Source organism: Semicossyphus pulcher, unplaced genomic scaffold (genome assembly GCF_022749685.1).
Source record: "Semicossyphus pulcher isolate SPU_LCO1_2020_fin unplaced genomic scaffold, fSemPul1.0.p SCAF_12, whole genome shotgun sequence".
Taxonomy (NCBI): domain Eukaryota; kingdom Metazoa; phylum Chordata; class Actinopteri; order Labriformes; family Labridae; genus Semicossyphus; species Semicossyphus pulcher.
In genome coordinates this window covers 29,790,664-30,079,021 of record NW_027211626.1, presented here as the reverse complement: position 1 = coordinate 30,079,021, position 288,358 = coordinate 29,790,664, and the positions used below count along the sequence as shown (strand labels likewise).

General features: G+C 39.8%; 11 protein-coding genes across 17 annotated transcripts in view; 6 read left to right on the top strand and 5 right to left on the bottom strand.

The window, feature by feature from the left end:
- The window catches only part of tjap1 (tight junction associated protein 1 (peripheral)), a 51,313-nt gene extending 38,959 nt beyond the window's left edge, over nt 1-12,354 (bottom strand). Inside the window, exon 1 of the mRNA XM_069658546.1 lies at nt 12,095-12,354. The gene's annotated coding sequence lies outside the window, so the exon portion shown is untranslated. The remainder of the gene's footprint in view (nt 1-12,094) is intronic.
- Nucleotides 12,355-21,184: 8,830 nt separating this feature from the next.
- On the top strand, nt 21,185-46,276 carry dlk2 (delta-like 2 homolog (Drosophila)). The gene is made up of 6 exons (XM_069659049.1): nt 21,185-21,326; nt 33,548-33,650; nt 41,774-41,831; nt 42,227-42,357; nt 43,061-43,205; nt 44,054-46,276. The coding sequence occupies exons 1-6, from the start codon at nt 21,252-21,254 to the stop codon at nt 44,832-44,834; spliced, it is 1,293 nt and encodes a 430-aa protein (XP_069515150.1). The 5' UTR covers nt 21,185-21,251; the 3' UTR covers nt 44,835-46,276.
- Nucleotides 46,277-49,098: 2,822 nt separating this feature from the next.
- lrrc73 (leucine rich repeat containing 73) lies at nt 49,099-57,108 on the bottom strand. Its single transcript, XM_069658906.1, has 7 exons — nt 56,968-57,108; nt 55,499-55,807; nt 55,213-55,373; nt 53,984-54,106; nt 53,048-53,148; nt 51,670-51,916; nt 49,099-49,485 (listed from the first exon to the last, which is right to left on the bottom strand). Exons 2-7 carry the CDS (start codon nt 55,768-55,770, stop codon nt 49,415-49,417), a joined length of 975 nt encoding a protein of 324 aa, XP_069515007.1. The 5' UTR covers nt 55,771-55,807; nt 56,968-57,108; the 3' UTR covers nt 49,099-49,414.
- Nucleotides 57,109-61,343: 4,235 nt separating this feature from the next.
- LOC138588912 (calcium homeostasis modulator protein 2-like) lies at nt 61,344-64,198 on the top strand. Its single transcript, XM_069659164.1, has 3 exons — nt 61,344-61,479; nt 61,634-62,252; nt 63,340-64,198. The coding sequence occupies exons 2-3, from the start codon at nt 61,701-61,703 to the stop codon at nt 63,751-63,753; spliced, it is 966 nt and encodes a 321-aa protein (XP_069515265.1). The 5' UTR covers nt 61,344-61,479; nt 61,634-61,700; the 3' UTR covers nt 63,754-64,198.
- A 1,286-nt stretch (nt 64,199-65,484) lies between these two features.
- On the top strand, nt 65,485-90,594 carry ncapd3 (non-SMC condensin II complex, subunit D3). The gene is made up of 35 exons (XM_069658856.1): nt 65,485-65,542; nt 66,726-66,898; nt 67,406-67,568; nt 68,748-68,914; nt 69,228-69,398; nt 69,474-69,535; nt 69,621-69,708; nt 70,241-70,374; nt 70,787-70,859; nt 71,052-71,177; nt 71,521-71,773; nt 71,979-72,017; nt 74,728-74,820; nt 74,970-75,043; nt 75,205-75,339; nt 75,573-75,793; nt 76,025-76,216; nt 76,327-76,424; nt 77,559-77,668; nt 78,261-78,368; nt 79,836-79,950; nt 80,583-80,678; nt 81,337-81,575; nt 81,970-82,049; nt 82,358-82,495; nt 82,680-82,813; nt 83,070-83,278; nt 84,905-85,015; nt 86,410-86,577; nt 87,254-87,357; nt 88,667-88,731; nt 89,726-89,773; nt 90,011-90,073; nt 90,247-90,295; nt 90,429-90,594. The coding sequence occupies exons 1-35, from the start codon at nt 65,491-65,493 to the stop codon at nt 90,496-90,498; spliced, it is 4,221 nt and encodes a 1,406-aa protein (XP_069514957.1). The 5' UTR covers nt 65,485-65,490; the 3' UTR covers nt 90,499-90,594.
- A 2,323-nt stretch (nt 90,595-92,917) lies between these two features.
- On the bottom strand, nt 92,918-96,304 carry calhm3 (calcium homeostasis modulator 3). Its single transcript, XM_069659313.1, has 4 exons — nt 96,018-96,304; nt 94,266-94,393; nt 94,056-94,183; nt 92,918-93,367 (listed from the first exon to the last, which is right to left on the bottom strand). Exons 1-4 carry the CDS (start codon nt 96,302-96,304, stop codon nt 92,918-92,920), a joined length of 993 nt encoding a protein of 330 aa, XP_069515414.1.
- Nucleotides 96,305-102,106: 5,802 nt separating this feature from the next.
- edaradd (EDAR-associated death domain) lies at nt 102,107-123,173 on the top strand. 2 transcript variants are annotated; one of them, XM_069658023.1, is made up of 6 exons: nt 102,107-102,262; nt 110,966-111,024; nt 111,412-111,445; nt 111,987-112,057; nt 116,912-116,960; nt 121,207-123,173. In XM_069658023.1, the coding sequence occupies exons 1-6, from the start codon at nt 102,229-102,231 to the stop codon at nt 121,593-121,595; spliced, it is 636 nt and encodes a 211-aa protein (XP_069514124.1). In that variant the 5' UTR covers nt 102,107-102,228; the 3' UTR covers nt 121,596-123,173. The 2 variants fall into 2 exon arrangements, with proteins under 2 accessions (XP_069514124.1, XP_069514123.1); XM_069658022.1 differs by having other exon boundaries at nt 111,984-112,057.
- A 227-nt stretch (nt 123,174-123,400) lies between these two features.
- On the bottom strand, nt 123,401-130,308 carry LOC138589051 (neuroblast differentiation-associated protein AHNAK). The gene is made up of 5 exons (XM_069659330.1): nt 130,225-130,308; nt 128,003-128,084; nt 127,799-127,910; nt 127,489-127,664; nt 123,401-126,998 (listed from the first exon to the last, which is right to left on the bottom strand). The coding sequence occupies exons 2-5, from the start codon at nt 128,003-128,005 to the stop codon at nt 123,723-123,725; spliced, it is 3,567 nt and encodes a 1,188-aa protein (XP_069515431.1). The 5' UTR covers nt 128,006-128,084; nt 130,225-130,308; the 3' UTR covers nt 123,401-123,722.
- Nucleotides 130,309-139,785: 9,477 nt separating this feature from the next.
- Nucleotides 139,786-152,913, bottom strand: exo1 (exonuclease 1). Its single transcript, XM_069659176.1, has 14 exons — nt 152,871-152,913; nt 149,970-150,166; nt 149,714-149,833; nt 147,836-147,959; nt 147,481-147,618; nt 146,958-147,170; nt 143,974-144,161; nt 143,719-143,821; nt 143,407-143,620; nt 142,656-142,842; nt 141,547-142,096; nt 141,279-141,368; nt 140,861-141,054; nt 139,786-140,019 (listed from the first exon to the last, which is right to left on the bottom strand). The coding sequence occupies exons 2-14, from the start codon at nt 150,128-150,130 to the stop codon at nt 139,908-139,910; spliced, it is 2,394 nt and encodes a 797-aa protein (XP_069515277.1). The 5' UTR covers nt 150,131-150,166; nt 152,871-152,913; the 3' UTR covers nt 139,786-139,907.
- A 7,462-nt stretch (nt 152,914-160,375) lies between these two features.
- Nucleotides 160,376-167,556, top strand: yipf4 (Yip1 domain family, member 4). Its single transcript, XM_069659290.1, has 6 exons — nt 160,376-160,590; nt 161,852-162,005; nt 164,200-164,371; nt 165,413-165,490; nt 165,602-165,715; nt 166,625-167,556. The coding sequence occupies exons 1-6, from the start codon at nt 160,533-160,535 to the stop codon at nt 166,760-166,762; spliced, it is 714 nt and encodes a 237-aa protein (XP_069515391.1). The 5' UTR covers nt 160,376-160,532; the 3' UTR covers nt 166,763-167,556.
- A 6,464-nt stretch (nt 167,557-174,020) lies between these two features.
- Nucleotides 174,021-287,930, top strand: birc6 (baculoviral IAP repeat containing 6). Of its 6 annotated transcripts, none has more exons than XM_069659277.1 (73): nt 174,021-174,423; nt 177,989-178,170; nt 182,581-182,718; nt 184,063-184,256; nt 185,279-185,390; nt 185,682-185,764; nt 185,849-186,074; nt 186,204-186,373; nt 188,996-189,054; nt 189,171-190,862; nt 192,124-192,273; nt 192,408-192,633; nt 192,922-193,082; nt 193,289-193,420; nt 193,793-193,924; nt 194,042-194,208; nt 194,685-194,818; nt 194,925-195,086; nt 195,203-195,334; nt 195,850-195,947; nt 196,044-196,191; nt 196,405-196,538; nt 196,801-196,947; nt 197,026-197,213; nt 198,886-199,191; nt 199,778-199,877; nt 200,083-200,297; nt 200,420-200,628; nt 202,347-202,699; nt 202,856-203,075; nt 203,297-203,433; nt 203,614-203,751; nt 204,194-204,321; nt 204,571-204,702; nt 205,773-205,988; nt 206,074-206,257; nt 206,851-207,054; nt 207,564-207,697; nt 208,953-209,106; nt 209,197-209,313; nt 210,035-210,195; nt 210,771-210,897; nt 211,046-211,156; nt 212,353-212,611; nt 212,724-213,295; nt 213,883-214,058; nt 214,171-214,267; nt 215,226-215,420; nt 215,538-215,738; nt 215,892-216,171; nt 216,256-216,512; nt 217,200-217,308; nt 217,617-217,853; nt 218,637-219,504; nt 220,607-220,750; nt 223,100-223,229; nt 227,378-227,509; nt 228,265-228,426; nt 228,991-229,164; nt 233,547-233,770; nt 234,931-235,264; nt 235,567-235,784; nt 239,298-239,462; nt 239,704-239,875; nt 260,368-260,590; nt 262,771-262,916; nt 266,484-266,594; nt 267,498-267,715; nt 270,535-270,696; nt 273,052-273,129; nt 275,166-275,354; nt 286,336-286,470; nt 286,670-287,930. In XM_069659277.1, exons 1-73 carry the CDS (start codon nt 174,213-174,215, stop codon nt 286,847-286,849), a joined length of 15,072 nt encoding a protein of 5,023 aa, XP_069515378.1. In that variant the 5' UTR covers nt 174,021-174,212; the 3' UTR covers nt 286,850-287,930. The 6 variants fall into 6 exon arrangements, with proteins under 6 accessions (XP_069515378.1, XP_069515377.1, XP_069515381.1 ...); XM_069659276.1 differs by having other exon boundaries at nt 198,883-199,191; nt 204,574-204,702; XM_069659280.1 differs by having other exon boundaries at nt 198,883-199,191; nt 206,851-207,024; nt 233,571-233,770.
- Nucleotides 287,931-288,358: the final 428 nt, after the last annotated feature.

Genomic DNA, 288,358 nt, shown 5'->3' with positions numbered 1-288,358 from the left:
GTGTGCACCCATAATTCATTGCCATGCTGATTTATTTTACTATAGATGAATCCAGCAGCTGATTGATGAGTCACATTTTAAAGCTCTGCCTGCATCACTGCGGAGGTCAAATCAATACAGTTACAATAGACAGGTTTTCATCTAAATGTAGCACAAAGTTGAACAATTTTTCCATTAAATCCTTAGAATTAAACATGAAGCACTGTTGGGTGAATATGAACTCTATGGTTTCTGGACATAAACAGCAGGTGGAGCTGACACTCCAGTTGATGCCATTAAACCATTGCAGAAGAAGAGACAACAAAATGATGTCATTCAAGCATGTGATAAGAAAAAATATACATATATAAATATGCAATGTCAAGTGGCGGCAATTACTTGAAATTGTTTGAATTCGCCGGAATGCAAAATCGCAACTTCTTGGAGGGACTGGTAAACGGCAGTTAATTTGTGTGACCATCAAGAGAGATGAACAACCCCGGTCCAGGGGACAGACATTAAGGGGTTCTGGTGGTCATCCCCATGGAAATTTTAAGCATCAAACATTGTTGCATTCTGGAAAATTGTTGTGTACCAAATGCTTTTACCAATTTATGCTTAATTGTTAAATAACACTAAGACCCACAGCAGAGCTAAGATCAAACCTGAAGAAAATAAACTGTATTAATAATGGATGTAGCTACTGTGACATCACCCATTGGTTTCTCATCTACCTTTATGAAGCTTCCAGTTCAGCATGCTGCCACCATCATGTTGGATTTCTGGAGCCAGAAGTGTCCATTTTTGGATGAGAGGGTGACGCCGGAGAGAGGAACGAGGGGTTGGCAATGCCAAGGGGTCAAATCAAAACAGTCTACACCCGTGGCTAATTTATAAGCTATCAATAAGCTAGTAAATCATCCTGTTTCCAAAAGAGTGAGATTCTATCTATGGTGGTAGTTGACCGCAGTTGTTTATTTTTCAGACTAAAGAAACCAAGAGAGCTTGTGGAACTTAGCAAACTGGCTTTGCCAAATCTCTGGTGAGAATAACACGAAAATTCACCAAAAAAATCACCTAAAAGCTGGAGCACAGACTTCTTGTGGTCAGTTATCATAAACCACACAGCAGGCCATATTAGTTTTCCAATTTTTAATAAAAAGTCCTTAAAAGGCAGCAACAACACAAAGGCCAAGACGTTCTGTGACTGTGTTTGTTGTTTTGATGTCTAGCAGACAGCAAGTACCTGTCGCTCAACGCAAACTTGCCCCTAATAATGCATAACTTTAAGGCTTAAACTGTTTAGTTTAATAAAAATTGTTGTACAAAATTGTCATGAATAGCAAAATTATCTATAGCAGTGATGTTGATAGGTGTAAAATGTAGTGAGTCCCCAGATCCCACGGATAGTGATTTGAGTGTGTCCATGGGAAATGGGTCCCCATTAAAATCTTTGGTTCTTGAGAAATTGTAGTGTTCAACTCATGTTTGACGGTATGGTATGATATGGTTAAAATTAACATATATTCACGTTTGTTCAAAATGCATCTAAAATTAAAAGAATAAAATTGCAAATCTCAAAAGTTAATTAGAAAACAATTATCTTTTGCATGGCATACAACATTCGAATAAAATAGTCTTTCGGTAGCAGCAAAATAAATTACCAATAGGAGTGCTGATTTTAACGCGTGAACAAAACATTCACCCTGACACAGTCTACAAATAAACCAAAAATCTTCTAGTCTGAACATATAAAAAATTAAATGTGATTAATAGTGATCACAAAATGAATTGCGCCACTGTGAAACTTTTATCAAAAAAATAAAACTTAACTAACACAGTGGAAAGTCTGGTGATAAAAATAAATTCATGCAGATATGTATGTGGTGCATTCAGAGCCTTAATGTAATTCAAGTCTACAGCATTTGTCAATGATTACTTGTACATCATAGTGAGCGGTAGTGGGATATATGTGCAGATGGCGACTGAGAATAAGAAAATGGCGGTTGCCTTTGGAAGTATATTTTTCACAGCCACTGGAGTTTGTTTTGTTTATTTCACTACAGCGCGTCCCTGAGACTGTAAAACATCAGCAACATGACTGAACACAGCATGAGCGGCAAAAACGGGAGTTTGTTAACCACTACAAAGTCTGTGTCCTTAATTGTTGAAATGAAATCCATAGTGACTGGCTTAGCTGTTGTCCCGGCTAAACTAGCACGTTGCGAGACTGTGTACACGCGATCTCGTCTGCGCTGATTAGATACGCAGAGGGTTGAAACAGCGGTGCTCCGACAGCAAGGTTTCCCTTGTGGATTACTGGGATTTTTAACACGAGTTTCACTACAACTGTAGATCATAATGTATCACTCTGTAAAGATGAAGTGCGTCCCTGGGACGCATGGATTGTGAGCTTACTGCGTCCTTTTAAGTTTCAATGCATCAGAGACGCAGTACGCGTACCTAGCAACATCACAGCTATAGACAGACAAACCGTATTTATACCAGGCAGTAAACATCATTAATTGTGCTGTAAAGTTGGGCATTTTAATATGGAACCTTATGGAGACCGAGTTGCTTTCCAGTCTCGGAACTGCAGTTTTTGGTACTTCAGAGTTGGGTTCATTTCTCATCCCTGGGGATTGCCCCTTGCTGGAGACACAACTGAACACACCTGAATACACACAGCAGGTCACTCAGAACTCACGCAGAATTTGTTGTTGTGCAGCTCCACACACCCAGAGGGAAGTAAACATAGCAGGAAACCCCATCCTGCCCTCTGAACTGACCTATGTGAGGTCTAATGGTTTACTGACATTGAACCAAAGTCTCCTGGGTGTTTTACACAACACGTGTTAAAAAGATCAAATGATCAGATTACATTTGAACTGAAGTAAGTCTTAAAGACATTTGGTCAAAATTATAAATTTTCCAACTGTTTTTCTCAGGCTGCAGAAGTTCAAGGATCAACACTGATCAGCTGGAATGACCTTGACTGACCCAGATTGACCCGGACTGAGGTCTGGTGTCTGGTATGGAGTTAAAGGAAACACTGAAACTGCTGCTGGTTTCTCAAAAACCAAGCTTTGTCATTCCCTTTTAAACTTGTGTACATACATGTACAAAGAAGTCACATGACCTCAGATAAGCTGTACACCTCTCCTGCAGATCGATGATTGGTCAGAATGTCCTCAAGATGGTTGTACAGTGTCCTGATTGGCCAGAAGAGAATCACACAGCTGTGATGTCGATTCTTACAATTTTAACCAATTTTAAAATCATCAAAATTCAACATGATCTGTTGAATATGAGTTAACAAAAAGTCTCAAATGTATCATGTGAGCACAAATTATCACACATTTCTAAGCTTGAATAAATTAAAAACAGACTTTAACATAAGTGCAAATGTATCATATGAGCCATGGTGTGCTGTGTGTCATGTGATATGCTGTCATGTCAATTTTAAATACAATACATGTATGATATACTACACCTATGACACATGTATTATATGACAAAACTGGGGCATAGTGGTAACAACAGATGTATAATCATGTTTCTGAATTTGTACTCCTCAGAGAGCTGACAGGAAGTCTCTATTTAAAGACTGTAAAGCCCTAAAGGACAGAACAGAAAACATTTGTGGAGTTTGTTCTGCTGAACACACTTGACTGACTCTGATACCTGTCAATCCGTCAGGTGAGCTGGTTCAGGATAAGATTGAACCTCCAGTCTGGTGAACAGGTGCTGGTCCCTGTCCTGAAGACTTGAACTAAAGTTTCTGACAGAATAAACTTCACAGCAAGAGGGAGTGATCAATCAACTTCTGATTAATTACTTGCCAATACCTGATTGATAAGCTGCTCATTATGCTGAAATTGGATCTTTTTGGGCAATATGAAGATTGATAATGGGACAACCAAAGGACGAGACATCAGGAAACAAGTGCACCAGCTGGACGTAAAAATGTTGTTTTTTCTCTCACATCAACTTAGCTAAAACCGACTAATTTACACACTTAGTGCACTAAGCCTAACTGACACCGGTCGTAGCTGCACCCTGTCCTGATGATGCGTGTCCACATGGACTAGGGATGCACCAACTGTTAAGATTTTAACCCGGTTAATACTACCAGTTAAACGGTTAAATAAAACGGTTAAATAAAATGTGTGTTTTTTAAATATACATGTATATAGATATATATATCTATATAGATATATATAGATATATATAGATATATCTATATAGATCTATATATACAGTCATGGCCAAAAATATTGGCACCCCTGCACTTCTGTCAGATAATGCACCACTTCTCCCAGAAAATTGTTGCAATTACAAATGCTTTGGTATTCACATGTTTATTTCTTTTATTTGCATTGGAACAACACAAAAAAGCAGAGAAAAAAAGTCAAATCTGATATAATTCTATACAGAACTCCAAAAATGGACTGGACAAAATTATTGGCACCCTCAACTTAATATTTGGTAGCACACCCTTTGGAAAAAATAACTGAAATCAATCGCTTCCTATAACCATCAATGAGTTTCTTACACCTCTCTACTGGAATTTTGGACCACTCTTCTTTTGCCAACTGCTCCAGGTCTCTCAGATTTGAAGGGTGCCTTCTCCCAACTGCTGTTTTGAGATCTCTCCACAGGTGTTCTATGGGATTTAGATCTGGACTCATTGCTGGCCACTTCAGAACTCTCCAGCGCTTTGTCTTAAACCATTTCTGGGTGCTTTTTGAAGTATGCTTTGGGTCATTGTCCTGCTGGAAGACCCATGACCTCTGACGGAGACCCAGCTTTCTGACACTGGGCCCTACACTGTGCCCCAAAATTCTTTGGTAGTCTTTAGATTTCATGATGCCATACACACAGTCAAGGCATCCGGTGCCAGAAGCAGCAAAGCAACCCCAAAACATCTGTGAACCTCCACCATGTTTGACCGTAGGGATCGTGTTCTTTTCTTTGAAGGCCTCCTTTCGTTTTCTGTAAACAGTACAATGATGTACTTTACCAAAAAGCTCTACTTTGGTCTCATCTGTCCACAGAACGTTCTCCCAGAAGGACATTGCGCACAGTGGACACAGGAACATTAAGAGCTCTGGAGATGGACTTGTAGCCTTGAGATTGTCCATGCTTTTCCACAATTTTGGTTCTCAAATCCTTGGACAATTCTTTGCTCTTTCTTTTCTGTGTGGTACACACAGACACACAACACAAAGGTTTAGTCAACTTTTCTCCATTTTAACTGGCTGCAAATGTGATTTCTATATTGCCAGCACCTGTTACTTGCCACAGGTGAGTTTAAATGCAAATTAAAGGAGCATCACACGCTTGAAATACAATTATTTCTTAAAATTTTGAAAAGGTGCCAATAATTTTGTCCAATCCATTTTTGGAGTTCTGTGTAGAATTATATCAGATTTGACTTTTTTTCTCTGCTTTTTTGTGTTGTTCCAATGCAAACAAAAGAAATTAACATGTGAATACCAAAGCATTTGTAATTGCAACAATTTTCTGGGAGAAGTGGTGCATTATCAGACAGAAGTGCAGGGGTGCAAATATTTCTGGCCATGACTGTATATCTATAGATATAGATATATATATATATTTGGGAAACACATGTTTTGTTGTTGTTAGCTGAGCTGAGCCTGAGAGGAGAGCAAAATGAAACAAGCAGTTAAACAGTTAATAAAACTGAAAAAACAAAGCTTTGTTGCATATCTCTGCTCCTGGGACATCGGTACCGTCTGAGCGCGTATTCTCCGCTGTGTCTCACAGTTGACAGACTGCGCACCAGAACCCCACAGCATGTCAACATGTTGCTATTTCTTCAACAAAACCAGTAGACAAATTGTCTCCTCCATAATAGGGACTGGTGTAGGCCTGGGCTTTTTATTTTAAGATTCCATAGCCTGTTGTTAACTTATTGACTGTTTTTGAGCAGAAACGAAACTTAAAAATAACGCATGAGGCACAGCAGCGTAACTCATTAATTATTTAAATTATTTATACTGTCATATAATGTAATATAATACAATCATAATATACATCAATAATTTATACAGCATATTCTAATACTGCTCCTAATGCTATTAATGATAATATTAAGAATAATGCCAGTCATGTCAATAAGTCATACACACAGATAGTAACATTACTGAGGGTAAGCAGTGAAAATACAAGTATCAGGCTGACAAGCTCCTTGAGAGTAAAACCCAAAGTTAAATCTGCTGTGAGGAACTTTTGTATTGATCTTGGTCAACCCTGTGGAAAAAGCAGTACGTTTATCTCTTTGCTGTTCCTGTCCTATACATGTGTAAGTAGTATTCTGCAACAAAAGACATCCTCATGCTGTCTTTTCACAATCAAAAGTATCACTCACTGAATCTTGTCTTTGGAAAACGTAAACAAAGACACTTCCAGTTTGCGTGCTATAAATCGCTTAGTCTGACACAGACCTCGGTGGTAGCAATAACCGGCAACATGTATAACTATAATTAATCAATCTTGTCACTGATGGTCTCTGTTGCTATTGCAGGTCATATAGAGGCATCAGTATTACATTCAGTCTGTTCCATAACCAGCTGAAAACTCCTCAAAGTACGTTTAGGCTCACAAATAAAATCCCACCAAAATATTAAAAATCGTTTCATGGTTAGTACCATATAGCTTGACTCATCTGTTAACATGGAGGAGGCGGTTTTTATGACCTATACTGCAGTCAGTCAGCAGGAGGCGCTCGAAATGTTTTGTCTTCACTTTTAGGGAGCCGTCATGTCGTCCATCTTTTTATACAGTCTATGGTTTCAAAAAGCAACGTCTTTAACGACAGGCCTTCATCATGCACGGCTCAAATGCTGCTATGAAAACGAGATCGCGGGTTCAAAATTCAAAACGCGAGATGGTAATTTTGGCGGCTTGAAACGTGAAACGTACAGCTCATGGTGAATGTCAACGGAGCAGACACAGATGGAGAGACCAAAGGGGTGGAACAGGCTGCTGTGTGCAGGTACAGCAGGTGTGGATGTGTGAGGAGAAATAACACAAGAGAAGCAAGATGAGAAAATCAAAGTAGTTTTGTGAAAAAAAACAACAACATATGGTGTAGATTGAAGCAAAAATACGTGATATACATTTTAGGTCATATCGCCCACCCTTAAAGTACATCAAGCTGGGGGACTTCCACAGCTTACTTTTTTACATCACTTCCTGCTTTATGAGAACCCCTCCTCGTACTATGAAAGAGAAAATATCAGGAGCCAACAATCCTGACATTTTCTGGAAATTGTCAGGAGTGCATGTGTGAAAAGGGCCAGACTCCAAGAGTCAAGTGGAATAATTCTCCTGACGCGACTTCCTGTGTGAAGTCATTTAATAAAGGGATGGGCACTGTAACCTTCAGTTCAGCCTGAGAGGAGAAAGAAAGTGTGTGTGTGTGTGTGTGTGTTTGTCATGAACCAAATTTTCTGATTTTCTGAATTTTAAGTTAGTGAGTTCTGATTCAATCTCACACACACACACACACACACACACACACACACACACACACACACACACACACACACACACACACACACACACACACACACACACACACACACACACACACACGGTGAATATTCAGTAGCTGCTGTTTGATGGAGGATTTTATCACAACTGCAGAGTCTTCTTATTCATTTTCATTAGAATTGTGTGTACAACATGTAAAATCTTGTCCACACAGTGTTTCCACAGTGATCAGTCAGTGACTTGATACCAACACCTGAAAGCTTGCTGCTCTCCAGCCCTGATCAGATAACCTTCTGTAGAATTTTGCACACAGTTAGCCCCCAAGGATCAGGTCTGGGTCCAGAACATAGACTTTATAAATTATGGACGTAGTCTCAGTGACGTCAACCAGTGGTTCCTGTAGGAGCGTTTTAAAGCCTGAATTGCACAGGCACTGGGGGTCGCCATATTGGAAATACCAGAGCCAGCTAATCCAGAAGCAGGCAAAGAGCACGAACAAGCTGAAGCCTATGGCTGAGGACTATGGGCGGGCCGAATGAGTCAGCCAGCTACGGCTATGAAGCTAGGCTATATGCTCCTCAGTGCAGCTAGCGGTTATCAGCTATAGACTATATAAATAACGAATGAGCTGATTTAACTTTCCCAGGAGAAGATTCTGTTTGTGACGGTGACTGACTGCAGGTGTTTAGTTATCGCCGGTGAGATAGCAGCGAGCCAACACGTAATAGGAAACCTAAAATGATCGATCTTCTCATCACTATGGTCCGCTGTAATAACTCCTGACTCCTATTTACTGGCCGACGATTAAATAAATGTTTGGTAAACACTGAACAGGCCAACAAGCCAGCTAAAGCAAGCACAGTAAACCTGCTACTTAGTACCAAAAATATATCAATACAATTATACTTGCATTTAACTCACCAAAAAGCTGGAGCTCAGACTTCATGCATGGTCAGATAGTCTCACAGAAAGACCGATTATTTGTCCAAACTTTGAATGAAAAAATCCCCAAAAGACTCCAACAACACAAACAGATGACGTTAAGTTCAGTGACTGTGTTGACGTCTAGCAGACAGCCAGCAGGATCCACCTGTCAATCAAACGAGCCAGCCCCTATAGTTTAAGGCTTAATATAATTAACAGGTGTGCACTTCCGCATTGGCTTCGTTTTTCAACATCGGAGGTTGATGCTTGGTCCAGAATTTAGGCATAATGGTGACACTTGGTATTGCAACCTCCAGCACCATCAGGTGACGCACAGCCACACAAACATTATTTCACCTGATAGACAACTTTTACTTTTATAGGAATGAACAGGCAGCCATCTGTAAACGCTGCAGACAGTTCTCATTAACAGTTAATCAGTCAAACTCTGAGTTTAAATTACTCTTGACACAGAGACATACTCGAGAACAGTTAGGTCTACCTGTAGTGCAGGTGAGATGACTACAACCAGCAATTATTTCCATTAATCAGTTATCTGAGAAAAAACTTAAAAATAACATCAGAGCCCAATGGACATCTTCATACACTTTTTATGTTTCAAGATTTTCAGTATTTTTTTCTATTGAAAACTAGGGCTGCACAATAAATTGTTTAACCATTGCATTTGTGATGTGCACCCACCGCTATCCAACACCATTATCACTCTGCAGAACTCAATGTAATCGGGACACTTTTTGCTTCAACAGTCCGGACAAAAAAAAAAATCAAGCACCAACTGTGATATCTTCAGAAAAGTGAAGTTTGATTTCAGCCTGTGCTAGCTGCTGCACTTTCTGACACAAACAGCTGGCATACGACATAAAACACCTCACACATGAAGGAAAACAATGTCCTCTGGTCCCCACTGTGGACGGCACTTCCATTCTTACTGAAAAGTGAAACGTGGTGAATTATTCAAATATAGCATACAATCGATACCACTTGATTTTTAGGTGAGACGTCCTTATAAGTGGATAAATTACATGTGGAATTGACCCTATCTGCAGTAGCATATAGCCTAGCTTTCGTACCGGCACTCCAGCCAGTTTCTAAACACCGGGGCTGCGCTGACTGGCATCCACTGTATGTATTACACTTACTATTGATAAGTATCTCATATAACCCCACTTTAAACAAACCAACCTATTCCTTTAAGGCTGTGGCTACATGTACAGGCAGGTAACAGAGCAGATGTGCTGCAGAGTGTTTAATTTTAGCGCCTACACCTGCAGCGCACACACGGCGTGAGGTTGTGCAGGGGTTGACAATGAGCATAATTTGTATTTATTTTATAGAGTCAATACAGACCCTTAATTTTACCACTGAAACACCTTCAGTCTAAATCAGGTATTATCATACTTTAGTATGAAAAAATAAAACCACTAAAATAATTTAATTAGAAAGGCCCTTAATGAAGAAAGTAGGTTTAAAGGAGGTTGCTTGAGAAATCAGCTGTGGTGTTTGACTGCCACAGGGGTATTAAAGCTCCTGTGAGGAGTTGTTTGCTGGTTATGAAACAGACTAAAATTAATTCTGATTACTCGATATGACCTATACAAGCAAACCAGACCATCAGAGACAAGATTGATTATTTCTATATAGTTATTTTTTATGCCTGAAACTGCTGGCGGGGGGTAGGATGACATATGAATGTTAAAGAAAGCAGGATGAGATTTTTTGTTAAAAACCACCACTTAAGCATGTACAGGACAAAAACAGCAAAGAGATAAGAGGTATGACTTTGTCCACAGGGGGCGCCAAAATCAACACAAACCGAAAGTTCTTCACAGGAGCTTTAACCTTTAACAACCACTAAAAACAGCTGAATCTAAATAATATGATTTCAGTCTGAGAACCTAAATTTGTCTGTGAATACAAAAACAGAAATTAGATGAAAGCAGAAATGATAATAAAGATGATTTTAAGGTGTTCTTAAGCCGGAGGGGTTCTTGTTTACATTGTAGGGCTGCAACAACTAATCGACTAAATTGATTAAAATCAATGATTTAAATAGTTGGCAACGAATTTCATCATCAATTAGTTGGGTCTTTGTTATGATGCATGGCATGCTCTGTGAACACGTCACTGGGGGCAGCCAGCTTGTGTAGCTCACTAATGAATTACAAGTTACAACGTCTCTGGTCTCCTCTGGGATAAACATGAATTATTTTTATCAGCGGACAGTATACCATGGTATTAAAGTTGTTAATAAGCTAACAACACTGGTAAAGCTAATTTAATGCTAACTCTTGATAAAGCTAATGCCCGGCTTCATTAAACCATCATGAAATGGAGAGAAAACTAATGGAACATATTTCTGTCCGTCACGTTGTGTATAAATTAACTTGTAATCTTGAGTTTGTCCGTCGGAACGGACACCAATCTATCGCTAATTCGCTGAATTTCGATCGGAGAGACACTGGATGAGAACATGGCGTTATGGAGTTTTTGAATATATCGTTTCATTAGTGAGAGACGGACTAAAGTCAATCTTTTATTTATTCATAACAGAAACTTGAGCAATATCTGATTAAATATATTTTGGTTAGTTACATTTCCCTATTATACTCGGTGCATGTCTGCATCCCCAATGTCCATTTTTTATTGTAGTGGCCTTGTCTGTATTTTCCTTTTACATGTGAAATTATTAAGTAAATCAACAAGACACAAATTGAGTTACATATTTGATATATTAACATTGCATTTTACAAGAAAACAAGATATATTTTTTGAGGTTTAAATATAATGCTAATACTAAAGTTGATCTTATTTTACTTTTATCTGATTAATAATCGATTAATCGTAGAAATAAGCGACAGATTAATCGATTATCAAAATAGTTGTTAGTTGCAGCTCTATTACATTAAAACATTTTCAGCTTCCTATCAAAGATGTTTTAATGGATTGTTCTTGAGTGTTCAGATATTCAATGTTTAATGAGATCTGGAACAAACTGAGTGCACTTTAATGGATGGAATATGTTCTAATATGGTAATGTAATAATGTTCTGATGGGTTGTAATGTTATTGTGAAATCTCTGCACGGTTCGTGTGAGCAGCATCTCTGTTTCACTTTGTGATACCTGTGCAGGTGGAGTTCATGTACTTTATCATGCTCTGACTGGGACACTGAGGCTTAAGGGGCCCCTCAGGATCTTAGTTAGGCCCTTGACAGCTGACTATTGTTCCCAGTTGGTAATTCAGCCTTGTGATTGGCTGTCTGGAAGTGCAGGTGGATGCGATGAAGTGTTCACACACAGAAAGATTGAATGATTCAGTGATGGGGCTCCACCACCTGACCATCAACACAGCAGCCCTCAATTCTATCTAACAGGCTGACGGGGACGGACACGACAAACATAGCGGGGCTCTCTCCGCCTGACACCGGGCCGAACCGGCCCTCAATATTGCACTGAACCATCCTGCAACGGCCCGTTAAGGCGAGATAAAGCCGCTCAGACTTACTGCGGGACTCACCGTGGCCCAGTTCAGACCACAACAAGCTGCACCCAACTGTCATACACCGATCGACACCGAATAAATCGACTCATTCCAGCCACTCACCTCCACACACTCCCCAATGACTGCAGCTCATTCGAGTAAGAGCTTACCTGAGCGGCCGTTTAGCGCGGCTCTGCTTTGGCTATCTCCACAAACAATCCCAGAGAACGAAGAGGAGAGGAAACTTTAGCCGGAGCTCCAATCTGCTCCTCAGGCGGGGCGAGGAGGGAGGGAGGGGGGCTCCGAGCCGATTTAAGGCCAGGGAGGAGCGCAGAGTTCCAACTGTAGAGGAGATCCGAGTGGGGACGCAGCAGCAGCGGGCGGCAGGAGGAGAAGCAGCCGGCTGAGATGCTCCGTCTGACGTAAGGAAATCCACTCAGAGCCGCTCGGATAAAGTTGATCTGCTGCCCTGCTCTGCTGTCGCCATCTTTACCCGCGGGGCATGACGGGTAATCCTCAGGAATCCCGACCCCCCCACCCCTTCCTACACAAGCCCCCCCCCTCCCACCACACACACAAACAGACACCCGTCACACGTCCTGCGTGCTGACGTCACACACCTTAATCTGTAGACGAACAAGGAGGAACGCAGGTGTTCAGACGTTACAGAGTCAATGTTAAAGATTGGTTTATTATTTAATTATTGATCATTTGATTAATCTTTTTGTGATAATCACGTGACCCAGTGCAGGTAAAAGTAGGCTACCCACATTGGGTACTTCTGTGCAAGTAAAAATACTAATAGTGAATCTGTATTTTAACAAAGACTACTCATAGAATTCTATTAAGTTTCTATTACAGTTTTTCTTGATTGCTTTGATGCAGCAGTCAACTCAAACTCCACATTTTCAAAACAGTTAACACACAGGCCGAAACAGTGGCACTCATGGTCCAAATGACACATTTTGTTTGCAGAAGGCTCTAACCGTCTAAAACATTTAAAATATGCAACAAAACCTAATTTTGCCTTCAAACAACACAATCAACGTAGCTGTCATGCCAGTGCCATTTGTTGTCAAATTTGCCTTCTTGCAAAGAATTGGATCCAGAATCAGAAATGTTTTGATGCAAATTTTATTGATTCCATAAAAATAAAATCTATTACATTACAGTTTTTCTTGATTGCTTTGACCTGCTTAAAGAAACTGGGATCCACTCGGTTTTCATCATCACTGTCTCAGCAGAGCACAAGACACCTCTTGCAAATGTGTTAACCCTTTCTCATTGGTTTGACACATTTTCCCTTTTGCAGAACAGTAAACACGGATATCATTCAAGCAGTCCAAACTCCATTGTTTTAGCTATGCTAACCAAACAGAAACCATCTGTTCCTAACTATTAGAAACTACCTACATCAGTATGAATTCACTGAAGCACCTGTTTGACACTCCTTCACACAAATCTTCAATTAGCAATCAGTCTGCAGGCCTTCAAAGGTGCAGCGTCTGTGTTGTTCTTTGCCAACATGGATGGAAGAGGTCTAAGGCAGATGAGACTGAGTATCAATAGTGGCTATTTCTTATACTCTACAGTAATAGATTTGTATACTTTACTGTAATAGATTTTATTTTTATTTTCTTAATTTCTTATCCTCTAATAGATTTTATTTTGGTTTACATGTATTTTGTGTAATATTTACAGTGTTTCCGTTTTCAGCCACAGTTTGAAATAAAGAATCAATGGAATCAATAAAATTTGCATCAAAGCATTTCTGATTCTGGATCCAATTCTTTGCAAGAAGGCAAATTTGACAACAAATGGCACTGGCATGACAGCTACGTACAGTAATAGGCTACAATGACAAGCAATGGTGCACTGATTCACACTGTATGAGTGCTGTATTTTGTATTTTGTTGTCCACTGTGTAATGGTTGATTGGAAGAGCTCATACACTTGTTTGCAAGTTGTGTTGTTTGAAGACAAAATTAGGTTTTGTTGCATATTTTAAATGTTTTAGACGGTGAGAGCCTTCTGCAAACAACATGTGTCATTTGGACCATGAGTGCCACTGTGTCGGCCTGTGTGTTAACTGTTTTGAAAATGTGGAGTTTGAGTTGACTGCTGCATCAAAGCAATCAAGAAAAACTGTAAAGTATACAAATCTCTTACTGTAGAGTATAAGAAATAGCCACTATTGATACTCTCTACTCTCTATACTCTCATCTGCCTTAGACCTCTTCCATCCATGTTGGCAAAGAACAACACAGACGCTGCACCTTTGAAGGCCTGCAGACTGATTGCTAATGGGGGGGGGGGGAGACAGAGAGACAGAGAGAGAGAAGAGAGGGATGGAGGGACTTAGGGAGGCAGTGGTCAGTAGATGGCAGCAGGGTCAAGACTAGAGAGAGAGGGAATGTTTTTGTGTGTGTGTGTGTGTGTGTGTGTGTGTGTGTGTGTGTGTGTGTGTATGTGTGTGTGAGTGTGTCTGTGTGTGTGTGTGTGTGTGTGTGTGTGTGAGTGTGAGTGTGTGTGTGTGTGTGTGTGTGTGTGTGTTTGTGAGTGTGTGTGTTTACATCTGAAGTGATCTTAAGTCTGTTTCAATTCCAAAACTCATGTCACGTGAACATGTGAGCAGGACTAGTTTTAGGGCGTTAGAGTTAAAATGAGCTCAGCATCCTCAGCAGGTTGCTATTTCTCTGCAGTTCTTAAAGTATGTTTTGGTTATTTCTAACTGTAATATGGTGCAGAGTGGAGGTTTGAGAGTGTCTGCAGCTGGAAAGTTTATGTTTAAGACAATACCTCTCTGCCAAATAACGTTGGTCAAATTCTCCACATTCCCTCAGTGTTTTCTGCATGTGGGTTGTTGTGTCAGAGCCCATAAGATCTGTCAGCAGGTGATGTGATGTCTAAGCCCGGCAGTTCAGTCTTCAGGGGGTTAGTTGTGTCATAGTCCTAAGGTCTGTCTGCAGAAGGTTTATAATACAATAGTCCCTCAGTTCTGACAACAGGTGATGTGTTTTGTCAGCCCCTTAGTTTTGTTTGCAGGTGGTTGTTACGTTTGAGCCCTTCAGTTATAACTGCGGGTGGTTTGTCCTGCCTGGGCTCCAGAATTCTGTCTGCAGTGAGTTTGTTTTGTCAGAGTCCTTAAGTTTTATCTGCATGTGACCGCCTTTGAAGTTTTATACCAAACCAAACAGTGCGGGAGGAAAAGAGGCATCAAGTGTAAACAAACAGGGTAGGCTTCACATACACACAGTGCTGTCCTGTCCTGTCGGCTCCCCCATTTTCACAGACCCCATTTCACCTCTGTTACACCTTTGTTACCACCTCGGCTGCCAGCTCACTGGCGGAACGACTCCATCCCACTATTTCAACTCGTAACAGTCGTGCCTTGAACAGGCTGTGTAAAAGAGGCTCGCGCAGGTCCATCTGCTGGACAGTTGTGCAACAGTTCATTAGTTCTGTTTGCAGGTGTCTTGTTGGGTCAGAGTCCCTCAGTTTTGCCTACAGGTGGTTTATTGTGTCCACATACTGTTTCAGCCTGAGCTTGTCTGTATTGACACCAAAACACTGCGATGATACAGTAATGTTGTCAACGCACTTGACCTGACAGGGGCGGCTGTGGCTCAGTGGTAGAGTCGATCGCCTTTAAATCGGAAGGTCGGAGGTTCGATCCCCAGCTCCGTCAGGCTACATATCAAAATGTCCTTGGGCAAGACACTGAACCCCAAATTGCCCCCGGTGGCATAGCCAACGGGTATGAATGTGATATCTGATTGACAGTTGGCCCTTTACGTAGCAGCCTCTGCCATCAGCGTGTGAATGGGTGAATGTGATATGTAGTGTAAAAGCAGCTTTGAGTGGTCGCAAAGACTAGAAAAGCGCTATATAAGTACAGTCCATTTACCATTTACAGGGGACGTTTAAAGATACCTGACAAAAATGACCCATAATATCTCTTCTTCCCTTCACTGTTGCTGTTCATTAAAATAATCTAAAAAAGTAATAGTCTTTCCAATCAAAACATGGTCAGGATTCACAAAGCTTCAGCTGCTGCGGCGATGTCATAAATGTCATTGCTGTCTAAATCTCTTGATACTCAGTTGTAAATGTGACAATCATTCAAAATAGGAGCTCACAGTGAAGTGTTTGTTAATTTTAGTTCATAATGGGAGATCAGTGTGTTGGGGACCACCTGAGACATGATGACCCGTCTGCCTATCTGACTTTACACAGCCAATCAGATCATCTTGACACTGATGCTCATACTTCTGTCACAAGGATAGAAACACACACAGCAGCTGTTGAAGAGATTATCATCTCCCTGCAGAACGGAAAGACGAAGACAATGTCCAGCTGCTCCACAACAATGCAGATCTCCCCTCTGTCCTCTCATATGAGAGCTATGGGAGTAATGGTAGTAATGGGAGGTATGGAGAACATGTCACTGGTTGGTGTCCCAGCAGCTGCTGATGTCTCTCTAACATGTTTCAAACCAGAGTCAAAAACCTGTAAATCGGAGACATGAAGTGCAGCTACGGTCAGAGAGCTGGTCAATAATTTAGTCTGATCTGAATCTTCTTATATCTTGGGAAAACTTTCAGAAAGGTTCAATGCATCTAAAAACCAACACTAACACTTCATATCTAAGACAAGCTTAATGGATGCAGGCCTGTAATGTCATGGTTTATTATTTAAATCAATGCAGACATGTTGATGACGTGAAGGCTCAAAAGTCATAAACAGGAACTTCCATCTCTGAACATTCAAACACAGCACCAGACAGATGTTTTTATTGGAGTTGATGTTCAGTTATCCCCTGACAGTCAATAAACGCCTCCTCTGGTCACAGGTGTCCCAGTAAATATGTACCGGAGTTATTATGTTTGTGTTCACACCATCAGTAAAAGAAAAAGAAGTGGCAGGGTCTCCTTCTATCATAATATGATAAGATTGCAAAAGTATAGATTGCAAAAGAGAGCATGCAAAAAGATAAGATTTCAAATGATTTAATCAAACATAAATCTGTTGTTTCTCTTTACACTGCTGTCGTCAGACTGGCTGCATGTCGAGGTCAAAGGTCACACACAGCTTTCGTCAGTCAGACAAGGGGCTCCTTGTTTGGCAGTAAGCTATAGTGTGTGTGCATGTGTGTGTATGCGTGTAGGTAGGGAAACAGGCAGTAGGCAAATGAAGCAGCAAAGGAAATGAGGAGGTAGGGAAGGACATAAAAAAACAAAGGAAGTAATAAAGGAAATATGTGACTCCTGAATCTTCCACTTAAACTCCATCTGAATGTTAAAATGGGGATGGGGGATGATGGCGGAGGGGGTCCTCAGCTGCCGTGGTGAGGGTTGGGTCAAGGCTATCTCCCCCCTCTCCCCTCCTCCCCCATCTATTCTTCTCCCTGCAAACAGAGAGGCATTGTGAGGCAGGTGGTTTGACACACACACTCATAGTTTAGAGCAGAGAGGAATCTCCCAGCTGTTCCTGCTGCAGTTCATTCAGCAGGTTAGACCCTCATCAACCCCTCAACACCCTGCTCCTCCCCTCAAACACCCCCCCACCCCCTGCCCCAACCACCACAACCCGCCACCCCAACATCTGAACAGTGGTCTAAAGTCAGCGGTCAGATTTAGCTTTCAAACACCGTCACAGAAAGATCCAGTTACAGATGAAGATCCATCATTAGGAAACCTCAGCCCGAGCTCTGGTGGTCCTAAAACCATCCACTTGAAGACAAAAGAATCATGCAAAATGATCTCAACTGATTAGTGGTTGATTAGGACAGTGATGTTACAACAATGTTACAATTTCATTTAGCAGACGCTTATGTCCAAATCGACGTACATCTGAGAGTTAGTACAACACAAGCAAGGATCAAGACAGGGGGGAACAAAGTCAGTAAGAGCCAACAAACAGCTTCAAGTGTGATCGGACTTATATCTTAGAATAGTCAGTTCAGAGTGTTATCATTTGAGTTTTAATGTCCCATGGTGCTTGACACATTTTCCAGTCTAACCGATGAGCTCTGGAGGGAACAGATGGTTGGAGGTAGTGGTGGAAATAGAGATGGAGAAGGAAGTGACAGTATCTGAGCTATGATACATTAAATCAACACGTTAACCAGCTGCATTCAGAGCGAGGCGACAAGCACAGAAGAGACTTTCTCTGCCTCTGAGAATAAAGTGATATGTTTTATCTGTCAGAAAGATGAACAATATCACCAATGTCTCATCATATTCCCATCAATACATCATCAATAAATTCAGAGAGATAAATTACTACTTGGATGAAAAACCATGGACATGGACAAGGTTTGGTAAGTGGTTCAGTGGTCCCCAAGACAAATAAGTGCTCAGATAAGAGATATTTCACTAAATAGGTACATTTAGACGTAAAGTTATAATCTCGAAGATTTCAGTTTCGTTCTCTTTGGCAGCATCCATGGCGATAAACGATAATTGCGTGAGCTTACTTTCCAGATATCCAGACAGTGTCCTCACTGATGGTCACTTTCCGTTTTAGACTGTTTGCCTTCATTTGAGTGTTGAATTAGTTTCTTTTTCTTTGGATTTTCACTTATTTTTGAAGTTGTATCTGTAGTCATCCATCTTTTCTTTGTTTGTTCAGCCATAGTAGATTACTGTTTACTCGCAACACTTGCAGAGACCGGAAAAGCAGCAGCTTAGCTCCGCCTACCCTCTCTGGCAGACCAACCACTGCTGGCTGATGGAAAATGTGTCACTAACTGGGCGCCGCTTGTGATTTCTTATGCGAAAGTCACACCAGACACCCTGTCCATAATACTGCAAATGCAAAGGCTTCATCAGCGGGCCATAGGCTAAATCCCCATTGTGCATCTTTGAGATTATTACTTTAAGGACATAAATGGTCTTCATAGGTGCCTAGACGTTGTCTAAGTAGTTTTATTGGTCATCAAGGAGATTATAGGGGTTCTGTAGTTATCGGGATCCTCTAGGTGCTTCTAATGGTCAGTTAAGATTTAAGGGTTTCTCTATTTATAGGTCTTTTTTTTAGAAGTAAAAATGATCCTAAGGGAGGTACTAGTGGTCCTTCAGCAAGTACTAGCGGTAATTGAAGAGGTAATTTTCATCATTGAGGAGGTATTTGTTGTTATTGAGGATGGTCCGGCAGTTTTTCAGGTGGTTCTACTGGTCCTTTAGAAGATTTAAGCACTACTTCAGGTAATTGGTCAACTATTAAACATTTCTGAGGGACTTGTTAGACAATTCCCACCACTGTCATCACAACACTGACTCACATCTTTTTAAACACTGATGATGTCTTCAGTCTGTCAGTCCAACACTTTGTTTCACAGTCATCTGATCAAATGTGCAGTTGATATTCATGATCTTTTATATCGAACCACAATTTACACACACATTTTAAAACCTGGATCTACACTATATTAATGAAGTGTGCAAATAACATATCAGGACATTTTCTCTGAATCTGATGTGTTTCTCTGCAGAGAGTTCATTTCCCAGTGCACTGGCTGTCTCTGAACAGCCTCTTCACTCATACCTGAAAACATTTCAAAAGCTGCACCTCATTTCAGGTGAAGACGAGTCTGAGCCTGCCAGGAGAAGTCTACTGATCTGAAATCAGATCTGATTCGCTTACAGAAGCTTTTTGACAAACGTGCAGAAACACGAGCAGACGGGAGGGAGCCGGCATCTGATCTCATCACACTCGGCCTGCGGGAGCTGATCTGCACAGGCGCGGTTCAGACATAGCAGATCTTAGTGGATTATCAGAAAGGAAGGGAGTGCTGAACAAATAGCAGAGCATTCTGGGAAAGAACAAGTGAGGTTGTCAATAAAAAGGAAGCAGAGAGAGCGAGGAAAAGTCTCCCTGTGGACCAAAAAACATCCTTCATGCAAAAATAATTTGGTGAGAATCAGACAGGAGGAAAGTTACTGACGGAAAGAGTAAGTTTTATCCAGAGGCACAAATAACTTCTGAGTAACAGTGCAGTTTATAACATTTAAACTAATCAATGGCAAACACAACAAGAAAACAGTGGTATGGTGCTGCCAGCATCCCCTGGAGGCTACAGTTTTCATCATAGCCACAATATGAACAAACTACATACCGATGATTGTCTGTTTGTCAAGTTTAAGAGCCTAGTCTCCAAGGAGTTTTGACTCTGACTTCAAGGAGTCAGAGTCAAGCTCTTCTATGAGTTTTGGTTCTATAAGTTTTCTCATTCTCATATGCTTCTTTGTCTTGTCATTGACTTGTGTTTGTCTCAGACATGTCGTTTTATGATGGGTGTTTGGATTTTGACTTGTTTTTGCCTCTGGGTGTTTTGACTCTGACTCCTCTTTACCTCCTGGCAGTATTGACTTGGGTGTTTTGACTCAAACGTATATTTATCCAGTGGATGTTTTCACTGAAACTTGTCTTTGTGGTGTTGATATTTTTTACTAGGACTCCTTTTGAATGTTTTGACTTTGACTGCTTCTGTTTTCTGGATAAGTAGAATTGTATTTGTTTTTGTCTTGCTGTTATTTTGAATTTGACTGTCTTCTTCGTCTAGATTTTTATGCTTTTACTTGTCTTCATTTGACATGTTATTTTTGTCTATTTTGTTTTACTCTTACTTGTTTTTGTCGAAGCAGAATTGCCTTTGTTTCGTGGATAATTTGAGGCAGACTTAACATAGTCATACGGATGTTTAACTCATTAACTTAACTCATCCCGGCGTCCTTGACGTTTTGACTCAGACTTGTTTTCTGTAATAGTTTCACACTGAGCGAGCCGGATAAGGAATATTAAATAGTGACAATTTAATTATTAATCTTAAGTGGTGTCAAAGTTGGCTTTGTCTCTGTGCAATGCATTGCACAGATTTTACTTTACTGTAGAGCGTTAAAAGTGGCTCTCAAAGTGTTTATGAGTCCAATCAACACTTATTAACACCTGACTGTGCAGATGAAGGTGCAGGCTGAATACACACAGTGTCATTGTGTGTAAGTGTGACTGTCAGTGCTTAGATTTAATTTAACACCACAGTTATCTGACAAACAACAGGAGAGTGGCCAGTTTCACACACACACACACACACACACACAAGTATTTATAAGCTGTAGAGTGTGTCAGTGTGCGTCTGTGGGGGAAAGGGGGTGGTCGGACCCTGCAGAGAGGGAGTGTGTTAAATGAACAGGGAAGACGGGTGGAGGACAGATGGGGGACGGCTCTCCTTGTTGCGTGTATGCAGCTTCAAACAAACACACACTCACTACAATAAGTTGAAGAGGATCAGAGTGTGTGTTGTTGTATGAGTGTGTTTTTCTGTTGATGACTGTGTTGACTGAAGCTGAGCTGAATATTAATGAGGATTGTCACATTAACAGAGGAACCTGCGGGGTGAAGGTAAGAACTCTTTGTTTTACTTTTAAAACTCAGAAATTCAATGTTTGATTTACTTCACTTACTCTTGCAAATGTTTAAGTATTTTGATGAATCCATTATGAAAATAATCTTACTTTTTAATGCTATATAGTTCAAAATGACTCCAAAAATGTCAAATGTTTGAGTAATAATAGTTTAGTGATAGAATATACTTTAAATACTTTGAACACATTGTCCTGCACTTACATGCTTTTACTGAAGTTCCATTTTTACTGTCAGACTTTTACTTTTGCAGTGTGGTGTTCGTTCTTTGACTTAAGTAAAAGGATCCAAAATACCTCCTGCAGCACTGCCGTGTGAAATCTTTAGCTGGCAGTGTTAAATTATTTCTCCTGTCAGATTTTTTCTGAGTGAGCATTAATCCACCTGCTGAGCGTCTCTTCTGCCTCACATATCTGTGCTGTTGGATGAAAAACATTGGGTGTCTGGTTTGGATGGTTTCCATGCTGTCTCATTAGCATTGCTGTTGCTAGGATCTTTGAGACACTTTTGTCTATACAAACAAACCATGCATTTGTATTGATATACTTCATAAGATGATCTTTCATGTGTAAGTTATTCAAAATGTAACTGTCTGAGAAGATTAAATGAGAATAGCTCACAACCCAATAAGAGGAAATGATGGTTTTGTATATAAAAATGAAATAGTTTTTAAAAACCAGCAATTTTTTTGCATGAAAATTGGAATCTGCAAAATGTCATAACTGTCATATATATGTAGTGCAGTAAAAAGTACCACATTTTTCTTCGAGACAGTGGAGTAAAACTACAGAAGCATTAAATGTAAATACCTCATGATAATTAAGTCCAGTGCTTGAGTAAATGTACCTTTTGTTTACCACTTAACGATAGTTTAGAGTGACTCTGTGACATGTGACTCGGGAGAGTCACGCCTGATTCTAGTGACAGTCGAGTCCAGCAGATCTTAATTCCTGTGAAATCTTTCAGAGCCGCTGCTCCTGACACAGAGTCACACTGACTTGCTCTGTTGGGATCAAACACGCACATTCAGCTTCAGCAGTCTGTAAAAATCACTCTATAAATACCAGCCCTTCATAATAAAAGCTCAGTGACAGACTGACGCACTGGAGGATTAGGGGTGTCAGTTTCTTCTCTTTGCATTTATTCTGTTTTACTCCATCTTGTGTAAGGTCAAACTTTGACATTATAACTGAATGAACAGAATTGTGTTGCCTCCAAACCAGGTCTGGATATTCATCAAACAGTCACTCTCAAACGATTTGTGTTTGGCATTAAGCTACTTTCATGACTTTCATAATTTTCATCAAATTAGACAAACAAAGTACAGGTACTTCAACATTGTGCTAAAGTAAACGTGTACAATAAGAACTTTTGCTGTAAACCAAACTGCAGCAGTGAATTTGGTTCAACCATCCAATCCCTGATGACTCTGGAGCCTTTAATGTGTTTTAATCTCGACTCTCAACCAGTAAAATCCAGTTAATCCAGTAAAAGAGTCCCTAGTTCCAGAGCTGAGCCCAGTCTAAACGTGAAACTGATCCCTGGAAACACACACACACACACACACACACACACACACACACACACACACACACATCCATACAGGCCGGGGGAAAACCCAGCTGACTGTCAGGAGATGAGGTTTTGACCTTTGACCCCAGGTAAAATTTGATAATATGAGGAGCTCTGTGATGAAAACACAGGAAACTTTGATGACAGTTTGAGCCTGAAGGACGTTTCAGTTTCAGTCTGATGAAACTCTCTGAAACATCACACAAATCTGATTCCTCATCCCGCACTTGTCCACAGCTACCAGCCTCCTTCTTCTCCTGTTGCCATGGCAGCAGTCCCCATCCAGAACCCCCCCCCCAGGGCAGAGTCAGTGTCCCTGTTTGTGGATTATTTTGCTCACCGAGTTTTTAAGTCCAACCTGTCGGTGACGAGAGCTGCTGCAGTTGTGACACACAAAAAACAAAGACACTTCTTCCGTCCCGCCAGCAACAAATCTGCCCAAATCTGCCCAAATCAAAAGTTCGTAAATATACTTCAGTTCTCAAAGTAAAATGTTCATGCAATATTTTTTTCAGTCTGTTGTGACTACTTCATTTAAGATCAGGAACTTATCACACATCTCAACATGTTAAATCCTGTTTAACTTCTATCTCTGCCTTAATTTGCAAACCCCTTCATCAGTGTTCATCTCTTTCTTTTCCCTTCCACTGAGCTGCTTGTTTCACTTCATTGATTTAGGAAGCAAGACACAGGAGCACGACTTCAGTCTTGAGGAGTACGTGGCTTTATTAGTCTGCGCAGAATTGAACCCGTTTTACGACACTGCCCGATCTGTTCCACGCATGCATCGCTCGACTTGAGAGGAGTTGTGTTCGTGGGCTGGCGGTCGAATTGGCATGTAACATTAGATTAGAGAGTTGTGTCATTGGGTTGGCTGTCAAATTAGCTAGTTTTACCAAATTAGTTAATTAGTCAGAGTTCTTTTAACAATCAATGTTAATAAAACAAGCAGTTGTGCAACTTTTCTGTGCTTTTATGTTGGCTAATAACGGCCACGTACTGTTATTTGTATTGCAGTGCAGTGTATTTGTCTAATATTGTGTTATAAAGTATATAAAAAATAATAATAAAGTTATAAAAAAAAAGACTTGCTTCCGTCAAACGTTCACATGTGAGGTACAAATCGCAGGAATAAGTGTGAGCATGCGCAGAACGGATTGGACAGCCGGGACGGATGGGGTACTGACCAATGACTGTATATATAGATGGACAATGCGTCTCCATCTGCTCCCATTGTACTAAATTGATGCCAGAATAGTCCCTGTGATAGGCGCCGCCATCATGTGATGGTGACGTCATACGGAGCCAGAGTCTGCGCAGTAGAGATCAGCGAGTGAAGCGGTGGTAGCCACTTCCGCTAACCCAAACACACACTTAACTTAACAAAAAAACAGCAAGGATCCCGCACGCCGGCGTGTTTAACAGCAGAACAGCTTCTCTGTGTTGGTCTGAGGTTAACGTTCACAGGTATGGTGACTTCAATGACTGTAGTGATTGTTTTAGTTACGTTTCTACTCACGGATTGTCCTCCGCTCTGCTCACCTGGAACTGATTGGCTGCAGGAGCCAAATTTGTCAACAGAGCTGTCAATCATCATTTTGACAGCATCAAATAACTAATTAAAAATAAACTTGCCAGAAAAATGAACACTTGGACGTAAATCAGATGATATTATAATAACTAGCTATAATGACAGAAACCATGTTTGAGAAAAATACATCGGGCGTGTATTTTGATTTTATAGTTTGACCCATGTCCCACCTGTTAACATGGAGGAGGAGGGCTTTATGAGCTATACTGCAGCCAGTCAGCAGGGGGCGCCCGACATGTTTTGGCTTCGCTTTTAGGGAGTTGTCATGTCGTCCATCTTTTTATACAGTCTATGGTACCGACACGCACTCTATTCCCAAACAGAGCTACGCGTCTAGTACAACTCGAAGCTCACGCGGGTCGCCAGGTTGAGGACGCCGAACCTACTCGAGCAGAAAACGTGCGCTTTGACAATGACAAGCAACAAGTCCTGTGCGCCAATTTGTTTCATATCTGGCGACCCGAGGTGACGAAATGGGCAGTGGGCAGGATCGCACAGACCACAACACACACAGACATTCAACACCGGAATGGAAATTTCAGGAGGAGAATATACTGGCTGCAGCATTGTTGTCGGAGAAGCCAGTATTTCAACTTAGCGTGTTTCCTTAATCTCTGATGACATATTATGGCCATTTTATGATAAAATCCAGTAAATATTTTACATATTTTTCCTTTAAAACTTGTAAATTAACTTGTAAATATGAATGTAAATAAATGAACAGTTGTACTGATGAGCTGTGATGTAGAAAAACAAACCGAAGAAGATGAGAAGCAAAAATGGAGGTTGTGAAAATGACAGAAGTTTGGACAGAAACATTAACATATGGCAGTAAAAATGTTTCAACAGTAAAACTCAGTTGAACATGTCTTCAGCTGAATTAAATGTTTTATGTTACATGCATGTTGTGTACTGGACCAAACAAGACAAACTCTGTTCGTACCGATTAACTGTGAAAAGCTAGCCTGAAACTAAAACAGTTAAAATCTAAAAGCAACAAACATTACATGCAGGTAGAGCACTACTAATGATGTTATCAGTAAAGGATTCTCAAGAAGGTTTCGAAGTATCATTGCGTACAACTAATGACGTAAAAAAATAAAATGTAAAAATAAATAAATAAAATAAGCAGTAACTAACATCTGCCAAAAAAAAAAGCGGCAAACATGATAAATGGCCAACAACAAAAAGGTAGTTATTCACGATAGAAAATTACAAACAGTTGATGAAAAGTAGTTACAGACAATATCCGTGTCTCAATTTAGGGGCCGCGAAATATGATTCATTAGTCTACGAAGGATTTCCTGTTTGCTTCACCAGCTGTTCCTGCCCTTACCCTTGCGTCACCGAATGCCGCTCCTGTCGCCTAGCAACCGGTAGCTAGCTGGCATACTTGCTTTCATAACTAACATCATGTAACTTATTATTATTGCCCATTATTTCAAAGATAATTTGTTTAAAGGCCCTTTTAGTTTTTTTAACATTTGTATTGCTACCTAATCGACTGAGTTAAAACCAAAAACTTTTACATTTAAAAGTGTATTCCTCGGCCATTAAGGGTCCGCCATCTCGTTTGAATTGGCGCGTAATGTCTTTGATATATGTTGGGCCACGAAGCATACACCCAATTAATCCTTCATGGCCAGGGAAAAGGAGGACGCATTTCTCGGCCACATCTGAAGCAGCCTTCATGATGCAATCGGCCTTGAAATACATCTTTCGAAGGATGTAATCCCTGAAGACACAGGTAATACACAGTAATCAATAGCTAACTTATAGAGCAGTGAAAAAACTAGTTAGCAGCATTGCTAAACAGTGGCAATGATTAAAATTTATTAAGTAGGTAAAATATTATAAATCACTAGCATCAAACAAAACGTTAACTGTGACAGTTTAGTAAACCTTGCAAACACAAATATCTACACATGAACAAACCTGTTGCTTCAGACTACCACCTAAAAAACTCTCAGGAGAGTTTTTTAGGCTACAAACTGTTCAAACACTGAACTACATACAGTTCATAAATAAGAGACAGCAGCTAAAACAACTAGCTTTGAAAACCGTAATGCTTTGAAGAGCCAAAAACAAATATTACAGTTAAAAAATAGCAAAATACCTAGGCTACAGCTACAAATGACCCAACAGTTTAAATTAGAGACAAATAACCAGCCTAAAAAAGGCTGATAAAACATCATCATAAAAACCTTAGTTCCTGATAGCTACAAACATTACAGTTACATTACGAACAAACTTAAAACAAACATTAAATCCATCCTGCCACAAGAAGTTTAAACAGCTGGCTTAACAAAGCACTTATTGCTTGCAACTTACAGTTCAAAGAGTAAATTACCTGTGTTGTCAGATTACTAATCTGTTGTCAGTCAGCTAGCTAACAGAAAGCCTACAGAAGGGTATTTAAAAAACAAACACAACAGAAAGCCACAAAAGGTTTTTTTTATCAGCTTGAGCAGATATTTCTACTGATGCACTCAGTTTTCGAGTGTATCAATAGTGTAGAACAGTAATTTACTTCAATCAATAGATCTACCTGCTCTAAAGTGTTACAAGTGACTTTTGTTATGAAAAAGCGATATATAAGTGAAAAAATGATTGATACATTGAGTTTTAATGACTCAAAATTACTTTTAAAAGACTCAACCGGCCTACAGCGCTGAGGTGTGTGACATTAAAACTTATTTTGTTAATCTGCCTTTTATGTTTTATCTTTTCTTTTGAGCAGCTTTGTGGCATAGCCAAAATAAAATTAAAGTAAAATAAAATCTAAAAGCTTTAATAGACTGCTAGAAATCTCCCAGCTGCAGTATTATGTAATCATTAATAATGTGTGTGTCTCAGTAAATACAGATTTAAGAGCGTGTCTGTGAGCTCCCTGCAGAGATGATTGTACTGTCTGTCTGTATTTATGTAGAGGGTTGTGCAGCAGAGAAGCATCTTATTTGCTCTGTGCAGTCTGCTGCACCTGAGGGACTCACAGAACACAAAATTAAATCCAGTTATTCAGACTCGTTCTAAAAAAGAGAGCTGCCTCCTGCAGTAAACCTCAGCCTGCCTCACAGATTTTCTTTCAGGAAGGTTCTTCCCTTTTATATCTATGTTTTTATTACAACAAGAATACAGACATCAGATTGTTTAATTGTGTGGACAAAGTAATCGTCTTATTTTCATGACATTATCTACTTTTTATCCATCACATCTTATTGAAATAACAGGACAAACACAATGAAGGCATTTCTCACTATTTTCACAACAAATCAAACATCCAGCTAATAATTCCACAACAACAACAATAATTATTTGCAGTCCTTTACAAGACAGTTCAACATTATCTACTTCAACCAACTCCAACACTTAAATCCTGCTTTTACATAAATGTAGGAGTAATAATTATGTATATAAAATAATATAGAATGTTACAGCATGTTCTACTTTTAATAACCTAATTTAATTATATTTAAGTTACATTTTTAAAGCAGGTCTTTTACTTGTAACAGAGTATTTTTTAAAGTGTGGTATTAGTACTTTTATTGTAGTAAATGATAGCTACACTTCGTGCACTACTGGTTACTTTTTTGCTATTTGTCCCTTGCTAACTTTTACATGTTACACACGAGAGGAAACTTTTTATAGATATTTTTGGTGTCTTTTTTTTGGTGAAATTTTACCTCAGTAAAACTACTAATACTACACTGTAAAATTAGTAAAAGACCTGCATTCAATATCTTACTGTAGTTCAAGTACTCTCATCACAATGTTGTGATCTACAAGTAGCTTGCTTATGAAAGACACCACTTAAGTAAAGTACAGTTATTTTCCACCAGTGAATGTTGAAAGTCACACTTTTTATCTTTTTAGTTTTTGCTTTCACAGAGGGTGTTTAGGATTTATGCTTTCCTCAAGAATGCACACAGACATAATTGTGCGTGTGTGTGTGTGTGTGTGTGTGTGTTATGTTGAAGCATTAAATTGGCCACCTGTTGCTATCCATTCTCAAATGCACACACTCCCCTCATTCTTTTCTTTCTCAAGCAAACATACTGAAAGAAAAGACACACACACACACACACACACACACACACACACACAGTATTCCAGGCATGTCAGTTCCTGTCTTTGGGAAGGTTGTGTTCGTCGCAGTAATCTCTGGAAAAATGATCCTGCTAGTTATTTCCCGCCGCCTGCCAGTCGAGCGCGTGGGCAGAGCAACCTGAAGGTCCGTCGCTACAGCAACAGGCTGAACAGACCAAAGCTCCGAGCAGGAAGAAGAATACGAGATCAACTCCAACAGGAAAACAACAAAACATGAAGAGAACTGACAGGAAAGACCAGGACAACATGTAAAGAGATCAAAGCAGCAGAAGAAGAAGGAGGAAATAAAAACAGGAAGCAGCAGGTAGGAACAGGAAGTTGGAAGATATCACATGATTTAAACTCCTTGCTGTGGCACGTCCAGGTGCTTATACTGGGTTCTGGAGATCTGTGAAATCCTTAGCTTAGCTTAGCTTAGCTTAGCATAGCACAAAAACTGGAAGCAACAGGAAACTGTTAGCTTTGCTTCATCAGAAGTAAAATTTAGACTCTGTCTGACTGGCGTTATTTTGGTTTAGTAGACAGTAGAGCTGCTTCTCTCTGTGTTTCCTCTCACAGTCCACACACATGAGGCTGTGGTGTCTCACAGAGAGACTACCAACATCAGTCACTAACATTGAAGCAGCTTATATATTTATTTCTATACTAACATTGTAGGAAGTGACAGTGTGTGTTGGTGTCTCTGGTGGTGAATTTTCATCTGAATCTGCAGCTTCTCAGAGCTTTTAGTGAGTTTCAGCTGATTGTTCAGCTGTTTACTGTTCTGGTTCTCTCTCAGCACTCTCATAACGCTGTTTTACTAAAACTACCTGCTTGGAGGCAAACAGCAGACAAACAGAGTTAGTGACTAGCTAGTGAACATAGTGGAGCATTTAGCAGCTAAGAGATAAATATTTCCCTTCAGCACTGGTGGAGACCAAAACAGAGCTGAAAAAGAGTGGATATTTCTCCTGCATTCTTCAGGCAGACACACATCAATCCCCATGATTGATCATGTTGCTCTATGACTGGTGGATTTGGCAATAAGAATCTGTTCGATCACAAGTTCAACATATGAACTCTAAAGGTGGAAGTATGTTGTGTTTATTTCTGCTGAAAACAGAAACATCAGTTTGTGCAGCTTTAAATTCATCGAAAATATTCATATTCATGTGCAAAGTAAAGATCTTTTCAATTGAGTTCAGCATGAGAATGGCGTGAGTCCCTCAGAATAAAAGCTTCGGTGTTTTAGCTGCCGACCTCAGAGGTTTTTCTAGAACTTTCTTACTCAGAAGACTGTTGCTTGCAGCCTTAGGTCTCCCTCAGGTCTGACCCCTGCACACCCAGAACTCACTGAGGTTTAACCCCTTCGAACCCAGAACTGAACCTTTCAGTCAACACTGCTGTCACAAACTACCGTATTCATCAGCTTTAATAAGCATACGAATATTTGAGATGTGAAGAAAGAAGAGGGGGAGTAGGAACAACAAGAGAGAGAAAGAGAAGAAAGGTTAGGAGAGGAAGATAGAGAAGAAAAAGTAAAAGACAAGGCAGTGAAGAAGAAAGAGAAGAAAAAGAAGAAGAGCAGCTGCTTGGCTCTGACTCTAATAAGCCTGATATTAACAGCTGAGATCCCCGAGAGGAAGTGAGGGAGAGTCTGGGAATTATAGTCTTTGCCTGTACTCCACACACACACACACACACACACACACACACACACAGCACTGCAGGCCAACAGCCATCACCACGGTACCAAGGGTCCAGAGGACTCCTGTAGAGTCCCAGGAGGATCTACAGCCACTCTGCTCACAAAAACAAGACTTCTCTCTCATTTTGGCTCTCTATGCAAGGGTAGATATTTTTACTTCAAATTTACAGCAACACTGAAAATAACAATTGGCACATAAAGGTAACAGACAAATGTTTGTTTGTGCTTTCAAAAAACAACATTTTGGAAAGCACAGGAGCTGTGAACAAGAACGTGTTCCTGGTGTGTAGATCACTTTCTCTTCTAAGACTTTGTTCTACTTCAGTCTAATTAGCTGCAAACATGGTATTAAACAACACAACTCTCCAACCACTCAATGCCTTTTGTTAATGTTGGTATCTGGAATTGGGGATTCTAAAGGAGAGGAACCTCCCATGGATACTAAACTACAACAGTAATCTCCTCCACTGAGGGTTGTTTACAGAAAGTAAACACAGAGCAGCAATCTTGGGGAATGAAAAATGTATTCAACACTGAAGTGCCAAAAACTACCGTTCCTCAAAAGGCCACTTGGGGCCAGCTCCAAAACTGAGTCAATCTCCATCAGGCCCCATGTTAAAATGGCCAACTGTACAGCAAATTTTAACATGTTTACAGACTGGTGCAAGTCTTAAGATGTGCTACAGCAGTTGTGCATAATTAGGGGCTTGGTTGCTTTGAGTGAGAGGGAGGTGCTACTACCGGCTAGCCTCAGCTTATTCCGGTCACTAAACTTGAACTTTCAGTCGTGTCTAGTGTAGAGGGTAATGCATTACAAAGTAATCCGTTAGGGTACTTGGATTACTTTTTTGTTGTAACGGCTAACACAATGCGTTAGTTCTGCAATTCAAGTTATCCGTTATTTAGTTACTTTTTCACAACTTTACTACTTTCTTTGTGGAAATATTCACATTATTTTGAATTTTTGGGCGAAAGGGACAAGAACAATGTGACTGTGAAATGTAAGTTGTGTCTGGAGGATAAGTGCTTGTCCGCTGTGAAGAGCTCTACCTCAAATGTGAAGAAGCATCTGCAGCTAAACACAGCTCCGCAACACTGGTGGGAAATAAGAGCCTGTGTTGTATTGTTTTCATTGAAACAGCTGTGCCTAATACTGTATGCCTCTGCCCAGTTCACTTTTTGGTAATGCAAAAGTAATCTAACATGTGCTTTTCTCAGTAGGTAATAACATAACAAGTTACTTTTTAATGGCAGTAATCTTGTAACGTAATGAGATACTTTTAAAGGAACGTTATCCAACACTGGTCGTGTTTGTGTTGGTGGCTTTTGGAGAATTTGTTGCAAATATTGAACAAATAATATGGCTTGCTGTGTGGTTTATTGTACAGAACGTCCAAGTGTTCTGTGCTCCAGCTTTTTCACTGACTGACATTCTAGCATTATTAAATAATTAGCAGATGTCTATATCTGCTCTCACGATACAAGGCTTGTTAGCCAAGATTATTTACTTGCTAATTACTCATCTAATGAATACTTATTTTGCATTCACTGTATAACTTTGGTAACATTGCATTTGCTAACCCCACTCTTCTCTCCAGCTCCACCTTCTCATCCAAATTTGATCATTTCTGGTTTCAAATACAAGGTGGTGACGGCCAACATGCCAAACTTGTGGTTTTATAATGGTTGTCCACCAACCATTGGGTGACATAACAGTGGTTACGTCCACTTCTTATGTATACTAGATGATAAAAAACGAAAGTTAGTGGTTTCTTGGTCAGGATTTGCACAAATGAGTCTCAACCTCATTAGTATAACATTTTCAACTTCTCATCGCTGTGTCTCTCGCTAGTCTTGTTGAACTTCATGTTGTGTCTTCAGAGATCTGACTGGCTACATCTCATTTCTGTCCAGTCTGATTGGAGCGTCTAAAATCTTAAGGTTCCTGCTGTCATTTGTCAGATATAAAACTGAATGTTTTTAGAGGTTTGAACACAACTGAAACTTAAAAAACAATGAAAATCAACTTAATTTTCATTTCAGTTGTAAAGACTATAAAACACCTAATAACATGTAATTTTACGATTATGAATAACTTCACATTCTGATCATCCTCGAAGTTTATTAAACAAAACTGAGAATGAACACAAGCACACTTCCTGTTTGTTACAGGAGGATCAGAAACGTCCAATCTAAGACTGACAGGTCAGAGGTACTGTCAGCTGATCAGGTTTCACATGTGTGTTTGATCTTTTAAAAGCTCTCATGTGAAGTGAGGGACAAAAATCTAATAATCAGGATGTTTAACTGTGATCTGAGCTTAGTCTCCCAGCCAATCTCTAACTGTGCCGTCTGCTGTTTGGAGCTGGTAGTTGATAATGTTTTGTTTTAGATTTTTTTTGCTTTCATTGACAGCCAAAGCGTAAGAGAGAAATGTGGTGAGGAGAAAAAGGGGATGGCATGCGGCAAAGGGCACGGGTTGAAATTGAACCAGTGCCACTGCGGGGAGGACTTTAAGCATCTGGACATTGACATTGTTAGTATCGAAATAAACTAAGGACGTTTTTACTCTATCAAGATCAGTATGTTCTACTTGAAATCTTTAATGAGATTTTGTGAAACATCCTCTCCGGAACTTCTTCCTGCTCTACTCCTGAAGAACCCTTTACACTTTAAAGACCACATAATCTGTCCTCTGTAGTCCCACCCTCAGGACGAATGGTGCTTTTTTATACCAAAACTTCATCAATAGATAAATGAATAACAGTAAATAGTAAATAGTAAAAAAAAAAAAAGACTCAAGGAATCTTTCTACAAATATAACAAAATAATTACAAATAAATGTCTGTTTTAAAAAAAGCACAAATAAAATACAATGAAATACTAAAAGCTGAAATATGATTGTCTTATTAATAAAATATTAAAATTGAACTCAGTAACCTGGAACACAAAATATAAACATAATCAAATAAAACTATAGTTATTATTAGATCTACATTAAAGCAGCTTTAAAGGTGCAGTGGAGCTCTGTTAGCGTTTGATTAAAGAGTACAGTGTGAACACAACCTGCAAGTAAACAGCTGATCCTGGAGCAGCTCAGATTTATGTCTCTCTCAGCTGGTTCAGACCTTTGATCAGCTGTAGACATCTCCGTGTCACCTTTCAGGAGCCTCCATGTGTTTATCCTCTGCTGACAAACTGACTCCGGGTCAGAGACCAACACGCCTGTTTCTTCTGTTTCAGCCTGTCCTTGCCAACATGTCCTCAGTCCAAACTGCAGCCGTCCTGTTGCTGCTGAGCTACTGCCTCTTCCTCGTCCTCCTCGTCCCGCCCTGCACAGGTCAAGGTAAGGTCACCTGGTCACATGTTACCAAACCTCATGGTACAAACTGCTGCTTTAAGGTTCAACCTGCAGGGTTTCACAATGAGCTGCAGTCGGGGTGCACATGTCAGAAGAAACCAGATTTGCGTGAATCAGAGCGCCTTTATTCATCTGTTAGTCAGAATAAGGTTTAATAACTGATCATTTTCACTCTTAGGACTTTTAGTGTTTTTTGGTGAACAAGAGTCACAAAAACAAACAAAGAAACAACTGTAAATGTCAAAAAAAAAAAATTGTAGAAAAGGAATGCGCACTTGTGAAACTTTGTGAAATAAATGTATTTTAAAATGCATCAATCAACATATGGATTTTTCAGTAGAGAACTAAGCTGGGAAAATGTTCAACATTGCTTTATTTTTTTTAGCATAAATCCGCAAGCAGCAATTATTGTTCTACCAAGCACCAGTCATTTTGTTGGTGTGAGCAGCTACAAATGTTCTGTTTGAAACGTCAACAAAAGACATTTTTCCTTTTAAATTTTCCTCCAGATTTCTCCATCTGAGATGTTTCCACCTGTTTCTAGGGGCTGGAGTATACTTGCATATGTGTTCAAAGCAGTGTAAAAGGAGTGTAAAGGCTTCAGTGTCTCTAGAAGGTGCTGTGTGATAGCTGATAAATGTCCTTAAATTAAAGCACTTGGGTTTGCTTTGACTGTGGCTGAAGAACACAGGTTAGTAAATTAAACAAATCTGTCTAAGCCTATTGCTCATCTCAATTACACTGGCTACTACCTACACAAATACAGTGGTCAAGGTGCACTGTGTGTCATAAAGGGACCAGGGTTTGGCATATAATAAGAATGTGTGCAATAACAAATAAGGATGTTGCTGGTTCTGCTGGATCAATTTACACCCATTTTTTCCTCTGTAGTGTACTGCTGTAAAAGTATAATCACTGAAGTAATCCCCCCCCAACCCACCCCTCCATGTAGTGAGGTAGTGAGTTCAGATAAGAGCTATAGAGGATTTCTTCAGGGTGACGAGGACAGGTGTAGGGCTGACAGTCAAGGATCAGCAGGACCGCCTCTGGGTGTCTCTTTGGGTCAGGGTAAAGAGGGTGAGCAGGGGGTGAGGAAGGTAAGACTCTGGGTTTGTGGCTAAATATTATTCTTACTCCACAGGCTGCTGATCTCAGAGCTCAGAGCTTCAGTGGCTGTTAAAATTTAGGAGGGATCCAGTTCTGCCTCCTGTCAGCTTCAGATGACACATCCATCTCCCACTCCCCTCCTCCCACTCTCTCCCCCTTCCCTCTTCAGAGGACCAGCCAGCAGAACAATCTGTAAAATAATCAAATTTTTTATGATTGCACTCTCTACAGACTCCATATTCCTCAACATTTTTCTAAACTATACTGGAGATTTGAAGACACAAATATGTAAGCATCAGCATAGCTGAATGTTCAACATGATGCTGAATTTATGAAGGAGACACTGTGTAGGGAATTCTGATGGATTATACCTTTGTGTCTGAGACTATTAAGAAGCCCACTCAGAAATATGCTGCAGATTTGTTGATGTATTAATTCTATTGTTGCAGGCAGACATTGGCTTCTATTTCTGTATAAGAAAATAAATCAGCTTGATCAACAAGCAGGTAATTGATGTTGGACAGAATTGATCATTAATCCATCACTGCCTGGGACAATAAAAAAATTATATTATATTATATCCAAAACTGAGCAGCCTCCATTCAAAAGGTTAAAGGGAATACTCGTGTATTTATACTGCATTACATCAATTCAATATCTTATGATCGTAAGTTACATAACGCAGTACAAGATCAGAGTACTACTTCCATCTTTGCTGATGTCATATGAGTTTATCTTGTATATATGTATATATATATATATATATATATATATATATATATATATATATTTTTGAGTACAGCATCAGGATTAGGATCAGGTTTCTTCACATAGCTCCTGTTTCTCTCAGTAATCATAGAGACACACCAACCACCTGCAAAACAATGACCTTTGTTACAACCACAGGCTTGCCTCCTTAGGTGGCTCTGATTGGACGGCTAATGAGAGGAACAGGTGCTGCAAGCAACCAGGCCAATCAGAAAGAAGCAGAGCAGCAAGAGGGGTGACTGAAATCAGTGTAGCATTCAAGACGTTTAAAGCTTCAGCAAGAGCTAAAATTATCCTCAACACACATGCACATGCACACACACACACACACACACACACACGCACACGCACATGCACATGCACATGCACACGCACACAAACACACACAAACACACACACACACACACACACACACACACACACACGCACACACACACGCACACAAACACACACACACACACGCACACACACACACACACAGGTTCTTTCAGTCTCAGTTTTACTCTGATGTCCTGTACAGTCTCCACATTTCCTGGAAAACCTGGCAGTCTTTGATGCAGCTTTTCCTCGAAAACAATGAGGTCCAGATGTCTGACTCAGAAAACTTTGTGGAGGACATTTTCAGATCCTTCACTGCAGTAAAAGTACTAATTCTAAGTCAGACAGACAGAAACAGACCCCAGTTTCCTGCTCATTCAGCTTCTGTCAGTCTGACTGGCTGTCTGGAGAAACACAGCCAATTCCACCTCCTGTCAGTCACCTCTTCCTCTTCTCCTCTTTGAAGCATTCTCACTTTGATAACATCAAGTTTCAGCAGATTTTTCTGTCTCTAGAGCTCTGTCGCTCTGTTTCACTTCCTACTCTTTATTTCTCTCTTCCTGTAAGCCTGCTGCAGCAGAGTGAATCATGACTGAAGTTATGATTTGGTCAGAGAGCAGAGCTGACACAGTATGTTCAACACACACACATATGTTGGCTTCAGTCACTTGTGGGGAATGCAGTTCTTCTGGGAACTTAAAGAGGGGGTTTTATGCTTTTTCACATTTTAAGACATATATATAATTTTATAATGTTGGATGTCCATACTAAATGTGGGTTAAGTTTCAAATCTGTAGTTAAAGTATGTTGGAGTAATCCCAGGCTTCTCAGCTCAGTCTGTAGGCTGCTGTGAACGCCAGGTTTCAGACAGTTTTTTCTACACACTGTACTTTGTGACAAAATGCAGCCTCAGCAGGCTTCTGAGAGCTGGCCAATCAGAAGAAAGTGGGCTTGTAGGGACGGGGTTTCTTAAAGGGACGAAGCTGACTGGGTCATTTCAGGCAGAGGGTGTAAGAGGGCCCCTTTAAGTGCCTCTTTGGACTGATGTACAATAATGGACTGTAGTACTTTTGGGGACATTAGTACATCTGGGGACTATAGTGCATCCAGGGACTGTAGTACATTTGGGGACTATAGTATTTCTGGGGACAGTAGTACATTTAGTGTTGGGTCTGCAGTATCTCTGGAGAAGTCAGCCCATGGATTCGGCCATTATCACATTTGGGGAATGCAATTCTTCTGTAGATCTCTTGGCACTGTAGTAAAATAAGGGACTGTAGTACCTCTGGAGAGTGTAGTACATCTTGGGACTGTAGCACTTCTGAGATCAGTTATACCTCTGGAGACTGTATGCCTCTGAGGACTATAGTGCCATAAAGGTGTGTACCTCAGGGGACTGTATGACTTCTGGGGACAGAAGTACATTTAGGGACTGTGGAACTTCTTGGGACTGTAGCTCTACTGGGGACTGTATTACTTCTGGAGACAGCAGAGCTGACACATCATGACACAGAGCTGACACATCATGTTCAACGCACACACATAAACATAATTTAGCTAGTCCCTTGTGGGGATTACATGTCTTCTGTAGTACTCCAGGGATCATTCTGGGGAATGTTGCACATTTAAGGAATGCAATACTTCTGAGAAATCTAGTAACTCTGGGGACTGTAGTACTTCTTGGGACTATAGTATCTCTGGGTACTGCAGTTCTTCTGGGGACTGTAGTGCCTCCGGAGACTGTAGTATCTCTGGGTACTGTAACTCTATGGACTGAAGTATCTAAAGGGACTGTGGCACATCTGGGAACAGTCGTACTTTTGGGGACTGCAATATTACTGGGGACTGTAGCACCTAAGTGGACCATGGTATTTTTGGGGACTGCTGTGCCTTTTGAGCCTGCAGTATTTCCAGGGATTTTAGTACCTTTGGGGACTGTTGTTTTTCTAGGGACTAGGGGGGAGTCTGACTTTGCTTTCTGCAGGTTGTGGTCCCATTAGCCCCTGGTGGCCAGTGATGGCAATGGTGGCCCCTGGTGACCCTGGCAGCCATGTTGGCCCTGGGTGGTCCTCATAGCCCTAGTTGTCCGTCAGACTCGCCCTGGCAGTTATAACACACAGTATTGTTTATTTCAAGCGTCTCTAAAGAGCATATCAACAGCCCTAAGTATAAAGAAGAGGTAGTAAATCTTCATCGTTGAGTCAGGCCTGGATGAATGGATAGATGTGGATCCTCACTGAGCGTGCTCAGCAGCGCTCAGCGGCTCATTGTTTCCTTTTAATCCTAGCCCCCCCAGCTGTTAGATTAACCCTCCACTCGCTGTTGCCTGGCTCTTCTCAGATAACACTTAGCACCTCCCGGCTGTTCTTACACTAAGTGTGACTTGGTTGGCGTTCCCCACGTTCCTGGCAGCTCCAGGACGGAGATCATTCTGGAACTGCTGGAGCTTTGAGGACGAGGCTGTTATCTTTCCGTCATGACCCCCTTTGAAAACAAACCCCCCTAAAATTCCAGCCGATACTGGAACCACAAGCACTTCACCTGCGCTCAGAGCTGACAGGTTAGAGGTCACAGCTTGTGCTCCATACACAGAGCAAATATTCCTGCTAATAACTCTTCTGTAATGCTGGAGTTCAAGCAGAGTTTGATCCTCCAGAAAGCAAAAGAAAATCTGAAAGCTGCTCAGATAAACTTCTAATAAACACCTGCAGATAAGAAGTTGTAGAGGTGAGTTTATTTCTCCTCGTACATCTTGTTTCACACAAAATGTGGTACTCTTACACCTGGAAATAAATGCTGAGGTGAAAATACACTGAATTCAACTCTAAAAACAAAAGGGTCTGCAGTTATGCTGACAGCTCTGTGAAAATGTACAGAGCCACAACAGTGCTTTGAGTCAAAAGCTAACATCAGTGTGCTAACATGCTCACAATACTAACAGAATGCTGTTAAGCAGACATTATGTTTACAATGTTCAACATCTTAGTTTAGCCTGTGAGCATGCTAAACAATAGCTAATTATTCACTTGGAGGACTTTGTTCTAGTATTCACAGAGTCCAGCTGAGGCTGACGGAAATATCATCAATTCTGCAGGTGTTTGGTTATAAACCAAAGCATTGGATGCGTTAATATTGCCCTGTTAATGGCTCTAAATGAAAAGTCAGAGGATTACCAAAGTTATTGCAATTGATCCTAAGGGGATGATACATGTCTGAGCTAAATCACAATCCATCCAAGAGTTGTTAAGATGTTTCATCCATAGCTGCTGCTAACACGGCTAAAACTCATCACACACATTGTTATGTCTTGATTTAACCATGTTGTAAAATGTTAAAATTGTACATCTCTGGATGGTAAATCACCCCAATTGTTTAGTCTATTTTCTCTCCTAATGTTATCTGAACACCTCAGCATTAAAACGGTTAAGACAACAAGTCACTGTGTTTGTTGCTGTGGACAAAAAAACAGCCCAGAAAAATCTATTATTAGTCTTTTTTTTTTTAAATAAGAAAGCCTTTCCCATCGAACATGAAAGATTTATCTCAGTTTTATGTAGAATACGATTTGTGTTTGATTTTCATTTTGCCCGAATTTCCCCCCAGGGATTAATAAAGTGTTTCTGATTCTCTGAGTTTTAAGTTGGTTTCAATCTGTGTTTTTGATTTTCTGATGAATTAAAAACAATTTTAAGACTGTATGAACCAAAACATTAAGTGTCACCAGTTTTATTTCAGTTCATATTGAATTATAGAGGATCATCTTTGCATATGCCACAATTATGAGCCAGTAGCCACTGGTTATGCTAGATAAAAACTCTGTGCAGTTGATTTAGTTCTTAACAATGGCCCCTAGCTGCTTGAAGGCCCCCTACTCTGTTTAATGAAGACATGATTCACAGAGCTCTGTCAGGAGAATCTGCCCCTACTGGACTTCCTGCTTGTTCTACTGTGTTTCACTTAAAAGCAGCAAGCCATTTACTTCCTGTTTGTCCAGCTGTCTCCGTGACAGACGGGCTGTAACACCCGACACGTGGCTCACCCAGCACCAGAGGTCAGAAGTCAAACTGTCGACTGCTAATGTCTCACCAGAGACCTGAAACACTGAAATAAATCTAAACAGCTGACACACACACTTACACACACACACACACACACACACACACACACACACACACACACACACACTCACACACACACACACACACACACACACACACACACACACACACACACACACCTACACACACACACGCACAACAAACACACACACACACACACACACACACTGACTACACTGGAAGGGTTGCTGGTTTATATCCCAACAGGCTCAACAGTTTGTCATGTGAACCTGGATCAGTACTGGACACATTGGAGCTTTGAAAGATCAGTTGTTAAGTCAGTTGTCAGTTAATGTTCTGAAACTTCTTGTTGCTGTAGTGCCACCTACAGACCAAACAACATAACATTTAGTAGCGTTATCGCAGTTAATGTCAGACAGGCCACCGAAGCATGAGGGACCAATCACTAAAAAACATGGATCAATTACAAAATTGCAACTTTAATGAGGCTCAATCTCGTTCATAGTCTTTATGAAAGTATCTTCACTCCAGGTCCACTCGGTCCCTTTTCCCTTTTAACATTTATCAGTGACAGGAGTTAGCTCAGATGTCCTCAGGCAAACTCAGTGAGAGATACATGTAAACGTTCAGCACTTTTTTATGTGTGAAACCGTGAAAACTGTGCAGCCTTGCTGATGAAGGCTGTGCGATTTGTTTGATGTGAAGCAATTTACATGTATTTATCACTTTTTATTACCAGTGTGTGAACAGGATTGTTACAAAAAGGGTCCTTACCGTCTTTCTCGGTTTCCTTTCACAGCCTGGTGACTGATTTCTCTGTGAAGGACAGTTTTGCAGGGAAAATCAAAATAATGAGACAATACAGATTTTAAGCTCCCCAACAGCACTAACAGCTGTTAGTGCTAACATTAGCTTAGAAATTGAGTTTTCTAATGTCAGCAAATGACCTAAGGATCCACATAAGTCTGCTAACCTCAACAATACCGGCGCAAAACACACAGTCAAATGCAAAGCACAAAAAGTTCTATCAAGTAAAGCCCAAATTGCTGAACAAGACTGTGAATGAAAAACACAGGCAACATAGGATTTGTTAGCTAACTGTATGCTGCTTGCTAACAAAGATGAATTAGCTCATTAGCTTATGTAGAAAAATTCTGTCTTGAGTGGATGAGGTCAGCTATTTCATCCATATTGATGTTGGTCTGATCTGACTGGCTAACTTGCTGTGTCCAATTTACTTTATCAGCAAATGTTACTAAGCAACCATTGTCAGATCCATGCAACATTAAGCTAACTGGCTATCCTCAGCTTGTTTGCTCTTTGCTCAATGTTTTTGCTGGGAAAATACTATCTTCATGGATATGTTAGCTAGCTCACTAATTGATGTCACCAGCTAATTTGATGAATAGTACTCACCTATACTGTATATAATCTTTAACAGTGTTTAATTTAGCCTACAATAAATTATGTAGACAGTACAACTTAAAGTTGTGTGACTACTTTTGTGAAGGTCAGTCTTGTTCAGTGTGTCATGCCACTGTTTTGGCCATTCCCCAGGATGATCACTCACACCTAAGGATTGCGAGTGCAAGTGATGGTATGAAATACGTTTTGCCTTCTATATTGATCCAATTAATAAATACTTTTCACAAAAACATAAAGGGGTCTCATGTTGGGACTACTGGATTTGAATCCACACCAATACCTGACCACTTATTCCTCCAACTTTCACTTAACATTAGTCAAGTGTATCAGTAACTAGGGGTTAATACTTTATATTTTATTGCGAGGTAAGGTTTTCGTCTTGTCTCTGACCTTACCTTCTCCTCTCTGCAGGAAGTGACTGCAGCTGTAATGTTACCAACAGCCGCTGTGACGAGTCGGGAGTCTGTAGGTGAGACGTCCATAATCCGCTGATTAATAATCCTGTTACACTCATGACTCGGTTGGGATGGTTGGGTAGGGGATGGGAGGTGAGGGTTGACTCTTGCAGGTGCCATCAAGATGTGTGAATCTAACATATTGTTCTGCAATTTGAATATGGAATGCCAGATGGGTCACATTTCATCTGGTTTTAGCGCCCTCAGGTGTTAAATAGACACTTCAATGCCTGTGTCTGGGCTCCATATGTGAACAAGCATTTAGGAAACTATCACGTTTGAGTGGTGTGGATACAACCACCTCTGGTGTTTGAACAATCAGACCAAAGCTAAACTTTAATTCTACCTGTTATGAATTAATCTATAGACACACAGATGTATAACCATGGTCCCGCATCTCTGTGTGTAGATGTGACCCTGGTTGGGACAGTGAGCACTGTGACCGCTGCGTGCCGATGCCGGGCTGTCTGCACGGTTCCTGTCAGCAGCCGTGGCAGTGCAGCTGTGAGCCAGGCTGGGGGGGACGCTTCTGTGACAAAGGTAAGAGACAAAGAATTTCATGTCTTATGTTGAGACCAGTAGTAAAAGTTGTACTCACATCCTTAACATCCTTTAGTTTAGTAAAACTAACAATACCACAGTGTAAAAATACTGTGTTGAGCTTTGTTCAAACCAAATATGAGCTTGTTTTAAACTTGCATTACTTGTGCAAGCTTGAATACGGGATAATTTGTATTTAATAATGATGGTTTTAATATGACCTGCTAATATTATATTAATACCCTTTCAGATATGTTGGGAAACCAAATACATGTCTGTGTTGAAAACATCATCCAGAGGTGCAGGGTACAGAACTATTAGTTTGCAATGTAATGACCAAATGTTACTCACTAATATAATGGAAAAGGATGCAAAACCTTTTAGCGAAATTGACTAACAAGATCAGACAGGCTTTATTTCCTGGCAGACAAGGAGCCAAAAACAAAAGACCTCTAAATATTATAAATTGTGTTAAGTAAAACATGCAAACTTGTATGTTCATCATTTTCAATAAAAAGAAAACATTTGGTCACATGAGTAGGCAAATTCTGCTTTTAATGCTGGCTAAAATGATCAGGCTATCTGACTAATCAGTAAAAGTCTGAGATTATGATGTTGTTGGGGCACTAGCCTGTTGATGTTCCAGGTCTAGTTTGAAGTTTCAGGTCTTGTTTCATTTTTCTGCTCTTGTTTCATGTTGCAGACCTGTTCGTGTGCTCACAGCAGCAGCCATGTCAGAATGGAGCCACCTGTGTGATGGAGGACAGCGGTGAATACACCTGCCTATGTCCTGAAGGTTTCCACGGCAGACACTGTCAGCTGAAGACAGGACCCTGCCACCAGAGGAGGTCTGTTCTGGTGTTCTTCTTCGTTGGCCTAACCCAGACTTAAATGTTTCAACAGTACAACTGACCTGTTGCTAAGTCCCACCCCCATTGGTTACTGTTGTTACGCCTGTCAAGCTTGCGCTCCGGCATGTAAATATTATGGTGTTTTCAACTATAACAGTGAGAGATGCTCCAAGTAAAATAATAGCAAATTTCTAGAAAAATAGTTCCCAAATTTCAGAGAGAAGTAGACAGAAAGGATTACAATAAGTATTTGAAAGCTACATCCATAATATAATTTATCAGCAGGCAGAGTGTTGAGAATGAAGAGGACATAAAAATCGAGGCAAAAGCTCACCGGTCCCAATGCAAGCATCAGGTACCCCACGTCTTGACAATTCATGTTAAGCACAATCATATGGGGACAACAATGTTCTTGCACAGCTAAATATATCGTTTTATTTGTTTTAAGCTAATGTTTAGTTATGACTCCCTCTAACTTTCATTATCAGATATGTTTTAGCCCATTGCTAGCAAAACTAAATCCCACTTTTTCATTTTGTTTAAAGTGCTTCAGGATATTGCTGACATATTGTGGGCTTGATCCATACACTGGATGTCCTAAAGCTGGATTGTTTTGAAATGTGGTCCATACATTTATGTTCCTCTCATTAGGAACTGTAATTGTAAATTTTTACTTTTTATCTAGTGTCATCATCAGGTCAACATCTTAATTTGTCCAATAAATACATACCTGCAAATCTATGTGCATGTTATGTATAACATTCCCATCAGCCTCAGCTGCACTCACAGCCGTAAGTCATGAGAAAAAAATGTTTGTGTGTGTTTCTGTTTGTTTTTGTCTTCAGGTCTCCGTGTAAAAATGGCGGTCTGTGTGAGGATGCAGACGGCTATGCAGAGGAGTTGACTTGTCGCTGCCTGGCTGGCTTCACAGGGCCGCGCTGTGAGACCAACGTAGACGACTGCCTGATGAGGCCATGTGCAAATGGTGCCACCTGCCTGGATGGCGTCAATCGCTTCTCGTGCCTCTGCCCCCCTGGCCTCACTGGACGCTTTTGTACCATCAACCTGGACGACTGCGCCAGCCGGCCCTGCCTTAATGGTGGTCGCTGCCTGGATCGCGCCGGAGGCTTCCACTGCATCTGTCGGCCAGGCTACACTGGAACCATCTGTGAAACTGTGCTGATGAGCAACAAGGACAACGAGCCCAGCTGGACAACGGTGGGCTGGGAGGGAGGAGGCTGGGTCAGACCTCAGCTGACCACTGGGGGTAAGAACCACAGAAGCAGCACCACAGGCAGCGATAATGGTAGTCATCATGGCGATAGGCTGCTTAAGGTGACAGTGAGTGAGCGTGGCGCTGGTGGCCTGACAGAGGTGCAGCTCATAATCCTGCTGGTGCTGGCGGGGATGACCCTCGGTGTGGTGGTGCTGACTGCCTCCCTCGTGTTGCATGGTCACTGCAGGGATTGTGGCCAGGCCCCTTGCCAGCATCAGACATCATCATCATCACAACATGAAAGAAATAAGAGTGGACGGCAAGCACGACCGGATGAGCACGAGTGTCAGATCAGCTTTCTAAATGTATCAGAACAAGAGAAGAAGAAACTGAACACTGAAGTCATATAGACTGAGCGGGCATATGAGCCCCTGGAACAAGCAGAGAGAGAGAGAGAGAGAGAGAGTGGAGGACAGGCTCTCTCACCCCGCACTGCAGTTTCAATTGACAGAGGTCGCAGAAACCTGTCTCATACTCACATCTGAACTGGATCCAATTCAACAGGATGTGGTGGAGTCTCGCAGTGTGCACCTGATGTTAATGTGTTAGTGAACTGTGATATCATAACATGTATATTTATTTTTGTACTCAACAGATCATCATCACACTTCTGTAACTCTGTTAGACTCATGATGGTCAGCTTGAAACGAAAACGAAAGATATTGTCTTTTTTATTCCATACATTAATCAAAACCTGGATGCCTACATCACCCACAATGCACCTTGACCATGGACAGTTGTGTATCAGATTGTGGTGTATCTTAAGTATCCGTGAGTATCGAGCCTGCAGCAGAGATGGGCAGTGGGCTTCAGTGGGACGAATACATTTCACTTAAAACGTGTAGTCTTGAGTCATAACTAAAGCTGACTCCAATGACCACTTGATGACTGTCATCACACTTCAAACAGCTCCCTCTTTGGACACTTAAGGCTTAATGCTACCTTTCAAAGATATGTAGGAGTGCTCCCCAACACGGAATCCCCCAGACACACCTGCTGAGGTGTTGAACAGGTGATGCCATTGACCAAGGTCTGATGTTTAGTATGAACACAGATCAGATATATAACTTAAATACAAGATGACATACACACATATATACACACATTATTTCTCAAATTTTATTTACTTTATAGTTACATTCAAGTAACTTAAGTCCAAATGGTGGACAAAGTTTTTACCTCTATGGAATGGTGAGTTAATTCTCAGTCCCCATGACGGCCCACAGCTCAGGAATTCAGAGTCAAGTACATGTAAAAATGTAAATGTAAAAAATGTCGTTTCTTGCACTTCAGTTTTGGTTCAAATGAAACAAACCAGATCTAACATATGAATCAGTGAGCTTTATAAATGCTGGGAGATGGATTTTGTTCACTTTGAACGTAGGCTAGTTGTTTCACCCTGTTTCCAGTCTTTATTCTAAGCTAAGCTAACTAGCAGCCCATTGACTTTCTTACTGACTGTTCTGCCACGAGAGTTGTGTTATTTAAACATCTGAAACTCTCAGAGAGGAAGAAAAGAAAGGATTTCTGTGAATGTTGAAGTACTCTCCTTTACGGTCCTTCCGACAAAAGAAAACCTCTTCAGAAACAGTTTTTGTGATACAAAGCGGCAGCTACAAACATTAACACTTTGTGACTTAACAGGTGTTTGCTGTCCTGTAGTACAGTCTGATTTTCTGTTGGGAAAAAGCTCATTGTATCTGTATCCTGACTTCCGGTCAGGAAAATAAGGAGAAATTTGTAAAATAATTTCTACGTGATATCACAACATTTGACCTCTTATCTCCCTGTTTTAATTAACTATACCATAAAAAAAACTTCAAATTTTTTTTACAATATACTATTTTGTAAATGTGAATTTAATATAAATGTTTTTATTTACTGTATGATAATTGTAACTTTACATTTTATTATTATTAGGTGGTAAAACTAATTAAGCAAAAATGATGACATATACATTAGAACTACTAGATTTGATGGATTATATCTGACTTGGTGTCACAATGATGAGTTAAAGACTTGTTTTCCTCATTGGTAACACAGAAAACACGTTAGTTTTCTGGTGTAAATTCACTCCCACAGCATAGAGATATCAAGTCTTGTAGAGAACAACCTGTCCTCAGGGAATGAGAGCTCTGAACACATTTGCTGTTTTTGTTTTATTTTATACTGTGTTTTATATATGTTGGTGAAATCACCGCTGTTTCCTCTGTGTGCTCTTCACTCTTATGTGGTGATAAAACAGAAACGCTGCATCTCTTTGCAGCTTTAAAGATAATTTATTGCTGTAATTTATCAGTGGAGTGTGAGTGTGATGTTCTAGGCAGAGAGTCAGAGGTTTTTATTACAAATTGTGTGCAATAAAATTGTGAATGATGAACTCTAAAACCTGTCAGCAGATGTTTTTATATACAGACAGCAGACATGACAGACTGTGAGATAAGACTGGAGATACGAAATATAAAAATAATACGAAAAAGAGAGAAACACAACTAGAGCTGATGCCTCCAGATCGTCTTCAGTGGGGTTCTAACAAAGGGTGTGGCCAGCTTTTCTGAAAGATTCTGATACTTTTTTGACCCAACAAACATAAATGTGATTCTTTTAAGGCTCTAAATGCAAATATTGGTTTAACATTTAGGCTGATTTTTTATGATTCTTTACTTTTTACTTCTAAACACAGAGGGGGAATGAAAATACTACATTAATTTAGTAAAGAATGATTTAAGAAACATTGAGGTTACATTTTTGAGATTCTTTTAAGATGCTGACCAATTGGCTAAATCGAACAGCTGCTTAGTTAGCACAAAAATGAAGCGAATGCAAGTGTGTCAAAAATGTTTATTAAAGCAATTATTTTAATGGCCACTTGAGGTTGGCTCCAAGTGAGAGTAAATCACCATAGAAAATTAGGCAACAACAGGCCTGAAAAGTTCATTGTCACGGCAGCCAAAATGTCCGTTGGAAATTATTTTCATCATAAAACATCATAATTCAGAGCATATTGTTTATGTATTTGCAGCTTTTCAGCTGTTGTATTTGTTGTGCTGTTTTTTAAATTTGCACATTTTCTGTATTTGAAGCTCATTTATAGGTACTATAGAAGAAGTACTTAGATCTTGTACCTGTAAGTAGTAATACGACATTGTACAAATACTCTGTTATGACTTAAAGACCTGAAGTTGTATTATATATTTTGTAAAATTATTCGTGGATCTTCTTAATGAAGTCTAAAATGCACAGCCTTGCTAGATTGTCAGACTGTGTGTTCTGAATGTATTGAAGGTGTTATTTCACCTTTCTCTGTAGCATTTTCCTTTGAGATGCAGTTTCTCTATCATAATTCTCCACTGGTTCTTGGGGTCGACAGTCAGCTCATCAAACTGCCAAACCATGACCAAACCCCAGCCCGCCGCTTGACACCTGATCACTACAGGAAGTCAGACAGCCCAGAATAACCTGAAGCCACAGTCAGTTCCTGCAGCTTCATCAGGAACGAGGAGATGGAGTTACCGGCAGCGGCGACAGGGATCTGATCACAAAGCTGCTTCCTCATTTCTATTCAGACTTATATCACCTGCAGGCTGAAAATATGACTGACAGTTGGAAAAATGCAGCATTATAGATCTCCATCATTCCTCTACACTGCTTTACTACAGTGACAATCTGACAACTGCACCTGTCATAGAAACACACGAGTAGCTTAATGGTTTTAACCTTAATGATGATTATTTATTATCCTAGAAAGAAACTGATATTTTCCTCAAAACATTTTAAAACTTAAACAATTTAAAGCAGAGCTGCCTGGTGGTGCAGCTGTTAGCACTGTCGCCTCACAGCTGAAAGGTTTCTGGTTCGGACGTACGGGGCCTTTCTGTATGGGGTTTGCATGTTCTCTCCCGCGCATTCGTGGGTTTCCTCTGGGTACCCCGTTGTACCCCCCTGGTCCAAAAGCTAGAGATTACTAAATTTAACTAGCATGAATGGTTGTTTGTCTCTACATATCAGCCCTTTGATTGAGTCCTGGTGTACCCTGCCTCTTTGACTGTAGATATCATATTTAAATTTTTTATATGGAAGAAGATTTGTGAATGTTTGCCCAACAGTGAAGTAACACTGTTTTACAAAGTCAAAATATAGAGCTTGAGTTAAGACTTGTTAACATCATTTAAAATATGTAAAAAAACAACAACAACATCATACTTAATTTATATTACATTTTTTATTTAAAAATGTTATAAATTATATTTGTGTATGGGACATTTGCAATTTTTAGGTCGAGAGTTATGCTAAGTTAAAGCTAGCTGTGTTAGCCACTGCCTTAGCTAGAATAATTAACTTAAAACACAATACTTCTAAAACAAACTGCAAATGGACAGAAAGCTAAAATAACACATTTTCCAATGCTTTGTCCCTTAATGTTTAACTACTTCATTACGACAGTTCACTCATATTTAGCTGTTAATTATGTTGCATTATCTTTGCAATTCCTTAAAAATAGTCCACCACTTTCATATTGTGCTTTAGCTAACGTCTTTAGCAGAGCTAGTTTGATAAGTGACAGCAAATAATGAATGAGACTCAACATTTCTTACGAAGCTGTAAACTGTTTATTATTGGGACATCAGAGCAGCAGAACAAACCATCAGAACGTACATTCATCAGAAACACACTGTACATCCGCTGAACATACACCTGTCTAAAAGTCACTTGGTGTGTTAAGGTTTTGTGCCGACACTCACTCCGTTCTATGTACAGGTGCTACATCAAACCATGCAGAGCATGTGATTGGCTGCTAGCTATCAGGTGATCTAACAACCAAGAGAAGTGCAGTGCAAAGAAACAAACCAGGAACATTCAAATCAGACAAATGAAAATAAAATAAGGTGAAATATAGTTTGACAGGATGTGGGTGTGTTTGTGGGAGGGGTCACATCTCAGTCTCAGCCAATAAGCTCTCACCTAGACCTGATGTCAGCAAGACCATCTGGGGGCTGGAGTCTGTAGGGTTAAAGAACGACACATTTAGAGCTTCACACCAGATTTAAATGAACAGACCTCCAAGTCTGATCTTTTTTTTTAAACTAATGTTCAGTTATTAGATTAATTTCCTTTCACCAGAGTTTCACTGGTTTCAGATAATTACTGTTTAAATAGCCGGCATAGAGATAATCCATCACAACCAATGTTCAGCAGGCTATTATATTTTAAAAACAAAGTTGAAAGAAAATTTGGAGCTTCTGCTGTTATACCAAAGTAAATTTAAAAAAAAGTTATATTTGTTATGAGTTTTATAGATGCTGGTAGGTGGCTAATCAGCTTCTGGCTGTAGCTTCAGACATGATATTAGTATCAAACATCTTAGTTCCAACAAGAAAGAGTTACTGAAGTTCTATCCATTAGGTTAAAGGAAATCAATCTTAAAACTGAATTTTACACCTTTTGAATTCACATTATTTCTAGTACATTGACAAATCAAGAAGATTCAGTGTTTCCTCTGTATTCATTCATTAAAATTAAATCTTTAAGAAGTGTTCAACATTATTGAACTACAGTGAGCTGTCCTGTTAAAAAAACGAAGGAAGTAATTTAAGCTTTATAACAGTGTGTTACCATGCAGTTTTATTAAAGCTCTTCTGCCAGAGTACAAACTGCTCCTCGATAGAGAAAGGATTTTCACACGGTTAGACTGTTGGACTTCATATTGGTACAGCTATCAGCAGCACAGTTAGAAATCAAGCTAAACCTACAAGCATGCTAAATAACCCTTACCAAGCTTCTTGCTTTTGTTTCTCCTCTTTAATACCTTTTTTATTAAAAGGAAAAATAACCATTCCAAAACACAAAAGGCCAGTAGGAATAGAGTGCAGGTATTGTAACTGACGTGCAGGTCAGCATGTTAGCAGTATTTGCTTACAGTTTGGTTTCTCCTTGCACTGTTTCGCCTCTCAACTTTGTGTGCTCTGGTGCCCCGTGGCATACAGCTTGTGTCCTTTGTATTTTTTTTTGCCCCTGCTCCCCAAACAGCCAAGTATGCCACTATGTGTTATGAAAGAGATATAGGGGAGAGAAAGACCTTACAGTATGCTAGCTAGCTAGCTTGGATGCTAACATTGATCACAGTTTAAAGATGTAGCTGTTTGATGTCTCTCTGTCTAACTGTACATAAACCCTGTCTCTGTTGAGGAACAGCTCACTCTCTGACCAGCTAATGAGCTACAACAAACTCCCTCCATTTTGTTTTACACAGAGTTTATCAGAATACTGATTTCACCAGTTTTGCAGTTTTAAATGCTGAATTGACAGGACATAAGGACAATATATTCAGTTCTGTAACCTGCTCTAAACCAGGACCTAGACCATATCTTTAGCCCACTTAGCTGCATGGAATCACAGAGCAACCACAGAAGAAGAGCATCATTGATTATTCATTTATAGGAATGAGAATACAGAATATATTCTTTACTACCTGGAAATAGATGAACAGTTTAACCAGATTCACATTTAGACCTCTATTATACAGAACACAAAACATCCTACTGTCACTGAGGACACCTAGAACCAGAGAACAACTGGGACAGAACCAGGCTAAAGCTGGGTCCGGTGGGACAGACAGGGTCATTATGGATCGACTTGGACATAACCAGTTATACTAGGTCAAGTGAAACAGAATCCGGCCAAAATGTATATGTGACAGACTAGGCTAATACTGGGCACAGCTCGGACAGACCAGGGTCATACTGGGCTGAACTGGGACATGACCAAGCTGATGTGGAAATAGTATTAGTTCATGTAAAACTAGACCACTGACACCAGAATGGAACGAGGCAAGTAGAACCAATATGTTACGCTGTACCAGTAGAACCAGTGATAGACAGTATCATATGTATGTATCTTACACCAGTACAGCCAGTAAGGTAAACAATACCAATAGAACCAGTATGGCACACCAAACCAATAGAACCAGTATTGGCTCTTGCACCAGTGGAGCCACTATGATAAACAGTATCAGCAGAACCAGTATTATATATTGAAAGGTAACCTTAGTTCAATACTTCAGTACTGGTTCTATAGGCCCACATGTTTTGTGCAGTCTGAACCAATCCTGCTGTCTTTGAGGGAACAGTATGGAGAGTAAGGTTGGTCAGTCTAGAGATGAGGACAGGGAGAGTGTTCAGCCCTTACTGCTGTGTGGAAGCCAGGCGGGAGGCTGGTACTTGTCTCTGATTGGCTGGTACTTGTCTCTGATTGGAAGCAGGGCGCTGCTTGAGGCTGGACCGGACTGGAGGGGCGGGGCTTCTCTGTCGTCATCGTCCTCTCCTTCAGAAAGCAGGTCACAGATCTGCTGCTGCAGCTCAGGACTGATGTCGTTTTCTGCCAGGACCAGAACACGCAGACTGGTCGGGTAGTTCTCTACCATGTCCAAGAACACCTGCATTCAAAACATCACACTAAACTTTATTAATACAAAATGGTTAAAACATTAAAGAGTAACTCAGAAGCACATGTGGCATGGCAGCAGTGGCCTCAACCAGCTGTGATGTAACATGCTACTATATTACAAAGCTACCTCACAGCTGGAAGGATTATTAGACCAGGTGCAGTCACACAAAACAGAGCTGCTGGTTCTGCTCCCTGTGATATTTTTAAATTACATTTTTGTCTGGATAAAGTTGGCGGTAAAGACTTAACAGACTGTTGGTAGACTGTCACAAGGCAACCTGGAACAGTTCAGATCTCTTTCAGGTGCCAGACTTTACTGATAAACTCACTTTAATCAGATCACAGCAGGCAGGCTTTCACAGATAAGATCATTTCAGCAAATGACTGTCTGTTCTGCTGTTGAGTTGCGAGACAAAGATCGATTCCTAAAACCATTCTAGCTTTAGAAACACAAGTAGAATGGACTGTTTACTTTGTCACTCTGACTCAAAACACAACAAAATAGCAATCACAGAGTGTTCTTTTGTCTCTGTTAGGACCGACTGGATTTATGTTTCTTGTCTCCTTCACACTCACAGTTCTGCCTTCAAGTTTGGTAACATGAAGCTTTACATCTGAAACTGACAGCTGATTAGTCAGAAAGATGAGCTAATGTCACGTTCACAACTAAACTGTACTGTATATCAGCACTGTGGAAATCAAGCAGTGAACTGCAGCTTGTTTATATATTAAAATGTACACATCACACTATAGGGGCTCCTTGATTAAAATATTTGAGACACAATATAAATTCTTAAAATATCTAAATTCAGTGAACATTGAGATTTAAATAAAGTCAATCATACTGTATCAAAGATTCAATTATTATGTAAGTGAGATGATACCTTCATGATACCAGTTATTATCAATAAACCAGGATCAGAAATATAAAAAATTAAAACATGTCTGTTTGGTATCAGTGTTGTAGGATTGTCAGATCAATGTCTCCCCCTTCTGGACACACACCTGAATGACTGAATACTGAGAACACCACATTGAAACTGATGATGAAACAGAGGAATAGTGACATGTAGAAATAGAAGGAGAAGGGGAAGAGAGATGTGCAGTGTGACTGGTCAACCTGTGCTGACTGGTTGGTCAATCCAGTTCCTTCCAGGTCCAGCACCTCCAGAGTTCTGCTGGATGCCACGGCAACTGCTAGCATCCCAGCGATCCGATCACCTTGACACAGAACCAGAGCCCTCAAAACTACTACCTAGTTTCAAACTAGATATGTTTTAAAACAGGTTGCAACATTATTATTGAACAAAAGCCTTAGCTAGTAGACTTTTGTAATCTGTTTTCAAGAAACATCAGAAGACGTTAGACCTCTGTCCAATCAGGAGCAACCAGCTACGTAAACAGGAAGTCACTGTAGCATCACAAGCTAGCACAACTTCAAAACATGACTGTTTTGGAGTCTTTATGTAGTTTTTTGTGTTAATTCAATCATATCTTCCATACTGAGATGCTCCTCACTCTAAACAGCTTAGACATTAGCATTCTAATGTAAACCCTGTTAGTTAGCTACACAACTGTTACACCTGGCAGATAGAGGCTGTAAATATAAAGTCACATTTTATCTCTGCGTCATAACTAATTTCTGAGCTGTAACCTGCTTTGATTAAGTGATGCTAAACTCCACCCTGTAAACCATGATGTAACTAACCATGAGGCTTAGCTAACAGCTGCTGACAGCAGATCCTGGAACACATAGATCTAAATATTGATTTGTTAATAATTTATGAACTAACTAACTAACTAATATTTTCAAGAAAAAACAAAAATGTTGATTCCTCTCTGAGAATCCATTGACACATTTGTTGTTTATGTCAAAGGAGTACATTACATTGACTGACAGTCATTACTCAGGGACTTAATGCAATATTATTATCTAACCCCATACCAACCCTTACCTTTACAAAAGACAGATTGTATCCCTAAAATGTAAAAGTGTAGCTTCACTGTATCATTAGTGTTGTATAAACGTGTTGCAGTACTGAAGTGGTGCTGTTACCCAGTGGGTTGTAGTCCAGGTTGAGCACCCGAAGCTGTGAGCTGTGAGCCACGGCAATGGCGAGTCGAGCCCAGCCTTTGGAGCTGATTCCTGGGTTAGCACTTAGAGTCAGCTCCTTCAGACCTGCAGACATCCAGAAACACATCTACACTTAAGAATATTGACTTTTTCTTTCAGTGGAAAAAACCTTTCACTTAATGCCTGACCTATATTATTAATTCCCTACGCCTCTGTCCAAGAACAACAACAGAGTTTAGGAGATAGTAAACTTTATATCCGTTAAATTCAGAAAATTTGATCTTTTATATTTATTTGTGTGACCAGAGGTCTGTTTAAACTCAGTGATGAATAAAATCTTTTTTTTTTATCCTAATGTTTATAATGTAACTATCTCCTCCTAATGATTTGAAAGTAAAGAGTTCAATCCTCCTGATTCCTTCAGCGTGTGGTGGCAGTATGTGGACATCCGAGCTGATGAATTCAGGTTATCTGAGCCTGAAATAACAGAGTCCCGGGAGTAACAACGTCCTCTGCGCTTTATTGAATAGCTGTCCAGTTCCCTTAGACTGCAGACGTTTCATCAGACTGGCTGCTCAGTTACAGTCTCATTTATATGGACTACTGTGAAAACATGGTTTTCAACTTTTCAATGTTCCCTAAACACAGCTCTTGTGACACAGCTGTTACCCAGTCTGTTATTGGTCAACAGTGAAAACGTGTGTCAGGCGGGTTACTGAAGGTAACAGGTGTACTTTCAGGTAACTGCAGTCGTGTAATATGTTGGGGATGTGACAGATGGTGGATTCACTTCACCTGTAGGCACAATATTTCTATTACTTCATTTATCAATACTGTTTTTTATCTCTTTGTTCTTGTTAGATGTCAGGATGTTGCTAGGATGTCAAGAGTGAATTCCAAGGCCCTTAGAGAGGTTGCACACCTACATACCAACAATTGCTACCGGGGTCATTGTGTTGCTGTGGGTTGTTGGTAGTTTGTTCAAGGTCACCATGGGATGACTGTGTGGTTTTTATGTGTTGAGTGTTTATGGGAGGAGGATCTATAGTGTACGACAGTAATACAAGGTGGTGTTCATGTTGTTGTAGAGTTGTAGTAGTTTTGAAGATTTTTTTCCCAAATACCTTGTATAGCCGGGATCCACTCAGGGAGAGAGTAGAAACATGTTTGAAAGTCAGATCTAAACCTAGTGTTTTTCAGGTGTTTGTTACCTGACTTTGCTCCATCAGGCGGCAGCATCCCACAGATCAGAGCCAGCGCCTCATCTCCGAGCATGCAGTCTCCCAGATCCAGACAGACCAGCGTAGGGTGGGTCGACAGGGCAGAGTTCAAGGTTACCAGGCCAGCGTCCAACAGTGGGCTGCCATGGAGACTGGAGGGGGCAGAGACGGCATCTTACAAAACACTCACATTGTGAGTAGCACTTTTATAAATTGCCATTGAGAAGAGTTTTTGGTTTATTTAGAAGTCGTAAAACAAACAGTTGTCTATACTTACAACAGGGTCTGCAGGGACCGGTTGGTCTTCAGGGCATCAGCTAGGTGTCGTGTCCGGCTGATGCTGGAGACAACGCCCAGGTTGAGGTTTAGCTGAGCGAGAGAGTGTGACTCTGCGACGCTCCGGCAGACACGACCAAAGTCACGGTCCGATAGCTGGCAGCCGCGGACAGACAGCAGCCGAACGCTGTCCTCCTTCAGACTCTCACAGATATCCTGAACCTCAGCCGCCGACAGCAGCTCCCCCGTGATCTGGATGGAGGCCGGCAGCATCCTGGACAGGACTGGGAGCACTGGGAACACTGGACAACTGGAGATACAAGAAGGGAAAAAACAAGGTGTCAGACACTGAAAAGGATAAAAGACAAATCCAAAAGCCAGGTACTGAACTGAGCTCTCCTATTAATGTTCCAGGAAATGTAACCATAAGCTGTCGTGATATCACTTCATGTCCAGTCTTTTTTTCACTAGCTTCTGTGATTATTCACTAACTCTCATTGAGAATTGCTGTAAATCAAACAACCATTAGCTTGTTAGAATTAAAACTTTTTATATTAATAAAAGTAAAGTTTGTGAGTGTTATATTAACACAGACAGCACCAGCTGAAGACTCTGAGCATCTGGGTGGAGAAATATCAGATAATTTAGATTATAAAATTATCATCTTTAATCATCTTCAAAGTCCCACCCCTCCATAGTTACTGTTGCTACGCCTGTCACTTTACAACCATAATAGAAATGTTATACACAAAAATGTAGATAGGAAAATTACTACTTCTTGAAGACATGGGTTGCCTAGCAAACTGGTAGCAACAACAACACTCAAGACATTCACTGCACCTAGCTGTCATTCAACGGGAAATACTTAAAGACTACCCCTGACACTACAAAATCTTGCTTTTACACATCAGTTTGTGTTGAAACTAACATATAAAACACGTCAATCAGTGAGCTTTAGAGGTGCTGGGGGTGTAGTTAGATGAGGTTAGCTGTTGCCCCAAGTTCCCAGTCCCAGTAGTCTGGAAACGTCACCCTTCTCTGTTATGAGACTAATATCTATTGTAGAAAGAGTAAGGAAAGAGTATAGACTGCATCTGTGGTGGTTGTCAATTACTTTATCATTGATCACATTGATAAACGACATAGGAGAGGAGGAGATCAATTGTTGATCAGTTTCTCTCCGTGATCAATAGAGTTGGCCCCTGTAGTAATCCAGACTGTGAAGGAAGGCAGTCAATTGTCTATCAGTTATCAACATGTGCTGACCATGATGGGACGGGTCAGCTGATCAGTTTCAGATGATTGATCAATATGTTTCATACGCACGCACACCAGAGCTAATCAATTATCAATTAATTGTCAATTAATTAAAGTGTTATGAGCAGGAGCTGGAACCGATCAACTGATCGGACTAAACAACTACTCCATCCTGCATTGGCCTCTGATAGATGGTTTATTAAGCATATGAACCTGATAAAGGATCGATCAGCTCACGCAGGGAGGATCGGCACTTTCACACGGTGATGTCATCATTAGCTGCTCCGATGCCTCTGATCCAGCCGCAGGCCACGCGCCGGTTGTGATTCACCGCGGCGGACATTGGATTCGATCGATCCCTGTATTTATTGATTGGGTTTGATCAGCAGCTGAGAGGTCGGATGCGAAGCGACGGAGCGGGAGGTCGGTATACAGGCGCCGGACAGGGGAGTCGGTCTTTCGGTCGGTGTGAGCTCGATGAGTCCCGGTGTGTTTCTGCAGGTGACAGTTACTATGAGAACCAGAGAGAAGAGGAGATGAAAGGAGAGAGGGCTCACTTCAACCTGTTTTCCGGGACCAAAGAGAGGACAGACTTTACGTCAGTGAGGGATGTGATCAGTGACTGTACACCGGTAACAAATATTGTTAAACAGATTATAAAACTACTAATTATTTTAATTTAATTAATTACAAAACTATATATGTGAGGGTGGAAATCATTTACGTTTATTTTAATCGTATTAGGCTAATCCTTTTCCTAATCCGGAAATAATGATAAATAAATACAAATACAAGGACTGCGAAAAGGTATATTGTTTGATTTTAACTGTTTGAATTCACATTTTATTAATCCTTTAAAAAATATAAACAAAAATATTTGGGGAAAAAAGTTTAAAATAAAAACATAGACGGGCGGCAAAAAAAAAGGAAATTCTGAAAAGAGTGACACTTCACGTGCAACAGACGATCTCTACAACTTTTACGTCACATCTTGCTAAGCCTCGTTTTGATCCCCCTCAGTCTGTGTTGTCACGTGCAATAACACTGAGATCATTTCTGTTTATTAATGGTTGCTGTTATTGATGAATGATCAGAAGCTGCACTTGCTCGTTCAGGTCGTGTCTGTCCTGATCACACCAACAAATCACCTAAAACAACTTCCGGTCCTTCTTTTAAAAATAAGAGTCTGAACGTGATGCTTTCTTTAATACAGCTATCAGTGTTGTGTCTTTTGTTTTTTAGGGGGGAAAAGGCATATTTTTGCCTGGTTCAGTGGTTAAAGAAGTCCCTTCATACAGTGGGGTTTAAAAAGATACACTTTACAACCTGAAGTTATAGCTGGAGGTGCACTTGTACACGTTAATATAATTAACACACCCCTCTAGAGATAGTAATAGAAATGTATGTTTTTTTTTATCTGGAAGACGATCCCTAAAGGACAATTGGAACCTGTAAACAGTTTAATAGTATGTGACAATTTTATTAATTAAAAATAAGCTAAACATGTGTTATTTTCATACTTTTATTCAATGGCTTTATTTCTTGTGAAATGTTATAATGTACATTGTACACCTTTGTACTTGTACTTGTCATAATATAACTATTTCTTGTAGGCCTACTTGTAATTTATATTTCCATTTATGTTTTAAAACATAATTGCTGCCTGGATTACATTCATTGGTAACCATCTTTTCCAGAAATAGGTGTATGAGGCTATAATGGTAGCAAAACTATCTAAGTGGAGAGTTGTTTACCTGTATCTCAATCTGTGTAAGTCTTAAGTTGTGATTTGTGTGTAAACAGGATTCTGCATTTGTGTATTCAAATTCAGAGTGTGTGTAATCAGATTAGTTAATGTGTAAAAAACAAAAACAAATCTTTAGTTAGAGTCTCTTGTAGTATATAGAGATTCAAATTTTTACTCAAACTATAAAAGTGTACATCATCTGTAAATATGAAGACAAACCTGTAAGAATAAAAAAACCCTCGCTGTTCTTAGTTGCAGCGGAAATGCTGTCATGTTTTATCATGAATTCAGATATCAAGCATTTTAGTTTTAATAATAGCTAGTCAGCTGGCAGAGGACGCACCCTTATTTTTGAAATATGTTGGGCAGGTTCTTAAAGCTATTCAGATTATACAATAGATTTATTTTCCAAAGCTTCTACAACTGAATTTGAGAAATTGTGAATCATTAGCTTTAGAATACTGCCATCTTGTGGCAGCATACAGTAGCCTATCATTGCTGAAACTGGTGTAAAATCCTGAGACAAAGAATAAGGTCATATTACAAGTTTAGAGAGGTGTGTAAACAGAGATCTTTCTATTTTTGGTCACATTTCTTTATTTTAAAAAAAAGCTGCATTTCTGCAGCATCTTCTCTTCCCTTATCTAAAAAATATATTTCATGAAAGCAACCATTGTAAAGGATTAAGAAGAAAGTTTATTTACAGGCCTTTGATTTTGGAACCTCTAAGACCAAAAGGTTAAGATCCTAATAAACAACAGCACTTAGTATTGTATTTTCAGGGGAGGTGTTAAAGAGATTCGTGGTACTCATTTTTTTTTTTACATTGTGACTTTCTTGGCCATCAATTACCTATCAAATTATCCTCATTCACTCACAAGAGCTGTTATATTAAAACTACAAACACAATTTGAGGGACATGATTTCTCAGGTAAGTTTTTGCCCAAAATCAATCTGTAGTGTCTTTACAAATGTTTTGCCTCCTATTCAATTGAGAAGGGAGGCATCTCGTACCTTTTTACAGTCTACTTTAAATAAAATACATATTCAATACAGAAACGTACCTTCATCCCTATGCAAATATATATATATATTATTTTATTTGGAATTAAATATTAAGGTTTGCCAGGTCTTTATTGCACCTTGCAAGTTTTTCCATCATTGTTTATTTTACAGAGATGAAAAATGGATGTCTGTGTTACTATATAAAGCAACATGTATATGCAGACTGTGCATGAAGAACTTTGTCAAGCTCCTAACCAAATATGTATCTTTGTTTTGTTTACTGAATATCAGAACCAGAATCAGAATCAGAAATACTTTATTTTTCTCTGGGGGGAAATTTGAGCGTTACAGTTGCTCTGACACAGAGGGAAGCATGGAGAAATAAATGGCACAAAAGTAGAAGTAAGAAATATGTCAAATATGTGCATTATATAAGCAATAAACAAGAAATAAATGCTGAGAATTGGATCTATGGTGATTTAAATATGAGTGTCGGAATTAAATATAATTGCCAGAATAAAGTTAAATAAGAGTTACGATGCAAACAAGAGTTATTTACAAAAGAACAGAATAAGGCAGTATTTACTTATTGCACAGTTTAATTATGGCACAATTATCCAGCTTATGTACAGTAAGAGTTCAGTGAACAATTTAATGTGGTGTCTTAGTGTCAGAGGGTCAGAGGGAGTTTGATGGCTACAGGCAGGAATGACTTCCTGTGGTGCTCTGTGGTGCACCTCAGGGGAATGAGTCTGTCACTGAACGTGCTCCTGTGCTTAACCAGCACATCACGGAGTGGGTGGGAGACATTGTCCAAGATAACACACAACTAGGATAGCATCCTCCTCTCTGACACCACCATCAGAGAGTCCAGCTCCACCCCGACCGCGTAACTGGCCTTGCAGATAAGTTTGTTCAGTCTGTTGGCGTCAGCTATCCTCAGCCTGCTGCCCCAGCACTCAACAGCAAACAGGAAAGCACCAGCCACCACAGACTCACAGAACATCCTCAGCATCATCCTGCAGATGTTAAAGGACCACAGCCTCCTCAGGAAGTAGAGCCAGCTCAGGCCCTTCTTGTTGACCGCTTCGGTGTTCTTGGCCCAGCCTAGTTTATTATCCAAGTACACTCCCAAGTATTTGACCCCATCGGATGGAAACAGGGGTCACCTCCTCAGATCCACAATTAGTTCCTATGTCTTTGCCACGTTATGATACCTATTCTGGAGTTTTTCTTAATTACCTTAAACAATAATATGTGCATTATAAAATGTGAGTTAACATTCAGTTTAAATTCAGCTGTATTAAGAGAGCAGGAGGAGACCTCAGCTACGGACAGGACAGCAAATGTTGGCTATGATGCCCTTTTAAAAATTGTCTTTCTACTGCAATGACACTGAGATGTGGCATTCTTCTGAACAGAGATGTCAGAAACACTTCAAAGAATTTAAGGTAAAATTACATACAGAGAGTTGAAAGGGCCTTCCCTGTTTACTTCTAATTGTACATGCAGACAAGCTGGCAAGGCTACCCCAAATGGCCCTATTGATGCCTCAAGCTGTGTCTATGGTCAGGTAACCCCTGCCTACAGGTTCCCTTATGTGTGGGTCTGGAACTGTGATTCATTGTGATGTGTTATTACAGCTCGGTCCCTGTGCTGCCCCTGTTGGTCGCCATATTGCTCTGTGATTTGCAACACATGTTTTCACTTACTGCCTTTTTTTTTTTTTTTCGACTGGGGAGGAAACATGAGGGTAGTTCCTGACTGTGAGTCATCACTGGTGCCCAGACCGCTCACACAGACTCAAAGTTGTTGGCAAAAGGAGGGATTTCTCTTTTCAGTCTTACATGTTTTTTTAATCGTTTTGGACTCAAGATATTTTTTGAAGTTTTTCCTGAGATATCGTTCTACTGGATGTTTATAATGGAACATCAAGGCTGAGTCTCATTCTCGCCTCAGGACACTGCCAGAGCGTGAGTTTGCATGACTGCATTTGACAGTGTCTCTTTGTTTTCAATCAAATGAAAGGATTTATTTTTAGTACTTCCTGTGTTATCAAAGCAGCGTGCTTATTTGAAACTGATTTTTTTTCTTTCTCTGTGTGTTTTTCTTTCTCTCTCTCTGCAGCCAGAAGTTTTTCTGAAGCAAACTCACAGCACTTCAGTGATACTCTCAGTAAAGACATCTTCCCAACATGGCTGCTGCTGCACTCGTCACAGAGAACTTTAAGTTTGTGTCCCTCTTTTTCAAGAGTAAAGATGTGATGATCTTCAACGGTCTGATCGCTCTAGGCACTGTGGCCAGCCAGACTGCATACAATGTGTTTGCCTTTAACTGTCCATGCTCCTCTGGGAGGAACTACCGCTATGGCCTGGCTGCCATCGGTGTTCCTGCGCTGGCCCTTTTCCTCGTAGGAATAATGATGAACAAGAGCACCTGGGATGTGTTGTCTGAATGCCGTCTCAGAAGATGCCGGAAGATGTCTGTAGCTGCAGTATTTGCACTGCTGGGAACCATCATCGGTCAAGCTGTGGTTGCTCCGCTAACCTGGGTGGTTATCTCTTTGCTGCAGGGCCAGGCGTACACATGTGCCCTCAGTGAGTTTTTTAATGCCACCACAATGGAGGGATTCCCTTCAATTCAGGGGTCAGAGGTCATGGCAAAAGTACCATGTAAAGAAAGTGTTCCAGAGGAGTTGCGCGGCTTCTGGCCTGAAATTGAGCGCCAACTGAAATATGAATCTCAGGTAGAGGTGTACTTTATGTTTTGTTTTTGTTTGATTCAGTTAGTTTAATGTGATACACACATCTCGTAATGTGCACGGCAGTCACAACAACAAGCCTGCACACTTCCTCCATGTTACCAAAATTTTAGAGAAGTAAGACCTTTTCAATACCACCTGATGACCAAAAACAATTTTAAAAATTCCAAAGAGGCAAAGAAGCTAAGCTTTTTTCAAAAGTTTGCATCTTCAGAACCCAGAGTGCTTTGAGCTGAGAGCCACAAACAGGAAGTCAGAAGGTATTCCAGGACAGACTTAAACATGGTGGTTATGAGTCATAGGGGATTTCTTTACAATAAGAGAAATGCAAAATATTACCAGCCAGAGAAGTGCAGAGGAAATGAAGTGAGCACAAAGAGGAAATGATGTATCCTCTGTAAAACACTACTTAATGTGCTCCCATTGTAGCCATGCTGTATTATCCTTTCTGTTAACTACTTATAATTATTATATGCTTGCCCTTAAAATGGACATAGATGGGTTAGAGGACAGGACTCTCAAGGCTAAAACTAGAAAATAGAAAAAAAAAAGATAAGGTAGAGCTATAGCTTTGGGACAGGTATATTTATTGCAGAGCTGCTGAAGATTTGGTTACAGGTGGGTAAACAGATGTGATGCAGAAAGGGTGAATACACTGTGGACATATTTAGACAGGACAGGAATGGTAGGTTCTGTAATGACAGGGAGATGAGTGACTGTCAGTTTGCAATAGAGAAAAAAACATGCAACAAAGAATATGAATTAGCAGTAGCCATGACAAACTGATGACCTCTCTGCCATTTAATAGTGATTATTGAAATATTGCTGCAAAAGATTTGTGATGAATTTTGATAAAACAGCCTTCCTTAATGTACTGAATGCAGCTCTGGTGTTGTCTGAGAACTTTGCAAATACAACACGGACAGTTTTAAAAACAGAACTTTTCAGAGAGATGTAAAGACAGGTAGAACAGACAAAGGTAATAATATGCAGACATCAAAGACAAATGTATCTGACCCAGTGCCTTGGATCCATAACAAGTTGTTGACTTCATGACTGTTCATCTTTTCAGCTCATAGGCTGGCTGCTGGTGGCAGGATTGGCTCTGGCAGTGTTCCTGATGCTGTGTGCGAAGCGCTGCTCTTCTCCTCTTGGCTACCAGCAGGAGGACTACTGGTCACAGTACCGAGCTCAAGAAAAGACCCTCTTCCAACGCACGGCAGCTGTGCACGCCCGCCTTCTGGCTGCAGAGAACATTAAGAGCTTCTTTGGCTTTGTAGTATTAGATAAGGAGGAGAAGGAGCAGCTGGCTGAGCATCAGAGTGCTAGTCCTATCTGTAGCACTAACTGGAACAGAGTGACTGGTGTCTATCTTTACAGGGAGAAGAACGGACTGCCTCTGTACAGTAGGCTCAACAAATGGGCCACGTACAGCCAGGAGAACAATGTGGACGCCATGGACAAAGAGATGGAGATGTTCAGCTGACAGGATTCTTTTGAAGATGGACAATGTATGGAGGACATGAGCTGCCTGAAGCAAAAATAAATAATCAAGTCAAGTCATGTAGTATTTTAATGTTGGAACAAGCAGATGCAGAATCTATATTTTCATATGTTTTCATGCATTCATGAAGGATGAAAGCAAAGTAATTTTCCAAGTTGTGTCTGCTGTACAGCTTGTTAGGAATTTGAGGCAGAAAATCTGTGTATAAGAGGTTAAAAAGCATCAAAAAAATGTATCTAAATTTGGTGTGATCCAAATTAAAAACTGTAATCAGAAAAAAAATCATCAAAATAAAAGGAGAATTGGGTTGGTAGGTCATTTTTCGGGAGTTTTTCATTGGTAAAGGAATTTAACTAGACATTGATCCCATTAACACCTGGTATTAACACGTTAACTTGATATATCTTGATATGTTTTCCATGTTTGCTGAAATGTCAACGTGTTCTGGTCAGTTCATTTACATATTCAATTTGAACTCAAAATGAGAAGAAACGGTAAAGGGAAAGCCTATTGATATCAAGTGTAAATGGGGAATAAGACTTGAATGAAACTGTATCAGATTCCTCTTAAATAGTTGGGCATGTGTTCAAAAGTTTCATTTGAGATACTGTCTGTCAAATGCCCTGCTCTAAATTCTATTTGCCAAATTCTTTGATTAAAAAACTCAAACTGCAACATGTGGTTATATCTCTATGGACTGATCCCGTACTCCATGTGTAGACCCAGGAGTCCTGATCAAATAGCATATTTAATCTTTATAAGAACGATTAGTTATGTGAAGATAAATCATGCAAACATCCTCAGTCATGTTTTTAACTCTCTTTAATTACCCTAATTACACTCAAGCATGGACACTTGAGACTGGGCCATTATGATGCCTATGTTTCTGTGCTGATACTTTATTCAATAACATGATCAGTAGTACTTGACAGTTTTCAACACTCTCTGCGACAGACCAGGTTCAGCAGTAGAAATCTTGTCTGGAGACTTTCAGTTCTGCATAATCATGATAAGAAAGTAGAGTAGGGTCCCCATGTGACCTGCGGGCCTTCCGGTATCTTCTCCATATTAGCAATTTTTTAAATTTTTTTGTAGTTTTGCTGGGTAAAATATTACATAAATATTCTTTTTATGGCATGTTAGCTAAGCACCCTGCTGGAGAAGCTAACATTGCAAACATGTTAGCCTGATACATATGTTTGATGCATGTTATACAATAATACAAATCTCTGGAACAAAACTTAAAACATAACCCTCTAGTGTCAGTGTTGGATTTTAGAGAATTATATGTTGACTAAACTAAATTTGAACTCCCTATATTTAAATATGACAGTTAGCCAACTTCATTAACAAACACAAAAACACCAAATCCAACAGGATAATGCTTAACAGCACATAAGTAGACATTGCTCCATGTTAGCATTAAATTGGATCCTATTCACATCTTGCTAATGTTAAAATGCAGAGTTAGTTAAAAACTTCTTATATCAAGTCCCTGGGGAAAACGGACGAAGAAATGAGTGACAAAATATGCGCTTTCCCCTGCCAAATCTCTTGTTTCTGTTGTTTAAGACAACTCCAATTGGTGGCAGTAATGCGCCTCTAAGCTTGTATGCCAACCGCCAATAAACCATGAAGAAGAAGATTTGCCTCTCTGCGCCCGCGCATGTAAACAAGTCTGTAGTTCCGGGCGGGCTGTTTCAAAAATATCTACACAACATGGATTTGATATCTGCGCTGCAGTTCCTGAAGTTAAGTGAAATTCCAGCAGGTAAACTATTGTGTGTACGATATAAACGACATTTACTGTTAAACTGGATGATGGCGGTTAAATAAATTCAGATTTTTTAGGCTGACTGTCAAGGAAAACAAGCCAGTAACGTAACTCCAACCATTTCCCGGGTTTTGTGCCCTGCTCTGGCGTACAGGAAAAACGGTACTACAAACCCTATTTATACAAGTTGCAAATTAGCCAGTACCACCTGGTTTGGATGCAAAACACAGTTAAAAAGAAACGTCAGACCTCATACCTGAATTGGTGTCAGCCAGTTGCGAATTCGGATCATCTGTTTACAATACACAAGCTGCGGACTGGGCTACTCATCAGCTCAGCTATTATAATTGTTATTTAACGTTAACGAGAGCCAGCGAGGTTTTAACGTTACGAACACTTAAACTATGCAACCACGTTTACAAAAGGAGCTTGGCGCAAGGTTCTCCACATTACGTTACTTGTGAACTTAACGTGAGATATTAGTATTTTTTACATGCAAGGAATTTCCCCTGGTGTTTGCTGCATAATGCATAAGGGAAAAACAGTAAGGGAGTAGAAAAGAACAGGTACTGCAAGTTAAGAGTCTTTTATATGAAATTCGAAATTTAAAAGAACATGTATTTAAAATATATATCTATGTTCTGCTATCTGCTATACGGTGTACAAAAAAGACGAAGAGGCTGGCAAAATATTGACAGAGAAGTGTCCTTAATCTGAGTTAACATACTGAGGATTGATGATGTCAAGCTACAGCAATTGGTTTATTGATCAATGAGTCAAACAATTTAATACGTAATTGTTTTTGAAGAAATAAATGCTCCTACACTAATATAAGGAAATGTTTTCTTGGCCACATATGATAGTGGAGTGGACAGAACAAGATACAGTCAATCATTATTGGGAAATCAACTAAATTATAGAATTACAGTAACACACTATAGAACAATCACGAGTTGCAGCCAGAACTAGTCAAGCACATCAGCATCTCTAGACCATCATCACCAGAGTACTGATGAAGTTCGTTAAGTGTTTGCTTTGTCCCCTTTTCTACAATTCTTAAGCAGTTTGATTTAAAAGGCACAAATATTGTTCTGAGGGAAATATGTCCTCAAGTTCCAAAGTACTCTCTGTTGTGGTCTTGTGTAACCTCAGGTAACCTGTTAACTTTTGTGATTTCCAGCCTGGGTGGATGAAGTGTGGGACTTGGAGTTCACAGAGAGAAAACCTCTTGATGACGTCACAGGGGAAGAACTCGCTGTCATTGGAGAGAGGGACTTCAAAAATCTATACCAGTGTTTACTGGCCCATGCTGCAGACCAACAAAAATCTGCAGGCAGAGATGGAGCTTCACAGGTAAAACTGATCCAGTAGTGTCACTATCTGTACTATTTTAATTTTTTGCCCAGTTTTCCAAAAACAATCACTTTGCAAAGACTCAATGCTTTAAAACATTTAAAATGTTGTGTATTGAAATTTAAACAGTAATTACATCAATAGTTTTTAAATTCTAAAAATCAGAAAAAAATCTGTGTATTTCTACGATTTTGTTTAGATGTGCATGTTAAATAGCATACACAACAAATGGCGTCCATTTTAAACTAGGAGGTGAAAGCAATGCTGATCGAAACTTGAAGCAACTCTTTGCTGGCTGGTACAACTGAATCTTGAGGTTCAATGTGAAGTGCAAGAAAACATTGGTCTGTAAAGCACTATCTTCTGACATAAACTGAGTAGTACAAGCTGTTTTTGCAAAAACTTAATGTAGGCTCTAATGTTGATTCAAAATATCAGTCTGCTAGGTATATTTTTCCTGTCTGGTAGTAGCAGTAAGAACAGTCTGTCTTCCATGTTGCGCTGCAGAGTATCTGGGCGACCCTGGGGGACAATAGGGTGTCGGTCAAGTCTTTGGTGGCTGTGCTGTCCTTCTTTGTCCTGGCTGGGAAAGCCAAAGCTGCCAACGTCCAGCAGAGAGTGAGTGGTCTGCGTGCTGCCTCCCTCTACATACTGCTGCTGGGAATCCCGGGTGAGGAAATCTGTTGAGAGATGCATGTAGAAAGCCCTGCATATAGTTTAAATTTCACTAATTCATTAAAAAAAACTGTTGCAATAAGTTTGCACCTTTTTTCTTCTTAAAACTACTGAAACAGTTTCTGCTCTTTGTAGCTCATCTTTTCCTTTACCTGCATGTGTGTAAATCAGTATCTTTTGTAATGTGTATATGCAGTTGATCAATGCAAAATACTTTGAGCAAAAGGTAGTTTTTTCAAAGAAGTTGAATTTACACTCAAAATTTAATTCTTCTTTATGACAATCTGGGTCTTATTTTCATAGTTGTCTGGCTATCGTTTTTGTTGGTTATCATAAAATTGTGCTCATAGGGCGGCTGTGGCTCAGTGGTAGAGTAGGTTGTCTCTCAATTGGATGTCATATCAATCTCCTGCAGTCTACATGTCATGGTATCATTGGGTGTGACACTGAACCCCACATTTCTCCCGAAGATCCTGATAGGTCTTAAACAGACTTTGTAAAAAGGGCTTTGGATGAGGTGAAACCAATTACCTTCAGGTGAACTTGTGCATCTAACAGATGTCTACTTTTGGACTAATTCTGTTTGTTGATTCAAATTGTAAAATACCCAAACAAGTATTTGAGTTTGAGGTTGTAACACTGTAAAATGTGAAAAAGTCTTAAGTGGCAAAGCTCTGTAACTCTGGTCACAATTTTACACACTAGAGCTTTAATATATTTGGAAAGGTGATTTTGTTAGTGTTGTGGTTGCAACATTTTTCACATTCATGTTAACCAGCTGGTACCACATCACCCTCACGCACTTACTTGTGGGACCTCATGCACATGTACAAGACTGGAACCTACTTAAAAACAACAGCTCTATAAAGGTACTTGAAGGCAAAAACTCACAAGCAAATTTAAAGTTACCAAATTGTTCCCTTGATGAATAACTTAAGAGTTTCCCCACACACACAGCTTACTTTCACACAAGCAGTGAATAGATCTTTGCTTGGTCTTATATCTACATTCTTACATCAATCCTCTTTACATGCAAAAGTTAGTTTTTGTTTGCTTACTTCCTTTTCTGAGAGCTAAACTGTTGTTTCATTTTGCTGTTGGCAATGTTTAATGTATATTTTTCATGTTATTTGTTAAAGCAAGTTGTTCCTGTACACATGTTTTCTGCTTCCAGGGAGCATTGCCAACAAGGTTTTCCATGAGGTTTTACTGGACACATGCTCAGACTTGACCTCTCACTGCTGGCCTCAGGACTGTGGAAAGAAGCGAAAGAAGGATGGCCTAAAGAGTTCTCAGGCAGAGGGCAAACGCTCCAAACCCCAAAGGAAAGAAACTCCAGAGGTACAGTCCTACTTCACTTTAAACCACTGAACTATTATAGGATATGATCAAAATGTGGAAGTATAGACCTTTACACACTGACTGTGCCTCCACCTAGCAGTTAAATATGTTTCTTGGTTATGTGACTTTTAAAATGTCTGACAGTGTCAAAGGACACTGGTTTGATTTATGATGTTGTATATAACAAAGATGGAGATATACAGTATAAAATGTATGAAAATGATGAATGTATTGATAAAATAAGTTTTAGTAGAATTAATAAGAGTGTGGAGGGTTACCCTGTTATCCTTGCTGTGTTCTCTGTTACCCTCAGATGGAGGTGAATGATGCAGAAGAGGAGGAGGAGGAAGAGGAGCTTCACTTCTCTGGCCAGGACTTAGTGAAGATCAGAGATGCAGTGGTTTACCTAGTTCAAAGCCTCCTCAGACTCCTGCAGACTTTTCCTCTTAAAGACAGACCACAAAGTGCCAGCAACTGCACACAGGTAACCAATCAACATGCCTATCTCAGATCACATCATCATTGTTCATGTGTAAACAGGTTTCTTTTTTCTATGAAGATCTTCAGTAAGCTGATTTCCTTTGAGCCAGTTATTGGAGAGCTAACCTTTGCTGCTGTAGAGTGAGTTTTCTTACTTCCCTCGATGTCTTGTTGGCAAATGTATTCAGGATGTAGATCAGCTGATACCTCTGTTATTTCTGCACAGAGATATCACCAAGCTGAAGAGTGTTCCTGAACTGGCTTTCTATGGCCTGCAGCTGCTCTGCTCCCCGAAACATGGAGACCAGAAAGAAGTAAGATCCAGTAATCATACTCTATGGTGGGCCAAAAACATGGTGAACATAAATTAAGGTTGATTTAAAGAGACAGGAAATAATCAATGTAATTTATTAATAATTTATTTCTGGTGTGTCTATAATCTTTGGTCTATATAGTCAATACCAAAGAGTTTTACCTCCACAGGTCTTTAATAGCTATTCAAATAAAATAATGTGAGAAGGAGTTTTAGGTGGAAGACAGGATTGGTAAAACTCTCACAGCTCTTAAGGCTCTAACAACTTGGTGTCATCCGAACAAACTTTTCCTGTATCTCTCTCTACAGCTGTCCTATATAATAAAGGCAAAAGCCAAAAAATTAATCTTTAAAACTTGGAGTCACAAAAATATTGAAAGTAACAGTATGTAAAAATAAAATATACTAAATACTTTGACATTTTCAACATATGTTGTTCTTATTCTGGTTATACGTAAGGAATGGCTCAGTTTTATTTGTTCTAATGCAACAACAGAGGGATGTTTCTGACCAAACTGTTGTCTGTTATTCAGTCCCTACGGAGGGTTTTCCACCGACTTCTCTACGTGATCCTGATGATGAATAAGGGCAACAGAGGGAAACCCTCCCTCCTCGTACCCAGCCAGGCTGTCCTCTCCACCCGCAACCAGGCCATCCATTTTGTTTGGTAAACAGCTGCATCAGTCGTTAAACCAAGCTTAGAATGCCTTGTTTCATCTGAATATGGTGTACAGAGCTTTTAAACAGTGTACTGGGATTAATCTCAGACTGCAGCAGATTAAAGAATCTGCTCAGTTGGGCTAACACTTTTCAGCATAGGGTGCTTCATGTGTGACTGTAAAAAAACCATTAGCCTTTTGTCTTAAATTGGAGCCAGATTGGTAGTTTTAAAGCTACAAGAGTTTCATTGTACATCACACAGTGTAACGGTCATAAAATGATCAAATATAGTGACATCAAAATACTCTATCTTCTATCATTCATTTAATTATGTTGAATCTTTGTTGCTGATTATTTGGGGATATTTCTGGCTCTTCAGGAACCACATTTGTACATGATTTTTGTGTTTGTGATTGCAGTCATCTTGTGGATGAGCTGAAGGCGCTGGCACCGCCTTTCCTGCAGATCCTCCTGCAGCATATCTGCTATCAGGTGAATTTTCCAGTGATGCATCTCCAATTAAAAATGTCTACTGTTAAGTTCAGTTTAGAGAGTCAGTGTCAACTGTGTTTATGCCTTATGGTGGTGTTATGGTGTTAGTGGATTTTATGTTTACTGATACATTGTTATTAGTAGGTGAACTGATATAATAGTGACATAATGTTTCTTCTGCGGATGTTTTAGATGGTGGAGAAGAGCGAGTTTCGAAGCCATGGAGCCCAGGCTGTGGGTATGTTGACGTCTCAGATGGCAAGCAGAGACTACGCCTGCTTCATCAAGTGGCTGTTTAACTTCTCGAGACACTCAAAGGTAACATTGTTACCTATTGTCACCTCTTTAATTGTGTGCAAAATGTTTATTCTGTATTTCATATTTTTGATTCGGACCCTAAAAGTTATTTTACCATGACCTAAAAATACTTTACATTGTTGTTTTTTTATTTCTAAACTTAACATAATATTTTTTAACATTACTTTGTGCAGCCTTTTAAGTACCTATGAACAAACTATATGTCTTAGTTATCTCTATAGAAGGGTTATAAATACTGCTAGCTGTGTTAGCCATCTGTAGTTATAGTCTGAATATCAGTCAGGCTTCATTATCTCCAGTTAGTGTCATCCCCTGTGAAAGTCTGTTGTTCTTGCTTCTGTAGATGGTGCACCGGCTTTTCTCTGTGGACGTGGTGATTGTTTTGCTGGAGCAACCAGAGAGGAGGCCGGAGGATTGTCAGGATCCAGAGCTTGCCTATTTCCTACCACACAAGTTCCTGATCCAGGATCTCCTTTTCACTCGGCGGATGGATGACTCGCCCACTGTCCAAGGCCACGCCCTGGCCTGCCTAGCCCAATGTTTAGAGCTGCCTTCACTCAATGTCACTCGGGCTGTCCACAACCTCTTCTCTGCCAGTGAGAAAACACACACGCACACACACACTCTGGAGCAGACTGGCAGACAGTGTTTTCTGCCTAATTTGGGCTTATTTTAGCTCAATATGAAAACATGTTTTATGGACATCACACTCTTTGAGCCACTAGAGAATCTAAGGGGACATTTTATGTTGTTTTTGCGTTACTGATCCGCTTAAGTAACCTGTCTATTTTCTCTGTGTAGCTGGAACACAGACAGTGTTGGAAAGTGAAATCACAGAAGGTAAATCTTTTTTTTTTCTTCTTTTTAATATTTGACTGACCACAGAGACAGATTGTGACAAATGTACCAAATATTGTTCAGAATGGAGTTGGGTGTAATTTTTGGTAGCATTCCACACTTTGCTTTTAGAAAAGTAAATTGTTAAATCCTGCATTGTATTACTGTAGTTTTTGCCTCCATTCCTATTGGTAATAAACACCTTTTTTTCCTTACAATAAAATATGAGGAGATGTCTGCTAAAAAGATGTCTGATGGGTAAAGAAACACCAGTAGTCAAAGGATCAATCAGGTTGGAAACAAACCTTCAGCTTAGCCAAACTTATTTGGAGAAGACAAAGATAAAAAAATGAATTATTCCTCAAACTGTCTGTTGTAAACATCAATCACTGTTTACCACTTCTTGCTTCAACTCAGACATGCCGTACTTACTGTAGTTCAGCACAGTTGTCCTGTTCCATGAGGGATTATTAATTACTTATCAAGTGTACTCACTTTTATTGCAGACAAAAATTAAGAGGCCAAGTGCTTAAGACCTGAGGTGTGTCCAAAACCTTAAGGTGCTCTTCAAGATGAAAACAATTATCACTGCTGTCTTAGACAGAGCAAGGATGGGAGTTTTATTGAGAGCATAGATTTAGTTGAGCATATTTCTTTGTTTTGCCCGTACCAGGTCTTCACAAGGGAAGATGTTGTACAAACTGATTTTAGGTTACGTAAACTACAAACTTACTTTGGAATCCTAATGGAAATTCTTGTGCAACAGTCAAATGTAGGAAAAATTGCAAATATGAACAGTCAATAAAGGTGGAAGGAAAAAAATGAATAAACACAGAATCAAAACTTTACCCTGTCTTTATGGCAAACGTATGGCAAGAAACAGTACTTTTATCGTGGTATTGATCAATACCAATAACTATCCCGATATACAATTTGAAAATACTGCCAGTATACAGATCATTCAGACAATGACAGAGGCCTAAAAGGTTTAGTTGAAATAAACAATGTATTTTATTAACATGTGCTATAGTTGTCTATGATGCATGTTAACACCTGTAAAAACACCAAATATAGCATCATATTTAGTAATTGTCTGTGTTTCTCTAAAGCTCTTTGGCGGACAAAGGGAAGGGCTTAGGGACGTTTGGGAGAGGTCTCATCAGTGCGGTATTTAAGAAGCAGTAAAAACACTGAGATCACTCATAGCTACAAAAGCGAAACTATCTACATGGATGTAGACCACTAGCTGGCTAGATGTGATTTTGTAGTAAACAGTAGGGCGTGATACTGCCTATAATGTGGTATTGGCGAGTATGGCAGTCAATGCTCCCATCTGATACCCGAACCATTTAGCCCCCAAAAATAAACTGCTTCCAGGTAAATTATACACAACCAACAGTGTGGTGCTCGCAGAGAGTATTATGTTAGGAAGACTGCAATCAGTGTTCTCCACCAATCTAATGTACGTATATATTTTCTTAATCGCACTACTATCAGAGTGGTACTCTGTATCGGCCAGTACTTAAAGATACAATCTCGAAGATTTCAATTTTTGTGCTCTTGAGCGCCTCCCACTGGCGATAATCAGAAATAACGAAAGCACTTGTCCGAATTTAACCAGAAGTCTACAGCTGGCTCCCTTTGTCATGGTTCTAACTCTTGATTTTCCTCACTTTCTTTGAAAACTGTTTGACTTAATCTTAATGAGCGTCAAATTAGTTTCTTTTTCTTTAGGTTTTCTCTTATTTTTGAAGTTGTATCTGTCGTCATCGATCTTTTCTTTGTTCAGCCGTAGTAAATTACTGTTTCCTCACAATGCTTACAGAAACCTTAAGTGCAGCCACTTAGCTCCGTCTACACTGTCTGACAGACCAACCACTGCTGTGTGAAGGAAAATTGGGCGCGGCTTGTGATTTGGCGAATGTCACCACAGACACCCGGTCCATAAAAATACAATATACTACAAATGCAAAGGCCTCCATCAGTTGGCCATAGGCTCAATCACCCTTTCATTCAACGATAGATAGTGATTTTGGAAAAAGACATTTTTTTAAAATAAAAAAGTTCAAGATTGTCTCTGTATCCGAATCCTATTGGAACATGTCTTGTCAACAGGGCTTTAAATCTAGCATTCAGTTCCATTTTTATGTAGTTATTTTATTTTATTTGTTTGTTTAACCGGGACAGTACACATTCAGAAACATTGCTGTAAATGTGCCAGAGTTAGCCAAGTGGCTATTATTCATCTATAGTCCCTGGACAGATGTTTCGAGTCATCCTAATAAACTTAAAAACATAATATAATAATCATTAATTTAATAATAAATATAATAATTAATTATGTTAATAAATAATTTAAAATATGCAACACGGAGGCTCACAAAACAGGATATGCAAAAAAACTAAAGATAATGGTGTAAATAAAGTATATGGACTAAATGATACCACATTGTGCTGCAAAATATTACATAGCCACAAAAATGGCGACAGGTGACCGCAGTCAGCAGTACAGACAGCAGACTGAACAGTATAGTGCAATTGGCTTTTATTGCAGACATAATTGAGTACCATCACTTTGCAGTTTACCTTGAAGTTGACATAAAGTATGTCATAATGTCGTATGTCGTATAATGTTTGATACCTAGACCTGGTAGACTGTAGCGCATGTTATTTTAGGTGCTGATGTTTTAATCGAGTTGACTGTGTGTTTCAGAAAGTCACAGTTCCCAGCAGACTCAGAAAACCTACCGCACTCTGCCGTTCAGGACCGTGGAGATCACCAGTATGGTCAGCTCCAGCTGTGACGGTGAGTCACACCAACCTCACTGCTATTCAAACGCATGCATTGGGTACTGGGCAGCATTTTGTAAATATTTTTGCAAGTTCACACATTTGCATGTTTGTATAGATAGACTGACTTAAGAGATGAGTGAGTTATTATATATTTTTATTCAGCAAAAGAGAACCTGGCTCTTCTCCTGCGGCGTGTAAAAGACTCCAAGACAAATGTGAGGAAATCTGCCTTGCAGGTATTTGGAACCAAGCTTTACCAGACATTTTAATGATTATAATCTTAATAATGAGGAGTACTGAAACTGATCAGTCAACAAAATATGTGTTTCAATATGTATTTCTGTGAAGCATGCTTGTGGTAAACAAATAAATGCAGTGCTCTGCCATCATTCCACAGGCATTGGTGGGTCTCCTGAAACACAATGTGATCCCAACGAGCTGGGAGAACTTGTCTACGCTGTCGGAACGCTGCAGGGACCCGGCTGTGTCTGTGAAGAAGAAGGCCCTGCAGTGTTTAGCAGAGCTGCTTGCTGTGAGTCTCAAAAAGCTGAAGTAACAGACAAACAGTACAACATAGAGCACTTAAGGACAGCGTGAAATAGAAAAGTAAAATTGTATATTTTTTCTCCGGCTGTATTAAGAATTGCTAATGACTTTCCAGCACAATAAAGACCTGACCTGAGGAAAAAAGGAAAAAAAAGTTTAACACATTTTGCAATGCATATTTTAAAAGAATTTAATGTTTTTTTTTTCTCTGGCTATCAGGCTAAACCAGAGTGCAGTGTGGTACAGAAGGCTTGGCTCCAGGGTGTGGTGCCGGCTGTTGTGGACTCTGAGAACTCAGTGCAGGAAAAGGCCCTGGAGGCTCTGGACCAAATGGTGCTCAGCCAGGTCAAATCCTACTCTGCCGGCCGCCACCTTGATGCGGGTCAGAGGCTGACCTGGGCCCTGTTGGACCTGCTCTGTAACGAATGCCAGAATCTCAGGTTGGACCTACTGCATTCAGTCTAGTGTCCTTTATACAAAATACTTTATACAGCATAAATTTGTTGAAAAACAAAAGCTTTTATTTTGTATTTGGATAAAAAAAAACTTTTTGCTAAATCCCAAATCCTAACCTAATCAGCACAAAAGTTTAGGTATTAGAATTCATTTTATAAATACCTATGCTGGCCTTTAAATATCTCTAAATATATATATTTTTTCCTTCTCTCCAGCCGATATTTCAGCCGGGCTTTTACAATCTGGTCCAAACAGAACAAGTTCACTACGACATTCGTCGCCAACCTGATCTCACACACTGAGGCAGAGCAGGCCGCCGGGGCATGGCTGCTGCTCTCCAAGGTTGTCGCTTCATCACCCAAACTTCCCTACGGAAAGATCCTGGATGCCTGGGACAACATGATCACGTTAGAGAGACACACTTTCTATACAGAGTTTACATTGAGCTCAAGCTATATTTTCAGCTGAGCATTCAAGGTTACCTAATTGATTTTTCAAATTTTATTCTTGCTCTTAGTTCAAAGGATCTTCCTGTGACAACCTGCTGTCACATCCTGTGTGTCATGGGAGACATTGCTGCACATTTGAACGAAGACACCAAGGACAGGATAGTTGGTAAGTGATTGTGGTGTGGAATGATGGGACAATTCACAGGAAGAGTCTGAAAGTTTCAAAATGTTTCTCTCTCCCTGTATCTCACTGAGCGCTTTCTTTCTCTCTGAGTGAAGGTGTTGAGTGTACGTTTGTTTCCCTTTTTTTAATCCTTTTCTTCACCTGTAAGTGATGTAAATGGCTTTTTGTTGAAGTTTAGTTTTTACAATGTAGTGTATGCATAGAGGGGCTGTAGGGGTGTTCTTATTTTATTTTTATATGTTTATTTGACGAAAGGGGACAATGTACATTAATCAACATTTAAACAACATGTAAATGCACCCGAGTTAGCCAGAAGGCTAGTTTTCATCAGTAGTCCCTTTTGCCAGATGTTATTGGCCTCTTAAAACAGCTACAACAATTCAGTGCACAATTGTTAATAATGTACTAGTTTGCGATAAAAACAAAACAAAACATACAATACAGACAATGTTAAACAACATAAGTGAATAGAATTCAATTCAAAGGTGATATGCAGTTCAAGTAATCAATGTTGACATTTTTGGTTATCAACAAGCCATTTCTCGACATTACATTTAAAAGAATGATATGATGGGGACTCTCTTATTGACTGTGGTACTGAATTCCACTGACTGGGATTGTACAGTACCCCCTATCTGCACCTCTAGTTGCTCTGTTTACTTTAGACTTGAAGATGATGAAACCGGACAGATGAGGAGGAAACCATTCATGATCTTAGAGACTAGGCATATATTTTTGTATTTAATTAGATTTTCCCACCTAAGGAGATTGTGTGGGTATTTGCTGTTTACCAAACTCAACAGAAAACATGTCTGTGAGGTTTTACCTGATTTTGCTTTGTGGTTGTACATTGGCAGTGGGAAAGGTCCTCTTGCAGCTAAAAAACATCATCATTCACAGCCTTTTGCTGTTTATCTGACATCTAGCTGTAAATCAGCAAACATCTTGTTAAACACAGTTGAAAGTTTTGTTACTTGATGAGCCTGGGCATTGATACATGAAAATACAAAAGCCTAGTTAATATCCCCATTATTAGATGTTAAATTAAAACCATCTCTGTCTGTCTGTCTGTCTCTCTGTCTGTCTGTCTCTCTCTCTCACTTTATTTGTCTCCAGATGATGTGATGTCTTGGTTAAAGACATTTACTTTGTCTCTGGAGTTGATCAGTGCTGCTGTGGAGACTCTTCATCAACTTGGCCGCAGTGAAAATGTCAAACAGACTCAGGTTCAACTTCTTGCCTTTACACTTCACAATTACTGATACCCAGTATGGCAGCAATCTAATCAAGCTTTTTTATTTATGTAAGTCAGTTGTAATCCCTGTAAAAGTTCAGAAAACAGCTCTATCAGTAAAGGTCTGACACCAGAATCCTAACAATTGCTGATGTTGTTCGCATGAATAGTACATATTTAAAAGCAGGTGAGCTTTACAAAAACAAATAGTCAGATGTGTGTGGTTAAAATGATCTCAAAGATTTATGGTACGTGTGAATGTATAACTTAAAAAAAAAATGCTCTCTCTTTTAAATCATAGCTCAGAGATTACATCTCAACAGGTTGAATATTCCCCAAAATGTTTTTGGTGTCTTTATCTTTCTCTGATTTTGGATTTTCTACAGAATGTGAACTTGTTCATTCAAACAGAGAACATTCACAGCTAATCAGCCGGTGTTAAACATATTATCCAAGTGTGATCACACGTCATCGATCTTATCAAATTTTGTGTTAAATTATGACAAAACATTACTTTTTCCTAATCCCTATTTATATTTTCTGTCACATTATCTTGAATTTATTTTGTTTGTTCTTTTTTCCAGGCTTTTCTGAACCAGCACTGTGGTGAGCTGGTGTCTGTCTGCGAGGCTTATTTAGCCGACATCATCCTGAGCGGAAATAGAACCCAGAACCTCAATGAGGAGCTTATGGTGAGAACTAACCTACATTAACACCTTCTCTACAATGCAAGTTAAAATTCAGCCTCAGTCCGAACTGGATTCTGTTGATAGATAAACTTTTGCCTGAAAAAATGTCTTTTCCAGGTATGTTTCAATTTATTTGACACCAACACATACTGTTTGCAGCAGGTGTAACATAGAATTCTCACTATCATCTGTTCCCTGGCTGTTAACCACTCTTAGAAAACAGCAGGAAAACAGACAGTCTCCCTGCTAATCTCAAAGCAAGACAATTGGAATACACATTCACACCTAAAGTCTGTTTGTCTGGTCCGAATCAAAGACCAAATTGTTATAATGTTGCATTTTGCCTCGAGTTTGGTTTGTGTTCACACTGCAGCTTCTACCAGCAGACAAAAAGTTTTGATGCGCAGGGAAACTGCTCTCTGGTTGGTCAGAATTTCCACGTGGGAAAACTCCCTGAAGTAAACAAAGCAAGAGTGCACAGTGATCAATCACACTCAACGTGATCACAGACTTGTTTATGTTTTGTTTGTCTGAGTTTTTTACTTTCAACTGACATTGTTCCACAGTTCAATCAGTTCCACTCTCCTTTAGTTTTTCACTGAACAGTTCGAATACCTCCATGTTCTCGTGCGTTTCCACAAGCTTTTGTGAAATTGTTCGGTCAGCCCATATTTCTATTTCCTCATTGCTCCCCCACGTCTGTCCTCTTCTCATCTCACTGAGTGTCACTGCAAATGTCAGCACCCGTAAACATACTACAATGCACAGTTATATGGTTTGTTTCCTGTATTTGGTCCTACTTCAAGTTTTTTTACATTTGCACCAGAATCAAACCGGACCTGGTTTGTTAGGAAACTGACCGAGACCTGTCTTTTCTAGTGGACCATGGTCCGGTTGTTTGGTCCACACCAGAGTTTCATTCCAGCGTTCACACCACCTAAACGAACCGCACCGAGGGGACAAACGCTTCAGGGTTTGGTTCAGTTGGACTAAACAAGGCTGGTGTGAACCAGCGACTAAATTTACACTGTCAAATTGTCAATATGCAATATGTCTAATGGATGTTTCTGTTTGTTTTGTTTGTACCTCTGCCCACACCTGGGCACCTGGACAACATTAAGACAAAATCTGTTTTTACCCAGAACAATAAAAGTACTAAAACATAAAAATAGAAAAAAAAAAAGTAATGCATAGATATGTGAAATCTATCTGTTTTAGAATGAAAAGAACAATCTTTGAAATGAAAAGAAATATTGACGACAAAATGTGTAAATGTTTGCAGTATAAAATATAAGGAATTACACACTCTCGAGGCTGTTGTGGAAAAGCTCTTCTTTTAGTCAAGGAAAAGGCTAGTTTTAAAAAAAAGTCTATTGTTAAAATGTCAAAATCCCAGATCAACAGTTTTTCACCATCTCAATACTTGTATAGTGGTGCTTGTCATAAAAATGAAAATATTCTCTCTTCCAGATTAAACACCTCCACACTCTGGGTGTGGCGTCTCTCCACTGTCCTTCCAAGGTTGGCAAAAGGACGGTGCTGCTTGTTGAATCAGTCCTCACAACGCATTCTGAAAGAGTGGCAGGTAGGGAGGATGGACATCTACGAAACAGAACTACTGTGTTCTAGGATCTGAGATCTGTAGTACTAAACAATTGTTCTGGTCTTTCACTCAACATCAGTTCATACATGATTTGTAAAGAAAGCCCAGTGGCCTCAACTAACTTAGCACTTCTGGATGGAATATAACCTGCATAACTGAGAGTCTTTCTGTGAATGACATGCTTACCTTAAAGTGGGAATGACAAATATGGTTCAAATTCAGACTTAAATCAGTGTATCAAACAATAAGCTAATACTGCCCGGAGCAATTTTCAGTTGTGCTCTAATAAAAACTTTATCCTTACAGGTAAAAAGTTGCTTTAGTTTTTCAATTTCATTTGTACTAGTCTTCATTACTGGCACAACATTTTTTATTAATGTTTGTGTCTAAGACCATGAATGTTGTAACTACTGTAGGTTTATTTCTTTCATTCTGAATAGCCCTGTTTCTTAAAAAGTGTACAAGTGTCACTTGACTGGTGTTGATATAAAGAGAATAAGTTCATTATGAAGAAGCTGTGAAATACAGTCGAAAACAATACTTTTGAAACATACATTTAAACAAAAAAAAAAACGTATTTGATTTTGATAGATATTTTTGTTTTCCTCTGACAGAGTTACAGGAGGAGCTGCCTGCCTCACAGCCTCTGTCTCAGTTCAGAGCAAACTCTCTGCCCACCAGAGTCAGAGCGCACGGAGTCATCACCTTAGGTAAACTGTCCTTTTCTCTTCTTGTGTCTTCCTTCTATTTGACTGTTTCTACAATGAATTTGAGGACTGTAATAACCTCCTTAAAGGAGCAGTTTGCCCCTCGAAAAAAAGCCAATGTCAGTCAAAGCTGGTGTTCTCTGTAATCAATAGAAGCAATAATATTTGAAATTTACGCCATAGCTGTGGAGAAAGTTGTACAAATAGTTTGTGGTTTCACCCATTCTACATTCCTACATTCCTCCCTCTAAAACGAACGGTCCAGCAAGAGACACTGGAGTGAAATACTACACTGCAGGAAAATGACTCGGAGCGGTACAGAATCCGAAATACGACGAGAATATACCGACGGATCATCTGAAAACTCTTCGGGTCTGCAGTCTACATTTCAAACCTGACTTTTGAACGAGACATGACATCGAAGGCGGGCGTCCTAGATTGAGAAAGCATAGCTTAGCAAGCTCCCTGGCCTCTGCCAGATGACACATTTTACGTAGTCTGGTGGAGGTTTTCCAGGGCCCATTGGAGACCATAATGGCATTAACTACCCAAAATAGCATGATAGGACGGAGGTTGAAAATCGGCTAACTGGCCCTTTAACTGCCCAGCATTTCTGAAGTTCTTTGATACAATGAATATTTCTGATGGTTGTCTGTTTCAGGCAAACTGTGTCTCCAGCACGAGGAACTGGTCCAGAAGTACCTGCCGGTGTTTGCCAGAGAGCTGGAGGTTGGCACGGAGGTTGCTGTGCGCAACAATGTGGTGGTGATTATGTGTGATTTGTGTGTTCGATATACCAACATCGTGGATCTCTACATCCCCAACATCTCTGCCTGTCTGCAAGACAACGAGGCAGTCATCAGGGAGCAGACCCTCATCATGCTGACCAACCTGCTCCAGGTGAGAGCTGTTACACATTCTACACTACACATTCTACATTAGGCTGCAGTTTGAAAATGTAGGGAAATATTTTTTTTTTAGATTTGAGAATTTATTATTTATTTAATTTAATTAAATGTATTATTTGGATTAAATTGAATTGAATTGACCAGCTCACCAGTTGAAGCTTCAGTGGACCTAACATGCTTCAACTTATAGGCTTGGTGTAATTTATCTTATTTATTGATTCGTGTGTCGACTTTATACAAAAACGATACTCAAACTTTTCGACGTTGTCTGTTTGTATCATTTACACAGTTTTTTTAATGCCCAGTTCGGAAATTCACATAAGAACAGGTGAATGGACTTCAGCCTAATGTCTATCCTTAATTGCCATTGTTGTTTTTTATTTTAGGAGGAATTTGTGAAATGGAAGGGTTCTCTTTTCTTTCGCTTCATGGTGGCCCTGGTAGACCCAGTCCCTGCCATCGCCAGGTAAATGACATTGCATAGATAAAAGGATAGTGATTTAGTAAATCAATTTTGGATCTAATAAACATCTTATATGTTGACATTAAGAAACCACCAAAGCTGTCAAGCATCATAGTGCTTACATATATTCTTCATATCAGATATGCCATATTACTTGCGATATACAATAAGTGCATACTTTGATCTCCTCAAGTGTTGCACACTGGACCCACAACACAAACACACAAAATTTACACACAGATATATTGAGTTTAGCAATGACATAAATGACCACAATATCAAACCTTAGTGCTCTCTGTTTCCTGCTCCAGTCTGTGTGAATACTGCCTGCTCCATCTATTGCTGAAAAAGAACCCAGAAATGTTCAGCCAGCATTTCATAGAGTGCATCTTCCACTTCAACTCCTACAGCCAGCACAAGTCCTACAACAAGTTTCCTCAAAGTGAGAGGTAGGTAGCTGGGGGGGCATCCAGTTCAGGTTTGTCTTTATTTATTATTTTATTTTCAAAGATCTCAAATCACTGGTCCGTTCAAAAAACAATATAAACTATACAAATAAAATAAAAGAGTAGAGTCTATCCTTAACGATACATTCAAGGAGTATTTATGAATTGCATTCTCTTCTCTCTGCAGAGAAAGGGTTACGTTCTCCCTGAAAGGAGCTCAGCACCGCGAGCAGCGCTTTAGGATCTACCGCTTTCTGTTGGAGCACTTCACCGACGCCCAGCGCTTCAACACTATCAACAAAATCAACCAGACCGTCTTGGGTAAGCATGTGTGTGGATTGAGAATCAAAAACAGTGCGAGAAATCACTCAAACATAGAACTAGCAATTTATTTCCCGTTTCACTCTGACACGATTAAACTGTGTTTAAGAGTAGAAGCAATCTTTGGGAATATTATTTCGAATCTAATCCTCTTTGTGGACTCTGGACAGTCAGCAAGCACCAAGTTTTGCCTATAGCAATATTTACTTAAAAAAAAAAAGAAACATCTTCAAATAACACCAATTTCCTATCCCAGCATGCTTTGCAGATGATGAGCTGCCGCTGGATGCGGATGGGGCTGAAATTCTGAAAGAGACCTTCAACATCTTGAGTCTGAAGGAGATGAAGCTGCAGGCAGTATCTACTCCAGCAGGAGGCCCTGCAGAGGAGGAGCCAGAGGAGGAGAACATGGCCCACATGGCTAAGGCTGTCCTGCAGGCCGCACAGAAGAAGGTGGTGTCACAGGTGAGCTATGATGAAATAACTAGGGGAAATACTGAGATGATTCAAAATGGGTAAGATTAAAAGGAAATGCAATACTCCTTTTTTATTTTTATTTTTCAAACAACAGAGGGCGCCGTCAACTTTTGTTCGACATCAGTTTGTCGCTTGCACAGTTGCGCTACAAAACAGTGTGCAAATATTGCATGAGACTGATAAATTACAGATATAGCCACCAAAAATGATTGTAACAACACTATGGTAGGACCCTAAGATACAGGAAGACCAAACCAGGCTGACAACAGATATGTGACCCCCTAATAATTTCAATATCTAAAGAGATTATAATGTACAATGGCATTAATGAAATAATATTTGGACCTTTTTCATAGTTAAAAATTGAATTTCTTTTTTTTTTTTTACATCTTCCATCAACAGCTTCTTTCCTCCAAAATATAGTTGGGAGACCCTGGTTTATGAAAGCCGATTTATTTGGATCTTTCCTGACTTGTGGCTGCTAACTTACTGACAAACTAACCAGTGAATTGGACCTATGTGACGTTGTCATTGAATAAAACAGGTTCTTAATTTACACTCACTGTACATGAACCTGAGTTTATGTGGACTATATTTGCTATCTATTGTAATTTAACAACCCATGACAAGAATGCGTCTCACTGTGTCTGCGGTCTATGTCATGTGCATTCGTTCCCACAATGCCACCTTTCTAAAAGGGGAAAGCTTATCTAGTAACACAAGGTTAGTTCTAAAAAAACTCTCAGACAGCAGATAATGTGAAGCTTCTGATTGAAGTTTAAGGCTTTTGTCTTTTTTTGTCTTGTATCTAACCTGGCACTGAAAACTGGGTTGACTAAAGGGGAATCTACACAGGCAACATATTTGAGGCGTGTTTTTGACACGCGTGTGCCGGGACAGAACCGCTCCAATGTTATTCAATGCTGCAATCTCCCCAAGCCGCATGTGCTGTGCGGTACGTGGGCGTAATACATGAGTAATTTTCTGATGCGTCAAGTCTGTTTTGGGTGTCAGTGAAGCGTAGAAAGCCATTGACTGAAATGAAAATACATGCCCACAACCAAGGAATCCATGTTAAAGATGTGATCTCTTCATTTTGGCCAACTTCGATTTCAGTATTCTATGAATAAGCAATGAATATGTACATTTCCTCAACATCGTGGTATACCAATTCTATTAATTCATTCTCATTTGACTTCTACATCCTACATAAATAAAAAATGTATGCACAATTAGGAAATAAGTCTGCAAGATTGACTGCACACTGCACACTTTCTGGCGTCACTGCCACCCCTTTTTATGGCTAGGAATCGCAACTACCATTGGCTTTGAGACTCTTCTTTGCTGTAGTGGCAGCCAGTGTAGATTGTGAAATAGATGCTGCCATGATGTATACATGCACACGTTCGTCTGACGCTACAGTGTCGGTGTAGATTCCCAGTAAGACTCCAATCACAGACTAACTTTTGGTTGGCTTTTTGGAGGCAGCCCTAACATTACTTTAACACGTTATGTATCATCATCAGGCTGCAGTATGATGACATAGGTTACCTACTGAAAAACCAGCTATTCAATATTAGAACATTCCTTTCAGCTTCATGCCTTGATTCACAGGTCCAGAAAAAGGCCTTCATCGAGAACACAGTTCCTCTCATCATCAGCCTGAAGAGCCTGCTCGAGCAGAAACGCTCTCCTGTCCTCAGAGACCTTATGACATACCTCCAGGTGAGAACTCGGCATTGAAAAGAGCATATGCATCTCTTCATACACATTACATACATGAAAGTTGTGTGGAGTTTAATAACAGTCATCATCATATACACTCACCGGCCACTTTATTAGGTACACATGTTCAACTGCTCGTTAACGTAAATATGTAAGCAGCCAATTACATGGCAGCAACTCTATGCATTTAGGCATGTAGACATGGTCAAGACAATCTGCTGAAGTTCAAACTGAGCATCAGAATGGGGAACAAGGGTGATTTAAGTGACTTTGAATGGGCATGGTCGTTGGTGCCAGATGGACAGGTCTGACTATTTCAGAAACTGCTGAAGTACTGGGATTTTCACGCACAACCACCTCTAGGGTTTACAGAGACTGGTCTGGAAAAGAGAAAATATCCAGTTTGCGGCAGTTTTCTGGGCGAAAATGCCCTGTTGATAGCAGAGGTCAGAGGATAATGGCCAGAATGGTTCAAACTGATGGAAAGGCAACAGTAACTCAAATAACCACTCGATACAACCGAGGTATGCAGAAGAGCATCTCTGAATGCACAGCACATCGAACCTTGAAGCAGATGGGCTACAGCAGCAGAGGACCACCCCAGGTGCCACTCCTGTCAGCTAAGAACAGCAAACTGAGGCTCGATTCGCACAGACTCACCAAAATTGGAAGTTGAAAATTGGAAAAATGTTGCCTGGTCTGATGAGTCTCGATTTCTGCTGCGACATTCGGATGGTAGGGTCAGAATTTGGCATAAACAACATGAAAGCATGGATCCATCCTGCCTTGTATTAACGGTTCAGGCTGGTAGTCGTGGTATAATGTGTGGGGGATATTTTCATGGCACACTTTAGTTCACTGTACTCAAATGGCCTCCACAGTCACCAGATCTCAATCCAATAGAGTACCTTTGGGATGTGGTGAAACGGGAGATTTGCATCATGGATGTGCAGCCGACAAATCTGCAGCAACTGCGTGATGCTATCATGTCAGTATGGACCAAGTTCTCTGGAGAATGTTTCCGGCACCTTGTTGAATCTATGCCACGAAGAATTAAGGCAGTGTTGTAGGCGAAGTGGGGGTCCAACCGGGTACTAGCAAGGTGTACCTAAGAAAGTTGCCGGTGAGTGTATATACAGATAGATAAAACGCTATCAGTTTAGTATAAGTAGTATTAGTTGCAAGACTATTGTACTGGATATCATTATATGCTACAGGGTCCATAAACAAACAACATATCCTAGACTTATAGAGGTAGCTGAAACAGGTTATGGGTAGGTGGAGTCATTGAAAAAGAGGGAAAGAGAAAGTTAGGCATGAGCCCTTATGACTCTGCATCACATCCTTTGGGTGACTCTACCTCATGCATGATATGATGCTGTTGTTCCCATCAGGTGACAATGCAGGACTACCGCAACGAGGTGAAGGAGTTTTTCTCAGGAGATGAGCAGCTGGCAGCTGAGGTGGAGTTTGCTCTAAAGGCCGCTGAGAGGGAGAGAGAGATGGAGGAACAGATGGACAACTGCAGCCTGGCAGGAGATGCCCGGACTCCCACTGCACAGGTCAGAAAACAACAGATACACAACCACACACACAGTTTAGATACTGAGGACAACTTAAAAAAATCTTATACAGTATGTTAGTATGCATGTGTTTGTTGAAATAAGAGGATTATCTGCCCATATCTTAAACAATGGTAAATGGTAAATGGACTGTACTTATATAGCGCTTTTCTAGTCTTTGTGACCACTCAAAACTGCTTTTACACTACATATCACATTCACCCATTCACACACTGATGGCAGAGGCTGCTACGTAAAGTGCCCAACTGTCAATCAGTTATCACATTCATACCCGTTGGCTATGCCACCGGGAGCAATTTGGGGTTCAGTGTCTTGCCCAAGGACACTTCGACATGTAGCCTGAGGGAGCTGGGGATCAAACCTCCGACCTTCCAACTGAAAGACGACCGACTCTACCACTGAGCCACAGCCGCCCCAACTACAGTTAACTTTAACAGTAAACAAAGCAGGAAATGACCAAAGACCAACGATTCTTAATCGACACACTTACAGATGTTGAAAATAAAAATTTTAGATGTGTGCTTCCTTTTTAAGTGGATTTCTGGAAAGAGTTAAATTGTCGTCTCAATATTTTTTTTTGTAACGTTAAAAACTAGTGCAGGTCAGTGCCATTGAGTCAATGAATGTATCAAAGTGACTCTGCTCTCTTCCTCAGCACGGATCTCCAATCAAGTCCAGGCCTCTCCTCCCGTTTAGCTTCGCCACACCACAGCCTCCACGCCCAAACTCTGTGTCTTTCAGACTGGCACACACTGACAGGTAGGTTTCCCTCACAGAGGCAGATCAGTAGAAGGTGTTTTTTCTTTGATGTATGTGTGGAAAGTCTAGAAATATCACATGTCCAATACTCTTGTGTATAGTGCCAACCATACCATTAAATTTTTTCAGGCTTCAGTATTGAATTCAGTTGTAGTTAGTCATATTGGGTGGACATGTTAAGGAAGTTAAAGATGGGGCATGCAATTGAATGATGGCATAAAAGTGCTATTGTAGGTGGAAAATGTGGATCCTGGGGAGGGGGATTTCTGTGATTAAAGTGCTTAAATTAATGGAAAAAAACTCAAAATGGAAAAGAAAAATGACTTCAATATTCTCTGAGATTACTAAATCATACATTTTCTTTTCAGTCATAATTTAATCCAAAACTGCAGATAGAATGGGACTTTAACAAGACAATATGGCTTTAAGCCACAAGTAAGGACATGGTGTAAGACATCACCAGTGCTTTGCATGGCATAATTCAGTGTATTGTAAATTGATGCATACCACTGATTGTGAATCATTGGGTTAAGGTGCTTCTTAGCTGAGACTTTAGTTTAGGTAAAACCTGAATATTTATACGTTGAATGTAAGCAGTAGGTAAGGTATATCCCCGGCCCTACCCCATAGCCTTACGTATTCTGTTACACAGCTGTTGATTGTCCCACTCAGTAGCTTTGCAATGAAACTGCAAGTTGTTGGCTTTCACATGAAGCTAAAACTCAAACTGTCTTTTTTAGGCTCGTCAAGATACTACAACTTTAAACTTTGATATGATACTAGTAATAAACGATATTGTTACCACTTTCGATACCACAGCAACAAAAAACCAACCAACCTGCACACAAAAAGTCACTAAAAACATACCAGCACACTGTAAATGGTAATGAAAGGCATAATTAGTAGGATTTTTCCCAAAAATATTGTATGACTCAATCATCACTTCTAATCCACTGTAAGTATGTTCTTATGTCTGTATCAGCAGAGAATCTGCCCTCTGTCTCTATTTTCTTACTATCTTATTATTTTGCTGTATTTGAGACATTTCACTACTGGAAAAAGTCCAAGAAACAATTAGAGAGACAGAGGGGAAGGACATGCAACAAGTTGCCATCTGTTATCAGGGATACTGCAGTAAGGCGTCCCACCACAGTCACCTGGGTTCTCAGTGTTTCTTTGAATAGTTTTTTATTTTGTAACTTTTTAGGATCTCTGGTTTTCCTTAATTTCATTACGTTATGCACATATATGTATGCATGGCATCAGTGAGAAAACAGACAACAATCTCTGTGTGTGTTTCTTTTCTCAGGCGTGTGCGAAGATCCAGGCAGGAGGAAGGTGTCCAATCGAAGTCTATCGCTCTTGAGGGAACAGGTACATCAGCTAAACTTTCACTGTAAAGCAGGGGAAGAATTTGGATTAGGTGGTCAGCACCCAGAAACAAAACAAATCGAATATCCTCCTTAATATAAACTTGTGAAGAACACTTCTTTCAAGGAATCCAGGCATCAACACAAAAGTTTTTACTTTTTTACAGTTTTTAACAGTTTTGCTGCTTTTGACCTCAACAACCACAAGATTTAGATGAATAAAAAACACAAAGTTGAGCTTACAGAGCGTGTACTTATCAAATTAAATGTCAAGAAAAATGTTAATCGCTTACTAGACTGGTGGAATGAGTTACCAAACTCCATTCAGTCTGCAGAGTCCCTTTCCACCACCAAAGACCCAGCTCTTTCATGAACACCTCTGACGTTAATGGTATTGCTGCTTTTGATGATGATGACATTGAGGATGTGGTTTATGTTGATTAGGATATTCATGATGATGATGATGATGATGATGATGATGATGATGATGATGATGATGATGACGACGACTATATTGACCTTGTTGATGATTACAAAAACAACCAAACAAAGAAAACACCCTTTGCACTGCCTGTCGGCACCTGTGTCTGATCACACCTGAAGCTGTTGGTTGGCCCTTTCTGACTTTGCTCCCTCCTGTCTTGATCGCTGCTTGTGTTAACTGTATTAACTCTCAGATGTACGTAGCTTTGGACAACAGCATCTGCTAAATGAAATTGTAACATTGTAGCGCTGTTGTAAATGTGTCTTGTTGAAGAGTTTCGTTTATGCTACTGCAGAATATCTGCACTTTGGGTAAATAAGTGGGTTTGTTAAAAGTTTACCTTATTAGATATGATGATTTGTTATTGTTTTTACAGATAGATTTGAGAAAATGGCTGGAAAACAACTGTACTTATGTAATATTTTTTGAGTTAAACATTAACTGGAGTTAAGGTGTAACAGTATTTCTGGAGAACACTATCCCGACTGACTGTTTTATGTGACTGTATTTTCAGTGATGACTAAAGGAGCTGTCAACAACAGAGCCATCAGCACACCAAAAGGTAAGATAGCTCTGTCTGAACCTCTACAACACATGCCACAAAACACGCCCAATGAGTTGTAAGATAAAAAAGTACAAAAAACATTTCATCTCCTGTCAGCTGTCAACATGGACATAAAAGCCGTATTATCTCAATAATGTGTTTCAGATTTTTATTATGTTAGTGTTACCTTATTAAGAGGAACTTATATCTTCCCCTATATCCTCAACTCCCTCTGTCATCCTCACTGTAATCCAGGTGTCAACGTCAACTTAACGTTTGATGAAGGACTCAGCGCCATCTTCAGTGACCGAGGACTGAGTAAGCTACCCTGTTTCCTCACTCAATCTTACTATCAGGTGTCAGATTAATGATTATGAGAGAACTTGTGAAAAGAAATCAGCCTTAATTCCAGTAAAAAAAAAAAAAGATCAATCTGTGAGTTACATGACTCGGGTTTAGGTATTTAATCTGTGTCTTCTGTGTCCTCACAGATCTTGGTGGGGAGACCAGTGTTCTGCATGTGAGATCAGATGAGCAGCAGTGAGTTCACTACTTGTATATCGTTTCCAGTCAATGTTCTATGTTGTATGTTGCACATGTAGTTTGAAGGGTTTGTTAAGGAGAACGTGTCTGCAGGGAAGGTTTGATTTAAACTCAGCTCTCTGTGTTTCAGAGCTTCTGAACTGAGGCAGTGGAATGTGCAGTCTCCTCTCCGCCAGAAGAGAAAACCATCTAAAGTTTAGTGGACTTACTGCTTCATTTCTTACTACTACTACTTACAGTTTAATTTCTGTCAGAATACTGTTTATTGATGTCTCCTTATCTTTATCTCTGATATGTTTGTGTCACTGCTTGTCTTTTGTCTTTTCTGTAATAAATTGTACATGTTAAGAAGATTTGTAATTGCCTTTTGTTTCAAGTTAGTTTCACTGCTCGTGTATGTTTCCTTTTCAGCTCCACAACTTTGGCAACCACATTAAGTGGAAACATTGCAGTTTAATTCAAACTGAGATCAGTACATCTACATCTGTGTATTCTGTACATTACCATTGAGGCAACACATCCTCTTGTCGGGTTGTATAGAAAGAAAGCATAAATCATAAAGTAGAGATATCCATGAGATCGTATGTGATGATGATGATGGGACTGTTTGGATGTTATGTAACAATCAGATGTACAAATGTTACTGATGTTCATCTGTTGCAAGTAGATTATAAAACATAATACAGAATCATACAAATACAAATATTCATACAAATATCATTTGATAATATTGTACAAACAGACCATCCAAGAAGTGCTCCAGTTTTTGGGAGATTGAAAAAAGTGTTTATTGACATGTTTGCACTTATTAGCAGGTATGCTGTGCTGAACGTCGCTGTATTTTTCGCTCTTAGTTTTCTCAATCTTTGATTTATTTGTGACAGCCCTTTCATGGGAGTCGGGACTGTTGGATTTTCTCACAAAGAAGATGTCTGGCTGTATTGAGGCCAGGTCTGGTTCAGTAGCACCATCCATTCCATGGGAAACTCTTGTTTACCATCTAATCGGCCAGTTAATGAACTAGCCTTACTCTGATGACTTAATGTTAGTAAATGCCAACCCCTCGCTCCTCTGCTACTTCATCCTCTCATAAAAAGTATAATTGGGAGATATTTATGTTCTATTTTACATTCATATATACATATTTACATTTTAGTGTGAATATATTTAAAAGTGAATCTTTAGAAAAACCATATTGTTGAAATAATAATAATATAATGTTGAGTCTGTAAAGTCATTTGCTTTCATATGTCCATTTGCATGTTTCCCTCAATCTGTGTGTGTGAGCTCCATGTCAACAACCTGTATGCAAAACGAGCCAGCCCAAACCCTGACATAGTCAAATGACCCTCACAACAAGCTTTGCTTCAAGGAACATTTCCCCAGTAGTTGAAAGAAAAGTAGAATACCTCCATCGTGATATCAACAACCAGAAAGGTCAATTAGATACTGTTAAGTGGAAAAATGGATATTCCCCTCTGGGATTAATTAACAATGTCGTCTTCTTCTTTAACTGCATTGGATAAAAAAGTATATGTACACGCTATTAACACACATACAAACACAAACAGGCCTTTTTGTTTTAGACCGGGCACAGCTACGACTGTTGTCAGTTAGGCTTGGTGCACTCGGTGAAGATTCAAACCAAGAAGTCGGTTGTAGCTAACTCAGGCGAAAGAGAAAAGACTTATTTTTTACGCCCAGCTGGTGCTCCTGGTGTTCCCTTTCAAGCTGGATGACCTTTCACCCATTCTGAGTCCGTATTCTAACTGTCAGGTCAGGTGGTATTGGATGGTTCATTCCTTTTTATACTTTTACTGATATGCTATACATTCTGAAATTCTAAGAGTTGTATGTTTTGTTCAAGTCTTTGTCCTGTAAGCTTGGCACTGAGGATCATGTGATGTGTAGCTGTGATGAGGGAAAGTGTCAGCCTCTGTGACCTTCAGTTCCCTGTAGCTCTTTTCTGTTCGTACACCAACAGAGAAGTTGTTTTCTGATAGATACATAACTCCAGCCTTAAGACCACAATGGACTTCCCAACTCAACAGCAGCATGACGCTGCAAGGAACCTCCTCTGTATCAATTCGTAGTAGATTTTTCCACACCTCCCAATATATATCCAATTTTAATATTAAAGGCGATGCAAGAAGTAGTGTATCCTTTATGAAAAGAGGCACAAAGTAAAGGTGTAAAGGCAAGAGACTGACTGACCACCAGAAAAAGACATCAGATTTATGTGAAGACTCACATAAACTATGAGAAAGTCAAAGGTCATTGATCTACAACCAGTGGACAGACAAAGAAAGATATTCAAATTTGACCCAGAGACCCTCCTTGAACATAGACAGGGATTATCAACTCCAACCATATAAAACCAACTGCTATCAAATGACTATCAAAGATTTCAAATAGTTCCTGGGATGACACCAGTGCCAGCTCCGTTTACTGAACGAAGATCCTGACATGCAGTTGAAAGCCTTGAATCATAGTAAGTTATATATTACTGCTACCTTGAGAAAAGCTACATCTAATATGTTGCTTCAGCTTGATGTACGTGATAAGATCACATGACATGATTCATCCTGATTCCTGCAGCTTCACACCACTGACTGTGTCCTAAACATCAGAGTATAAAGTCTTCCCTTCACGGTCCTCCCAGGTAACACACGTCCTGGGTCTGTGTGCTATCCTGGTGACGTCCAGTTCAGGTTTACTGTAGTACCACTTGTTGAGCAGCTGGTCCATCTGGTCCTGCTTTGATATCCCATGAAGCCGCTCCTCTTCCTCATCCTCCCACTCCTCTCGGGTGTTTGTGATGAAGGCTGGGTAGGGAAGACGGATCACAGAGTCCTCCCTCATGTCCTCGAAGAACTGCACCACACATTTCCGGGCAAAGTCACGAGCATGCAGGACGCAGGTTTCATCAAAGAGCTTCTGCTCCACGTCCAGGTAATTGCTCCAGTAGCGTGTCTGCAGGAAGGTGCCATGGTCGTCAAAACAGGGCTTGATGAGGCGTCCCATGGCTCCCAATACAATCAGGAAGAGGAGGATGGACCAGCCAACTGCCTAGACAGGGTGAGGAAAGTTAGCAACACAAAGATGACAAAAGCTACCAGTCATTCTGTGACGAGCCCACACAGTTGTCAGTCAGTGCCGCCAATTGTTCCTGATACTCCCACTTAAGAGGGTGTTTGCGTGTAAAGACGCTGATCAGCAGGCTACTGTTAAAACAATTCTTTTACAATTGTCTAAACCCGCCTTGTAAGTGCCTTAGTTTTGTGCAAAACACTCTCTGAAGCCAAATGTTATCGTCTGACGAGGATATAGCCTCTGGAATTGACAGCCAATTTTTCAGAACTTCCAGAGTTGCCAGCAGTTTGAACAACCCGAGATATCTTTGCCGTTTTGTCTCTTAGTTAAATGTATGTTTTGGGTAGCTGAAGGGCCGGTATACCAATACCGCGACTCCACCAGATTACCACTACTGCGCAGTCTCCGGCACCAAATGCACCAGATGGCAGCACCCACTTTCAGAGGTATTGTGACTTCATTTTTGTACAACGAGAGGAGGTGGAGACAGGTCCTTAATCTTAATATGAAGATATTGCTGGAGTTGACTGAGGATGTTTTTGACTCTGATCCCTGACCCTGATCTTACATTACATCACTTATCGAAGGTATTCATAAGTATAGAGGTGAAAAAATGTGTGTGTAGGTATTTATGTGTCTGCATATTGATTATGTACAAGCTTACTTGTGAATAGCAGCGAACATAACGAGAAACTGCTTTGCGAAAAGAAGAGTTTCTGAAGATAATGTCCTCCTTGCAGGGGACTTTGGCCATGATTTTGATCACATCCAGACCTGTGTTGTTGGGCAAACCTGAGGAAAACAGTCAGAATAATTTGAATATGTACTTTATTTACTTATTTAAAAGCAGAATGTAGAACATGTTTGCAGATACCTGAGAAGAGTGCAGGGTCTACACTAATACTGAAGGCACAGATGAAGATTTTTCCATCCAGCAGCGTAACCAGTATCCACACCATCGGTGCCAGAAGAGCTCTCTGGATCATGGCTGAAAACAGGTACCTGCAGACAACCATAGGACTAATTTTGCTTAGGGGATCGAGCGGGCCATACACTAATCAGCAGATCGGAGGTTCAATTTCCAGCTTCTTCAATCTGCAGTGTCCTTGATGACTGTGTTAATTATATGTGAATATGTATGAATGTTTATATGTAGTGTTAATTACTTTGAGTGTTTGGGATACAAGAGAGGTGCTGTATAAACACACTTTTTCAACTTAACGTCACATGTAGTTGTATGGTCTCCTTCTACAAACTATTAGGGAAACACTGTCAGAAGGACATACAGAAAAGATCAATTCACAAAAAAAAGGTTGATGAGAATTTAGCCACTTAAAGGGCAAAGTGAATAGTGGATTTTAAGTGACAAAGAGCTTCAGTGGGTTACTGGTTAGCCTAATTTGGCATGTAAATAGACTGCACTTATACTGCGCTTTTCTAGTCTTGCATTACTCAAAGCTGCTTTTTACACTACATGTCACATTCACCCTTTCACACTCACATTCACACGCTGATGGCAGAGGCTGCTACGTAAAGTGCCCAACTATCAATCAGTAATCATTCACACACCGATGGCTATGCCACCAGGAGCAATTTGGGGTTCAGTGTCTTGCCCAAGGACACTTCAACATGTGGACTGAGGGAGTTGGGGATCAAACCGCCAACCTTTTGTTTGAAGGACGACCGACTGTACCACTGATCCACAGCCGCCCCAAAGTTATACATATTACTGTTACATTTTCTAGAAGGGGTTAAAAATGTTTAAAGATTTAAGTTATAAAGTCCTGTGAAAGAGGTTCAATGAATTTAAAATGGTTGACAGGTTAAGGACACCAACTAGGCTGTTAATCTGTACTGTACTTGTGTTTTTTGAGAGATTAAGTTTGTTATTGATTAATCATACCTGCAGAGCCAAAAGGGAGAGCTCTCTTCCACTATGCTCATTATTAGAGAAGCAGCCAGAATTCTTTTTTTTTCCAGGTATGCAGTTTGTATTTTATGCACTTAAATCTTGGAATATAATTGCTGCGTTGTTTTCTTGTGTTTTTTAAACATATTAACCGAAGGTTGAGTGCTTTAAAGAATTCTGTATTTTTAGACTGTTAATGAAACTGTTAAGCAGCTAGTCAAGGGCGCAGTATTGGGTAGGGACGGTAGAGACATGTTCCTACCAGCATCCAGAAATTACTGAATTGTCCCTACCAATAATCAATATCTATTGAAATAACTTTTTATCAACAACAGCAGGTAGAAACAGAAAGCCTGGCCCTTTTCAAATGTTTAAAGATTCATCTAAAAAAAACAACAACTCCAAAGCTCACTGACATGTGTCTGGTCCCACCCCAATTCAGACACCAGGCTCTATTCAGGTCAGGCCAATCACATCAAATCGCAACTAATACGCAATGGGTTTAAGTGCAGTTTTTCGCATTTTCGTTAACATTAAACTACTCAATAGCGGGTTATCACTGATGCTGATACTGTCAATTCACTGTGCACTCAAAAGTTTGCAGTCCAAAACAAGATGATACTAGTTCATATTCTGTGATTAAATGTCCGCAAAAACACTTAATCTACCACCTGCCTCTGGGACGAAGTGAATTATAAAAGTAAACCTTTGACTCACTTAACCACAGCAGGATTTTTGGATCTGTTCCCTATGGGTCTCATCCACTCGTCCATCATGACGCCGGTATGTCGGTTGACCAGGACCCCCAGGAAGAACAGAATGATGGGCGGGACGATCATCACTCCCAGAGAGTACAGTTTGTTGTACTGAGGCAGGCAGGGGCAGTTAAAGTCGAAGCTGGTGTACAGCTTGACACTGACCAGGGCCAGGATGATACAGATACCATTGGAGATGGACTCAGAGTTGGACTGGAAGTACTGCAGGACCAACTTCAGACGCTCCATAGCTTATATGTTCCGTAGGTAAAAAACAGGGTAGAAGTAGAAACAGCAAGAGGATCCAGCTGCTGCTGTGTTTTTTAATTCAACCTGTGATGAAAACAGAAATAGGTCCTGTAGTTATTTTACAAGATGTTGTCTCATGTGAAATTACAGTAAGCTTCTAAAAGACACTCTGACCTTAAATAGTTCACCTTACCTCACAGTAAGAGCTAAACCTCTGTGAAGAGAAGGCTGAAATCCACGATTAAACAGTCTGGGTAAACAACCTGAGCTTTGATGGGAAGAGAGCAGTTACGGAGATAGTCCTGCAGTGATTCAGGGAGAGAATGCATGAACACACCCGAGCAGGTGACAGGGCTGTGTGGCCACACCCTGCCTCGCTGTTAAAGCAGCGCTCACATCAAAGGCTTACAGAGAGAAAGGTTGTAGGTAGGGCTGTATTGTAGTCATGACTGGTACTGAAACTCAAATTCAAAACGTATAGGACTGTCCATCACTGATGTGTAGATCAAACTGAAAGTGAGAGCGCCTGAGGTATCACAAAGTATCACACATAGCTCAGAAAAACTGTGTGCTCAGCAGCAATGCATAGAGCATGTTAAAAAGTGAAGCAGGAAACAGGTCTGCAAACTGTGATGGATGTTCACGGCAGTTGTCTTCTCTTTGGAATAAGTCTGACTCATCTTTTCGCCCCCTCAGACTTCTTTTTAGTGATGTTGTGTTCCCAGATCTCTGATATTAACTTGAAAGGTACAAAGTGATTAAAATGGACTGCAGAAACTGACTGGCCAAAACTACAAAATATAACCCTAATATGTAACAAATAGTATTCATTAGTATTAATAAAATTAATTTGTCAGTGTTCTAACTATTCTTAGTTTGTCACAGTAGTGTGTGGACCTTCAGTATCTGTGGATTTAAATGAATTATGAATATTTATTTGTGGATTTGATTATATGATATAAGAAAAACATATAGACATCTTCTGTTAAATGGAAACAATTTGTTTTCCTATGACAATGTTGGTGTTTGTTGGTGTATTTTCTGATTGTGTTAGTCTGCTCCTGGCTGCATCCTGCAGCAGCCCTTCAGTGATCAGTCTGATCCCAGTTCACCTGCACAGAGAGCACCTGATGGTCCAACGTCCTCCTCTCTGCTACTTACAACCTTCTTCTCATGATAAAAAGCAGGAACATTTCCCTCAGAGCACTTACTGAGCAAAGCCTAAGGTACTTTGTTTTTTAAACTACAGCCTCCATATTAACTTCAATGAACAGCAAACAGTCTTTTTTTACTTTCAAGTGAGCACTGTTGGTTTAAAGACCACATTCGTCCCATTGCTTTAGCCACTTTAGTTTTAACTCAAGCTTATTGTGGTCTGCATTTCAGTTTTACTTAAGGATACTCTAGGACATTATTACAAGCACACACTCATAGCTGGCTATGACTTGATATTTTTTGTGGTTTCATTAGGAAAAGTTTTAATAAAAAGAAAAGAGCTAACATGGGGCAATGCATCGGCCCGTGTTAATCATCACTAACTCTTTGACATTTGTTTGATGTAAAAGCAGCAGATTTGCAGAGAGAGGGCGACCTCATGCTGATAGAATACAATAAAGCTAGAAAGAGATGATTCAACAATTATGTCCACTATTAATAAAATAAAAAAATAAAATAACACAACTTTGGTACTTAATTTTGATTGTGTTTAAGATCCATTTTATTTCATTCAATGTAAGTGGGGAAAAAAAGACTGTGTGTTAGCATAGCTTGTAGATCACTTTGTTGAGATCAAGGTACATCTTTTGAGCTGGAGAGATGTGAGGCTCAGACTTGCAGCAGCACTGAGTCCTCACTGATGCTGGTCCACACCTTCCACCTTCACTCTTAAGCAGCAAACCTCGCAGCTCCATCTCCCTGCTACCTCTCTTCTGAGAGAGAGAGGATCTGCTCGTCCAGCTGATGTAGAGGCTCAACTCAACCAGGAGCTCCAGTGGAAGACAGCTGGACCAGCAACAACCACTGACACTCTGTCATCACAGAGTTGTCAACTTAGAGACAACTCCCTGCTCCTCCTGCAACACATGGAAGGCTGCTATCTAGCTAAGTTTCTGTTTGTTTGTTTTTTTTGGGGGGGGGGGGGTTTCTGTTTGTTATTATACTTGGTCTAATGTTGTGAATGTTTTTTCTTTGTTATATTCCAGTGTTTGTGAAGACTGCGTTTTAAATGTGCTATATAAGTTACTACTTACATCTGCAGGCTTCGTTTGTCAAACTGTAGTGTTGTGTGGGTGGATAAGTATTTTATTGCTGTTTTCTTTGAGGAAATCAGGTTGCCTTGGTCTGCAGCCTCGCGTATGATGTATTGATAGTCTAGGATCTCTTGACCTGGCAGCTCTGACATAACAGACTCTTACATATAAAGCTGTGGTTCATAAGGTCCTGTTGTAATGGCAGCCCTGTATCTGATTACCAAGCCTATGATGACACAATGTTGTAAGCTCAGCGGCCAACTCACAAATGATTGAGCGGCTTTTGCAGAGCTAAAAATTGTAGATTAGGTCAGAGCAAACCTCACACATCACCATTAATAAAAATCACTCACACAGATCTTCAGCTAATCAGTAAAATGAAAAGCAAACTGATTCTGTAATATATTCAATAACTGCAGAACTATACAGCTAACAAAATATTACATCTCACTGGATTGCTGTTGGCTATGATGACAGTGGTGATGATGATGATGTTTCTCCTCTCATGAAAGAGCAGTAGGAGTCAGGGGCATCATAATGTTGCCACCCACAGCCAGGCGGAAGTTTCAGTGTGTGTGGGTTTTCAGTGGTTGTGAGGGACATTTTCTTCGATCTGAGAGAGTTTCAGCCATCTGTGTGTGGGAGAAGAGTGAACTCAGTCACCTTTTATCACAATAAACTTTCTTAGAGTCACAACTTTTAGGTATTTGACCTTCATCAGGTAAAGTGGAGAAACAAAGAAGTTTCAGACAGCTCACAGGCCCTCAGGTGAGGCCAACCAGGGAATCATGGGACATCAGGTTATCCCTCCCATAATCTGTGTGCATTTACCAAATTATCAAAAACATCTCTTTTGTCTTTTGTCTTTCCCTTTACTGACCTTAATAAGACTAATGGGCTAATGGTAGATCTCACGGTAACACTGTAATATTTTCACTTTTTTATAAAGGAAATAAAACTCTCAATGGATAAGTAGGTTACTTTTATTAATACAACATTTTAATAGCCACGTTCAATCACAGAATAGTAAAAATATTAATACATTTTAACGTGAATATATAGAAAACAATTCACAATTGAATATATAAACAGTTTTGTTTAAAGGTTTGCGGTATTACTTATACAATCTCCAATATAACCTGAAAATATCACTAATGGTGAAATATAACACACCAGCTCTCTTCTCTCTCTTACTTTGTAGCTCTTTTATTTATTTTGCATACCATACATGGGTAAATATGCTAACTGGAAACACTTTGCCAGTAATGGAACACAGATTTAAGTGAAGATATGCCTGAAAATAGTTTGACTTGTCTGAAAGTGACATTTCAACAGCATTATGAAATCAGTAAATGCATAAGGAAGGTATAAGGACCACAACAAACACGGTGTAAGCCGTCTGTCAAAGCCCTTTTGCAGCACCCCGCCCCCAGCCCACTGGTTCCTGAAAGAACTGAAAGAATGACTCATGTGCATACACATTTATAATTATTTTTCAGTAGCCTAACCATTACCTAATAAAGCTGGTCATTGGTGTGTTTAGCAAACGTGACTCAGACAGGAGGATTTGTGTATTTGAGGAGGACTATTTTCACTGAGCAACAATCCAAACTGGGTGCTCAAGTGAGTATTTCTGGCAGCCATACAGTCAATGTAGGATTGAGTCAGTGCAGTGGGTTGATTTATTCAGAAGTGTGGCTCATTGATTCAGTGAGTGGTTTTCCTATATTTTTGATAATAATTGAGCTCTCAGAGCTACAAGATATATCGGGGGGAAAAAATTAGAAATCTTTAATTAACTATTATTTTATGATTATTTAATAGAAAGCTTGATCATTTAGTCTATGAAACATTAAAACAGTGAAAAATGCCCGTCAGAAAGCAATATGCAAAAAGGTCAACCTAAGAAAACCTACATATCCTCATATCTGACAAGTGGAATCAAATATTTGACACCTGATCTTGAGAAATGGCTAAAATTGAATTATGCTTCTAAATTTCTGACAATCAAACTTCTTTCGATACACTAATTGTTTGATCATCTTACTGGTGCAGCTTTTACCTACAATAGACCTACAGTAACTGTTGGTAGTAAGTTGAGCGAGAATCAATCTGCAGTGTTGGTGCATCAACCAGAAATAAAAAATACTTCACAATGCTTTTTTAACATTTAGTCAAAAACAGTGAAGCCCTCATCAACACAGAGTGAAGAATATCTATAAGATCCTGTATTTGTTTAACAGCCCCAGTTACAGAATAAATAGTTGTAACATATTTAAATAATCACTCTTTACAGTCTAAGAAAATAAAATCCACAACATTTGGAGCTTAACCAACTTGGTAAAAAACTTTGAGGTGTATCATATTTTCAAAGCAGGATGCAACGTTGACATACAAGAGAAGAGTACTTACCCTTACGCTTTTATTAAGCTTGATGATCTGATTAATATTGGCCCTATCCATTAGATCTAGTAAAGACATTACGCAGAAAGGCAGTCATTGCATTAAGACTTACTTATATTATTTTATGTTTGTCATGTTTTTCATGTGTCCTGCTGCAAGGTCTGACTAAAACCATAAAATCCTTTAATAATATGTCAGTTAGGGAGAGAGGCACAACATTGGTGACTTGGATCTTGTAATCTTAACAGAAAATAATATATCTTTCAGCAATGCAATAACTGTGTGACATTTCCATCTTTATATCTTCTATTATTACACAGAAAACAGACATTTCCTGGCATGAACTGACCTGCTGCTGGCACTATATAAAGGCTGAGAAAACCATGCACTTAATATACTCAACAAACCGTTCATACATGGATGGATGGATGGATGATAGATGGTTTATTGATCCCAAACTGGGAAATTGTGTGTGTGTGTGGGGGGGGTATTATCTCAGTATTTTGGAGATAAGATACAGTGTTATTTTATAATACGTCAAAATGTCACAACTAGCATTTTTTTTCTTTTAATTAATATTTATAATTATTAATCAACATTTTTATGCAATTCACATTTAGTTACATTCAGTTTTACAAGGCAGCACAGTCACACACTGTCACCAACTCATTCATCAAAGTAATTTATTGTTGTCAAATAAGTCCTACTTCATTAACAGTTGTTTACATTTTACTAAAGGAACTTACATAAGCAAATTCACATCCTTATATTCATACTCCAAAAGCTTTAGTATTCTCTGTATGGATTCATCTAAGTTTTTTTTTATTTTTTATGTCTTATCGTTTTATAATCTGTCCTTGTATCTGTAACTTCTACAATTTATCTAAAATGTAAAAATTTGTTGGTTATTTTATTTTTTGACTTTGTCCAACTTTGTTTGTGAAGCGCTTTGTAGCAGTAGTTTTGAAAGGTGCTGTATAAATAATAACATTACATTATTTCACTGACAAGTTATCGTCTGTCCAAGACTTCCGAAATTGATAGGCTATTGTCGTATTTACGAGCAGACCTTGAAGGCAGCATAGATCCTGGTACCCCTACATGACTGAGGTGTTTCAGTAGTCTGAGCTGCCGCTGCTGGGCAGGCAGTAGCGCTTTGTTTCAGCTCAGTGTGAATGATCTCTGTCGGTTTTTAACCTGTTATCGTTAAATTCAGGCTTTCTATCCCCTCCTGACATTTTTCACTGTTTTGGAGACGTCACAGCTTCGAAAATGAGCACTTTGACGGCGTGTAAGGAACCATTTGGTGAGTTAAATATCGTAGTGTCTTCATGCACTGTGTCGATATTACAGGTTGTTCACTCATACAATGAATTACAGTGTTAAAAGGTAACTTCGAACCGCTTTAGATTTATTTTTAGTTGTTGTTTTTTTATTAAGTCTTTTAGTTATGGTTGAAAATTAGCCTATAACTTTATACTTTTTAACACCCAAATATATTTTTTCTTTGCATTTAAGATCTGTTATTTAATCGTAATTAGCATAATAGAAACGTTCAAAGCATTTTCAGTGATTTTACTCATTTTGGCACCGTTAGTTTGGGGAAGAACAGCAGTTCCTGGTTAGTCGTCTGGAACAACGACCCCAAAGTTTCCATTATTTAAAGTTCCATAACTCAAATAATGGAAAACCCCATTACCTTTTGCTTAGTGATATATATAAAAAAAAGGTCGTCATCCTTCCCACGAGACTGATGGGAAAGGAAGATTAACAGTCAGAGTTCAACAGATCAAAGGGTTGACGTCTTGCTGTAGCCTCATTTCTTTTAATTATAATTCGAGATGACAATGATGTTAGAATTCATGTTATATTTGATGGTTAGTGTAGGCTACTGTAACGTAGTCTGTGCTGCAGAAGAGTTATAGCTGCCTTCCTTTTAAATACTTTTCTGTGATCAACAAGAATAATCTCTTGCATAATAATAACATAGGTGACAAGTGGAATTTTATTAGCTGTCACCTTTCATAAATGGTTATAAATGATGTAGGCTACTGATGCTTTGTAGAGCTGTTCAAAACAATTATTAAGATCAATATTTGGGTTGCCATGTCGGAAAAATCCCTTTAACTAGTGATTATCCTCCTCCATAGTGTAACTTTATGTTGTAAGATACCTTATTATGTACTTTATTAATCTATATAACTGCAGATGACTTACTAAATTCTTTAAGAAGCATTAAACCCATTAGTAATATTTTATCCAGCAATGTGAACAATAATGTTAGAAACTCTGACACTTGGGTTGTACAGTTTTTAGTGCTACCACACTGGGGACTTGAATGTTGTACTCTCTTTAACAAAACTGCTAAATCTTAAAGAAAACAAGAATTTAGTTTGATTTCTATGTTTAGCCTATAGGCCTTATGACAATGAACTGACTTGCTGCTGGCTCTAGATCATGGTGATCAAAATCAAATATCTAAATCATATTATAGAAACGATTAATTTTTAGAAACAAAATGCTCTGAAAAAATATGTCACCAATGCCACTTAAAAGTATCTCACAGAATACAATAAATAGGCCAGGACTTAAAGATCTCAGTTTCGTTCTCTTTGGCGGCACCTATGGTGATAAGCGGTAATAGCGGGAGCAGACTTATATAGCCAGATATCCAGACAGTGTTGCATGTGTGACGTCCACGGTTGGCTGACGGTTGCTTTCATTTTTAGACTGTTTGCTTCATCTGAGCGTCAAATTAGTTTCTTTTTCTTTGGATTTTCACTTATTGTTGAAGTTGTATCTGTAGTCATCCATCTTTTCTTTGTTTGTTCAGCCATAGTAGATTACTGTTTACTCGCAACACTTGCAGAGACCGGAAAAGCAGCTGCTTAGCTCCGCCTACCCTCTCTGGCAGACCAACCACTGCTGGTCGATGGAAAGTGCGTCACTAACTGGGCGCCACTTGTGATTTTTTTCAGTGAAAGTCATCACCAGACGCCCATTCTGTAATTCTGTATATGCCAAGGCTTTCATCAGTGGGCCATAGGCTCAATTGTGTTGCCTCATTTGGCGATAGATAGAGACTTAACAGATATTTATTTAAATGAAAAGCTTAGTGATTATTAATTTAACATCATCTTATAGCTAAAGAGACAAAGCAAGAATCATGATGGAGTAGGGTAATTTTGCAACCGTGCAGTAGCCAGGATGTATACATATTTATTGTGTTTGGCAATCCATGTCATGCACATATTAATTCGGCTTTCTAATAACTGCTGTCTAACTTCAGCATGTGTGTATGCATTTGTACTACTTAGGCCTACACTTGTCTGTGTCATTTCCTTCAGGCCCGAATCAACAGTTTTTTCTGCCTGTGGGTGTTAAACACACACACACACACACACACACACACACACACACACACCATTTGACACAGGATGATGAACGTGTTTAGTCACATTGGAGGTTAATGGCTGTTTGTCTGCAATCTAGTATTATCCAAGTATACACAGTAGTTCCCTCCACCAATCATTAACCTGTAATTTATATTATATCTTGATTGCAGCTGTAAACCAAGCCGGGATGTGGAGTTTTAGTTCAATTTAAAGTGCTTATACATTTATTTAAATTATTGTCTTTATTTGGACACCCCATGAAAATTGTATTACTAGTTTCAAGTATGATGGGGAACAGTATTATTGCTGGCATGGTAGGCCAAGTTACCCCAAATACCTCAAATAAAGTAGTTATCCTGATGTACCTTTTTTTTTAGTAATACTACAGCACCAGACAGGTTCTCAACTTTTTAAACCACAAATGAGCAATGACATAACTACATAAACCACAGCTGTGGAAAAAAGTATGATAACACACAGTGAGACATTTACACAGATGGCCAATGTGGGTTTTTGCAGCTGTGACTGTTGAACTATTGAGCCGATCACATGTCACACCTGTGGATTTAAGAACAAACACTGTGATCAGTTTGTACAGTAAGATTAATCATTAACTAATTTACATTAATTGAGCGTCAGAAGAAGGAAACAGGCCAGTTTTTTTGGTTGCTACTAATAAAAATAGGTTTGGTTTCAAGTTGATCGTTTTGAATACTGTTCTAAACTTTTGGAGGTGTTTAAAAGGTATGTTTGCCCAAATTACCCCAAAACATTCAGTAGTTATAGTTCTGGATTCATGTTTCCATGTTAAAGTTATAATCTCGAAGATCTGTTTCGTTCTCTTTGGCAGTACCTATGACGGTAAATGGTAATTGCTGGAGCACACTTCCCAGATATCCAGACAGTGTTGCATGTGTGACGTCCACAGTTGGCTCCGGTTGTAACTCTTGAATTTCCTCGCTGACGGTTGCTTTCCTTTTTAGACTGTTTGCTTCATCTGAGTGGATTTTCACTTATTTTTGAAGTTGAGATTACTGTTTATTCGCAACACTTGCAGAGACAAGAAAAGCAGCTGTGCACAATCACTGCATACTGGAATTGATCATCAAGTACAAGGGATCCACACAAAGCAATAATGGATCAATGACTGTGTAACTTAAAAAGCACTCAAAATAGAAGAATTACAGACCTGAACAAGGGAACCCTTTCAGAAAGAAATGGATCAAGTGTACAAAAAGTTGAGTTAAGGTCTTTTACTTAGAACACAGAGTAAAGGCTCTCGGATACTACAATACATTAAGGTGAAAAAATATATGTCAAGGGTTTGCAGAATGCTTTAATGTGACTAATCAGGAAGAGGCATTCCTTATTGATCAGTTCATATGTCATTAAAGAAGTATTAAAAGTTTAAATATACAAAGTACCAGTCTAATCCTGTACAGCTCAGTCATACACACACATAGTAAAAAAGACACACTTACCACCCACCCTCAGCTATGTTACACATGTAGCGGAGAGTTTGTAAAGGGTGGGTGTCTCTCTCAGTCTAGACATCCAGCAGTCTGGGTCAAGTGTTGGCATGCCGTTCACCTCCATTCATGTGTGGAAACAAGCTCATGCTAAAGCAAGCTGCCCACTACACAGGCTGCTCAGAAACTGTGCTCTAACCTTCAGGAGACATGGGTGGTCAAAATGCTGAAAAGGTGGGTTCACCTGCGTGGAATTATGGCCCTAAGCAAAGTATTATGATGTGGTTTATACTTCATCTCTTGAACTTTATCCAGAGCATGCAGTTACATGCCCGTGCATTCCCAGAGAGGGAGAAACAATGCTCAACTGATCTGGGGTTCGACTTACACGTGATAATTGGGTGACTTGCTGTAAGTCCTAATACACAGTGAGCTATATTACGAGGGGAATACCACCCAGGTTTGCAATGTTATTCACTGTATTATTTTATTTCTTTTTTTAAAAGTAATTTACCTGTATCATCAATGTCTCTAATGTCCGCATTCAGTGGTAACCCTTTTAAAAATATATACTCAATACATTTCCCAGATATGCAAAAAGTAATATCTGGTTTCAGCTTCTGAAATTTGCTCAGTGTTTTGTCTTATATTATAGTAAACTGAATATCTTTGGGTTTTGGCCTGTTCTAGAAACAAAACAAGATATTTAAAGAGATCATCTCTGGGACATTAAAGTAGGCGTATTTTACAATGTTCTTGAATTTCACAGACTATGTCTGTCACCCATTCATAGAGAAAATAGCTGGCTCATTTTTATTACTTGCTGCCCCTAGAGTCTTTATGTTTGCTTCTTTGTACCATTAAAACACTGAACGGGTCAGGTCATCAAGGCCAGCTTCCAAGGGCATTTATTTCACACCTCATGATAACTTCAGAAGTAGCATGCTCTTTATGTTATGTAGTTTAGTAAGGGTGTTGGGGTTTGGGATGTTGCGTGCCATGTTCCTGTCTTTATGCACACATACTGTTAACATTCTTTTTTTAGCTATTTAAGTTACTGTAACCAAAGTATTTTTCTAAACCTCAACCAAACTGATGTTCTGTTGCAAGAGCGAATATGGCATCGGACATCATTTTGAGTTTTGTAGAATTGTTGGTTTGAGTTTGGTCCTTGAGATTAACAGATATACAAAGCTGAGTGTCATCTGCATAGTGATGATACAATGCTTACATAGATTACCTATTGTAACATATTGGAAACAGCGAGGTTCATGACTCAGGATGGGTTGTTGGTTTTTGTAGAAGGCCCCTCTCTGCTGCCCCATGTGTGATAAACAGTGAGAGAGTGGCAGTAGTGCTGCTATATATACGGACAGTGTGTTGGTGGAAAAACAGGTGTTGTGTAGAAAGGACATGTCACTGATGACAAGTTTTATTCTTTTTTTACTGAGTCTTTTCTTTTTCTTAGTTTGCTGATTTTTCAGCCTTAGTCAGGTAAAATCTTGGAAGAGGTGCAACCCTTGAGGACCTTAATCACCTATGAAGTGAGGCTCATCTCTGAGGCACAGGCTGTAGTGTGAACTTATAACATTCCTTTGGTGTCATGCTCCATGTTAATAATGTAAAAATAAATCCAAATTAAACATGTAATGTTTGTATCAGTGCTGAGGTTAAGTCTCTCCAAAGGTAGCATTATTGTATTAGAACACATTGGCTTCACTCAGTTTCAGTACCATTCTTCTCTCTCCATTGGAAATGGTCAGCAACAATGACAGATAAAGGACATTTTGTTGTTTGACAATGCTCTTGATCTAAATGAAAAGGTTAAATGTGCATACAATTTAAAGATGGTTTGAATGATTACAATAGCAGGATGAAAGAAAGTAGTCACGAAAAGCAAATGTGTCATCAGTTCAGTATGTCAGATTCCCCCAAAATGATTGATTTCACTCTCAAATACCCGATAAAAAGTGACTTTGCAGGAACACAGAGACAGAGACTGAAATACTGCAGCAAAGTACATGTCCTGTGCATCATTTCCTCCTGTTCCTGTGTAGGCTGTTCTACAGAGGCTTTGGTTGGGGTTTTACACTTCATTGCCTCTCTAATGGATTGAACTGTCACCTCATGTGTTCAAACAAATCATTCTATAAATAGAAATCCAGCTTCAATGCAAGACGACAGTGAAAGAAAACATAGTCAATCACGTAGAGTTACTGGAAATGCAGCACCATACACTCAAACATAACTATATTGTGGATTGAGTTCTCATTGCTCTCATTTTATAAATCCCTCTACCTTCATAAATATAAATCACTATATTATTAAAATCCCTGGAACAGGACAAAAACTGTTATGATCCTAATGTTCTTCAGGTTGTGAGCTGTTTAGGTTTGACATCAGACCTTGTACACAGGATGTGTGCGTGTACTAGAAGAAGCGTTGTAATTATGTACATTTGCTTCCATCAAAAACTCAATTGTCTGCATCCTTACAGTTACTCATGTAAATATAAAGCTTTTCAGAGTTACTGACAACATAAAAAAATAATGATTATCTCCCCCTTTACTTTATCCCTTCATTTTAGTATTTTGAACATTCTGCTGATCAGCTTGTCAAAGTGTCATCATTTGCACAGGGGATTTTCATCTGTAAAAAACGTTTATGAACAGAAACATTCTGCAGATTTGCATTTGAGTACAGAATGTAATCAGTGATTTGGATAACGTGTCAGAAGAAAACCTGCAGTAGCTTAAAATAATTTCCCCTTTTTTAACAATAAATTAAAACATAAAACATTTGACGTAATTTACATTGTACTGTCACATAATGTAGTTTGACAGTTAAATGCAGTTCAGTAGAACAAATAAATGCTTAGATGCACAACCTTAAGTAAGTAAGTGTTAAATTGGTGCTCAAGCTGAAGAGTGTTTTCGTTCCAGACAGGAAATCAAATAGATGATGGCAACATTCATCATCAAAGACTTGAAGCAACTTTTGCATCATTTTTCTGCCAACATTCATCATATATCCTGTTTTACATATTCATCTTACTAAACAAGTCGTTCTCCTCTGTCCACCTTGGATTTTTTTGTTCACACATTGATAATACATGCACAACACAGAAAGGTGTGTTATTGTGATTGTGTCAAAATAAACTACAGTGTTTGTTCAAGATAATGAAAGACATGTTAGTAAGGGCAACAGTGTTTGTTATTGATTTGTTTTTTATAATTTAATAAAACAGTGGAGCTTTGTTGCACAGAGAGAAAAGATATATCAGACTTTGATATGCACATAATACATGTAAGTAGGATACATTCACTGTTGCTGTGGGTTGTGGGATTTGTTGACAATATAAAAATATAGAATTACATAAGTTACCCTTTAAAGCACCATTTGAAGTTTCTGACCACCAGTCAGGCGATGGAGCAAAGTTCTATCAATGGGTTTCTTTCCCTGAGCAGTACTGGGTTTTTGAGGAGATTTAAATTTGGGCCCTATTTTTACTTCATTTGGAGGCTAAATGACAAAAATCAATCAATCAAATTGTATTTGTATTTGATATTATTTAGAGAGATACCCAAGATGAATCCACCATTAGTAGCAATAAGCAACATTTGGAAATTTATGGGTACAGACTCAGTAGATCACCTGGGATGGGCTGCAACATAATCTGTCAGTGCAAAAGTGCCCTATCAAAGCCAAACAGAAAATGACCATGTTGGTAAAGTAGGATACTTTTTTAATCACAAACATCTGTAAGCTACATCCCCTTCTACAAAGTCACCAGACTCCATCCAAAAAACAATAATTGAATGAATGAATACGGGAGTTTCTCGTTTATCGCTGCATTTGTTTGTGTGTGTTAATGTGTTGTGTTGGTTCTGATCAAAAAAAAAAGGCATGCAACAATTCAAACTTATTTGTTGAGGCAGTGCTAAACCAGCATCCTGATCTGCAAGGCCAAATGACAATTTGACAATGGAGTCTGGTGGCTTTGAAGAGAGAGATGTTACAGCTTTTTCTGGTTTAGGAAGGGTCTTTCTCTAGTATTGTTTGGCAGTTTTAATGACTAATAGTGTTAGCCTGGCAAAAATAAGCATTTTTACTGAAATGTTCATAGGGCACATTAGCCCTCGAAGAGTTGATGCAGTTATTACTGCCTATCTCACTGCTGCATGCCCAAGTGATCTACTAGGAGAATTTCTTAACATTTTGTACCCATTTGTCATCCTTTAAAACCAAAACATGTCAGAAAATAAAATAATTAAACAAAAAAAGGGGTTCCAGTTTAAGAATACCAGAGTTGTATTATTTAAGTTTTTCAGAAATTAAAAATCTACACGAGGAAGGGTAGTGTAACTGAAGCCTAAATGCATACTGTGTCTGACATAGTATGTGTCTGACTTAGTCTGTGACCTACAAACATGACTGCCTTCTCTCTCTCAGGTGAACAGCACCTAGATAGCTGTATGTAGGAAACGGCCCACTTGCACAGGATCACTTAGTCCTCATACTGGTTTCCCATTCAAATTAAAGTTTCATCGTCATAGAGTGAAACCTAAGAAAGGGCAAAACAGATCTCCATTTGGAGCCCTTTGGATACAATGGCTTCACAGTGACGTAGTCTGAGGAAGGCCCACACGGCCAAGTCCAGGTATTTTCTGGAGCTAAAAAGCTGCCTTTGTGCTGCTCTCTGAACTTTTCTCTGAATGTGCTGGTTAAAAATATCCCTTTTTTTAGAGCAGAGGGCAGTGGTTTTAAAAGTGTCCATATTGGTGCTGAACAGTCTTTTCATATCTTCCTTTTCTGAGATTCTTTCAAGCACTATTACAAGCTGGTTCCTTAGTTTATGTATGAAATGGAGGTTAAACAAATCTCAACTCACACTCAAAATTACAGTTTACCATTGAAATGATCATGATGATCATTGATGATTATTTCTGCCAAGTTTTACGGTCTTTATCATTTCCAAACTACAACATACTGACATACCAGAGTGTTCTTGTTGGCTGATAGATGTGGCTTTTCTGTGCTCCTTGTGGTTGGTACTTTGGCCATATGTCACAGTAGAGATGTGACAGCACATATTCACAATGTAAAAACATCCTTTCTTACTTTCTCTTGCCTTTTTTGTAACAGACATAACCAGATCTGAACCTGTGGAGGACACCGACACCACCAGCTTTGTGACAGAATTTGTGAGCATTTTTTCTTTATTCTTTCCTCCACTTACGTGTTTGTTTAACCATCTAATTGCTTTCTCTTGTCTTCCATCCAGTTTGCTTTGTGCTGATTTCCCATTGTTCTTCCTTAGAAAGCAGAGTCTTAGAGTAATCTGTTAAGAAATGTACCATAACTGAACACACTGTGCTATGATTGCTAGCGCCAGAGGGCTCATTCAAGGACAGGTTGTAGCAAGCTTTTCCCTGTCTTTACGCACAAGAGACTCATTTTCTCTCACAGCTACAGACTACATCTTGAATGTTGTCTCAGGCTCATGAACATTTTGAATGTAAAGCTTTCTCTTTTTAACTTGATTCATTTTTATTTCTAATACTATCTTTTCTGCCCTTGTCTCTCTCTAGGCGAATTATCCAGTGCAGGTGACAGATCCCCATGGTAAATAAGGAAGACTAACAACAATGGATATACATACATATTGGATTACTCTTTCTATCAATTTTCCTAAATACAGTTAATTCTTAAATAAAAGCTGGTATTAGATAAATAGAAACGCAAACAACAAGGCCAGCAGTACATCTATTAGTCTATTAAATTGTGTCCAGCTGCTTCCAATTTGCTCAGGTCCTATAAGAGACAGATGGGAAGAGAGATTGATTTCTGGTAGTGTTAAAGCAGCCATGTCACAGAAATGAAAAAAACAAACTAGGTTCATAAGAACCAAAACAGTAAAATCAAATACGATGAAAAAACTAAATAGAATGAATGTGTAAAACCTGAGAATGGAGATAAAATATGTGTAATTGAAATGTAGCAGAGGCCTTTATCCTGAATATATAAAGGATTAAGGCCTGTCTATAATGAAAGCCAGTACTAAAACTGGTTCTCTTTGATGTATTGTAAAAAAAAAAAACAAACAAACAAAAAAAAAAAAACAATACATTGTGTTGTGTTTTTATGAGTAATGTGTCTCCAGCAGATGCTGTGACACTCCACCTGAGCTCGATGCCCTCTGGATACCTGAGCCCCTCTTCAGACAGAATAAGACAGGTCAGTTTTACCACATTTGATGCACATGTGCACAAACAACCTGTTTTTTAAAACATATTTCCCTTATTAGTATCTATCACGTAATTCCACGAGGTAGATTAACACAGAATTTTGTTACATCCGTAGGTGACAGAAAGTTTTGTTTTATTTCCTGCCTGTCCACAGAACTTTCTTACTCGCCCACTCGTGTCCTCTGATCTTTCCTGTTCTGTCTTTTTCTGTTCCGTTTTGCAGGGTGCAAGCTCAATGAACTTTCACCAAAAACTTGTTCTGTGAAACATTAAATATGCAGTAGGTATAGCACTGAAGACTCTTTGTCAGTGCTTATATTGAAATATTGTGCTGTTTTGTAAAATTAACTGAGGTGCAATGCACACCAAAGAGTACAACTCAGGCCTTACAAACATGGTGTCTCCAGCTATCAAAGTGGTCTGGCAGTCCATGAATGTCATCAATCATTGAAACCCTTAAATCCAGATTTGTTGCAAAGGTCTGACAATCAGCAGGTAGATTTGTTTTCATTTAGACAAACTATGAAAGCAAGCTATGTAACTACGATGACTCTTATGCTGCCGTGACAGCTTTGAAACTTTTGGCAACAATAAGACAACAGTAAATACTAAAAGGTTTTTTTATCAGTAGTAGAAGTAGTAGTGGTAGAAAGAAGGAAGTCAAACCTTTGCACATATGAATGAACAGCAGTGTTGTGCAAGTTTGAAAAAAATCTGCATAATCCTTTGTTTAATCCATTCTTCAACATATTTGGTTCATAATTTATTAAAATTAGTTTTTGAAAAAAGTTGTATATAAGATACCTGTAAAGTCTGCACACTATGGGCCCCACCGACACCCAGCGCAAAGAGCGCAGCGCAAGTGTCATTGCTATTTTCCCCCCGACGCAGTTGTCATTTTCACGCCCAGCACCCATGTTGCGTAAATAGCAAGTGATCTTGCACCCATGTTAGTGCACTTAGGCGTGTTGGTCTTAAAATGAGGTGTGGTCAGACAAACGGGTGGCGCATTGCTATCTTGAGGAAGAAGAAAAGTGACTGCGCCATAGACCGTCAAAAACCTGGTCTATGGAGTCTATGGCGCAATCTGTCTCTGCTATTTAAAGGGCGCATTATTGACATACATCGGCAAGTTCACAGCACGAGTCTCTGCTTGTCACTCACATGATGACACACAGCAGTGCTTCTACTCATAAGGAAAAATAAGTGTATTTGCAGATACAGTGAAATAATGTTTATGGGACAGAGAGAGACAACAAGCCTTAGTTCCACTCATCTCCTCAAATCATGATACTACTTTCAGTTTGTTACCGATCTGGTGAGAAGTGCAGGAAGACTTGGATAAGCTCACCACTGCCTCCACACACACCTGCTTCACCTCAGGGAGATTCCTGCCAGAGCTACGTGCTCTCTCTTATACATGCAGAAACAGACACACACTCACACACACGCAACTAAGAGGTACATTTATTACAGTCCTCAGTCCTCACCTGTGGCACCGATCAATTGTGCCCACAGATATAAACCATTACCCAGTTACACACGCACGGGATAACACAGCCATATGATCCAACAGCAACAATAAGTAAATAAACTAAACATTTAAAGCTGACCTTTCTTTGATGTTCAGTACACAGAACTTTAATAAACATAAGATCCTGTCCGTCCATCCTGGAGATTTCAATAATTTATGTTGTGCCTCATGCGTTAATGTACACAGCGAGCCTCTTTTCATTTTCATTTCTGCTGGGCAGTGGGATCGCTTCGATGGCTTAAACACCAGTCCGTGCTTTGACATATCGTACAGTAACCTGTTTTTTTCTGCATGTTCGAGGACACAGTGGATAGAAAGAAGTTGAATATGACGGTCGTAGTCCGTTTTTTTTTTAGGAAGAATGACTGAAATCTCCCTTGTAAATAGCAATACGCCTCCCTGCAGGCGCACCTGGCTCTTAAAGGGAATGACAGCTGACACTTTGATTGGTTCGATTCATGTTGTGCCGACAACACACCTATGAATAATTCAGGGACTTAAGCCAACCTCCTTGCACCCTGCACCGAGATTGTGGGCCATCTTACTAGCAAAAGTCGGTTGAACACGCCCTAAATGCCATGCGCTTTAGACTGTGTGCCTTCAGCTGTCTAAATAGGGCCCTGTGACTTATGTAGATTATAGTTTCAGGTGTAAGTTGCAGTAATAAATTAAACTAAATATTCAACGACATACATTCGGCTTAATAATCAGCCAGCAGGATTAGAAAAAATCACCATCAATAAACTGTCTTGTCTAAGTCCCCCTGTGGAGCTGGACAGCTAAAGTCACAGGAGAAATCCTTGTTTGAATGATTAGGTGTAAGAGTATGGCAATAATCAATGCAAAGCGCTTCTCTCTTTATCAACTATATTGTTGACTAATAAGTCTATAGCTATGTACTATTTCTTCCACCCGTTACCCTTTTTCAAATGTTGTAACTTTGTTCTATTTCACATACATTGCCATATTTCTTGAAATACAATATCAACCCTCCTAGATCTTACAAAATGTGGTGGGCTTTCACTTTATTTTAAAATGTTGCACATTTAGAAACCATCCTATTACAATTATTTATGATCAGTATTCTATAAATATGACAACAACCAATCAGCATTCACCACTGTTACTACATGTTACAGAACCTGGACCCAGATACATATTAAACAAGTTACTTAAACTAGCAATTGTAAATCATTCAGAGGTACACACTGTGAGTCCTTAGCGATTTAGGCTATGAACATACAGGATGTGGTTTTGCTGCCTTAACTGAAAGATGCAGCTGTGAGTATTTCTAATAACAGAGCAGCAACACGGACCGCAGAAAGAGCGCTTGCGTCATTTTCTCTCAATCAGCTTTCTATAAAACAAAATTATTTTAGCAATAAACATACGGGAGGAGTTACCCGTGGGAATGGAAAAAGATATCTGCCCATTCCAGCCTGTTCGGTCGTTACTTGTAAAATGAATTCATCCCTCCAGGGGCACTGTCTTGATCTCTGTCTGGCCTTGATGTGCTGTAGTGTGCAACGATGCTTTTGTTGAGACATGTTTAACTTTCCAGATTTTGAGGCCCAGAACTTGCGTAAGAGAAGAAATACACCAGCACCATACAAACTATTGAAAACAAACATAAGACATGCACATAGATGAATAGTGAAAGGCAAAGAGAAAAATCACAGCTTTAGAGAATATACCATACCTTGAAAGCTCAAAAGAGATTTCTGAATGTGGTTTTGTTTGTATTGGGGTATCTATCCCATTCTATCATGAGAATATATGCATGTATTATATGTACTCTGGCTGAACCTTTTTTATAATGTATTATAGTCAAATTGTCAATCAGTCAGAATAAAAGCAGTACATATTCAATTTGAATATACAATGAATACAAATAGATAAACTGAAGTGTTAATTGTTACTTTCTTTTAAATTAGATTAGCTCAGCATGTAGGAGTTAAACAAGGACAAACTATCAAACAACAAATGTTGCTGGCATTTTTGGACATTTCAATGGGCCCGCTGTTATAATTTAGTTACATGTGAGCGTGTTTGTTTTGATGTACACCAGGGATAACACAATTTACAGATAACAGATTACCCGTATATGTTGTTGGAAACTGCACTGAAGGACTGATATCCATCTTCAACAAGCAGCCAGCAGTGCAGTCTGATTTTAGTTTTAAGTTGGAGCAGAGACCCATCAGCATTTCATCAGCTCTTTTTATATTTCAATCTGTCACTGCTCTGAGTCACTACTAATCTGTTTGCTGAGCATTTGAAAATCAAAGCTGAAAGCCCCAGTGCTACCATGACAACTGCTATTTTTTTCTCTCTTTGTTTAAAAAATATGAAACACTAATGTTAATGTCACAGCTTTTAATAGGACACATCAGTATTAGAGACATCAGTGATGTTATTTGTAAATATAATAGATTAATAATTATATTGTGAATATAGCGTATCCCCTTAGCTCACTCATTGTTGGGAAGCCAGTATATGTGAAAGTTGTTGTAAATTTATGAGTAACTTGTCATTTTAGCCATGCTAGAAGTATGGCTCTCGGGATAGCTATGTGGTTCCATCAGCCTAACACTTAGGTCCAGATGGAACATTTTAATACAAATATATATATTACTTCTATTCTAATAAACCTTAACTTTACTTGATGTTTATTGCTAAAAAAAAAACGCTCAAAATGAGATGGTGAAAATAGTAAACATACCTCCCTTTATCCCACTTTGTTCTGCTTGAGGCTTCTGCCTGTTAAAAGGACGTTTTTCCTTGCCACTGTTGCCAAGTGATTGCTCATGGTGGATTAATGTTTGGTCTTAATAATATAGCAAAGAGTACGGTCTAGACCTGCTCTATAAGTTAAGTCTCATGATAACCTTCATTCTGATTAGGCGCTATGTAAAAAGGTATTGCCTGACTGATTGTTACCTGGATGTTAGCATGCTGGAATTAGCATTTGGCTCAAAGTCCTGTTGTGCCATAGTACAGCCTCACAGAGACATTAGCATGGCTGTCTCAGTCCTGGTAGTTATTTGTTTCACTGAATTAACCAAAGCATTCTCAATAAACAGCTATGCTGCAATAAATATTTATAATGGAATATATAATAATATAATTTTTTTATGTTGATACAGCTTGTTTTTGTAAATCATGCATTGTGGAGGAGGGTGGTGACTGTTTCTAATATCTCTATATTGCAGGCATGCTTGCAATGGAGTTTGAGCAATCAAATGAAAATGACTAATATACTGAAGTGCTGTAACTAAAAGTAATCATTTTGGTTTCTCTGTGTTGAAGCCAGTTGAAGATGTTGGAGAATGCACCTGCCCAACTTCAATTTCACCAGGTATGCCAATTCTTATAACAGGATACAATATGCCTATGCTTGGAAAAGCATGACTTAAATACTTCTGCTTGTAATTTGCATTCATTTTAGTACATTTAATGTTTACCAAAAATATCAACATCAGTCTTACTGAGGAAAGTCGATTTTATTTTGAAAATGTCATGTATGTGTTAGCTGCTTAATAACAGAACAATAGGCTAATGTTGTTTATGGGACAGCACACTACAAATTTGAATCATGAAAAAGAATAACTCCAAAAAATGCGATGCTTACCCTGATTAATAAAAACACTCTTTACTCTTACAAATCAACTACAACCGATCCAGAAGGGCGTTCCATCATCACTCCCCCAATTTCTTTCACTTCCTCTTTTCAGACTTAGCCAATTTTCCAAATTCCCATATCATTCTAGGAGGTGATTTCAATACTGTATTAAACCCGGATCTGGATTGCTCCTCCATTTCAACCTCCCATAAACCTCTCCACTCTCCATCCACAATCAAACAATACATGTCAGAATGTGGACTGACGGATATCTGGAGACTACACAACCCAGACATTTATTTTGCTACTCCTCGTGCCACAAATCATACTCTCACAATGACTATCTTCTCATCAACATCTCTCTCACGCATAGGGCCATCCTTCCTTAGAGACCATCAACACCCCTGAAATAAGCACAAGCACTCTCTGGGAAAAAAACAAAACAAAAAGAAAGAAGAAACAGCAAGAGGACATTTTCTACAGCAGGAGGTTAAGAGACTGGACAACCTAGCCTCTCAAACACCTACAGACATGATCTACAAAAAATTACTTAAAATGAAACATGAAATCAATCGTCTTCTTAACAAAAAAATAAAATATAATCTTCTCCGACTCAGATAGCATACATTTCGAATTTGGAAATAAAACTGGCAAACTTTTGGCTAATCATTTGAAAAAACAAATCAAACATTACATCAATAGAAGATATCTCCGGAAACACCACTCGAGACCACACTGCAATAAATGAAGCATTTAGAAATTACTACTCTAAACTTTACACCCCTGAACATAACACCACATCTACAGAAGCTGATGCTTTCTTGAGGACTGTCTCCCTCCCAAAACTCGACACTACCCAAGCACATAATCTGGATAAACCACTTAACATAGACGAACTAAGGAAAGCATAACAGCTCATGCCCAACAATAAATCCCCAGGATTAGATGGATACCCAGTATAATTTTATAAACATTTCTGGTCACTACTTTCACCCTGCTTTTTCAAACTGATAATCGGAATCCACCAGAGATTAAATTTCCCCATCATATGAATACTGCCTTGATTAAACTAATCCCTAAATCCAAGAACGACCCCAAACACTGCTCTAACTACCGCCTTATATCATTAATAAACACTGATGTTAAAATTATAAGCAAAGCGTTAGCAATAAGACTGGAATCTGTTATCTCATCACTTGTGCGCCCAGACCAGACCCCTTTCATAAAAGGGGTGGCTGTGGCTCAGTGGTAGAGTTGGTCGTCTTTCAATCAGAAGGTCGGTGGTTCGATCCCCAGCTCCTCATGTCGAAGTGTCCTTGGGCAAGACACTGAACCCCAAATTGCTCCCGGTGGCATAGCCATGTGATAACTGATTGACAGTTGGGCACTTTACGTAGCAGCCTCTGCCATCAGCGTGTGAATGTGTGTGTGAATGGGTGAATGTGATATGTAGGGTAAAAGCAGCTTTGAGTGGTCGCAAAGACTAGAAAAGCGCTATATAAGTACAGTCCATTTACCATTTACCATAAAAGGGAAACAGTCCACAGAAAACATGCGACAACTATTCAAAACATATATAAAACCAAACCTGACACCAAAAAAGCTAATCATTCCGCCATTATTCTAACACTGGATGCAGAAAAGGCGTTTGACAGGGTAGGGTGGCCTTTACTCTTCACCTCCTTAAACCATTTTGGCTTTGGCCCATAATTCACTAACTAGATTAAGACTCTATATAATACACCTTCAGCATCTGTGATCACTTATGGACACATTTATAAATCATTTAACATAAACATAGGTACTAGGCAAGGATGCCCATTGTAACCATTACTCTTTACACTCTTCATAGAACAATTCACCTCAGCCATAAGACAAAATGACAGTATCTCAGGTATAAAAAACAATACATACCATCATAAAATCAGTCTTTATGGTGATGACATCTTGCTTTACTTAACAAATCCATCAACATCCCTTCTGTCAGTCCATAATCTGATTATCAACTGGTGTAAGTCCAGGATTCTGCCTCTAAACCATTTTGACTGGGATGCTGAGGCTGGGGACCTACCCCACCAGACCACTCAATCCATAAATACCTCGGAATCCATGTCTCAACAAACCCAAATAATATATTCAATCTCAATTTCACCCCCTTACAACATCACATCATTGAAGATCTCAACAGATGGAATAAACTCCCACTCTCATTAATTGGCCACATCTCCAACATCAAAATGAAAATCCTCCCTAAAATGTAATAATATATCTATATCTCTGCCATGACCCCTGTTAACCCATCCCTGGGCTGGTTATCTTTCCTAAATTCAACAGTGAATGCATTTTAATGGAAAGGCAAAAGGTCCAGGATCAAATTAACAACATACCCAACAAAAACCCAAACATTGTGGCGGGCTCCATGCACCGAATTTCTACCACTATTCTCTCTCCCATCAGCTGCAGTATATCCGTCACTGGACAAACATTTCCAATTCAGCCTGGCATGGCAATGGACAGACCTTCTCCAATGATATTCCCATACAGCACATTGCACACCTAGGACAGATCGGACCCACAGCTATCTCAAATGCAACACCATAAATACAACTCTCACTGCCTGGTGGAAAGCAAATTAAGTGCTGAACATCAAACTATCTCATTCCACTCTCACTCTATTCTGGCATTACCCCATGTTCAAAATCAATAAGGAACCCATTAACTTCCCCGTTTGGAAACAGAGAGGAGTAACCAGCCTGGGGCACCATTTCAGCAGCAGCTCTCTCATGTCCTTCGACCTTCTCAAAGGAACATACATTTAGCCCCACACTGTCAGTACCAGTACATATAGTTGAAAGAGGCAATAAAAATGATATCCATAATTTTCACAACTTCACTCCTCCATTACAAATAAAACTATGTTCATTCAAACCCCAAAAATTACTATCACAAATATAAAAACTCTTTCCTCACAATGACAATACAATCTCAGTAGCAACACACAAATGGACATCCGATCTGAATATAAATGACAGACATCAATTGGCAAACCATATGCAGCAATCAGAATCAGAATCCGCTTTATTGGCCAAGTATGTGGGCACATACAAGGAATGTGACTGCGGATTTTCTTTGCTCTTAAAGTACAGACACACATACTAAACAGACATACGAAACCTTAAGACAAGGACAGGTTAGACAAGGTAACACAGACACTTAAAACTAAATCTTACACTACTATATACAGGCATATGGATACAAAAATATTTTAGAAATTATTAATATGTATATATATATATATACTTTTATCCTGATAGCATTAATGGTGGCTAAGAAAACTATTTTGCTCAGCTGGAAAGACAGAACTAAAGTATCAATAAACCACTGGCTGAATCTGTTAACAGACCACTGCAACCTAGAAAAGCTCACATCAACAACCCTACAGGACAATCTGGTTCCATTCAGCAACACCTGGTCTCTTTTCCTGCAGTTCATTCAGAGCTGATTCCTCAACCAGATCTTCCCAACCCCAATATAATAACTCAAATTAACCCACTTCTGTTTTCTCTCTCTCCCCTCCTCCTTTTTTGTTGTTGTTGTTGTTATTTATGATATGTCTCTGTACTTTTGCTGTTTGTTGTAAATACTTCTGTTTTGTTAGAGTTAGTGTTTTTGGTGTGCACCTGTGATAAAAAAAAAAAAAGAATCCTAAAAATGTTTTTACAGTTAACAGTAGGTACAGGAGGGAGACGGGATTGGGGGGATATTTTATGCTCAGACCTGAAGGCAACAGGGACAATACAACTATACTTTCTGATGGCCAGCAGGGGACTTATGTCTCAAGTTATTGAAAAAAATTATTTTAAAATGAATTAAACTCTTTGCTCAACATATTAACTCTTACATTTATTTTAATGTACTGTAATTCACAATGTGCACATTTTCTCGAGCTAACTCCGTCATCTTTGTCCATCTCTGAGCTCAGACAACCCCAAAGAGCTGCAGATACTAAACAGTCCCTGTGAAAAGTGCTGCTGCCCAGCGCCTCCTCCCAAGATCAGCGACCTTATGAATGACAAAGATCTCCTGGACTTACTACGGCTCAAGCTGGATCCAAACCACTGCACTGTCAAAAACTGGAAGAACTTTGCGAGTCGCTGGGGGATGAGCTACGATGAACTGACCCTGCTGGAACACCGGACACAGGGCTCCTTGTCTCACAGCCCTACCCAGGAGTTCCTGCTGCGCTACAACCAGAAGACGGTCACTGAGCTTACTGAACTTTGCCGTATCTACCAGCGCATTGATGTGCTGCGACTGCTGCAGAGCTGGATAGAGAAGGTTTGGCCATCACGCTGGCAACAGATTCATTAACCAGTTTGACTCTCTACATATTTATCCAGTCTCTCTTTTTTATTTTATCAGGGTTGTTGGCTTGTTTGGGTTTTTTTCTTCTCCATAAGCTTTGATACATTTTCCAAATTGTTTTATTATTAGTAACTTAAGCAAGTTAATTAATAATAATTATGAAAAGATAAAACAACCCAATGCTGGAAACTTCCTGTGAAGAACGTCATCATCACTGAAATTTCAAGTAACGGGATCTTAGGACCGTACAGCACAGTTTACATGACTTACTACTGATTAACAGTTGGGCTTGTTGAACATTTATAGCCAGGCTAACAGTGTGGCTCTAGGGTTGGTTATGTAATTTTGTCTGAGACCAATCTCTCTCTTGGTTGGTCAGGTGATCCACCACTCTGGTTGGATGAAAAAATCTCAACAACTGATAGATTGCCCTGAAAGTGTGTAGGCATTCTTGAATCATGGTCCACAGAGGATGAAGCCTATGACTTTGGTCATCTCGTCTAGTGCAACCAGCAGCTCAAAGTTCTCACTTGACCAATGAAAACACTCAACACCTACTTTTTTTATTAACATTTAAGGTTCCAAGACTTTTCCTCAAGCAGGACTTACTTTGTAGTTGTCAAGGAAATGTATGAGCACACTATCAAATGTCAAGATGTGTGGTTGGAGTTTTTGTAAACTTATTGATCCTGGATTGTTTCTTTAGCAACAGCATTTGGCCAAAATTATGACGACATCAATGCAAAACTCAATTTCACATTTTCCTTAGCTGCACTATGTTAATTGCTAATTAGCTATTATTAGCATGCTACATGCTAACACGCTAATTTAAGATGAAAACATTATAAACATCGTGCCGGCGATTTTTGTTAGCATTTAGCTCAAAAGGCATACAGCCTCACAGAGCCGCTCACATGAACAAAGACTATTCATTTTCTTAATGTGATTTTGACTGTATATTTCTTGATAACAAATAAAGCCCAAATAAATGGCAAAGTATTTGTTTTTTATACAATATATTTGGTTTTTGGTTTTTCTTGGAAAAAATACTCATACATCCTGCTAACCTGGAGTGTATGATGCATAAGTATGTCACCACCTTTGAGTAGTTTTTAATTGCCATGGCTGTCTCATTTATTGATGTTCTGGAATATGTGATAAATGTCAGAACAAAGACAGAGATCATCAACATACAAGATATTCATACATTTCCTTAATTTAATTTAAAACAAAAACCTTATTTGTTGAATTTACAATGAACATTTAAACAGTTAAAAATGTCAATGCTATTTGTGATTAATATTTTTTAGCATCTGTATTTTATTTTGTATTGTTCTTGATTTCCCAGTATGAAATAAACACATCAAACAGTGTAAACAGATTTGTAATTTTTGAAGGAAAATTAAGGTCTGTCATACAAAGTTACTACAAGCTTTTTGTTTTTAGTGTAGTGTCTACTTAAAGCAGACTGTGTCTCTTAAAGCTACTGTGAGGAACTTTCGGTTTGTGTTGATTTTGGCGCCCCCTGTGGAATAAGCTTAATATTTCGATCTTATTTAACTAATTTGTCTGTAACACTTTACATTACTGCTCTGAAATTAGATAATTGTAAATCTGTAAATAAAAGTGTAGTCAAGCCTCTTTTTCAGTTTTATTAAGTTTCAATGCAAACCAAAAATGTATTAGTTTTATTATTTTGCTTCTTTTGTGTTTATAAAGAATGACAGGAATATTGAGTATATCATTATATTAGTATATATTTATTGAACAAACACATTCAATGACAAAATTAACTTATCTTAAAAAAATGTTTAGGTAAATGAAATCGATTTTCAAAATCCTAAACAGCTCAATGTTATCACATGCAATACTGAGGCACATATTCAATAAGTAACATACTTCAAAATCAACAATGTTTAGAAAGAAAGCTTATATAAATAACAGGAATATACACATGGTTTATAAAAACTTTTGTTGGCTACTGAAAGTTATTACACAATACGGATACTGTAGCTGGCATTATTTGTGTAAATTAAACAGTTAAGTTCTCCAAAAGGTCACAGACTAAGCCTTTAAGTGGTTTAGTTACATGTATTTACAATGATTCTGGACTTAATTATGTAAGCCTCGGAATCAGTCAGCATCTGAATCCTTGATATTAAGGCCAAGCATATTGGAGAGGCCCAGTGACATTTTGTCATTTTCTGATGTCGAAATTGCAAGCGCTGGCTTTTCTACTTTGAAAGTACCTCCTCTCACCAAAGATGAATCAACTGCTTCTGAAGAGGCATTGACATCAAGACTTGGGGCCACAAGCTTCAGATCAAGATCACTTTTTGCTTCAGTTGGTGAGGAGTTGACTGAGGGTACTTTTTCCTTCGCCATTTTTAATCTCTGCATAATGTCAATCTTTTCTCCAGGTTTTGATGTTGCATTTATTATTGGCAAACGGACCCCTTTGCTGACAACATAATCTTTTGCATCAGTGTCAAGTTTAGCTAAGCCTAAGGTATCAGCAATTCCTTCAACACCATCCATGCTGTTTCTGGGCAGTTTGTGGAATTTGAATGCAGGAACTTCCACCTCAGTATTAGAGACATCAGTGTCAGACTCAACACCACTTCCCTCCTCATCAGTACCTGACTTTCGTCCCCATGAGAAGGGCCATCTCAGCTTACTTTTTGGAGATCCTTTAACTTCAGCATCTGCTTCAGCTGTGATTCCCAGGTTAGGGTTGTTGAGACTTATGCCCCCTTCAGGACCAGACACACTGACATCAGGAGAATTGAGTTCTCCTTCAACACTGGGAACTTCAAGATTTGCACTTGTATCAACCTCTGAAGCATTTACTTTGGATCCTGGAAACTTAAATTTGGGAAGCTTGAAATGTGGCAATTTTGACTTTTCAATATTGGCATCGACATTTGGAGTTTCCACATCTACTTTGGATCCTCCAATATCTCCCTCCACCTTCGGTAAACTCCAATCTACTGCAGGAACCGAGGTGTCGGCATCTGCTGACGGAGTGGCTATGTTGACCTGTGGTGTCTCTACTCCAGACTTAACTGAAGGACCACTGGGAACTTCTACATCAGTATCTGATAGTCCAAGTTTTGGAAGTTTGAAATGAGGCAATTTAAAGTCACCAAGACTTGAATCAAAATCTAGATCTGGTGTTTTTAACTGTGCATCAGGTCCTTTAAAGTCTGCTTTGGGCATATCCAGACTGGCTTCCTTTACATGAGCATTTGGCAAATTCATGTCAATCGTTGGCAAACTGATGTTAGATTTGGGGGCCTTAAGGTCAACATCTGTGTTGAGACCAGCATCCAGGTCTAAATTTGATGAACTGAGATCTCCTTTAATTGTGGGGCCAGAAACATTTAAGTTTGGTGCATTGACATCAGCTGTAGGCAATTTAATATTTGCATCAGGAACAGAGACATCAGGAGTCTTAAGTTCTGCATCAGGTAATTGAGTCTTAGTTCTTCCCATGTTAAATTTTGGCATTTTTAGGTCAGGCATGTTATATTTTCCAGAAATATCTTTGTCAAGATCTGGTGCATCAACACCACCTTTGATTTTTGTTGCTGACAGGGAGAGATCTGGTGCTTTTAGGTCCACATTAGGTGCATCCACATCAACTTTAGGTAAGTCAAGACTGGCATCAATGTCTGGTGCTTTTAAATCAGCATCCAATTCAGGACCCTTTACTTTTGGTCCTTTAAATTTTGGAAGTTTAAATTTAGGAAACTTCAGTTTGCTATCTGGGGAGTCAAGGCTGAGATCTGGACTTTTAACGTCCACATCTGGACCTTTGATATCAGCATTAGGCATCCTGACATTAAGGTCTGGAGCCTCAATCCCACCCTCAATTTTTGGCGCAGAAAGATTGCCAACTGGTGCTTTCAAATCAGGTGCCTTAAGGTCTAATTTTGGTCCATTCAAATCAGCATCGATGTCAGCCTTTGGACCTTTTAGTGTGCCAAATTTGGGTAAGGTTAACCCTTTGAATTTTCCAGATGGACCTCCAACATCTGGAGCATTAATGTCTATCTTGGGGTCTTCCAGGTCAGCATGTGGGACATTTAACTCACCATCAATCTTTGGACCAGAGACATCAGCATCTAGATCAACATCTGGACCATTAACCTTGGGACCTGACACTGACCACTTTGGCTTTCTAAGAGTAGGCCATTTGAACTTCCCAGATGGAGCATCAATGTCTGCATTTGGTGCATTAACATCAACATTAGGTACATCACAATCAAGGTCAACATCTGGTGATTTCCCATTCCCAGAAAGCAAGAACTTGGGCTTTTTGAGTGTTGGGAATTTGATTTTGCCAGATGGGGCATCAATGTTAGCATCTGGTGCTTCAACATTAAGATCAGCTTTGGGTGTGGTAATATCTCCATCAAATTTAGGAGCAGAGCTATTAAAATCTGGTTTGCTTACATCTGCATTAAGATCCATGTCTGCTTTGGGGCCATGAAATTTGGGTTTCTTCCACTTCAGATGAGGCCAGTTAATTTTTCCTGATGGAGGATCAATGTCAACGCCTGGGTTCTGAACATCTAAACCTGGGCCTTTAAGGTCAGCTTTTGGGATTTTCAGGTCTGAATTTGGTACAATAATGTCACCCTCAATCTTTGGAGCTGAAAGATTTAAATTGGGTGTGTTTAAATCTGCATTCGTGTCGAAGTTTGATTTGGGACTATGTAATTTCGGCTTATTCCAATTCCGGTGAGGCCAGTTGATTTTGCGGGATGGAGCATCTACATTAACATTTGGGGTTTGCCTGTCTAGATCAGGCAAATTAGTGTCAACATTTGGGCCATTTATACCACCCTCCACTTTTGGAACTTCTGGTGCATCTAAGTTCGGGTCAGATTTGTGCCAATGCAAATTGGGCTTCTTCCAAGGCCACTTCATTCTTCCTGAGTTTGCCTCATGATCAGCATTCAGATCCACTTTTGGGATATCTATGTCCCCTGAAACGTCTGCTTCTGCTTTGGGTTTAGACATATTAAATTGTGGCATCGTGAATTTTGGGGGATCATATTTAACTTTGCCTTTTTTGATACCTGGTTTCTCAATGCCAACTGAGGCACTTGGAGTGTTTAGCTGGGGAGTTGAGACACTGACATCAGGAGCTCTGACGGTGCCATCTAGATCTCCTTTTACATCTGGTCCAGTCAGTCCCAGGGAGGGCAGAGTGAACTTGGCCCCAGCATCAGCTGATGGCTTATTTGTACTGAGATTGGGAAGGTCTCCATTGAGAGTGGGACCACTAATTTCACCCTCCAGCCCCTGGCCAGCATTAACATTTCTGCCCAGGCCATTAAGGGAAACATTAGGTGCATCAGCTGATGCATCCAGTGACAGATTCTTCTTTAGGTTGAGCATCTGTTGGTGATAAATAATAAACAGAGTAGGTTATCATCCTATTAAGCAGTTCTTGTAATAAAAAGCATGCTTATACTTTTCAGTTACTATTGTCACTGTGGAGAAGAAGTTGCTTTTGATAGGATTTCTTTAACACGTTTTGAGGTCTTTAAAGGTGGCCTCAGAAACCAACATTAACACCTAAATAATATAGAATGATATTGATAATAGCCTGGCAGATAGTTTCGGTTTTATGTGTTCAAGTTTAAAGTTTTCGTTTAGGACAGGAAGGTACTCAAGAATGAGGAAAAATACCCTTTTAAAAACTGTTCACAATAATTAAATGTTATTTCTGGGCTTTGACCTCCAAAAATGCAATGCTATTTACCTCCATTGCATCGGGTTTGAAATAATAATCTCAAAACCTTGTCATGCTAGAAAAACATCTATCTACAGAGATTAGATGAATGCCACTAGAGGTTTTTTATTTTGGTGAACCACAAATTTGTACCTCTGCAGGGTCTTTAAGCCCTAATCCCAAGGAGCCAAGGCCAGCACTGGTGCTCAGTTCCTTCTTTGTCAGAACCTTCATGTTGTTATCATACGGCTCCAGGACCTTCAGGATGTTCAGCACTTCATTTTTGTTGAGGTGATCTAGATGTATAGTGGCTGCAACAATCTCATCCCCTAAAACAGGTAGAAACAACTCAGGACCAGCATTCCGTGTTTTCTTCAAATGCTTTATCTACAGACAGGTTAAACTTTTCTAACTGCAGAAAGAAAAACATGTGAGTTTAACTTGTCACTGTGTTGTTCTTTACCTGCTTGCAGGCCACTCTTTGCAGCAACTTTGTCATCAGTGATTCCTCTAATGACGACTCCATCGGCTGAGTCGTCCAGGACTAGGCTTTCTGAAATACTTCTGTCCATGCTCTATGTTTAAATGTGATTGAAAATACACAAAATTAGACTCCAGAGCACTGTTTTCACACATTGCCACATACAATTTGTATGTTTGTACTTACCATTATTGCTTGGGTTTATTTACATCCACATTTGCACCAAAATACAGAACAAAACATGGAAAGTCCAGTCCCTGCAAAATATCTGTAAAAAAAAAAAAGAAAAGAAAAAAACAGAGAAAAGCAACTTCAGTTATTACATGTTTTTATTACATTGATATATCTTAAATAATGTGTCATACCTAAACTATGTACTTGATAGAAGATGCAGAATTTTCAACATGTTTTCATATATTTTTATTGTTTTTAACTATGTGCAGTCTCATGTATCTACAATTGAACTATCTACATACTGACTCATATAAATGTAAGCCATTATCAATGTTCATAAAAAAGCCTCTCACTTGTTAATCAAGATGGCAACGTCTTTGCAAAGAATGTGACCAGCAACTTGTTTTGTTTTGGGTTTTTTTGTTTTATCTTTTTGCGTTATTTTTTTAATAATAAAAATAATGCCTAAAAGGAATTTTAAGGAAGTGAGAGATGGTGAATTGTGATTCAGTTAAAACCTAATTTAAAGGTAAAAAAAAAGAAGAACAAGTACTACAGCTCAAACACACATATTCCCCACATTTGGCCGTTTAACTATTTCATAGATTCAATATACGGTTTTAAATTTATTCTGACTTGCTGTATACTTCCAAGAGATACTTTAGAACGTCCCAACAAATGACCCCGGATGAACACACACAGTAGACCTAGTAAATCAGTAGTAAATCATTTCCATCGGCTGTCTATAGCTCTCTCTTTACCAATACATCCCTGCCATGCTGGGAGTTCTTCACCTGCTATTAGCAGCTTGTTAATTTTCTGCCCCAGACTGAGGGAGCGACGCCCACACATCATATAACCTCACACTTCAGGAATTCAAAGCCTCTGCCAGGCTTGTTCAGGGGAACGTATGCATCTAAACCAGTTGGTTTGGATGCATTCTGACAGGCATGCCAATCCGCTCAGCACACACACATGCACAGCCCTTCCTTCAACCACACCCCAACCACCCATCGTGTTCACATGTTAACACTAATGTAATGCACTTTCAGCATATTTGCATAAGTAAAAAAGAGCAGGCTTTAAGTTTAGCAATGATAGGTTGCAAAACAGAAAAAAGTCTCAAGAAAGAGGAATCAGTGATGTTTTCTTCTACTAACATCCAAACTGTTCAATTAAGCTATAAAGGCGTAATATTATTCGGTCAACACCCATCATTGTTAATGCAACAGTCATAAATAGGCGCTGCCTGAAAGCTAATTCGGTCTTTAAGTAGACAAACAACTGAATAACTGTCAGATTTTTGACTGAATAATCAGCAACTTTGCACATGTACGGTATTTAGTAACAGGTTACCAATCTGCTTCATCCTTATTTGTATTTGTATTTAAATAGTATTAATAATGAAAACTGAAATAACTGTGGTGGGTTAGGGCCCCAAACCATAAATTAGCAGCAATTCAAAGTAAGAAGAAAAGTAATTAGAGCTGTGTGGTTAACAGGTGTACCCTCTGAAGCAGGTTGGCAGCATCAGCAGGGTGTGAGGGAGATGACAGCAGGGTTTGGTATGTCCCTGTCAGGACAACCGCAAGCCACATTGATAGCAATGTTTATTAGCAAGAGTATATATAAAAATAATATGCATTATATCTTTCCACTTACAGTCTAAGTGTTTTATTTTGAAACCTCACTAGCTCTCAATGCCAGACAGTGGAACTCGTTTATGATGACCGGCTTTTAGATGTTTGACATTTATGACATTGCAATGGGGCCATGACGCATCAAACCTCCACATTAAAACCCTTTATACTGAACAACAAGACATTATGATATTCCAATACGTGTCATTAATATGGACCCACAACTTTACACTTTAAAATCAGTGTACATCTGCTTACAAGTTACATTATTTTCAACAGCACTCATCAGGTTTCTTCTTAGATCAATATAACTAGCATTTCTGAAAATGTGTCTCAACCTCAATGAAAGTAGTAGCATATGTATTAAAATATGTTAATTATTTTCCTGAAAGCAAAAGCTTCCTGGATATTAAGTGTTAAACAACCTACATTTCAACAATACATTTTTCGTAGCAAAAAAATATCAGAATAGGGTTTAATATTAACTAAAAAGAGTCCATAGAGGACATATGAAAAGTGCAATAATATAATATATGCATACATAAAGGTTGTTATTATAAATATCATTATTATTGTGATATGCAATGGACTCACCGTTTGCTGCTGCTAGTGACGTCTGCAGCTAAGAAAAGCCCAGGTAGAGATGTGTCCTCCTCAGTGTATCACTGCTGCTCTGTCAGGCAGGACGGGATGTATCAGCCAGTTAAATGCCTGTAAAGCGAGCCAGGAGAACAGGTTAGGCCGCATCAGCACCGCCTCTCATAGTGCCCACTTTTCCCCTTACAACACACACACACACACCCACACACACGCCTTGACTTTAAACTATGTCGTAGAGAGTGACTTGCAGGGCAGCCGATACCTGACTAGAAAGCACAAGAGAGATACGCACCACTCCTTGTTAACAGGACTAACCAGGTTTACAAAGAAACAAACTTGTGGCAACAATGTTTCTCACACAAACACTTCATACTTCATTTCGCTTCCATTTTGCAGCTGTCTGTTTGATGTTGAACACATTTTTATAGCTTTTCTTGCACTTTTCTTCTTAAACAACAGGTCCTGATTATAACTTATTTATTTGAATTCATAAAGAGTATAAAATTTGGACATGAAAAGCTGAGATTTGTGTAAACTGATTCATGGTCATTTATCAAAATATTGTTGTCAGGTTGTTAGGTTACGGACTCACCTAACAGACATGCATGGGCAATCAATCTTTTCATGGCATGTCCAACAATACTAGTTTCTGGTTGGATGTGTCTCACTTAAACTGCTCACATATTTACACATAAACAATTATCATCCAGAACAGAAGTAACACAAATGTTCAATAAAGGTCTTAAATGTAGTGTTTTTATTGTGTGGGACTGCATCTCTAGAGTTGGAGTAAGTCACAAGCCAGTCTCAAGTCGTAGCCTGGAGCCTATCCCAGCTGTCCTTGGGTGTGAGGTGGGGTACACCCTGGACTGATCACCAGTCAATCACAGGATTGACACACAGAGACCATTCACGCCCACATTCACACCTATGGGCAGTTTCAGTGACACCAACTAACCTACTAAGCACTTGTTTGGACTGCACTCCACAATGCAGCCCTCCTCTCTCCTCGACTGGATGTTCTGATAAAATCAACACATTTGATATTATATTACATTTTCTGTTTTTACTTGGCAGAAATTGATGAACTTTGTAGTCATAGGGAAATAGCCATCCTTTGCAATATCTTATAGTCTGTGACTAAAGTCTTTAGATGTGAGCGGGTGTCTTGAAGTGTATGGTAGACATTAAAGCACACTTAAGGACAAGATTTAAGACACTTGAGTACTTTCTTTGCAGTTTTATTCTTCACTTCATTCCCTACTTCAGGAGGGTATTGCAGTCGTTATTTCTGCTATAGTTATGTGACAGCTGTACTACAGAAGTTATTGAGCAGAAGACAATTTTAATAACATATAAAGAACCAGCATGACCACAATCTAAAGGGGAGGGAGAAATAATATAAATGATCTTATAAAACACAATACGAATGTAAAGGAATAAAAAGTACTTCGCTGTTATCAATAAGGTACCTCTTGTGCAAAGACACTTTGATTTAATGATGTGGTAAATTGTCAGACCTGAAAAGCATTCAGCGAACACGACTTGCTTTCTGTTGTAAGGTATTTCAGTTATTTTGTCGATAATACTGTTTCAACATTCTCCTTACCAGGATGCATACCAAGCTACGTAGAGTGAGTCACTATACCCAACCCATCAGCCCAATTAAGACAATGTGATGACTGTGCGCAGGAGAGATTGAAAAGGGTGTTAGTGTGAGACGATAGCTGAACTATGAGCAATAGAAACTATAGAGGAGGAGAGGAGGTAGTTGGCATGTAAGGGATGTGCTTTAGTCCTACATTAAAGTCACAGAACACTGATGATATGGGAGGGAGAAATAATGTACAGCCACTCTGCAAAAGCTCCTCTGCTACTTGTGAGGGCCATGGTAGATGAAATGTAGATAGAGATGACAAGAATAAGGCATAGTTCAAATAAAGGACAGGAGAGGCAGTTATATACTCATTTGGAGCTTTTTTTAATGGTGGGCCAGGCTCCAAAAACACCAGATCTAATATTTTAACACTACATACTACATAACCCTGCATTTTATTATTTCATACTTGTAAAGGCTCCTCCAGATCCCTGACACATTATGAAACTGTTTAAAGAATAACCATTAACCAGACTTAATGGTATTCCCTTTACATATTGATGAGTTAAAACTTACACAAGAATAGGGTGAATGTATGTTCATTGTGACCTTGACCTTTGACCCTTGACGGCCAAAATCTAATAAATCATTCTAAAGTTTAAGTGGACATTTGAACCAAATTTCAGGACACTCCCTCCAGGTTTTGAGATACAGCTGAACAAGAATGGGATGGGAATAAAAGTCATAGGAGAAATGGTAAAAAAAAAAAAAAACGTTTTTCAGGAATAACAGTGACCTTGACCTTTGACCTTTAAACACCAAATTCTAAGCAGCTCATCCTGAAGTCCAACTTGGTGTTTTTGCCAGATATAAAGAAATCGACAACAGCTGTTTCTGACATGGACAAAACGTATGGCATACATAGCTAATGTTATGAAATCCATCCCACTGAATCTGTGTAAAAACCACCAGTAAACCACCAACAGTTGAAAAACTTTACTGTTTGTCTTTTTTCATTCCTCATCCTGGTCCCACCTGGTTCCAGCTGTATGGGTGTGTGGATGGAGTTTTGTTACAATCCTATTTGCATGCGTATGACCACCTGACCTTAGAAAGGTAAATGAATTTGAGCAATTTGTGCTCCCAGTTTCTGTCCTCCCAGTCCCCCAAGGTAGAGGACTTTAGTTCAGATAGGAGGAATGTAACATTGCAACATCATGCAGATTGTCAGGACTGCTTGTTTTGTAGGTACCAAATGTTTGCCACATACCCGCTCCAGATAAGAACACATCCTGATGTACAAGACTCTTAGATATTAAAGCAGTTTAACCGTGGCCACCAGAGGCAACCCTGTGGCTCTGCCATTGCTAGATTTGCCTCAGTTTAGACTTTGGCATGGCTTAGAGATAGGAAGAAGGAATTCCCTGCCCTGTAGACCAGCACTCAGGGTAGGAGGAATGTATTGTTTATATTCTCATTTTGGGCACTATTAAAAGACCTCTACCAAAAGACCTGAGGGTTCTAGTAGGCTCATAAGATGAAAGCAAATTTTATAAATAGCTAGGAGCATGGCCATTAAGAGCTTTATAAACCAAGAAACGCATTTTAAAATCAATCCTGAAGCATACAGGAAGCCAATGCTGAGACTTGTGTGCTCTCTTTCTGGTCTTTCTCAGCACTCGTGCAGCTGAGTTTTGGAGCAATTGTAACATGTGTTTTTAGAAAGCAGAGCATTATAGTAGTCAATTCTACAGGTAATAAAAGTGTCTCTGCACTGACTTGAGAGAGAAACGGTCACTCTTTGGCAATGTTCTTGAGGTGATAAATCGTCTTTTTAGTAATATCCCTGAAATGAGGCTCAAAACTGAGGTCGGAATCAAAGATCACTCCTAGACTTTTTCCACCTGCTGACAAGGATTTAAAGCCAGTGCTTGCGACTTTACATTTAGTCTCTCTTTCTGATCTCTTTTACCAATTAGTAAGACCTGGGTTTTGTCCTGGCTGAGCTGTAAAAGTTCTCTGCCATCCATAACTTATAATATCTAAAATGCAGTTTAAAAAAAGGGCATAAATTGGCCCTGGGTCATCAGGAGAGCTGTGTATCGTCCACTTAGCTATGGAAATTGATACTAACATTTCCAAGAGGTAGCATATAGAGGTTAAAAGTGTAGGACCTTTTGAACCCTGGGGAACCACAATTCATTTTATAGTGAATTTTCTGTCAGTGAGGTAAGATTTACACCAATTAAACTAAAAGCAGAGAGAATCCAAAGAGATTGGCATCTCTGGTGCCAATCTCTTTTTGCATCTGTGCCTCGACCAGAATTATTTCAAATGATTCTGTTAAACAAGCATGACCAAGTTTGAAGAATAAAGAAGGAAAAAATATTCAAAAGCTATTTGTTAAACTTGCCAGTTTAAATCTTTGAAATCTTCATGACTGTACACAAAAGTTAACAGTGGTTACTGTCAATAGTTTCACTTTCTGTGGTTCATTCCCAGTAGATGGATCTGCCCACTTAAATACGGCTTTTCTAAGCTCTGCAGAAAGCCCTGGAACAGGCACTGACAGTACAGCTTCACAGTAGCATCATATTTGCGATGTGTTAAGTTATAGAAGGTATGAGGTAAGCTGTGCAAGTGGCACTGACTGTGAATCTGCCTCCAGACTGACTGTTAGAGACGGTAAAAAGTTTCTCATATAAAATAAATGTAAAAAGAACTCTTCTTCTAGCATCAATTGAATTACATGATATGATATAATTTTACATAATTGACAGTCTTGAGTTTGGTGAAATGCAGGACTGGATTTTCTGTCAAATTAGCATAAAGTGACAGTGCACTGGGAGTGAGGGGTTGGAGGGGATTTTGTTGATACACGTCTGGTAGCAGAGGCCTGCTTTTTCTAGAAAGAAAGAAAAAAAAGTCTCCTCGATTCATGTTTCATTTGCTGTCTCTCATTCAGGTCCAAACTTGTGCCGTTTAATGAATACCTGTGGAACAGTGTGGATAAGGCAGGGGTCTGTAAGACAAAGATGTACATATAAACACACAGACACCCACACCTCCACTACTTCTACAACAGCACAAATGTGTTCGCAGCAGTCATCTTAACCACTATGTTGTGTAGGCTTTACTGCCAATGTTTTTGTTGTCCAGTCAGTCAAAAGCATTCCCGTCATAGCTGGCCTTCCTCTCAGTTCAAAGCAAAATTCTTTTTTAGCCTATCAGAACTGAGCAGCAGCGTCTCTAAGGAGGAGTGGTGGGAGTCTGTGTATATGCGTCTCTATTGATAAGGGAGTGCTTAGACATTGTCATTCTGGTTACTGCATAGCATGTTATTTGCTTGGAGGTGCCCATAGTGAGGAAAGGCATGTGGAGCATGTGGCAATAGAGCTTTCTGCAGCTCTATGCTGCTCCAAGTGAGCACTGAAACTAACAGACACAAGCTCGTTCATTCAAAAACCTCAAGTGTGCCAAGGGTTACCTGCCTCAGGTTTGGTTCATCAGTTAATTCTGAAATAATTGAACTGAAAGAGCAACCGCATCCATCACCTCTGTGAACTGTCTGGAAGTGTCAAGCAGGAGGGGTTATCTCAGGCACCCCTGATTATGGAAGTACACTTCGTTTGTTTATTCATTTATCCCATAGACAATATAACATGACTCACGGTTGGAGCACTTCTATGTCTTGGATTGTCATGAAACGTTCTCAGTTTAATTATCAGTAGGCTACTAATGAATAACAATTGCATGACAATATATCTGGTTCTTTAAAAAATACAAAGTCAGATGTGTGTGTCTATAAAACTTTTAAGTATCCTCACACAACAGATAGGATATTGAGGACCTTTATGCATAATCTTTATCAACAAACATGCATATAAGGTGCGGCGTTTTCGCATCTCATACAAACACATAAAGTAGCATTTGTGTCAAGATCCTCTTTAGTGGAGCGTCAGTTTAGCTCAGCAGTTAAATCAGCAGCCCATGCACAGAGGCCACTGTCCTGCTGCGGCTCAGGTTCAACTCCTGCCCTCTTTTTCCTTTCTAATAAATTGTTCATCCATCTAACCATCCCAGACAGATTTAAATCTGCCTTTTTGCTACGTCAACTGACTTCCCATGAGGGAATTTCTCTGTGTCTAATAGTGCTGCAGATGGGTCCAAATTGGCTTTGTACTTATTACTACAAAAAGTAATGAACTCATTTGTGTATATAACCTAATAGTAAAACACAACAACCTGAAAAAGAAAAATTAACTATGACGACCAAGGTCCATTTCAACATCTGAACACTTCTGTTATAATCTCGAAAACCTCAGTTTCACTCTCTTTGGCAGCATCTATGGCAATAAACGGTAATTGCAGGAGCACACTTCCCAGAAAGTGTTGCATGTGTGACATCCACCTTTGGCTCCGGTTGTAACTCTTGTTTTTCCTCGCTGATGGTCACTTTCCTTTTTAGACTATTTGCCTTCATCTGAGTGGATTTTCACTTATTGTTGAAGTTGTATCTGTAGTCATCGATATTGTCTTTGTTTGTTCAGCCATAGTAGATTACTGTTTACTCGCAACACTTGCAGAGACCGGAGAAGCAGCAGCTTAGCTCCGCCTACCCTCTCTGGCAGACCAACCACTGCTGGGTGATGGAAAACACGTCACAAACTGGGTGCCACTTGTGATTTTTTCCACGAAAGCTGTACCAGACACCCAGTCCGTAATTCTGTAAATGCAAAGGCTTTCATCAGTGGGCCATAGGCTCAATCACCATTGAGTTACCTCATTCGGCAATAGATAGCGACTTAATAGACATTTATTTAAATGAAAATCTTCAAGATTATTACAATAAAGTTTAAGCTGTAAAAATACATTAAAATCAACCATCTAACAATGTGAAATCACTCTTTGGTAAAATAATGTAAAAATCACCGTCATTTGCAGTATTTAAAGAGACACACCAGTGTATCACTTTACAGCTGTGTTGTAAGATACCAGTAGGTTAGACAGGACCCTGATGATGTGATTTCTACATTCAAACAATAATTCAGAAAAATAAACATGGTGCCTTAACTTGGCCTTGTTTTTGAAGTCAGGCTACATAAAGTAAATGTATTCACTTAACCAAAAGACTGGGTGAGCTAACAGTGACACATTTGAACCACCCCTCCCCCTCTCTGACTATCAGGATGTGGTAAAACAGGGGTAAGAAATACTTCCTTCCAAAAATATGTCATTAGAAGATGGAAAGAATGTTACACATTTTTACTTCTAGTTGTAAAACATGCATTCTTGGATATTTTTTAAAAACATTTATTAAAAGTCAGTTGTAGCAGTTACTTTACCTGTTGACACAATGCTGGATGCATTTGAGTATTTGGTAAAGCTGTTATGAGAGTTGTGCAAACGAACCCAGACATTTGAGCTAAGTATGAGTTTTTTTTTTGTAGATAAGATAAGTAGCATTAAAGTTAAGTTTGTCATTATTGGAGCGTGTAAGAGAGGGACATCTGGGTCACCTTGCTTAGTGTGCTCCCCCCTCGAAGAAAAATGGATGGATGGATAAATGATCCTGTTACTACCAACCCAGGGGCCTTACAGACTTACATGATAGTGATCAAACTGTAGGTGTTCAGAGCAGCAAAGAAGTATAAAGTTCTCAGAGTCCGACTTGGTTTCCAATGCTTTCTGTCTTTAATATAATGAAAGTGACAATATGTGTACAGAAGTTAATGTTTTTTCCAGAATGTATTAGATAACTCGAAGCAAAAATAATCACTAAACCACCACCAAAAAGGTCAGTCATTTTAAATGTTTTAATCTCTTATCTCACACCGTCCTGGCATTTTAACCCAGCCTCACTTTCATGTTTGAGTCGAAGCTCTTCAGAAAACCAGTTTCTTTGCTAGCAGCCGGAAATAAACAGCTGGGATTGCAACAGTTGTGTGCTCCCTGATTTGAGTCCTTTCAGTTTTTACCACACGCAACGGATTGTATAATTACACAAATCTGCCTTGTATATGCAGCCAGTTGTCTTGTTTAGCCTGTAAATGTTATATAATGATGCACATATTAAGTATGATTCATTTTTGCATTGTTTGACTTAGACTTTGTAGTAACAACAGAGTGTCAGTAAGAGAGACGAGTCCTGATACATTCTCTACTCATGTAATGTGTTCAAAAGGGAATGCTGCAGAACTGCATTCTTACCCCTCAGTTGTGCAGCGTGGAGTCACAGAGAAGCCGTACTAGTACTGTCTAAAGCTTCTCCACTGTAGGATACACAAAACCTCGATATTACAGCGTATGGTTTATGTGATGAAGGACCAGTAACATTCACTCCGCTTGGTGTAATCCAGTACAACAGTCATACCAAACATTCTGTATGTATTACACAGCAGAGGCTTTACTTCCATAAGCATTCCACAGGAAACTGCATCATCGTAAATCTATCTTCATCACATCTGCACAAGCATGAAGGAGGAAATATAAACTGACCTAAAACTGCAACGTGAAATAATTATTAGTAGTTAGTTTACTTTTATATTGGAAATATAAGATCCTGTGAAAAACATTTTTGCAAGAGCAAAACTTTTTGTCATGGACTACCTGTGACCTTATTCGAATGCATGTTCCCTTTTGAATTTTACACCTGCGGCCTAATCATGTGTCATTTTTCACTCCCCTTTAATTGCAGCTAAACAATTCAAGGTGGAGCTCATCCAGTCCTTTATATCAAAATAACTGAGTTACTTTGATGCATCTTAAAGCATCAAAGTAAAAATGTTTTCAGCGGTTCCCGGAGCTCTGAATTCAGTCTTTGCCAAGATTGTCCTCATGATTTCTATTTTTAATTTTTGTGTCATCTTGCATTGTTATATAAATTATTCACCTACATATATGGATCATTTGTTACAGCAGCAACAAAAGTACAACTGTATTGTACATCAAGGAACATGCTGTCATTGTCTCTTCACCTGTCCTTAAAAAGTATCATGTTGTAGATTGTCTTAACTAGTAAGCGTGTCAAGGTTAAGGCAGCCACTGGCCCTTGTGCAATAAATGGAGCTGGTTGAAATTGCGACTGAAGCATGCCAGGTATCCAGATTAGCTCAGGTATTCAGCCCCACAGCAACACTGTGGGATGACTAATGTAATAAAATTCACTTTGTACTCATCCGTCTTCTTTGACACCTCTACACCACAGCAACCATTACTAGTTTAAAAAGCCCATATACATAGTATACAGGTTACTGATACACAGTGGTCGTTAGATTATTTGAATTGGCAGGTTTAGCGGAGGGCTAATAGAAATGTTAACAACAAATATCTGAAAACCACCTTTAAAATGATGCATATATAACCATTTTGACAGGGAAAATGATCACTTGGGAAAACAAGGACAAGTATACACAGTTTCATTTAAAGGCTTATCAGACAAAAAGGTTTGGAACCACTTATGTATATCAGTTGATCAAGAGCGTAAACGGTTTCATCTGATACATTTGCTTAACCTGCCGGGACATTCAACTCAGATGAAGGTGCATGTTGACATAAACACAAACAACAAAACAGACCTGAGGAGGAGAACACAGTCAATCTGACGTTGGTAAAATGAAAGAACTGATCCTGTTCTGCACACTTCAACACCCTAGAAGCTTGCATTCAGGCACTCAGGCCGACAGGTGTAAATACTCGACACTGTTCTGAAGACATAGGAAGCCAGTAGTCTTATCACCACATTCCTCAGTTGGCATGCGGGTCGGGAATTTTCAATAAACACTCAAGTATGCATCGTGCATTTTTACTAGGTGACACATTCTTTGACTGCTTTGTTGAAGCAACACACAAAAGCAAGAAGATGTGACACAACCTCACTTCAAATAACTTGTGTATTGTTCGCAAACTCAATATCACAAACAGGATTCACTCAGATCAGAAGACAGTGGCTTTATTTAAAAATATATACATAAAGAGATACATACACGATTATGAGAAATCATGAACATACATGGTATGTTTAAAAGCTTCAGTCCCACACAGGAGTGCTCTGTACTGTGCGTAACATTCGAAGCATCAATCAGAAGCTGGTGATGGAGTTCATGTCTGCCTGAGGTGAGCTGACCAGCAGGTTGTCTTTGACTGGAGACATGGGCTTTCCTTTCAACAAGGGAGTCATCTTTTGAGTATCTCTGAAAAACACAGGAGGGGTGGTTTTACAGCTCTTCCCTTAGAAACTATGTCACTGACAGGCACCACAGCCAAATGTCTAAGGCCTACAACTAGTCCTCCTCCCTGCTTTGACAATGTTTTTAACAATGTGATCAATCTGGTTTCTGCTTCAGTTGGAATTTAAATTCATCTGCAGTGATAAGTAGGTTGAATAAGGTGAGATTAAATTAAATGTGATATTTCATATCCCAAGAGAATATACTGAACTCAATATTTCTGTGACCAGCTAAAGTCTGCATCTTACATAGATCACAACAGAAATGAGTTAAGAAGTGATTGAAAACAACAGATTTCTCACTTTCTGGAAACTGCAAGAGTCATCAAGTCATCTTTTATTCTACGTTAAAGAAAAGTTGTTGATAAGTGGGTTTTACTTAGGTGATGGTTTGACCTCTTTCCCAGAGGGTCAGAGGTCAAACAGTCCATTAGAGCAGTTAAAACTATGGACTTTTGAGCTAAAAAAAGACAAAGAAAGTGTGGAGGGGGGGAATTTTTTAAAACCTGGCAACTAAAATGTGTTCTTATTAATGGTCTCTAACTGCTCTACAGAGCGTATTTACGCTGCTTGTTGAATACTTGATTCTGATTGGTCAATAATAGCTGCAACAGACGCAGTTCTGATCATCGACTCTCGAGAGATATTCAGTCAGATCAATCTGCAGATAGGACATTGTTAAATTTTAACATGGCCCACAGTGACACTTTCCTTTAAAACTAGTAACCACAATGTATAGAATGGGATTACAATTCTACTTCAAAATTGTATTCATTTACAAAGTAACTTGAGTATTTCTCTTTTACGTTTTGAAGCTGAAGTTCTTCCAAAGGCTGCTGATTGTGGCCTGGACACCAGGGTTGTTCTCGTTATTGTTGGAGGTTTTCTTAACAGAACCAACAGACCTTTTCCTCAGACCGCTGGCCCTAGCTGGACCCAACGTCCCCACTTTTGCTGCTTGACCCTGTCTGCTGGACTTCGGCTTTGACAGTCCTGAAACCTGCAGGGAGAAACACCATATATATAGGCGAATAAAACACAGCAGAAAATGTATTAAGATTTAAAAGTGTAAGGTGAAAATATTTTGTGTATTTGCTTTCATGGTGAAAATTACTCCCAAACAATAATATAATCACCATTAAATATTTTGGGGGTTTGCGGCTGACATCATCCTCTTTGAGCGTCTTATTGTAAAAAAAAAAAATGCAAAAGAAAATAGCTCACCTTTGTTCCAAGCATGCCCAGTTTCTTGTCTGCTGCTGCTGAGTGTGTGCGGCTCTGTTCTGGCTCTGAATCTCTGCTTGAATTCATATCCTGGGGAAGCACATGAAAGACACACGTAAGAACAAAAAATCATCTTACCAAAATAGCTTTCTGCACACCCACTCATGAGCCAGGAAACTCCAGCGGTGATGCATGTGTGATGGCTGACCCAACCACAAGAAGATGTAAAGACATGTTTGAAGGCGTTAGAGATTTGTAATGAACCTACATATGCATCCTCCTCCTGGTGAGGGGTGGATAAGCTGTAGGTGGGGACCTCCTCTTTGTGGCAGGAAGTGAGGTAAGGCTGGGACTGGGAGAAGTAGGCACTGTCCTGGGATGGAGGGGAGTCTGAGAGGTTGTCCTTGTCCTCTTTCTTTACTTCAGTGGGTGACAGATGTGGGGGTGACATGTCTCCAGGCAATCTGTGGGTCTTCGTTGATGAGGAAAAGCTCTTCTTGTTATATTGAAACTGCTGCAGGGCAGTCAGGCCTGAGGTGGACTTAGGTGTTCTTGATTGTTCATTTGAGGGGGAGCAGCCTGACCAGTGAAACAGTCCAAGGCCCTGACTGGCTGAACTGGGAGATGTGGTGCTTGGTGATGGAGGCGGGCTGGGGGTGTCCACAGATGACACATCAGGGCCGTCACTATCATTGGTCCTGGAGCTGGGAGAGTTGTCCTGAGCAGGACTCACAGCTCTGGGCTCCACATCCTGAGGTGATGCCTGCTGAGCAGACTTAGTGCTCAGACTGGCTGCTGAAGTAGAACTGCTAAAGAACCTACATGTGGGCATAAATACAATCACTTAGAGAGAGTATACAGTTTCTTCATCTTTTCTCTTCTTGCTTTAGCTTAACAGAAATCCAAATAATACTTAGTCTTGCTATTGTCAGTCTTAGTGTATTGCCTGTGGCTTTTGCTTTGTTTGCCAGAACAATTTGTAAAATTGTGTTTTAAGGTCTATGTAAATAAAGTTATTATTAAGCACAAACATGACATTGATGTCCTTTTTATTATCTTACACTTTTAATGAAAATTAAGGTCCCAATCAGACAGAATGCATTTTGCAGGCTGTAAAATGCATGTTTAAAAAAAGAGCAGCTCGCTGCCCCTTTATTTCAGTTGTTAAGGCAACCACCGAATCATAAGCTGTCATTAACCTAACCATTATTTTGTAAACTGACAGAAGGCCCGCCTCTCCATTCATCCGATCGGAAAAGGAGAAAAAAGGCAATGACTTCAGGCTAGAGGCTATGAAACTGTGTTTATGTCTCTAGATTAGCAACAAGTCTAATAAAAAAGATGATCAGTAGAAGAGACTGATTTTGGTGATGTCACCTGCTGCATGTGGCCTCGGCACCCTCCTTGGCTTCCTGGTTTCTCCTCTCAAGCAGGGTGGCGAAGCGGTTGCGTAGGCGGGGCTGACTGGTTACGATTGGCTTGTCTGGCTGCTGGTCTGACCTGGATCGCTTCGTACTGACGGCAGAGTACTGATGCAGCACATCCTGGTCTGATATACAAGAGTCTATGGAGAACAAAAAAACAAGTCCACTCCAGGGGTCATGATATGCTGTGGTCACTGCTATGCTCTGTTATTTCCATTCTGCTCATTGATATCCTACATGGTATGATTGTGATTCAGTGTCCTTAATAGACCAATCACAGTACCTGAGGAGAATTTTTTTTCATCCCCAAAAACTAAAGCTCAGTTTAAATTAAGTTTACTTCTGCAATCAAATTTACTTTAAACTGAAAAAGGAATGTTTGCAGTCCTAATGTAAATCTGTTAGTGTGAGTCCATGTCAAGTGTTATTCACCCTCTCTTTTAAACTTAATTGCTTGTGTTTTATCACAACAAACTACGTGTGAACATTTCTTATTCCACCAAAATAAATTACTTCATTAAGTTACAAAACAAAAACCAGAAAAACGATTTTTAATGCTTCTGTCAAAGATACAAGTAAAATGTCTGTAAATACCAAAGATGAAACTTCCCAAAATCCTCAGCTGTCAACTAATCAGACTTTTTCCAAAGTGAATCTATTTTACAAAGCAAAAGAAACCAAAACACTGCATGTACACAGCTCACCTTCTCGAGGTCTCTTCACCTGCAGCTCTCTACAAGGCAGCCTCAGACCATCCAGGCTGACGACTCTCTCCTTCCCCCTGGTGGAGGGAGGCCTTTCTGGGGAGGCAGCAGTCTGGGTTGGGGCAGCCGATCCAGGCTTGAAGCCTCTGCTCCAGAGACTTGGCCCAGTGGAGGCTGGTGAGCTGTTCCAGTTGTGACTGCGGGGTTTAGAAGCCTAAAACAAATTGGCTAATTTCTTTAACTGGAAATGTGACACTTGATTTGGATGAAGTGTCACATTTCCAATATTATGTCAATATTATGATCTCATACCTGTTGCATGGGTTTGTCTGGACTGAAGTCGCCTATCTTCTTCATTGTGTTGATGTCAACATTTCCAATGGCCATCTGAAGACCTTTTTCGTCTCCAAGGTTACTGGATTCAATGTAATCAAGGATGAAATACAATGTAAGACATGAAGAGCAACTTGCTATTTTGTAATTACAAAAAATCAGAGGTGACACCAAATCATCAAAATATTTACAAAGGTGACACTTTGTCAGGTGGGACTCAGGACAGGAGGATACATTCCAGCGTAGCTGAGGGTGGCTGGGTCTATGTGCTCTGGGTACGGGTTTAGGGGTACCACCTTCCTGCCGATAGGATCAAACACTAGCTGGTAGAGGAAGGTGTTATTAGCCCTGATGAATCCCTTGACGTACTCTTCTGGGACGACTAGATTCATCTTCAGGTACTGGCCCATCTTTCTGATCACCTGATAGGGTAACAACAAGCACTCAAAATAAACAGTCTGCGGCTGAAGCACTCTTACAAAGTTTTGCGAGTAAATTATTTTCATGATGGTTTGAAAGTCACCTTCTGTCAATCAGTGACTGGCTTTTTTTTTGTTTAAACTTGAGCTTAATGTTTTATCAAAAACATACCAATGATTGTGTTGGGAACAGCTATTTAGGTATTTTAAAAAATTAGAACCTTTATGTATGTTATGTGCAATTTTTATGTGTAATTGGAATAGCTGCCCTCAATATCCATGTAATTTTATCAATTGTATTAATTTGTTATATACATGAATTGAATCAGTGGTACAAACACTGTTGAAAAGGTAATTTCATGCTTTCAAATTTGTTGAGTCAGTTTCTGTTCTCTACATGATCTTATTATAGGCTAATCTGATTCATTTGGATTTAATGTTTCTGTTCATGACCAATTTAGGTTAAATGTTTGGCATATATTGAACAGACTCACTCTGTTAAATGATTTTTAACAAACAGTGGCCTGTGTATAGAGGAGTCATGACTCAGATCAATCCTAACTCAACGTACATTTACCATCTTGTTGAGGCTTGTTTCAACCACAACAGATAGCAAACCTTGAGTTAGGATTATTTTGTTAAACTACAATATACAAGGTCAAGAATTCTAATGTCTTTGCTTGTCATGTGTGCTTTTCAGCAATAATGATTATTGATGGGCCATTATTTAACGCAACTCAATGTAGAAAGATGGGACTGGCAGCAGAGTTAGAGGTAGGCAGTGAGGCCCTAGCATGATGACGTCCACATACTTTTTTTCATGTTTGTTGTCTAAATCAAATCAAATTATATTTGTATAGCGCCAAATCATAGCCAGAGTTATCTCGAGACACTTTACAGAAAGAGCAGGTCTAGACCGACTCTTTGTTATGTTATTTAAAGAGAGGCCCAACATGAATCCACCATGAGTAGCACTTAGCAATATTCGGCATATTGGCAGAAAAACTTCCTTCCTCCAGAAACCTCGAGCAGAACCAGACTCATGTTGAACAGCCATCTGCCTCGACTGGATGGGCCGAGAATGGGATAGAAGGAGATGCAGGATAGAGACAGGCAAAGAGAGCAACAACAACATATGTTCTTGTTACCACAACAACATATGTCCTTGTTACATGAACAACAACAGACACATACTTATGGTTACAATGCCAATAAAAGTGGTAGACTAGGGTGAAGATTAGCTAAATAAATAAATAAATAAATAAGCGAGAGAAGCAGAGTAATGATAAAGGCTGAGGTAATCGTAATTGTAACAGTTGAAGTCAACAGGTCTACTATTAGCATTAGCAGCAACAATAATGATACTATGGGGAAGGCTGATGTTAGTAATTGTTGCAGTCGAGCAGGTCCACAGCAGCAGGTGGTCTGCAGCAACGATCCTCAGGAACCTTCAAGACAAGGGAGCACAAGAACTCCCGGGAAGATATGTGGTTAGTAATGTTAATGGGACCAGAAGATACAGAAGAAGAGAGGGTGTCTGCCTCCCGGACCTTGACTGGTAGATTGTTCCAGAGGAGGGGGGCCTGGTAATTGAAGGCTCTACCTCCAACACTACTCTTAGAGACTTTAGGTACCACAAGCAGGCCTGCATCCAGGGAGCGCAATGTTCTAGAGGGGTAATATGGCACTATGAGCTCTTTAAGATATGATGGTGCCTGACCATTAAGAGCTTTGTAAGTAAGAAGAAGGATTTTAAATTCTATTCTAGATTTTACAGGAAGCCAGTGCAGAGAGGCTAATACAGGAGAGATGTGATCTCTCTTCCTAGTTCTTGTCAGCACACGTGCTGCAGCATTTTGTACCAGCTGCAGAGTTTTTAGTGACTTATTAGGGCAGCCTGATAGTAACGAGTTACAATAATCCAACCTGGAAGTAACGAATGCATGGACTAGTTTTTCTGCATCGTTGTCTAGCATGGAGGCCTTTTTACAAAAGACTAGTACATCCTTGGGATATATACAAACTTGAAATAATGGTGGAAGTCGTCTTTGATCTTAATCCCCTGTAAATCGCCCATGTCTGTGATCTAAAATTAAAAAGTAAGAAATCTCATCATGATTAGATGGATGACTTGCTAGGCTGAATATGGTAAGAAATATTTTTTGATCTTTTAACAGGTTCAACAGTTATTATGAGGTTATTATTAACAGTAACATTCGGAAGCAAAGTTTAGTGGAGCCTGGACATCACGTGAAAGTAATAATTGAAATAAAAAAGGGATGTTACTAATCGCGTTTGGCAATTCAGCAGGGTCGAATTAAAAATGACACAAGGTCCACAGGTAGCCCTGTGTGAATAGGCCTTAAGTTGCAACATTGATCATTCTTAAAATGTGTCTTTAGCCCTTTTTACACTGTGGAACCACAGGAATGCCACCTTTGTCATTTTACATCGGACCACGCGTAAACCCATCCCAGTGTGTTTTTCCATTAGGTTCCGGTGTTGCGGAAACAAAACGGGCGCAAGGTGTAAACAAACAGCACATGCTTCATATACACACACGGCGCTGTTTCATCCTGCCCGCTTCGCTGTTTACACAGATGCCGTTTCACCTCTGGTGACAACTTTGTCCCACCATTCCACCTCTGTGCGTTCTACATAGAAGACAGAATGTAACAGAGGCGTAATAATCCCGCCTTGAACTGGCAGTGTAAAAAGCATTTTTGAAATTCCAACTTCAAATAGTTGTCAACTTGCTAAATGCATACCTCAACCTCACATTTCACCACCGGGTCTCACCTTGAGGATATCAGGGTCTTTGGCCAGCCGAAGCAGCTTGCAGGACTTGCCCAGGCCGATGCCGTGCAGGGAGGCCAGATAGTCGCAGCCAGAGAGGATACACATGTAACGAAACTTCTCCTCTGTAAAAACGTTCCCCAGAGAGCGACAGCGGCCGAGGTTACATTGGTCGATCTCAAGGCCGTTGCCCTGCTTGTCCATTTTGAGGATCACCTGCATGATTGTGACATGATTAGGAGGCAAAGTATGTGTAGTGGTTCAAGCAAAAATTTTCATATATAAACATATTGTTAAGCCTTTGATTATGGCTCTTTCTGCACTAAATGCCTTTGTTTGACATTGTCTATTGCTTCTCTCCCTTCTCTCTCTTGTGTTTCCAGAGCACCTAAATTAAGCACTCTTACCATTTTCTGTCCAAGAAATTTAATTTTCTAAGAATGACAAGTATTCTTCATACAAGGATCAAGTTTTCTGTGTGTTTTTATATGTATGGCGGTGGACAGGCAGGTCTTGTTTTTGATACCTTTTTGCAGCCAAAAGCCAGGAGGTCAGAGTCTTCTGTGATGACAGCCTGGGCCAAACCAGATTTTGTGAGGTAAGCTAACTGAGCATCTGCTTCATATGGAGCCACAACACAGTCCACCCCTCTCGCCCTCGCAACCTGGGTTATAAAAAATAACAAAAAAAACATTTCCAACATAACTTTTCTAACATGCTACATTGATGGATGTAACCAGAAAGAACCAAATAAAGAAATACATTTAAAAAAATGAAATGAACATTTTATCTATTTTCATTATTCTTGCTCTGTGACAATCGGTGACAGCCCTAGAATTAAGGCTCTAATCTAAATATGGCAGGTTATAGGAAGTCCTCACCTTTATTAGGTTATGAGCCATGGCTGGGGTGATGTTAACACAGCGGGTAAAACAGTCTCTGGCCTCAGACACTTTTCCTTCCCGTAGCAGCTGTCGGCCTTTCTGAAGGTTGGCGTCTCTGCGTCTGCAGGGCACATAATGAAGATGTTTCTCAGTTTCATTCTTAAAAAAAAACTATTTGACTGAAGTCTAAGTCCAATTTAAAATGGTGAGAAATCAAACTGAAGGAATTGTGTGTAGACAATAACGTAAAACCTACAAAAAAAACCAACAACCTTGTAATTGACTGTTAAAAAGATAAACAGGACAGTCACGGATACAGCTGAACTTCCTTGTTGTAGTTTGGCCTCACCTGTCTACAGGTCGGTGCATTCCTCTCTGCACCTCCAAACATAAACAATGTTGCACTGTTGCTGTTTTGGAATGCAGTTCTTACAATAAACCAAGCTTTGTCTGAGCTTGTTTGTTACCAAGTATGAAAAACACTTGCTTTCTGTGTTTGGCACAGGCCATCAGTGCTTCTCAGACACTCTGTAGGAGATAATGTATCATAGCTTCATTTCTGTTTTGGTCATATTTCTTTCTGTGTACAGAGTTTGTGTCTGTTTGAATGATTCTGTAGTTTATATCTGCTATATCTAATCAACCCAATGTTGGCCTTTGCATTTGTTTTTGTTATAGAGTCCAGACATTCCAGTTTGTTGCTAATCATCCCCTAATGTTTGAATTGGGTGATGAAGACATTATGATTAATGTGCTGTCTTATCTCACTGACCGTCATTGGATCTTCAACCAAGACTTTAAAATATCTTATGCCAGGTAGCAACTAACAATTATGTCTGAATAACTGATTGATTTTTCATTCAGTTATCTTGTCAGAAAAACAACAGTCCATCACAGTTTCCAAGGCGAGTTTCAAACCTGGGAAAGGTTTAACACATGACTTCCTTTTCATACATAGACTGGCTGCCAAAATATAAAGCACATCATACAATCTTGACTGAACTCTGGTCTATGGATCAGTGTTTCTTGCTTTTTCTGTCAGTAACATGTAAAAGTCATAGCCTACGGTGTATCAATGTGTATGAAAGCATAGCTGATTAGTGACCTTGCAGGGCACTACAATACTGTGTGAATGCGTGTCTGAAAGGGTGATTGTGAAATGTAGTGAAAAGTAAAAATAGTGTCCATTTACCATTTTACCATTTACAGTGCTGCTAACAAGCAGTGTTAGAAAAAATAATGCTGGTTTTTGTTTTGTTTTTTTGCATGTGGAGACTTGGAGAAGGGTCTCCTGGAAAGCATTCTGAGATTCAGGTTTTTTATTTTGTTCGGAGATTTGTCTTTTTTCCTGGTTGTTTTCCAAGCATGATATTCAGTGAGACGTGGGTCAGGGGATAGAAAACAAACTAGATTGACTTAAAGCGTTTGAGGGGATACACAAGAGTTCTTTTTGAACCTTTAACATGAATGGTGGTGAGTGGGTGACAAGTCCACATTTTGAATGCAAAACCTCCCAGTTAGCACACAGTTGATAATTAGCCGTGTATGAATTGTATGTGGTGAAAAGTGCTGGAAGGTTGGGGTAGTTTTGCACAGAACCCGGTATGGTAAGACAGTTTTAATGAGTTTATGTGTTCAATAAAGTGTGCAAAAGCTACTCAAGCTCTGAGACTGTAAATGCATGTCAAAGTGATCACCATGGAATTGATCACAGTTTGCAACACACTGATCGAGGTGTAGCCTGATGGCTTTTTGGTTGAAAAATGTCAAGAAGACAAACCTGTTCCCTGTTCAGGAACTTGTGAGGTCGTAGATGATACGCTGTCATGGATATCAAAGTGTCTTGTAACATATACAATCAAGGTAAATACTCACTCTCTTCTGGCTTTTTCCACTTCCTTTTTTGAAGGCAGATTGCGTCCATCAAACACCAGAATTGGTTTGACACCAAAAGTCAAAAGCATGTCCACGAATTTCATGCAGTACCACACGTACCTAGAATTTGATAAATTCACATGCCAATAGTATTTCTGAACACTTAATCCTCAATAGGAGAAGATGACTATGTAAATATAAACATATTTTCAAAATACCTTTATTTGTCATTCAACTTAAAAATAAAAATGCTTACTGATCAGTTGGTTCTCCTTTAGCAAGCTTCTCAGCACATGAAAAGGCTCCTTTATGCAGCCAACAATACGTGTCCACAGCCACTGTCTGCCCTTTGTATTTTTTAACACTGATGGGCTCTGCTGCATCTTTGATGAACTGCAGCAGTCCAGGGATTCCCATTTTCAGCAGCTGATTTGAGCCACACCGATTCTCTAACTGTGAAAGAATCAGGAAAATACACTTAAAACAATCTACCACCCTGGAAGCTCATAGCCAAGTACATATAACCTTAATTTGGACAATTGTTTTTTGTAAGACAGGGTTTCAGCAGCTCTCTTTTTCTTGGGCCAAAGACCCACAAAAACCAGAAGAAATATTCATTAAGAGATGAAAGTTCTATGGAAACCAAATGTCCTCTCATGTTATGTTCTTCTGAACACGCGTGAACAACATCCATGGTTGAGTTACCACTTCAAAAATCACTTACCAGAATAATTGAAATTCTGTCACTTCAAATGGGACACACCCCTTCCTTTATATCTGCACATGTCACAACACAAAACAGCTCCATTTTCAAAAGGAGCTCCATTTCCACATGCATGGAATGTTGACAGTTTACTGATGATAGGCTCGTCTTCTGTCATTTTATGGGGCTTACTCCTCTTTGATGTGTTTTGGGGAAATGTAGTCTATGCCTTATTATGACTGACACAGTGTAGATGCCAGGAAAGAAGGAGAGACAGATGAAGAATGACATGCAACAGCCCCCACACTTTGTGACTCATGTTCACCATAACCCCTCAGTCTCTCATGACCTTCTCCTAACTGATTGGAATATGCTGTGACTCATTTAATTATCTCATTTTACCGTTTGTCTGTTTATTTTGTTGATTTATTTCCTCACCTGTAAACATTGTTAATACCAGAAAAAAAGGAAGAATTTCATTTTCTCTCATCACCGAATCTATTCTATATTATACTGTTATTAAAATAGAAACTAGGTTTAAGGCACAATAATCTAAATACAAAATTGGAGACTGTTTTTGCCCTCTCTAATCGATAATTCTGTCACTGCATGAAAAAGCAAAATAGCACAGCATTAACTTATGCCGTAAATGTCGGGTTTAGATAAAGCAATACTTCACACTCTTTACTTGATAATGTGAACAAATGTTTATTTGATCCATTAGCTGAGTTGAAGTTCGTAACATCTTTCTAACGCTTATTTGTGGTTCGCTTTCCACACAAGCTTTTCTCCTATAGGAGGTACAGTTACCACACACTGTGGTACCAACATGTTTGCAGGTTTTACAACTTACCACTTTTACCTTATATTACTTTGCAACAAATGTAATACATAATTTAAAACTTTTACCTTACTTATAAAATAGCCAATTACATCAATAACTCTGCACGAATGCTAACAAAGACCAGAAAGAGAGCACACATCACACCGATTTTAAAGTCTCTGCATTAGCTCCCGGTGTGTTTTAGAACCAATTTTAAGATTCTTTAATTTGTTTTTAACGCTTTTGATGGTCTGGCTCCCACCTATTTATCAGATTTGCTCTTAACTTATGAGCCTGTGAGAACCCTCAGGTCTTCAGGTAGCGGGCTTTTAATTGTGCCAAAAGTCAAAACCAAATCTTATGGTGAGGCATCTTTCATGACGGCCCCCGCCTGTGGAACAGCCTGCCTGTAGACCTGAGTGCAGCACAGAGCGTGAACATTTCTAAAAGCAAACTAAAGCCCTACCTGTTTAGTTTTACTTTTATTACAATCGTTTTATCTTTAGCATCTTAGTCTGTCTTTTTTTAGTGCTTTATTACTTTATTCTAGTTTTAGTTTTCTGGATTATCTATTTACTTATATATATACACTGTAAATATATATTCATTCATGTTTTATCATCTTCTTTAGTGTTTTATAATTTTATTATAGTGAATTTTAATGGATAACCTTTAAATGTTTTATTGTCTGATCTATGTACTCCATTTTTTGCTATTTTGAGTCTATTTGTAATCCTACCTCCAGTGTTTACTCATTATGAATTCATGATAGCGTTTCCTCAGTTTCGTCAGTTCCTGTTTTTATTGAGCTCTCTATTTACAGCATGTTTTAATTCAGCCTTGTGCACGAATTGGAAGGTGGGGATGCTGATTGTTTTTTTATTTTGTTTGTATTTATTTTCTGTATATGTAAAGCACTTAGTGCTACATTTTAGATGTATGAAAAGTGCTATACAAATAAAGTCTGATTGATTGATCGATAAAAACTTTATACGCATTATTTTGATTTTAGTTGTCGGGCTTTAATGAGGACTGCATGCAACATATCAAACATCAGACCAACTAGTTTCAGGTGTAGCAGTTCTCTTCAGCCAGCAAAACACAAGAGAAGGCTACAATTAGCTAACATTAACTAAAACCAAACACAATTTCAAGTTGAGATTTCAGGTAACTGAAGACCTGCTTGGTCAACACAAGTCGGCTGAATTTAACCCTTACATGAGCGTAAGACATCAACGAATTATAAATGTTGTCAGGTGTTTGTTCAAAGGCAAGACGACATTAATGTCGTTGTCTTTTAAGTAAAGCTAGCAATCTCTACGTAAAGTACAAACTGTGAAACTGTTTGAGAGTATCATGTGTTAAAGGGATGATATTGTCGTTCTTTTTTAGTACAGTACATAATTTACCTTACAAACATTGTACGTTGATGAAATAGATTTATAATCGTCCATCTAAGAAGCAAGGTAGCAACGAAGGGGACAGTTTCTTCACGAACATAACGCTTACTTACGGTGGCTCAACTGCTGTCAGTGTGCACAGACACAACATGTAAAAGATACACACACTGACCAAGACGGCATGGAAAGGCATGGTAAATCAAAATCCATGAATTGTGGATTAAAACTTACTTATTTCCTGAAACTTGTTTCCACGCATACAGGCAGCTTGTTTGTGTAGTAGTTGTGAGCGAGTTTAGTTTTAGCGGCAAAAGACGTAAGTTCAGTAAGAGCTGCCGCTATAGGCCAGATGGATGGGGGCGGGATTAACGAAAGACCAGAGGGTGAGCTCCAAAATGCGACCGGCACACCCCGTTATATACTTACGTTGCTGAAACCCGATTTTTGATCTCTCTTTACTCCTCACTACAGTCATCAGTAGCTGGAAGTGTCTCCCACACTAGTTGCCACTGTGTGGCCATAAGCTATAAGAGATTCAACAGCATACTGGTTACACTTGCAATGCTGCGTTGTGTGCCAAAGACACAGATCGTTTCAACCGCCCTCGCGTCTTTGAGAAACGGGACACGCTGGTTCTTATGGCGGATTATGCTTCAAAAGACGGGCATGGCGACTTCAAGAATGCGCACAGCCAAGGAAGAAACTAGATAAAATACGTGTTCATTATTTTTTATTTACGAACACCTTTCACATTGTAAGCTTGGAAGGGCAGTTAAAAAACACAGATGAACAGAAAAAAAATCCAATAAAAGGAAACATAAGGAGGTTGCAGGTTGATTACTCTATTAAGGAAAAATATTATTTAAAATATGCAGCAATTATGAAGGAACTGTCATCAGCTCAACAAACATATTTTTTTCCACCGTTTTTTCTCCCAGTTCTTTTTGGATATGCATGGAGTAGGTCATCTGTGCTAGAATGATTTTATGAAAGTGGCCAACAGGGGGGCTGTACTGAAACCAGCGTTTTGTAGTGGCCGTTTTTTCTTGCTTCCAGTAACCTCTCCAATACGTTGTCAGTATATTCATTGCTAGAGGTAGGTCTCAACCTGAGTCCATGATTGTGACAAGTACATCGTCTGCATAAAATCCTCCTTCATATACAGTACCAGTTCTCTAGTCTAAGGAACAGGACTTATCTAATACATTTGTACAATTCTGGATGTACCCTTGATTGCAAGGTTGTGCAGTGGTTAGCGCTGTCCCCTCACAGCTAGAAAGTTCCTGGTTTAAATTCTGGTTCGGACATAGGGGGCCTTTCAGTGTGGAGTTTGCATGTTCCCGGCTTCCTTCCCACAGTCTTAAAAGTGATTTACTCGTTCCCCCATGTTATTGTTGAGGGACAACCAGGCTTATGAAGGACTAAGGAGTTGAGAAATGTATCAAATTTATATTAACCTGGTCTGACTGGAAATAAAAAGATTTGTAATAGGCTATGTATACCATCCTAATTTCTGGAAATCTCATTTGTAACAGGGTCTCTATGGTGTTCTCTGAGCCTCTAAGATCGCAGTTGCAGCTTTAGGCTCGCTGCATCAGCTGCGAGTTAGACTCCAACTCGCGGCATTTTGATGCATGTCTGCCTCATGCACTCTCTCCTTCCAACGTTTCCTGTCTATCTTCACTGTCCTATCAAATAAAGTAAAAATCTTAAAAACAAATAGGCAACATAAATAAACACAGTGATCTGGTAAGGCTCTCTGACCAAATCTAAACAAAAATAGTGTTACCTCTTTTTTGTTTACTTTCTCCTAAATCAAGAGATGAGTTTCCAACCAAAATACTATATTTATGCACTCCTTTATATTTTTTTACTTTTTTCATTCGACTTCTTTTGATCTGATTTAGCCCATTTACATTCAATTAGAGTAATATAATGTTTATGATAGATTCATTTTACTTTTAATACATTGCTTTTTCAACAGACAAGAAACAAACAGCCCAGAATTAAATAAGGAGAAGAAAGATATATAATACATTAAACAGAACATCAACTTAAATTGATGTGAAAGACACTGAAGCTATCCCACTGCCTAGCAGAAACGAATGTGAAGAGATACATTTATGCACAAGGCACATTCCATGACAAATGTTGGCCGTATGAAATAATGATTCTCTGCGATTCAACAGATCTTCTGCTGGCAGTGCCTAAAAGAATTTTTGTTTGCCACAGATTTATTTAACTTTGAGTGTAACATTTCCACCATTTGAAGTCTGCTCATGTTAGCTTGTAGGCTATTGCACCATTAGCAGGTGTTTTGAAAGACTCCTTCAGTTTTGTGCACATGCAGTAGATGCTTGTCTTTAATTGGTTCCAAGAAAAAGAAATATACAAACTAACTAACTGACCAAATGTTCTATTTCATGTTTGTCTTGTATTAGGATGTTTTTTTCCTCTTTCTTTAGGTGCTATAGAGTGGCGCCCCCGAGTTGGGGGTTGTAGCGAACTTTAAATAAAACACCATTACCAGTGATGGGATGTTTGTTTTTTCTTTACATTTTGGTATTGTGTTCTTAGTTGAAGCTGTTGTTGGCAAGTTTGTATCAAATTCTAATGACATCCCAGTTGGACATGTAAACTTCATTATTAAGGAATATTCATTAAAGGCAGATAAAATGGCGTTGCATGATTTATTAGTACATATCAAAGTTATGTTGTAACATGATGACTTTGGTTGCACCATTTTAAAAGCATATGAAATTGTTAATCACTTTATGCTCTTCCTTATTTTCAGCTGTTTTTTGCTAGTAAACCTGTTTTGTGATGGATTTTTATTGATTAAATGTCAATTTCTAAAAACCTTTCTGTAAGGAACCTTCATTTTGTATTGATCTTGACGACCCATGTGGACAAAGAGTGTCTCATCTCCTTGTTGTTCCTGTCCTGGACTTGTGGAAATAATGCTTTTTAAAAAAAATCTCATTCCGCTTTATTTTCAATGCCTAACTTGCAACTCACCATAAATCTTTGCTGCGGAAAAAGTAAACGAAGGCTTTTTACAGCAGTGTGCTGTTAATTGCCTCGTTTGACACCAACCTGGTGGCCGCAGTAACAGACTGAAAAGTAATAATAAAAATAGACTATACCTTGTCGCTGATGGACTCGTTTGCGTTTGTGGGTCATAAAGATGATGATGATAGATGATAGATGAAGTACTTTATTTATCCCCAAGGGGAAATTAGATTGTAATAGCCGCTACAAAATCAACATCACAAAAAAAACCCACAAAATACTAAAAACTAATACAAACACACACACACACACACACACACGCATACATATAAAGACCAATACTATATAACAAAGAAAAGGCATTAGAAACATAAATGTACTATAAATGTTAAGTAATAATAATAATATTAATATTTATAGTTATAATATGATACACACGATATAATAAAATAGGATAGGAAATATAATAGAATAGAATAATATCACACATAACACAAACTAATAGATATAAATATATATAGATACATTCAAGTTGTCAGGGCAGATGTACAAAACAGTCAGAGCAAAAGTGCAAAGATATTTAGTACAGTCAATGGCTGTAGGTTTGGCATGTGCGGATGTGTTGTACAGCCTGATTGAGGTAAGTAGGAAAGACCTCCTGTATCTTTCTGTGGAACAGCGGGGATGGAGGAGTCTGTTGCTAAAATTGCTCTTCAGATTGTCCAGCATGTTATGAAGAGGGTGGGAGCCATTGCCCAATATAGTCATGAGTCTCTCCAGTATTCTGGCCTCAAACACCTCTTCTAGTCTGACGAGCTGCAGGCCCACAACAGACTCTGCCTTCTTCAGTTTATTCAGTCTGTGTGCGTCCTTTCTTGCACCCCAGCAAACAACAGTGAAGAAGATTATGCTCGCAACAACAGACTGGTAAGCATTTTGCGGCAGACATTAAAGCACCTGAGCCTCCTCAGAAAGTAAAGCTGGCTCAGGCCCTTCCTTGAGGGGCCCCAATGTTGCTCATGGTCAGACACACAGCTCTGCAGCCTCACAAACTATGGCCTGCCCGTCAGGTAGTCCATGATCCATGAGACCAGGGGCCTTCCACCAGCATGTCCTCCAGCTTCTCCGAAGTCGACCCTGTTCCTCTGCAGCTTCTCCTCCAGTTTATGTCTGTAAGACTCTTTACTCTCTTTTATTGTGTTCTAGTTCTCTTTGTACTCGTTTAAGTTCTGCTCTGTCCCCTGACCTAAAGGCCCTCTTCTTGTCATTCAGTAGGGCATCAGGTCGCTGGTAACCCAGGGTTTGTTATTAGGATAACAGCGGATGTTACAGTATTATAGTGTTACAGCAGAGGTAATTTGATTTAAACATAATAATAATAATTTAAAGAGCTTGTTCCCCAGTACCTATACATGTGTACTTACTAGTGTTACACCATTAGTACAAAAGTACTAAGTAAATGTACTCATTATGCACAATGATCCCATACACCTGTATTATTTACAATGCTGTAAAAGCTTTATTCTTTCATGATTGTTTTACTCATTCTGTAGGTGCTCACTGTAAAACGCTGACCCTGAGAAATCTGTGAATCTAGTTTATTAAATATTGGAACAATAACATTTTAACTTGAATACATGATTTGAGTTTGAATGCTATTTTTAGACAGACTTTCTATAAATGAAATACTGGAAAAAAGTCAGATTTTGAAAGTTTGTTATTTAAATTTGTATTTTTTTTTTTCTAGAAATATAAAAAATAAATAAATATCTATATTAAAGTTTTTATAAATGAGCTCAAACTTTAATTTCTTGTTTTAGTTTTAATTTTTTAGCTATGTTTGCAAATCTATTTAACCCTTACTATTCTACTGTAGTTTGGGTCGTGACCTTTACTTTAATGCAAGGAAAAGGGTTTTTTATATAAAAAAAAAAGTTACAAAAGACGATAATAAAATAAGTAAGAAGAATGAAAACTTTAGCTTTTTTATTAAGATTAATGAAAAACATTTTTTAAATCCCGTAAGTAATTGTTACAGGATTAATTGGGATAACCGGAGCAAACCCGGAGAAAACCCTGGGGGGGATTGAGTGGGGATTGAGTGGGGATTGGGTGGGGATTGGGTGGGGATTGGCGGGGCACCGCTCAAGTCCTACCCGACATCTAGATTACTTTCAGTTTACTACCATTCGAAGACAGGCACCAGTGAAGCAGGAAGTACAGTGTGGCAGGACTTGAACTCTCTATTGTATTCGCCTTGAAAGAAAAAAGAAAAACATTGGCCTACTTTTTTCCTTCAAGGTGAATACAAATTTCACCTAAATTGCACCAACCTTACTTCCTCGTCTGAAGGGTGCAGTAAAGGCCTTGGAGATGGCGCTAAAGAACCTGCAGTATTTTTCAACTTCTGGATCCTGGAGAACCAACCCCACCCCTACACAGCCCAACTTCTTGCCTAGGTCTTTAGTTCTGAGAGTAATCTGAAAATCATCATACCTCACTGCGGCCCATATCTTTTCAAACAGCCACTGAATGATGGTCTCTGGCTTTACTGAGCTGTGGTTCATATTTGCTTTGTCGAAGATAAACGTAACTAGCATTTCTACAATTATTCTGACAGATGTTTTCTTAAACTCTGCTTGTGCTTCCTCATCCTGCAGTTTGGACATTTTTTTTTTTTACCACAAGTTTAACCAGACCAGAGGTCAACTGTTGGTGGCCACCATCTCATCAGTCCCAGGAAAGACCACACTCTGGCCTGTATTTCAAAGTAAATATTAGGACACACTGCCCTGCAAAATGGCGGTTCTGGGGTGATCTCAGTCATCATTCCATCCATGGTGTAATTGTAGAGGAGATCACTTCTTTCTTTAGTAAATACCAGGACATTATGATCGGAAAAGTCGATTAGTCTGGGAAACAGACAAACCTCCATCTTTGTGTTTCACATCCTCCATTTGAAGAAACAGAGAGTCAACACGGTCAGCCAGTGACTGCACTGACTGTCTGCTTCTAAGTTTGGAGCCCCGGCAGAATTTGCACTTCAGCAAAAAAGGTACGAATCTTGTTCATCACTTCTTTCAAAGACGAAGAAGATGTGCTTTTCTTTTCAAGTACTGGGCTTGTAGCATTTCTTTTTTCCAAAACTTCTCCGGTGATTGACTGAGTGATGTCTTGAGCAATAGCTTGAATCTCAAGAAAAGTGTCAGTTTGTAGCAACTTAGTGTCTACCGTGTCATCTAAAAGAGGTTCTGCGATTTCATGGACTTCTTGGCTAATTATTTTGTAAACAGATTCAGCTGTTGCACTCAGACAGCTGTTCACCGATTCTCCTGAGATCCTCTTCAGGGTTTCTGGTCCCACAGATCTGGTATGTGACTGACAGTGGTCAGAACTGTCAGCCACCTCACAATCTTCTATCCCCAGTTCTCTGTCTAAGTCCATCTCTTTGGAGGTGATGTTGCTTTTTCTCTTCTTACGATGCCTGGCTTGAGTTGTGCATACATTTTTCATCTTGCCTATGAATGTTTCTAACATTTTGCAGGTATGACCAACCATCTCATTAAGACTTTTTGGGGGAGTGACTTGCAGATTAATTAAATGCCACCCAGACTCTGATAAAACAAGGAGGGAGGACTTGACACTGTGGGCAACATAACAATACATTTTGTCAAGTTTTTTGAGCTGGCACATGTCACCTCATCAGAAATGTTCAGAACCTGAGCAAAACTTGGATGAATTGTGTTGCCTAGACTGGAACGAATCTGCTCCTCCAACATGATAACTTTTTCTCTCTTAACAGTTTCCCATAAGGTCTTTGACAGTAATGTTAGTAAGTCCAAAATAAGTTCTGTTAACTGAATTTTGGTGGTGTTTCATTACCAGTTTTCATCATTGCCCATTGTTTTGCTGTCATCCTTTCAAAAAAGGTCTGATTAGTGGCCTAATAGACTCAACTTTAATCTCCTGTGAGTTCTCCGACTTTTCCATTCTATGTTCTATTCTATTCATTGTAATTATTGTAATGCTGTATTTCTGTTTTGTATTACGATCACTTCTATATGATTCTCTCCTCTGTTTTCACGTATCAGTCTGTCAGTGTATCACTTGCAGAATTCAGTCCTTGTAAGTTCTGTGCCTTCTGAAGATATAGTTACAAGCAACCAAACCGTTGCAAGGCAACTGCACACTCTGCAGTTGGACGTTAACTGCTGCCGAGACAGCTAGTTTACATACCTCCCCAGAATTGACCGTGTCTCAGCACCTTAAGGGCTTCTAAGTCAGAATGATTTAACTCAAATTCATTTCGATAATTGTATATTACATCATAATAATAATAATAATAATAATAATAATAATAATAATAATAACAATAATATGTTAGTGTTGTTTAAATTCATTTTAATCCGCTAAACAAAATACCTTGTCATCTTAAAACATGTTCCCATTCTCGTCTGTTGTTTTAGGACAGTAGGAACTTCCCAATAACAATATTCAGTGTTGTCATTTTGTAAATAAATAAATAAATAAATAAGTAGATTAAGACCAAAACGTGTGGATTTAATTGTTACTTAAATTTGCCAAAAATTATGTATCATAACTCTCAGTTGAGCGGTCTTGTCTATGAAGTATCTCTAATATCCCAGTTTTCTAAAATTACTTGAATGCATCATAAGACGTGTCTCATTTCCCAGCTTCCTTTGTACTTCCTGCTTCCAACCACAGAAGTGTCAGACGGAACGAAAACAAAATGCGATAGTTTAACTTCGCGTCCGAGCTGTAATCTATGACAGCGTTATTAACGCTTCCCGTCAACTTTCACTGACCGCTCATTCAAATGTCATTCTTTTGTAGGCGTGTGTCAGTAATATAAGATCAACCATGCAGTTCTCTCCGACCAACGGAGATTTCACGTTCGTCTCCTCGACAGAGGCTGAAGGTAGGCTAATGCCCACACAGCTAGCAGGCCCTAAAAGGGCTAACCACTTGACGTTGACGTACCTTATTTAATTGTCATAAACTAACGCAATCACCACAGTAAATGTCTAAAATAGTATGATGCCTGCGCGTGGGCCAACGCTGTGCTGCTATTCGTTATGGCTTCTCTTCATTACTAAATGTGTATGCTATCTTCAGCTAACTGTTCAGAGTAATGCTACGTGTCGTCCACGAAAGCAAATAACAACTAAAGAACAAGCAACTAAAATCAAAGGAAACTTTTTTTTGTCATATCGTCAAAGTTACGAGGCCATTATAAAAAAAGCCCGTAAAGAGATTCTGTTTGAGTAAGAAGAACAGTCGTAACTTAAGATATATTAAAATGCAACGTTCATCGTTGTTTAGTCTGGTCACTTGCCTACATCCTGTATGCAGTGGTCAATCACAAACTTTCCACCTCCTCGTGTAGTATAATATACTGGCGGATAGAGGCCGAAGTAACGGATTGATTTCAGACGATAATTCATCTTTTAAATACAGATGTTTTTTTCATACAGATGTCCTAACAACAGGACTAGGTGCTTCAAAAGAGGTTGACACACTAAGTGTCCTTCTCTACAGCACTTTCGAACAGCTACAGCTTACAGCAGCTACCTGACATAAACTACAAAAAAACATTGTTTATGACAAAAGAGCTCGACCAAAACGGCAAGGTTAATTGATAATCAAATGGTAATAGTCAAAATAGTTGACTATCATATTTTTGTTGAACAGACAATAGTTTTTGCTTGAGCTTAGATCCATGATTGCAGATGTTGCCTTGTTCAAAGATGTCCTCAATATACTGAAGTAGATGGTTATAAAAACCTAAAGAAACATTGGTCAAAAACCAATGTTTGACCTTTGAACACATTGTATTTGCCCTCTGATGAAGCCTTGTCACTGAGTGGATTTGAAGGTCTGACATGACCATGCCATGAACATATAGTCATTTTAGATATTAAAATAGAGATTGCCTCTGATTTATTTTGTCATTATTATGCTACATATACATTGTTATCCAAAGAGCACCTCAAAGTAACTCAATTTGAGTCAAGGAAGTGCTTCTGTTCTCAGATTATAAGTAAGATGTTCAAGACTATTGTATTGAAATACTATTTATTAACCCTGTGGTATTTTATATGTATGTAAGTATTAGGCCTACCTGTGCCACAGCACTCTGTACCCTAAACACTACTCTAAAGTAAATATTTCCTCCACAGAGCTCAGTGGTACCATCAGTTCCCCAGACATTAAACTAAACATGGGCAGTGAGAGTGTTAAAGATCCATATGCCACCACTTTCCTGAGGCAGCGAGGCTACGGTTGGCTGCTGGAAGTGGAGGAGGATGACAGTGAAGAGAGCAAACCTCTTCTGTGAGTACATGTTATGTACTTTTTTTTTTAACTTGTACCTTTTTAGTTAAAAGATCTCTGCCACTACATGTGTGCAGACCAGCCTCAGTGCAGTCAAAGCTAGCAAGATTAATTTTATGGATCTCTGTTTGATTTCATCCCCAAGATACAGATAAGGTCTACTACTATACTGCAGACATGCCTGTGACTAACCCTAACTTTAAAGCGGAGTTCTGATCATTTTGAAATTGGGTCCCTTTGTTGTTGTTTTTTAAATATGTGAACTGCCGCAATAGATTGCTACAGCTGGCACCCGCAGAAAGGAGTGTAATGGCAGAATGGTAATCTCTAAGGCAAATGGCAGGCAAAGAGAGCCTGATCAAAATCAATCCAGTAAAAATCTTTGTTTCTGCCACTGACAGGCTTAGTTGTAGTTTGAATGGTCTGACATGACAAAAAGGTTGTCTGTTAGAGATAGACCCTTGTGATCAGTTAAGCTGCTTTTTTAACCATAAACAGCCCTTAAATTGCTCTCAAAGCCACCAGACTCCAATGACAAAAACGGCAATTTTGCTTTGCAGAACACAGGAGTTGCTGCTTCGACCTGTTAGTTTGTTTGTGTTATTGGGTGGATTTGGTTTGTGTAATACAAATAAACATAAAAAACTAACTGTTTGAGGCTTCAGTACATCAGCAATTCCTATTTTCTGCAATGTAATATCTCTATTTTTAAAATGGAGTCCAGTGGCTTTGAAGAGCGATGTAGCGGCTGTGTCTGGGAGTAAGAATCTTACTCGTATCAAAAAAGTATACCTCTGAATGGGCCTCTTCTGTAATCTTGTTAGGTTCAGGCTGATTTTTCAAGTATCTGTCATTAACAAAAACAAGCAATTTTTAGTGGATTACTTTGATTGGGCACATTTGCTCCTAAGGATTATGCTGCAGCCATTTCGCAGCTGTCGACTGAAGCAATTTACTGGAGAGTTTAGTTTATACCATAAGTGATTTAAACCCAGAAAAATGTTAATATATTGCAAGTACACTTTAATCACAAGCAGACACAGTGTTGTGTTAATATTACTCACATCCTCTTTGTGCTTCTTCACTATCAACTTAATTCAAACATTTTGGAATATTGTGGATTTTTTTTAAAATTTGTAATAAAGATTAGGACTGGGGCTGGGCAAGAAGTCTAAATTTGATCAAAGCCAGCGGCAACAACAAATGATACCCGTAGGACCTTAGGAGAAGTTGATGGTTCCGTCCTACTGTAGTCAGATAAACATGATGTCCAACATGAGTGCCTCTTTAACTGAGCACAGTTCCTGACGTTTTTGTTATTAGCAGCTCAATATAATGATTGAGGTTTAGCTTGACTGTAACTTGATTCTGGAGCAGAGAGAGTCTCCCCTTTGTTATCTGACTGCGTATTATGGATAACACGCAGGCAGATGCAGCAGTTTATGACATATAAGTTTGTTAAAATAGGATAAAATAAAAAGAGAAAAGTCACCAGTTTAGTTTCTTGAAATCTCATAATATTGTATCTTTTGAATGCTTTTGAATGGATAAATAAATGTAACTTACACAATGCACAATATATATATATAAAATGAGCATTTTTTATCGATATTTGTTGAATGTGAATATAATCTAATAATGCTGCCACTTTGAGGAGTATCCTGATTATGGCCGAAATCTTAGACCAGTTCAGGATATAGTTCATTAACATAAAGCTGAAGTTGTCTGTCATTCATTTTTATGGCTGTAATTTTTCTTTTTTTCTTTTTTTGTAAACATAAATAAAATGGGTAAAAACACTGATGAAAGAAGTTCTCTCTGAGAAATTAGGACCCAAATTATCTGCAAAGTCTCTTCCTGAAGATTAGAACTGGGAAAGCACAAAATAAAGCAGTTTCATGTTAAAATGAGTGTCTGTCCCATGCCCTTTAGGGAGGGCACTGTTGCTGCTAGCTGAACTGCTTACTGTCCAAAAATTTTTTCTTGCAACTTGTGGAAAGGCACAGTGACCTGAAGCAGTTAGAAAAGTAGTAGGCTGAAAATGTAGTACTTTCCTGAATGCAAGCTCAAAACAGCAGACTGACTAGCTGTCTGTGTGATGTGTGATAGGCTGTTAGATCTATTCATATCAAGTAAATAATGTCCAAAGTTTTTCATTGATATTATTATAACGTGTTCTTCTCTGTGGGATCAGGGAGGAGCTGGACATCGACCTTAAGGACATCTATTACAAGATCCGATGTGTATTGATGCCAATGCCATCACTGGGTTATAACCGACAAGTGGTCAGAGACAACCCAGACTTCTGGGGCCCTCTAGCTGTGGTGCTGCTCTTCTCCATGATCTCCATCTATGGCCAGTTCAGGGTGAGCAGAAAACAGTAAAAGCATCACCACTATGTCATCAGCCTTATAAATAATGGGATCAAATAGCAGCCATTTTACCTTTGGGAATGTTTACAATCGCCTCCTCTGAGGAGCATTGTGGTTATGGCTTTGATGCATCTAATGGCTTAACTACAAGGACCGAGGGAAACAAGAAAGGCTGCAGCACTTTCCACATGTCAGTGTAAAGCAGAAAAGCAACATGTTTTTTCTACTTATGGGTCACCTAAAACTACAAAAAAGCCTGCTAGCTACCAAGTAACTATTCAGCTGAGTTTTAGCCTTTGTCAAAGTTTTTGCTGATTTGCAAGCTCTCAACAGCGGCTGTTCGCCGAACAAATAAATTATAAGCAGCAAACACAGTTTACTATGCTTAGAGTTTAAAGTTAATGTTACGTAATTCCAACTTCTAAAAATGGCAGGACAAATCCAGCTACTCAGCTACATCAAATCAACACAACAGTACAGTAAAGTCAACCACATACTTGATGGCAACACAAAGCACTAACCAACCATACAATCAGCCAACATTGATATTGAAGGCCTCTTTAATATCTGTGGGGGGACAGACAGAAGTGTCCATATTGTCAGTGATTTTCTTTCATGTTGTTTCATGGTGAATAAATCCAGGTCACTGCTAAAGCTGGCACATGTCTGACGCTTTGCTGACTTACTTAACCTGTTTGGATCTATGTTGTATTACTATTTCTGATGTGGCTAACTCTTTTCTTTCTCAATACATTTTTTATATACAACATCATTTCTCAGTTTAAGTCACAGCGCATGAAGCACATGAGGATGTCACAAAAAGCTCAACACAGTGGCATGCAGACCCCACAGACAAGTAGCTTTGGCAATTGAGGGCTTTTGTATGAGCACTGAAAAGCCAGGGTTAAACTTGAAATTACCTTGCGTTGTTAAGATACCATCCTGAGCTCTGCCCTAAAGAACTCGTCAAAAAACATGCAGAGCAGGATTTTACTTAACTCACAGAAAAATGAAGCTCTGCTTTTGTTTTTGCAGGTTGTGTCTTGGATCATCACCATCTGGATATTTGGAGCAATAACAATCTTCCTGCTGGCTCGTGTTCTCGGTGGTGAGGTAAGTGCATCTGACACTTTTGCAGTCAGTCAAAATACAGTCAGATAGAACTTTAATGTGTCTTCGTAAATCACATGTTCTGATGGAGTCTACTCTTGTTCTTTTGGGCAGGTTTCCTTCGGACAGGTTCTTGGTGTGATTGGATATTCCCTTCTTCCTCTCATCGTTATAGCTCCCTTGCTCTTAGTGATCGGGGGGTTCGAGGTGGTTTCTACACTAATTAAAGTAAGTCAAAGACCACAGAACAACAAACAGCCTATTGTTTTTTATGTTGTTTGCTATATACTGTGATCCTTGTGGGGGGTTAGGAAGCTGTGAGCCCAGCAACAGCTAACTATAGCTCAGCTTCTTTCGCTGATGGTGCGACACACCATGACTTAAATCCTTTATCCAGTTAAAGGATATAGTTAAAAACATTGGTAACATGACTTTAAACACAAAGAGAGTAGTCAGCTGTTTGATGCACTGCTTGCGGAAAACATAATATGACTACAGTTTATGTACTTTACATGGATGGGCCGCCCAGGTATATTAATGGCTGCCAAAGTATATTTGTAAAGTACAAAATAGAAGATATATATTATTTTATAGTTGTGTGTTTTTGGGTAACTTAAAAAAAGAAATTCTGCTGGCGTGTGTGTGCACGTGCAAAAGAAAGCAAGTTAAGCAGATTTACTTTCCCTTTCTTTTCCACGAACACCACTACATCATGGCCGCCACAGGTAAACTGCCATTCTATGGGAAACAATGACTGGCTGAATATATATTTAACCTCTGCCATAATCACAACCAACTCCTTGAGACTCTCTTTGTTCACACTCAAAGTTTAATAGTGAACCCTTACCAAGCAATCTGTTTGGAAAACTAATGGCATTTAGAATTTTCTATTTGTTCTAGGTATATTTTGTACATACTTCAACCAATTCAAGGTTTCAAGAATGCAAGAAATTGCTATCTTTTGTCCAAAACCGCTTCAAAACAAAAAAAACCCATGATTAGATTGCTTAAAGATGTATGATAATGTAACTTTTATAAACGCTTCGCCACTTAATTCTACTTGAAATGATCTGAGTAATGTGATGCTTCACAGTGAGGAGTATTGATGAATTAATACATTGATACTTTGTCTTTCAGCTGTTTGGCGTGTTCTGGGCTGCTTACAGTGCTGCTTCACTGCTCGTCGGAGATGAATTTAAAACGAAGAAGCCCCTTCTCATATATCCCATTTTCCTTTTGTATATTTACTTCCTGTCACTATATACGGGTGTGTGACTGGTTCAGTTTAAAACGTGGACCTTTTCATGGACTGTGACCCTGGAGCATGGGGGTAAAAAAGTCAAACTATGGACCCAGGATTTTTTTAAAAGGTGTTTATTTCTTTTTTAATGCTGTTAAATTCTAGACGGTGGGGATGTTGGGAATATATATCAATGTATATAGTTTTGTCCCTTTATGTCTTTGGTCAATAAAATACTTACTGCTTTTACAGCTTAAAGCTTTCAGTACGCAGACTGGCTTACAGGTGCAATACAGTTCCCATATTGCTGCGTTTACTTGAAGCTTATGAAGTTGGAAATAGTCACATGGTTGTTTATTTAATGATTTCCCCCTCTCTTTATCCCATTGAAGAATGTGGTGCCAAATATTTGTGTGTATGTTCATGGAGTCAGTTGACTAAGGAGACAGCACCACTCAGAAGGAAGTTGAGAAATGTTCTTCATTGTTATGCATTGTAATATACTATGAGAAGTTTCCATTTATGCTTTTAGTTTTTTTTTTTCCTTAGACCTGTTTTATTTATTTATGGATTTGAGCAGCAGGGGCAGGTTGACTGGTCTGTTAGAGTGATATAAATCATTGTCTACTAAATGTGGTGCCTTGTTTTCCCACCCCTGTGTCCTGTTTGTCAACCGTTTCATACAGGAATATAATCCTTTGATCAATAATGTAAGCAAATTCTCACTTAAACATCTGCTGCTTCATGTATGATTGGTGCATTATATGCAGTTAACACAGCTGGTCATGGTAATATATTAAACAGTTTTGTATATTGCAAGAATCTTCAAGATGGTCATAACAAGTTGGATTCACCCGCAATATTTCACTTTACACATTTGTTTTTAAATCATAATGTTAAAAATAGCTGTGTCCCAGTTCCATTATAAAAACAAATTATATAGAGACCGAGAACAATACGTCATACTGAGAAAAATCCACGTGACAGTATGTCACAAACTGCTGAAACGCTGAGACAATGTTTGTAGCTAGCTAAGAAACACAAGATATCAACATGTCCGAGGATTATTTTAGTGCCATATGTCTGCTGGAGAGAAAGATGCACATTGTGATATTTACAAACCACCTGCAAAGACAAATATCAGTCACACTACTAACTAAACATGATCTTCAGCTGTTAAGCTTGAATTCTCCTTACTTTACTAACATGACTTGACAGTAATAAGCACTTATCACTTCACAAATAAGAATTTTAGGGCACTTGTTTAGCTCTGCAGTTAATTTGGCAGCCCATGTGCAGAGGCTACAGTCCGCAATGCAGTGGGCCCCAGGCTCGACTCCCACCCTCGGCCCCTTGCCACGCGTGTATTGTAATGTATTGAACATTTTTCTGGTACAAGATACAAATCCTCCACTAAAAACAACATACATTTTTAAAATCACAACAATATCACAAACAGTCACATTTCAGCATTAAAGCTATACAAACTATCCTTCGCTGACGAGAATTCATCCATTCTATTTTTGAAAGAGTTAACAGAAGGAGCCCGCACTACGTTCTCTGGAGGCTCGTTCCATGCTCTTACGGCACAGAATGTGAAAATGTTTTTTCTCTTTTCAGAGGAACACTTGAGGGGGAATAATTTTAAGTTCCCTCTTAAATCGTACCTGTTATTCCAAAAATGGATGAAAGGCTCATCTGTACCATCATATATTCTGTGGAAAATTTTAAACACCTCAATCATGTCTCCTCTGTGTCTCCTGTATGCTAGAGTTGGTAATTGTAATTTTCTTAACCTACGCATATGACATCTCTTAAGATCATCTTTCTCAATTTTTTCAGACAGAACTTGCTAATTCAAATATGAATTTGTTTATTACATTTACCTACCAAACAGTATCAGAGCTGAAACAGTGAGTCTATTACCGGAAAAATATTTGACAACTAATTTCACAATCATTTAGGTTATTTTCATACATAAACGTGCTAAACATTATATAATGTTACTTAACCTGCCTGTCTTTGGAATGTGGGAGGACACTGGAGTACCCGAAGAGAGCCCACACATTCACAGAAATACGATTTAAATATAATCAAAACATAGGTATCAAACAAACAAGGAAATAAATAAAAAGGAAAATAAAGAATGTCATTGAACTTTAAAGCTTTTTATTCAACAAAATACCCAGATATTTATGTAGTATAGAAAAAACGTCTTTCTGTAGATTTAGTAGCCTGTTTTTGTTATGTCACCTCTTTTCAAGATCTGTGTCCTTTTGTTTTCTCTTTCTGTGTTAGTGCCATGGGATATACAGTAGTACAAAAAGGTCAAACAGGTCAAAATCATACACAGACCATAATTGCAAACAGTAAGGTAAAAATGAGTCTGAATGTTTCAAACTCTGAAGCTTCAGATTAAGTTATTTTGTCATGAGGAGAAGTATGTCAGAGCATTTCATATCTGTGTGTGTTTCTGTGCAAGTGTGTTGGGAATTTGAAGGTGTGACTAGAAAAATGTTGAGATATCTGCAAGAAGGAGGAGGTGGGAGGTGTCAAATGGGTGGGAGAAGTGTGAAGTATATCTATGACAGGTGTGCACATGCAGAAAATAAACAAATGAATAATTCACTGACTGGTTGCAGGTGTGTATACTACCAAGCGAGTTCAACATACCCAGGGTCTCTTTTCCTGACCTGGCTTCACTTAACCTGACAGAGGAGATCGCGCTAAACTGTCACATGACGCTGGTCAACTCAATAAGTCAACCCAGGGTTTCTATGAGCGCGTTCACATTAAAGGGGCAATCTAAACACGGGCAAGTCTGCCGTCAGCTGATCGTCCTATTTTACAAACTCAGAGCAAACTATGATTTCAGAAAGATATGAAGAAGTTACACATAAGCCAGACTGAAATCACTCAGCTGCAGCTGCTGAATGCAGGAAGGACAAAAAGCAACAAAACGCAGACTGCGTAAATGTGCAAATATAATAATATCACCATCATTAGATGATATATGTATTATAACACTTGTGTGTTACATGAGATTAATACGTTGCACAGATGTATTTTTGTTCGTGGCAGATTTAGACCTTATTCTCTCAGCTGTATCAAACCCATGAAGCAAACGTAAAATAAATAGCCTATAAAACCACAATTTAAAGCTTTTCAAATGCTTACTTTCATATCTTATGAGTACAAAAGTACTTTAGACTTCTGTGTTTTTATCAGTCTCTGTTGTAGATGTACATCAGTAAAGCACAATCAATATCTTTAATGAAGATATTAAAAAAAAATCCTACGGTAAAGTGGAAGTGGTGCGTTCCAGTTTTACCGGTCTCTTTCCCTCCTCCCTGTCATGATCTGCTCACAGAGCTCCTAAATCAAGAGACCTGATTGGTCAGCAGGTGTTGTGTCGTTCAGGTTAATCTCTTATCTCAGACATAACCTGCTCCGGAGCAGGTTAGGTGTTGAAGTTACCTCGATAACAGCAAATCCTGCTTCGCAGTATACCCCCCTAGTTGAGCTGCTCTTGAATAAAAAAATAAAATAAATAAATAATAATAATAATAATAATAATAATAAGGGCTTAACCCACCTGTTGACAAGGGTTAACCTGAGTTAGTAAACCTGACATGTTCTTTATGATCACATGTCAGCATAAAGAATCAGGAAGTAAAGTAATGAAAAAGATTGCTAGAATTGGATAAATTAGATGAGCAATTAGTAATGCAGTAGTATTAAGTTACTATCTCAAGATCTCTGTTTTATTCTCTTTAGTGGCTCCCATGGCAATATGTGGTGATTGCAGGTGTGTTGGACCTCACATGACCTCACTTCCCAGGAATCCAAACAGTGTTACCTGTGTAGTCAGTCAGGTGTTATCCCTATCATCAATCTTTTTCTTATTTGTTAGGTCTTAGTTTTCCTGTTTGCTCTACAGATTAATTAAGACAATGTTAGCAGACCCAGGTAAATTAATTCCCTGCTTCACACACAAATGAGGGGAAAAATTTGTGGATTGGGTTAGCTCTACAGCAGAAAAAACCACTGCTGGCTGACAAAAAAAACTCATCATTAAGTCACACTTGTTAACATTAACTGTTATGCCAGCCTTACACCAAACTTCTCAAACTGTATAACTTTTACAGACAATATTAAATGTTTGAATAACATATAAGAGTAATCTTGATCACTTGTTAGGTGAAAACAAAACTCAGTCTAAACTGTCTTAATAATAATAATAATACATTTTATTTATAAGCGCCTTTCAGGACACCCAAGGTCGCTGTACAAAAAAACACAAACAAGAGTAAAAACACCAACAAGGGTAAAACAGACCAGATAAAATACAGTAGGAGTGGGTGAGGGACAGTGCTTAGAGTTGGGGAGAGTAGGTGAGGCGGAGCAGATGGGTTTTGAGATTTGATTTAAAGATCGGGAGGGTGGTACAGTTTCGGAGGTCGGGTGGGAGGGAATTCCAGAGCTGGGGAGCAGAGCGGCTGAAAGCTCTAGCCCCCATGGTGCTGAGGCGGGCAGGGGGTACTTAAGTCATTCTTTTTCTTGTCTTTGTGGTATAATAAAATTCAGCATGTTTAGTATTATGTTTTTAGTCTCGAAATAATACTCAAGTTCAATGACATGAACAATGTCAACAACCAATACCTGTGCCCCTTCCAGACCCAAATAGAAAGCAGAAAACCGAGTAGGAAATAAGCATGGGTGAGCAAAGGTGGGTCTGTTTCTGCTCCTTTGTAAATTTTTCATATTGTAAATTTCATCCAGGAGCAGGATAGAAAATAATCTCAACAGGAATTTAGTTTAGTAAGCTTGTAACCCCAAAAGATAACCAATAACCAATTTTTGGCATTTTTACTTTAATGTCTTGACGTTTTGAGGGTGTGTTATAATACAAATACAATTAATAAATGTAATTTATACAAAAAATACAAAAAACTCAACTAGAATAAAAATCTGCAGTGTTATGCAAATGCAAATATTCAGATCTATGTAACAAAGAGTAAAAAACTTGCTAAAATCCTTGCTATGAAACGTTACAGCTGGTAACAAGCCATAATATGCATGCTAGCTTGCTAGCATTAGCTAAACTGCCTAACAAAAGTAGTTTTTTTAAATAAAGTTTCTGTTTTTAAACGTAAGTGTTTCCCAGATTACATCCTAGTTGTCAGTACAGTGAATATCAATTTAGCTGAATGTTGCTCAAACAATCTTAAAACATTAAACATAGAAATATATATTGCTTGCGTGCACATGCCTCTAAATATTTGTATCAGCTGAGTCAGTGTGACAGTGTGCGAGGAGGTACCCTATGCAGGTTTGTTATAAAGCTACAAAGTTGCTCTCAAACTTTACATATTTAAGACAACTTTGTCATAATTTATATTAGAGGCTATTTATATTCTGCTACACAATCACGACACTGAGCTCATATACTGTAACCAGTAGCACAGTATAATGGCACCTGCCATACAGACTTAAACTGTTTCCTTCTCTTTTGATTGGTGAGATAACCTAAACTACTCACTGACTTGATTTACTTGTGTTGTGATGATTTCTGGTGCTCTCTGGCTCAGGTATCCAGAGAAACCAGTTCCTCCTGAGGCTCCAGCTGCTGCTCTAAAAAAACACCTGATTAACTCACCTGTATAACCAGGTCATGCTCTCAGAATCATGTTTTATAATTATGTTCTGAAAGCTAAAGGCAGGTTACACTAACAGATCTAATCCATTTTCCAACTATAACAATAATTAGAAGTTTTGTAATGAGGCTGTAGAATTGTTGGAAAGCCACAAGCTATTTACTAACTGATAACATGTCAATGTTATCCATTCTACTTTTATTTTCCAACAAAAGCTAAAAATTTCACAATCTGTAGATCAGTCAGGCCAGCTGCTTTATAGGTGAATCATAATAACTGTCCAAGGTGCTCAAATTCTGTATTCTTTCATGGCCTTTTAGGATTAGTTCTTTGGGTTTTCTGCTGCTCTGGGGCTGCACTCTAGCATTATCTCTTCTTCCTTGGTAATCTCTTTGCTTATATTAGACAGTTGTTCTGTTATTTATGTTTTGTTTTTAATATAAGTCAACTGGACAAACACAGATATTTTGCACTCTTAAAAACATTTATAGTACCTCTTAATATACATCCTTTACCTAATATACAGTAAGCCAATGGCCCCACCACTGGTGCCCATGAGGGGTGTCCATGCAACCCAAATATTTTCATTAACCCCAATTTGGCCACCACTATTAACACTGTATGGGGGCACCTATGAATTTGAATGAGGCAACAAATATGAGGCAAATCGGCAATTCCTGTTGCTATAAAAGCTGTTTACCTTGAACCTGAAGTTGTGGTTTCATTTATAGAGGTATGTCTGTGTGCATGCCTACACATATTGTGGCTTTTGTAGAGGCTAAAGCCATCTAGATGAATAGCTTTGCATAACACTGCATATTTGAAAGCTAATGTTCATAAAATGCTATATAAGAAGACTCTGCCAGGACAACAAAAAAGAAGAAGCCGTGTTCTGAAAAATATCTGCAAAACTCTCTCCTTGTCACTCTTGTTATTCTTCAAGTACAAAAAAAACTACCCAATGCTTGTCAATTCAAATTAAATCTGGGTAAAAACTTATTGTCCTTTTCAGCACCAATAAATCAAGAATAAGCTTAATTTTCCCAAATGAAAATGAATAGTATGTGCTGTTCTTCCTATTGAGCCTTTATTATCTTCTGTCTTTACATGTAAAGTATATTTAAAATTGTGATATAATTTATACCATAATATTTTTTAAAAGGCCAATTTAAATAGCATTCATAATTCATTATTTATTTCAATGCTTACAGTAGGCCTATATATTCATTATGTAACCCATTTTGTTGATGCATGTTGTCAAAAACATTGCACAGATACGTAACTTCCTCAATATGTAGTATCAAACTACCAAAAAACAATAAAAATATTTCTTTGTTAATCAATAATTCATGCATGACAGGGAGTTTTGATTCAAAGTGTCAGATTCAACTGTGTGGTAATCCTTGACGTAAGGTTTATAGTGTTATATAATTGGACTACATCAATTCTGTACAACTGCAGGCCAAACGAACCTCTGTAGTATTTGTTACTTGTTATTTATTGCAGAGCAGTTGTTCTGGTGTTCTTATTATTTTGTCCATCCGTTGCTCTCGTTCGTACTTGGTATTATCGCGGGAGGTGACACAGAGTTACGCTAGCGCCGTTCACCTAACGTCTAACTGACAGAAAGCTCAGCCTGGAGTTCCTCAGCGCTGATGGTGAATAGCCACTGCTGCGGTAACGGGCGGAGGAGAAGAAGCCGCAGAAGGAGTCAGCAGTGGCAGAGGAGAGATAGTTCGGAGTTAGTCGTATAGATTTAGCAGTATTACGTGTATCGTCGGATCCTTACAAACCTCAGAAGGGAAGGGAAGGGAGAAAATAAGGAAAGATGGCGGCCGCGGCCTCGCCGGGCTCCGGCTCGTCCACCTCCTCAGACTGGATTGTACTGAGAGACGGTTGCCTGCGTTGTGACGAGGAGGGCCTGCGAAGCCTTTCCTACCACCCGGCCCTCAACGCTATCTTGGCCGTTACCAGCCGCGGTAGTATCAAAGTAATTGACGGCACTTCGGGAGCCATTCTCCAGGCTTCAGCGTTGCACGGTAAGCACCAGAGTCCCCTAACAAACCCCGATACCAACAGTTTCAGTTTTGACAAACCAGCTACTGGTTGTCAACAGACACAAAACACGACACAGGATGAGTTGTAACCTCATCTTGCTAACGTTAGCGGTTCCTAGCAGTTATCTTTGGGCCTGGTTAGATTACTTGGCAAACGTGATTCCCTTAATATACAGCAAATACACATTTTTTGGATCTTGATCATTTTGTGATGAAATGTTAACTTACGTTAGTGCCCCTTGAACGCTAAGCTTTGCTACTGTGTTTCACATTTGCAACCTGACATATGTGCCATGCAAGCTAATAGCTAGCTAGTTAACTTAGCACATCGCTAGTTAGCTGGGCAACCTTCCCTGTCAGTTTCTGTCATTCGAGTGGTCAGTCACGATATGTCGTTAGAAGGACAGCTCATATTTGACAGCCTGGAGTATCACACTTACAAGTATCTATTTAATTAAATGGTATTATAGTATGTCAATGTGAATTACTAGAATAGCCACTAAGCTACCTTGCGGCTCTTTAGCTGCTTAACTTTACAACCCAATAGTGCGCACCGTCAGTCATTGATAGGCATTGGTTTGATTCTGAAAGTAAACTCACTTGATGCTGTTCAGTTGATATAATGGGACTATGGGGTTTGCTTACTGGGCTAATTTAGTTAATTCAGTTCAATAACCAGTGTAAGGTAATACTTGTCTTGTTGGTGTTGTATGTCAGCACACAATGTCCTGTTACAATCTAACAATCTAGTGACAGGACATTGCAAGTTTCCACTAGATTTACAAATAAGGTTCAAACACTGCGCTCCATGCTCACCTGGGTACTACAACGCTGAACATTGTTCTTGCTTTGTTTACATTTTTATAGCATGTGACATAGATTTTTTTAAACTGTGAAAGAGAATGGCATGAGTACTGTTGATGTGGTTGTCTTATAGAGAGTTGTCAAAGGTAACCATTTGTTTACATCTTGCATCATGTTAATCTGCTGATGGATGTCAGTATTTATGGAGGACCTTTCATCCTGATTTTTATAAATGGACAAAAGTAAAACATATCATCACCAAATAAGGAAAAATTCGTTTTTTGCACCTGTTGTCATGGAAGGTATTTACTGAGATTCAAAGTAGGATTGTAAGAGGAATGACACAATGGCTTGCTCCAGAGCTGGCACTCTAGTTTTGTTTAATGAGGCTGTTAAATGTAAACAGTAGTAGTACACACAGGTAGCTCACACAAATCCTCAACAATTTAAGTTGTTTTGCATTGGCCATTGTGTTAGATAGCCTTCAGTCTATTAATGATTATTTTAGAATACTGTTGTTAATGCTGACAAAGGTAACTTTGATAAAGCATTTCTCCCAAGAATGCGTTTTGTTTTCAAAGTGTAAATAAAAGTGAAACAAAACTTTCTGGAATCAAAAGGGATGTTTACTCTCAGTGTATGTTGGATCTTAAGTTTACTTCAAGTTTACTATAATTTCAAGGTGCTGGTTTTAACTCAATTGGTACAGCAGGTGCCCCATGTACAGAGGCAAAGTCCTTGATACATCTGCCATAGGTTCGACTCCGACTCACTGCTCTTTGGTGCATGTCACCCCCCCTCTGTTCTCCCCATATTTCCTTTAATCTTCACTGTCCTATCTGATAAAGGCAAAGGACCAAAAAATAATATTAAAAAAAGTTCTACTATAATTTCAGTTCATTTCTAGCAGAGGCTTCCAGTTTTCAAGTCAGTGTTTATGTCTCTGTCACCATCAAATAGATGTCAGTTGGCGGTAATTGATAGAAATTGCAGCCTAGTCTAACCTTCGTTGCATGGACGGGTATGTCATATCTAGATCTATTTCGAAAATAGTGGGAATCGTGGCCCATACCTGTCTATACTGACCAGTGTTAAGGGACCAAAAGAGAAAACCAAACTAAAGATGGAATGCAAAAGCTTAAAAGCCTGACTTCATGTTTGGATAGTTGAAAAGTTTTTGTTGTTAAATTTACTTTGTAAACTTTTCCCCGTGAAAAACAAAACCTTATGATCAAAGCCCTCTTGCCGTATTTACTCCTCACTACTTTTCTGCTGCACACACCAACTTCATGCTAAAAAAATAACAGCTGGAAATCACAGTGAAGGTTTTTTGTCAGATAAATGTGAGTTCTCTGCTAACCTTACTAAGAAAGCAGTCGAAACTGATAAATCATTCATTGACACTTTCCCTTAACATAAATGTAAAACTGCCCCACTTTGTGTTTTCACAAAACGTTCCAGTGTTACGGAAGCAAAACGTGCGCAGGGTGTAAACAAAATTCACAAACAGTCCATTCAGCATTTGTATTTATTACAATCCCTGTTATATCCAACATAATAGTTCTACTTTTTTGTGCAATATGAGAAAAATAATTTAGAATATCCTTTATAAGAGAAAATAATCTTTGATAGTAAGCTTAATTAGGCCTTAATATCGTTACAGTGATTGATTTGACAATCAATGCAAAATATAAGATCATAAAACTCAAGTAAGTTGATAGTTTCTTACTCTTTATAAATGTAAAAAAAAAAAAAAAGATTTCAATTACTAGGCCAAGAATAATCAGGAAAACTTTAATATGTAGAGATAGTTAGACCTTTGGCATTTGGACTCATGACCTCAGTACTCCAGTACTGACCAGTTGCCTGTTGATTATCCGAGTGGTCTGCTTTCAGATCTAGGGTTGTCTCTTAATGCATCTTTACTCTCTGAATGTTTATCCCAATAACCAATTAGCTTTGACCAAGTCATTAACTTTTCTGTTATTATAATTCAGTTTATTGCTTACATCCTGTACATTTCTCATCACTGGGATCTTCAGGGAAAGGTTTGGTGTAACGTTATGGCCAGCTTTCTGCTGATTATTGGGTACACATTTGGTTTTGATGGATTAAAATCTGTGGCAATAGTCACTTTTACCTGTGTTGTTCGCTAAGAGACATATGTCTCATTCAATGTGTTTATCACGGGGATATTGTAAACCTGGCTTTTTGAAAAAAAAAAGGGAAAAAAAAGGCAGATGTATAAAAATAGCTTGTATGAGTGGGCACATATAAAAACTGGAATGGCATAATGTGGTCTGATCACCTGTGAGGGGCTTGTCACACAAGCATTCTTCTGATTTAATAACTTAATTAAGGAACAACTAAGTAAATTAGTTATCACATTTTGAAAGATGTGCTGTTTAGATACATGTTTGAGCAATGTTTCACATCTAACTTAACACATGGATTGAATTTGATTGACTTTAGCATCCATCATGAAGTAATTAGTCTGTCCAGTTATCCGGACAGGAGAGCAGCTGATGCTATCAGTGTAAAAGGTGGTCCAGTCAGACTTGTTTGTCAGAAAAACATTTGGCTTTGATTTGATTGGCACAGACTCAATATGGTGAATAACAGAGGTTTCCCTTTATTATACTAACACTTCAAAAAAAATTCAGGTATTACCTTTGTACATTGCTTCCAGCCTCTCTCCTTCAAACCCCCTGACACTGTGTGCTGTCCTCTGTTTGTGTCACAGCTAAACCTGGCGGCCGTGTCAGATGTCAGTACTTTCCCGCAGTAGACAAGGTGCTTTTTGTGGACGACTATGCAGTGGGATGCAGGAAGGACCTGAACGGCATCCTGCTCCTGGACACAGCTCTGCAGCCTCCAGTGGCCAAGCCAGAGGACATGGTTCAGCTGGAGCTGCCGGTCACAGAGGTAAGACAGGACTGCATATTTTACTGCTCAGAGAGCCACCAGAAGGCACCTTACAGAGATGGTGGCTTACACTTGATATTTGACACCAGTTGTTGTGTTTGGCCTGGATAGGCATGTTTACACTAAGCCCTTTGTTCCACAGTCAGAATATTAGCCATGGAGGGAATAACTTGCTTATTCTGAGTTTACAAAATGCTGTTTAAATCCTTTGAACAGTAATTACGCAGGTGGAAATTTGTTACTTAACTTTACAATAACACTAGCCTTCACCACACTCTACAACTCCAATCTCATGTCTGCAGAAGTAATTTAAAAGTGAAAGGTTAGAGCTCAGCATTAGACCAGTAATGGTAAGGGGTGTGGAGAAAATCGATTTACTGAAGTATCGCAATTCTTTTCTTAACGTTTTTTGAATCGCCGGCAGACTCCTGAATCAATATTTACACTGTGGGGGGAATCCCGCTTTTATCCAGCAGATGGCACAATGGCGATGCCATATGAGAAGAACGCAGTTTTCCAACAAGGACAGCACTTGATAAATTTGTCATTTCTAACTGCAATTATGGCATTTCTACGATGTGGTGGCGGCGCTGTATCATAATCAGTTCAGTGCAACGGAAAAGGCGCCACCTAAACTGCCGGAGAAGAAGAAAAGTGAAAGAAGAAGGAGTGAAAAGTTCTCCCGGAAAATGCCTATGTTTTTTAGCTACAGGTAAGGCAATGCTTTGATATTTTGTGTTTCTTTTGCATTTAAGCACATCTAGTTTCTTATTAATTTTTTCGTAACGTAACATCTGCCAGTGTAAGGTTTTCAGCTTCGCCGATATGGCTTGAAATATCAAAATAAGCAATTACTTTTCAAAATGAGTTTGAGTAGGAGAATAAAGAGGTGAGTAAACATTGCAGACCCCATCTGATCATTACCAGCAGTTAAAAAATATTACTTTATGTTACTGACGGGCTGCGGGGGATTTGTCATTTCTGTAACAAGTGCAAAAGTAGCCTACAGGCAATGGGAGGGACCAGTTATGGAGAGGGTCAGACTGCATGACGAGGTGTCAAGATGAGGGTATTTAGTTTCCAAGTCATTAGAAGCGTATGCAAAAAAGATGTTTACAGATCATGATTTTGAGGACCGAGATCTTCTCACTGAAAATTATAATATAGAGAACACTATCACTATTTATGTCTGTATCAGAACAATTATACATTCCTTATGCATGATTTGTTGTTGTTTTAGGTTAAGACACCCCTCTATAACGGATTAAAGGCAAGGCACTTGAATGTGTGTTGCAAGTTGGCCATTGATTGACCAGACCAGGAGGCCTTGGACTACAAGGACTGCATGAAGAGGTTTTATAAAATGACAAACAGGATGCTGAAATGGTCTGCCTCTGGGTTTGACCTATGTAGATGAATTTTATTTTATATTTAATTTTCATTTTAAACTACTTTGATTTTAACTGTGTAAATGAACATTAGTTCTTATGCTGTATTAAATTTAAATTTGAACAGTGCACACTTATTTGTTTTTAATAAAACAGGCTTTAAAGAGAGAATTGTGTTTTTGTGTATGCGTGAAATAAAACTCTGAATGACTGAGATTGACTTGTGATGTGCATTGATTTTGGATATGCATTGTCTCTTAAAGCAGGGGTTCCCAACCCCCGGGCCACAGACCGGTACTGGGCCTTGGGTCGTTTAGTACCGGTTTCCAATACCCCAATTTTTTTTACCCTCCACTACTTCTTATTATGACTTACTTTTATTAACAGTTGTCTCTAAATAGACAGGGACAGAGATGAGCAGACACACACCCACTCACAAGCAGACAGACAGAGACGTTCAACAGTAGAGATGATGATAAAGATCATGTGATAATCATCTATCATCATCATCTGCTTGGGATCAGAAGATCAGAAAAGCCTTTGGTGCTCTCTCCCCTCTGTGAAGGCTCACAGCTCCACTGCTTTTCATGTCAAATGAGTTGATTTACATTCAGTGATAACTCTTTTAAGGTTTTTTTTTTCAATGTGGAAAAAAACAAAACATTGCATTGTATTCCCTTTAAAAAGATCTCAATAATACAATAATCATATAACAGACAAAAATGAAAGAGGGATTCTAGTTTAGCTCAGTTGGTAGAGCAGGTGCCCCATGTACAGAGGCTACAGTCCTTGACGCACTGGTCGCAGGTTCGACTCCCCGTCTGCTGATCATTTGGTGTATGTAGGGTCCCCCCCACTATCTACTCCCCACATTTCCTGTCTCTCTTCAGCTGTCCTAAGTAATAAAGGCAAAAGCCCAAAAAAAAAAATTATTATTGTCATTGTATTTATTGTAGGCAATTAATGTAAGGAAGTTGAACTGAAAGAATAGCAATCCTGAAATTGATGTGGTACCAGTTATTTTTGAGTTTTTGGCACTACAAAAACACAGTACAGTGAAGTCACAAAGGATTCTTATTTAACTTCATAAAGAATCTTTTGCAGAGTTCAGATTCTGCTTTGCAGAGAGCACACACACCCAACAACAGCAGAGTTTATTGATCTGTTGCCATTACCCTAACCCTTATTTTTTTGCAATATTTTTATTTTTTTTAACGATTTTAAACTTTTACACATGCATCCACACAAACTAAATTTCTCATCTAGATCCCTGATACATGACATAGCCTACAGCATATACTGTATTACAGTCAAGATAACTTTTGCAAATAACTGTCAGTGGAGAGTGTCATAGTGTTAAAGCATGTGTATAGAACACTCAGTACATCACAATTACAGTCAACAGTGATGCAGCACTTAAAATCTGATTGGCATCAACCTTAAAAAAAATGAAGCTAATTATAAATTATTGGTAAAATGTGGAGAATCTACTGTTTTGCACACTGATATTGTTGCCTTTGAGCTTTTTCATTTGTATCCCCAATATGCAGTAAAATACTGCACTGGAGAGCCTCTGTGTGGTCAAGGGGGGCAATGTTGCAACACAATCAATAAAATTTGACAGTCAGCCCTTATCATAATTTTGAGGGTCAATTTTTTTTTCTGTAGAGGAAATATTTATTTTATTTTTCGATGATAAAAGTTTTTTAGGGAGCACGTTGTTGGAGAGATTGGGTCATTCTTATTGTTGTTGTTCAGGTTCGACCACATATTCATCCTTAAAGTGCTTATCTTTTCTGAAGAAATCTGCAAAGTCAGGGTCAGTGGGAGGAGACATATTAATCATCCTGTCAGTGGTTATTATTTAAATCAATGGCATTGTTGTTTTTGTTACCAATAATCACTTTGGAGCAATGTGTTTGCCTCAGTTTGACCTTATGACTCTATTTAGCAGAGTGTCATTAAGCACCTTCCTGATAATGACAAAGGCCTGAGGAAACCAGACTGTTCATTAGTTAGCCTAAACTTTAGTCATTCACAATTATTACTTTGTTTTAGAGTTGACTTGAAATAATGTAAACATAGCCTTCACACTTAGATATAAAGGATACAACAGAATTTAAGTATGAAGTGATAAATATAAACATATGTGTTTGTTTACAGGAAAGACAATGCTGGGTGGGGTTGACCTACTCCAACATGGCATTTGCTGGCTTCATTTTGTGGTTACATGATCACATATAGATGATCTTATACCTGTCTTTGCAACATGTCCCTCCTAAATCCCCCCCAAATCCCACCACTTAATTGATACCAATTAATCTAGAGGTAGCTGATAGCTAGCCTGGCCTTCATCTGATTGTGTGAAAGTATGACCGTTTTACAAAGGGCTCCATCCAATTGGTAAGCTTTTTGCATGCTGCGTGAGAAAGCCTGGCTGGTTTATATAAAATAATTTAATTTAATTTTTGTTATTCATCGCAATAAATTCAGAAGTTTGCCATGTGTTTATTGTGAATGCTAATATTACAGCAACGATAAAATTGTGATTTATTTTGCAGCCTTAAAGCCCAAAACCTTAAATAATAATTTTTTATCTTTAATGAAAAAGTGTGAAATAAAAACATTATTTACACCAATGTATTTAATGAGTAATGAAAACAGTTTTGTATTCAGATATAAGTGCAGTAACAACAAGCAAAATACCCATGGAAAGACAAAAAACAAAGAAATTAAACCTTATTAATTGTGTTGAAGGAAAAACACAGAACTGAAGTTTGGGATAATATTTGTTGAGTCTTGGACAGTTGAAAGTAGAATTCGGGACAGATGTGAGACACTGAGGAAAAAGTACATTTTGAGCCATGGATCCAATACCAGTGTTCTGTGTGTGTGTGTGTGTGTGTGTGTGTGTGTCCATGGATATTCCATTTGGTATTTAGAAAGGGGCTCTGGATGAAGTGTAATGTTTAATTGAACTCACTAAACTAATACATATATGCATTTGTATGCTTTTTTTCAGGCCCAGCAGATGTTATCAGCCTGTCAGGAAAAGATCGATGTGTCCAACACAGAGGGCTATGAACTCTTCATCACCCAGTTGAAAGAAGGCCTGAAGAATACCTCACATGAGACGGCGGCCAATCACAAAGTGGCAAAGGTTTGTCTGACAGCCTTGTTTTCATGCATTCTGACGACTTAAAGTCGAGGTGAAATAAAAAATGTCATTTTAATCCTTTTAGATCACATCCCCAGTAGTATTGTGCATCTATTTGACAATCTAGTCCAAAAAGAAATATACAGAAAATCCATTTCTTTGTATTCTTATATCATCATCCGATTATGTCTATCACGTGCTTACGTAAGTTAGCACCAAACAATTTCAACCAATCAATCTGCAACATTTAGCCGCAAAGCACCAAAAACGCTCGGTCAGTTAGCTAGCTACTGCGCTGTGGAGAACGTCTGTCTACGCCCACTTCTCAACGATCAAATCAAATCCCTCTAATGATATGTCCCGCCTGCACGTCCTGTTTCACTCGGAAATACGTCACGATACGGAAGCTAGATACTCTCGAAATGCCGTTTCAGCTCGACTTTAAGGACTACTCTTTGTGCTTAAAGCAGCTGTGTGACAGTAGCAAATTAGTGATTCTTAATTTGGACCCAACTGCCGTCGTCTCCGGACCCGCTGTGCAAAAAAGTGTTGGGAGGGAACATTTGCATGTGGGGAGGCGTGCCCTGGAAAAGGATAAATATCTGCTAAAAAAATCACTATACAAAGCTTTACAAGATGAACATTTAGGTAGTGTGATGCCTACCTTAATGGACAAAACGTATTCAGTGTGTAGATTGCTGACTCAAATAGGCAGTCAATGGCAGGCTTATACACACAGTCTACATCCTGTGAGTCAGACAAGTGTTCATTTAATTTTTGTGTAGCCTAGTCACTGTTAGGCCTGGCTAAGCACAAACAATGAAAAATGAAGTGGGAAAAAGCTGAATCAAAAGGGGTAGTTATCCTGGCATTGCCATTTATCACTGTTACCTCTTCAACAAATCACCTTTAATGACACCCTGTTTCAAACGGCCAGTCCCCTGCCAAAATCATTATGGATTTACAAGCAAACTCCAGGTTTCAATTGATATGCAAAATAAGCTTGTTGACCTCCCTATGAGCATTGCCCACAAGATGTTTACCCTAAAGTTTTCAAATTTTCCAGATTTACAATTTTTCCAAGATATGATTTAGATTTTGTGCTCCATCTTGGAAAAATGCTTTAATAACAACATCGTTTCTAAATATCCTCACATTCGGTGTATCTAATATCCGTACTACAATTTATTTTTTCTAACTGTTCAACATATAAACCAAAACTAATGTGCTTGTATTACAATGGCTTCATTAACTGAAACTAACTTGTACCAGACTGCAGAAAATGGACTTTTTCATATGTACTTTTCCTTCCCTATGTGACTTTTTACTTTTCCATCCTTCTTTCAGTGGGCGACCGTGACCTTCCATCTTCCCCACCACATGCTGAAGCTGGTGGCCAGCGCCATTGTTAATGAGCTGAAGAAGATCAACCAGAACGTAGCTGCCTTGTCTGTGGCCTCATCCATCATGGACAGGCTCTCCTACCTCTTGTCAAGCGCCAGGCCTGAACTTGGGGTGGGCCCTGGCCGCTCTGTAGATAGGTGAGCAAGCAGGGAAACAAAAAATACTGCTTTATCGAGAGAACAACACCATCTGCAAACAATTAATTAATCTCTCCTTGCTCCACCCCTCTTCTACCTGTTTGTTTTTCTATTGCGAGAAGGGTCAACTGACAATCACATGTTCTTCGTAGGAACAGAGAGAGACAGAAAAAGAGAGAGTGAGAGACGCTATCTGGTATTATGTCTATTTTGTAAATGCAAAATAGTGTGACCTCTTCTGTTTAATGTAGGGCTTCTTAAGCCCTTGTTTATGCCCTTGTTAGTGCACCGGGTTCATGCAGAAGTTCTTGTTACAGTATGTTCCTTTAATTGTTTCATCATTACCAACAAGCCTTCACATGGGGCTCACCTGCTTTTAAATGAAGAGAGGATACCTTCTCTTCATTCACTGCTAGATACAGAATGAAGAGAGCGAGTGGCATAGACGAGCACTAAACTGTGAATCAGAATAATAAAACCTTTTGATTGTGTCACGGTGATAACATTGTAAAGCAAAAAATAAGATGCCCACACCTCCTCACAACCATGCTGGAAGCTGCAAGATGTCATCTGATTCCAGGGACAGATATTTTGCTTGTCTTTATATTTTGTTTAAATGAGTGTGGCAGATATCCGCCAGCTACACTGGCACCCCAGAAATTCAGATGTTGGTTCAGTGGTGATGGAGGGATGAATGAAAACAAAAAAACAATACTTCCACATGCGCATGATCCTGTTTTAATTTATGCCTGTGCACGGAGAGGCTTCTCGCAGAAGGTTGGTTCTGTTGTCAATGTGTTTCTAAGAGAGAGACAGAATAAGAGAGGGCAAGGAAGCAAAAGGAGCAAAACACTGAAGTAGAATTTAAATAAAATGTACATATGGATGAGGGTTTTTCAGGTGTATTTTAATATGTGATGTATAACAAAGATTTTATATGTAGTCCACTATGTGTGAAAAGGGACACATTCCATACCAGCATAGAATATTGGGCATGTTTCTAAGTGTGTTATTCTCTGCAGATCTTTGATGTACAGTGAGGCCAACAGGAGGGAGACATTCACATCGTGGCCACATGCTGGGTACAGGTGGGCTCAACCTGATCCAATGGCTCAAGCAGGGTTTTACCATCAGGTAGGTTCTGAGAGATTTTAGAGGAGCACATTAGTCTGCAGGCACATAAAGATTACTGTCATGCACATTGACAGTATTTGCATGCTGTCAAGGGGCTTTTTGCACAGTAGAGCATATTGATGTTTCAGGTCACTGTAAGATTTTTCAATTTAATGTTAAAATCCATGTTTCCATCAATGTTAATCAATTACTTTTGATGTAACATCAGTGCTGGTGATTTTATTAAACTGGACAGTGGGGAATGTAGCTGTGTAAGTATAAGCTTTATTGATCCTCTCTGTCTTTTTACAGCCTGCCTCAACAGGGGATGACAGAGCCATGTGTTTCACCTGCAGTGTGTGCCTGGTCTGTTGGGAACCTACAGATGAGCCATGGTGAGTGTAAATCATAAACTTTGCATACACTTAGCTAGTATATCATATCACTGATGCCAGACCTCTCTAAACTACACCCTCCAGGTCCGAACATGAGCGACATTCTCCCAACTGTCCATTTGTGAAGGGGGAGCATACACAGAATGTGCCGCTGTCAGTTACACTTGCGACCAGTCCCGCCCAGTTTCCCAACAGCCCTGACAGTTCGGACAAGATTGCCTGCTACGGCTTCGGTAGCTGCCCACAGTTCCTGGCTGCTGCCACAAAGAGGGGCAAGATCTGCATCTGGGATGTCTCTAAAATGATGAAGGTCAGAGCATCGGAATGTGAACGCATTAGTCCATCATATGTCTTGTCTTTCACTTTCGGATGTAGTAAAGATGCAATAAATGTTAGCATCAACCACAGATTATATAGTATGTGATTGTTTGCCAAACAGGTGCACTTAAAGTTTGACATCAATCCGTATGACCCGGCCATCCTGAGGCAGCTGATACTGTGCGGCAGTGTGCAGAGCCAGCAGACGCTGACAGAGTCTCGGAGACCAACTCTTGCTTGGCTTGAGGAGTCATCCTCATGCTCGGACCTCCCCAAGCTAGAGGGAGACAGGTAAAACACAAACAATCACCTGCCCACACATGCATTCACATGAAGCATATATACAGTATGTAAGGGATAATGTACAGCAAATGGGTTATTATTGCAGAAACACTGACAGTGTGGAGTTGAGAGGTCTTGTCTAAACCTGAAGGGTTTTTCTGGTATAAGGCTCCGCTTCCCTTCCATTATTCGGCTTACCACTGGGCAAGATCCTTAAGAAATCAGTCATTTGACACAGAATATTGATTTGAAAATGATTGTATTTATTTGCTTAAAAAAGTCCTATATAGTGTATATTTGGATCCGCGTCCAATGTAACAATAAACTCTGTAACTTTCTTAAAAGTAGCCTACTTAATCGCTATATATGACAGTAGTGGTGAGCTCTTAAGAGATTACAGACCCTTTGTCATAATTGACCGATCAAAAATCTTTACATCCAGACAAACACATACATTATGCAAACAACTTTACATTGCTGCACAGCAGCAAATCCTTGCTGGGGCAACACCTGAACTGTTGTATACAGAGCAGAAGATAACAAGTGAAAACTCAGAGTCATGAACTTTATTATGCAAGTTCAGGTTCTTAAGGCTCATGAGGCTCATGTGGCTCAGCGTACAGCCCAGCATGTATGTGCATGTTAAGCCCCCAAAAAACAGATGGAAAATGTATGCTTAATGCTGATGAAGTGTCAACACACCTGAGAAATAACACCTGTTCAAACATTATACCTTTATCATCATCAACCAGTGAATTGTCCTCTATCCTTCCCAAATTTTGTAAGATTATTTTAAAAAAGAGAAATGTCTTGGGTGTGGTCAGAGGTGTTCTCTGTTTTACCTAACCACACTTAACAGTAATGATGCACAAGAATCAGTCTCAGCAGATAGGTGAGAGATGACACTGCTTATGGTCAGCAACACCAAGATTATTCAGGGGGTATATAACGACAAGCCAAGATGTTGTTACCAGTTTTCTCTCTATGCGTGTGTATATTTTAATCATGTTCATCTAGAATGTTTTTTCAAATGAACTATAATGCATCAAACTTATTTATATATTTGCTATATCCTGAGCTGATGTGAGACACCTTGTCACTTAACCATCAAGTATTTCTTAATCAAGACCAAATAAGTCTGGCCAAATGTTTATGTTTATCTTGTTATACGTAGTTATTCACATTCAGGGGGGAATTCACTAAAGGATTGCATGGCTGTTGCACCTGCTAAAATTGTGCAAATGACACAAAAAGACTAAGTCTTGAAGCACAAGCAAAGGCTTAAATGCACCGAACTGCGCTGCAGAGCAAACTGTGTCTCTGTGCTCTGGTGCTGTTTGCGCGTATTTAAATGAGTGATTATGCAAAAATTTGGGGTCCCTTTCTATGCAAATGAACCTTGTGGCAAAAAGCATCAACCTACGGTATTTCACAAACAGCAGCGCTAACAGCACCACTCAGTTAGAGTGAAAATATTACTGTCTGTAGAGAGCTGGTGGGAACTGCAGTGCAGTATTATAAGGGCTGTCACGCTCTGAGTTTCCAGTGATCATGACAGCAATTCCATCTTTTGTGTGATCAAATAAAATTTATTAGTTAGTAAAAACATTCTGTAAATAATATTCTGTCATTATTATTATTATAATCGGGAGACCAATTGGTCTGGGGATGTCTGAGGCTAAACCCTGGCACACGGGCACACTGTCCACATCTGTTAGGACGGTCAGGAGCTGTTACGCATGACAGGGATTATTAAATGTTTACCCTAGTAAACACCTGTCGAGTCTGGACTTTACAATAAACCGTTAAAAGACCTGTCCCCTTCTCTCCCTGCTCATCATTGATCTGTGCATGGAGTTGAGATCCGTCAGTGTGCGCTCCGCTTATGCCTGAGAGCGCAGCACCGCCCAGCAGAGAGTGGAGGTGCAGACAGCTTCTCTCCACAATCAGACACAAAACAAGAGCAAACTGCGCGGATCTGCGAAACTTTATGGGCGTGTTTGCGCTTGAATATCATTAGTGCAATTTGCTTTGTGAACCAGACCTTGAGATTGAGCAGATAGCGGGTGAAAATTATGCGCAATTTACGGTGCCAACAGCGGCGGCAATTCATTCTTCGTAAATTACCCCCTCAATCTTTTGGCTGCTTTTAGTGTCTTCTAAAAGACGGTATCGAAAAGCCCTCTCGTAGATCTCTATCCCTATCCCTTTTGATTTGGTCTGATTCTTTTATCAGATTTTTATTATTTAAATAGTTTTATTCCTGTGATTGTAAAGCACATTGTTACTGTGTGCTATATAAATAAAGCTTTTTTTTTACTTACACAGCTCTGAAAAACCCTGCAGGATGTTGGCAGATTTTCTTTTTAATGCAGAAAAAGCGCATGCCTCTTCCTGCCCACATCCTGCTACAAAAATGTGAATATTTAGGTCCCTGAAGCAGTTAGTGATTAACTCGCCTATATAGTATCATGATGTCACTGAATGATGACAAAAAACAATAACAAAAAAATCTGTGACACAGCCACTCACTCCTTTTTACTCTATATGACTCGTGTGTCCGTGAGTGAGTCACATATCTCAGTTTGTGTTTGTGATATTGGTCACGATTTTTAACATCTTCTCTTTTAGTGATGACCAGTTGGAGGATTCCGACAGTGATGAGCATTCCCGATCAGAGTCAGTAACAGGTATGACCTTCTTCAAAATAGCTTATCGTACCTGAAGTCCCTGGCTCATTAACTTAAGCCTTTTCTATCATCGGACAGGAAAAAACCTTACACCTCTTCTTTTGCTTTTGTTACAGGCCAGCAGTCCCAGTGGGAGAGCATGGATGTGAGCCTCGGGGTGACGGCACTGAGTGTTCTCCAGCAGCCAGAGAAGCTCCAGTGGGAGGTTGTGGCCAGCGTGCTGGAGGACACAGTCAAAGACCTGGAGGAGCTGGGAGCAAACCCCCCACTGAACCAAGCCAAGGCTCACAGTCAGGCCAAAGCAAAGGACAAGGTTCCTGACCACCACAACATTCCTTTCCCCTGCCTTCTGGCCGGAGGCCTGCTCAGCTACCGATCACCAACCAGCACCCCCATGGCTGGACCCCCACCCACAGCCCCAGCTACAGCACGAAGGACCGCAGATGGTCCCCTTAGAACTCACGGCCCTGAGCCCTTTCACCCTGGCCCACTGCAGGACCAGGGTCCCATGGAGATAGAGACCTGCAACCCCCAGACTGCAGCCCAGGAGCAGGGCTTTTCTAACCTAACAGGTTCCCAACCTCCAAGCCCCTCCTCTTTGTCAGCGGTGCGCAGGACTATACCCGTGCTTCTGCTGTATAGTATCAGAGAGGTAGATGACAAGTCCTCAGGGCAGGTATTTGCTCAAATGAACAATCTCATGAGCAAGGGGCTGCACGAGGATGGTTTCACTGTGCCGCAGATTATAGAGATGGAGTTTGACACACATGAGCAGCTTCTTCTTCAGGATCCTCCCATCACATACATTCAGCAGTTTGCTGATGCAGCGACTAATCTAGCAGGGTTAGACGGTCACGTGGACAAATGGAGCACACTGGCAGCTGCTACCGTCTCTGCCCCGCCTCGTCCTGGCGCGCTAGTGCAGTGCTTGAGGCTGCCCAAACAGCTGGAAGAGGAGAATCTTTATGTGGACTCCATCACACCCTGCTGGGATGGTGTGCACCTTCTGATCGGCCTGCAGCCGTGTGGCGCGGAATCTCTCAGCGCTACAAACCAAGTGGAGGCTCTCAACAATCTCAACCGTCTACACTCTGCCCTGTGTAGCCAGCGCAAAGGACACCCCCTACACCCAGTGGCCAATGGGGTGGAAGGCGATCACCCAGGAGGTTCTCCACCCCAGACGCCGCTCATCCTGCCCCCAGGAGATCAGCAGCAGCAGCAGCAGCAGCAGCAGCAGCAGCAGCAGCAGCAGAGGTCCCCTTGTGGTGGGAGTGGAGGCTATCTTGCACTCTACAAGCTCAACTACTCCACCCGTATTGTCACCTTGGACGAGGAACCCATCAAGGTACAGCAGATCTGGGACGCTTCTGATGCAATAACTTCACTTATACTGCTTCCTCCAGATGTGCTGGATAGCAGGGAGGATGACAGCGAAGAGGCTACTGAGGAGACTCTCCCCTCTGTGTCAAAAAATGGCTCATCTGGGTTCGGACTGGGCCCAGCAGGCTCTGCTGTTTCTGGAACTGGGACTGCATGTGGAGCAGCCACAACCAGCAGCAGTGCTCCTGTCACCAGTCCCTCCACCTCTGCCTCGGGCCATAAAGAGGGCAAGCGGTTAGAGGTGGCAGGTCTGGGCCACCTGGTGGTGACCACAAGAGCCGGGTACATTATGATATTGGACCTGTCCACTTTGGAGGTCCTGGCCAAGGTGGAGCCGCCGAAGAAGGAGGGATCAGCAGATGAGACGGACCCCTTTGTCTCAGTTACTTATTGCTCTGGGACGGACCGCCTTTGTGCCTGTACAAAAGGTGAGTGTTTTCTTTCTTGACGTGTTTCCCTGCGGGTAGTAGTTCTGCAGGTTCTGCTTTAACTTGCCCTGCGAAAGGATATTCTTTTGTTTTTTGGGGAAATGTACAACTTTATACATTCTTTTTTACTTGATTGTGTTTAAATGCTTTGTTTTTAACTCAAAGCTAATTCGGTAGTTGTATCACCTCACTTTCACACGGTATGGCTGCGTTGCATTCTGGCTGTGAATCCAGAGTTGATTGCAGGCCCTCTAATAAATGCTGATTCCAACAGTTGAGCTAGAGTGCATTTCAGAAGCAGCTCTCAGCTCTACCTCACTCACATGCGCCAAGAGTATTATTTTTAAGAAGCTGCTGAAGCTGCTGTATGCTGCATAGAGTAGATGAGCCGTGCAGGAAGTTGGACATAGGAACAGCATAGGAAATCTGGTGTATTTTCAAAGAGAGCACGTTTTTTGGACTCGAGATAGATACAGACAGAGCCTTCTCTATTGCAGCCCCTTCCCTTTGGAACTCTCCCCCAACACCTCAGACAATCTCGCTCACTCCCCTCTTTCAAAACTGGACTCAAAACCCACCTATTTAAATCTGCTTTAAATCTGTGACCCCTCATTATGTTGTTGTAATTGTTTTCTTTTATATACATACATATTTAACTGTAATTTCTGCACCTTGATTGTTTTATGCTATTTATTGCTTTTACTGTCTTTGGTATTGTTTTTGACGTGTAAAGTGTCTTTGAGTACTTTTTAAAGCGCTATAGAAATTAAATGTATTATCATTATTATTATAATTACAATTACACCAACAACAATTTGTTTCCATAACAATGTACACCATAGTAAACATATAAAACGGGAAAAATGACAAATTCAACAAGACTAGTAAGATAATCAAATCGGGCAGGCAAGACACTCTGCTTTGTGTTGCTTTTATACGAGGCGCTGATATACACATGATACTTTTAAGAAGTATCTTATTGCAGATATATTGGTATGTGTGAGTGCGATAAATGACATGAAATGAAATTTAAGTAGAGAAATGCCAAAGATGTGTTTACTAGCAGTGTTGGTACAGTTGGCCTTCTATAAAATACATGTATTCTCAACGATGAAAATTCAGTTACATATTGCACTGTATCCTTACATTAGAGTGGTTCAGTACCTGCAGGTGGACTCAAATATAGATAAGCTAAGGTATGCATTATAATAAAATGGAACAAATTTGTCGGTTTTAATTTTGATTCTTCTCTTCCCCAAAGGTGGAGAACTTCATTTCCTTCAAATTGGAGGTGTGTGTGATGATATAGATGATGGAGACATGTTTATTGATGGCCCCCTTTCTAAAGGGGCTGAACTGCTGCTTGAGGGGGCCAAGCCCTCCTCCAACCCCTCTAGTCCTGGGATCACAGGTAAAACTGACACATGAAACCCTTAGTCATAATTACTCAGACACAATAGGGAAGTTTGATTTCAATGTTAAGATTATTGGCCTCCCGGTAATTCTGTTAATCTGATGTCCTCCACATTGTCCTGCTTTGTGCAGGAGTGGACCTCCTGGTGGATCAACCATTGAGCACGGAGAGCCTAATGTCACTGGTGGAGCTGACACGCTTTGAGACACTGACCCCCCGCTTCTCGGCCACAGTGCCACCGTGCTGGGTTGAGGTGCAGCAAGAGCAGCAGCAGCGACGGCACCCACAGCACCTTCACCAGCAACACCATGGAGATGCAGCCCAACATACACGCACCTGGAAGCTTCAAAGTGATAGGTAGCTTTGTTTATTAGTAACTTTAGATTATTAAATTAGAAATTAACTGGAAGCAGCCCCCTGCACCACTTATTTAGAGATAATAAGACAACTAGTCCAAAATTTCCAAGAATTTATTTAGAAATTCAAAGTTTCAGAGCAAGTTAAACAAATATGAAATGGATTTGTTGGAGCAGTATCTTTAAGAACCAATATATGGATGTGATGGAAAGGCTCCTTTTCTAATGAGCCATGTACAGCATTGTAGTTTAATGTCTAAGCAGTTGATGACCTGTGAATCGTCTGCAGCTCCAGCTGGGACGAGCACGTGTTTGAGCTGGTGCTGCCAAAGGCCTGCATGGTGGGCCACGTGGACTTCAAGTTTGTCCTGAATGCCAACATCGTCAACATTCCTCAGATCCAGATCACTTTACTGAAGAACAAAGCACCTGGGCTGGGCAAAGTCAGCGGTGAGGAGACTGCTTTGTGATTTATTGATTTTAAAGCGTTTTCTAAAGTTTATTACTTTACCTTGTATATTTGTTTAGGGAAAACCATATTCGTTGGTGCTGCAAGATGTACTTTTTGTCTCATCAATATCACTTAAAGGATTTGTCACATTCTAAATATTGAACCTCTATCTATGTGTGTCCGCTTGTCATATTTTTTTTAACAGAGACCGCAGTGGACAGACAGATCTCATTCCCCCTCTCCAGTGTCCTCCACGCTAACGGGGAGAGGAACGGGCAGCCTTTGCTGCATGACTTCTCTGAGGACATCCAGTTCATGGACATAGAGGAGACATCAGGTGAAGAATACAATCTGTGCTTAGTTTTGGCCTCGGAAGCTCAGTGATTCTAACATTAATTTATCTTGCAAACAGCTGTTGTTCACACATTTTTAATAGATTTCAAAATTAAATATCCATCCAGTGTCCTTAATCGTTGTTTTAACCAACACAATCAAATATCTAAAAAGTTCTCTTATAAAGTCCTTCCTGTGTGAAATGTCTCAGATTTAATTATCTGTGCGGATTTAAGGACCTCCAGCTTGCCAGTTGATGTGTTTACATTCTGACTCTCCCTCATCCTTTAGAGCAGGAAGTTGTTGTTCAACATTCTGACACTTGGAAATATGTCTATTCTCCACACTGAGTGAAATATTGTGTTATTTGCTGTAGGCTCCATGCTGTGTCCGTTCCTAGAGGACCACAAGGAAGACATCCTGTGTGGTCCAGTGTGGCTGGCCAGTGGGCTGGACCTCTCTGGCCATGCGGGCATGCTCAGCCTCACCAGCCCCAAGCTGGTTAAAGGTACCAGGGACATCTACTTGTTTCTGTTAAGTAATTTACTGATCCCTGACAGTGAAGGGGGTTTGAAACTGTTAGTGTTTGTGTTTCACAGCTGTCTTATTTTTCCCTCCACTGCAGGCATGGCAGGAGGGAAGTACCGCTCCTTCCTGGTTCACATTAAAGCTGTTAGTGACAGGAGCATGGAGGAGAGCCCCAGGCCTGTGTTGAGAATGCCCAGTGCCAAACCACAGGGCACCAAAGCCCACTCACTGTCTACCCTGCTGCAACGGGCCCAGGCCTCCAAGGTACAAATTCACAACTTCTAATCTTTTTAAAAGATTCAGTTTTTAGCTACTTTGTCCAAAGACCTCTTGATTTTATAATATATTTTATTATTTTGAAAAGGGACATTTTAAAAAACATGAAGCAGATATTAAATCTACACAAGTTTGCCGAAAGGCTTGTTTTAATGGAAAGTTAGTGTCATTGCTGTTCTACAGGGGATGATTATCACTGTAACAAAACTTCTAAAACAAAGTAACCATGGATTTCAAGTTAGGATGAGAAAGCACCGTATTCATTGTATAACAAACTGAATGCTAAACTTATTTTAAAAGACGTTTTTTGCCTGAATTACTCAACTTGGAATCATTTAAAAAATATCCATATTTATAATGAGCATCACTTAATTTGATCTATGTCCATTACACACATACCATCTCACTGGCTCATTTTATATGTGTATTTTATTTTAAGTTAATATGCACGTGTTTGTTTGCAGGAAAAGGTCTCTGCAGTGAAAACCGAGAGCTCAGCACCCTCGAAGAAAGTAGAAAACCTGCGAGGATGCGACCTTCTGCAGGAAGTTTCAGTCACAATCAGAAGATTTAAGAAGACGTCAATACCCAAAGAAAGGTCAGATCAATGCTTCAGTTTACATTTTTGACAGTGTCTCCTTGGATTATTTTAGTATCTCCTGTACAAATTGTTAAAGTTAACTGAAAACCTGATTGCTTTGCAGGGTCCAACGCTGTGCTATGCTGCAGTTCCTGGACTTCCATGAAAAGCTACTGGACGCGCTGTGTCGACGGATGGAGGGCAGCGCGGCCACTGAGCATGCCCAAAGCCTCATCTTAGACATCTTGTGCTGGCTGGCCGGGGTTTTCTCCAATGGACCCTGCAGGTAGGACTTCAGCATCAGCACAACAAATCATCTGGTACATCTAGGAGGCACATTATGTTACGTTACACTGTTACCCTTTACGTAGTCAACGAATATATCCTGTTGTCTTTTTTTAGCTTGAGAGAAGGAAAGGAAGGCCTGCTTGCAAAAACCCGGACGCGGCTGACAGATATTGTGCGGATGTGTTTCTTCGAGGCCGGCAGGAGCATAGCTCACAAGTGTGCTCGCTTTCTTGCACTTTGTATTAGGTAAGAAACATGGTTGATGGCAGTGATGCTTTTCCACTACGGTAACTTAAATACACTAAACCTGGTGTTTTCCATAATCTCAGCCCTAATTGTCTAGGTCCTTTGTTCTGCCTTGTTTCAATGTGTTTTACTGTACCAAATATTTTGCGTACAGTAAGTTAATAAAGGCAACACCATATGTATGGAAGACTGGCAAAAAAAGGTTGTAATTTTTATCCTCAGCTTGGTTGGTCATTGTGGTGACTTCAGATCTACAGACTTTTAAATGTCAGTATTGTCAAAGTTACAGCAGAGCAAAGTAGTACACCTTTTGTTAACCTTTCTTAACAAAAAGGAAGCAAAAAGATGCTGTATTTTTTTGTTTTTTTTTTCAAAATGTGCTTTAATTATTGTATTAAAAACATTGAGATTACACAAGGCATAAAACCAGCTCCCTCACAAGGATGCCTCAGGACATGTCAGCTGTCTATAAGGAGTATATTGAGAGGATAATTAACATCTTGTATTTTTTGTAGCAATGGGAAAGGGGACCCCAGTCAACAGGGTTTTGGCATGAGTCTGCTGAAGGCTCTGCTGGATAATATGCCTTACTTGCCTGCAGCAGCAACAGGTGGTAAGTAACTGAAATTAACAGCATATAGCACCTTTCTCTTGTTTCTCTTTTGTGAATCGGCAGTGTTTCCTTATTCACCTCTCCTTCTGGTTTCAGGCTCGGTATTCTGGTACTTTGTGTTGCTGAACTATGTGAAGGAAGAGGACCTTGCGGACTGCAGCACTGCCTGCGCCTCCCTGCTCACCGCCATCTCTCGACAGCTGCAGGACCGCCTCACCCCGCTGGAGGCTCTTCTGCAGACCAGGTACGTTCCCTGCTTTTCAGTTCAAGAGTAGCTCACAAATTCTCTTTATTGTATTAGTTAACTAAAACCTTGTGGATGGAAGTACTTTCAGCCACTGCTGAAGCATTAATAATACTCAGCATTGTGTCATTTGAAATGTCACCACTTCCTCAATGTTTCACATTAACTGAAGCCCCTTTTTCCCTCTCCCTTCTGCTGTCCACTAACCTCCAGGTACGGCCTGTACAGCTCTCCATTTGACCCGGTGCTTTTTGACCTGGAGGTCAGTGGTTCCTCCTGTAAAAATGCCTTCAACAGCAGCATCGGAGTCCAGTCAGATGAGATTGACCTGTCTGACATTCTCTCAGGTATGAGCTGTAGACTCACCACACACAAGATTTTACTTGGACAAAATAATAATAACATTGAATTCATTAATATTAATGCATCTAAGTAAAATGTTGACCTAAATGTGCATTTGCAATACGTTTATGTCAAAATCTCCCAGTTTGTTAGACATAATTTAGCAATGGAAAGTGGAAAGACTTGAACATCTGTTTTTAAAGTAGACTCCTGGAGCTCAGATGTTTTCTTCACTGTTGTTTGTGTTGCATGATGTGTGTGCTGCAGGGAATGGAAAAGTGAGCAGCTGTGCAGCAGCAGAGGGCAGCTTCACAGCTTTAACAGGACTCCTGGAGGTGGAGCCTTTGCACTTTACTTGTATCTCCACGAGTGACGGCACACGGGTGGAACGTGACGATGCCAGCATGTTCACTGGTAAACATTACATTTTTTTATGTGGCTTGTCTTTGGCTCATGAAGTGGACTTTCCATTAACATCTCCTCTAACCCTAGTGAGTACATTTGGCGTGACGCCAACGGTGGGCGGCCTGTCAACAGGGACGGTGGGTGAAGCTTCCACAGCTCTCAGCTCTGCAGCCCAGGTCGCCCTTCAATCTCTGTCCCATGCCATGGTGTCTGCAGAGCAGCAGCTGCAGGTCCTGCAGGAGAAACAACAGCAGCTACTGAAGCTGCAGCAGCAGGTCAAAGCCCAAGTCACACACACAAATACACACACACAGTATTTAACTTACCTGACAGTTTAGGTGGGCAGTCATTCCAAATAAGAAGTCATACCAAGTGAAAACTCAAGGTACTTTAAGGTAAGACCTTTTCTTACAATTGGTCACAAAATTAAAATTAATTCGACAACTTTTGTTTTAAGTCATCTTGGCTAAAAGAAGAAATAAAAAAAGATTTCTCAGAAACTTGCAGAAATAAAGATGACATGCATCCAAAACATTCTAATTGTTAAATAAGATCTTACAGCTACATAAAGTTCAGGGAGGAGAATGCCCAGATTTGGGGTGTGAAGTTCCTTTTGTTGGACGGGGGATAATTGTGTAGTATGAGAACAATATTTATCATGTACTAATGTCTATCATAGCCCTTATTGTTTTTTTATTTCAAAGGTATGATAAGTAGGATTTTTCCTTGCATTTTGTCAACAACATGTTCAAGCTGGGCCCCTCCGCCTGGGCTCTTCGTTACCAGAAGCTCACTCTCTCGCGCGAGAACACGTCTACCCTGCCGAGTACAAAAAAAAACAGACAGCATCACGGTTGCCTTGGTACTAGCATGCAAACTACTGGTTAGCTTGTCCTACCCGGTTTGAGTCACCTACCTGTCCAACAGAAAAAAGGCCAACTCTGCATCGCTCTTTCGCCATGTTCGCTGGTCTGAATGGGGCCCAGTTGCTAATTTGAACCTATACGCTGTGATTGGCTCAGGGAACCACAACAGCGCCCCTCCTGAAAACAACCCGTGCATAGCAAAACAACAGAATAGATGCAGAGGGAAGGGTCTCACAAGGGTCTCCACACACACTCACCAACACACATGAATAGAGGCCCATAAGTGAGGATTTATATTATATTATATTTGTAAAAGTCTATATTTTTTTTATTTTTCTAGGAAAATCTTACTTATTATACCTTTAATTGTCAGCAGCCAAGAATTATGGCAACTGATACATTCTGCTGACTTCAAATGATTTCTGTCTGTGCAGCACAGATGTGTTCTGGTTTTGCCTTTGTTTTCTTTTTCTCCTTCTTTACCTTTTTACCACCACTAAATAAGCTTTAGAGAGGAGTATTTACTGTAGAATATACTTTATAGCAGTGATAGAGGTTGCTAACTTCATTGAAAGACGAAGATTCGTTGATGTACGCTTCGCTACAAACGGCTGCTCCTCTTGCTCTTATGTAGGGCTATGCCCAAATAAAGACTTTCCTACAAGACAAGTAGTCCTTAGTTTCAGATATTAGTGGACTAGTTGTCTTTTAAGTAAATATTTAAATAATGAAGTATTTATTTTTTGAGGCATCATAAATTAGTTTGAATTCAACGATGAAAAGCTAGTTAAATGTAACAGAATTAGAATTGTGCTACAAGCTCTGTCAACAAAGACTCTTCTCATCGACCAACGTTTGCTTTACTTTTTGTGGCAGCCTTACTATGTATACTACTACATTCTGGACAATATAGACAGAATTCCCAACTGAATTTAAAATTGAAATTGATAGACTTTTATATGAAAGCAGAAATAACCAGGTGTAGATATTTGTCAGAAAACAGTAATGCTTTTTATTATACCTGTCAAGTTATTGTACTTTGTGGTGAATAACACCTCTTTTTCTGTGCTGGGGACAGAAGGCCAAGCTTGAGGCCAAACTGCATCAGACCACCTCTGCCGCCGCTGCTGCCTCAGGCGTAGGGCCAATCCACAACTCCGTGCCTTCCAATCCCTCCTCTGCTCCAGGCTTCTTCATTCACCCCTCTGACGTCATCCCCCCGACACCCAAAACCACACCTCTCTTCATGACTCCTCCTCTCACGCCGCCAAACGAGGCAGTTTCTGCAGCCTTCAGCGCCGAGCTGGCTCACCTGTTCCCCGGCTCCATGATGGACCCCGGGCCTGTCAATCTGGCAGCACACAAGAACACACAGAAAGCCAAACCGGTTAGTTTCATGCAGTCTGACTCTTCCTTCATACTTGGCTGGGTATCAAACCTCGAAATTTAAGACTATTCAAGACTTATTGGAGATTATTTTATTTTAGTTGGTACCTATGTAGTGGTTTGGAATGCAACTTTAAACACCTTCTGAAACAAAAATATTAATTCTATAATGATTTTAGGTACTTTTGAAACGATTATTGCCTGGTTACCGTACTGCATGCATCACTTAAAACATGCATCACTTAAAAAGCAAAAAGCTATTTCACATGAATAATATTGCAGTCCTAAAAGGATGTATAGCCAAGTCTCTAAAAGAGGCACAGCAGTGCAGGATTAGTAGGTTGTTGTTTTGGTATCAAAAGACAGATATAAAAGAATGAACGATGGATGATCCCTCAGAAAAAACTGTCAGCACAGAAAGCGAGAGCTCAACAGTCCAAAAAACTCTTCAATATACAGCTCTGTTATGTAAAGATTAGGTAAGAAGACGTTGGTGGTGTGCTCATTCAATATTGTAATTTTTAGGTTCTGATTCGACAACCAGCATTTCTTAATTGTGAACTCATAATGGTTTGTTTTTGCTGCAGAGCCCCATGGGCAGCGGTCTGGCTTTGGCCATTTCCCAGGCATCTCACTTCCTGCAGCCTCCTCCACACCAGTCCATCATCATAGAGCGGATGCACTCTGGTATGTCATGTAGCAATATTATAACTGTATATACAAGTTACAGAGTTAGGAAAATCTGCTTTATATGTACTTGCATATTATCTTGTTACAGTTGTTGCAAGTTAGCTTTGTAAATATACAGTATGACAACTTAAGCTTAAACAATCTTGAATAAGTCATGTTTTTCCTAAGTGAGCTTCCTCTTTCGTCCATCCTTTCCTCCCAGGAGCTCGACGCTTTGTCACGCTGGACTTTGGCCGTCCCGTGTTGCTGACTGATGCTCTGATCCCAACTTGTGGAGACCTGGCCTCTCTGTCCATAGACATCTGGACGCTGGGGGAGGAGGTGGATGGCCGCAGGCTGGTGGTGGCCACGGACATCAGCACCCACTCCCTCATTCTGCACGACCTGCTGCCACCACCTGTCTGCAGGTTCATGAAGGTCTGTACTTTGTCTTTATTTGCTTTGGATAATTGCAGTAAGGCGTTATGTAATTTAGCGTGTCATACTTTTGTCAGTTTGCCAATATTATATATTCTTCTTGTTATTGCCCTTCTTTACAGATCACCGTGATTGGACGCTACGGCAGCACCAATGCTCGGGCAAAGATCCCACTGGGCTTCTACTATGGCCACACGTACATCCTTCCGTGGGAGAGTGAGCTTAAGTTGATGCATGATCCTCTGCGAGGAGAGAGCGATGCAGCCAGTCAGCCAGATGTGGATCAGCACCTGACCATGATGGTGGCGCTGCAGGAGGACATCCAGTGCAGGTAAGGCTTAAAACTCTAATCTGGCATTTTTATATTCTTACTGCATTCTCAGTTTGTTGAGTTCGAGTAACTTTGGCTTTCGTAAACCTAGAATATGGTAACTACAGTCATTTTTATCAATCATTGGTAACAAAATAATTGTCATTTTTCCCTGGTGACAAAAATATTGATTGGTTATAACCAAAATAATAGTCACCAGGGAAAATATATGGGATTTGATTTAATGGTTGTTTTTATTTTCTTGAAATAGCATTCTGATAAGATCATAATAAACAAAAAAAGGCTTAACTTGTATTAAGGTTTTGACAAAGAGGCCAAAATAGCTTAAACATTAAATTATTGATGAAAATAACATCAGGACAAAACTGGAAGTTAGTTGAAAGGAATTGGGAAAAGGATTTAGTTTCATCCTTATAAATTGGTGTCTTGTCTGAAAAACCCTTTCATAGAGCTTCTAAATTGGTAAAGAACAAAATGATCAAATACAAATTCTGTAGTAAGTGTAGTAAGTGCTTTACAACAACAAGAAGTTAGAAACAGCTTAGATAGATCTAAATAATGAAAATAAAACCAATAATAGTAGTAATAGAAATGACTACTATTTAGCCCCGAGGCCTTTGGTTCATCTTAAAGACAAAACACTTAAAACACAGCTCCCATATCCTGTATATACTTTGCTGAAGCTTTTTTTAATGTATATAAAAAATACATTTTCTTTACTAGGTAGAAGGGATAGGCTTTTCCAGTGATTTCAATATTCGAGTAATCTTATTACCTTATGAACGAGTAATCGAGTACTTGCAAATTATATATATTTTTTACCGTAAAAAAAAAACATGTCGGACATGGACCTCCCGGTCCCGAAAATATTAGGCTGTATGCCTGTAATTAATGTAAATAAATTGCCAACAATAGAAAGCAAGTGCAGTTTCAAAAGCACTGAATAACCTTAACAGACCCTTCAATTAACGTTGTTGTAATATTTCGTTGTCAAATGTCACTGCAGTAGCGGACAGTAGCATCTGTTCTGTGTTGCTTAACACGTAACGCACATGTTTTCCACTCTCGTAGCTGTTGTCTGGCGTGATGGTGGCTTGTACTCCGACTCAACAAATGCCATCAAGTCACAGAAGTCTTCTCCTTCCACAACACTTAATGGGAGCATATCTTCAGTCACCATTTTCGTTATTAGCAGGCTAATGTTCTCCGCTCTGGTATCATCACAACAACGTGTGCTAATAGGGCTAGCAAATGGTGTGATGTGAGACTGGCTGTTGTCTGTCGCTGGCTTCTCCTTGTGCTTTAAGCGCATGTGGTTTAGCATCGAACTAGTATTTCTATAGTTAACTACCACATATCTTGCACAGCGCGTTATCGTCGTCTTTTTTTTGTCAAAAGTACTTCCAGTACTTCCAGATATCAATTTTCCTGGTCACAGCTGACATGGTGCATGCAACTGAGATAAACTTCTTCAGCCGAAAACAATGCATGCATGGGTGTGCGAGTAGTGTAACGTTACTCGAATAATGACATCAACAACGAGTACTCGAGTATTTGTCCCTATCCCTACTAGGTAGACACTGTCATTTTGGGCAAACATTCCTCAAAGGAGGATATGATGGATTTATTGGGAACTATTTTCAGCAGTGTATTTAGTCACATGTTCTTTGATTGTATGTGTATTATGGCACACATGTTCTCCTGTTTCTGTTTACCAGGTACAATCTCGCTTGCCATCGGCTGGAGACCCTCCTGCAGAACATCGACCTGCCGCCTCTCAATAGTGCTAACAATGCCCAATACTTCTTAAGAAAACCAGACAAGGTGGTGGAGGAGGACCAGCGGGTTTTCTCAGCCTACCAGGACTGCATACAGCTGCAGTTGCAACTCAACTTAGCTCACCATGCTGTCCAGCGACTGCGCGTTTCACTGGGTGCTAGCCGCAAGTCTCTGCCCACAGCTGGGGCTGCTGAGGCCCAGGAGCTGGTCCATAACTCCTCCACCGAGCAGCTGAGGACCATCATCCGCTACCTGCTGGACACACTGCTCGGCCTGCTGCACTCCAACAACGGTGGGTCATGAAGTGTTATATTTTTGAGATGAGAAAGTTATAAATGCTTGAATTTTCCCCCTGAATTTAATGAGCGAAAGAGGACATGGTTCTGCCTTACACTGTTAATGTGCTTCAAATCGTGCTTCTTTCATTTGTGTATCTGTACATTTTCAGGCCACTCGGTGCCCTCGGTGCTGCAGAATACTTTCCATGCCCAAGCCTGTGAGGAGCTCTTCAAACACCTTTGCATCAGTGGGACGCCTAAGATCCGTCTTCACACTGGTCTGCTGTTGGTGCAGCTTTGTGGAGGCGAGCGTTGGTGGGGCCAGTTCCTCTCCAATGTACTGCAAGAGCTCTACAACTCAGAGCAACTACTCATCTTCCCCCAGGACAGGTAGAGGCCATCAGATTCACTGCAATTATAACAAGTTTAAGTTTCTTTAATGTCTGTAAAATGTCTGCATCTTTTAAATCGTCTTTTTTAAGTGTATAATAAACATAAATAAAGGTCCTGAACTGAGAAAGCCTCTCAGATGAGAGGAAAAGGAACTTTAGCCAAGTGCAGTTGATTTTAGAAATACACTTACAACTGTTATACATCTTGTTTCATCTCAGGGTGTTCATGCTCCTGTCATGCATTGGCCAAAGATCTCTGAGTAACAGTGGTGTGTTGGAGGGCCTCCTGAACCTCCTGGACAGCCTGCTGTCTCCACTGCAGCAGCCACAAGCAGCTGCACAGCGCAGGACTGAAGGTAAAGCAACGGCCACTGTGTTACTGAGTTACAAACACACGGCAAAGCGTTTCAGATGTGTGACATAGTAAACACCAAGAGTTACAAGTTGAGCAGAACTAACATAGAGCTGTATGTTTTTGTTAACGTGTACATTTACATATATTGTGTTATATATATATATATATATATGTTTTGCAGGTGTTTTGGATATCCCCATGATCAGCTGGGTAGTGATGTTGGTTTCCAGACTGTTGGACTACGTAGCCAGTATAGAAGATGAGGCTTCAGGTGGGAAGAAGCACCTTGGAGGGAAAGAGCGGGAGAGAAGTTATACAGGTATCAACTGCTCAAATGTCATCACTTCTGATGATATTACTTTACAGCTCAGACCTTTAGTTCACCGTTTTTATTCCACTGCAGGAGTTTTTAGAAAAGAAAAGCAATGTTTCATTAAATATGTCAAATTATCAATCACCATTTTATATCGTATGCTCCTTAAATCTCATTCAGTTTGTTGGTACATATTCTGAATGTTAATTGCCTTTTAAAATGGTGCAGCTTATACATTAACTACACACATGAGCTTTGGAAGCCAAACCATTCCACTGTGATTATTGATTTATCAATCATTTTTCTGACAAAGGATTTAAATTGTTGAGAACCGCTTGTAAGACTCATGCAATATACATCTCTTTCTCAGTGCTTACATTTCAACTCATTTTTTAGATTTCTTGGCTTTCAACTGGTTAACTGATGAGTGTTGTTGTCTGTCCTTCAGGTATTCAGTGGAGCTTCATAAATAACAGCCTTCAGTCTCAGAACTCCAGCAGATCAGCTAAAGGCAGCAGCAGCCTGGATCGACTGTACTCCCGCAAGATCCGCAAGCAGCTCGTCCACCACAAGCAGGTAAATGTGTCTCAGCCCAACACCAGCACCCCTTCATCCATACTTTATAATATTTTCTTGAAATAATCTGATACAGCCTTTTTTTGTGAAAATTTGCTCTCAAGTTTGGTGCATGCCCTACACTACAAACCCCAGGACAATGTCTTTCATCGGTCTGACTCCTATCACATGAAGCGGCAGCATGAAATTTGGTTTTCTTGATTGAACACTTTTGCATTTCTTATATTTATCATGCCCTTTTTATTGTAGCAGTTAAATCTATTGAAAGCAAAACAGAAAGCTTTGGTGGAGCAGATCGAGAAGGAGAAGATTCAGAGTAACAAAGGATCATCCTACAAACTGCTGGTGGAACAGGCCAAGCTCAAACAAGCCACATCCAAGGTTAGTTTGCAGCATCTCAACATCCTTAGTTCAGCCTTGACTTCTCAAAGAAGGGTGGGTGTTTTTATTCTAATGTAATGTATTCTGTATTTTTTGATTTGCGTGCTAATGTGATTCTAAAACCCACTTTGTCATGTTGTAGTTTCTCGGCATTGCAATGGGGTTTAACCTTAGCTGAAGAGCTTACCATTGGAGTCCATGAGAGTAGAGAGGGTAGAGAACAAGGATTGTCTACACAACTACATTTTCATTTAAACCAGCATATCCATTCAATCTGTGTTTTTACACTGCTTGAAACGAATCTGTCATACAAACACCTGAAATACAAATTACTTGATTATTTAAGTGTACTGGGCAAGCCCTCACCAGGGTCACACACACAAACAGGCAGTGACTCTCTCACTGAAACACTGCGGTGCTCCATGTGGGGCTGATATCGCAGATGAACATGGGAATTGCTTGAATAAAAAATAGCTTGCCTATGGCACATGTAGGAAGTAATAACATTACAAATAAATGCAGAATTGAACAGCAGCTAGCAAAGACAAAAAGGTCAGCAGCATCTGTATAGTTGTATGTAATGTTTATGTTGAGGTAACGACTGCAAGTCCAGGCCATGTCATTTTTTTTCTTCTGGAAAAGGGTCACATGATAAGGGCATCAAATTAAGGAAGGAAATTGTGACTGATGTTATCCTCTCAGCAAGCAAATATAGGTGTCTGCATCATTGTTTCTCAAGGCTCCTTTTTCGCCTGTACACACTTACACCACCCTGGAGTATAAATAGCTAAAAAAAATGTTAACCTAACTATTGAATGTTGATGGAAAGATTACATTTTTTTTAACAGAAGGAGAATTCTCCCTACTAAAATGCCCCCCATCTTTTTCATTAGGTTTTAATGGTGCCTGCAGAATCATTAAACACTCATAATGTAGTCCCTTGCAAAAATATAAAAAATATATAAATATATATTTTACACATTTTGCAGGTGAGGCTGTTTTGTGAGAATATACTGTATTCCAAAATAGTGTATATGTCTCATAATGCATGTATACTTTTCCTCTTCCAGCACTTTAAAGACCTGATCCGTCTGAGGCGGACGGCCGAATGGCCCCGCTCCACTTTGGACACTGAGTCCACGACAGCCAAAGAAGCCCCAGAAGTAGAACCCCTGCCCTTTACACTGTCCCATGAACGCTGCATCTCTGTGGTGCAGAAGTTGGCCCTCTTCCTTCTTTCCATGGACTTCACCTGCCACGCTGACCTTCTGCTCTTCGTCTGCAAGGTATTCATCTTACACCTAAACATGGATTTCTCAAATTCTCTAATCTGTATATTCACATAAATAAATACTTTTTTAAACCCCTCAGGTCCTTGCTAGGATAGCCAATGCCACTAGACCCACAATCCACCTATGTGAGGTGGTGTCTGAGCATCAGCTGGAGCGTCTGCTGCTCCTGCTTGTAGGGACCGACTTCAACAGGGGGGACATCTCCTGGGGGGGGGCCTGGGCACAGTATTCCCTCACATGTATGCTACAGGACATCCTGGCAGGTGTGTTTAGTTTGCTTGTTCTTTAGTGTCACATTTGTTTGACTAAATAAATTGTTTGTGTTTACAGTGCAGCATACTTTACTGAAAAGTTTCTTATCTTTTTGAATGTAAGACATAATAGGATCACTTGTCTATATCCATACTGGAGCTGAACTGAACCTGTCACAGCCCGGCTGAGCGTGATGCTACATTCATTTGTATTTAGGAATGGTAAAATGGAAGGATGGTAAAATTATCATTTTTGTTGTTTTTTACACGTCTAATGGAGCTAAGACTTTTTTTCAATTCCATCCTAAAGGTGTAGTGGTCTATTATGTGCCTGAATCGATATGAATACTGCAGTAAGGGCTATGGGTGGGCGAAAGTGCACCATTGAAAAGGAAAGTGGTTGCAAGGATTTATTACATGTGGCACAATTATAGTTTCATCTTGGTCATCACATTTTCATTGTCTACACAACTACACAACAGAAACGTTGGAAACCAAAATCTTGATTGCGAATAAAATTCGAATAACCACCTAGCTGTACATTGACCATTAAATGTAAAAAAACACACTGTGTAACTTGAGTGTTAACTTTGTTGTCCTCCAAGGTGAACTGCTGTCTCCGGGCTCTCTGGATGTCATGGATGAGGTAGCGGTCGGGGAAGAGGCTGGGGCGTCGTCCTCCTCAGCAGGGGCCGATTCTGACGACTCCCTTCCCCAGCCAGCGCCCATCCCCCTGGTTGAGAGCATAGATGAGGCCCTGGTGCCTGATATCATCGCAGGTACTACCGGGAACTCCTCAGTTTTCCAAAGTGCGTGGGTAGCCCCGTCTGTTCTCCACACTTCCCATAACACAACACAGATACGAACCCACACTTTTAAAACTTGTCTTCTTTTTTCATAGCTGCATGTTTACTGTTTTTCTCCACAGTATTATTTTATGTGTATTATTATTATTGTCTTGATTCTGCTTTTTGGAGTGGGAGTTCAAACATATAGATTCCCGGCCATTTTTAACAAATTGTCATTTGAAGTAGTTTTTGTCATCATGGCATTATTTTAGTATTTAAAGTTCCATTTGAGATGACACCATCTATTTAACTTATCTGTGTCCATTAAGAAAAATGTAATCTGGACTTTACTGCGTCTTGTGTCTTGTGTCTTGTGTCTGGACTCCCCATCTAGTATCGGAGTTTAGGAGCTTATAGCCTGATCGGCATTAAAATTGCCCAGTAAAGTGCTACAGAAAGAGTTTCTCTTGCTTGTATGTTTTCCTAGTGTGCTTGCTTGGCAATATTAAAGCTGTTTTCATTATCTGAAGGTGCTCCACCTCTGTCATCTTTGGAAAAAGATAAAGACATAGACTTTGACTTGCTACAAGACCTGATGGATGTTGATATTGATCCTTTAGATATTGATTTGGAAAAAGATCCACTTGCTGCCAAAGTGTTTAAGGTAGGTTGATTATGACATTTTATTCTCCTTTAATAGCTTGTTTTAGTTGTAGTAACTTGGGTACTGATGGAATGAGTCAGTCGGTAAATGCAGCATGCTTTTGTTTTCTCAGTTAATACTACTTTATCTCATGACCTTACACCCTATTAATGAAAACGTCCCTATTTAATCCTGAAATTTTTTTTCCCCCACAAATAACCTTTATATTATGTCAAACAACATCAGCCAGCACCATAGACTGTATCTGAGAAGTGAATGTAGTCACCGCAACATCACCCATTTTGTGGCCTTGAGCTTGGCCTTTTGGTGGATGCAATCTTGTTTTGTTTTTGTTTTTTTTTGGGAGCCATAAATGACCATATTTAGACAAGAGGTCTAAGCTCTTTTCTGTCCCATAACACATTGGCTATAGTCTAAGATATATGCCTCTGGGAACGATGGACACCTTTTGCAAATTCTACATTTTTATTCAGAATCTGTAAATAGAGATTGAGCTTTAGAGGATAGTGCTAGCCTGGGTAGCAAAGTTCATCCATGAAAAATGGAAATTGGAATATTAATTGGGATGCTAATTTTGGCTACGAAGAAAAAAAGTAGTCATTTTCTCATCTGGTTTCATACAATATGACGTCTTTTTGCAACCCTTGGAGTTGCCCCCTGCTGGCCATTAGAAACTGCAGGTATAAGGCACTTAAGTGTTGGCAAAACTTTCAGCTCTAGTGGCTACGTACCCTTATTATAAGCATTCTATGGCCTGAACTTGTACACTGCTGTATTGGCCTGAGTAGTTGTAATTATTTTTTTAATAAAAGATTCGAACATACAGTATGAGCTTCCCACAGTGTCCTCCTGGAACAATTCAACAGCTGTTGTTCAATAATTTGTGTCACTATCATAAGCAATAAAGATAAAACACAAGGTAAAAGTGCACAATGATCCTTACCCTCATGATACTGTGCAAAGTTGAGCAAGTTCCAAGCTGCCTTGTTTGTTAGTGAACTAAACTGACGAATAACGGTAAACAAACTTGCTGTTAAATTTGTGGATAAAGCAAAGTGCTTTCTTTTCCTTTTTTAGGCTATTTTTAAATTGATGTAATCAAGAAAAGTCCATGAACAATTTTAACTTGGAGCACCCTCATCCAAAACATGGGATTTAAAACTCAATGTAGAAATTGAAGTGTCAACACTAGATTAGGAATTTTTTGTAATGCTTTGTCATGTTTCACATTTCCTTTTCTCATGTCCACTTTTAGCCTATAAGCAGCACCTGGTATGACTACTGGGGTGCTGACTATGGAACTTATGGGTATAACCCGTACATTGGAGGGGTTGGTATTCCAGTGTCCAAACCCCCCGTTGCTGCTGAAAAGCCTGGATCTCAGAGTCTGTCAGTGTCTGTGTCACAGGGTGAGTAGATGCTGGATTTTTCAGAGTCTCAACTTCCCTGAATTTTACGTCTTTCAATCTGACCTTTGACCTTTTGCCTCCGTTTCACAGCACTGGATGCCCGACTAGAAGTGGGGCTGGAGCAGCAGGCTGAACTGATGCTCAAAATGATGGCGACTCTGCAGGCTGATTCCATTCTACAAGCGCTCACCTCAACCTCATCCACAGGTGAGCACACATCAACAAAGAAAGCAGGAGATGGTCCTTTAGCACTTAGTGCCTACACTGACATTTGTGCTTAGGGTGATGTCATTTTGTATTTTCATATGCTCCTTATCTAAAGAATCCTCTCAACCTAGACTAAATGGTATGTTAGGCAATAAGGTTATTTGAACATTGTACATGTTTTAGTTTTTGAGAGATAAATTATTGTGATGTAATTTGCATCAGTATCAGAGTATTTTCAAATGTGTCATATCTCCAAGATCTCTACCACTCATGCTCTATTAAGTTTTTTCTATTTAAGATCAAGTTAAACATGATTTTTGACCAAAGATCTTCTGCGGCCAGTCTGTGGCTGCCCTGATCTGCCTGCATGTTTGCACCACATTATACACACCACATATTGTAATTTTTCACACAACAATCTTTGGCTGCCATAACTTGTCCCCCCATGCATTTACCCCCCATTATATTTACATTAAAATGGATGTAATGTCGTCATCAACGAATGTACAATGTGATAATGCGAAAGACAAAAGCTGTAGACTTCGGCTGCAAAAAGGTTCTTATTTTAGTATGAACTGCATCCGTTTTCATTTCCATCAATAATTGACCATAAAAATTCACAAATCTTCAGTCAAAACATTCTTTCAGTATCTAAGTCCTTGTTTGAATTTATATCAGCAGTGTATCATGCTCTAATATTTGCTTGTTGTCTGGCTTTTAGTGAGCCAGGCCTCCAATGGGACTGATGACTCCCTGTTGAGAGCTCTCCATGGAGGGGGTTCTCCTCCTGCTAGCAGCCTGATGGTCCAACCTTCATCCATCCCCATGCTGAGTGCCTGCTTCAACAAGCTCTTCTCCATGCTGCAGGTCCACCACGTACAGGTCAGTAGACATAAGTGTGTGTGTGTGTGTGTGTGTGTGTGTGTGTGTGAGTATAGATAGATATATGTATATATGTATATATATGTATATATATACATATATATATGTATATATATGTATATATATAGATATATATATGTATATAGATGTATATATATGTATATATATAGATATATATATAGATATATATATGTATATATATGTATATATATATATATATGTGTGTGTATATTTTATATATATATGTGTGTATATAAAGCCTTGATTTCCTTTTTTTTTTCACCTATTCAAAGTTTCATGGGTGCCTACAGTGAAAATCCAATGTTGCATTTAAGTCAAGGCATGGATTCTGTCACCCAACATGCACAAACTTCTGCCCCATGAAATTATTACAATCTATTATTTATTCATAAAATCCTCTCGCTCTGTCTAACTGAACACTGTTTGTATATGTGTTTCAGATTTTTAAATCACCTATAGAAGTCATGATAAGGGTACCTCGTAAACATTGTTTCTGTGCCATTTTAAGAATAACAGGCAACAAAATAAATTTAACAATTTCTGTTCTCTCTTAGCTTGAGTCCCTGCTGCAGCTGTGGTTAACGCTCAGTCTCAACACATGTTCTGGTGGCAGTGAAGAGAGCGGATCAGACATCTTCCTGTTTAACGCCAGCCGAGTGCCCACCATCCCGCTCAACCAAGGTCAGGACTCCATCACACTCTCATCTCTCCCTCTAAACACCTCTGACTTCGCTGTACAAACGGTTTCTTACTTGTACTGGTTTAATCTTTGTACTTGTATTGTTTATATTCTTACTGAATTTGAATAATATTGTGTATGTGTTTCCAGCATCCATCAGCAGTTTCCTAACAGTGCTGGCGTGGTACCCCAACACCTCCTTAAGAACATGGTGTCTGGTTCTGCACTCCCTCGCCCTGATGACCAACATGCCAGCCTGTGGTCAGTACTCCACTTTTATTGTTTTGCCTGTTTAATCAACACCTGTCAGATAGTTGTACTCTCAGTCTTCCTCTTAGAACATTTTTTTCTTTTGAGCTTGTTTTACAAAAAAATGTAGTCATTATCTCCACAGATATTTTTTAATCTGCCATGTGATTGGTCTGTGTCAGTGGATATGAACAATAATGTTCATAACCACAGTCTACAGGAGCAGAAGGTAAATATTGGAATGATAAAAAAGATGCCTTTGGATTTCTTCAACTGGCTTTTCTCTTTCTTACAACATGATCAAAATCTTGACATGTCAATTAAACTGTAACTGGAGTCACATTTCATTTGAATGTTGATTTTGAAGCTGAAAGGCTTTCTGAATTATGCTTTACCAAATAAATTCTTACGTTCTTAAAAATTCCTCCCAACTTGTCCAGCTAGGAACCCATTTTAGATTTAAGAATTCTCATACATACATCTCAGATTTTCTTCCATGTTTGCTAAGTGGTAGAGGGGAAAAAAAACTGATGCAGTGTTATTACAAACTGTTATTACAGCGTAATAATATTGTTCGGAAACACCAAAGCCAAGTAACTTTTTTGATGTGTAGATTATTCATATACTTTGCAAATACAAATTAGACTGCTTGGTCCTGGAATGATAAAAAAAACAAATGCATTTACAATCCACTCATTAATGAGCTTCTTTCTGGTGAGGTCAGTAGAGGTCACGTTTCATGGATGGAAAACAGACTTTAAAACAAGTTTAGTAAATATTGTGGATGTGACATGTTTTGACAGGTTTTTATTAAAGTGTAGGTTAGTCTGTGTGCTTGACAACATTTTCTGCAATATGAACAGACAAAAATATTTCATCTTAATATAGAAAAAAGATATTTGTTATATCAGTACGAAATCACAACCTATCGCAAAATTATTTTCCAATATTTAGCATATCAGGAAATGTTGCAATCATATTAGTAGTGTGATTGTAATATTGTGAAAAATCATATTTTCAGTCTTCTGGTGATTTAATCTAAAAAGCCACTACTTGCCTTTTAAAATGGTCAGCAGTCTGAATCTGAATAGTTTACTGCTTCTCTTCAGAAATGTGTTTGTTTTGCTCTCATAATTCTGTATTTGGTGCCTAATAGATAATTATGCGCTGTTCAATAATTTGTATAAATCCTGTGTTTGTACTTCCAGCCTCCAGCAACGGAATGACCTCCCAGGAAAGCACAGCCCAGCAGATGGTGTCTGATCCTACACTGGTACATGTGCTGGTGCGTTTCCTGTCCGGCAGCAGCACTAATGGGACAAGCCAGCACAGCTCTCAGGTGGGACCCACTGCCACCCAGGCCATGCATGAGTTTCTGAGCCGCCTGCAAGTCCACCTGTCCTCTACCTGCCCGCAGATGTTCAGCGAGTTTCTGCTCAAATTAATGCACATCCTTTCTACTGAGAGGTATGCAATTTTCAGGAAATTTTCTGTCAATAATATTTACTAGATACACCATAATCATTCATTTGAACAATAATCACAAAATCTTTGGTAACTCATGTTTCTACGCCTTCAGGGGTCCATTCCAGTCAGGCCAGGGTCCCCTGGATGCCCAGGTGAAGCTGCTGGAGTTCACTCTTGAACAAAACTTTGAAGTTGTGTCTGTGGCCACCATCTCGTCTGTCATTGAATCAATCACCTTCTTGGTTCACCACTACATCACCTGCTCTGACAAGCTGGTTTCCCGCAGCGGCTCTGACAGCTCTGTGGGTGCGCGGGCATGTTTTGGTGGTCTGTTTGCCAACATCATCCGGCCCGGAGATGCAAAGGCTGTGTGTGGAGAGACAACACGCGATCAGCTGATGTTTGACCTCCTCAAGCTGGTCAATGTGCTTGTTCAGCTGCCTCTATCTGGGGACAGAGAATTTAGTGGACGGCTGCCGCCGGCCGGCAGCGGAGCAGCTGATAGCAGTGTGTCAGATGAGGAGAAGGTCTGTGGCAGCAAAGAAAGCGTAGCAGGTGGATCCACGTCCAGTCAGGGTCCTCCTGCAGGTGTGGCTGACCTGGTGCTAGCCAATCAGCAGATTATGAGCCAGATCTTGTCAGCACTGGGTCAGTGCAACAGCAGTGCCATGGCCATGATCATAGGTAAGGCCAACAGACCACAGAGAATTATTAAACAACACTACAGTTCTGGTCAGCTCTACCAAGAGTTTCAGCTAATTGTTTTGGTTTTTCCTCTCACAGCATTGTGGTTTAGTTCACCCATAAACCTTGTTTTCAGCACCAAACAGCACACATAGTCAATGTGTAGCTAATAAAGGTGTTCAGTACTGCAAATAACTGCTGAAATAGCCATGTTTGACTTTACACAGAAGCCCCTGAGTGGCTAAAATGTCAGATAATGCTACTTTTAAGATTAACTTAATAACTATATACCATTTACTGAACAGCCACAGACACAAGTGATATTGTTGTCATAATGTTGTTTAAATGTAGTGCGACTATTACACATGAAGAGAAGACTCATTAAGTCATCAAAGTGACTTTGCAATGTCAGTTATATAGCCATATTGTATTGCTAACATTAGCTTACACTAGCCATCTTAAGCATTGATCATACCAATGGTGATGCTGTAGCATCAAACTCCCTGAATTTAGTTAGAGTTGGAGTTAGAGGAAGAATCTGGACAAATCTCTACTGCTGAAAGCTGACCCTTCTTTTTGTTGCTCAGGAGCCAGCGGCCTCCACTTGACTAAACATGAAAATTTCCATGGTGGTCTGGATGCCATCTCCGTAGGTGATGGCCTTTTCACCATCCTCACCACCCTCAGCAAGAGGGCCACATCAGTCCAGGTCATGTTACAGCCAATCCTCACATACATGGCCTGTGGTTACATGGGCAGACAGGTGAGAATCACACTGTATAGTGTCGACTTTATAATTTAACATCAATGTATGTTTTGAACAAATACAGTAAAATACCAAAATTTTTAAAATATGCTTATGATTGATGTTGTAGGGGTCTCTCTCTACCTGTCAGCTGTCGGAGCCTCTTCTGTGGTTCATCCTCCGAGTGTTGGATACCAGCGAGGCACTCAAGGCCTTCCATGACATGGGTCGGTATAAAACGCTTTATTTTGCTTTCTTACCCAACTTAACTTGGCCTACTTTGAGACTAAATGCTTCTTCAGAGCTTAGTGATAACAATAATGATGTCATTGTTTATTTCAGTCGTAATTTGGAAGTGTTTGGAAATTTTGGCAAAAATGAGAGACAGAAAGAAAGCGACAGAGATGTTATCTGGTGTGAATGATTATTGCGTGAACTTTAATGTTTAATGTAGGACTAACCATGCCTTTGTTTATTGTTAAGGGTAGTTCTTTGTTTGAATTATTTTTAATTTACAAACATATCCTTATCCTGGCCACAGTTTGACTCATTTTGTGAGCAACCCTGTGGATGAAAACTTTCTCCTTGATAGTCAAACAACAATGTGGCAGTATAGCTAGGTTTCTCATAAAGTTCCAAAAATGGCTTTAAAAAAATATGTCATGCAGATCAGTGTATTCTGTGCAATTTCATGTCCTTACATCTGTGGTTTGCAGGAGCAGTTGTATTGTAGATTTTCTTCCTTAATATCTGATTCTGCTGCTACATTGTATTTGGATGTCAAAGGAGCCAAATCAGCGGTCTGTGAACAAAGTGCAATCTGTGAGCATCGGTTTTGACTCACAACCAAAGATTTCACCATATTCTCTAACAATTGCCAAATTTCATGTCAGGCTAAATAAAAAAATCACTTTGTAAAGGGGTGTTGAGTTGCAAAGGTTTTTGTCATTGTGCCTTCCTTTATGATTTATCAGAGACTACTCTTCCTACCTCACAACAGTTGACATTACATATGTCAAATACCTAATTACCACAGAGTTTTTTTTACACAGTTTTTACTTAGGTTACTTTTGTCTTTTAGAATTTCTTAGTCATTGCAGCCTTTTAAAAAAACTAACTTTATATTGTTGCAGTTTGAGAAAAAATGAGTTATTAAGTATCCATAACTTTCTTGTGCTTCATCAGGTGGTGTGCAGTTGATCTGTAACAACATGGTGACCAGCACCCGTGCCATTGTCAATACAGCACGCAGCATGGTGTCCACCATCATGAAGTTCTTAGATTCAGGTCCTGGGAAAGCGGCAGATGGAAACCTGAAGGCCAGAGTGATGACGTCTGAGCCAGACAATGCAGAGGGACTCCACAACTTTGCTCCTTTAGGTGCTTTCAGTTACTTTGACTGTTTTAAATCTTATTTGATGATGTTGTCACACTTCGAACCTTACAACCTTTCATCAACTCTCTTCTAATCCTCGTGATCTATTTGTCCTTTAACAGGCACCATCACATCTAGCAGCCCCACAGCGCAACCAGCAGAGGTCCTCCTTCAAGCCACGCCCCCCCACCGCAGGGCTCGCTCAGCAGCATGGTCTTACATTTTCCTGCCGGAGGAGGCCTGGTGTGACCTCACTATCCACCTCCCTGCTGCTGTGCTGCTGAAGGAGCTCCACATTCAGCCTCACCTCGCCTCTCTAGCCAGTGAGTAGCAGCCAATTTACTTATGAATGTCTTTTTGTAAAGTGCGTTTCTTTCACTATTTTTGCAACCAGCAACAATTTTCCTTTTCACTTGGAAAAAAACTGAGCTATTTTCTTTGTTTTCTGTGCCCTGTTACTCCCACCTACCCGACAGCCTGCCCATCCTCGGTCTCTGTAGAGATCAGTGCTGACGGGGTCAACATGTTGCCGCTCTCCACGCCGGTCATCACCAGCGGCCTGACATACATAAAGATCCAGTTGGTGAAGGCAGAGGTTGCTTCTGCTGTTTGCCTGAGGCTGCACCGGCCTCGTGATGCCAGCACCCTGGGTCTATCTCAGATCAAACTCTTGGGGCTGACGGCGTTCGGAAACACCTCCTCTGCAACTGTCAACAACCCCTTCTTGCCTTCTGAGGACCAGGTCTCTAAAACCAGGTACTAAAGACTGATCCTGCATTGTAGAGTTTGTCCATGTCTGTTAGATGTTGTTGTTGTAATCGTTTCTTTCTCCACGTACAGCATCGGTTGGCTTCGTCTTCTCCATCATTGCCTCACCCACGTCAGTGACCTGGAGGCCATGATGGCCAGCGCTGCAGCTCCCACTGCCAACCTGCTGCAGACCTGTGCTGCACTGCTCATGTCACCTTACTGCGGCATGCACTCACCCAACATCGAAGCCGTGCTGGTTAAGATTGGCCTGCAGTCCACTCGCATCGGACTCAAACTCATTGACATTCTGCTGAGGAACTGTGCTGCCTCTGGCACTGACCCTGCTAGTGAGTCACACACAGCTGCATCACTGATGATTGTCAAACACAAGCAGGAGATCCCCATGACCTTAAAAAGCATCAAAAAGTATTAAAATGTTTTTAGGTTGGAAAGAGTTTAAGATTTCGACAAGGTCATATTTAAGTTTAAGGATGTTTGAAGGTATATTTTGCCTCAAGTCCACACAAAGAATGTGAATGTTGCTAACGCTTCACTTTATATGTCTGTCATTTATCAATGTAATATAGTACTGAATGTTTGGTAACTAGACGTCATTTCTAAAAGTTTCAACTGTTTAGTCCTTTAATCAGTGCACAGCAGGTCAGCAAAACCTGAACCTGTATTGTACTGCCAAATTACAGTTCCATTTTGACACTAGACCCACAGACCTTTTTTGGAATTTGATGAATTATTAATAACAGTTTGCTTGCCAGACTGATTCCTGCTTTGTTACATTTTGTCGCATTATTTTTCACAGTTAGAAGAAAACAAAAATGTTTAGTAAGTTGCATAAAATAGCCACACTCACTCAAACCTAATCTCAACAATGTTTGGAGTTTTAGTTTGGGAAATGTTGTGTAAAGCTTCGGACAGTTCTAAATTCAACGGCCCTCCTTTGAAATAAGAAGAAAAAACTACATTAACTTTTGAGCAAATATCCATTCTTATTTAAGTCTTTGCTTCTGCCTTCGTAGATTTGAACAGCCCTCTGCTCTTTGGGCGACTAAATGGCCTCTCCTCAGACTCCACCATCGACATTCTGTACCAGCTGGGCACCACACAGGACTCTGGAACCAAAGACAGGTACATCAGCATTCTTTTTTTTTCACCTTGACTCTAACTGTCCTGAAGTCCCCCTCAATCAGAATAACAACCAATGTGAAACAGTTTTCAGTCAAGGTGATTTTCCAGACAGACTCACGAGCCGATAGTAAAAAGTGTCCTCACAATCTCCTTGTCATCTTTTATTGTCTTGTGGTTGCGTTTGTTGCATATAAATTATGATGCGATTCACAACACACTGAGGGACTGAGGAAATTATGCTGTGTTTTCTAGAAAGTGTGATAAGTCATTTAACAAAGTATAAATAAAGTATAATTTTTACCCTTCAGGATCCAAGCTCTACTCCAGTGGGTCCATGACTCTTCACGGGTAGCAGCCCACAAGATGAGTGGCCCCATGGGATACACTGGCGCTGGTGCCAGCTCTTCCTCTACTTCATCCAGAGAGTATGGCCTCCTCATGCCTTCGCCATCTCACCTCCACTGTGTGGCAGCCATCCTGTGGCACAGCTACGAGCTGCCAGTGGACTACGACCTGCCTGCACTGCTCAACAGAGAGCTCTTTGAGTCAGTCTTTGTCTTTTTATTTTGAAGACTCTAAATACAAACATAGAATTGTGTTTCAACATTAATGTAGTTTGGAGGGCTTTATTATGGATCCTTGAATGTTGACCCTGTTACATACATATTTTGGTTTCTAAATTAAAAAAGTTTTAGAATTATCGGTACTCCAAAAAATCGCTTCAGCCAGCAGCCTCCAGACAGGTCATTTTTGGGTAGGTCCACTAAATGTGCTTGTGTTTACCACTGACAGGCTCAGATTGGGGATCCTTTCCATAACTTTGTCTGACACTTTACAAACCAAGCTTCTCAGTGGATGTACTTTGATTGGGCTGATTTGCCAGCAGGGTTTACATTGTAACAATTGCAGCCCATCTCACTGCTGCAAGCTAATGTGATCTACTGAAGCAATTCAAGATTGTTTAGTCATTTATTCAACCAAAGGTGTTAAAATAGGACCCAGGTTAAGTTTTTTCATGTCTTTAACAATGTACAGTAAATACAGAGGCACACATAAGAAATAAATGTTTCCACTGGTACTTTTTTGGTGGAAAAAGAGAGTAGACTTTAGCAAGATGACACAGTTCGTTCAATCTTTGTTTTTATTAAATATTGTACTTTATATGAAAACAGCACAAATTGGAGTCAGTGGATGTTAAATATAATATTCTCCTCCTGCTTACTATGAACATATCTTAATATACTACATCAGAATGTTTTTTTATGTCCATTAAGTATGTAAAATATAGATTTGTTGTTAATTGATTTTATCCATTTCATATCCTCCAGGCTGCTGTATAACTGGTCCATGTCGTTGCCATGCAACATTGTGCTCAAGAAAGCCGTGGACAGCCTGCTGTGCTCCATGTGTCACATCCACCCCAGTTACTTCTCCCTGCTCATGTCCTGGATGGGGATTGTCTCAGCGCCCAGCGCTAGTCACTCTCAAGCCCAACACCACCGCCTCGCCATGACAGACGACGGCAAAAAGCAGCATGACGCCAACACCAATGCTGCTGGACTCACCGACGACTCCAAGCATGCAAGACCCCCCATTAACCTGTCTGAGTCCCAGTTAACCACACTGGCCGCTGCCTCTCAGTCTCCAGGAGCCATAGAGCAGCTGCTGGACTCAGGCTTACCCTCACTGCTGGTTCGCAGTTTGGCCCAGTTCTGTGTTGGCCTCCTGGCCAGTGCAGACCTCCCTCTGCCAGCTGCTCAGACTGAGAGAAGACACCATCATCACCACTACCACTCATCCTCCTCATCCTCACATGCTCGACCTCCTCTGGCTGCAGAGCTGGCTGCTCCAGTGTTGCGCTTTCTGACTGAAGTGGGCAACAGTCACGCCATGAAAGACTGGTTAGGAGGACCAGAGGTGAACCCGCTGTGGACGGCACTGCTTTTCCTGCTGTGCCATTCTAGTGCCAGTGCTAGTACCAGTGCCAATGCAGGCTGTCAGCCTCTGGGGTCTGGAACTGCGGCAGGTCCCCCTCCACCCCAGCCTCAGCCTTCAGGATCTCGCTTCTCCCTGGCGTCTTCTGGGCAGGCAGGAGGATTAACCACCCAGCAGAGAACAGCTCTGGAGAACGCCACTGTGGCCTTCTTTCTCCAGTGTATCTCCTGCCACCCAAACAACCAGCGGCTCATGGCTCAGGTCTGCTTTTACATTCCACTCTGTTAGAATGACAAAGACTTCGGATTTCAGCTTATCTGACAAACCAGGGATTTAGTTTTGACATCTAAGGACAACATTTTAGAGGCTTGTTCCTAAGAAAAGCCATTGACCTTTTGAAATGATACCATTAGTCATGTTTTGAAAATGTGCAAGACTCTGAATTAATAATTTTAAATTGGAATTCTGTTTTTTTTTCATGTATTTTGGGGTAAAATGATAATTTGTCATAAAAAAGTTTTAGAACTGCTCAATAACAAAATAACCATTAACGGTAAACCAGAAACTCTGTTGTTCTACAATGTAAAATTACAGTTTTTTTCAATGGAGTCTAGTGGCTTTGAGTAGAGCAATTTAACAGCTGTTTCTGTTTGAAACACACTGGGAGGAGTTTTTAGCTGATTATGAAACAGACTGAAATTCACACAGATGCTTTTTTATGACCTACAAAAGAAAATGAGATAATCGGGTAGAAGATTGACTATTGCGGCATAGTTTAAATAGTTTACATGCCTGTCACTGCTGCCACTGGGTCAGCAAAGTTTTCAAAGTAAATGGTTCCTTAAACAGTTAAAAGGATGGAGGCTGAGATTTTTCTTTTGAGAATACTACACATGCATGAACAGGTCAGGATCAGCAAAGAGATAAGTATTATCGCTTTAACCACAGGGGGAGCCAAAATCCACACAAAATGAAAGTTTCCTCACAGTAGCTTTAAGTAAAAGTTCTTAACTTAAAGGTCTGTTTCTGTAGAAACCCTTCCTGTGATGTTCCCCTACACTTTAAACAAGAACATTACCCTTTCAGCTGCAAAAACTAGCACTTACAGTTGAGGTACTTTGATCAAGTCCATTTGCTCCGAAATATGTTGTTGAAGCTGTTACAGCTGTTTTTTGCGGCTGCTGGTTAAAGCAATCTTCTGGGACAGTTCCAAACCTTATGTACCCATAAGTCTTAAAGGCCCAAGTTTTAAATAGCTGAATTCTCCTTTAAGGCTTTGGTGGTATCACTGACAAACTATTTTAATTAAATATATATAGATATATATCTCTATTGATTTTAAGACTGCGTTTTCTGGCTGCAGGTTCTCTGTGAGCTCTTCCAGTCTGCACCTCAGCGGGGAAACGTCCCCATCTCTGGTAACATCTCGGGCTTCATTCGAAGGCTTTTCCTGCAGCTCATGCTGGAGGATGAGAAGGTCACGGTCTTCCTACAGTCTCCCTGTCCGGTGGGTTTCTCTGATGTTGAATGTCTGTTATGTCTCTTTTCCAGATGGGAGTGAAAAATGTCCATTCAATCAATTCTTTCATGAACAGCCCTACAGTGCTGCGTGCAGGAGTGTTGTAATAAACCTAAAGGAGCTTGGGTTTTTACATGTGTTAATGTTTGATCAGTAAGATCAGGTGTAAAATTAAGGCCCACATCATTATATCTATGTGATGTGATTTATGTTGCAACAACTTAAGGAACGTTTAATTTTTCCCCAGACATATCTATCTTGATGTTTTTTTAGAGCTCATTGAATGGTCCAGATTAAGGAAAGAAATCATAGAATATTATGCTATGACTAACATGTTATAACTCTGTTATAAAAGCACAAACTGACGATACTGTCAGTGTGGCACAAAGGACAAGGGATTGTTCTCGTATTCAACTGTGACCACAAGAGGGCAGTGCAACAATATGACAGAAAAACCTCCTCTCCTGTCACAGTGATCCCCATAGACTGAGAATGCTTAGTATAATGTGTCCTCACTGACCTTAATGATCTAGAATTTATGCAGCTCAATGATTGGTTGTCAGAAAAGCTCTTTAAGGAAAGTGTGTATGTGTGGGTGTGTCTTGCAGTGCCTTGAAGAATTGGTTTTAATTACCCAAAGTAAACCATTATTACATCCTCTCTGTCTCATTGTTCTCAGTATGATAGGCTATTTTTTCTTGTTGACCGCTAGCAGAGGGGACTGTGGTCAGCAAGGTTGTCTGGATGGTCTAGACAAGGTATTTTAGCAACCATTGTCCAGACTATCCTTAGTTTGGAATATGATGTTTGGTCGATCATATCTCTATTATCACTTTATCATTAGCATTGAATATGGTATCGGTGGAAAGCTTGTTCATTTCCCTTTCCAACTAAGTCCCATTTGTAAGGATCATGCATTTGTGGGATGACCAGCACATCTGAGAAGTGGGTGAGTTCCCAAGGAAAATGTGCCAAATTTCCCTCCCATGGAAAAACAGTTTAGACTATTCTCCTGTTGGTATTGACTCTATTGTTTTGTGTTGTTTGGGTGATTCAACTTTATCAGTAACAAGGAACAAACAAGACATAGTGGTAATTTTATGTTTTATTTATTGAAAAAAATAAGGAGCCTCAGTAGCGATTGGAAGTACCATACTCAGCCACAACACCCTGGCACCTCCTCCTCATGCTAGTCACCAGCCTGGTCACGAGTGGCTGTGGGATGGCATCCCATTCCTCAACCAGGATTTGGTATGGGATGGCCACTGGCTGCGATCAATACAACAGTCAGCATATCGTTCTCCACTTTGCCTCCATACTGAGGCTCCTTATTTTATTCAATAAATAAAACATAAAATGACCAATATGTCTTGTTTGTTCCTTGTTACTGATAGAGTTGAATCATCCAGTCTCCTAAACAAGACAAAACAATAGGGTCAATACCAGCAGGAGAAAAGTCTAAATTGTTTTTCAATGGGAGGGAAATTTGGCACATTTTCCTTGGGACCTCACCCACTTCTCAGATGTGCTGGTCATCCCACAAATGCATGATCCTTACAAATGGGACATCGTTTGAAAGTGAAATGAACAAGCTTTCCAATGATACCAGATTAAATGCTAATGATAAAGTGACAACAGAGATACGATGGACCAAACACCATATTCCAAACTTTTTTTTGACAAGTTTACTTTAAAAAGATATTCTGTGTGGCAGTATGATGGCTTTTCTTTTTTGTTTGCAACCCCTGCTTTTTCTTCCAGCTCTGCTATCAGGTCAGAGCAACATCAAAATCTGAGGTTGGAAAACAGATAAATGTGCCTAAACCTAAGACTCCTGTTGGCTGATGAAGTAGTTTAGTAGTAATTGAATAATTGAATCTTCGTATTGAACAGGCAGATGTGTTGCAAATGACGAAATTCTGAGCTGGGTCCAACCCTAAAAATTAAGTGGCGAATCCTTTGGTTGCTGTGTTGTTGCTTGGTACACACTGTGGTCCAAACTAAAAACAATTAACATCTATTGGACGACGACATTACATTTGGTTCAGACATTCATGTCCCCAGCCCTCAGAATAATTTGATAATTTGCTTACTTTTCATCTAGCAAATCATGTGTGAAAAATTGACCAAATACTTGAAAAACTGACATTCCCATCAACAAGCAAATGTGACTATGCTCGAGCACTAAGCTAAATACATGCTAAACATCAGCATGTTACCACTGTTGTTGAGAAACATTTAGCATTGACTTAGTCTTGTCACAGTATTGTTCTAGATCATTTTAAATGTATCAGTTTCTTTTTGTTGTTTTTAAATGTCCTTTTTTTTTTACTTCAGTTATACAAAGGACGCATCAATGCTACCAGTCATATGATCCAGCATCCCATGTATGGAGCAGGCCACAAGTACCGCACCCTCCATCTGCCCATCTCCACCACACTGGCTGAAGTCCTGGACCGGGTATCTGGTATGTTGAACTTTGAACCCTCCACTAGAATATGCTCCTAAACACAAAAAACACGTACAAAAAGCAGGTTTCATAGGCAAAGATGTAAACAATCAGTTGCTAGTGCAACCGTAAGCAAAACAGGCCTTGTCGCATATTTAGTCTATCTGACTCAGAGTAATCTCTCTGTTCAGTGTTTAAATTCTATTTGTGGTGCTGACCTTATTTGGTTTGTGAGAGCTTTTTTGTTTGTTAATATGAAAGACTTTTATTTTGCCAAATGTATGCAAAGCTATTATTTGGAGACTTGCTTTTATTTTAGGTTCTACGGCAGCTCAACAAAAGAGATTACAAAATAAAAGCACAACATTTTTAACATTACATGGTAAATAATGTGTGCAAAAGATAATTATTTGTCCACAGTTAACACAGTGTTCATATCTTTCACGTATTTGTTGACATTTCTCTTTCTGCTTGTTTATTCATATTACTCAGAGTACCAGGTAACACATTTAGTAGGTAGGTAGAACTGACACTCTGTGCTGCCTCTTGTGTGCACCAGGAAGATATTTGTGGGCTGTGTCAGGAAATGTCTAAACATTTCTGTACGTCTGTGAGTTCACAGCTGCCTTCACAGTAAATTACTATCAAACACTGTTTTTGAAGTGTGACTTCAGCCTTCATCAATATTGTTAAGCCCCACAGCTGCTGTTTGTGTAGTCTTGTACACACCAGGACACAATCACAGTTAAACAGGGTAAACCCGCTGCTTGTGTTCAGCCTCAGCACTCAAGCTTCTGATCCCTTTGGTTGTGTCTTTAAATTTTAAAAAACATTTGAGCTTAATGTCTTTTGACAAGCTCTTTTAACAACAAACATGGAGCCACAGCATCTCGCAGCATTTCTTTGAATATAGTTGTACTGGTGTTATGAGGTTTTACAAATGTGGTTCCTAATCCTTTAGTAATGAACGAGATCATCTGTCATCTTTGCAGTGGTAGGATGTAGTGTTAACACCATACTCTTGCTGTAGTATATACGGTAGACAAATTCTTGGGAAATTATATATTATACTTTTAAATCCAACTTAAACAATTACATCCAAAATTGCACAAATCCCTTTAAGTGACAAATCAGATGTAAACAGAAAGACATTGTACATATAAAGCTGAAATCTGTACAGTGTACTCTTTCAATTGTCCTTGAATATCACCTGTTTATGTCAATAAATCTGCTTCGGAATCATGGAAAATATTATACCCAAGATCATAATTAAAAGGTTGTCTTTAGGGCCTGGTAGTAAAACGCTTTTTTAATCACCACAACTTTCCCAGTTTGATTCTGCTTGAAACCTACTTTGCACTTCGTACTTCTTTCTCCTCCAATGCTTCACCTCTCTATCCTTAAAAAATCCTGTTCATCATAGTTAGACACTGTCTTCCACATCAGAAATAATCTGAAGTAATATCTGTGGTAACAATGAAGACGAGGACTGCTGGTAGCCAGTGCAGCATGCTTTTTCATGAGGCTGATTCACCAAACAGTAAAGAAAAATTCACACGCACAAAACAGGAACTAAAAAACGGGCTCGGAGCAAAGCATGCTCACTGTCTCCATGTCATAATTGCACTTCTTGTTTACATCACTCACAACAAGATGGAAACCTTGATTTAAAAAAAAATGCCATAACACATTTACCCCTTAATGAGACAAAACACCGTCTGTGTCTGTGGCTGATCAATTAGCTTGTGAATGAGCTAGTTTAACTTTGTGATTCCAAGGAATCAAGGAACCAAGGAGATCCTGCTTTTGGTGGTGACTGACTGACTGAAGGTGTTTATTAATCAGACTAAAGTAGTAGCGGACTCGCTGCTCATACACCCAGTGAGATAGCGGCGGCCGGCGGGTGATCAACAAGTAATGGGAAACTTAAAATAACCGACCTTCTCATCACTACGGTCCGCTGTGATCTCTTTGGGGAAACGGCAACGACTTCTGACTCTAATTTACTGGCTGACGATTAAATAGATGTTTGATAAACACTGAACAGGCTAACAACCTAGCTAAAGCAAGCATAGTATACCTGCTACTTAGTGCTAAAAATATATAAATTCAATAATGCTAGCATTTAACTCCATCAAGCCATCAATGTCCAAATTTTGAATGAAAAAATCCCCAAAAGGCTCCAGCTACACGGACATACAAAGTTAAGTTCAGTTACTGTGTTGACGTCTAGCAGACAGCCGGCAGCTTCACCCTGTCACTCCAGTGACCCGGCCCCTATGATTTAAGTCTCAATATAATTAAAACGGGTGTGTTAAAAAAAAAAAAGAACCCCCCGTACAATTATCTTGAACAGTAAAATTAGCTGTTCTTTGTTCCAGGCTGTAAACACGTTTACGACACTTACGCATTGTCTTCATTTTTCAACACTGGAGGTTACCGCTAGATGTGGACTCTTCTGTAATGATGACAGTTTTTGTGTATCAATATAATTATCAATACTAGATGTACTTGAATGTCTGTGCAATATTAACAAAAAAGTGGAAAGCATTACACATGCAAGCAGAAGAGATGCAGCAGCAGTATGAAGCAGCTATACTCCATCTTCACTTTTTAATCAGCCTTCACTCTAACCTTACTCTTAGCAAGAGGTGAATGATTAAGAACTAGTTTTTGGACCATAACAGCTGCAGTTTTAATTACAGCCTAAATAATTAAGAAAATGCTCCCAAGACATCAGCTCTGTGGTTTAGCCATGTGACCTTGTGGTTTCATTCTCTGGCCGTTCGCTGGCCATAAAGGTCAGCGGTGCAGCATGATGAATGGCTCACCTCCTGGGACCTTGAACAGCTGATAGAAGGCCTGATACACAACTGCTGTTATGTGTGTGCATGTGTGGGTGGGAGAGGGACATACAGGATCTACTGCTTTAATGTACTTATATATTATCTTTTATATACTTTTTAAAATTACTTTTTACATAAAGCCAGAAAAGATGAAGCCTGGATACAACACCACAGTCAGTAAAGACACAAAATGCAGGTATAGTTCATAACGCATGTGAAAGAACGAAAAAAAAAAGAAACTTTGTTGATGTACTTGTTGAAAAACAGAGCAATGGTGAGAGGGTTTCTCTAAAGCTACAATTTAGTATTTGTTTTTTGACTTCAAAAAGGTTTCTAGACTACAATCTCTGTGGCTTTAGGGCCATGTTCTTTTTAAAATGGCATAATATACAGTGAAAGACCACTTGCTCCACAAAAAATAATTCACACTCTCTTAAGCAGGACTCGCATATATCAATGATTTCTGTGAGAAGCACATCCCATGTAGACTTCCACACTCTAATTGTTCTCTTTTCTTCACTATATAAAGTTTTAATTCACAATCTACTTTAATCTGATCACTTTGCTTTCCTTCACTCCCCCAACACACCTGTACCTCTGCTCTCTGCACAGCTGCTGGCCCCACCCCCCTCTATCTGTCTGTCTCTCTGTCTGCTTTGTTGACTACCCTCATCAGCAGTCTGTTTGATTAAGTCACAAAAGTTAAATATAATCTCTCGCAATTCAAAACAGCACGTGAGCTGCGTGTGCACAAGGGACGTTATTAATGACGTAGCGATCAAAATGATCGACAACTGTTTTTTTGGAGCGGACACCTCCGTCGTTTAATCGCAGCGTCAGGACACGTTATAGGAATCTGAAGCAGCAGCAGCAATAATTTTGTATGCAAAAAGTATGTAGCGGAAACACTGCTTTCCCAGCAGGAACCACTTTAAAACAAGACGTAAGTAAAGGAGGAAGACTTGGACCTTTTTTCTTTTGGACATTTGGCAGAGTTTATTTGGGTATAAACCTTTGTTTGAGTTTATACCCAGAGTAACTCTCTTATTCCCCTAGATTTTTTTTTTTTGGCAAAAGTCTGATCAAAACCGGCCCTCAAATGTCTATTCAAACTGTGTCAAAAAAGCCTCATCAGCACAGCATTCAATTTCTCTTTAGAAATGTGAATAATGATGTTAAGGACTCTCCTTATATTATTGTGTGTTTGTCTACTTTTTGAACTTTCCAATACTCATTTTTACACTAAATAAATCCAAGTAAGGTCACAGAAAAAATATAATACTCATCTGATTTCCTTCTTTTCTTTGTTCATCCAAACAGACACACCAAGCATTACAGCTAAACTGATCAATGAGCAGAAGGAGGACAAGGAGAAGAAAAATCACGAGGAGAAGGAGAAGATGAAAGCAGACAGCGGCTTCCAGGACAACTACAGTGTTGTTGTTGCCTCAGGTACTTGGATCTGTTCCATACATGTCCCTTGTCCATTGGCAACCAAGCCATTAGCTAATTAGCCAACCTCTGCCCGCCTCTGGATCTTATCCCACAGCCTAAGTTCCAAACATATTAAAAAAGAAATTGTGTTGGTTTCTTACATAAAAAAGGATCTTTAAAATTACTCTGTGAGTGCAAATGGTGTTCTCAAAAGAAAACCACACATTTCAAAACAAGTTCAAAAGTTATCATATGAACCAAAGAAAATCCCCAGTGCTTATGTGCAGAAATATAATCCAAATGTAAGTGAAGTTCATACAAAGCATGAGCAATCTGAGTTCATCAGATGAGTGTTTTCCAAAGTTACCTGTTTTTATTGCGTAATAAGTGTACCAAAACTGTCCTTGATGCAAAATAATGATGCTTCATTGGTGTTTGAAATTACAATCTACTGCCCAACTTAATGCCATATTGGTTCCACATTGGTGGATTTTCCTACACTGAGTTGAACATATATGAGCTTAAATAAGTTATGTGGTCCACTATCCTTAAAATGTTATGTTTTGTGTTGCATCAGAGATTAATGATTTTTATTCTGACTTTACATCCCGCTGTTTATAAATGCATCCACTGTGTGTTCCTGAATCGCAATTTTTTAAATGTTGAATATAATTTGGACTTTGATATACTGTATATACACTTAAACATATGTCATCCTGTATTTCTGCCTATCAGGGCTGTGAGGATTTCATATTGTCTGTTTCTGCCTTCAGGCTTAAAGTCTCAGTCCAAACGAGCTCTTTCAACTCCTCCGCGGCCTCCATCAAGGAGGGGTCGTGTGATGAGTGACAAGTTGACTGCTTCATCTGGTGTGGACCCTTCAGCCAAAACAATCAGTGTGCCTGTCTTCCACCTCTATCACAAGCTACTTCCAGGTACCGCATATAAAATTTCAAGGTTAAACTGGGATAGGCAGTTTTTTTCTTTGTTTTTGATTTCAGGCTTTATTTGGAAACAATTCCATAATATTTCTGAATATTTTCAGAATATTTCAGCACATTTGGCAAAATTTAACTTGTGCACCTCCTCTTGGCTCCGCTGTCAGGCTTTATAAAAATCTAACTGTATACGGGAGACTTTGGCCAATCACAGAAAATTTCAAAGAGAGGTTGAACATACTGAATGTTTTCTACAAAGCTTTATTCAGTGGCAGAAAATCCTGCAAAAGAAGTTTCAGTTCCAGCGCTGGCCACAACCACCTACATTGCAAAGCAACCATGAAGACAACACTTACATAAAAACTAATAAAACATCTAAGACCTGTGGGAGGAGGGCTGTAGTTTTGTCAAATTGTCACCTCTTTCTTACTCTTCTCCAAGAAAGCTGCATACCTAAGCTTTAATACAACAACTCATAAATGGCCTAAGGACATCAAGGTGTCAGCCAAAGTTCGTTTTTCATTGAACAGAATTTTTCTTTTCCCTTGTTCTCCTCTCCAGGTCAGCCCCTTCCACCTGAAATGACCCTGGCCCAATTATTAACACTCCTGTACGACCGCAAGTTGCCACAAGGCTACCAGTCCATCAACCTGACGGTCAAGCTGGGCTCCAAGGTCATCTCTGACCCTGGCCTGTCCAAGACGGACTCCTTCAAGAGGCTTCGCACTGAGAAAGGTACCAAAAACGTGCATCTCTGTAGTGATGGAATTGTCATTTGTTCAAATAATATTCCACTCTGCAAATGTGTAAGTATTCTTTGACATAGGCTGGTAAACTGACACTGTTAAAAATGTTCAGTCACAATGAACTATCGTTATTAAATTGTACATACATACCTTGCTTATTCAATGAGCCATAAAAATTTCCTTTGACACATTAGTTTCACTTTACTTACCAGGTCCTTAACATCATCTCCTGCTCCAATAATATTTACCAGGAGATTTATTCAAATTTATCTAAAATATTAAAAGTTTCACTTTCACTACTATTGTTTTCTTGGGGAAAAATATTTATTGTTGCTTTTCAGTTCTTGTCTGATATTTGGTCTCACTGACTTATTGAAAGTTGACCAAGAGTAGTCAGTGTCGAGTCATATGGACTAACTGTATTTTAGGATTAGGAAAAACTAGGACAGTTTGGGGGGACAGTATCGACAGTGCTCTTTCAGTGTTTAACATTATGTCATGCATTTTACTGAACCTTATGACTTAAAATCTCTGGTGTCAGAAAACGCTCCCAAAGAAATAGATGGTTATATAGCTGGAAACAAAATTCTAACAGGGCATCCTCACATACTCCTATTACAAAGTCTATTGGATTGCTGCGTTTCACAAATTTTTTAATGACAAATTACCATATATTGATTGGCTCCTAGACAATGGTATTGTTTTCAGGTTGATGCTACATTATTTTATTCTAACATAGTGAGCCATGATAAGCTCCAGGCATCACCAACATGTTGATGTTGGGTAAGGGCCTGAACAGACAGAACGAGACGCACCGCACTGCCTTTTCTATGGAACTGAGCACCCACCAGACAGCACGTTTTAGCAGCTGGGGGCAGCTTTTTTTTCGACTGTTTTTAAGGCAACAACGGAATCATTAGCTGGCATTAACCTAACCGTTATACTGTAAACTGACAGAAGGCCCGCCTCTCCATTCATCCGATTGGACAATGAGGTGTTTTCAACTTGAGGAGCTCGGGAGTGTTTCCTTAAAAAGCGAGGCGCACAGAGCGGAAAAACGCGAGGCACTCAGAAACACAAAAGCAGGGCACAAAAAGCGTCCCTCTCATTGAAAACAATGACAAAAAGGCCGCGCCCAGCTGCTAAAAAGCGTTCTGTCCGATCGGGCCCTAATTGTGTTTTTTACATTCATTGCTCTATAGCCATGGCTCACAGTGCAAAACACTGAAAAATGTGGGCACACATACCTAATTTAATTAAAATTGAGCTAAGTATAATATGTCAAAAGGTAGTTGTGTATAAATAAGGACATACCCGCACCCTTTAAACACATTCAATAACATTCATAAATCATATAAATTGTCATATGAATAAGTCTGAACAGAAAGGAGTTTAGGATTTAAGGGTGTAGTCAATTCTACATGGATTTTACTGCAGTAAAAATGTAGTCCATGGCTATTTTTCTTCTCCTACGTCAAGATTTAATGGAGTTGTACTTCGTAAAGGCTCGGCTCACATCACCTGGGCTATTTCTTGGGTTGCTTTGAGAGAAAGGCTTTGAAGTCTAAAAGCTTGTGGAGTGGTTTTGCGCACAAACCGTTGATCGCTCTTCTACTTACCTTTACAGCCCTGCGGGAATTAAAGCTTTTTCATCCTTAGAAGTTGCTTTCATACAATATTCATGGGATTTTTAGATGCTCATGTTACATTCATGTATGAAGAGTCGCATATAGAAAGATTGTGTTGTACCAGTGTTGTGCTGAGTTTATTGAACCAGGGGAGTGTGTTAATAGTGTAATCTTTAGCCATTTTCTTTGTCTTCCAGTGTGATAGATAATAAAATGAACTCCATAGCTGAAGGACATCAGTACAGGCTGTTGCTGGGATCAAACTGCTGACCCTTCTTTAACAGAAAGGCAACACTGTCAGTCCATAGAGGTGGTGACTATAGGGCTGCTTATATTTAGCTACCTTATTCTGCAGGCTTGAAGGTCAGTTCTAGACCAAATTAATTTTTAACATCAACGTCTTGTTTTGATGATCTCAGCAAAGGTGAATGTGCAGGACTGCACAGATACCTTTCATCCATTGAACATGACCTGCTCACCGTCTATAGTTTCCATTTTAAAGAGATATAAACGTATCTGTTCTTCTATCACTTTATTATGGATTGTTTAATTATTTAGGATCATAAATATTTCTGGTAAAAAAAGTAATGGTATCCATTGTGTTGTTTTTTTTTTACCACTTTTATTTCCAGCAATTGAAATTTATCAAAATCAGGGCTGTCAAAATGAAAACACATTTTGGGTTTCTCATGTGCCTTTTGTCCAGTAAGGGTGCAGAGGGTGTAGACACTTCATTCACAGTGCTTACAGCCTTCTATTAAAGTAGATCACGTTCAGGGTCAGTTATATAGCCTCCCTTTTTACAGGCAGCAGGAAGCAGCCCAGGAGCAACCTATTATTCTTCCACCTTAACATTCCCAAAATGAGCAGCTACTGATTTGCCACTTCCCCTCCAATGAACCTCGAATAAACGCCCCCATTCTTAAATGTGCCCACTGCCCAGACTCTAGCCACTTGATGAGGTCAGTCATTATCTTTATTTAACCAATATGTCCTTCCTGTCTGTGGCTGCTGAATTCAGATCTCATTATATGAGCTGTACAGAGCAGACCGCCAGGCGCACAGAAGGACAAATAATTGGGATTAGGGGCTCCGAGGAGTCTCTCCCTGACCCAGACTTTGCATCAGAGCAACTCTATGTTTAAGCCACAGGACCATACTGTGACAGTGTTCCCAAAAACCTTCCAAACTCACCTCCTGCTTGAATACCTTTTGTAGCCGACACATGGAAAAGGGGAATGGCAGTGACCCCTGATAAACAGGGTGACACATTTCTTGTTAAGAGAATTTTATTGCTTGGTAATTTAGACACCATTTATATCGGTCCCTTGTGTACTCGCAGAGGCACACAGACCAGAAAGTAGCCTTTACAGAGCCAGTAGGTAAAGGCATTACAATGCTTAAACAAAGTGCTGGTAAGTGCTTGAAAGGCATTTCCCCCTCACCTTTCAAAAGTATGAATTTAGGCTGCCTTCTGCAGTTTTTGTACGTTTCTTGATAAATTGCCTCTCGTGATGTCATTTGAGTTAGCTTCAGTTGGGGCTGAAGACTACAAGTTTGAAAATCTCGGGGCGTAAAGAGCTAGTTCAACAGATCTTTTTCTCTGTTTTAGGCTAGCAACTCAAGGCTGTGTTTGCAGCTACTAAATCTTCAACCTTAATTTTGACAGCTGAATTGCATTGTAGGAAATTTAGACCCAACTTTTGACAAGAAGGAAGAATGCCTAGAATAAAAATGGTTCTGCTATATCTTTTTTTTAAACTCGCTGTTATGAGTCAGACAATGCTTTTGTAGTGCACTGCTAAATCTGTTCCTTTCAGTGGAGGTTAACCATTTAGTCATTTGCCTCCATGGTATTGCTGGCATTTGATGCAAAATCGCATGCTAGAAGTACTGTCTAATTGTTCCTCAGGTGGCCTGCCAAATCACCCTCTAGTTTTATTCTCCTGAACATGGGAGCATTCTCGAAACCTGTTTTGGAAGTTGAAAAACGTTAATCTCGGTTAGAAACACCTTAAACTTACAATCCCGCAGACTTTTTAATACATCACCTAAATACTGTGTGAGGTAAGAAGAAAACCCCCTAGGAAATGCGATGAACGATCCACCTTCCTCTGTGTGAGAGATGAGTGGCTTTTTGAAAGATGACCTATCAATTGACCAGAGCTTTATGTAATCACAATAAAATGGTGGTGGTATAGCACTGCTACTTGTTCTTTTCACCCTTTGTTTCATTTTAACCATCTGACTTTGTCCACAGTCCTTTGTTATGTGTGCAAACAAGGGTGATCAGCACATAGCCCATCCAAAGGTAGTGCACCCTCAACTGGAAAAATAAGGCTCTTTTGCGAATGCATTGATATAGATATGACTGGAAACTGTTTTCAAGTTTATTCTCTTTTCTTCCTCTGCTATATGTTTTGTTATATAAGTATAAAACACTGAAGTCCATAGAACTAACACAAGCAAGAGCTTTTGAGTTGTACTTTTAAATCTTTTTCATTGGGAGGCTGCTGAGTGCAGTTCCAGTACCACAAACAGAATCAGCATGAAACTTGTAGTAATGTCGAGCCTTGGTGTGACCAAATTAGCTGCACCTTTTCTTTTGTTGCCCCTTGTTTAATACCCAAGGTTGTTGAGAGGTTATTAGGCTATTATTGAGTATATTGCATGTATGACAAAGTTCTACTATACAGTGCTAACAAGTGTCACAGATGCCGGACAGTGCATGAACATACAACAGGTCCTCTCTTTGCTCTCCTTGCAGTTGACCACTGTGACATGCTGAACAGCTGTCCGGAGGACGAACCAATGACGCCGGGTGAAGAATGTCTGGACGCCGCCACTGACGAGTCCCTGCTGGAGACCAACCCAATCCAGTCACCGCTGCAGGTCTTTGCAGGCATGGGGGGCCTCGCCCTCATAGCAGAGAGGCTGCCAATGCTCTACCCTGATGTCATTCAGCAGGTGAGACTCAAAGCCAGCCACAAACACAGGCATATGCTTTGATGATCAAAGTAAAAAATAAACATGTCGCAGTTGTTTGTGAAGGACATGTTGATTATAGTGCAGCTTTTTGCACTTCATTTCCAAGTGTGCTTAAATTTCATGACATTGTTTTTTAGGATCATATAAGCGCCCAACATTTGAGATTTTTTTTGAATTTATTAAGATTAGCTGCTCAGTTGTCAGGGGGATTGATGTATTCACATTTGAGCTTGCGTCTTAAAAGTGAGTATTTTTGAGTTTCCTTTAAAAATAAATATTTATCTTTTTTTTCATTATCTGTGATTGTAAGATAGATGTGAGATGTTGGGCTCTGGGAAAAATGTACATTTTCACTATTTTATGACTTTTTTTAGTGGAGCCTGTATCAGGAAGATATAGTCCTACAATATATATATATATGGACTCAAAGTGCTACAGGATAAAGATAGTTTAAGTTAAGTTTAAGATCCTCTTAGTGCTGTCTGCAGAAAAATGCTGAATGAAATGAATGTTTAAAAAATTAACCATTTTGGCCGCATTATACATCATCAGTGAGTTGTTCCTGTCTAGATTCAGTATCCATTTCAGTCTCAAAAACCCCATATGGGACATTTATTATTTCTGCCATGAAATTAGAGACTATGTATTGGCAGATAATTTTTTAAGACAGTATTCATGGGCCCAATACCTACGTTGTAATGGTGTTCATCTGTGGATTAAGTTAATCTTAATCTTTTGTAAACCAATATGGATTATGGGTGTAAAGGATACATAGCTGTTTTTTTTTACAGATCCATCTGCTGATTAATTTAGCATCTGTTAATGAAGGCTGTGTGAATATGGTTAAAAGGCTCTGAAAAAGCTTTTTTTAAACTAGTCATTCCAAGGCCAAGAACAGATACCTCACTTTAATATTTTGTGAAAAATGGCTGTATAGTCTTCCAAATGGCCTTTTCCTTGATTGAATGAGGACCAAACTGGTCAGAAATATGTCCTCTGCCTTAGGCTTGAATTTGCTACATCATGACACTGCAGAGTTCCAGCTCTGCTCTTCCTAATTCAGTTGTCAGCATTATCTCATGTTCCCTCCTCTCACCTTTGCTAAAGTTAACCTCTGCTCCCCTGAATGGTCTTCACAGGTCAGTGCCCCAGTGGTGCCCTCAGCGTCACAGGAGAAGCCCAAGGACAGTGACCAGTTTGAGTGGGTGACCATCGAGCAGTCAGGCGAGCTGGTCTACGAGGCACCTGAATCCATCGCCGCTGAGCCCCCGCCCATCAACAAGCAGCAGTCCCAGTCGTCCTCGTCTTCTTCGTCCTCAGTGCAGACTATGTCACCCATCCCGGCACACTCGCTGGCCGCATTTGGCCTGTTCCTGCGCCTGCCAGGGTATGCAGAGGTGCTGCTTAAGGAGAGGAAGCACGCCCAGTGTCTACTGCGCCTGGTGCTGGGTGTCACAGATGATGGAGAGGGCAGTAAGTCTACAAGGCACCACGCAACTTCTCTGACTCTGACATTCACCACAGTCACACTTTATGTAAAAAAAATTTGACGTTTCAAAACTTCTACAAAGTTTTTTGTCCTCTGTTCTTATGTTTCTTCGGTCTGACTTTCTTGCTTATGAAGGTCAAACCCAGAATATCATGGAATTTTCCAAAATGTGAATCCAATTGATAAAAATCAGGGTTCCCCCTATCCTTTAAGGAATTTATTTACACACCTTGATATAACCAAACCAAATGCGCTAATTCAATTGTCTGTTATGGCTTCCTCTTAGGTCACATCCTGCAGTCTCCATCAGCCAATGTGTTGCCCACGCTGCCTTTCCACGTCCTGAGAGCCCTGTTCAGCAGCACACCTCTGACCACTGACGATGGTGTCCTGCTGCGCCGCATGGCTCTTGAGATTGGTGCCATCCACCTGATCCTGGCCTGTCTGTCCGCTCTCAGCCATCATGCCCCCCGCAACCCCAACGCCAGCACCAGTGTGTCTGAGGTATGGCCAAAAAATCACACACACACAGATACACACACATACACCGTTATAATGATATTCATGAAGACTTTCAGTTGCACGCGGTTTTTCCCCTAACCTTCAGCTGTCCGTTTGAAGAAGTAAGGATTTGCACGACTGGCCTCAGAAATGGAGCCTTTGATTTGGTCCTTAACTCCAACTTGTTTTTTTAAAAACCAAAGACAAAAGTACAGAAACACCAATCCAACTTTTTTCAACCTGAATCTTTTGAGAAATGTAGCATTTCTAGATAAAGCCTAAATGTGTATATAAGATTCACTATATACTCATATTTCTTCATGTTTGAATATATTTTTCAAATTAATAATTCCACATTAAATAACACAGTTTCTAGTATGTACTACTACATATCTTTATAAATATCCATCTTGACTTCTTTTTAGCACTGCAGAAACTTTATTTAAACTTAAAAATGTTCAACTTATGTGAATCATACAGGTCATACGGAGCCAATTTGTCATATCTTTAAAACATTAAACTTCTTTAACTCTTCTTTTAAAAATAACACGATCTTTCAAGAGTGATGGGTTGTCCTTAACCCTTAAAGACCTAGACCATTTCTCGGGGCACCTGACTCTCCTGTATTTATTTTGTTTTTCTATCACTCAGCATCAATGCCATACATCATTTGATTTAGGAGAACCTTAACTTTCACTCTGGCTCATTTTAAGTCCCAGTTTTAGCTGTTTTAAAAACACCTGATTTTTTTATTTTTTTATTTGTGAACTCAGAGAAAACATCCGTTTTTTTTTATTTAGAAAGTTGTACTTAGATGTTTTAGAGTTCCAAATTAATTTTGTCCACATCAAACCCTAACTTCCTAAGCAAGTAACAGCCATTTATTATAGTATTATCTTAGGCGTTTTTCAGCAGGAAAAAAACAGGCATTCCGATGTATCATTTACTGAGCCCAAGCAGCCATCAGCTAATTATTGTCAATTAGGTAGTGAAAAAATGTTCTTCTTCAGGCACAACATGTTGCAAACACAGGTACTGTTTTGAACATGCAGAAGAGCATAGACATAGAAGAGGTATAGCTATTATGCGCTTTCTAAATTGGTTCGCTTATCGCACCTCATATCATTATTGCAATATTGAATTGATATTGAGTTTTCTCATATCATGCAGGCCAACTCATGTGCTGCGTTTCTTTCCTCTCTCGTGCCTTGAACTTTTGACTCAGCATGAGAGTCGACCAAAAAAAGGAAGACAAAACACTGTCTGACATGCTTTTTTAGACTGATCCAGCTCAACACCATATGCACACACTGCCACCTTGCCTAAGTGATTGTTCTGCTGTTCACACTGATAGAAAAACAAGGTAAAAAAAAAATTGCGGGTATTAATGGCTCTCTGCCTTGCTGGCCTTAACTCAAGGTCTCTTCTGCATTTCTCCTAGTGAGCCCCTGACAAATAGCTTAATTTTTCAGGTTGAATGTAAGAGGCAAATTGAGCTTTGACATGTCCTTTGTATTATTCACACCTTCAGGATGAGAAGCCAGAGAAGAAGATAGGCATGAATAGAGATTGACTCTTAAACTCCCCTTGACTGTCTTGCACAGTAAACTGACTAAGATTTCTATTGAGCTGCCTGCATGGCCTTAACATCACTTGGCTGCAGAAACAGTGAAATGAAGGAAATAAAAACTGAAAGGAACTTTAAAGTTAAAGTGTAGGTGACTGTGGCAGGAGGAGTAGCCCACTCTGATTTCATACATTCATGTCAACTCAAGAAAAGTAATCAAAAAGGATAATCCCTCTTCCTGCATGCTCTACAAAAACCAAAGTAATTTAATAGTTGAGAACTAGACTGACACGGACAACACCCTCACTGTCTGCTACATGTCAAGCCAATACATACGTGAACCCCCCACCACACACACACACACACACAGTTGCACTGCCATTTTCTGGGAAACACTAACTATGACCTGTAGAAAGCTCAGACACTGAGACACTGCCTCATCTTCATCGACCAAATACGTTAGCACTGATTCCTAACTGGATGCCAGCAAGTGATGGAACATCAGGAAGTTTCCATTTCCTCAATTTGTTTGAAAAACAGCTCACCTGTGTTCTATTTCAGTGAAGTTAAGCACACGGTCTTTCATTTACAGAGGGGTAAATCGCAAGCTACACCATAAAGCAGTCTCAGCCCGTTCTGAAGAACTGCAGCCTTCCATATCGGGATAATTTTTTGCGCTCCATCCACTATAGTTCACTCACTAGCTGTATGTTAGGAAGAAGGGTAGGAAACACTGCCTTAAAAGAGAGGAATGTGAATCCATGACTATGAAGCTTTTTGCCTGAGTAATTGGTGTCCCAAAACATAGAACAATCACATGTTCTGTCAAGAGCGGTGGGGCTGACAGAGAGGGGAAAGAAACCCACAACAAAAAAAACAGTAGCTATTCTTGTTTGACTGGAAAAATTAATGCTCAAAATTTGACCTGACCTGTGCTAGCATGGTTGTTTAATACGGACAAACCTTTTTCTGGAACCTGCACAAAAAAGGGTTGGCACATTCTGAATCCGACCTGCCTTGTTTGTTTGTTTTCATTGTGACATATCCAGTCTCATGCTCGCTCCCTGTCCCCCTGCTATATCTGGATTTATGGAGTTGTCAAAGCTGAGGATGATCATGAGGCAGATGACTTGAATGCGATCCAAAGACTTGTCACCGTGGTAGAGGCTGTCCTTGAGCCCCCCAATCCAAGTACTGCAATGGAAACACAGACGGGAGAGAAGACATGGACACACACTGTTTTTAAATAGGCATTGGTGCAAAACTAACTTGCATATTCATGGCCACACAGACGATAAAAAGAGTCCGTCGGCGATCGCTTATGTCTCTGGTGTAGGTGCAGTAAACAAGTCCGGGCATGTCTCCCTCACTGCCATGTTTCAGGGGGATGCGCTGAGTCGTGCTGCATCAAGGAGCGCTCAGAAACGTGAATGATCAGACATGTTTTTACACATATTTTTAAAGATCGATCTTGGGATTTATGAATCGAAATTGGGTCATTCAAATGAGAATTGATTTGAATCGGAAAATCATTTTTTTTAAACCCAGCCCTAATTACTATCCAATCATAGTGAACTAAATCACTGGTGGCACCCATTGAAACTTGTGTTACAATGTCACAATGTTACAATTTAATTTAGCAGAAGCTTTTGTCCAAAGCGACGTACATCTGAGAATTAATACAACACAAGCGACGATGAAGACAGGAAGACCCAGGCCACCCCTCTTCTTAAAAACATAATCAATGTCCAGTTAAATAGGTAGATTTGTGTTGGGGCTCATAAAAGATGGTAACAGATCCGTGCACAGCCTGCCATACTTGCAGATATACAGTCCCACACATTTCAGATGCTCAGTATTTGGACTTTACATGCAATGAAGGTTTTAAAAAAAAATGTACCCAGCCCAAACCAATCCTTCTAACCCTGAAAATTATCTCTTGTCGCCAGCCACAGATGTCCAGTTGTCACGGTGGGGGGACTAGTGAGGAGCAGCAGTTGTACTGGGCCAAAGGCACTGGTTTTGGTACTGGATCCACAGCTTCAGGCTGGGACGTGGAGCAGGCCCTTACCAAACAACGGCTAGAAGAGGAGCATGTCACCTGTCTGCTGCAGGTAAGCCTACCCATCAATGATGACCATTTTTTCTGTTCTGTTCTGTTAGTACTTTTGTATCTACATCTGTTTATATTGCTCAGTGCACTGTGGCTACCGTAGTACATAACTACAAGAGACTTTAATGCCTTGAAATATGCCTCTCGTGCTTATGTCTTTATCAAGTCAGGAAAGCTCTGCTTGTGCTGCATTTCCAAATACTTTTTTAGCTATAGTATGTGTATTTGGTTTTGTTCACCAGGTTTTGGCAAGTTACATCAACCCAGCAGGCTCCAGCAGCTGCCACAGTGCTGATGCTTCTTCAGCAGACAGCAGAGCTCACAACAGCTCAGCCCTGCCAGCAGTGCTGCAGGAGCTGCTGAGCCAGTCCTGCCTCATCCCTGCCATGTCCTCCTACCTACGCAACGACTCAGGTAAGCTTGCTGTTTTACAAATAATACACAAAGTAATATCGGTGGTATTGAGACATCTAGCAAGGCTGAGAACTCTAGAGACCACTACTAGTTTGTACCCAGCATTTTCAGGGGATGCTACTGATTAGTTTAGGAGAAATGCTACATACTTTTGAACTCTGTGTATTTCAACATAATAGCATGATCACAAGTGTGAGGGAAAAAGTGGAGAATGCTTTAAACAAAATTGCATTCCTACCAACTGTCTTATTCTTATTGCAATGTCCCTTTGGTAAGGCTTGTGTTACTCTGCCTGAATGTGGCTAAACCAGCACAAAACAAGAAAAGGGATTTTGATTGTCCATACCAAACAGGACAAGCTCCAGTGACAAATCAAACAAGGATAACAAAAACCCCCCAAAATATTGTGAAAGTTAAAAACTTCACAGACTTGACAATTGGACACCCAACTGTTCAGTATTTGGCAGGGTTAACCTACCCATGTTTTTGTAATTACAATCCAGCCCATTTGAATGTTTTCCCTTAAGTAGGACAATAGTGAGCTATTTAAAGCTGGGAGTGTTTGGAAAAACATAGAACATTCAACAGTAAAGATTAAAATTATTAAACTGGCTTCATAAAGCCTAGAAATAGAGTGATGAGGCTCACAAGTTGTTAAGTGGTAGAGGCATAGCCTCAAACAAGGAGAGGGCATAGCAAGTTACTTTTCTCACATGTTATTACTGTAATTGCAAAGATGGAATGATAGTAAATGACTGTGGAACAATTTCAATTAAGGGAAACCAGCCTTGTTCAAAAGGTCTGTTGCTGAAATGTTTGAGTTTTCTTATTGTATGTGGAGTTTTGCTCATGATGTGAAGTGCAACCAACTGGTGGCCTTGCCATAGTTGGTTTGGATTACTCTGGTCTTGGATCTCAGTGATAATGCAAGGGTTTCTGCTGTTAAGCCTCTATTTTGTATTATAAAAGAAGCTGTCTGTGTTTTAGAGTATGTATGTGTGATGGAAGTGTTGGATTTTTGCTAAATGAAACAGCAGATGGAGCTACAGCGTCGTAGACTGAAGCTGAGGTATGTGTACAGTATGGCTTATTGTTAAATACCACCAAAGTCCAGGTTGTTAATAATTAATTAATTAAGACTTGTCAGTGACACCTTCCACACATAATTTTGTTTTCATTCTCAAGAATGAAGAATGGCCTGTAATTATTATCACGTCTGCTTATTTCATTGTGGGTGTGTGTTCCGCAAACTCGAGGAAAATGGTTCTTCAGAATGATTTACAGTCGGAGCATTGCCGCTTTTGGATATTTTAAGTTTGAGCTTTTTTTTTCCATTAGAGCCATGACATATGATGCTGTGATGGTGTAACTCTGGGGCCTAAAAGCCGTGTAAGTGTTGTGGTGCAGCTTTAATTTGCACATCCTCATGTAATCCCTTGTTCCCTCAGTCTGCCTTTGTAGACAATGAGCTTCCATCAAAACTCTCATTACACAGTGAACTGTTCAGGTCAGGTCAGTCCATTGCCTATATCCTGCCCCAATTCCTCAGGGACTTGCTGGTTATTAGTGCCGGGCTGACCCTTTGTTGTCTGGCTCAGATGGTTTTCACACTTGTTTGTGGTTTGATGCGGTGCTTTCTCTGCAGCTACTTGAGTCTGTTCACAGGAGGATGTGAAAGATTGCCAAAAAGGAGTATTTTTTCTTTTTCTTGTTTATTTAATTAGTTGTTGTTTTTTCAAGCTTAGAGACAATTTGGAGAATTTTCCCCACTGATGTACCATGAAAAAAAGAAGAACCCGGGTTTTGGCCCTCTGTGAAGCACTCGGCCTCATCTTATCTCACCATCTCATTAGCTCTAATCACTTATAAAGACAGTGAGAGGTGGTTGAAAGCCTTTTAGAAAAGCTTGCAAGTTGACCTTGAGTTGAAGTAATTATCTTTTTATCCAACTATTTTCCAGGTCAGTAATGAGCTGTTACTGGCTGACTCTCTGACTAAACCTTGTCTTATTTTTATTTCTTTTTTTCATTGACAATTTCAAGAATTTACCCTTTCATTTGAGAGTATTTTGTTTTAATCCAGCAATAAACCGACTGATATTACATTCATACCGACCTAAGGCTCTGAGTACCCATGTAGTCAGATCTTTAACATTAAAACGATTACCGATTTGCACGCTGAATCTTTATACCACTAATTATTATGCATTGTCAACCTAGTGTGGACCAAGGTCTACTCAGCTATGATGCTCTGCTACTTTTGCTGCTAGCAGTGCTGAGAGTATTTTAAACTATGTACTCAGAGCGCAACATTCCCAATGACACAATTTCAACATCATCCCAAGCATTGTTTTTTACATTATATGCTCTGTAAAAAAATGTCATACATACAGACCAATGTATGTCAGTATATATAAGTACAAATATTTGCCAACAACTATATACATACAACTCTGGAAAAAATTAAGAGAGATACTGACCTTAAATCAGTATCTCACTCTACATGTTATGGCCAGCCCAATCCGGATCTGAACCCAATTGAAAACCTGCTAAATGTGATCAAGAGGAAGATGGATGGTCACAAGCCATCGAACAAAACAGAGCAGCTTGAAATTTTTGCGCAAAGAGGGGCATAACGTCACCCAACAGCAGTGTGAAGGTCTTCCAAGATGCATGAAAGCTTTACTTAAAAACCTGGTAATTCCACCTAATATTGATGTCTGAACTCTTCCTAACTTAAAACATTACTATTCTGTTGTTTAAAAATGAACATGAACTTGTTTTCCTTGCATTATTCGAGGGCTGAAAAATGTATTTTTTGCATTTTTTGTGTCGTCATTTTCTGCAAATAAAATACCTAAATGACAAATGTATTTTATTTGGAAGTAGAAAGAAAATTCTTATGAAGTCAGCAGTAGAGAACCAGTCTGAGAAGAGAGAGCAGTCAATTATAGTTTAAATTTATTTGATCAGCCCACTTTTATGTTAACTTTGGATAGAACATGTGACATGAGGATTTTAGCATCAGTGTCTCTGCTCTCCCATTACCATTGTGTGCTGTGCTTATCAGCCCAGAGCCAGTTACAGCTGAGTGTGTTCCACCTCTTTGCGCCTACTGCTGCTGGAGTGTTTCAGTTTGCAGTATCTCTCTGTGTGCATGCTGACGTGTGCTAATGTGCCCCTGGTCTCATAATTAAATAACAGCTGATAAAAAGCATTGTGAGTGTTGTAATTGCTCCTCATTATCTGGTAAACGCCTCTGACACACGCTTACATGCATGTGTGTGTGTGCAATATGAAGTTTATTGCCCCTTGTTTGATTATGTATTGCCACACGCTCTGTTGAAGCATAGCCTTAATGATAACACATTGTCCTTTAAAATCTATGCATTTAACTCTCTGTTAAATAACAAATGACATTATACTGTGCTAAATAGCCCCTGCATTCAGCTAATTAAAGCCATATCGTTCTCGTCAAATGAAAGACAGGGAATCTTAGACCACCTTCTGTAGAGCTGGTCACCCAGGAGCTCTGAGCTGTCAATGATAGTCAGGAAGAGCTTCCTGTAATGAAAAACCAGAACACCTGGGAGCCCCCTGCTTCTCTCAAGTCAGACGAGCTGGTGGCAAGTAAATAGATAATGTCTGTGCTCTATGTATTGCACAGCAAGATGAAAGAATAATAGCATCAGGGAAGGACTCATGTTACTCTGATTGAGCCTGTGTTTTTTTGAGTTTGTACATGTTCTTCTGCCTTTATTGCAGTATGCATGTCTGATCAGAAAACCGGTCACATGTTGCTTAATTTCCTTCAAAGCACTCTCTCATCTGCATGTTTGTTTCTTAATAAGTTTTATTTAAATGATAACCTCAAGGATTCTTGGTTGAGTAAATGTCTGTTAAGTCTACACTTCAGTGTCTCTACCGTTTACCGTTATCTTTACAGTAAAAGAACAATACAGCTATTGATATTGTACGCTGTATACTTTTGCTCTGTTTCTGCTGGAGATTTAAATGGTCAACTCTTTTGGTTACATGTTGCCATCAATTTACATCAGCTTGTTATGGGCCCCCCCCCCATATATATATATATATATATATATATATATATATATATATATATATATATATATATATATATAAAATCGATTTGTTGTCCAAAACGATAGCAATAGATGTGTTTTAAAAGTGTCTACTGTGATCATGTTGACTCTCCAATACTGACCCGACTCTTTATTAAATAAATGTATGAAAGAGTCTTGTTTTTTGGTTTGTTTGCTTGTTTGATTGATTGATTTTGATGTAGTTTTGCCAAAATATACCGTTTTGGTCCGAATATAACACAGCTTCCCCTTATCAAGACTATTTTTGGGGGAAAAATACTTTTTGGAGACCAAATCTTGTTTTTATAAAGGAAACAATTTTGTTTTACCTTTTCAATAAAATCACGTTTTCAATATCTTTAAGATTAAATTGTCACATTTAAATGAAATAAAATGGCTTTCAAAGTTTCAATAAATGATTAACCATCTAAGTGGGGTCTATTTATAGAGCAGATCTGAAACGGCTGGATGACAGCTCTGGTAACAGGCATACCGTTGTTCCGTTTTTCAGTAACATACTCGCACACTCTCCTGTCAATCTCTTGGAAGCGGCTGCTTTGAGGACCATGGTATGATTTTCTGTTATCATTTGTTAGGTAACACCAATGACTTTATATATAGATGGACGACGCGTCTCCATCTGCTCTCATTGTAAGGATTTGATGCCAAAATAGCCCCCGTTATAGGCGTTGCCATCTTGCGATGGTGACGTCATTTGGAGCCAGAGTCTGAGCAGTAGAGATTGGCGGGTGACGCCTCTGTAGCCACTTCCGCTAACCAAAACACACGTAACTTAATGATAAAACAGCAAGGGTCCCGCACACCGGTGTGTTTAACAACAGAACAGCTCCTTTGTATTGGTCTGAGGTTAACGTTCACATATATGGAAACTTCAATGACTGGAGTAATTTTTTTTGCATGAGAAGAACTAACTATAATGACAGAAACCATGTTTGGGAAAATTGTATTTTGTGTGTATTTTGATTTTATAGTTGTTCCCCTCTGTTAACATGGAGGAGGTGAGCTTTATGACCTATTCTGCTGCTAGTCAGTAGGGGGCGCTCCAAATTGTTTGGCTTCACTTTTAGGGAGCTGTCATGTCATCCATCTTTTTGTACAGTCTTTGGGTAAGACTGCTAGCATTTTTAAGATGATCTTTTTGGGCTCGTCATCTTCGGACATTACACTCTGTGGCACTGTACATCTTGGCTGCTTGACAGTTGTTAAATTACTCTGCTGCATTGATACCAATTATTTTAGAATTGACATCAAAACTCTGCATCAGTTGTCGGTTAACTTGGCCTACTTTAAAGCCATTTGTTCCGGACGATCACCGGAACTTCATCTTTCATCCCCCTGGTACCATAGTTGTGAGTGACAGCTGGCCTCAGTCATGAGGGGTACACTCCCATTGTCATTTAAAAGTCTGGACCCTAAAGATAAGACAATCCCACTTTTTCAGATGTATTTTAAGGGAAAAAATTCTTCTATTGGGACCATTATTGTACTTGGTTCAAACTGGGTTTCATCCTGACCAATACCAGCCCATATGTTCAAGCAGAGATTTATGTGACTGTTTGCAGACTGTTGATTGCACCAGATTTGGTTGACTATGCATAATAATGTTGATGTTCTTTTGAGTTATTTATGTAAGAAAGCAGCCATATAAGTTGATTTGTATTGTCATATCAGTGCAAAATCATCGAACATAGAAATGGGCTTCATATATTATTGTTTTATATCAATCAGGTGAGGTTCTGTGTTATTCCAGTACTCCTAAGTCCTCTCAAATAGCTCAGAGAGCTGGTAAAATTCAGGAGGCAGAGCTTATTGCACACCTTTTATTTGCCCCATACACTTACCACCCCAGCAGCTCGCAGGCCTTTATTTCTTTCTTCTGGTCCCCCCCCCTGCCCTGAGCTCCCCAGTCCCGTCAGCCTAACACATTGCTCTACATTAATCATCAGCGTCCTGGCAAAGCGTTTTGGGATACATGACAGTTTCTCGCCGTTCCCTGCCACTTCATCACTGGAAGCTAAGCCATTAGTGGGGGGTAATACCTTTGAATTTCACCGCACTAATAATTTATCTAAATTGAAAGATGGATTTCTTGCATGTTTTGTTTGACACCAAATAGATGCCAGATCTGACGAAGGATTTTTTTCCAGTGTGTTATATTTAGCATTGCTTCCCCTCTGTTCTACAACTCGACTTGCCAGACAGACAAGATTCTATCTGAGTGAAGAGTGGGGGTTTCAGAGGTTTCAGTGTGTCCAATATTTTCATTTGGGATTTCAAATGTTTTCCCAGCCCAGTGAGAAAATAATGCTTCGGTCAGAAAAGCTTGACCTCATGCACAGAAAAAGGACTTATTACTAAACATATTACACAAGACATGACTGCAGCCAGAACAAGGTGAAAGCTAAACAAGCTGCACCACCTTCAGTCATTACAACTCAAACCCTGTGGATTTGTAGACTTGCAATTTATTGTTGCTCATCCGTGAAAATGTTGATTCTTATAATTTTTTTGTCTGTGAGCAGTAAAAAAGAATAGAACTTTCATTTGTACTGGGGGCAGGTATGAGGGGTGGGGTGGCATCAATTGTGATCATCATTGTAATTACCGGAGCCATGGGGGGCTTTTCCTTGGTTTATGTGTATATGTATTTTCAGATAAACGCCAGTATTCATTTTTTTATTGAACTTATATTGCAGAAAACAATTCTTTGAGTGCTTTAGAAATGGTGTAATCACATTGTTTGTCTAGCTGACTGTGTTGACTCGTTGTTTACAATATTCTGAGCAGTGTCTGAATCACATGTAGCAGAACATTACAGCTGAGCAAACATAACGCCACACCAGAGATTAGCTTGACAATGTGTAATAATATTACATATTCCTTGATAAAGTTATTTATTCAAGAAACCAGCCAGTACCATTGCATAGTCACGTCAATGCGAAACAGTGACCAAATCGACATAGAAAAGGTCAATTTTTTACTCCAACTAAAATGTATTTTAATGGCCACCTTATTGTTAATGATTGATGAATTTATCCCTTCTAAAATAGGTATCGGTCTACTCGGCTAAACAGTCAGCTCCTGTTTTAGACAACAAGAGCTGTCAATGGACTTCAAAACTCAACTCTTCTCATTACTATGGTCTTGTGATTTAAACCATGTAACCATAAAGATGTCTTTTGAATACTAAGCATGTTCTTAGAAGCCAAACATGTTCCATCCCATTCACATGGAAACATAGCAGTTTAATCTGCATGTGTAACTTAATCACCCTTGTGGTGTCCCAAATGGTATAATTTTACCCACACTCATGGTGTTTTCCAGAGACAAGGCTCCAGGCTAACATTATTGATATGCTCATTGATATGCTATGTTTATTGTTCAAATGTCCCGTATTCAACAATACATCTAGACTTTATTCAAATATTTATAAAAAAAAAGCCTTTTTAATACAGAAAAAGACTGTGGACACTACTCTTAAATCAACTTGAACAAATATGTCAAGAGAATCCTTTAAAACTCCTCCCACTCAGTTTCATCTTACATGTAAATTACCTACATTGTTCAATTACAAATTGATCCTGCACTATAATGTCTTCAGATTTAACAGACAAGTTTTTTATTTAAAACAAAATATCTCCCTTCTTTTGTTTTTTCACATTTGATTAAAGCAGCGATTTTAGATTGATAATTGATCGTTGACATGATGTTAACGTTACAAGACATATTTCTTCAATAGAAATGTGTGAATTGTTGGTGGTTATAATTTTTGGATTAAGACCATTTTTTAGACAGCAGGTATCTTGGGAGCTGAAAGTAGAGCAGAGCCTGTCCAGAGCCACATTTCCAGGGAAGGGTACTGTTTGACAGGGGTCCTGAAGCTATAACAATTTTGCCCTGAAGCCTATTTGAATGTGTTGGCCGACAGTGTCTTCAGAGCAGCTTCCCAGCATAGCTCGTAGTTCGTTCTTGACTTTTAATCATCTTGCCTAAAATCCCTTTCAGGCAAATAGCAATTACAGTCCCACCAACTTGAAAATTACTTAAAAATAAATGTAAAAGCATCAGTTTTGACTGTCTTGTTTGGCTTATGTTTCCAAAGTAAAGCATCCCAAGAAAATCAGATCAAGAGGAAGTTTGTATTTCCCGTAAAGCCACAGAGGGTTCAGTCCTGGCTGGGGGCTCGCTAGTGTCCATCTGTCTCTGATCACAGAGGTTTGTGCATAGCCCTTTTCCTGCCATGTCTTCCAGCCCTTTGTTATCTCCCTGGCTCGTGGCTGTGGCTGTGGCTGTGACATGACAATATGGCTTCTTTGTCTTCATCCTTAGCCAGTCTGTCCAGTTTCCTCCTCTTCTCTCTGGGGAAGATGTTCATGTCCAGCTTCTTTCCCCAACACTGGTGACTTTCTAATTAACTGGTCCCTTCCCGCTTGCTCACTTCGACCTTTCTTGTAGATGTCTTATTTGACAGCAGGTTTTTAGAAGTCCTTTTTTCTTTTGCTTTGGCAATTCACAGGGTTGTGTAGATGTAAACAAAGACTATTACAAAAAGGTTAAGGAATGTGCCAATGATGCCTAACATGGCCAAAATGGACTCCTCCTGCTCCTCCTTGACCTCCAGTGCCTGCACATCCTCAATGGTGACAACTGTGGTGCCCATGATCCTGATGCTCACCTAGCCTGGCAAGGGGACTCTTATCTGGAACAAAATGATATTATGGAGACTAAAATCAGAAGTTATCAGTGATGCAAACAGAAACAAGAGAACTTGGTCTGAATAAACATGCTGCTCGAGCATGGGGTATTTTTTTTGTATTCTTCTTTCAGCTCATTTAACAGTTTTTCTACAAAACAAACATTCCCAAACAGCCCTGGGTTCGGTGCGACCCCCCCCCCCCCCCAGGAGGGAAATCAATCACAAATTGAATGAAACAATGGCCATGCAGAGGGGAGTGGAGATTAATCTGTGTACAAACGTGTTTATGACCAGCTACAGCCTAAGCCAAGCTTCTCAACAAATGTGAGCTTAACACCCACTCAACTCTTTTCATATGCCTTTAATTATTAACTAACCCCCACCACCAGTTCCTTGTAAGTGGTTATTTTGAGCATAATTCCCACCTTCCATATGTAGGAAGCTTAGAAGGAAGAGACAAGGATTGGGAAGGGGTGTCATCTGTAAGAGAAATGTGTGAGCTAAGAGGTAAACAATATCACTCATGGCTAGGGCTCCTGTGTGAGTGGGACTGAGTTCATCCTTACCCTCATCCTTACTCAACTATCATGTCAACATGCAGTACAGTTGTCTCTGAACCAACTAAAATAATTGGAATGTAAGCAAAAAGGAAATTGCAGACAAATAACAATGGGTTAAAGGAAAATTGTCTTACCCTAAGGTGTCTAAAGTCTAAGACAACATCATCCGGCATGCTTTTAGGATCCTCACGGGAAAACCATGACTTTAGTGGCATGCTACATGAGACCCGGGAGAAAGGAGGGAAAAGAACAGCCGTGTAGCCCCAGTCCCAGGTGTCAGAAAGAGGAATCAAAGACAGCGGTGTCACGACGGTTAAGCGGTGCTCAGCAACAATTCCAGTGAAAACATCTCCATGTCACTTTTGCTTTCCTCCAGTGTGTCGCGGCACCTGTCAGGTTCAACAACCCCCCACCCCCCCAACTTGCTTTTTGATTGAGTTGGCCTTCACAAGTCTTAACAGTCAGGTTTTTACCAGCCAGGCTGCTAAAAGACTAGCAGCCTTTGTTTAGGGGGCGAGGAGGAACCCTCTCCCCATTTGCCCCCTCCCGCCTCTACACTGTTCCTCTCATCTCCGACCGTCTGCTCCCTCTCTTGAGTCCCCTGTCACCGCTTTTCCTAAAGTCCTCCACACAAGTCCTCCACCTCCTTCCCCAGCTTATCAGTAAATCTACACACCCCCTCGTGCTGTAGCGTTGCTCCCGCTTGCTCCGGACTCCTCTGGGTAACAGTGCAATTAATGCCTTTCAAAAAAGCGGCTAACCCATCGGCGAAGTCCCAGTGCCAACCGTGCCAACACTGTGCATGGTTATATCTGTAGGACAGGACTAATAGTGACACCGAGTCTGCCCTGAGCTAGGAAATAACAGGCTGGTCCTTGAATTAGTCGAGTCTGGCAGGTAATATTCCAGAAGAAAAGGAAGAGCTGTAAAATCCCATGAAGCAGACGTCTAAAGAGAGGCAGAGGCAGTCGGAGTGCCAGACAGTCGCTATGGCATTATGGATCTGCCCCTACCGCCAGTGACAGCAGTGTTATGGTAGGTCTCCAACACCAGTAAGTCACCGGGGGGTGGACTGTGCATTGCATAACCAAGCAGAATGATGGCGAGAGAGGGAGGACGGATCCTGATGGCCGTGGCAATGAAGGAGAAGGAGCATGAGAATGAGAGAGAGAGAGAGAGAGAGAGAGAGAGAGAGAGAGAGAGAGAGAGAGAGAGAGAGAGAGAGAGAGAGAGAGAGAGAGAGAGAGAGAGAGAGAGAAGAGAGAGAAAGAGAGAGAAAGAGAGAGAAAGAGAGAGAAGGAGGAGGGAGGGGGAAACGACACTGCTCATGCTTACTGTTGTCTCCTCCTCTCCCACAGCTGTGGGGGCTGGTTGAGCACACACATATGCATACACCCGTACAGCTACCAGCTAAACAACTCACAACAGCAAAAGGAGAAAAGGCAAAAGAGGAGGTAAATTCAGTTCCTCTGTGCCATACTCTGCTCTAAGTGTAATCGAGCCCATCATCAGCTGCTGTTATTCAGGCAGACCTGCTGAGAGGGAAGGAGTGGAGGAGGAGGAGGCAACAATAGAAGGCGGTGGGGAAATAAAGGATGGTTGAGGCTTGGTGGAGGACAAAGAGGCTGTAGAAAGATGTGGGGGTCTGTGCACACAGTTAGATCTTTATCTCAAAAGAGTGGCGTCTGAAATAAAGACACAATGCCTGCTGAGCTGTATGCTCTTCCCTACACTTTCCCTGCTTTTATATTTCCAAACTATACTTCTCTGTGCCATACCATTTGATTCACTGCTTTGTGAAATCTGCTTCTAATCTACCTCTGTCATCACCAAGCTCAGTTACTTCTGGTTATTTTCTCCCACCTCCAAGCTGAGTTTTTGAGGTTAATAAATAAAGAAAACTGCATCCCTTCCATTTTATGCACTTGAGCATAGGTCAGTGCAGTTGGACTGCACTTCTTAATGTATGTCAACAGGCTTCTGATCCAGTCAGCTCATCTCTCCCAGCATTATGACTCACTCTCCCTCCTCTCTTCTTTCCCTCCCTCACATTACACCATTGTTTCATTATGGTTCAGGTGGGCTGTAAATGTGCTCCCTCAGCCAAGGGCTCAGTTAAAACCTTTTATGTACAAGGTGCATTTTGTTTAGAAATTAAGAGGGTGACACCTGCTGGACAGATATTAGTTATTTCTTTGACGCTGACATAAACAGCGCTCCAAAATCATTAAGACTTACAGTTGATCCTTGATTTGATGGAGTTAGTAATGGCCTTTATGTCTCCCTCTTCATTCTGCGTATTCCTATTTTCATAGCAATAAATCACTTAACACAGCAGGATTTAACAACAACCCTTCAAGAGTTAGATGTGATGCTGATAATAGTCGTACAGCAGAGCAACATTTGAGTAAATGTTGGTGAAAACTCTTTATACTATTAAAATGAACAATTATTTTACCGGTAAGTATCTTTCTCCTGTGCCTTTAGTTTGATTGCTATTCACCCCTGTCCTCCAAAGTTTCCATATTGTATACAGATCCTTTGATCCAACAGGTAATGAACGGAGAAGGTGAAGGCACACTGTTTTTTTAAGAGATTTTTTTGCTTTGTTTTGTTTTTTTAATATCCATGGACAAGTATGCATCCATCAGCCATAAGATTATGACCACCTGCTTAGTATTGTGTAGGATGAGTATTGTCCACAGGTGGTGCCATCAATGTATTTTACAGTAGTGGGCCGGGATTGCATGTAATGGTCACCTGCCCCCAAAATCCATTGAGCCCGAGGCGAACTAATGTGTGGGTTTTAATGCTTCATTGAACTGTGATGGCTCAGCCACAAAGGAGAGGGGCTGGTCTATCAGTGCAGTTATCCTCCTACATTTCCTATGGTGGGTGTTTTTTTCAGCTCTGGTTTTAATGATTTAACATTATAGTTAGACTGCTTTTAAAATAGTTTGGCACATGACCGCTACAAAGTTGCTTTCCAAATTCAAAAATGTATTCACTGAGTTATATTTGATTCAATCGGTCATCCATGGTAAAGAGTTTGTCTATTGCAGTTTATTCATGTGTTGGTCTTAGACAGAGAAATTGGCATGAATGAATGAAAACTGTAAAATGGTAGTTTATGAGATAATTGAATAGCTTGTGTTTCTTGTTGTTTGTTCATGGACCAGCTTAACACCATTAACTGCCCCACTTTTAATATCACCAGACAGATCAATATTTTATCGTTTTAGTGTTGCAGTTGTCCTGACCTCTGGGGATTATAGATTTGCAGTTGAATTGTTGGAGGTCAGTAAAGTGATATAGCAACAATCTTCTTTCCTCCACGCTTCCATCTTTATGACCCCATCTTTGGTCCTTCCTCGAGGTCACCACCAGCTAGTTATGAGTGCTGACCAGTGGAAGAAGCTTTGAGACTTGAGCAGCTAGATTTTTAATAAATACATACTGTATATTCCTCGGTACATTAAAACCTGACCCCTGCTGTTTGTCACTTTAAGCCTGCTAACATGTTAATGATTGGGTCCTTACTACAGGTTGTGAGGTGGTCTAATCTAACACACAGGACATTACCTGGGTTGACTCCTCACACTACCATGACAACTATCTTTGTAAACCCTTTAAAGATCTAATGCCATCTTGTGCCTTTAATGCACATTTGCAGTTTTTGAGAGTAGTAGAGTACAGAGTAGCAGTTTTTGCATTCATTTTCTATTGTCAGTTGATTTGATATTTCCTCTTCTTTATGCAGCAGGCTATTTCTAATATTGAAAAAAGGAGATTAGTTTCCCACATAAATATGAATTCCTTGTACTAAGGTAGTCTGATAGAGGGTTCAAACAAGAACCCATAGTGCATAAGAAAATGTTTTTTCTGGGTCACAGTAACCAGGTTTAAAAAGGAGCTGACCCGATCTTTTTTAAGTCTGAGAGCTGGACTTTTCCTACTTATTCTAACCCAGATAAGATATCCACACAGAGTATTTCAACCCCTAACTAAGTAACTTTGGTAGCTCAGTTTATAAAAGGAATCTTTGTTAACCAAAAAATGCAGCCTCTGTTTCTTCTGTCTTTTGAAATGGCACAGACCTCCAGGCACTTTTTCTCTGGTCGTTCCACATCGTCTTGCTTTGATGCACATTATCATTTTAGTGTCCACTGAGGCAGACTGTGTGTTGGCGGAGACATGTCACAGTCTTACTTTTTCAGTTGGTCTCTCCCCTGTTCCGTGGCCCCTAGAGTCAGGAGGACCTGACACTGTCCAGCCATGAGCTTGAGTCAGAGTATTAGCCACCCACTCGGTGTGACCCACATGCTCAAAGCCTTCTTTCCTTTGGGAGGTGAACAGACACCATCCCTTGTTGCAGCAACCAGCCCACGCATCCCCTCTCCTGTTCACCCATGACTACAGACTCAGTGGTAACTGGTTTAATGTTTTCTTGCTTAGGTTTTATTGACTATTACAGTAAACAAGTGGGTGTGTGGAGCATGTGGGTTTTATGAAGACCTATGGCTGTCATATCTTGTTGTCTCAGTGGATTTGTTATAGCAGCATAAGTTGGAATATGTTATTATGGGACATTAACAAACTGCTAGAGTGGTCTCAGCAAATCCACTGGTGTGTATTAAATGATAGACATGGACAGTGCAGGAGGCTGTCGTCTTAAACCTGAATTTATCACTTTTATATTTTTGTATAGGTAGAAGAACAAGCTGACAAACCCAAGGCCATCACAATAACTGCCATTTTGCAATACTGCTCTTTTGACAAACAGCCCCCAAACAGCTATGTTCATGATAGGGCTTTTTTTCCTGAAGCTAAGCCCCAGCAAATGGCCAGGTTTGGAATCTAACTCAACTCCTTTGGAGCATTTGCAATTGTCTATCAGGTAATGTTGAGATCCTTTGTGAACAGATTTCTGTGATGATTGTAGGATGGCCTCTCCCTCTTTTATTATGACACACCCACGTGCATTTGCAGCACCAGCCAATTAAGGGCAATTATCAAGTGAGCACATTCTACACTCGATGCATCTCAGTTAGGCTCATTAGAAATGGTCCATGGTCCCAGGAGCTGAATTATCAGCGGCTCTGCAATGATTAGTTTTCTTCCACTTAGATGAAGAAAAGCTTTATCTAAGCTGAGCTATTTTACGTTGTATCCATTCAGTTGAAGGAATATCATAGGCAGTGTTGAAATTGCCTATCTAATACAGATTTGAATCCTTCATATTGAGGTTTCCTCAATTCTAAACCCTGTTGTGGCACTTTCTTTAGTAATTAACAGGACAGACGTGTCACTTCTAAACAAGTTCCTGCTTTACATCTGTCTCTGTTCCCTTTGTGCGTGCCCACTCCCCCGTCTTACACCCCTAGTGAAATACCAAACGCCAGTCCGTCAGCTGTAATTACAAGACTCTCACCTTGTTAACAAGGGACTGTGGAGCAGAGAAGGAACTAAATTGGACGGAAAGTAAGTCAGGAGTGGCCAACGGGGTTTTGGGGTTAATTAGAATTTCCTTGTTTGGCATTTTATAACAGGGCAGGATTTTCTGTGGTTTATTATCACAGGGTTGATATATTTGGCCACATAGTATCCAAGAAGAGAGTTGTTGTCTTTTCAACAGGAAAGCCATGGACTAAACCTTAAGTGTAGCCACAACACGATAAGTCCTTAACTTCTCTGTGCTGTGATTATTCAAATCTTTCATATATATATAAAATATCCAAATTTACTTGCTTCCATTATTAGTCTCTCAGAAGCAAATAGGATTTCTATGATGTATATTATGTTAGCAAAAACATTATCAGAGATACAGGGATATTTACATTAAGAAACAGTTTTAATGAAAGGTGGCAAAACAAACTTATTGGTTGTCATGACGCAAGAAACAAGGCTGCACTTTTTAGCAAATTATGTGCAACAAATATGTATAAGACATTGAAGTTAATGTTGAATCAATTACTTTGTCATTTTTCAGTATACCTCAAACTTCTAAATAAACTTTGACCTTGTAAGTCCACTTTTTGTCCCCCTTGTTTAGGGTCAGTGTCATTCATACAACAGCATTGGTGCCCAATGTTTGACCAGTTCCAGCAGCATCAACCGATGTGAACTGTATTCAAACCTCAGCATGATACTGCCATCACTCAACTGTCAGCCATTGGCTACAAGGGAAAGGCAGACAGGATGGCATGACATACTTTAGACACCCATATCACCTGAGTGTGCCCAACTGGGGCAGGAATTGTACTGTGTAACATTCATGTTTCCAGCTGTCATGAATTGTATGAAGTTTACATCCATTGGCTGACAAGAAAATATGCAAGGTTCCCACTGTTTCTGGTGGTGTTTCTGCATATGTACTCGATCCTCATTGCTTTCTCACATGATCTCAGTTAGTCTTGTCTATTGCTTTTTGTATTTCCAGCCAGAGGAAGGCTTGCAACACTGTGTTTGGATAAATGGTATCCAGATATGGACATATGGTTCAGCCCATGACCCCCAGCAGCACCAGCAGCTGACTGTTAGGAAGTAAAAACTTCAACAAGTTAGAGAGAATCCAAAAATCTCCTCTCGGCACACAGGTGTTTACAAGTTTACCTCACAACTAGATGATGTTATTATTAATATGCGTAATATTGATTTTGCCCATATGTAATATACCAATATTTTCCAATTAATTTTGACCAATGCCGACATTTGATTAAAAAAGGTTCAGCCTACACCAGTGACGCGCTGATAGTATTGTGCGTCTCTTATTATTATTCCATGTTATGGAAATGACATTATTAAAGGTAGTAATGTGTCCTTCATGTGTAAAGCAGTAACTACAGTTCCAGACAGTACAGCGTCAGTTTTACAGCATCTGACCTCAAGCAAACCACTGGCTGCTGTAGATTTTGATTAAAGTGTGTGGCAACAAAAAGTAACAACCTGACTGAATTATTCCAGCATCTCAAACAGAGGCACACAGCCAAGTGGAAGAAATGTGTGTGTATGCCTTAACGCCCTGCCTTAATGAAAACTATAAAATCATCTGTTAAATTTAATCAATATTCCAAAAGCACTAGTGCAAAGCTCAGTCAGTAGAGCAGGCGTGCCATATACAGAGTCCTCGCCGCATCGGCCGCTGGTTTGACCCCGACCTCGGCCCTTTGGTGCATGTCCTCTCTCACTTAACGATATTTCCTGTCATTCGTCCCTCTACTATCAATAAAGGCTAAAGGGCAAAAAATAGAAGCATTTGTGACAACACTATTGTCTGAGCTGGGGGGGGGGGTGTATTTGTTTCTGGATGATTCACAACCTGATTTGAAATGCATCTTGCAATTGATGGGACAATAGGTGAGGCTACAGGGGCGAACAGGGAGAGATAAAACCCGACAGTAGTGCCTTTATTTCAAGCAGCCCTTACATATGCCACACTTACTCATCACAGGTGCTACCATTCAGGTCTAGGGCCCCCCGTTAACTATTCATCAGCCTGAACATTCAACATGGCTACACACAGTCTTCCATTTCTGTATGGTCCCCAGAAGGCCTTAAATCACAGAGAATGGAGATATGCTGTTCGTAGCGCTGCGATGACTGCAGGTCAGCACCACCAAGATATTCATAGCTGTGATGGATGTCCAGTTTCTTTGGGCTGCCGCCTCTGCTGTGGCTGAAGAGAGCAGGCTCTGAATACTCTTTGCTTCTGCTTTACTGTTCAGTGATGGAATTAACTAAATATCATGGAAATGAGTATATTTAAAGGATAGTGAAAGCAAAGCATTCTTCCTTAGGGCCCACAAGCATGTTTTTACGCACCACCACGGACATGTTGAACTTAAATGATTAACCAAAACAGGGGCCGTAGAACAACGTTCCTGAAATGGGTTATGTGACACAGTTGCATTTATGTGAATCAGAAAGCTGCAGTTGATTGATTTGCCAAAGTTATTAAAGTTTATCCTGTGAAGATAATGTATATTTTTACAATTATTTATGGCAGTCCTTCCCAACTTTGTTGAGACATTACACTCAAATTGTCCACTGGCTAGCTGGCACCAAATGAATGTCACAACAATACATATCCTGGGAACAATGAATGTCTACTCTAAAGTTGCTCCATTCACTAGATGTTTCACTGGATAACTAATAACTTTGACAGCAGTTTTTTCTATATCAAGTGTCAGGGTTAACCCAATTCATTAGGATTCATCCTCTGGGGGCCATGAATTTCAGTGCGGAATTTGATGGCAATCCACCCCAAGACAGTCAGATTTTTCCTCAAAAGCAATACTTTCATATTATCATATTGTTATTATTATTATTATTGCTAAAACCACCCTGCTAGGGTGATACAATAACTTGATTAAAGTAACTTAGAACTATTATATTAAAAAACATACATTTTGAGGTGGTAATTATCAGAAAACACTCAGTTGCATTCCTTTCTAATTAGACTTAATTATTATTAGCAGTAGAAAAAAGCATTGCCAAAATGTGTTTATTGATATGCTGCCCCTTCTTTTTTGTGTTTTCTCTTTATATCTCACCCACAGTGTAGGGAGAAAAGTCTGACATTGATACAGGACAGGAATAATTACAGAGTAATTACATAGATGTTTCTAGAAGGGATCAGAATTCCTGCTAGGTGTCACCCAGAGACAATGCTTGGAAGTGTTTGAGAGCAGATTAAAACGCTGTGAGGTCAGTGTTGTGCAGAGACTCGGAGGACAGTACGGAGCAGGGAATTTCAATATAAATGTAAAACAGTCTGGAAGCCACAAACAAGAGCTGTTCTATTTATTTTGAGGCTGACACTTCAAGGCAAGCACATAGATGCACGAGTGCTTGCGCACGCGCACACACACACACACACACACACACACACACACACACACACACACACACACACGCACACGCACACGCACACAGCAGACAGCACCTCTCCAAACAGGATATGGCTTACATGGTCAGCCTGTTGATGATTGTTTCACTGTCTCAACAGACCCTTGTATTTGATTGGCTTCTCCTCAAGCACTGCTTGATGCAACAAACAAAATGTCGGCTGAAAATGAAAGTATTTGCCCAACAGTTTTCTCATTTGTTTTAGCATTGACACAAGCCAACCTCTTTCCAATATTTTTCCAAATTGCTGTTCTTCTGTAAACACTAATGCAGTGCAGTGCTTTCCCTTGGATTATTTTTTTTTTTTCTATCAGTTTATGCACAGTGTAGATGACATTTCTCGTACTTCCCTGACTGCCCTGTTCTGCCTTTGCATCCAAACAGCCTCGCCACAGGCTATTGGCTGCTGTATGATATTACCTACTACCACTGAGACCATTTCAAAGGTGTCTGGAAATATGGGAGACTAGTGTATCTCCTCAACACAGGGTGTTTCGAACAGCAAATGGAAATGTATATATGATTATGCTCGAAAGCCTACATTTTCCTTCCCATGCTGCGTTTGCACTGCAACCTCTGAAACCCTATTGGATTTTTAAATTCAGTTGTATTCTAAATTCCGGAAACTTAGATTTTTTTTTATAATTTCCAATGCTGTCAAACTTAAAATAAGAGTGATTGAAGCCCCAGAAAAAACCCCAATGTAGAGTATCCTCTCATCATGAACACTCCCACTTTGTGGTCAACTCGACTAGGTCTGCTGTCCAGTGCAGGTTGGAGCTTTAGAGATTGAAGCATGCCATTCTAGTTGATCATTTTATTCCTTATCATGTTACTAAAGTTGGGACTGAATTGAGATTTTTTCCTTCTATAAGAGTTGTAGATATTTATCAGAATATGTTTTTCTGAGGGTGATCAAAACATAACCCTTTGTAGTCAACGGTCACTTTTAACTAAAATAAGCATGACCCTTTTTTGGCATACCTCTCCAGCTGACTCAGTCTGCAGGGTCATCCACATGTTGTTATTTCAGGCCTCAGTTGTGGGCGAGAAGTAGGAGCTGTCAGGTTTGGTTTGTAAATTAAGAAACCACCAAGGTAGACCATCGACTGCCACTGTCATACACATAATCACACACACCACATGTCTCACCGGTACCAAGGTTTGGAAAGAACCCATTCTATGCCCTGGGGCTGCTTTGACCAATTCAGGGTTACCACTTAGTCCGTCATGTTTTTTTATCCATTGCTAGATTTAATTATTTTTCAGTATACATTTCCAAAAGGTTGCAACCTCAAAGGGCAGTACACTGTATCACCTTTACCATGTTTCAAAGATGCCTGCTCTCTCCACATTCAATGTATCTCAACCAATCAAGATTTTCTCAACAGAAATATACAACACACACAGCCTCACTTCAGGCCAACGCTTTTGTACCATTTTCTCCTGAGATATGAAACAGAATGACTTTTTTAATACAGTACCAACAGTGTTGGTTTTAGTTCTATTGCTCTTGCTGACAATGGTGCAATACAACTTTCTTATTCAATCCTGGATAAAAGATGTTGCATTAAGATCTCATGATGATAGTTTATAAGCTAATTTCCAGACAATGTCTCGGACTTTCACATCCCAGTCCTACACAACACAAAGAATTCTATAGGGCAATCTGGGGACCACAAGTATAAAACATACTGCATCAAGTACTGTGATTGCAGCATCCCTGGTTTGATTCCTGCTCCACAACTTTGTTGAATGTGTCTCCCTCACCGTTTTCTGTCTGTATCTTTACTCTCACTTGTCTAATAGAAGCAAAAAGCCAACATCTATTTAGAAAAAGGTTCCAGGCCTAAGTTAGGCCAGAGCACAGTATACCACCAAAAGCAGCTAGCAAAATGTTGTACTCTCAAGTATTTCCCTCACCAACTAATCATGCCTGATTTTGACAGGGCCAACAACACTGTTGGTTTTAGTCTTCTTAGTGAACTCTAAGCTGCAGAAAAAAAACAACGTTAAGCAGGTCTAGTAACAAAATCCTGGGAAATAGCAGTCATATAACTGGATCATGCATATATAAATGTTTGCTTATAATTATGTTAACGGACGAGTGCAATATGTATTTGTCTTTAAAAACAGTGAGCCTTTTGTCCTTTGTTTCTCTAGCCATAGAGAATCTAACACTTAATCTCCTTCTTGTTGTCTACAGTTCTGGATATGGCACGACATGTGCCCCTTTATCGGGCGCTACTGGAGCTGCTGAGGGCCATTTCCACCTGCACAGCGCTTGTTCCTCTGCTGCTGCCTCTTTCTGGAGACCCTGGAGAGGACGAGGAGGAGGAGGATGAAGAACACTCAGAGGGACAGACCTCTGTTGGGATGCTTTTGGCCAAGATGAAGACATGTGTGGACACATACACCAATCGCCTCAGGTGAGATGGAGAAAATTAATATAGCTTAATGGTTTTAAAATATAGAATCCAAATGTCGTATCTATTTTTTTATTTTTTATTATTCAAATAATTATACATATCTATAAATATTGTATTGTTTGGGCAAAAGCTGACTTCCTTCATTAAAGGAGTAATGTATAATATAGTAATACTTTGATCAAGCCATGAACTTGCCACTCCAGTACTATCTATTCTCCTCTTCTCTGCAAAACTGCTGAACTGGGAATCTTAACATGTATAGCCCTGTGTAAACCTGCCATTAAAATGCACCCAGGGTGAAGTGAATGTGCCCCAAGGAACATCGGGGACACGTTTAAATTCAGTCACTATGCTGTCTTTGGAGATGGTCAGGGACACGTATCAAGAAATGTATTGTGTGTTTTATTATGGCAGGAAAAGGCTTTAGCCTCAGCAGAAAAAAACATTGCCTTTGCCTTGAATTACACACACACACACACACACACACACACACACACACACACACACACACACACACACACACACACACACACATTCACATGTGACCACCCTGTCTTCAGATGAGTGAGCTCAACTCCCCTCCTTACAGCTCTTGTACACTTCCTGACAACATGCTGTACTCAGGTTTACATACATACACACTACATACATGCATGTCAAAGTGCCTGCTTATATATGATGGCCTGGATGGTATTTTTAGAAAATGCATGCCATGAATGTTGCAGCAGCCATCCCGTGGCAGCATGGTTCATTTAAGGTACCACATGAAGAAAACCTCATAGTTCCTCCTATTTCACTGAGACAGCAGTGGATTACTGAAGCTGTCACACATAATGCAAGCAAGACTATTGATCACTGAACACACTTAACTTGGTTTATGCTCTTCATTCACTATCTGTGTTCAACCAAAATATCATAAAAATTAAATCTGCTCTATAAGCAAATGAAGAGAAAGAATGTCTGGTATGAGAGCTAACACTGTTCTAATTAGAAACGTGAAACTTAGCTAGTGAATGATTGCTAGACCATAGGTGTTCATCTATTAAAGACCAGCTCCAGTCATGTTTTAAGACAAAATGCTCTGCTTGAAAAAATAAATTGTGTCTGATGTGTGTTTACTGCAAAATATGTTTTACTACCTTATAAAATTATACTAGGGCATCTCATCCTTAAAAATTCATGAATCTGCATAGTCCCTGCCCACTATGTAAATTTCGATTGAGCGCCTCCGTCGCCAAAACAGAACACGTTTCTGCCATCATGTTGTGGAAACTTGTTGAAACTTAGCTAGCTTTAAATGTAGTAATTACTAGTAGTAATGTTAACGTAAGTAGTCAGTAGTGAGTTTGCAAAAATTACAACAATGGTTACAGCTGGCTCGCACATCGCTGAAGTGGTTGCCATAGGTTACACATGAAGATATACATAGCGTCACCCCGTCCATTAACGGGATTGGCTTAGGTTTGTGACGTCTCAAACCTGCCAATCTGAAAACGTGTTGTTCAGCCTGTCCTTGGTACACTGCAGTTTAAAAGCAGACAGGCCCAGCCATGGAGATGACTGCTGATGTTGTCCCTTATACGTCTTGTAGCACATGAAGAACATCACATGGAGATGTTTACAAGGTTAAACGCTTGATTTTCACTGGAGGGGGTCTTGAACAGTCAGAACTCTGCAATAGAAACGGTCCACCAGTGCCTACGTTGGTATTTTTGCTTATTGTGATGTTATTTTAAAATGCTTCATAACCTAGAAACTGTACAACCTAAGCTAAAAGGTTATGTCAAACACTTAACCGTTATAAGTACTGTAATTGTGTCAGTCAACATTAAATAAATACTAATTTCTGACATACTGTTTCACTTAATCTTTAAAAGTTTCATCTTCAAGAGAAACAGTGTACAGTGCCTACATTGTAACATCTTGGAGTATCTTCAAATGCTTAATATCCCTAAAATCTGTATAATCCAACTGTTCTGTAAATTATGCTCCATTAATTAGGTTGGTTTTTTTTATATAGCAGTTTAAAGTGGATTATGCAAACCACAATCTCCCACAATGAGATTTGTACTCGTAATGATGAGGGAAAGTAGTTGGCTTTACCTCTTTAAAAAGATCACAAAAAACATCTTTGCAAACAGTTTTCAGAATGGTTGAATGTATATTTGTGTGTGTTCCAGGTCTAAGAAAGATAAGAGTAAAGGTGTGGTAAAGACAGATAGCTCAGATCCAGAGCCCGAGGGTTTGACTCTGTTGGTGCCTGACATCCAGAGGACAGCTGAGATAGTCTACGCTGCGACCACCAGCCTACGGCAGGCCAACCAGGGTATGTATACAACACACACTCTAGAATCGTTATCACATCGCCTCTTCTTGGGTAACAGTAGAAATACAGATTTACATCCGTACATTTTAACTCCAACACAACACACAAACCCAGTTTCATATCAATTGTGTTTTGAGTCTGGATTTTCAGTTTTTACATTCAAACAAAAACAAGTCCTGACGTCATTTTGTGTCCTTGCTCTTCCCTGACTTAAAACCTTTGTTGGCTGGCATGCAGTATTTTTTATTTCCCCTCCTTCAACTTGATCTGAATAATTCCAGCAGGTCCAACCTCTTCATATTTCTTTCTGTCCATTCATCCTCACACCCTCATCTGTTGTCTGCGTCCTGCCCTCATGGTGCAAGGACAAGAAAATGGGTCTCTAAGTTTAGCTTACCAAAAAGTCCAAATTCCCTCAGCTATGATTGATTCAGCCCAGGAGTTTGATCTCAGGATGCTAGCGGCCTGTTTATGAAAGTTGAACTTGACCAAACTATCTCAAGCTCAAAACTAGACACTGCCTGATACTCCTCTTGTTGTAACAATGTGGCTCTTGGACTGTGCCAGGGCTTTACCAGACTTAGAAGTTTGTCAATCGATTTTGAACTAAGCATCAGCTAGTTCAGTGCCATATCAAACTCCCATATCAGCCTAGATGACTCACATATTTCACTTGTAGGATGCATGCAGGCTGTCAGGTGGATGGCAAGACTTTATATAGTTCTACCCAAATACTTTCTTAGTGTTCAAATCATGTCACCGCGTTTTTAAACTATATATATATTTATAATTTGAAGGATTTCAGTCAAAGTTAGCATCAGCTCCTGAAGTCCCATCAATGAGTGTCAGAGAAACAATGTTTTTCAACTTGAAACTGCTTTATTAAGTGTTTTTCACTCGTTTAATTAGCAGGTCCACGTATTAACATTCTGCCATGCAGTTTTTCCTGCATTGCTCTGTGTATAATGACACCGACAAAACACAAGTTGACTCTGGGTTTTCGCTACTGATGATTCAAATGATCCTGAGGTCCTATCTCCAGAATTGCTCCACAATTTTTATGCATTTTCACACTCCCATTACTCCTGATGGACAATCTTGGATTCAATCTGTGACAGAGCAGTAAAGAGCAAATAACGTATGTCTTAACTTGTTCTGTATATAGACAAATAAAGTAAGAAAGGAGATTCTTCTAGCTTGCCATTATTCACTTAAAGAAAGCAGTGCCATCAATAAAATGTCTGCCGCATGATGAAGCATTACACCTCCCCCATTACCTTGTTGCTACACAGTACACATTATTAATCATCTCCCACCCGCCCATTTCTTCTGGCTCCCTCCAGAGAATTTTTATGCTCGCTCCAGATAAACAGCCATCTAACTGATCACTTGAGAGGGGGGAACACTGTAAGTTGTGCTGGAGGTGTGCATGTGGTGTAAGGGTTATGAGCAAAGATTAATCTCAGTTCATATGAACAAATCCATATGATAAAGGCTTTTGGAATCACACATCATGCACAGTTGTGTAGTGTGGAGCTTACAACATTAGGGCCATGACCAATGTATAATCATTTAATTAGTACAGGGGCTTTAAGAAATATCTCTGAGAGAAGCCGTGATCGGAGAGGAGCAGGACAATATTGACTGAGGAGAGGACGTATTGCTCTGAAGCATCGATATACCCGCGCTAACTGACAGACCAAATAAATGAGGACATCAACGCTTTTATGTGCACTTTTATGTGCACCTCTTTTGCTTCCAAGGTTGGACTGTAGTTTTTTCTCTAAATGTGCTTTTATGGTTAATCTATTACAGTTCATTATTAACCTTCAAAATATAGTACTTTGACTTACCAATTCCTCTCCTATAAGCAAAGTGTGCCCGTGTGCTGGGGTTGAGCCTCGCACAGCCACGGACTGATTGGTCTCCCGATTAAAATATGAATGACAATATATTATTAACAGATTGTTTTTACAAACACATTTTTGATCACACAAAAGGTGGAATTGCCGTCATGATCACTGGAACTCAGTGCCTGACAGCCCTTATAATACTAGCCACAGCTCCCACCAACTGCTGGTGCTGTTTGCGCTGGATCATTTGCATAGCAAAGGGACAAATTTGCCCCAATTGTTAGCATAACATGACTCACTGAAATACGCTCAAACGCAGCACACTTTTGGGTGCATTTAACCCTCTCGTTTTGCAGGTTTAGCGGGCACAAAAGCTGCGCAATCCTTTAGTGAATTCCCCCTTAGAGTTCTACCAAATATATCTACAACCAAAACAAAAACAGCATCATGGTGTTGACCTGCGTTGTACTGCATACCTGCGTTGTATTAAGGAAGTGTAGTTTAGCAAGGTCCCTGGCCTCCGCCAGATGACGCGTTTTACGTAGTCTGGCATAGGTTTCCCAGAGAAGCGGATCGCGTCCTCCAAAGGCACAGAGCGAAATTGCATTTTTGATCTACCAAAATGGCATTAGCTCCCCATTATAGCATGACAGGACTGAGGTTGAAAATCTGTGAATTTGCCCTTTAAGCTTGTAAACTGCTGCTCATTAAAATAATGAAAACAGACAATTTTCTGTGTCAAAGTCCGAGTCCCACTTATATGGCTTTTTTTTTTAGATGCAATCCGTAATGATTTTAGACGGAAAATAGATTATAGATATGATTATGATAGCTGATATATTTCATTTTGAAACCAGAATGAAAAAATACCTTTCTTTGAAATTTTGACAATGCAAAGGTATGCAGAAGGCTTTTTTGTTGAACATATAACTACATCAGAGAATACTCAGCCTTATTCAACATTGTTAACTGATGCTAATGTGGACCACCATCTGCTCAGCTGTGATACTACACATGAGCTATACATGAGCTTCAGACAGTGCTGAGCAAACTATGTAGTAAGAACATGCTCTGCTGGACCAACCATGTGATGACATGCTTCATAAATTAAAGCATTGTTTTCTGCGATAGAAGTTACATCTTAGTGTAATTCTATGTAAAGTATAATCTGCATTATTTGTTATGTACAAAAAGTTTTCCAATCAATACTGATCATAAACCATATAAGCTGTTACGATACATCTGTAATAGTCCCATATGGGACTATAATATCAGCAAACAGATGTATGGGTCGGCCCAGTGCCTTTATTTCAGTAGCCTTTGCCGTCAGCAGTGCAATGTTTACATAACTGATGACCAGAGCAAAAAAAACCAAAACAAGGTGTAATCAATTGTATTGAAAAGTCTTTGAAGGAATCCTAACACAGACATGTTCTTCAGGAAAAAGTGTTGTATAGAAGCACTTCTTACATTATCTTTATGGTGCTAGTTAAGATTGTGTTACACTGTGTGTGTTTGACAAAGATCAATTCAAAAATTGCGAACCGGTTTTTCTGATAAATGGCCCTGTGGCAGGCTGGCCTTAAAGGATTTTCTCAAGGGAGGATGTTCCGAAGCGGATGCTTCTCTGCCACGGTTACGTTCTGAATGCTTTCAACTCTGCTCATTTTTCATTATCATCTTCATGGTTTTTTTTATCCCATCTCCCTACCAGAGAGGAAGCTAGTGGAGTCTTCAAGAAAGGTGTCAAGTCGACCAAAGCCCCTGTCCATTCTACGCTCTTTAGAGGAAAAATACGTAGCTGCCATGAAGAAGCTGCAGTTTGGTGAGTTTAAATATTTTCATTTGGATTTGTGAATTCTCACACACACACACACGCACACGCACACGCACACGCACACGCACACGCACACATACACATACTGTATACAAATATACATGCACGTTTAGTTACGTACGTAGATATGTGTGTGTAGACCTTCTCCTTTTCCCAATACAAACTCTCCTCTGTCCCCATCTCCTGTCTGACGTGATCCATAATGCTTTCACTGCCAGAGCTCTGCGAGGTGTGCAGACTGGGGCTATATCCTCATCCTGCCCATCTCTTTTGTCATGTCCATCACTCTCCATTCAGCCATGTCATGATTAATTACACTGCTTTTGCTGTCTTGTAATTGATTTTGTGAGCAGCTTGATGTCTGAAGTCATTGCAAATGACTCCTCTGTCAACCGTGTTTTTTCAGACAGAAAAGTTAAGACATAGTGAGGGCTACACTCACTTTATCAAGAGTAATTTTAAATTACACAACAGGATTTTTTTTGTGTGAAAGTGCTAAAAAAAAAACATGGGGGGGTTTAGGGCCAGCATGTTTAATAAGATTTAACTGACTAGTTTTATGCACTGTATGACAGGTCCTTTAAAATGCCGTTAAAGTCTCACTACAAGTGGGATTTTGCTTTTAGTTTTATTACATTTTTTTTATTCATTTATTGAAGCCAAAGACACTCATACTTGGAGTGAAGTTACACTTTTAAGAGGTGATATTTCATTTTTTTATATTGATAAATATTTTTTTATTAAATATTTATCAAGTCTATTTATTTAAACCACATTTTGTAATTGGATTCTCTCACAGTCCTATTTCCACCCCTTTGGAATGTTTGAGGAACTATAATGGTGTATTTGGGAAGGCAATCTGACAACTTCCATAATCTGCTCTCTTTCCAGACACCTTTGAAATGGTCTCAGAGGACGAGGATGGAAAAGTGATGTTCAAGGTCAACTACCACTACATGTCTCAGGTGAAGAACGCCAGTGATACAAACAGTGCAGCCCGATCCCGTCGCCTGGCTCAGGAAGCCGTCACCCTGTCCACATCATTGCCCCTATCATCCTTCTCCAGTGTCTTTGTCCGCTGTGATGAGGAGAGACTTGACATCATGAAGGTAAAGTTGTACTTCAACATCTTATTGGCTTTATGTGGTCCAGCATCAAGGTGCAAACTTTTGGCTAGGGATGGGTACTGAAACTCGGTATTAAATGGGCCCCGGGGCTAGATTATGAAATACATCAGTATTGATAAACTTCTGGCGTTATCAGTTCTGCTTTCAGTACTAGAGAAATAAATGAATTAAAATTCCTTTATTTATTTATTTATTTTTTAATTCCTATTATTGATACAAAAACGTAATTTTGCACATTTAATCTCACCAACTGTCTCTGATTTGCAATAAGGTTAAGACATTCGTCTATATTTCCAATCCAGAAGAGAGATCTCTCTCACGGAGCCTGTGTGCGAGGGGCGGGGGCAGCTGTCTATCACCAACGCTACAGCACACACATACACACGCGCACTTACACAAGACCTCCTGCTCGTGGCAAGGCCGGAGAGAGCTAAACCTTCAAAGGTGTGGTTGCACTTCACCAGAGTCGATGCCGAAAAATGCTCTTTGCTACAAGTGCAACAACACTTTTGCTTGTAAGGGTGGAAACAGGGGCGAACAATCTGTCCAAACAGCTCTCTAAAGTGCTTCATATCTGTATATGATATGACATGCAGCAAACTTCTCACTGGACGCTGCTGCCCAGCAAACTTGGTACACGTGACAAACCGGGTTAATTGATAAGCCCCGCCCACTACCAGCCAGCCAAATTTGTTTTATATTTCCATCATCACAACATTGGAGTCTATAATAGTGATCTGTTCGAAACATTGCTGTGAATAATTGTTTATTATTTATTATTTACATTTCAGAAAATAAAGCTATCTTAATTCTGTTCTTAATTTCTTACGTTTTTCTCTTAAAAAATAACAAAAAGAACAGATAAGAATACCGGAGTCCCGGATCGTTAGCAGCATCGATAATAGTAGTTATACTGTTAAAATCTTAACGATACCCATCCCTACTTTTGGCACGGTGTAAACTAACAATTTAATTACCATTGTACACATTGTAGATGTCTTAGTCCTGTTAAATTGTAAGGTGTTGTACCCTGTTATTTATAGAATCCACTGTTTTGAGTGGTGAGTCAGACTGCTGGAACGAATGGGTCTTCCATAAGGATGTTGTGTACGGTGTGAGCACATTAGTTGTTTCTATCGTACGACTTGTCATCAACAGCTCTTACTCATTCCCCTTGTGACATTTTATAAATGGCTCTCACCCCACAAGTTAATTAAAGGCAAAGTCTCCTTTGCTAAATGTCAAAATCCTCATCGGTTTTGCTCTGTTTGTGCAAAATTACTCTAAAGAAAGGCAGCAGCAGACCACTAACTAAGTCAGACACATGATGAAAACTGATTAAATTATCAGTAGCCAAATTCTGATTTTAAAGTTTGAACAAAGACCTTGAAGCAAAAGTTAATATTTTTCCATAAAGCAGAAAATACAAAATAGTTTTTCAGTCTAGCTGTGGTAACAAAGAGAGGCTTAAAAGGAAATCTGCTGGCCCTCAGCCAACAGTCCTGTCAGAGCAGTGCATGTTTTTGTTATGTAAACACGTTGATACAAACCTACCAAAATTAACTTTTCCCAAGAAAAGCTTAGCCTCCGGGTCAGCATCAGCAGAAAGGCACAGTGGCTGCTGAGGTGGAAATCTCATGATCTGTGAAGGGTCAGTTCATCCTAAAGCTTCACCCCTGCGTCCTTACATTCGTACTAAATCTGCCCAATACATATATTCCACCCTGTCACAGCGGCACCGCTGTTTTAGGCATGAAATGCTTCCCCACCAGATTTTCCCCTACTTTGGTTGGAAGTGCAACAAAAGTGTTGGGTCTGACTGTTCATGTCAAAATAAACTTAATGCATGAATGGTGCTCAGCGCCCTCAAGAAATATTGCAAGTGTTGTTGCCAAGTCATCTCAATGTTACAAACCCTGACAGCACTACTCAAGACCAATGCAGTGGTTTAGACAAGTGTCGGGATGTTTGTATTCCTCTGAAAGAACAACACATCCAAACTGCATCACTAGAATGTGTCCTTTTCAACAGCAGCAGGCCCTGCACACTGTCAGCTGGGTAGCATTGAGCTTCCAGGCAGGCCACTGGACTCGATGTAGATTACTTGAAGGCGTATCGCCTATCATCTGAAAGAGTTTTCAGTTTTGACTAAGTGATGGGAAGTCCTAGGTGTTTGACCCCTGTAGGGTTGTTCACACAGTCATGTCCACACACCCTTTACTGTTTGTTCTTCGGGTTTCGTTTCCCAATGGCACAGCTTGTGAATAGAAAGCTTTCTGCTACCCATTTTTAAATCGTTAAAACTTGAAGCCTATCCTATAAGTATGGTTGACACTGTGTTTTGCTAGAGTTATTTTTTGTTGCCATTAACAGTATTTTACATTTTACAGATTGTTTCCATAGAAATACAGATCATTTTTACAGTTTTGAATGTGTATGTGTATTTGATTAATGAGCTAATTTCATTTCGTGAGAACATAAATTGTTTTCGCTACAAATGCCATGAGCACTGTAGATAGAACTGGTTCCTTTCTCTCAGCTAATTTCACCCTTTAGCCTTGTTGATAATTACTTTGTTGTTGCTGTGGAAAAGCTTGAAATAGAGTCGGCACCATTTCTCCATTAATACTTTGGTGTTTGGCTTTTGTTTAATCCATATTAACTGTTATCAGTGGGTCCACCTTTCATTAATTAACCCTCTCTTTGAGTGATTAATAACTACCCTTCCGCAGGCTGTTATTAAATGTATTAACTATGTATTAAAGCGCTGTATTTGTATTTACCCTTCTCTATGTTTTCAGGTTCTAATCACAGGCCCAGCCGACACACCATACGCCAATGGCTGCTTTGAGTTCGATGTGTATTTTCCCCAAGACTATCCTAACTCGCCTCCTCTGGTCAACCTGGAGACCACCGGGGGACACAGTGTGCGTTTTAACCCTAACCTCTACAATGATGGCAAAGTAAGTTCTAAGGATTTAAGTCTCTTAATGTTACTCCAATCAAGTACACGTTTGACACACGTAAATGACACCACTGGAGTCAAAATGTACACCCATTTTTCTCATTACTCTGTGTTTTGGTAGTTTTATTTGGTTTTTTTGTTATTGTTAATGTTCATTGAGATTGGTACACTATGTCTGTAAGCTAATGCTGCTTTGGAATTTTAACAACAATCATAGAACAAATTCGCAGTCATAATTAACCAGTTTAGTTTTTACATCTTCATCCAATACATATTTGAGGTTTGCTGAAAACTTGTGGAGTTAACCGTTTTAAACAGTTTAAATTGCACATAAACACCACATTGGAACATGTATAGTGGATGATGGGACATTTTGAAAATAGCGATGTGATATGCAGAGATAAAACCTTAAGTGACTGTAATGGATGTGAAAAGTGAAGCTTATGGTCCAGCTTCAACACCTTTACTGTATAGTGAGTAGAGAGGAAGGAAAAATGACCAAAGGGAGAAGGAAGAATCTGTCTGGTTGTCAATCAAGAGCCCAATATGCTGGTGTAGTTTCAAATTAACCAAGAGTATCTGAAGACATTACCACATCTGTCAAATGATAGGATTTAATTTGGCATTTGGAAGTAGACACACATCCATCCTTGAAAAGTCGGGGTCAAGGTGCTGAAGCTCACCCAATCTGCTGCACCTCGTTAAGCTACCACTGACAGTCCACATGTATTTCCATAATGGGCCCAGACAGCTGCTGTAAGGAATACCTGGGGCTTCCACATCAATGGCAAAGCTAGGAGGAAGCAGACATGGTTAAATGGAAAAAGACAACGGCAGATGCAACATAGCAAGCTTGTTGCAGAGGATTGTTAATCTCAGGTGCAGGTCTTATTGTCTTACCCAGTGGTTAGACATGCAACAGGTGGTAGTTACAGTACAGTAATTTGAAACAGCTACCAAGTTCTAAACAGACAAATTAATACTGGGGTCGGTCTTAATTTGCAAACATAGAAGTATTAATTAAAATCAAATAACAAAATATATTGCTCATTTCAAAGCTTGCTATCATTCAAGTGATGGATCTATCACTATTAAACCCTTTCATAAAATGGATCTACAATCAACTTGTCTCCATTTTGTGTGCCATGTGATGAATTAAGATATTTTACAGATTGCTGATGTGAAGCCAACAAAATAAACCTACTTATGCATCTAAAGCTCACTTTCTTTAAGATGCTGTATGGTAATTGTTTAACTTGTGCTTAAACCAATAGCAGAAGGTATTTCTTTTGCAAATAACATTTGCAACATTTACATCTTTTGCTGGTAACAGAAGTGCAGGCCAGATAGAAATACAATTATTTATCGACAAATATCCGTTGTCTCTGTGGTAACAGAAACCCAGTCCGAAATGCAGAATTGAAAATGCTAACACAGATTCCGTAGGATCCTACATTAAGTAAAAGCTAAAAGCTGACTTGAGATGTATGACTACATGATTGTAATATTTTCAAGGAGACAAAGCCAAATACTGCTCGCTGGGTTTTGTGGAACCAAAGCTGGGCAAACTGTGTTGACTTGAAACTGCAAAGCTGCACATGATGCTTGCCATTTCCTCCTTGACATTATCCCTTAATGTGACAAAGGAAGTATCTGTGCCTTTCTGACTGGTTTTAACATAAAGTTAGCTTGTGATAATAGGACATGGTGAGTGTTCAACATCCCTCTACACTTACTGAGGTAAACAAAACTGATCTGTGACCTGCCGTTTCCTCTTGTGCATTCAAGTTTTAATGAACAGACCTTGCTGGTGAGCTTTCCAACTGGCTTGCAATACACTGGCGGAGACCCAGCAACGAACTGAACAGCGACTGAATTGAACTCTTTCATTTAGCCTTTTGTCTTTGATATACAATAAATTAGGTGGAGAAAATACAAAAAACACCTAGCTGTGTGATGGCAACTATATATATACTGTATATATAATGCTTTAAACAAATGTGACTAATGTTCTATTGCAACTACATATCATATGTAACTCTCAGATATTCATCACTTTGGACAAAAAGCGTCTGCTAAATGAATTTTAACATTGTAATATGTTTTACTTTGGTAACTCAGACGTGGATTTATGAAAGTGGATTATATCGTCATCTTAAGATAAATTATCCAAAGGTTTTCTGACCTGAAGTCCTAGCACCACTCTGTAATGGCTGTGTAAGGCTTATGTGGCTATGTGTGTGGCAAAACCCATTTGGCTGAAACTGATTTTTCTCTGTCTTTGACTTGCTTGTGTGTGTGTGTGTGTGTGTGCGTGTGTGTGTGTGTGTGTGTGTGTGTGTGTGTTATTTAGGTATGTTTAAGTATCCTCAACACGTGGCACGGGAGACCAGAGGAGAAATGGAACCCACAGACCTCAAGCTTTTTACAGGTGAGGTAAAGATCCATCATGACAGTCACCTGTCTAAGTGGATCAGCAGGGCTGTTGTCTGAGTCTTTGTGTCACAGGCTGTAGTTTATCACTGCCCTGTCATTACCCCGCCCGTGGGCTCTGTATTAATGGGCTTGGTGTTTTGACAGCTGACATGAAGGATCCTTCTTTAAAGTCAAGTTATTACTTTGCTTTGGTGACAGTGTGTGGGTGTTAATCAAACCAAACACAAAGCAGTATCATATGAACCTCCAGGTTATGCCTGCTTACACACATCACTCATCTTTAGTCAGAACAAGTTGGCTTGAATTGTGTGTTTAGACCAGACACTATCTGTTTTTAGCTGTATTTAGAAGACTGTTCTCACATTTTATTTACAATACTGAGTTTGTAGTCCTGCACCTGGTACAGCTTCTGCAATCACAATTTTATTTGTTACTTTGTCTTTGTCTTTGAATTGTGCATTTTAAAGACAAGCCTGACACACATAACACTTATTTAATTATTACTTTGAATCTTATCTGAGGATTCTGTGTTAAAATAGATGCCTCAGGGACGCTGGTTTAGCTCAGTTGGTGGAGCGGGCGCCCCATGTACAGAGGCTAAAGTCCTCGTCGCACTGATCGCAGGTTCGACTCCCGGTCTGCCGATCCTTTGGTGCATGTCGTCCCCCACTCTCTATTCCCAACATTTCCTGTCTATCTTCAGCTGTCCTATGAATAAAGGCAAAAGCCAAAATACTAATCTTTAAAAAAATAGATAATTTAAAAAAAAAAAATATATATATATATATATATATATATGCCTAACATAGATCTGATGTAAATGTCAAGCTATAGAATAAAAGAGGTTAGAGCTTAGAATCTTTTAAGAATTTTCTTACAGACATTTGTGATTTGAGATCAGAAGCAAAGATTTCTGCCAGCTGCTGATGGTGCTGCTGTTCTTTAAGCTGAGTTGTAGTCGAGCTACAGTTTTCAATAGGAAGTTAATATTTTTTCAATGTTATTTATGGGTTAGGGAATAGGTTTGCTTGCGAAGCTTTATGAAAAGAGTAGTTTATCTTTGATTTCATCATCTAAAGCCTTGAGGCTTAAATTGTGTTCAATAGAGTATAGCATTAACGCACTACTGGGTATCCAAAGTGGTGCACAAACTTACGAATATACACGCAATCTTGAACACAACATGTTGACATACACACTAGCCTTCATTTTCCATACATATTGATCCAACAACAAGCAAGTCAGAGCCCTTACAAATGGATTCCTCTTTCCTTTTTTTAATAATTCCCTCATTTGCAGGGTTAGAGAGTGCATAGAGATGTCTTCATTGATTATCATTCCAGTTAGCATGCTGTGGATCAATAATGGAAAATAAGGGGGTTGGTGAATGGGAGACAGGGGAGTAGGCTAGGATCAAGCGCTGTTGGATATCGGCTCTGAAAACTGGCAACCCAGTTTAAGACGGACAGATCGTACCGGTTGAAGGTCATTGGTATCCACTGAATGAAGCGCTTTCAAGTGCACATCTTCCAGCTGCAGTGTGGCTGTGGCCAGCAGGCAAGTCTCCAAGCCCAAGATCGTCATTGTTGGTAAAGTAGTTTCTCAGAATGGACAGGATGATGCAGGAGGGCGTCCTTAGTCTCCTTGAGACAGGCCACAGCATTAATCGAGCTGTTAATAAAGATATATTGAAGGATGTGTCTTTATGGGGCCAAAATATTCCTTGCTTTTGTCTGACTCTTTTCTAAGCGTCCACCACTGCCAAGATTATTTAAGAGGCTTTGGATGTTGAGGACACTGAGGGGATGTGGGGTATATTACTAATAGATCTTGATTATACTTGACTAGTTGGACACGCTGATTGTATTAGAATGTGATTTTTATCCAAGCTCCTGTGGAAAACAGAACAAATTACCCTTTACATCAATAACATGCTTTCCATTCTGTTGGAGCAATCTGCGAGTCCTGAATATTTCCCTCACATAATTCTGTGTCTCCCTGCTTCTTTTTAAATCTGTCAATCCGCTGTAGGTGCTAGTGTCGGTGCAGTCCCTCATTCTTGTGGCTGAGCCCTACTTCAATGAGCCAGGGTATGAACGCTCCCGTGGCACCCCCAGCGGCACCCAGAGCTCAAGGGAATACGATGGCAACATCCGGCAGGCCTCCGTCAAATGGGCCATGTTGGAGCAGATGCGCAACCCCTCACCATGCTTCAAAGAGGTAGGAGTCATTATTGTACTGCAGGTGTCTTGTGCATAAACGGATGATCTGTTACTAATGCCAGGTAATGTTGTGTCATGTTTCCGTCATGTTTTCAAAGCTGAAGCATACGGTTGTATGATCAGTGACGTGTGAGGTCAGGGGACATAGTAGAGTGCGAGTAATTTTTTTGGCGTGTTATTATTTCTTTAACTAACTAATCGAAATTAACACATTATTTTGACAGCACTATATATTTATATATAAATTAAGCAAGACTGGCTAATTCTAACATTTAACCAGGCTTAAACTAATCTTCCTGTATTGTATGAATAAAGTTAGGGTATGCAATTTTTTCAGGACCTTTTTTTGTTATTTGTTAAAATTGTCTTTACATTCTGACAACTAAAAAATAAAATACTCAGGCAGAAAAAGAAAACACTCTGGTGTAATTGGCTGCTACAGGTCTGTAATGAGCTCATCCAATCTTTTCATTCCGACCGCTTACTCAGAAGTTGCCTATTACCTTCATTTTTTTTCCTGTAGTTAAAGCGAAGACAAACTGTTTCGCTTCATCTGGCCTTATTCATGGGTACACAGTCTTGAAACATTTCTTAGAATGAAGAAAGAAGAGTTCTTATAAATTAGCATTTATACATTTTGTACAAATGGATAAGATAATAGAAAGAAATAATGAGTCTTAAATAGCTTCTTTTTACTATCGTTTTCTCTCAGCAAGTTTCTTGCCTGGTTGTACAGGATTCTGTCCCCACTTTTGTTGGCCTCCTCCTTGGCTTGACTAATCTGCCAGATTTGAGCTGTAAACCAGCGTGTGTTGCTGTTGTCTATGCAGAAAGTTTTATTCGACTTGCATGCCAAACAAGTTGATGTCGCAGACGTGAGGGAATTCATCTAGTTCTGTAGCTGAAAACTTAAAAACACTTAGGTCAGTGTTGCATGCCTGTAATTCCTGCTCTGCCTTGTTCTTGTTGCTCGGGGCGGCTGTGGCTCAGTGGTAGAGTCGGTCATCTTTCAATCGGAAGGTCGGAGGTTCGATCCCCCAGCTCCCTCAGGCTACAGTGTCCTTGGGCAAGACACTGAACCCCAAATTGCTCCCGGTGGCATAGCCAACGGTATGAATGTGTGATCTGATTGACAGTTGGGCACTTTACGTAGCAGCCTCTGCCATCAGTGTGTAAATGTGTGTGTGAATGGGTGAATGTGACATGTAGTGTAAAAGCAGCTTTGAGTGGTGGCAAAGACTAGAAAAGCGCTATATAAGTACAGTCCATTTACCATTTACCATTGTTGTTCCATCTCTTCACAGACACAGGTTTGTTTGTTTTTATTTTCTGCTCATCAGTAAGGAGGCATCACATGTCAGTGATTATAAAGTCAGAAAGTTGCACGACAGACAGAGTGTCCTTAATATAGTGTAGCAATGACCTAGTGTGTTTGATCCTTGTAGGGCTACTTAATGTTCTGTTGTAGTTATTCTGTTGTAGTTATTCTGTTATATTCCTCAAGAAAAATGAGCAGAGAGTCAGGTTGTTTTTGCTCTGTTGAAGTTATCTGGTGATCCAGGTGTTGTATCACCTCACTAACACAGGCCTGAGGTGGTATACAACATCGACTAGCAAAAAGGTCTCCCATGGTGAATAAATGAATTCACTGAATATAGAGTCTAGGTGAGGAGTTCCCAACACTTAGTTACTGTAGAAACCTTCCAATGTTTTCCATGTATAGCTCTGTTCTGTTAACTGTGAGCACTGGGACGCTCGCAGAAGTGGTCCCCAAGCCAGGTATTGGGGATGCAGATGGCATCAGATCTGGAGAAGTCAGTGTTGGTTCTTTTAAGAAGCAGCAGTTCGCCAGTGCTCCTGCACATTTCTCCAGACAGTTTCTTCTGCTATTCCCATAGAGAGCTGCTGCACCTCCAACAAATATCTCTATAAAACAGGACTGAACCCAACTCACGGAATTTTCAGTCCAATTGGATTTGGTTGTTCAAAACAAAACTTATCTTTCTTTCTTTTTTTTTCATTGTAGTGGCACATAAAACTCCTGTATCAGCTTACATGAGTCTCATTAATCGCCTCTAAGATGCATCTATATACGCAGTTTTTCCATAAAAATTGTCTGTCAGCCTGACGTCCAAATATTTCTATTCAACAACCTTCTTTGAGCCTCAAGTGACATCACCATCTTTTATTTCCTAAATCATTTAACTGAATGAAGGGTGGTAGTTAGCTAGTGAGCTAAAGTAGCAGCAGCATGGCTCGCAGCACCTGAAGCCCAGCTGAGGACTGTATGAGAAACACTGACTTTGAATGTGAAACCGCTTTAAACACCATTTTAACCAGTTTTAATTACCAGGTCAGTTTGTTTGTGGGGGGGGTTTCTGAGGAGGAGACCTCTTCAGATGATTTGGTAAAATCCTTTTGAATGATGATCACTGTGGTATCCTAAACAAGCAGAGCAGCAATAAACAAGCTAAAGCTCACAGCCCCTCCTGACGCTAAAGAAGAGACCTTAAGGGGAAATGTGGCTCTCTTGTACTCTCTCTTGTAAACCTTGTAAAAGATGAACACTAAAGGTGGCTGCGCACTGTCCAGACAACGCCCAGCTCACCTCAACATTCTAAAGTTGACAGTTGCTGGTTGCAGTCTTTAGAATGTTCCGAAAACCAGCTGCCATCTCCACACTGCCCAGACATTAGTTGACAGGACAGATTTAGTGGCTTACTTTATAAAACCTAAACATAAAAGTGCTTACCGGACAGATAGTTAATCGACTTTAGAAAAAGAAAGTCGTGCATATTGATGTTTCTGCATACGCGTATAGGCTAGTTGTCAACGGAACGCACTTGAATGTTGCGGTTTGTTGGGAAAAGGCGCACATTGGTCCGACATTCCAGGACTCCCGACCGGACATGTCATACTCGAACAACTTCATCTAACAAACACCGACAAACACAGACTGTCAGTGCACACTGATTCCACAGTTGGTGTTGGTTCATTCTGTGACTTGGGTTTGAAAGTTTGCTGCCTACCATTCTATTGCTCATACATGTGTACAGTGACAGCCACAAAACGAAATGCAGTTTTGAAGGACTCAAAATGATGATGAAAAAATTTCTTGTGAATTATCAAATTATCAACACATCTCTGCCCCTCTTGACATTTCTCCTACTATTTCAGCAAAAAAAACCCAGAGGAAAGTCTGTCTACTCCTTGAGGGTAGTTTTGGATCGTTGTCTGATAATAAATTCCCCTCTTATTAAATCCTCGGTAGATGACATTGTCTGGTGGGAGGCGTCCCTCCTCCCCCTCTCTTCCTCACCATTTTTTTATTTCCTGTGATCCTTTAAAAGGTCCGTGGTGAGACAGATTGCAGTGGGGAAGATAACAATCTTTCAACCTGCTCATCCAGAGCAGGCTCATTCAGAAGTGTCAAGAAAGAGGAACGGAGGAAGAGTAGCGCTTTGGAGAGGAAAATGAGAGTGCTGGAGGGGGGTGGACAGAGGGAGAATAAGAAAAGAGATCCAGTCTCTGACAGGGTTACATGAGAAAAACATACGCTGTAGGGAAATAATGAAAATGCTCTGATGTCATGGTGACTGAAGGGACATTGGTTTCTGGCTTACTGTCTTTTGAGTTATTAAAGTCTTAAAATCCAAATTGTACACATTGAGAAAAATATGTCATCTTATTTCTTCTGACCAATATTGCCATTTTAATTATATTTTGGAACTTTTAAAGAGCTGTAATCCATAGGGTTTTTATAGCATGCTATAATGTACAGGGTATTTTAATTAGTTTTTCTGACTTCCTGGAAATCATCTCATTGATGTAACTGTGCTAAACTTGAAAAGATCTCAACTTGTCCAATTTGTTAATCTATCACAGGGAGCATCATTCCTGGTAAGACATAAGTAGTTTTACATTTCTTTACCAACCAGCAGTTAAGTTATTTTGACAAAAATAAAAGCACTTGAAGTTCACTGTTTCTGATGTATCACAAGAAAATAGCATAGGATATGTATCTTGTATAATGTTCAGAGTTGGCCTGCTTTTTTTCAGGTACATTTTCCCTCCATGTATCCTCTGCCAGTGCTGCTTGTATTTCTGTGGGCCTGGAAGGTGAAATATTATAATTCCCTCTCGCCTTTGTACAGTAGGCAATGCTGGGATTAAGGGAGAAAAAACATGGTTCATGACATCACCAGCCAGTCGGTGAGATGGGCCACTGGACCGAGAGATATTGCAGAGACATAGTAGGACTTGGCAATGCCACACGGCTGAGCAATCTCACACATACGCACACAGAAATTCAATTAAGCTTGGTGAAAACTCCCCGTGTGCTTTTCTCACTATTGGCCTTTTAGCGCTTTTAGACCTAAGCTGTAGCAAACATGAACTGTTAGCTGCAGGAACACAAAACCAGACGCTGCTGATAACCAGTTAGACGTCTTCTACTGAATACAGCCCAAGGTTGTGGCTCTCATTTCATCCAACAATTTCTCATATGCTTTTGTTTGATGTTTGGATATCAATAATCTTTTGTGAGGTGTGTTGAGATAGCCTAAATGTGTTACTTTAACAATATTTCCTTGGTTTCATAAATCGATTATGTATTTTTTAGTGCTGATTAAATGGGAAATAAGTTACTTCTTCTGAAGGCTAAACACGACTTACATTTCCATTTTTTAAATACATGACTGCTTTCAATTCACACATGAATCCAGAAATGTGTGGAAAAGTTGCAATGTCCAATCAAGCCAAAGTGATTGTGGAACTTTTAAAGGTAAATAGTTTGTGGAATGAATTGCTGAATCTGGTGCTCAGGTTTAGGGAGGGGTGCAACAACCTGTCTCTGCAATAGAATGATGGCATTAACTTTCAATGTCATTATTATCATTCGTTCCTCAATGAACACCAGACAACTTAGCATCAGTGAACATTAAGAGATGTGGGCTGTGAGGTTAGCAACAGGCTGCATATAACATATTTATGCCAGAATATAATCAGTATCTTATTTACAAACTATTCGACAGTGGTACTTTTGCTTGTAGATTCTTGTAGAGTCTTCCTGCAGCGATGTATAAAAGCTAAATGCCTCTCATAGAGAACAGAGATAGCCTGTGAAACTGCTCAAGCGTACTGACTGTAGACTGTTCTTGAAAACAGTATGTACGGCTTTTTGGCTTACATCTGCTTCCCTCGATGCTGAAGATACAGGAGTGTCTGCTGACGTAGTTTACGCCCCTGCTGCAACTTGGCTGATGCGTCTCGAGACTGACGCTGTCACGTCTCTCACTTGCCTAAGCACATCCTGTCACTCTTTATGATGTGGCGTCTTTAGCACTTTAGATGTTGACACAGAAATGTGGCAGTTTCATGAGCGTGACTGAGAGATGTCCTCTCAATGACCCATCTTGATGGTCGTGCCAGGGTTACTTGTTTGGTTCTCTACCACTAAACCTCCAGGTCTTTGGAGGCTGTCTACCAGAATGATTGATAATCAATAGAGTCGCTCTCAGCTTGTCTTAGAAGATGCCCTCCAAATGAACCAGGTGGCCTCTGTTGTCTTGTATGTTTTTCTTGGACAACTCCATGGGAAGCCTCCAAATCAACTCCACAGCCAACAGTTACTGTGGATACTGTATGTCCCCATGTTGTGCTGGTGTGACCAAGTAATTTTGAATTGATGATCTCAACTAAAGGACCTAGGACTTGCTTTACCCTGTCCTTTACTTTGAGCTGTTGTAACAAGTGAATTTCCCCCAATGGGCGATCAATAAAGTCTGTCTTATCTCTTATCTTATCTTAAGAGCTTTCAGCCGTATTACAGCCTCTCCAACAGTGGAGTTTTCTTGATGCTCATGGTACTGTAGATTTTAAAAACGTTTTTCTTAGCACCTTTGCAGTTTCCATTGCTATAAATAACTCCTTAAATTGGTCAGATAAAGGGGCGATGGTTTAGCTCAGTTTGTAGAGCAGACGCCCCAATGCTCAGAGGCAAAGTCCTCAACACTTTGCCGCGGGTTCGACTACCATTCGGCCTTTTGATGCATGTCTAACCCCACTCTCTCTCCCCACATTTCCTGTCCATCTTCACTGTCCGATGTGTGTAATGGGATAATTAAAAATGTAGCCTAAAGTGTTCCAGCAGGGCTTTGGAGAACTAAAATCCATTAATTTATCTTTCCAAATTTGGACCTCCATCAGATTGTGTGCATGCATAGAGGAGACACAGCATACTTTATGTACAGGTACATTGTAATGTTTTTATATTCTTTATGCATAAAAATACATTTTTATTACTCAAATGAACCCAAATTGCAGTTCCATGTTGATGATGGTGCTGAGCTTTTTTTAAGCTTTTATGAACATTGGATTAGTGGGATCCAATTGCATGGACAAGATTTTATTTTTGGTATGTGTGTGTGCAAAATTCAGTGTAACCACAAGCTATTTATAGAGGGAGAGCTGGAGAATGGAGCACAGTCCTGAATAATGCAGCAGCAGATTGTCAGGTGGAATTAAGGACAATTGGTTGCATGTTAAAATATGGATCATTGTGTGTGTGCCTGTATTTTTGTGTGTTAGAGAGAGAATGAATGAGAGTTCACTTGTAAATGTGCATGTTTAGTGTAAGTAAGGGCCTTACTGTGTGCATGGTGTCAGCAAGCTGTATGTTTGAGTCTCTGTGTGTGCTTAATCTGCACTGAAGTGTAAAAGGGCCTTTGGAGCCACTGACAGGTGACAGAGTGACACCCTTAACTAGCTCCACATCATCTCTGTCAAACAGCACAAACAAGGCCCCCCCTTGTGGTTCAGTCCTATCGGGTGAGGGTCAACGTCATGGACCAGACCGTCTGATTCATAGCTCTAAGGAAAGGGGATCACAGAACAGATTATTGTGTGCGAGTAGCATTGGAGGTTGAATCCGCTTCCATATATTCTTCAGCTGACGTCCGGAGGCCGTGCTGAGGCGGAATGAAAGCTGCACTCGATGAACCTTTCACGGCTGGAAAGAGGATATTACCACCAAACAGGCTCACATATATCTCACAAGTGAATGTGTGCGTAAACACTTTGAGTCTCACACCAAATCCTTCCCATTCACTGCATACAGTATGGCATAGTAACACTCACACACAACACAAAGTGGTAGGATGCTGTTGGATAGTCTTGTGGAGTACTCAATTTCTGCATTATTGATTGGTTTTAGACATTTCTGTTGGTATAACCAAGCCACCACACTCGGGTGTTACCTTTACTTTAAGTGTGTGTATACTGTGTGTGTGTACAGCACTAGCTGGGGGGGAGACGCATCTGGGTGCCGACTGTTGGTCTGGAAAAAGAAATCCAGCTTTAGTAACCCTCAAGGACAAGACAGAAATCCCCCCGCACCACCATGAACATCTCTGCCTGTACTTGAGCTGTTTACTTTACTATAGTACTATCCCGCTTGAATAGTCATTGCATGTGACATCTAATATGAATTCTAATTCCAATATTAATATTATCGCTTAAAAACATTGAACATTATGATGACTGTTTTAGGGTTGACTAAAATTTGAAGTTTCTTCTGTGCCAAAGTGATGCCTTAGTTGTGGTACTGATACCGAAGTGATGTATTTGGTAATTTACTAAAATATATACGTTGCATGTTTTCCTGCAAAACAAACCAATTTTCTAAAATTCATGCATTCATGTTTAATTTCGTCTTTGTTTTGGTAAAAGCATCACCAGTGTAGGGTAAGGCTACAAGTCTTTAATTATAAGCTGCTGGACAGGTAATGGCTGGTTCTTCTCGAACCCCCCCAAAATGGCCATATTGTAAGATATGAAATAAGGCTTTGTTAGCTGCACACTCAGTGAGAAATGGATCTTATACCCTCACCTCTGTCATAAGTAAAACCTTGTGCCTGTGGTCTTGTCACTGATGTAGAACCTGCCTCGTTTAGAACTTTCAGATCTTTTCTTGACACCGGCAAGATGTTTGTGTTTTTTGATTGACTTCAGCACCAAAGTGTATTTGTTGGTATCCTGATGTATATTATTTTAAACATTTTTAAAGGTATATTTTAAGCAGGTTATTGTTAATATGACATAATGTAATAATGTATATTGCAGATGACAGTTTAAGAATAAGTTATGTTTTGTCCCGTGAACATTTTGTACTTAATTGATACAGTAGCTTCGGATCATTGCAGCTTGTATTACAGTGGGAAATACTGTAATATGGGAGTGTGTCAGGGTTAGTAGGGCAGATACCTGAGGCCTCAGCATACCACTGATTGAGCACTAAGATTAAGGAACTTTCTAATGGCTACGTGATTCACATTCACCCTTGACCCTTCAAGTGTCAAGCATTTACACACACCCAAACCTCGGCTCTTTCTCCTCCCGCTTACGCCCCGTGGAATAATGAGTGGACAGCATTACCTCAAAGGTCACTGAGTTTATCTGGCAGCAGGGCTCTTCATCAGTGGACCTCGTCTCTGACTGCACACATATGAGCTTAATGTACTCGTGTGTACATTTTTTCACATACCTGCATGTTTGTGTGTGGGTGTTTGTGCAGATAAATACATGTTTCCTGAAAGGTCATTTGTCAGGATGCCCTAATCCGACGTCTGCTTCATGATGGGAGCTGGTTTGCATGTAGAGCTTCCTTCCACGCTCTGATTGATGGCCACATCCAAATGCCAAAAGTTAAACAGCTGCTGGCCCCTGCCGCATGGAGGCCTCAGGGAAATTGACCCTTTAAACCAGCACATATCTGAACTTGTCCACACTTAATGTCAGGCATGTGCTTCTGTCTTTATGTGTCTTATCAAAGGTTTTACACAGACTTGTCCTTTGATTCCTGTGCCTTGTTTGAGCAGCAGCTGATCTCGGTGTTTACCACATATCTGTGACCTTGAACCATCCCCTTTCAGCTGGGGACCATCTCCCATCTCACTGGATGTAATTTAAGCAGGCATGGGGAATGGGGGTTGGGTTGGGAGGAACAATAGACAGAGGACGAGATGGGAAGTAACAGCAATGATGGAACCAAGATGAAGAGAGCAGAGGGAGAAGGAAGGAGGGATTTAAGTGGTCCCCAAACCCTTTCTGCTGCCTCTTTGCCTCTGCTCTACTGGTAAACAGCAAATGAGCAGCTACCATGATAACTAATCCACTCCCTACACCAGCAGAGCAGCAGCGCCCACTGCATACTGATGCCTTGGCCCTGGCGACGGTTGCTAGGAAGTCGACCGGAGGGGCAGTAAAGCAGGGGACTGGTGTAGATGAACGACATCAGTGTGTCTTTCATTTGATGTCAGAGTGACTGAAGCACTGTTGATAATAAACAGCCCCATGGTTAATGCGTATGATGTGTAAGCCATGAGCTTCATTAGAAACATTGTAAAGACACTCTTGAAAGAGACAGCTAGACATGAGACCACCTGGTCTGTCAGGTCTGTCATCAAGATGTTCAGAATCTGTTAAACAGATGATAATCTGGAGTATCATTTTTATATTTTATACAGTAATACAACTCAAGAGTGAAGTGCATCCTATGGAGCAACAAGGCTGCATTGGGATTGCATCATTTGACATCATACACATGGGGGCGGCTGTGGCTCAGTGGTAGAGTCGGTCGTCTTTCAATCGGAAGGTTGTAGGTTCAATCCCCAGCTCCCTTAGGCTACATGTCGAAGTGTCCTTGGGCAAGACACTGAACCCCAAATTGCTCCAGGTGGCATAGCAGCCTTGAGTGGTCGCAAAGATTAGAAAAGCGCTATATAAGTACAGTTCATTTACCATTTACATTATATAGATAGAAGTTGTTGCCATGGTACAATAGCAGGATTTGCTTATCCTATTAGTACTGCTTCCTGAAGAGCTGACAGGTGTTGATACCAATGAGTTGAAGTGTGTTCACGCAGTGCATGGGTACAGCATACAAATAGTAGTCTCTTCATGTGAATGGGCAGGAGATATTTTGTGTCTGATGCATTTTGCTGTCTGTTTGTAGTCCAAGTAGTATTGACCAATCACGTTTGAGCAGGCTTTGGTTGTATGCAAGTCAGTTTTGCAGGTCATAAACCAAAGTTTTAAACTAAGTGGAATTTTGAGCTGATGATGATGCGATCACCAAAGTGATTACAATTCATCTTTTGGGAATGTCTTAATCTGAACCGGATTTCAGGACATTCTGTCCAATCATTTTTTAGATATTTGGGGACCAAAAAATGTCAACCTACTAAAAAGTCAGGGGATCATCAAAGTCATTTGTGATTTATTGTCTAGTATCATGACTCTCCATTAACTAGATGATGAGCTATTTAAACACTTCATTAATGTTTGTAGCTGCTGGAAGCACTGCAGAAGCGATCAGGGAATCATCAAAGTCAGAGGTCTTCCTTGTAGCACTGTGGATGTCTGGACCAATTACGAAAACAGTCTGACTGTTGCTGAGATTTTTCAGTCTGGAACAAACAAGTGACATCTATCAAGCCACACAGCTAGCATGGCTGACATTAATATAAAGAACTTAACTTATCAGTCATAGTGTTAATGGTGCATTCAGATTGAACACAGAGAATGTTCATTTTATATTATTCATGCAGATTTGCGAGTTGTGTACATATGCCCGATAACAAAGTACACACTGAACCAATGGTGTTTGTGTGCCTCTGACTGGTCTGTGTGAAGCTTTTGGACGAGCACTCATTATTTGCACTAGTTGAAACATATTTTTTCAATGTAAAGTTCTCTGTTAGTGTTCATTCACACAGCCTGATACACAAGGTCTGCCTTTTATCTTCAGGTTAAGATAATGAGTATAAAAGAAGCTGTTCAGGTTGGTTAGGCCACACTGCAAAGACTACAGTAACCTATTTCTGTGACCGTATGAACTCTTCCTTTTGTCTTTACAGGTCTGAAGGATTCCTTTGTTCTGGTGCCCTTTGCTTAAATACCTTCCTGTCTTCTGTTTTCAGGTGATCCACAAACACTTCTACCTGAAGCGGACAGAGATCATGACTCAGTGTGAGGAGTGGATTGCCGACATCCAGCAATACAGCAGCGACAAGAGGGTCGGCCGCACCATGTCCCATCATGCTGCTGCTCTCAAGGTAATGTCCATTAATGCTCTCAGACAGAAGAGAGATGGATCAACAGATTGGTTTTACAATTAGAGAAATATTTACTAACAACAGAATTCATCCATAAACAGCTAAATTAATATAAGTTAATAAGAACTTAAAAGAAATGTGATGTGATTGATGTAACGTTTAACCTGACTGTGTGTGTGTGTGTGTGTTGTCCCTGCAGAGACACACGGCTCAGCTCAGAGAGGAGCTTCTGAAGCTGCCCTGCCCCGACGGTCTGGAGCCCGACGGTGATGAATTCTCCGAGAGGAGTGCCTCCCTAATCCTCAAAGAGCTGCCCAGTCAGGACGCAGAGAAACCGGGCGGCAGTCAGGACAGCCACTGCAGCGAGGGCCAGCTATGAGTCCTCCCTCCTCCATCCCCTTCCCTCCCAGCATCCCCAGCCCTCCTTCCCCTTCCTCCTTATGATTATTACTCTCGAAAAGACTTGATGGCTTCAGAGCACAAGCCTCCACTTTGTCAATATTTGTATGTAAAGATCTAATAGCAGAATAGCAGGATGAGGGGACGTGGGGAAGCAGAGCGCAATGAGATGAACTCTGAACTATGCTACGCCCTTAATGAAAACAGTCGACAAAAACTTTTATTTACCTGTAAAGGAGTGTAAACATTTTGTGCTTTTTTCCAATTGTGATATAACCACTGATTGGTATGTTATTAAACTTGTTTATGTATACATAATGGCAGAGGAAAATTACAGATTATATAAGGGAAACTACCTTTAGAGAAGAATGTTTACTGAATGTTCATTTCCTTCTTTTCTTTTTCTTTTGGACTGTTAGAGAGCGAACAGTTGTAACCAAGGATATATTGGTCATTCTTTAAGGATACTATTTAAAAAAACAAGACAAAAAACACACACAGGTAACAGAATCTGACATGAAAAGCCCCTCTGGTCATCCCTTGCTTCATTTGATTTCTCTTGGATCATCCACTGAAATAAAAGCTGAGACGGACATTCTTAAATTGCTATGTTATCCCTTTTTAAAGGCTCCAAATTAAAAATCATCATGCTCTGGATTAACATTTGTTGCCTCTCGAAACTTCTCCATGACCATTTTCCATTGACATGACTGTAGATCGTAAGACTGTGTGTCAGAGCCTCATGGGAAATGTATTTTGAAGGCTTGTGCATGTGTATGTGTGTTCTCTGTGCGTGTGCAACAATCCCCAGTGAGATACAAAGCTGTGATGTGCCTTTGATCTACACCACACCACCAAATACTCCGACAGAGTACCTTTACTGATTTCTTTGCTATTTCTACAAAATAATTAATTCTGCTCCTTCTGACATTAAAACTGCTTTGATCTTTTTTTATTATGTTGAACTCAAGTGAACAAAAAATGCACTTTCTATTTTACTCACTCCTTAGAACAGTCACATTCTCCTTTTGCTAGGACATTAAATGGAGCTTGAAAGTATGGATTGATTGTGCGAATGCTTCTTTTCTGCTTTTAAAATGACATCACCTGGATGACTCAATTTCAGTTACTTGTATTAAAAAAAGTTAGTGCTTAATTTTTAGAATGCCTTTTCGCAAGCAAGGAAACAATCTCTTTAGGTATGATTCGTTTTTGGGGGACCCTTCAAGCATGATGTCCTGTAAACTGCTGAGTTCCATTCAATTATATTATATTCTACCCAATACATGCATGTCAAACACGGTATGCCTAAAATGCATTGACGTGTTACTACATGCACTCCTTTCTGTATTACGCAAGCCAGAAAGCAATTTTGGCTAATCTGACCCACAATCCTTTGCACAGCGGAAGATACTTCTCATTGACTGAGCTGCTGAGAAAGCACAGAAAGGTGCGCTACAGACTGCGATGGATGTATGAGCAAGGATCG

Excerpts from the sequence above, each read along its gene's own strand:
- dlk2 (XM_069659049.1), top strand. The coding sequence starts at position 21,252 with ATGACTGTGTTGACTGAAGCTGAGCTGAATATTAATGAGGATTGTCAC. Across the intron at positions 33,651-41,773 it reads CCCGCCCTGCACAGGTCAAG|GAAGTGACTGCAGCTGTAAT; the intron begins GTAAGGTCACCT and ends TCCTCTCTGCAG. Across the intron at positions 41,832-42,226 it reads GACGAGTCGGGAGTCTGTAG|ATGTGACCCTGGTTGGGACA; the intron begins GTGAGACGTCCA and ends CTCTGTGTGTAG.
- lrrc73 (XM_069658906.1), bottom strand. The coding sequence starts at position 55,770 with ATGCTGCCGGCCTCCATCCAGATCACGGGGGAGCTGCTGTCGGCGGCT. Across the intron at positions 54,107-55,212 it reads GCCTGATGGAGCAAAGTCAG|GTCTGAAGGAGCTGACTCTA; the intron begins GTAACAAACACC and ends GGATGTCTGCAG. Across the intron at positions 51,917-53,047 it reads TGACCAACCAGTCAGCACAG|GTGTTCTTGGACATGGTAGA; the intron begins GTTGACCAGTCA and ends TTTTGAATGCAG.
- LOC138588912 (XM_069659164.1), top strand. The coding sequence starts at position 61,701 with ATGGCTGCTGCTGCACTCGTCACAGAGAACTTTAAGTTTGTGTCCCTC. Across the intron at positions 62,253-63,339 it reads AACTGAAATATGAATCTCAG|CTCATAGGCTGGCTGCTGGT; the intron begins GTAGAGGTGTAC and ends TCATCTTTTCAG.
- ncapd3 (XM_069658856.1), top strand. The coding sequence starts at position 65,491 with ATGGATTTGATATCTGCGCTGCAGTTCCTGAAGTTAAGTGAAATTCCA. Across the intron at positions 80,679-81,336 it reads GCACGGAGTCATCACCTTAG|GCAAACTGTGTCTCCAGCAC; the intron begins GTAAACTGTCCT and ends TGTCTGTTTCAG. Across the intron at positions 87,358-88,666 it reads AGACTGGCACACACTGACAG|GCGTGTGCGAAGATCCAGGC; the intron begins GTAGGTTTCCCT and ends TTCTTTTCTCAG.
- calhm3 (XM_069659313.1), bottom strand. The coding sequence starts at position 96,304 with ATGGAGCGTCTGAAGTTGGTCCTGCAGTACTTCCAGTCCAACTCTGAG. Across the intron at positions 94,184-94,265 it reads AGACCCTGCACTCTTCTCAG|GTTTGCCCAACAACACAGGT; the intron begins GTATCTGCAAAC and ends TGTTTTCCTCAG. Across the intron at positions 93,368-94,055 it reads ATGTTCGCTGCTATTCACAA|GCAGTTGGCTGGTCCATCCT; the intron begins GTAAGCTTGTAC and ends CACCCTGTCTAG.
- edaradd (XM_069658022.1), top strand. The coding sequence starts at position 102,229 with ATGAGCACTTTGACGGCGTGTAAGGAACCATTTG. Across the intron at positions 111,025-111,411 it reads CCAGCTTTGTGACAGAATTT|GCGAATTATCCAGTGCAGGT; the intron begins GTGAGCATTTTT and ends GTCTCTCTCTAG. Across the intron at positions 112,058-116,911 it reads CTTCAGACAGAATAAGACAG|CCAGTTGAAGATGTTGGAGA; the intron begins GTCAGTTTTACC and ends TCTGTGTTGAAG.
- LOC138589051 (XM_069659330.1), bottom strand. Across the intron at positions 127,665-127,798 it reads AAAGAGTGGCCTGCAAGCAG|GGGATGAGATTGTTGCAGCC; the intron begins GTAAAGAACAAC and ends TACCTGTTTTAG. Across the intron at positions 126,999-127,488 it reads GGCTTAAAGACCCTGCAGAG|ATGCTCAACCTAAAGAAGAA; the intron begins GTACAAATTTGT and ends TATCACCAACAG.
- exo1 (XM_069659176.1), bottom strand. The coding sequence starts at position 150,130 with ATGGGAATCCCTGGACTGCTGCAGTTCATCAAAGATGCAGCAGAGCCC. Across the intron at positions 147,171-147,480 it reads TGGCTTTTGGCTGCAAAAAG|GTGATCCTCAAAATGGACAA; the intron begins GTATCAAAAACA and ends ACAATCATGCAG. Across the intron at positions 142,097-142,655 it reads GCCGAGGCCACATGCAGCAG|GTTCTTTAGCAGTTCTACTT; the intron begins GTGACATCACCA and ends GCCCACATGTAG.
- yipf4 (XM_069659290.1), top strand. The coding sequence starts at position 160,533 with ATGCAGTTCTCTCCGACCAACGGAGATTTCACGTTCGTCTCCTCGACA. Across the intron at positions 164,372-165,412 it reads CCATCTATGGCCAGTTCAGG|GTTGTGTCTTGGATCATCAC; the intron begins GTGAGCAGAAAA and ends TTGTTTTTGCAG. Across the intron at positions 165,716-166,624 it reads TGGTTTCTACACTAATTAAA|CTGTTTGGCGTGTTCTGGGC; the intron begins GTAAGTCAAAGA and ends TTTGTCTTTCAG.
- birc6 (XM_069659274.1), top strand. The coding sequence starts at position 174,213 with ATGGCGGCCGCGGCCTCGCCGGGCTCCGGCTCGTCCACCTCCTCAGAC. Across the intron at positions 195,335-195,849 it reads TTTCTTGCACTTTGTATTAG|CAATGGGAAAGGGGACCCCA; the intron begins GTAAGAAACATG and ends TATTTTTTGTAG. Across the intron at positions 233,771-234,930 it reads ACCCTGATGTCATTCAGCAG|GTCAGTGCCCCAGTGGTGCC; the intron begins GTGAGACTCAAA and ends TGGTCTTCACAG.